At 51.1% G+C, this 282720-nt stretch overlaps 7 protein-coding genes across 21 annotated transcripts in view; 4 read left to right on the top strand and 3 right to left on the bottom strand.

Moving 5' to 3' along the window:
• Positions 1-66679: 66679 nt before the first annotated feature.
• Positions 66680-184479, bottom strand: RGS3 (regulator of G protein signaling 3). 3 transcript variants are annotated; one of them, XM_046668459.1, is made up of 23 exons: positions 184374-184479; positions 171319-171369; positions 169416-169474; positions 168290-168384; positions 167223-167291; positions 159338-159398; positions 158104-158194; positions 157398-157453; positions 150853-150934; positions 149931-150036; positions 148792-149143; positions 147848-147887; positions 142832-143028; positions 140440-140523; positions 134920-135031; positions 128835-128878; positions 122863-122985; positions 81101-82009; positions 73427-73491; positions 69606-69707; positions 69154-69215; positions 68354-68520; positions 66680-67642 (listed from the first exon to the last, which is right to left on the bottom strand). In XM_046668459.1, exons 1-23 carry the CDS (start codon positions 184450-184452, stop codon positions 67457-67459), a joined length of 3192 nt encoding a protein of 1063 aa, XP_046524415.1. In that variant the 5' UTR covers positions 184453-184479; the 3' UTR covers positions 66680-67456. The 3 variants fall into 3 exon arrangements, with proteins under 3 accessions (XP_046524415.1, XP_046524426.1, XP_046524433.1); XM_046668470.1 differs by lacking the exon at positions 184374-184479 and having other exon boundaries at positions 168290-168485; positions 171319-171365; XM_046668477.1 differs by lacking the exons at positions 157398-157453; positions 158104-158194; positions 159338-159398; ... (3 more) ...; positions 171319-171369; positions 184374-184479 and adding an exon at positions 154839-155106.
• Positions 184480-200655: 16176 nt separating this feature from the next.
• Positions 200656-216839, bottom strand: C1H9orf43 (chromosome 1 C9orf43 homolog). Of its 5 annotated transcripts, none has more exons than XM_046643441.1 (14): positions 216554-216589; positions 214275-214474; positions 214034-214184; positions 211116-211194; positions 209197-209297; positions 207042-207108; positions 206146-206318; positions 205356-205503; positions 204926-204986; positions 204572-204633; positions 204253-204340; positions 202070-202149; positions 201336-201402; positions 200656-201125 (listed from the first exon to the last, which is right to left on the bottom strand). In XM_046643441.1, exons 2-14 carry the CDS (start codon positions 214423-214425, stop codon positions 200902-200904), a joined length of 1452 nt encoding a protein of 483 aa, XP_046499397.1. In that variant the 5' UTR covers positions 214426-214474; positions 216554-216589; the 3' UTR covers positions 200656-200901. The 5 variants fall into 5 exon arrangements, with proteins under 5 accessions (XP_046499397.1, XP_046499388.1, XP_046499427.1 ...); XM_046643432.1 differs by having other exon boundaries at positions 216257-216584; XM_046643471.1 differs by lacking the exons at positions 214034-214184; positions 214275-214474; positions 216554-216589 and adding an exon at positions 216734-216839.
• Positions 216840-216929: 90 nt separating this feature from the next.
• Positions 216930-219670, top strand: POLE3 (DNA polymerase epsilon 3, accessory subunit). The gene is made up of 4 exons (XM_046643487.1): positions 216930-217133; positions 217232-217317; positions 217687-217805; positions 218090-219670. The coding sequence occupies exons 1-4, from the start codon at positions 217068-217070 to the stop codon at positions 218260-218262; spliced, it is 444 nt and encodes a 147-aa protein (XP_046499443.1). The 5' UTR covers positions 216930-217067; the 3' UTR covers positions 218263-219670.
• A 3989-nt stretch (positions 219671-223659) lies between these two features.
• On the top strand, positions 223660-233574 carry ALAD (aminolevulinate dehydratase). Of its 2 annotated transcripts, none has more exons than XM_046644518.1 (12): positions 223660-223797; positions 228980-229166; positions 230104-230154; positions 230652-230748; positions 231100-231235; positions 231343-231426; positions 231530-231618; positions 231905-231960; positions 232049-232136; positions 232223-232309; positions 232646-232775; positions 233419-233574. In XM_046644518.1, the coding sequence occupies exons 2-12, from the start codon at positions 229054-229056 to the stop codon at positions 233475-233477; spliced, it is 990 nt and encodes a 329-aa protein (XP_046500474.1). In that variant the 5' UTR covers positions 223660-223797; positions 228980-229053; the 3' UTR covers positions 233478-233574. The 2 variants fall into 2 exon arrangements, with proteins under 2 accessions (XP_046500474.1, XP_046500483.1); XM_046644527.1 differs by lacking the exon at positions 223660-223797 and adding an exon at positions 226904-227059.
• An 8449-nt stretch (positions 233575-242023) lies between these two features.
• On the top strand, positions 242024-244845 carry HDHD3 (haloacid dehalogenase like hydrolase domain containing 3). 3 transcript variants are annotated; one of them, XM_046680052.1, is made up of 3 exons: positions 242024-242214; positions 242701-242798; positions 243748-244845. In XM_046680052.1, the coding sequence occupies exon 3, from the start codon at positions 243906-243908 to the stop codon at positions 244659-244661; it is 756 nt and encodes a 251-aa protein (XP_046536008.1). In that variant the 5' UTR covers positions 242024-242214; positions 242701-242798; positions 243748-243905; the 3' UTR covers positions 244662-244845. The 3 variants fall into 3 exon arrangements, with proteins under 3 accessions (XP_046536008.1, XP_046536000.1, XP_046535991.1); XM_046680044.1 differs by having other exon boundaries at positions 242638-242798; XM_046680035.1 differs by lacking the exon at positions 242024-242214 and having other exon boundaries at positions 242239-242798.
• A 1695-nt stretch (positions 244846-246540) lies between these two features.
• On the bottom strand, positions 246541-264822 carry BSPRY (B-box and SPRY domain containing). 2 transcript variants are annotated; one of them, XM_046680027.1, is made up of 6 exons: positions 264518-264822; positions 261065-261163; positions 254982-255212; positions 253803-253825; positions 249202-249326; positions 246541-247983 (listed from the first exon to the last, which is right to left on the bottom strand). In XM_046680027.1, exons 1-6 carry the CDS (start codon positions 264746-264748, stop codon positions 247457-247459), a joined length of 1236 nt encoding a protein of 411 aa, XP_046535983.1. In that variant the 5' UTR covers positions 264749-264822; the 3' UTR covers positions 246541-247456. The 2 variants fall into 2 exon arrangements, with proteins under 2 accessions (XP_046535983.1, XP_046535974.1); XM_046680018.1 differs by having other exon boundaries at positions 253803-253828; positions 264518-264763.
• Positions 264823-272331: 7509 nt separating this feature from the next.
• Positions 272332-282720, top strand: part of WDR31 (WD repeat domain 31) — a 16458-nt gene continuing 6069 nt past the window's right edge. For 2 of the 5 annotated variants that reach the window (XM_046644897.1, XM_046644862.1), the window contains exons 1-8: positions 272332-272447; positions 273805-273860; positions 275256-275351; positions 278346-278489; positions 278936-279068; positions 280574-280648; positions 281332-281476; positions 281576-281676. In XM_046644897.1, the coding sequence (XP_046500853.1) occupies positions 278374-278489; positions 278936-279068; positions 280574-280648; positions 281332-281476; positions 281576-281676 (570 nt within the window). In that variant the 5' untranslated portion in view covers positions 272332-272447; positions 273805-273860; positions 275256-275351; positions 278346-278373. The remainder of the gene's footprint in view (positions 272448-273804; positions 273861-275255; positions 275352-278345; positions 278490-278935; positions 279069-280573; positions 280649-281331; positions 281477-281575; positions 281677-282720) is intronic. The other 3 variants (XM_046644881.1, XM_046644889.1, XM_046644871.1) reach the window with 3 other exon arrangements.

Raw genomic sequence — 282720 nt, 5'->3', positions numbered from 1 at the left:
AGCCAAGGAGACCAAGAAGACGGGCAGTTCGTGGATGGAGAGGCGTGCTGGCTAGGTTTCCCATCCTGCAGGGGGCCCGGCCATCTCTTCCTGCCCTGTTGTGACTTGGGTGGAGCCCTGGAGAAGTAGGTTGCAACTGTGGCCCCAAATCTGGCTCTACCCCAATGCAGCGCCATGCTGGCCTCAGTCTCCCTGCCATGAATGAGGCTCTCCCAGCAACAACAGCCTGTGACCCCTGCTCCACTCAGGTTGGATCAGTACCCAATCCCGCGAGGAAGGAGACATGCACATCTCCCTCTCGCCATCCCAGAGAGTGGCCCAGCTGAAATCTTAGATGGATGGTTTGGAAAGACACAAGAGTGAAATAATCAAGCAGACGCTTTGGGAAAAAATTCAAAGCTCTCTGTGATCGGAAGGTAATATTCATACCAATCACGAACACCGCAGCAATGATAGGTCAAGGCACACAGGTTGCCTTTAATAGGGCTGAAAAGGGATGAAGTTGGTGAACTTCCAGGCCTAAGGGGGGGCTGGCCCCGCACAGGGTGTCGTCAAACTCCAAGACACTACAGCGAGACACACCGGCATTTTGGGGAGTCCTGGGGTCTCTTGGCCTGGGCTTTATAATCTTGCTGAGGTGAAAGAACAGGTCCTCTTGCTGGTGGGGAACAGCCGAAGGGTTGGGGGCCATGAGCAGATGGCCGAGCTGACGCTGTTTACTGAAACGCGTCGTCAGGCCTCTCATTGTCACCCACCTGAAGAGGCATTGCATGAGCACGAGCTTGAGCACGAGCGTGGTGCAATTAGCCGGAGGGAAACTGGGCACGAGAAGCCTGTGCTGTTGGAGCATTCGTCTTGTTTCTATCTAACAGGACCTAACAAGGTCATCCTTGTGTGGAAATCAAGAAACACAAATGGCTGCTTCAAGGAAACTTGCCGAGAAAACAATTGCCATGGAGATGTGTTTGTATCCAGGAAAAGGCGTGCAGAGTATGGTCTCCCCTCCCAGTCCGTCTGCATAGTACACACTAATCGTACCTTCCAGGCTGACACCTTAAGCTTTATTTTTGTAGCTTAATAAGTCTTGGAGTTCAGATGAAGATCCAGAATTCAGTGGCCCACGCTGCTGCCTGTGATCCACTCTCTCTCCGTGAACAGCGAGCCCTGGCTTTGCAGATTCACTCTTGAAAGCCACAGACCTAATGCCAACACCCACAGGGACCTGATGCATCAGAGGATGACCTTTTCATTCCTTTGAGAGACATTATTCCTTCCAAGAAATACATGTGTCTCCCCAGAGTGACGCAGAAGATGACCTCTTCTCCAAAGACACAGGCCAATTCGTTCGCTCATTATTGGTTCATTTATTGATGTATCTGTTCGACATCTGTTTATAAGGGCTGTCAGCAAGCCAGGGCAGGTCCCAGGTGTGAGTCCAGCAAGAAGCCAGACAGGCATGGTCCTTCCACTGGGACGCCGACAGTTCAGTGGGGGAGACATAGATTGAACAAGGAATTCCAACTGAGATGAACATGGCAGAAAGCAAGCACATCAATGGGGCAAGTGCACAGACTGGAGCAGGCGGTCAGGGTGTCCAGACCCCCTAAGGGAATGTGACTTGTAAGCCAAGCCCCATGATGAGAAGGAGGGGATGGAAGAATGTTCCGGGCCGAGCGAGCAGCACGCATAAAGGCCCTGAGGTTGGTGTGCTGGAGGAACTGCTTTACTTGGTTGACCCGTAGACTCAAGGTGGGAGAGGAAGTAAGAGAAATAAGCAGGAGCCAGTTCTTATAGGCCTTTGTAGGCTTGAGTTCTTTGGCTTCGTCCTGAGGACAACAGGGGATCATGAAAACATTTCAGAAGAAGAGTCACCATCAGATTTGCTTTTTCCAGACATCTCTTTGGTCCCAGGATAGTGGATGGATTATAGGGAGTAGATGTAGGGGGGATTCTGCATCTTTTTGGATGCTCAATTGCTATTTCAGACTATTCCGCTACTGTTGAGTGGAGTAAAGGAGTTGGCGTGCAAAATATCAACTGGAGAAATGGAGAAGCATGACACAAATTGAGGAATTCTCTGGTGACATCTGGCTTGGGCCAAAAGGAAATGGATAAGTCGGGAGGACACCTGGTGCAACAAACAGTTCCCAAATTTCAATGGCAAAAACACAGTAGAAGTTTAGTTTTGTCCATACAACCATTCAACAGGTGATTCTGGCTATAACGCTCTTCCAAGTGGTGACTCGGGGCCCCAGGTTCCTTCCAGCTTGTGGCTCTGTGGGATCCTCTGCCTCTGGCCAGGAGATGATGGAAGAACATGGAGAAGCTCATGGCGAGGTTTTCACGGATCAGGCCCAGGAGCAGAGTATTTCACTTGCATCCACATTCCATTGGTCAGAACCCAATGGCATGCCAGCACCTAAGTGCAAAGAGCATGGAAAATACACGGCCAGCTGTGTGAGCCCAGGAGGAAAGGGAAGAGGTCTGCGGGAACCCAGCCTATGTCTGCCACTGAGGAACTGCTCCAGGGAAACTGAGACTCAGAGGAAAATTCATTGGCGTATAGCCACCCATCAGGTTGGTGACAGAAGGGAGATCAGCATCCTAAAATCTTGATTCTAAGGTCTCCCCGCTTCTCCCTTCACTGTAGTTGGCAGACTTATCAATGTGTGCTGGGGCTATGCTGCTCTGAAGCGCAGGGAAATAGAAAATCAATCCAGCAAGCTTTTATTAGGGCCTGCTGTTTGCAGTTGGTAAAAAGATGACAAATGAATGATTTTCCATCTTCAAGCGGCTCGCTATTTCCCAAGCAGAACGGAGCATGTGCCCCAGGCTCTCCGAGGAGAAAAGAAATGGCGCTCAGACCCTTGAAGAAGATGCGAGCTGGACCACAGAGCACAGGGAGGGTTCTGCTTTTGTTTTGATTTTGTCATCTTTCCTCTTTCATCAGACGCAGGTGCAGAGAGCTAAGCTACCCATCACCTCGCTCCCAGCGCATTCTCACTGCTGAACTGTGCGGGACCCTTTTACCTAGGCTTGCTTTTTTCTTTCTTCATCCCTGATTCACAGTACCATTCCCCATAGGAATCCTCACTAACGTCGTTGATATATATTCTTAAATATGCATGAATCCTTATGAAATATGTCATGCTATTCTGTGTTTGTATATGCTTTTAATTAACATGACGAATTCTAAGTCCGTACCATAGGTCTCAGTCTGCTTCTTGTTTGCTTACTTTTTCCACTCAGCACCAAGGTGTGTTCAGTGGGGTATAATAGTTGCTTCTAACTCTGCACCATATTCCGTGGTGAGAATCCACCACATTTTTCTCATCCATTTCCCCAGGGATGGACACCTGGGTGGCCTCAGTTGCCAACCCTCCAAGCTCTGCTGCTGTGGCAGCTCCACGGGGGTTTCCTTTTGTCCTAGGAGATGTCTCTGAGATGGACAGCCAGGAGTGGTCTTGCTGGGTCCTGCAGAAGTACTTAATTCCTTAACTGGCGCCTCGGTGTGAACTAGCAAAATCGCCCCCTCCGGGTGGAGGCGGCCCCCACAAACCCTGGCCAGGCTGGCAGGTGGAGATCTGTGTGAAATCGAAGAGGGTTCCCCTTCCTTCAGGCACAGCCAGCCCCAGGCCGGGGGCATGGCTTGCTGTGGGGGCAGTGACTGGCCTTCGGGATGCCCTAGGTTGACCTGGGCCGCCCCACTCAGCATTCCTGACGATGGCTCCACCTACAGGGCACAAGCAAGCCGTCCCTTCTCCCCACATCTTGGGCATCGCCCACCTTTCCAGGTGTCGCCATTTAGAAGGAGGCTTCTATTAGTGGGTTTGTGCATCTCATCACGTGTTTGTTGGTCATTTGGTCTTCTCCCTCTGTGAACTCCCTCATCATAGCCTTTGGCCATTTGTATTGAATTTACTGGGGGTTTTCTCCCCCTATTGATTGGAAGGAGTCCTTCGTACATTACAGATAATCATCGCTTTCTGTTTAAGACGTAAGCCTTTCCCCAGTTTGGCATCTGTTTGCCCACTTGTCTATGCGCTCCTCTGCTGAACAGAAATCCTTAATTTTGACACAGCCGGATCTAACGATGTTTTGCCTCATTGCTGTGCCTTTTGGGTCTTGGTTAGGAAGGCTTTTCCACCCCTCCCCCAAGTCAAAACCTATTATCCCCAATTTTCCTCCACTCCCTTTAGAGTTTTAACTTGACGTCTTTAATCTATCTGGAGTCCAGCTTTCGTGTGGGGTAAGGCGGATTGATTTCATTTTTCTCCAAATCACAGGCTAGTTTTCCAAAGATGAAGGATGTCTCCTTTCCCCTTCGCTTTGCGGCATCTCTGTACCATAAACTATTGTCAAGTCTGTCCACCGTCTATGGACTCTCCCACATTCTTTACCGCACTGTTTTTTATCCCTGTGGTTCTAGAGTTTGTCTTAATAGCTGATACGACAGGTCCACACTTTGAAAAACGGAGACAGAGAAAGGGCAACCCAGGAAGTGCAGCACACAAACCAGGCCCTGGAACCTTCTGCCCAACTCTTCACTTCACCAACTCCCTCTTACCCCTCAGAGCATCCCCTCCTCGGAGAAACGGCCCTGCCCTTCTAATATAAGAAGCCCCATCATTTCCTACCACAGTACCGAACTCACTTCCATCTGTAACACACACAATTTGTAATTTTTTTTTTTTTGGAGGGGAAATTCGCCCTAAACTGACATCTGCTGCTAGTCCTCCTCCTTTTTTCTCCTTTTCCCTCCCCAAAGCCCCAGTACATCGTTGTGTGCAGTTGTAAGTTCCTGTGGCTCTTCTACGTGAGCCGCTGCCACAGCATGGCTCCTGGCAGATGGGTGGTGCGGTTCTGCACCTGGAAACTGAACCTGGGCCACCGAAGCAGAGTGCGCTGAATTTTAACCACTAGGTCGTCAGGGCTGCCTTCACAATTTGTCATTTAAAATGAGCTGGCTTATTTATAGTCTGTTTCCCTCACCAGTCAGCAAACTCTTCAAGGAGAGAAACTCAGTCTGTCTTAAGCGGGCCCGGCACAACGCCAGGCCCACACCTAGAGTCAGCATTTATCGAGTGCTCAGGCTCTATGCTAAGCACATCACGTGTATTGGTTTATTTACACCCCCCCATACCCACCCTATGCAATAGGTACTGTTATTATCTCCATTTTATAGATAGGGAAACTGGAAGCGCAGAGAGGTTAAGTGACTTGCCTAAGACCACACAGCTGCAAAGGAGTTGAGCTTGGCTTTGAACTTAAACAATCCGGCTTGAGAGTTCATGTGCATATCCACGTGCTAGACCACCTCTCTATACACCACAGAGTACAGTGAATGAGTGGGAGAGTGAATAAGTGCAGGGAGAAAGGGAAGGGCGGGTCACGTGATGACAACAGCCTCAAAAAACACACTTGGGTGCAGCTTCTTTTCCTAAGTTATTATACTCCTAATGAGAGCTATTTTTTCTCTAAGATGAGGATTTTCATAAGTTATGGAAAATTCTTTGGCTGTTGCTTTTTCTGTTATGGCCTAGGGTGGAGCACAGAGGGGTGAGGAACGACTTTTGAAATTCCTTCTCATTGAATTCTCTGAGACAAGACTGCATGTGGAATCTATAATTAATTATTATTCACACTTAATATAGTTAGATAATGTGAACACATACTTCCCATTAATTTATGTGGCTGATTCCTCATCATTTTCCCATAGGTATAGTTCACTGATTTCTCTAGTTATTAAAAATTAAAATTCATATTAGGGAGTTAGAGGAGCCTGGTGTCCCTAAACCTATTTTTAGTCTAAAGTCACAAGCTGGCGGGGGGGGACGCATTTCATTGCAATTGCTTCTTTTGGACCATTCTAAACTAAAATGGGTGGGTGCATTTATTCTTTGACTGGATATTCCTTAAATGTTGATTAATTACTTTGACAGTCCTGGGCCACATGCCTGGGGGTCTCCGTCCCCAGTGGGGTCACCACCCCTGGTAGACAAGTAACCAGCTAGGAGGTGCCATCAAGAGGGCTGGCGAGGAAGGATGCCTGGTCTAGCCTGGGAGCAGGGTAGGAGTAGGCCATGTGTGAGCTGGCCCATGAAGGAAGAGAAGGAGTTAGACGGACAGAAAAGAGAGAGAAAGATAAGCCGGGATGCAGAGAGGCAAGACACAGCATGGCAGGTTCGGGAGGGCCAAATAGCTCACTGCGGGGCGGAGGGTGCAAACAAGAGGTGGTGGGAGTGAGTGCTGGAGAGGGGAGGGGGCAGAGACATCAAAAGCAGAGGACTGAAGAAAAAGAGAGAGGATGGAACTTTCCAGAAGCCTCAAGATTCTGAATGCTGGAGATTATCACAGGACCTTAAAGCTCCCTGACACTAACTCATTCATTTTGAAGATGAGGAGACTGAGGCCCCCCTTGCTTTAAAAACAAGAATAAGAACTTTTCAGATCAACTAAATTCATCCCTGCCCAGATATTTGGGGCTAATGCTGTCCAAATGGCAGGGACGTTTACATTGCAGGTCTTGGACACAACTCTTCCAGGGGGCTTGCAAGCAAGTGTGACTTTGTGGAAAGCAGCTGAGTTCCCTTCCCGCTGCCAGTGCCACCAGGAAGCTCTGCGGGTAGAAGTCTTCAGACTGGAGAGTGACAGGTGCTGTACTGGTTACGACACAACCAAAGCCACCCCTGCTTTGCATATTCTGCATCACTTTGCATAAAGCATTGACAAGTCTCAGCACCTGTAAAAGAAACCTAATTAGAGCAGCTTCTCACCTTGGTATCTAGACTTTGCATCTATGAGAAGGGGAGGGGACATCTTTACCCTCTTAGTGGCTCAGTGGAGCAGAGGTACTGGGGCTGGTTTAAGATACTGGAGAGAGACGCTGTGTTCAAAGCCCAACTCTGCTATTTACTATCCGGGTAACGTTGGTAAATCATCTCACCCTCTGAACGGGGTAATATGGGGCTGCCAATCCTAGATAACAAAGCAGAGGGCAGAGTCATGTGCCTCAATGTGTCCAAAGTGCCAGCCACGATGTCCAACACATATTCAACACTCAGCAAATATTTAGGCACTTGGGTCTGATCCAGGTGCAGCAGAATTGCCTGCTAATATTCAATGCCAAAAAACTTCGATCTCACTTCTGAACTGATTCCTATCTTATACCTCCCCAGAACATGAAAACATATCCCAAAACAGAAGGGAAATCCCAGGTCCCCAGAAAATGACTTTCCACCGAGGAGGTCATGGAATCAAAATCTTTGTACTGAATATGAAATCTACCCCTTGATGAGAAGACTGTCCCCCAAAAGAGGGAAGTGAAAATCAGGGGCTGGAACCCAGGTTTCCTGACTTCCTGCGGGAGTTGCTCCAACTGCCCCATTGGGACCTGGATTTCGGACGTTTTTTCCTCTTTTGACAGTCCTCAGGATCCTGTGTGGATCAATCTGGCTGGTGTTTCCAAAGATCAATGCCGCTTCCGATACTCTCTCCCTGCGGCGAGCTCACGACATATTTTTTCACAAGTAATAATTAGCGACAGAAATATCTGACCTACTTACAACTCCACAAATACACACATTTGGCGGCTTCCACATCAGCTCCGGGGCCGTCAGAAGGAGCCTGTTTGGGAATAGCTTTTTTTAACCTGGTTAAATGACAATTCCGTAATGGGCAGTTGGAGATGCTGATTTCTGCTCACCTCACCTTGCGAGGCTGGCGCTGCCCCCCTGCACCCCCACCACCCTCCCCATCGACGTGGCATTCAGACCCTGACGCCGGTGATTATTTTTACATTCTGTTCCCACAAGCACAGGGGGATTGAGTTCCTGTCTCTGGAAAGACAGATCATGCATAGATCTTTTCAGATTTCTAAAGCAATTCAGGCGATGTGGGTGTTTTTTTTAATGCTAAACCAAAAAAGGGTAGTTTAGTAAATGTCCGGTTGTATGACGTTAGTCCCATCCTTGCATTTTCTAAACACAGCCCTCAAAGGTTCAATCTGAGCTTTCTACTTGTCACCACTGCATACTTTTACCGCGACAGGGAGAGCTCCCTCTCTTTCCTTTGCCCTCAGATGCTTTCCTTGATTGTAAAATGTTCTGAACGAAATTGAATTAGACAGGACGTGTGGTCCTGGGGCAGGTCAAGGGCAGAGCTGGAGGACCTCGGTCAGAAGGCTGGGACATCCCAGAGCTGCCCTTCTGGAGACTGTGGACCCTTCCACCTTTCCCAGAAGCCCAGCAGCACCGACTTTCGGGCTCGGGTCTCAAGGTGACATTCATGCAGTGCTGCCATCTGGTGGAAGCACGGCTCAGGTTCAGGACGGCCGTGTGGGCGCCTCGTTCAGTTTCTCCAGCATTGATGGAGTCCCGACTCCTGGGCCCTGGAGACACAATGAGTAAGACCCACCCCACACAGTACAGTGAGGATGCCAGAGTGTCTGAAACGCAATGGGATCCAGGAGATGTGTAGGGAATGAATGGATGAAAGAACACAGCACAGGGTGGGGGTGGGGGACCTCATCCAGTTGGGAACATCAGAGCCAGGTTCCTGCAGGAGACACACCGGAGCCCTATCTTATTCGTCTTCTCCGGACAGAGCTGGGTGGGAAGGAGAAGGCTATGGCAGCCCAAGGGGCAGCTGTGGGAAGGCACAGAGGTCTGTGAAGAGCGTGGAGCTGCAGCAAGCCGCCAAAGTTCAAGGGCCTTGTGGGGAGCTGAGGCTGGACAGCAGGGCGTGATGAGAGAACTGTGGGGGCCAGATGAAGGATTCAGACTCTAACACTAGGCCAACAGGGAGTGGAAAAGTTGCTTTGAGAAGGGAGTCACGTGACTCAGTGTGGGTTTTTAAAAGACCACAGTACAGGTTCCCAGGGCAAAGAACCATCTGGATGAGAAAAAACAGGAAGACGTTTCACAGCTCTGCCCACCTCTATTCCCCGGCCCAGGGGCTGCGCCAACCAGGACTCTGGGAGCCGTCCCCTCTAACCTTCAAAAGTCGCACAGAGGTTGAAGAAAGAGGAGAACGCTGGCAGTGATGCAGCGCTTCTGAGAGGTCAGGTCCAGAGCAGGGTGACAGAGGGAGGCCAGAGAAAGTACCCATGGCGGTGCCCTCGGGGGCACAATTCTGCCATCCAGCATCACCCGGAATGATAGAGAAGCAGACAACAGAAGTGAGAGGAAGTCATCAAGAAACAATGTGAAAATTTGCTAGAAGCAGGAAATTTGGTATCTGCAAACATCAGCTTGCCCACTGCTGAAAGACGGGAGGAGCAGACCACCGACCCAGGAGAGAGCAGGTCTGTCTTCTGGCATCACTTGAGGATGAGTAAGGAGGAAACAAACAACATGGAAATTATGAAAAATCTAATTGTCTTATAGGAGAAATGGGGCAGCATCCAGGAGGCGAATGAACCTCCAAAAATGCCCCCTCCCAGGTCATTTCAGGCATCACAGAGCAGGAAGCATGGAACCTCGAAAGAGCAACAAGAGGAGATGCATAAGGGGGCAACGGGGTTGCGGGAGGGCGACAAGGAGGCTGGAAGCACAATGGCAGGACCCAAGGCCCACTGGCAGCAGGAAACAGCAGAATTGATGCTACAGATCATTGAATTGCTGGTTTGGAGGACGAACACAGAAGAAAAAGACAAATAAATAAAAATTCTCATTGATAATATGATCGTTTCAGACAAATGGGAAGAAGAGACAATCAGTGAATGAAAAAAAGGTGTTCACGAACGAGTTCCCAGAACCAAGGAAAGAAACTCTATCGTTAAAGAGGCTACACAAGGAAACTCTTCTGAGCTGCAAGAAGAATGGTGTGTATAGATCAGAAGGATCCAGAACATTCTAAGCAATGTCATGGCAAAATTCTCAAAGTAGGAAAAAGAAGGAAAAGTCCTAAAACGTATCCAGGTAGACGAGGCAGCTACATACCGGGGATGGGGGAGGGGGATGAACAAAAAACGGCATTGTCTGCGCAATTCTAAACGCCCACACGACAGGAGCGAACATTTACGCGGATGCTGTTGCGCTATAGACCTTGCGCTGTTCCTTATTTTTTTCACTTAACCCTGCTTTTGCGATCTATTCCGAGGTGCTCTCAGCACATCTACTCGCTTGCTGCTATTGGCCAATGGCACTCCAAGATGTATGTCCGCCATGTCGACTCGTTCATTCTCCCCGTGGAGGACATCTGGGATGCCTCCTATTTCCCATTCGTCCCAAATGGTGCTGCCCTGGAGGAGAACGTCTCCAACTTGTAAATCAAGGAGTGGGGCTGCTTGCAGATTGTTCTCCAGAGTAGCAGTACTATTTGTATCTACATTGCCCACCCCCCCCAACGGCCAGAGCACAGTGGCTGTTACCCACATTCGCACCTACACTACAACTACACAACTACAAGTTGAAGTGCCATCAACTTGCTACTTTGCTAATCCGATGGGTGGCAGTGTCTGAATGTGTACTTCTTGGATGTCAGGTGAGCCCGAACACTTCTTCACACATTTATTTGCGAGCGGCCCAGACTCTCTATTGGGGAATTTTCTGGTCATCACTTGGGTTAAAGGATTCGAGTGGCCACGGTCAGCCCTATCAACACAGCCACCTCTCGTTCCGCTTGGATGCAGGGCTGTGTCTGCCGCTTCCCTTATGCCCACCTCTTGTGGAAAGGCCGGCACTCAACAGGAGTCACAAACTCGGAGTCCCATGGGGGCCAGGAAACAGAAACGACAATGGGAGGCGGGTGTAAGACAGGAACGCCCAGGCACGGTGGGCCCTCGGCTCCCAAGCACCTTTCCCAAATTCAGGGCGACTGCGTCTTAAACTATGTTCAGTGTAGACACCAGGAGGAGTCCCCACTCCACCCGGGCATGTGTATACCAGCGGGTAAAGCGATTGTGGGCACTGTTTTTTCTAATTTGTACTTTCAAAACTGCCTATAATAAACCTACATTACTTGTGTAATTTTTAAAAATTAAAAAAATGAGATCCAGCCCTGATGGTCTAGTGGTTAAACTTCGGTGCTCTCACCACTTCAACAGCCCGGGTTCTCTTCCCAGTGGTGAAACCACACCACCCGTCTGTCAGTAGCCATGCTGTGGTGGCAGCTCAAAGAAGAACCAGAAGAACTCACAACTAGGATATACAACCATGTGCTGGGGCTGGGGGCAGGAAGAGAAAAAAAAAAAAGCGGAAGATTGGCAACAGATGTTAGCTCAGGGCCAATCTTCCTCTGCAAAAAAAGAAAAAAAGGAATTAAAAAAATGAAAAGATCTTGTTCAGGACACACATCAAAGGGTCCTGCCTCCTTGCCCACTTGTTTTAGGGGGAGTCACATGTGTCACCTCCTCAGAGAGAGCATTCTTGGCCATGCCATCTAGAACTGTGCCCTCATCCCTCTATATCCCCTTGTGCTGCTTGATTTTTCTTTATGTCCCCGTCACTGCCTGGTGTGATTTGGTACATCTCTGTTGACTCATTTACTCTCTGTCTCCTCTTCTAGATGCAGGCCCGACGGAGGCAGGAATTCTGTCTGTATTACTCACCACTCCATTCCAGCCCCTTGGAACAGGACCTGGCACATAGCGGGTGTTCAAATAACATTTTTAAAATTAATTCTTGGTCAAATAGCAGAGGGGATGCCCTTCTCCTTGCCAGACCTTGAAAGGCCTAAATGCTTCTCTTTATAAGGCAGTGAGAGAAAGATCCAGAAGTCCAAGAGATAGACATCAGTTGAAAGGAGTTTTCCACAAAGTTCCTTCTATTATCTACTGAAAACAGTAGATAATAGTCATCAAACATTGCCGGCACTCAGACTGCAGTGCCCCACTGGTGAGGTTTCTCTCCATTTTGTCTCAGCCGCGAAGATGGCTCCTCCCCCACTACAGCTGGGGCTGGAAAGTGGGGTGGAGTGCCGTTCACCCTGCTGCCTCCTTAGGAGCAAGGGAACCTGCCTCCTCTGGGGAGGTGATGGATAGAGGTCACATCCAGTCATCTCTGTCGCCTTTTGGGGGCATTTAGGAGTGAGGATTCCCTTTATCTTCTGATAAAAATATTAGTAAGCAAGTAATAACTTAGAGCAAGATAAAAAGATTGTGAAAAAAATCTCACGCTTTGTTCTCCCTCCTTGTTAAAACTTTGATCAGTCGTCTCGTGGGATGGGCAGGGCCCATGGCTCTCTTGCTGACAGCTTATCCGTGCATCTTTCCCTCCTCCCTCTCTCCTTCCCTCCCTCCCTGGCTTCCTTCCTTCTCCCCGCCTCCTCACTCACTGAACACCCATCTGTGCCAGAGGCTAAGTGAGGTCCCCCGTTACTGAGCTGAGCACAACGAAGTCTCTTCCCGGGGGTGTCCACACAGCAGTGGGGGAGCTGGGAGTCGGGAGTGCCCCAAGCAGAGGAAACAGCACTGGGATAGCGGGGAGAGTTGAGCCATCACCCTGTTCCAGGCCCCGCTCATCACCACAGCACTTGGCAAAACCACCACCCCGCTCCAAGGAGGGCAAGACTCCAGCGCGGCTAAGAGTGTCCCAGGAGCCCTGTGCGTTGGGCCTGGGGGCGCAAGGGGCCTGGAACTGGGGGAGCCTAGCCTTCTACGTGCTGCCATCTGGGAAGTGGCCACAAGGTGGCAGCAGAGGATCAGCAGGCTCATCCGCTCAGACCCTGCATCCACACCACGTACAAGGGGATCTGTGCCGTCCTTGCCCAGGCAGGAGGAGGGGGTCAGAGTCAGGGTGTCAGAAGCGCATGTGTGTGCGTGTGCATGCACGCATATGTGCATGGATGGATGTCTGTGTATACATTGTGTATGTGCGCACACATGTATGCGTGTGTGGGCATGTGTGTATGCACTGTGTGTGCGTGGGTGTGTGCATATGAGGCGTGTGTGTCTATGTCTGTGTGTACATGTGTGTGTGCTTGTCTGGTCGCTCATGTGTGCATGTGTTTTAGCAAAGAATCCCGCTAAGTCAGTCCAGCAGGAAGCCCCCGACCCAGGATATCTGAGTCCTCGGCCTGCCTTTAGCGCCAGTCCTGTCGGCCAGTTCAGCAAGCATCCCCCTACCCTTGACATCTCCCCTTGGCGATTTTCCATCCCCAGAGCCCTCGCTCGGCTCCTTGTCTGCAAAGCCCCAGCCGTCTTTGCTGCATTCAGAGTTGAGCTGGGTCTCGCCCCTATTGCAGGAGTCCTGAAGAAAGTTGTCACCATTTTAACAAGTGTCAGGATGATTTTTCTTTAACAGAGCAAGAGCAGAGCGGAGCGAGTGAGGGGAAATTGGAGGAATCGAAGCCGAGGTGGGGGGAACTATGGGATTGCAAACCTCACCTTCAACTTCAGCTTCTGTGAGTCCTTCATCTGTGTCCCTGGCTGTCCCCGCCCCTGTCACCTGGACGCCTGCAGAGCCCCCACCTTGTCTGCCTCCTTCCGGTCTCACTGCCCCCCAGCCCACCCTCCACTCTGCAGCCAGCCCAGAGCTGACCGCACCCTCCCCTCAAGGTCCAGCGTCCCGGAGGCCAGCTCCTGGGCCCAGTGGGCAAGCCCCTGGAGGCAGAGCCTGCAGTCGGCTTCACTTTTCCTCCCTCCGGCCTCAGTTCGCCCCATTCCCTCTGCTTCTGCCCCTGCCCGGAATCATACATCTGAATCCTGCTCAATTTTCTAGCCCCAGCCCACCCTCCCCTCCTCCGAGAAGCCTTCCCTGGCTCCCTACACCCCGAGCCCCACCTCACAGCCCAGCAGGCTTGGTTCTGCTCCCACGGCCGATCCCCCAGGTTCCCTGAGGGCAGGGGTTGGCCCCGGCACCCTCTCCTCCCCACTCTCTCCTGGTCTGGGACAGGAGGCTACTCAGCCATCCTGGACGGTTTGGAGACGGGGACCGGCCAGGGTGGGCTCTTCTGATCCTTCCTGGTTGGGGTAGGGGGAGGGTGGCACTGGATTGTGGCCACCGTCGCTGAAGCCCTAGAGATGGTGCAGCACAGTGTTGGGAAGGCGGGCCCTGGAGTCAGACTGCCTGGGTTCAAGTCCCGGCCCCACCACTTAGCAGCTAGGCGACCTCGGGCAAGTTACCCAGCCGCTCTGTGCCGTGTGTCCCCATCTGCAACCTGGACAGCCTCAGGGCTGTCGTGAGGTTAGAACAAGCCAACGCACGCGCAGAACACGGCGCTCAGACCTGGCTCAGAGTGGGGGCTTGTCAAGTGTTTAGCATCGATCACCACAGCTGGGTTCAAATCCAGCGGCATCTCTGTGACCTTGGACAAGTCAGTTAACATCTGGGCCACCAACATGCTGGCCCCCCGACACACATACAAACACACACGCACATACACGCAGGCACACACAAACACACATGTACATACGCACGAATATATACAGTACACACAAACGCATGAACCAGACAAGGCCGGGAAGCACCCAGCCTGTTCCCGCCACGGAGTGGAAGGGTCCAGGCTGTTATCTCAGAAGTGGACGCCAGGGGGCAGCACAGGACCAAGTCACTGAGGCCGCTCTTGACCCCTCTTCCAGGGAGCTGGAAGAGAGGGACCCTCCTGCAGCTCCTGGAGACGGGGCTGGGCACCGTTCAAGCCACCCTCCGTGCCCAGGCTGCAAGGGAGGCTGTCACAGGCCAGATTCACACAAAGCACTCCCTTTAGTAAGCCTCAACAGAGTCACGAAAAGGTGGACAGGCAGATTGTCACTTTCACGGAGCTCAGAGCCCAGCGGGGAGACAGCCTCTGAAAAGTAATTAATTACTTTAATTCAAGTAATTAAAGCAAACAAGCGTGTGCTCTGAAGGCGACATGCAGCATGCATTGAACACAACGACCTTGTGTTTCACGCTGAGATGAGACAGTGGAGCAAGAGTTAACCATGTGAAGAAGGAGGGAGATGGCGAGAGCCAGAGCTGTTAGGCAGAGGAAATAGCCTGTGCAAAGGCCCGGAGGCAGGAAAATGCAGCACTGCTTTATCTTTGGCTCAGAGAAAGAAAGCAACTCCCTGAGATTGCACAGTGAGAAGCTGAACCAGGACTGGAACCCAGGCTTTCTGGACCCCAGTCCAGGGTTCCTTCCCTCGTCCCTGATTTCCTTCCCACCAAGCTTCATCTCTGATATAGAAGCAGCAGCTGCTGCTCCGGAGGCAGAGGAATTTTGGCCCTGATACTGTGTGACCCGACTTCCCCTGTATATGAGCTGATAAGAGATTTTAATTCTGATGTCTAGACTAAGACAATGACCGAATGTCCTGCAGCAGATGAGGCTGATAAGAGCCTATATTTGGGGAAGTGAGGCGGCCTTCTCTGCGGTCATGTTTCAGTGGCCCTCAGCCAGGGCAAGGGGACCGCTAGGGGCAGGCAGAGCTGAGCGCGGGGGCTCCTTCGGGTGAAGGCATTGGCTGGGAGTCAGAGACTCTTGGGAAGTCCCAGTTAAGACGGCCGGCCTCTGGAGAACATTCCAGGGGGCTTAGCCTGCACAGGGCAACCACTGACCAGTGGGAATAGACAAGGTCCCATCGGGGACAAAACAACTCCTAAATTCAAGAGGCTTGAAACCACAGAGATGCGGCCCTTGCATCTCAACATGGGACGGGAGCACAGAGCAAGTGCACCATCCGCTAGTCAACGCCTCCGCCACGGTCACAGCACGGCACGGGGCGACGCCCAGCCTCTGAGCCATCATCCGTGTGCCGGAAGAGGAGGAGGAGGAGATCCAGTATGAGCAGCACTAATGTCTGGCACCCAGGGGTCCACCAAGGGGTGGACAGTCTGAGATGGCTGGGACGCCACAGTTGGGGCTGGCCCTCCCTTGGCTGAGCATTCCAAGAAGGCTGGCCTGGGGCAGGACAACCCGCCATGGGCCGTCCTGTCATTTACTGAGCATACTCACATACTATGACTGAGCATGAGTCACATACTATGGCCCAGTGCTCCACAGGTGTCATGACATTTAATCCCCACAACAATGCTGTAGGTAGGTGCCCATATTCTCCCCCAGTTTACAGATGAGGAAACTGAGGCACAGAAAAGTTTTAAGCAGTTTGGCCAAGGCCAGACAGCATGTAAATGCCAGAATAGGACTTCACACACCGAGGTATCTAGCCGTCGAAAAGAGGGATTTGAAAAGAGAAAGGGGAATTATATAAGGAGCAGTTTTTATAATAAGCGAGCCTTTAAGTGGCAGATAGGAAAAGAGAATATTTAAGACATTTTTCTGTCATACAGTAGAAGTCCTGCCTTAGCATCTCCTAGAAAGATTTCAGTAAAGGTTTATGGCTTTTTGGTGGCTTTTTTCTTTTACAATTATTTGCATTTATTTTTATTTCTTTATTTTAAAGATTGGCACCTGAGCTAACATCTGTTGCCAATCTTCTTCTTTTTTTCCTTCTTCTTCTTCTTCTCCCTAAAGCCCCCCAGTAGATAGTTGTATATTCTAGTTGTAGGTCCTTCAGGTTGTGCTATGTGGGACGCCGCCTCAGCATGGCCTGATGAGCGGCACCTTGTCCAAGCCCAGGATCCAAACCAGCGAAACCCTGGGCCACTGAAGCAGAGCACACGAGCTTAACCACTTGGCCACAGGGCCAGCCCCCTTAATTTATTTTATTTTATTTTATTTTTGCTGAGGAAGATTCAGCCTGAGCTAACCTCTGTGCCAGTCTTCCTCTATTTTGTATGTGGGTCACTGCCACAGCATGGCTGCCAATGAGTGGTGTATGTTGCACCCGGGGAACTGAACCTGGGGCCGCTGAAACAGAGCACACTGAACTCAACCACTAGGCCACGAGGCCAGCCCCTGCACTTATTTTTTTATTTTGAAAAATTTGTAACCCACCAAACAGTTTAACGAATACCCCTCACCAAGAGCCACCAACTATTAACATCTTCCCACATCCACTCCCCACCTCTCTCTCTCTGTTTCTCTCTCTCTCTCTCTCTCTCCCTCTCCACACACACACTTCCTTTTACCAAACCATCCAAAAGTAAGGTGGGACGTCATCACATTTCATCCCTGAATACTTCAGCGTGCCTCTCCCAGGAACAATGACATTCTCCTACAGTCCACACCAGCACCACACTGAAATAATCAGTGTTCATTGGGCGACATCGCTCCCCACGAAGCCCACACTCACGTTTCCTCAGCTGTCTCCCTATTGGGCTTTGTGGCTGTTTCTTTTTCCCAATCCAGGGTCCAGTCAAGCATCATGTATGGCATTTGGCTGTTGTGTCTCCCCTACTCGATTCCTCATGACCCTAGACCCTTTGAGGAACCCGGGTCAGATGCTCCACAGAGTGTCCCACGGGATTCCCATGTTAGCTTCAGGCCAAACGTCTCCAGCAAGGGTGGCACATGCCGTCAGCCTATCTCACCATGGCCAAGGCCCCTGATGGCCCCAGGAAGGTGGTGACCGCCTGCCCTCTCCAGCATCAAAGCACGCTGCCCTCGGTCGTTAGTAGGTCATCTTTGGGGTGACACTTCAAGACTGTGTCATCCTGTTCCCAGCAACCTTCACCTGTGTCCCAGCATGCATGGGCGATCCTTGCTCGAATCGCTTAGTACCTTGGAGGTTACAAAGTGCTGATTTTCTGATTCTTCAGACAGATAGTGGGCCTGGTTCTTCCTTTGGAGGCAGTATCCTCTGAGCCTGGACCAGGCTGCCCATGCTTTCCAGGTCACACTGACGGCAGTGGGAGGGGAGGGCGGGCGCCAGCCCAGCTCCATCACTGACTGGCTATGGCGCCCCTGGGTGGCCCAAGGACCAGCAGCAGCTTCGATTCACCTGGGAGAGTACTGGTCACCCAGACCTCCGAGTCAGCCTCTGCATTCCCACCAGGCCCCAGGGCACGCATGCACCTGTGCATGTCCAGTCAGGGCTGGCCTGGGGAGCGCCCTGTGCCTCTCTGAGCTTTTCCAGATGAGGTCGTGGGTCAAACAGCCCGGTTGCTCAAGTCTGGCTTTTCCCGAAAAGCAGATTCTACTACCTGCCCGTGCAGGAAGGTGGTGAAGAGGATGACAACCACACAACCACCATTTCTAAGGAAGAAAGACGAGCTCAGACAGTTCACCAAGATTTCTGAATGGGGGAATTGATGGAGGAAGGGACTTGGGGGCTATGAATCAGAAATTCCATCTGTTGGGTCGACCTGTGCTGTCACAGAGCCACACAAAGTTTAGGGAACTTTCTCCCTAAGATTCCTCTTCTGCGGAAGGAGCAAGGGGGCAAGGGCAGGGGCAGGAGCTGAGGAGAGGGGAGCAGAGCCTGCCGTTGCCTTGAAGTCCCCTCAGCCTTCTGTTTTATCTCCCAAATGCATGCCACTTCTCCTTCTGTTTCAGAATATACCTATGTTCGTTTCAATATGTTAAAAAATGTTTTGGCTTGCCATCAGCAGCCAATAAACTTCCTACCTTTTTGATCCTGTGACCTTGCCCCTCCCTGGCACAGCCCCAGGACCCAGTGGTTTGTGAAGTTTGTGAAGCAGGCATATTAAGGTCATTGTCACCCCTGTCTGAGGACTCTGGGGCAGAGGGGGACCCACCCACAGCTGCAGGAGGGGCCGGGGAGGCTCGATTTGTCCAGAGCCATACCTGGGCGAGATGATGTCGCTCCGCAAATCCTTACTTGTGTGCAACGCTTTAGTCTGCGAAGGCTGCACTTCCAACTGCTCCTCCCACGGGGTTTTATACAAGCCCCGTGGGCCCTACTGGCCAGATCATGGCCATCTCCATCCTACAGCCATCCCCATCCTACAGATGAGAAGACTGAGCCCCAGAGAAGCAAAGCCACTCATCCAAGATGACATACAAGTTCCTGGCAGGAGGGTTACACTGAGTCAGGGGTTCCAACTTGCAGACCAATGAGTCTCCCTCCTGGCCTGTCCCCAGACATCCTGTCCCTTCCCCCACGACATCCAGGTGAGGAGCTAGCAGGGCTCCCAGGAGCCCCTCTGCTGTTCCAGAGGTGGGTCGGTTCCCTCTGCCTGTGCAGGACAGCACAGCTTGGGGAGGGAGGCTCCTCTGCGCCGGGAGCCAGGTGAGAGACGGAGCCTGACAGAAGCAAGGCAGCGTCAGCCGGGCCCATCTCCAGGGATTGCAGGGCCTCCCCGGGCTGGGGAGCAGCCTGCTCACAGCTCAGAGCGAGACAGATGGGGGCAGGAGGGGCCTGGATAAGGAGTCAGGTCTCAGCCCAGGTGGCTGATGCTTTCTCACACTCAGCACCAAGTCGCCAGAGGAAGTGATGAGCTTCCCATCAGGGAGCTATCCAATCAGAGGCTGGCTGACCTCACTCTCCAATGGGGATGCTGAAGGTGCTCTCTGGCCAAGCCCCGTGTTGAGACTCTGCAACAGGAAGGCTGAGTAAGCTTCCATCCAAGAAACTTCCATGCAACCCCCCAGAATTGCTTCCTGGATGCTGTGTGTTGCCGAGCAAGTCACCTCACCTCTCTGAGCTTTCAGTTCCCTTCCAGGGAGGGATGATACTCCTCTTCCTACCTCAAAGGGCTACCTTGGGAAGCTCTTAAGAAAGGGACAAGGGGCCAGATTCTCACAATATACTCTCTGCCATCCAGAAGACGTTAGAATGCCATTATCTGATTTTTCGGATGGATGAAGCTGAGGCCCAGAGAGAAGCAGCTTGCCCAAGGTCACACAGCATGTCAAAAGACTCAGGACTTGAACCCAGGGCTCCAAATCCCAGTTCAGAGCTGTCTCTCTCAAAAGACTCCACGAGCAGGGCCACTGAAGAAACGCAAGGTCTCCTGTGCCCTAGAGATGCATCCACTTGCCGGTAACCGGTGAGGAGCCCATTTTGGCCTTGGGGCTGGCCGCGCAGGTGGACACGGGCTATCTTCCCCTTTCCTAGAACGGGGGGATGGGGCTGTTCCTTCCAGAAAACCTCATGGCTTTGAGGCTCACACTCAGCCCAGACCAGAAAGATCTCCACGAAGAAGGCTGGGGATCCCACCCAGATCTGCCCCTAATTGTCACCCTAATTTGCATAGCATGCCATAGTTCACGATGTGCTGGGTGACCCTGGGCAAGTCCCTGCCCTGGGCTTCCATTTCCCCATCAGTAAAATGCGCCAGAGGTTGAGGTCCGTCTCTAAGGACCTTTAATCCAGACCCAGCTCTGGAGGACACAGCGAAAATGCAGACTTGGTTTCTTTCTTAAACCGAACAGACTCAAACATTCGGCTCTGGGGCAGCTCCATTCTGAGTCCAGCCTCCACCGGCTCTAAGAGCCGAGCATCCTTCCAGGCCCCGGGAGCCTCTGGCTCCTGTGGCGCCAGGCCAGACGCGGCCAGGCACATCTGCTTCCACTCAGCGTCCTCAGCTGGCCGCTCTGCCAAGGACTTGGCCCATGGCCTCACGGGCTCTCAGGGGCCTGGAGGGACCGCCGGGTCTCAGTTACGGGAGAGACAGAGGTCCCCAATGGGGCGTCACTTGCAGCTCCCACACAGCTCTCCCCACCCTGCACCAGCAGCCAGCCCCGCCCCCGGCCCAGTCCTGGGTGGGCAGCAGGTGCAGATGCTGAGTGACTCAGGGGGCTGCTTGTAGGGGTGAGGAGGCACTGAGAGAGGCCTCAAGTGGTTTACTCAGACCCTGACCCTACAGGGGCCAAGGATCGGGGAGGAAGGGCGGGACCCAGAGGTCAGGCCCGGGCCCTGGGTGCTGGAGGGGAGGCTGAGGGTCAGCTCAGGTCTGGTGGTGGATGGAGGCATTGGCTTCAGCGTTAGACAGACCTGAGTTAACAAATCTCTACTCTGTGACCTCAGGCACATCCCTCACCCTCTCTGGTTCCTTATCTGTAAAATAGAATGGTAATATTACCAGGTCACAGTCATTGCAAGAACTGAATGAGCCAAGATCCACAAAGTGTCTTACACAGAGTACATGCCAAGTAAATCCTAGTTGCTATTATTATTATTACTGTTACTATTATTGACATTAATGTTGGAGAACATGAAGAAGGTCCCAGTTTGACATCTCCCTTTTCCTACATTGCCCTATATGGTGAGCCAGACAAGCTTCTGGATGCCCCTGTGGCCACAGCCCAGAGGGACAGAGCTGGGAGTCCCACGGGGACTTGCGTAGAATCAGACCAAGGGGTCAGAGGCTGGCCTCTTCCACGGTGTGCCACCGAGCAGCCCAGCCTGCCTCGCCCCTCCAGGCTCTGATATTCCAGTTCAGAGACTCCAGAGGTCCTCGCTCTGCAGGGCGGCTGTAAAATCTATTTGAAGAGCAAAGGACAGTGGAGAAAAGCCTGCACTTCCCCTGGGGCAGAATGACCGGGCCTTCTAAGCAGGGCAGTGTGACTTCCCAGGGGAGGAGTGGCCACCAGTCGGCAAGCCTTCAGCCTGTCTGGTGAACTCATTCCTGATGGCGAGGGCAGCCGGGTGCCCGGGCTGAGCATGGGAGCTGCTTTCTGTAAGGCCCCACTCCCGGGACGTGGCAGCTCCGGGAAGGGGACGGACCACCCAGAGCCCTGGCATCATTTTTTCTCCAAGTACCAGCCATGATGGTTCATTAGTTGATACACGAATCTTTGCTGAGCGCTTACCACATACCGGGCCCGGGCTGGACCTGGAGACACGAAAGGCACACAGACATGGGTCCTGCCACCCCGCCAAGCCATGGGACACACACACGAATGAAAGAGAGACGGGTCATGCCAAGGGCTGTGAGGAGGCAAACCAGGCTGCGACTGAGAAAAACCGGGGGACGACATTGCCCCCAGGATGCTCAGAGAAGGCTTCTTCAAGGAGGAGACAGAGAATGAGAGGGAACTAGGTAGATAAAAGGGGCAGGAGTGAAGATGCCTCCATTTTTCTCCTTTCCCTATGTCCAGACCTTTGTGCGGTGACCTTGGAGCTCTTCTCCCTAAAGAGGCAGAGTCTATCTCCCACCCTCGAACCTGGGCTGGGCCATGGGACCTGCTTTGGCAATAGGCTGTTAGGAGATGGGACACGAGCAGAGGCTTGTGGGAGTCTGCCTCCCTCGTGGCCTCTGCTTCTCCCCCAGCAGGCCTGCTGGAAAGGTGGGAGAGGCACGGGGAGGAGAGCCAGTTGTCTCAGCCATCCCAGCCGAGGCCGGCCTAGATTAGCCACGGCCCGTGAATCACCAACACGGGAACAAGCCCAGCCAGGAGCAGCAGGGCCCCCCACCCAACCCGCCACGGACACAAGGTGCATGAGTGGCCCCAACCAAGATCAGCCCAGCCCCGCTCACATCAGCAGAACTGTTCAGTCGACCCCTTGACTCCTAAGAAATCGTGAGTGGTCGTTGTTTTAAGTCACCAGGTTTGGGGATGGTTTGTGACCCACCAATAGTTAAGTGATACAAGGGGGAGAGCATTCCAGGCAGTGGGAAATGCGTCAGCGTTAGATAGACCTGAGTTCAAATCTCTACTCTGTGACCAAAAAAACCATTTGCAAAGGCTCAGAGGCAAGAAAGAGCTTAGTGAGTTGAGAGAAACAGAAACGAAAGCCAACATGGCTGGAATGTAGTGAGGGACCGGGAGGGAGGAAGAAAGTGCGAGATGGGAGCTGGACAGGAGCAGATCATGAAGGGCCTTCAAGGCCATGGTAGGAGCTCGGATGTTTTTCTAAGTAGAGTGGGAGCCAGTGGAAGGTTTGGAGAACATGGTGGAACAGAGGCAGGGGCAGTGCAGGCATCTGATGAATGTATGATAAAAACTCCCTCTGGCTGTCCTGGGGAAGTGGATTGGAAGGAGCATGAGTGGAAGCAGAGAAGCAATTCATGGGGCTCCCCACTTTGCAAAGCAGGTTTCAGGTGCTGGTCACACCAACCCTGTAAAGCGGGTGAATGGGGAAACTGAAGCCCATGAAAGGGGCTACAATGAGTGGGATGCAGCCAAAACAGCACCTAAAGGGAAATTTATAGCTTTAAATGTTATATTAGAGAAAAGATAGGTTTTCAATCAATGATCTAAGCTTGCACTTGATGAAGCTTGAAAGAGAAGAGCAAATAAATCCAAAGGGAGAAAATACTAGTAAACAGAAGTCAATGAACTAGAAGAGAGAAAAGCAATAGAGTGAATCAATAAAACCAAAAGACGGTTATTTGGGGAAAAATAGTAAAATTAATAAGGCTCTAACTAATGTGATCATGAAGCAAAAAAGAAGACACAATTACCAATATTGGGAATGTAAAAGGGCATCAGTATAAATCCTAACAGGATAATGGGGGATATTACAAATAGCTTTATGTCAATAAATGTGAAAACTTAGATTAAATGGGAAAATTCCTTGAAAGACACAAGTTACCAAAACTTGAGAAGAAATAGAAAATCTAAATAGTCCTATATCTATTACAGAATTGGATTTGTAATTACAAGTTTCATACAAACATACCTTGAGGACCAGATGACTTCACTGGTGAATTCTATCAAGGACTTAAGGGAGAAATAACACCAATCTTATACAAAGTCTTTCAAAGAATATAAGAAGAGGAAGAATTTCCCAACTCACTTTGTGAGGTTATCATTCCCATGATACCAAAACCAGACAGAGACAATACAAGAAACAAGAAGGAGGGAGGAGGGAACCACAGAACAATATCCCTCATACACAGAGAGGCAAAATCCTTTAAATTTTAGCCAGTGAAATCCAGTGATGTATAAGATGACCAAGAATGTTTATCCCAGGAAAGCAAAGTTGGTTTAACATTTGAAAATAAGTTAATATTATTCACAATTTTGACAGAATAAAGGAGAAAATCCACATGATTATCCCAGTAGATTCAGAAAAAAGACAAAATTCAATATTCATGCATGATTTAAAACTCCCAGCAAACTAGCAATTGAAGGAAATTCTTCACTTTGTTAAGGAAGACCTATGAAAAGCCTAAGGCTAAAATCGTACTTAATGGTGGAGATTTAATGCTTTTTCACTAAAACTTGGGACAAGTCAAAATGCCCACTCTCTTGATTCAACATTGTACAGGAGATACTAATCAATGCAATAAGGCAAGATAAAGAAATAAAGTTTACATGTGCTGGAAGGGAAGGAGTAAAACAGTTTTTATTTGAAAAAAAAACCCAACCCACAATTGTATACATAGAATTCGTAAAGAATCTAATTAAAAGCTACTATAACTTAGAACTAATAAATGAGTTTCGCAAGGTTTTAGGATACAAGGTCAATATCACAAATGAATTGTATTTCTATGTATTGGCAATGAAAATTTTGGGCCAGCCCCAGTGGCCTAGTGGTTAAGTTCAGCTCACTCCACTTTGGTGACCTGGGTTTTGTCCCCTGGCACAGACCTACACCACTCGTCTGTCAGTGACCATGCCGTGGCAGCAGCTCACATACAAAAAGAAGAAGATTGGGAGTAGATGGTAGCTCAGGGTGAATCTTCCTCAGAAGAAGAAAAGAAAAAAAATTTGGAAATTGAATTTATAAAAATACCATTTACAATAGCATAAAAACATGAAACACAGGGATACATTTAACAAAATATATGCAACACTTGCATGAGAAAAACCATAAAACATGGCTGGGATTTTAAGGAAATCCCAAAGAAATTGAGAGATATAACATATTCTTTGATTAAAAGTCTCAATATTGTTAGGATTATCTATACACTCTTCCCAAATTGATCTAATTCAGTACTGTCCCAATCAAATTCCCAGCGGGCCTTTTTGTAGAAACTGACCAGGTGATTATAAAACATGGAAAAGAAAAAGACCTAGAATAACTAAAATAATGTTGAAAAAGAACAAATTTCAAAGACTTAAACTATTTGATTTTAAGCCTACTATAAAGCTACAGTAATTAAGACAGTGTGTTGCTGGCAAAAGAATTGACATAAAGAGTAATGGAACAGAATAGCAAGTCCTTAAATAGACCCAAACATATATGGGAAATGGGTTTTGACAAAAGTGTGAAAGTAATTCACTAGAGGAAGGAGAGACTTTTCAACAAACAGTGCTACAACAACTAGATATCAACGTGGAAAAAAAGATGAACTTGACCCTTGCTTCTTGCCGTATACAAACATTAATAGGTCATAAACCTAAGTAAAAAATCCAAAATTATAAAACTTCTAGAAGAAAATATAGGAGAAATTCTTTTTGACCTTGGATTAGGCAAAAATTTCTTATACAGGGCAAAAAAATGCACTAACCATAAAAGAAAAAATTTATAAACTAGACTTCATCAAAATTGACATTTCTGCCCTTTGAGGACACTGGTAAGAAAATTGAAAGGCAACCCACCAACTGGGAGAAAATATTCACGACACAATATTCTGACAAATGACTTGTATCCAGAATGCATAAAGAACACTTTCAACTCAACAATAAGATGACAACCCAATTTTTTAAATATTTGAACAGACACTTCACTAAAGAAGATATACAAATAACCAATAAGCACATAAGATGCTTGACCTCATTTGACATTAGAGAAATGCAAATAGAAATGACAATGAGATGCCAGGACATAGACACCAGAATGGCTAAATTAAAAATTACTGACAATACCAAGTGCTGATGAGGATGTGGAGCAACTGGGACTCTCAGATACCACTGGTGAGGGTGTGAAATGATACTTTGATAACAGGTTGGCAGTTGCTTATGAAGTTAAGCACACGTTCACCATGTGACTGAGCAATTCCACTCCTAAGTATTTTCCCTAAAGAAAAACATACATCCACATAAAGCCTTGTAAGCAAATGTTCATAGTAGCTTAATTCGAAACACTCCAAATTCGGAAATAATCCCAAACATCAATCAACTGGTGGCTGTGTAAACAAACTGTGGTACGTCCATACGATGGGACACTACAACCACAAGAAGCAGAGTCGTGACATACACATGGATGAATTTCAAATACATTACACGGAGTAAAAGAAGCCAGACAGAAAATATTACGCACAGTAGGATCCCATTTCTATGAAACTCTCGAAAAGGCAAATCTAATCTATCGTGACAGGAAGCAGATCGGTGTTGACAGGCCTGGGGTGGCAGGCGTTGACAGGGAGGGGTCAGGACGGAATTCTTGGAGGTGATGAGTGTTCTCTATCTTGATAGAGTTGCGGTTACGTGATGTATACATCTGTCGAAACATACATTGAAATGGATACATTTTATGGCTTGGAAGCCACATCTCAATAAAGTTACTTCTTAAGAGTTCTGGGAAGGAAACATTTGTGGGAGGCACAGAAGACTGAAGCGTTAGCAGCATTTACTCATCATAACTACAGCGTTTAAGGACCGAGATGTGCCAAGTTCCTGCGAAAGTCACTTTGGTTGGAAGACAGACAGATCCTGTTTTCAAGGCGCCTGCAAGAGGTGTTCCTGGGCAGATGGTGCTGTAGAAGTTTCGGTGGAGTCCTACACATGGAAGGTGGTTCCGAAGTCAGCACGCAAGAACGCTGGGCGTAGTTAAAATCATCCTTGAAAATCCTTCATGAGGTGCCATGTTAGAGACCAATACTCTAGAACATCTCAGTACATCCAACACAGACGGCTTCCCCCCAGCATGGATCTGATTGCAGTTTCCTTGGTTGAATGCAAGATGAGACAGCTGGCTTGCTGGGGCCTTGTTACATGTATATATGTACACATACACACACGTGTGCACATATCTAGACATTAGATTCACACTCAGCCTGGAAAGATGCTCAGGCCCCAAGCAACATATAGTAACTGTCCCCTCCAGGGAGAACGGCAGAACCGGGTCTCCATCTTATGCTCCCTCCTGGCCATGCACTCAAGCGGGCGGAAGGGAGGGCAGAACCATGCACAGTATTCAGCAGTTTCGAGTGCTCTCTCAGCCTCGTTCTCTTGCTCTCACTCCCTGAGACCTTTTAGATGCTTGTGGGTAAGATGCATATATCCTGCACTCCATTCAACAAGGAAGGAGGGCCCGGGGAAGAAGAAATGAAGAGAAGCCACCATAGTCCTTGTCCTGGGTGTGCTCACAATCTGGATGCGGGGCAGACACAGAATCATCTCTAACCCAGTGCTAAGTGCTGTGAAGGATGGATGCAAAAAGTTCAGGGATGAACAGAGAGGGGTGTGTGTGTGTGTGTGTGAGAACTTGAAAGGTTGCTTCCAAAACGTATATGGAAATTCAAAGGGACAAGATGCTCTAACGAATGGAAGACTGGCTCTACCAGCTGTCAAGACTTAGTACAGAGCCAGAGTATAGTCCAGTAAAGCCACAGTGAGGGGTGACGTTGGTCCCAGAATGGACACACAGTCCAGCAGAGCAGAATCCAGAAACAGACCCACACGTACATGGACGCTTGACTCATGACTCGTGATGTATGAGGAAAAGACAGTGTTTTCAATAAATGATGCTGAGTCTGTTGGATACCCATATGGAAGAGAAAAAGTAAAACTTGGCCACTGCGCCACAGCATACCCAAAAAAACGAAAATTCCATGTAGATTGCAGACCTAAATATGAAAAGCAACGATAAAGCTTTTAAAAGCTATTATGAACTCGAGGTAGGGAAGATTTCTTAAAAAGCAGTAGGCATAAAGGAAAAGGTTGCATTTATTATGTTAAACTTTTAAATGTCTGATCACAAAAAATGCAATGGGGGCCGGCCCGGTGGTGCAGCGGTTAAGTTTGCACGTTCTGCTTCGGCAGCCCAGAGTTCTGCGGTTCGGATCCTGGGTGTGGACATGGCACCACTTGTCAAGCCATGCTGTGGCAGGTGTCCCACATATAAAGTAGAGGAAGATGGGCACGGATGTTAGCTCAGGGCCAGTCTTCCTCAGCAAAAACAGGAAGATTGGCGGTAGTTAGCTCAGGGCTAATCTTCCTCAAAAACCAAAAAAACAAAAAAAAACAAAAAAACAAGCAATAAGCAGGTGGAAAGAGAAACCTCAGGGTGGGAGAAGATATTTGCAAGATATCTGACAAAGAATTTGTATCCGGAATAAATTCCTATGCTCTATAAGAAAAAGAAAGAACAAAAACCTTGAAAAGACACTTCCTCAAAAATGAAATCCAAATGGCTAATAACAGTCAAGTTTACTGGTAACGAGGGAAAATGCAAAGCAAAATCACAAGATGCAATAACATATCCACTAGATTGGCAAAAATTAAACACCTGGCCATCACAGTGTCAGCAGGGACATGGAGCAATGGGAACTCGCCTTTGGGGCTAAGAGAGTGTAAATTGGAACAAACGCTTAGAAAATAGTTTGGCATTATTTAATAAAACTAATGCAATGTGTATCCTACACCCCAGCAATTCCACTCCTAGCTACTAGCCTAAATTTGAGTGCACACGTGCTCCTGGAGACAAAAAAGAAAGTTGAAAGCAGCACATTTAAAATGCCTGTCAGTGGTAGAATGAATAAATAAATGATGGTACCCAACAGAATACTATACAGCAAAGAAAATGAAGGGCCTACGATTATGCACCCCAATGTGGATGAGCCTCAGCAGCACAATATTGAGCCAAAAAAGCTACCTACACATCAAAATACATGCAGCAGGATTCCATGCACATACATTTCGAAAAACAGGCAAAGTGGAACTCTGTGGTCTAGGAATGCCTATGTAGATAGCAAAACTGTAAAATAAAGCCAGAAAATGATCAAAAAGCAAGGTCATGCCTAACTCTAGCGAGGAGAGAAAGGCTCACCAGGGGTTCTAGTTGTGGAGTAGGTTTTATTTCTTGACCTGGGTGGCAGTGAAGTGGGTATTTGCTTTAAAATTGTTAACCTGGACACGTATTTTGTGCACTGTTCCATATGGATAAAATATTCCAGAATGAAAAAATTCATAAACAAAGTAAGACAAGAAAGAAAGCGACGGGAGATGTACAGACAAGAGAGAGTCTGTGCCTGGAGAAATCAGGGAAGACTTCATGGAAGAGGGGGCTCATTCAGGAGATGTATGCTGAGAGTCCTCCACAGACCAGGCTCCCAGATGACAAAAGTGATCAAACACACACACTCCCTACCCCAAGGGAATTTACATTCCAGGGAGGGAGACAGACAGGAATTAAATAAACGCTTAACTTCCTGATGGCAATAATGACCTTGAGTGTGCCATCCAGGGGCCCTCACTCTGTGTGTGTGAAGTGCCAGCTGAGCTCAGATCTGATGGGTGAGTATGGTTTGCTCAGGAATGGTGGGGGGAGGGTTGAGGGGGGCAACTCCAGTGAAAACCCTCAAGAGGGAGGGAGCTCAGCCCCAAGGTGCTGCTGAAAAGCTCACCATGGCCATGTGTAGAGAACCAGTGAGGAAGTGGCATGAGATGAGTAGCATGGAGAGGGGGGAGGGGATATTTGAACTGGGGCTTTGAAGGGTGGATAGGAGTTCACCAGGCAGAAATGAGAAAAATCCTTGAAGGCTGGGATTTTGTGTCTTGCTCAGCTATGCCTGGCACATAGTTGCTCTTCCTAAATACATGCTGATTTCTCTTGGGAAGTGAAAAGTCAGAGAATAGAAGAAAAATTTAGAGGCTATAAAACTGGAGCCACTGGCCTGGGTCTCAGATAAAGGAGTTGCTGCAGGTTCGGGGCTGGGAGAGGGAGTGGTCCAGTGAAGTCACCGACAGAGGGAGGACGGAACCAGAAAGGGAAACTCCAAGAGTCAAGCCATCTGCTCCTGGAAGCAGCTGACAGCCTGGCTGCCACCCCACCACGAAACTGGCTTGCCCGGCCTCTTCCACACCCCCACCCCAAACCCCAGGGTCTCATGAGGGTGACAGCAGCAGCGCCCGGGGACGCTGGAGCCAGACGCAATCAGGGTGAGCAGCCGCGGCTGCGGTGGAGTCAGGAATCTGGTTGTTAGTGGCGGCTGAGGGAGCCGCGCTGTCTCTCCTGTGTTTACTTGGCTCCATTGAGGGGCTGGAAATTTGATCTCCGTGGGGACCGGGCCCTGGTCAGCTCCTGCTCTGAGTCTCTGACGGAGCCCTGGCCTCTCAGAGCTGCTCAGAGGACGTCCTGTTATCTGGGGAAACTGAGACCACAGAGCAAGCGGAGAAGGGACTTGCCAGACCGTAGACCGAAGGACAGCAGCCCCATTTATGGAGTACCGATGATGTGCCAAGCACTGGGCTAAATGCTCACACATCACACCCCTGCAAGGGAAGTCTCCTTCTAGGTTAAAGGTTGGGGAAACTGAGCTTCAGAGATGGCAAGCCACTTGTCCAAGGTCACACAGAGCTGGAGCTGGGTTGGAGTCCAGATCTGCCCAATTCCAAAGCTGGTACCCTGAACCTCCCCATCATCCTGCCTCCAAGGGCAGCGTTCATTGTGTGGCTGGCATGCTGGAAACCCAGGCCGTCCAGCTAGGGACTCCGTGAAGACCTCCACCCAACGGGCGTCTCCCCTCGGTGACTGATCCTGGAGCTGGGGACATCGGTCCTCAACTAGCCTGACCACCTTCCTGTGGAAAGCTTTGACTTCCTGGTGCCCTCTCTGATCCCACCTTCCCTGAGCCCCTGCAGCCCTGCCTGGGCTTTCCGCTGCCTTGAAGGCCCCTGGACTGGGTCTGCAGACCTGGAGTTTCAGACAGCCCGAATTCCTCCTCTGAACCCGCCACAGAGGGTAAACCACAAGGACGGGGTCTGGCCTGTTGTCCCCAGAGCCCCCACCATGTGGCACTGTGCCCGGCACAGAGAAGGAATGAGAGAGGCTCTGATCTTGGGTGTATGTTGCACATTGGGGGAAGCCAGGTCTGCTGCTGACAGCTGTGTGGCCCTGGGCATGGGGTGCAACCTCTCTGAGCCCACCCCGCCTCCTCCATGAAATAGAGATATTTAATCCTAATTCATGCATTCCATGATCCCATGCACTCAAAAGGCTTAGCACCCAGCGAGGGCTCAATAACTGTGACCTCCTGGATTTGAACCTTGACTTTTTTTGGCTTTTGACAGGTTTTCAGATTCTTTCTTCCAGCAATGTGCTACAAATTCCTGGGGAACAGTGCCCACGGACCCGCTGCCACGATGCTCAGCGCAGCACCAGGAATATGGCCGATCTTAAAAACTCCAGTGTTGGTTTGAAACCTTCCCTTCCTCACACTTCTCCATTTTTGCTCAGCTTCTGTGGCTTTCTCTAAGCCTCGTTAAACCTGTTTACAGCTTCAGGCCGAATTCCTCTCTGCGTAAAGGAACCCAAGTGATTTTTTGCTGGATCCGGTTGAACCAGCGTCTAACCTTCACCCGTCCTGTTGTAATCCCAGCGCGTTTTCTCACACTCGGTCCTGGGGTGATGGGAGCAGCTGTTCTTCCTCTGAGCGGTCACGTGCCCTGAGCAGGAAGAAAGCCCCCACCTCCCCTCCCAACCCAGGAATGTCCCTGGTACCTTTCCTACCGGAAATTTCTGCACCAAATTGCTTTCCTTCTCTTTGATGCAAAAAGAGCCAGTCATTCACCCACCAGGCCTTTTAGGGGAATGTTCCTGAACCTTCCCAGCTTGGGGAATTCCGAGCAGCTCGAGTCAGACATCCAGGACCCTCCCCACCACACAGGAGCCTAGCCCGGGCCCCTTATGGTATAGATGGGGGAAGGTCCCCCAGTAAGTGGGTGGCACAGCAGGTTCCCGACTCGTCGTCTCCTGCTCCCAGGCCACTGGACACACTTGTGGGGCTCTAGGTCCCCCATCTCCTGAGGCAGGGTCCCGTCTGGCCAGCCCCAGAGACAGAAGAGTCAGGCTTTCTGCATAGAGAATGTCAGGGACCCAGTGGTCACCAAGCCTCCAGCTCTCCCTTGTCAACTTCCTCTTGGACTTTTGTGCCCATATCCTGTGTCACCACCTGTGACATTGAGTGCAGACTGCTCCATATGAGGTGATCTCACCAGCAGGGCCAGAGCTCTTGGTGAAGAAAAGAAAGCAGGGTTAATTCAGTGCACACACTGCACCCCCCCAACACACACACACACCACCTCCATGTGTAAGTGGCCTCTTGGTCTGCAGGCTTTCATAACACCCCCTGGCCCTCAAACCTCATGACCCAGGCCTGGAAGCTCACCAGGAATTCCCACAACCCTTCCCAAAGCCTAAATTGAGTCCCAGAGCGGAATCCTAGAGCCAAAAACCATCGGTGCTCCAGCCCGGAGCAGAGAACCCTCTTCCGGTTTGCCCAGTGACAGGGAGCTCATGACCTCTCAAGACATCTCGCCCCACTGTTAGACAACCCTGGAGGCTGCCTGGAGGAGCCGAAAGAGCAGGCCTATGGGGTCAGAGAGACCTGAGTTCCATCCCTGACTCCAGTGCCTGCCAGCTGTGTGGCCTCCAGGAAAGTCGCTTTGCCTCTCTGAGCCTCCATTTCTCTATCGGTACAATGGGGAATAAAAATATTTGCTTTATGGAACTGGCATGAGAATTAAATGAAAAAACATGGAAACCTGACGTCAGCCACAGTGTCCCTGCCTCTGAGACGACGGAGGATGGTGACCATCGATCGCCCTGATCCCCGCTGACATCTACTGAGAAATACGTCATGGACTGTGCTCAGTGCCTTACGTGGATTTTGTTATTTAAACTTCACGAGGACCTCTCAAGTCGCCCCCATTTACAGATGAAGAAGCCGACACTTAGACAGCTGTGTGTAACTTGCCAAGGCCACCCATGGGGAAAGGGCAGGGCTGCCAAGGAGACCCAGGTCACCTGAACCGAGAACCTGCCTGTTTAATGGCCTGATACAGGCAGCTTCAACCTGCTGTCGGTGAGCATTCAATAATCGCCACTCATCGTCAGGGTTATAATTACTGGCTTGCCAAGAGCCCCTCGCTCCCGGCCTAAAGGCCGCTCCAAGATTTCCCCATGAGGGTTTTCGCCTCCCCATGGGCTCCCTGCTTCTCATCTCCACCTTCTGCGCGTTAATTCTGTGTGGGTCCTTCCACAGCCCCGGGAGCACCGTCTCAGCTCCCTCGCGCATCTACTGAGAGGCGGCACTCCGGCCGTGCTCAGGTACCAGGAGAAACCCACTGCCCCAGGCCTGGGGGTGCGCCCTGCATTTCACTGAAGATGGAATGCGGACAAATGTTTGCTCGGCAGAACTCAAATTCACTTGGAACATTCACATCCTTGCTTTTAAGCATCCTTTTCTCTCCCACCTCACACCTCCCAGGGCCCCTGCCTCCCAGGGCCCAGCGCTCCCCTCCTCCCCACCCCATCCCTCCTCTGTCTGCCCCCAGCTCCAGCCCGTCAGGGGTAGGAATTCTTCTGCCTCCAGCCCTTAATCCCAAACGCTCCCACAGTCACGTCCATCAGGGGCCCTCCGATTAGCTAGAGCCACCCTCTTACAGGGCGAGAACTTGAGGGATTTCTTCGTTCCTTGGTACCGCGCCTGATCCTTGGCAGACTCGGTGATGACAACCACAACAGCACAAGGAAATTCTTCCTCCGATTAAGCAGCAACGAGCTTTTTTCCCAATAATGATCCTAAAATAGCAGAAGTCTCAGACCTTGGACATGATCTCACCGGGAATTTCTCAATGAGGCGCAAACTGGCCCTCGCCGTATGGGTCCGTCGTGTGCCTTGCAGGACATTTAGAATCCCGGCTTTGCGGCACTGTATGCCAACAGCAGCCCGTGTCCATCACTGTGACAGGCTAACACGCTCCCCCGACATTCCCAAAGCCCCCCATCTCTCTCTCACACACACACACTGGGTGGAGAACCGCTCCTCGCATTTTATATGAAAGGTAAGAGAAAATGCCACCCCGAAATAGGCCCCTTGGTACCTTCATCATTTTGCGCTGTAGGCACGTGAAAAACAGCAAGTGTAGAAAGAGGCTTTCTCTGAATTCCCCATATCTGCCTAAAGACAGCGTCTCCAAAAGGAACTCAATTGTCATCAGCCCCCTCCCCAGGAGTGACATCGACAAGGGGGCACTGACTCCAGACGCGGGAGAGGATGCCACACTCAGATGCACTTTGTCACCAACTGTCACACCTCCCATCTATTCTTCTAAGAGCCCATTCATCTTTCCTACAGATCATTTCCTCTCCCCTAAGAGACCCCATCCCCCTTCCCCTTTCCTTATTAAACAGTGTTTAAGCCTGAATCCTGAGCACCACCTCCAGGAGTGACCCTTCCTGGGGAGCACCCGTGTATCCAGGACGCACACCTGTTCATAAACTTCTGTGTGTTTTTCTCTTGTTAATCTGCCTTGTATTCCAGGGGTCTCAGCTAAGAACTCAGAAGGTTAGAGGGAAAATTATTTTTCCTCCCCTACGTTCACATGGACTCACAAGGCCCAGAGAGGCAGACAGTGCTGCCTGAGATCACACAGCAAGTGAGGTTGGAGCACAAGCCTCCTGCCTCCAGGTGGAGGGCCTGGCCTCAGGGAGCTGCCCCTTCACTGGCCCCTCACTGCCCCACTGCAGAGGCTGGGGCTGTTCTGGCCCCAGGCTGGGAGCCCAGGACAATGTCCCTCATTTCCGCCGCCCCAGATCTTTGCAAACCCAATTCCTGGTCCTCCTGGAAGGGCCAGCAGGGTGCCTGGCAGACACCAGCAGGGAAAACCTCAGCCTCTCACATTTTAAGGATTCCGCCTGGTTCCCAGCAAACCAGAAACATCTACGACGTCAAGTGAGGTTAGCGGGGAGCGCTGCCTGAGAAAGGCTGAGCCAGCCAGACCTCGCCCTGGCGGCTCTCCGGAGGGGCAGCAAGCTGCCCAGAGCCTGGACCCCTCCAGCCCGGCCGCTGGGGGGATTCCTGCCGTCAGCTGCCCAGAGATGGAGGGCAGGGGACAAGAGGGCGCATTTCCAAAATCCAAAAGCCAAATATGCCAGCACACCATGCTTTCCAGATGTGAGGACCCCCCAGGCTGAACACATAGCTCCAGTCCCACCCAGAGACACAGCGTCTGGGGAGTGGGGCCAAGTGTGGGCCCGAGAAGGGCGTGACCTTCACTGCACCTCCTACTGTGCACAGAGCACCTCTGCTCACCTCTCTGAATGCGTCCTTGTGGCAACCCTGCAAAGTAAGCCACCGCATCCCCATTTCACAGATGAGGAGATAGAGACTCAGAGGTGGGCCCGCCCAGGCAGTATGACACGAAGGCCTGCAGACCTGCTGCTTACTAGCTATGTGACAGAAGACCTTCCTTCTAGCTGCTCTGGGCCTCAGTTTCTCCTTTGGGATCATTGGGAAAGTAATGCCTGCCTCTAGGATTGTTCTGAGGCTAAATGAGACACATGCTTGTTGCAGAAGCCCAATGCCTGGCTCACAGTGGCTCCTGAAAATAAAGCTATCAGAACCAACAGGCTGAACAAGCCGGACTCGTGATGTAATTAAAAACACAACTTGATTTTTGTGTCTATCTTCTTCTTCTTCTTCTTTTTTGGTGAAGAAGATTGGCCCTGAGCTAACAGCTATTGCCAATTTTCCTCTTTTTGCTTGAGGAAGATTGCCCTTGAGATAACATCTATGCCCATCTTCCTCTACTTTATATGTGGGATGCTGCCACAGTATGGCTTGATGAGCAGTGTGTAGGTCCATGCCCAGGATCTGAACCTGCAAACCCCAGGCTGCTGCAGCAAAATGCATGAACTTAACCACGACGTCACTGGGCCAGCCCCTCACTATCTTTGTAAAGTGCAGTTCACGGGGCGACTCTGGGGAGGGGCAACTTTCCTGCTCAGTCCTAGGTAAGGACAGTCCCTCTAAGACAATCATGAGAATGCTCAGATTTGTGCAGAATTTTCTGGTCCAGAAATAGGGACAGCATCCAGATTCTTCTCTCCCCTCCACCACCACACCCCCGAGTCCAGGCTGAGGTTTCAGCCCAGCCAGGGTCTGAGCAGGAGCGAAGGAAGAGAGCCATGGGAGGGACCGGAAGTTCTCACCTGGCTGGTTCTGTAGTGAGCTGGCTAGATGCCTTCCGAGCCTGTAACTATCTTTCCTGAGGGCAGGTCCATGGGGGTATCTGAGGCTCCCAGTTGGCTCTCCCTCTGCCCTCCCACACAGAGCCCTCCCCCCATGAAGACCCCTCCCTCTTCCAGAACATTCTCTTGGGCACGTATTAGAAGGGCTGCAGGTCAGCTCTCCTGGCCCACATGGGCCTCAGGAAACACCCTCAGGTATGAGGGTCACCTTCTCTCTTCCCTGACAGAGGCCACTTGAGCTTTCTCCAGTCCCCAGTGTCCCCCAGCTTCAGGGATCACATGTCAAGCTCTCCCCAGGTGGTTCGTTAAGTGAAGGAGGTGGCAGCCCCCTCACACCCCAGGTCCCCCTCATGCCCCAGCCCCCACAATGAAAGCTTTCCTCAAAGAAATTTCTCACAGTCTTCTCTTCCTTTCGCTTTTCTCTGCGTTCTATGCATATTCAAGGGCCACGGCATTCTCTGCCATTTTCTCTCAAATTCCACATTAAGTGACCTAGCTCGGCCCACCCGGCTTGTCAGCTGTTGTCCAAGCAGGCGGGAAGAGAGCCGTTTCAGCGTCCCTTCCTCGAGGACTGTGACCGGCTGGCGGGGGGGAGGGGCAAGGACCGGAGAGGACCTGGCCTTGTGGAGAGGGAAGTATTTTCTTTTAGGCAGCTGCTAGGATTTTTAAATCCTGTTTTAAATCAATAAAGGGATATATATTCATTATAGAAAATTCAAACAAGTATAAAGAACAGTAACAAAAATTACCCATAATTCCACCCGCAGAGATGGATACTATCGAAATATACGGTCTTGTTTTCTGTCCCCATAGATGGCAGGATAATTTATAAAGATCATGTGTGTCTCTGCTCCCCCACCCTCACCCCTACCCCCACCCTCTCTCTGTCTCGCTAACACTTTTTAGAAATTTCGGTATTTACAGATTATAGCACATACTGTAGCTGGATTACAGACCCTGTGTTTTCCCTTTAATACATCACGAGAACTCTCTTCTGTCACAGAATACACTTCTAGTTAATTTTTTGTGATATAATTCACGTAACGTAAAATCCACCATTTTAAAGTGTTACCATTCAGTAGTTTTTAGTATATTTGCTATGTGGGACAGCTATCACCACTATCTACTTCCAGAACATTCCTGTCCTCCCCAAAAGAAACTAGTCCCTATTAGCAATTAGTCCCAGTTCTCACCTCCCTCTATATCCTGACACCACTAATCTCCATGCTATCTGTGGATTTGCCGTTCTGGACAGGTCATCGAAATGGAATGGGGTCTGGCTTCGTTCACTTAGCATGACGTTTTCAAGGTTCATCCATGTTGTACAGTATACCAGTAATTCCTTTCTATGGCCAAACGATCTTCTATTGTATGGCTATACCATATTTGGTTTATCCATCCATTAGTCAATCAACATTTGGGTTGTTTCCCCTTTTCGGAGATTATGAATAACGCTGCTATGAGCATTCATACACAATTTTTCGTGCGGACAAATGTTTTCCTTTCTCTCAGCTCTATACCTAGGAGTGGAATTGCTGGGTCGTGTGGTAATTCTATGTTTAGCTTTTCGAGGAGCTGCCAGACTGTTTTTCACAGTGACCACACCACTTTACGTTCCCATCAAAAATGGATGAAGATTCCAATTTTTCCACATCCTCACCAAGACTGGTAATTTTCCTTTTTTTTTTTTTTTAATTATAGCCATCCTGGTGAGACACCAAAGTGGTATCTCATTGCGGTTTTGATTTGCATTTCCCTAATGACTAATGATGTTGGGGATGAATATGCTTTTCAATTGTGATTTCAGTGGCCACATAAGCTCCATGGCAGATAGCTATGATGTATTTTTAAGTTGGTTATTGTTGAACACGGTCATGCACCTCATAATGACGTTTTGGTCAATGATGGACCGCGGATATGACAGTGGTCCCGTAAGATTAGTGTCATACAGCCTAGGTGTGTAGTGGCTGCACCATCTAGGTTTAAGTACACTCTATGATGTTCACACAATGACAAACTTGCCTAACAATGCATTTCGCAGAACGTAGCCCCGTGGTTAAGAGATGCGTGACCGTATTCAGGTTGTTTCTCTTTTTCTAATTCACTCATACACATAAGCCTTTGTATATTGTACTTATCTCTGATTCAACCTCATTTATTCGTTCAACAGCTATCTATTAAGCCAGGCCTATGCTATTGCCCAGTGCTGAACAAAACAGATTTGATCCCTGCCTTCCTGGAGCAAGAAGATTAGTGATTTAGTAAACAATCACGCAAAGAAGTCTATCGTTAGAAAGGCTGACGAGTACTATTAAGGAGAACACAGGGGTGCTCGTCAGAGGAGCATGGTATTCAGAGTGGGAGGCCAGGCAAGGCCTGAGGAGGGGGAGTCAGCCAGGAGTAGGGTGGAGGGAGGGAACAGCATTCCAGAAGGAAGGAACAGCATGGACAAAGCCCTTGAGATGGGAAAAGGCTTTGCCTCTTTCGGGACCTAACTGAGACGTGAGTGACTGGGTGGACACGAGGCAAGAGGGAAACAGGAGTGAAGCAGAGGGGATGGAAGTGGAGGGAAGATGGACTGCACTGATTTATGGCCAGCTGCGGGATGGCTAACACGTAGACGGTTGTTTCCTTTCCAACATGTCATTTAAAATAGTGAAGGAGAGATGAGGAGGAGGAAGGAGTGGCGGAGAGAGGACTTCTGAAGACAGCACATCTAAGTGAATGGATTCTTGCCCTCTGTGTCCCTACCCCAGCCAGGCAGGGTAACTGCCAGTTGCCCAGGCACTTGTCACCTGCCACGTCCATGCCCAACCAACATGGGCCACCACACATGACGCCACATGATCCTCAGCCCCCACCCCCCCGGCCAGGGCTGCCTGGACCAAAGTGGGTGTTTGACCTAAGAGCCGCCGATGGAAATTGTCTACACCTGAGAAGTAGCCTGGTATGGCCGCTTCTCATACCAAGAGAAGAAGAATATTCTTCTTATTAAATAAAATAATAAATATTATTCATTTAGAATAATAAGTAAATATTCATTTATTAAATTAAAAATATTTTTGTTAAAAATTAAAAATAATAAATAAAAACATAAATATTTGGTCTTCATCCCTGGTTCTGGGCACAGAGGTCCTAAATTTCTTGGAATTTATTGTCTTTTGTCTGTTAATAAGACGACTCCTGGGGAGCCCTAGCTGGGTCAGGATGGGGGCTTGGTTGTCCCCACCCCTGCTCCAGCCTCCTGGGAGGGGAGAGAGGCTGGAGATAGAACTCAATCACCAGTGGCCAAGGACTGGATCTATCGTGTCTACAGATGGAAACTTCCATAAAAACCTCTCAACAACAGGGTTTGCAGAGCTTCTGAGCCGGTGAACACATGGACTTGCTGGGAGGTGGCATGCGTGGAGAGGGCATGGAAATTCTGTGCAAGCCCCCAGTGGCCCCCTATTTCGTCCCAGGCGTCTCTTCCATTTGGCTGCTTGCTCCTGAGTTGCATCCTTTATAATAAACCCATAATAGTAAGCAAAGCGTGTTCTTGAGTTTTGTGAGTTGTTCTAGATGGAACCCCAAGAGGGGACTGTGGGACCCTGCAGATTCATAGCCAGTTGGTCAGGAGTACAGGTGCCGGACTTGCGACCGGCACCTGAAGTGGAGACAGACTTGCAGGACTGAGCCCTAACCCTAACACCAAGAGCCTCGGCCGAGCTCCAGAGGCGTTCTGCCTTCCTCATTTCCTCCTGTACCCTGCTGGCTGGAAGTCACCTGGTCGCGTCTCTGCTCCGTCACACGGCTCATGTGCCAGGCACGTGAGCCTTGGTCTGGCTCAAGAATCCCCAGCCCCACTTTGCAGAGCGGGCCCTTGGAAGTAGGGGAAAGCTCTGTGCAAAGGCATTGAAAATCCTCAGCCTGAGCCCATGGGGCAGCTACTAAGAACAGGGGTGCTGGGAGGGCGGAGGGGAGGTGTGGGTGCACCTCAGTTCCAGGAGCCACAAAGCCCAGATCTGACCCTGAATTGCTGTGGAACCCTGAACCAATCTGTGCCCTCTCTGGGCCTCAGTTTCCCCATCTGTAAAAAGAGGCGATTCCTAGGACCCATCGCAGTGTGAATATTTGGTGAATCCGTGACATGAGAGGCAAAACTCATCCTAAAAAACAAAATCTGGAATCTTAAAAATCTAATAAGCCAACAAATCTTGTCCCCATTTGTTTAAGAAACACAACCTCAAAAATTTAAGGTCAATGCGCTTTTGTTTTCAGAATCTGAAATGAAAAACTGCACAAGATCACGATATTTGAAGCGTACTGGGCTCTGAGGGCTGGCGGGAGGAGAGGGGCCAGATCTGCTGGTGAATGTCCCTCTCTGTCCCAGAAGAGAGCCCCCGTTTAAGTCCCTCAACCTTCTAGAATGTCACAAGAGTCTGAGATTCAAAAAGTGCTCCAGATTTTAAGATTCCAATGGTTCTAAAATTTCCGAGATTTCTAAAGATTCTGAAAGCTCTTAAGTTTCCAAGATTCTCGAAGTTGCAAAGGCCTCAGCTCCCCACATTCTCGCAGCCCCCCAAACCCCACTTTGGGCCCACGTGGAATCTAGCTGGAGGCACTTGAAAGGAGCAGGGCCACCATCTTTATCTCCTGCCGTTTCTCTGGCCAGGGGCAGCAGCCATCCCCTTGGGACGTGGCTATCCCTGAGGGTCAGGGGAAAGGAGGGGCAGTGTTTTCTGAGTCCAGAGTGGTCCCCGTGACAAGGAGCCTGGGAGGCCCCTGAGTGGACGGAGTAAGTTGGACATCCGTGCCCCTTGCGCCCCCACTGTTCTCCATGCCCCTCTGAGCCCCTAATCCTTCTCTAGGAAGGGACAGTGTTGGTGGGCACCCTGGGCTGAAAGTCCTGCCTCCTCATTGATTCCCAAGTTCTCTGTCCCCAGCGAGCTCACAGTCTAGTGGGGACAGACGATCAGGCAGTAAGGAGCCTGGAAGGGACTTTAGCAAGGCAGTGGCATGGCCAGCCTTGATCCCTTTTCAGGGGCCTGAGCTCCCGCCCTGTCCCTTTCTGCCTCCCCACCTGCCGGCCGCACCCAGGTCACGTCCCACGGATGTGAATCCTTGGCTCCTGCCTCAGGTGGAGGAATCTTAGAGGATCCACTCGGCGACAGGCTGGTGGCCCCCTGAGACCGCTGCCCACCTCGGCTTCCTGCTGGCTTGGACCTGCTGCTTTGTCTACCTACCCTAGGCCCAGTGCTTCACCTTGCGCCCCATCGGAGCTCTGGTCCTGCCGCTGCCTGAGCTGGACCCTCCTTCCAATCCCTGCTCCTCATGAGAGGACCACACCTCTGGGCCTCAGGGAGAGAAGCAAGACTGCTCAGGCCAGCGTCAGACCCCAGGCCGAATCCCACCCCCAGGGGCTATCACACACAGGAGGTGGACAGAAGAGATCTGGGGAGGGGGCACAGATCCAGAGCCCAGAACTCTGTGAACTCTGGAAACTTCCTCTTCCTCCACACAAAGGGAGATTTTCATTCTTACCCCACAAAGTTGTAGGGGACTTGCGCTCCTTACACGCTGAAGGACCCATCAGTGTACTCCATCTCACCCCCAGCCCTCCCCACCCATCTCCCCAACACTGAGCGAGTCTCCCCAAAGCAGGGGCACGGAAGGGGCGGTGCCGAGGCCCAGGGGTGGAGAGCCCAAGCCTGGGTTTTAACACAAACACTAATTGTGGGTCCCGAATGGCCCTCCCTGGCTCCATTCATGAAAGTGATATTTTTAGCCCAGGACGGGCCGCCCGCGGTCACAGTGGGGGTGGCCAGGCCATGTGTCACGTCTGAGTGATCATGGACTCACTCTGCCCAGGAAACAGGCCCACAGGGACCAGCTGCTGGATCCCAGGGCTGCCGCCGCATCTGGGAGGAGGAGGATGCTCAGAAGGACTGGAAGCCTAAACCTTCTCACCTGCAAGGGGTCCGCAGGGCGTGGGGGATGGAAGCAGTAATTGACTCACATGGGGCATTTACTGGTGCCAGGCACTGTACGGACTTTCCATGTGTGAACGTATTTCACCCTTCCCATGGGCTAGAGACTATTATTATTCCCATTTTATGGATGAGGAAACTGAGGCTGCAGCCATTAATTTAACCTACTCGAGCCCACATGGTGGTAGCAGGTGGCGCAGGGGGATTTGAAGCCAGGCAGCCGAGCTCCAGAGCCCATGCACTTACTGTCTGGTCCCTTGGAATCCGGACCATGGGTGGACAGTCAGCGGCTGCCACTAGGTCCTCCCACCTCGGGCTCTAGTGCCCACCCTGCTCTCCGCCCACAGAGTGTTCCGGGATCGCGGGAAATATCCAGTTCAACCCTCCGATGGAGGTGAGGAAAGTGAGGCCCAGAAAGGAGTCTGAGGTCCTGGAGCCAGTTGGCTCTGATCCCTAGGCCAGGACTCTTCCCACTGAATGATTCCGTGGGACATGTTCATCTTGGACCTGCCCACCTTCTCAGCCTGTCCCTGGTTCCAGAACTCAGCACCTGTGCTCTTTAGGCAAAGGAGCCTGGGCTCTGGAAGCAGAGTTGAGACCTGTTCCTGACTTGCTGTGTAATCTTGAGCAAGTCGCTTCACCTCTCTGAGTCTCAGTTTCCTCCCTTGTAAAATGGGAGTGATTGGGTTATCTTCAGAAGGCTGTGTGGTGCATATAAATTGCCTGGGGATTCAATAAATGTGGATTTCCTTATCTTGGGCTTTTCAAACCATTAGTTAATGCCTCCTGGGAATAAGACATACAGCGTTCACCTGCGCAGGGCTACTTCTGGAAATGGAAGATGGTGGAATTGTAGACACTGTGCCCAGCTGCTGGGGAGACTCTTGGAGTAAATCACGCCATGCCAGCATCTGCATGGTCCTCAGATTCCCAGCAGAAGAGATTGTGGCAGAAGAGAGAGAGGAGACATGGCCTGTTCATCCTCTGAGCCAGTGCCCCGGGAAGGACAGCAGAACAAACATGGCAGAGTTCAGGGCCAACTTAACCACAGCCCTTCTGGGTGACGCTGGGTCTGTCTCTGCCCCTCCCAGGGGCTCAGTCTCCCGAATGCAGAGAGAGGCCAGGGCTCCTTCAGGGCTCTTCCTGCCCTGAGTTTTCGCGACTTAACCCTCCCTAAGGGGCTTGGGACCCTTGTATCTTCCCCAACACCACACACACACACACACACACACACACACACACACACACACACTCTGCACCCCCTGCCTGCATCTCTGCTCAGGGAAGGCCCAGAGCCTTGTTTCTGGGCTCACCCATGACCTGCGAGGGCAGCTCCCCATAGCCTGCAAGGTGAGCTCCCCACAGGTGACCATTTCCTGTTCTGAACCCCAGTTGCAAATTTCCTGCCCAGAGAATCTGATTGGCCCACGTGAGATCAGACGGTCAGTAAGCTGGGTGGTGTATCTCGGGCTAGGGGTGGAGCAGCTTCTCCAAGAACAGGGTGTGGATGAGGAGGAAATGAAGGCGTCTCTAACTCAGAAACAAAAGGAATCCACCTGGAATGTAAATTAGTCACATGGAAAAATTTATCTATACAAATTCCTCATTGATCCGGAAAGCTATCAGAGGCAGCTGGAACTGGGCTTAAAATTAGAAAGAAAAAAATTAGAAAGAAAGAAAAAAATGCCTACTCCCAGCTGCCAGACTAAAAGTCAAAAACCCATGCCCTTAACTCATTGATATTCTTCTCATTCGTTGCTTATAAACTCTTAGAATACAAACAATTCTAACACATGTGGGTTATTGGTTTTCCACTAGAGGGTGTTGTCACGATGGTGGGAAGAAGTAACTGCTAAGGAAGAAATATTTTAAAATATAAAAATAAAAGCAAAACTGTTAAAAGCAAATACAAGGATTTAGCATCTTGGGGGGCATTTAGTGCCCCGGGACAGTGACCCCACAGTTTAGGATGCTTTCAGAAGCATGATGCATACAACAGTTGAAGCCCACAGTGACAGCCCCTGGGCATCAAGAATGAGGAAAATTATATTCCCTGACCTCTATTTAGGACAGTATAAATAGGTAACACACTGTGAAAGACTTTCATTTAATATAAAAGGAAAGAAAAAACATTTTTAGTTTTTCACAGAAGAATAGACCTCATCTGGAAAATGCATTCTTGTGGAATAATGCAGTTATAAATGATGTATGATTATACAAGGGTTTACAAGCCAATCCAACAAAAATAATAAATGGCACAATTTTGAAACCAAACTCTGTAACTAGTGGCTAGAGTTTCATCGGTGCAGAAATAAAGTGCTTTAACAGTGACTTCAGTTGGACTGAGGACCTCAGGGACCCTGCCAAGAGCTTGAAAGCAGATAATTTCCAGGAGAGATGCCCAGTCTCAACCCACTACATAATTTTATCCTCTTGCCTCGGGCGAGACCCTCACACTTGGTTATGATGGAGAAAAGAAGACCCTGCAGGACACTTGTATATTCAAACTTGAGGCCTGAGGGAAGATTCAGGGTCCTTGGGGCAATGGGTCCCCAAAGTTAAGGGCATTGAAATCACGTGGAAGCTCATAAAAACTCAAGGACTTCTTGGGGAGGAATCAGGAATATGCATTTTAAACCCATTCCTTAAGTGATTCTGATGCGTGCGGTCCACGGACCACATATTAGGAAACGCTGCTCCTCCCACTCCACAGATGGGGAAATTGAGGCCCACAGAAGAGAAGAGCAATGGCTTGAAGTCACATAGCGAGTCAGAGCTGAGCTGGCTTCTGGCCTGGTCAGGGCTTCTTTCCACCAAATTCCACCGGCCCACGGACTGCCTCCCCAGGGCTGCTGACATTGCAGGGAAACTTGTAACAGGAAAGGAAATGTCAGCTGTGCCTGTTCCGATGTTCGAGCACCCATCGTGACTCCAGGTCCTGCCAGACGCAGCCCTCAGAGCTTGGGCAGCCAAGCTCCATGAGCCTGGTTTTTCCAGATGGAATTGGGGATGGGATTACAAAAGCCAGCATTTATTTTTATTTCCCCAAGAAAATAAATCGCCAGTTTTGCTCCAAGAAAAGTAGTCAGAGGAAGCAGTGTTCCTGGCCCGGAGGAGGTCCTGGGCTCTTGCCAGCCCCTCGCAGCCCCCTCAGGGCTGCCTTAACATCCTGAAGGTGTCTGACACGGAGTCAGGTCCTCAGGCCCAGAGTGTCTTTTGGGCTTTGAACTCTCTCCTGCCAACAGCGGTGGCTAAAGGGCTACAGAGTGGACAGTTACTTTCTTCCTGGGGACAAAAGGAATTTTTCCCAGCCTCTCCTATTGCCCCCGCCCAAAAAGACATCTAAATGGGGGTGGTGGAATACGTGAGTGCTGCCAGGTTCCACGGCTATGGCAGAGGTTCTCAAGAGGGAACAATTTTGCTCTCTCCTGGGGTGGGAGGGGACACCTGGCAATAGATGCGTTTTTGGCTGTCACAAGCCAGAGGAGGTGCTACAGGTATCTAGCGGGTGAGGTCAGGGATGCTGCTAAACATCCTACAATGCACAGGACAGGCCCCCATGACAGAGCCTCCCTTGCCCCAAATGTCAATAGCGCTGAGCTAGGGAGACCCTGTACTATGGACAAGTCACCCAGGATGTTAGGAGTCTGGGTGTGAGGCCAGGTTTTGCCTCTAAATGCTGTGTGAGCTTGGGCAAGGCCCTGCCCTCTCTGGGCCTCAGACACCCATCAGCATGAGGAAGAGGCTAAGAGACACAGAGACAGAGTCTCTGGGGTCTTCGCAGTTTTGTTCATTCAGGGCTCAGGAGACCAGGAGGCCTGAGGCGAGGGCCCTGCCTTCTGAACCTCAGAGGTGGCAGTCAGAGTGTACGGGTCTACCCAGCCCCCTTGCCTGAGGGGTGGACCACCAGCTTTCCTGAGCCCCTCCCCCAAAGCGCAGTATCTGGAACTCCTGCTCCACCAGGAACGGAAAATCCATTATCTGCAGATGACATCACTTTGCAAAAATGCAAGCGGGTGGTTGCTGAGCAGAGCTCCGGAGAAGGGGCGGGAAGAAAGGGCTTGGAGCCTGCCAACCACCGGCAGCGCCAGCGTCCAGCACCTTCATGCATCTCAGGACAACCCCGGATGAGTTACTCAGCCTCTCTGGACTTTGGTCCACCCCCCAACCACCCCCGCCTCCATGATAAGAGGCTGGACCTGGGGATGGCTAGCAGCCCTTCCCCTGGGGAGGGTCCAGGACCCTGTGAGTCTGCCAGTCTCGGGGGGCCTCTGGGCTGCACGCTGCCCACAGGGACGCCCTCCAGGCACAGGGAGCCCAGAGTTGGGGGCTGAAAGGAGACGAAAGAGGCTGCCTTCCCCCTATGAGCCACACAGAGGCCACAGGCGGCACAAAAGTGCTTGAAAACAGGCTTTCCTCCTGGAGAGCTGGTCACACATCCTGCCCACCAACCCGACTTCTTTCCTGGTCTGGAGACTGGTAGGGCATCCTGATGGATGGATGGGAATGACCCACGGTCCAGCATCTTTCCTCTGTAAAGACCAGCTCTGACAAGCAAAGTGGGCTCAGCTACACTGCAGGAGCCCTGGGATGACAGGAGGCCTGGGTTCTAGGCCCCACTGTGAGACTGGGCCTCAGTTTCTCCTTCTGGGCAATGAGAAGTTTGCTCTGAGCCTGTGGGTCTCTTTCAGCTCTAGGATTTGGTGGCTCCAGGCACAGATAAGAGCAAGCCAAGGCTGGAGCCTCCCATAGGGGCGGAGCTGGGTGTCTTCAGCAAGGGAAAATTCCCTCCCCGCCCCCACCTCCATCAAGAACAAGATCGACATCAACCTGGTTGTTTTCTCAAAGGAAGAGGAAGGAGCAAGGAGGAGGCAGAGGAGCTGGGCCAAGCTTAAGGGAGGAGCTGGCACTGTGGATGAAGGAGCACCGCCCCCTCTCCCCTGCACTGAGCACTGCCCGCTGCAGGGAGGCAGTGTTGCCTAATGGTGAGAACATTCCACTGGCATCACCTAGACCAAGATTCAGATCTTGGTCCAACAGCCTCCAAGCTGTGCTGACCTTGACTCAGTTTCCCCAGGTATAAAATGGAGCTAGCAGCATATACCGATTTAGGGGATAATTCTGTTTGCCCTGCTCCTTGCCCCAAGATCCATTTTCACCTCTCCCTGCCCTGCTCCTCAGCAGGCTGACCTCACCCAGGCTGGAGATCAGAGGGCAGGCAGGAGGAGAGAGAGGTCGGGGAATTTCCACACTCCCTCTGCTGGGCCACAGTTCTGGCTGTGGCTGTGTCCCTCTCCCACGGTCACCACTCCTGTCCGCAGCCCTTGTTCCATGCCTCCCGCTCTGGCACGTTCTGGTAACACCATGCCCGCCTCTCGTCACCCCAGCCCTAAAGATGTTTACAGCTTCCTGCTGTTGCTGGTCTCTGGGTTGTCATCATCCCCTACTGGGTCCTTTAACCCAGTAAAAAGTCCTTGCGTTATTCCCCCAAGGTGATATACAAACGCCCAACAAGCACATGAAAAGATGCTCCACAACACTAATCATTAGAGACACGCAAATCAAAGCCACAATGAGATAGCAGCTCATACCTATTAGGACGGCCACTGTCAAAAAAACAGAAGGTAGTGCTGGTGAGGATGTGGGGAAACTGGAACTCTTGTGCACTGTTGGTGGGAATGTAAAATGGTTCAGCCACTATGGAAAACAGTATGGAAGTTCCTCAAAAAGCTAAAAATAGAACTACCATATGATCCAGCTATCCCACTTCTGCGTATCTATCCAAAAGAACTGAAAGCAGGGTCTCAAAGAGCTATTTGTACTCTCATGTCCATAGCAGCATTTGTGCCATTCACAACAGCCAAAATGTGGAAGCAACCCAAGGGTCCATTAACAGAGGAACGGAGAAGCAGAATGTGATCTATCCATACAATGGATCATTATTCAGCCTTAAAAAGGGAGGAAATTCTGACACACGCTACAACGTGGATGAAGCTTGAAGACATTGTGCTAAGTGAAATAAGCCAGACACGAAAAGATAAATACCATATCTGAGATACCCAGCGTAGTCAAAGCCAGAGACAGAAAGTAGAATGGTGGTTCCCAGGAGGAGAGAGAGTTGGAAATGGGGAGTAGCTGTTAATGAGTCCAGAGTTTCGGTTTAGCAAGATGAAAACTTCCGGAGATCCATTATACAACAATGTGAATATACTGAGCACTACTGAGCCACAAAGTTAAAGATGGTTACAATGGCAAAAAGACATTTATCCAATTGTATATTTTAAATATCTGGAATTGATTGTAATGTTAACTATACCTCAATAAAGCTGTTTTTTAAAAAAAAAAAAAATTCCCTTCATTAAACTCTCCAGGAAAACCAGTGGTTCCCAAACTTGCGTGCACATTAGAATCTTCTGGGATCTTTTAAAAATTCCAAAGCTTGAGCCAACACCCCAGACAATGAGATCACAACCCAGGGGGGAGGACTAAGCATTGGGGTTTTGAGGCTCCTGGTGACCCCAATGTGCACATGAGTTTGATACCCACTCACTAAATCCTTTGATGGGGCCATTTGTTTCTTGTCAGGAGTCTTCATAATTAACTCCTTCTTAGGTTTATCGTGAGGATTAAAAGGAACAGTGAATGCAAAGCATTTAGCACAGCTCCTGGTACTTAGTTAATGCTCAAGAAAATGTACCCAAAAAATATCATTGGCTTTATTATTGTTATTCCTCTGGGCCTCCAGGTTGCCATGGTCTCCGAGAAGCTGCAGAGGAGGTAAGAGGAGGAAGAGGATGAAATCCAAGGTAAGATCAGAGAACAGTCTTGGCAGGTAGGAGGGGTCCAGGGTAAGGCAGAGAAAGGTGGGGATTTGGTGCCGGCTGGGGAGGTTTGGGGGAAAGACTGTGAGGAGCCCAGGCATGAGGAGCATGGCCAACTTGCCACGATGCCAGGAGGCACCTGCCTCCAGGGGCTGCTGCTGCCAGGCAGCTAGCACCCTTCAGAGGCTCCAGAAAACACTGAGGGGCACCCAGGGCCGGGGGAGAGTTGGTCCAGGAAGCAGCGTGCAACACACATGCCGTGAGGACTTGTAGCTGATCTGCCACTGTGGGGCCCCTTCTAATTTTTCAGGGGTCCTCAACCACTCTTGGGGCCCCAGCAGCCTTGGGGTAACTACTGACGGTCACCTCTGTTCACTTCCAGTGTCTGCCCTGGCGTCCACTCACCTTGCTGGGCTGGGCATGGTCGGGGCGGGGGGCAGGCTTGCAGGGAGCCAGACCTCCCTCGGTCACCGCACGGGAACTGGAGGATGTCCAAGGGCCGTCGTGTTGAGGTTGCCTGAAGAGGGGGCGCTGTCCTGGCCAGGAAAGGGCTTTGAATGAGGCCGCGCTGGCCCAGCCTGTACTTTCTCCCCAGGCCATCCAGCCACCCCACGAACATTTTCTGAGCACCTACTGTGTGCCCAGCTGCGGCCCTGGGATCCAATGGAGGACAAGAGCTGGTCTGGCTGGAGGGAGCAGGGAGCTGGCAGGAAGGAGAGGCCGCCCAGCAGAGCAGCCCGGGGCACAGAGACAAGCGCTCAGATCCCAGCTCTGTTCCGTGTCCACTGTGAGTCTTGGGGAAAGTCCATCCTCCTCTCGAGCCTCGGTTCTGTCTTCTGCACAAGGGTGACAAACCCATCCTCACGGGGTTGCTGATGACAGAAAGGAGGTAGGATGACATGAGGGTCACTGTGTGCCATTACTTGAAGCTCCTTCCCCAGGAGCGGAGGAGCAGGCCCCTGAGCCCCGGCCCAGGCCTCACATCTGCGGCAAGGCTGATGGAGGAGGCAGCTTTCTGGGGGCAGAGCTGTGGCCGGAGGCCAGCCCCAGTGGGCAGATCCTGGAGCTTGGGATCCTGGGAGCCTGGGTCCCCACCCTGCTGGCTGCTGGCACGCTGGGTGACAGAGGGCAATCCCCTCCCCTCTCCAGGTCCATCTGCTTCCTCATCCGTCCATCAGGGCCTCATGAGCCTGCCCAGCCCTGATATTCCAGCGAAAGGTGGGGACCTCATGGTCCCTGTCTGCAGGTGGGACAGTAGAGGCCTAGGAAGGACAGGGATCTGTTTAAGGACACACGAGTCCACAGCAGAGTCAGAACTAGAAGCCAGATCTCCTGACTCCAAATCCTTAGCACCTCCCCACTCTCTTCTCCAGGGGCGCTTGTGCCATGGAGATGGGCAAGGGTCCCAGGAAGTCCCGTTAGAAGGCACGGCTCCATCTTTAAGGGACTCCCCAACAAAACCTCACCTCAAATTAGGCAACCAGACTTCCCCTCCAAATATCCTCCCAGCAGCCCAGCTCTAGACAAGTCACTCCTCTGCTCAAGCACCTTCCATGGCTCCCTATCACCCAACAAACATCTCACCCAGCGTCCAGGGTCCCAGGCCCCCCAAGCTGATTTCCCTGTGTCCCCCACCTTTGCTTTATATTTTGGTGACTGCACAGTAATTGCTGGCTCTCTCTCCAGGCCTTTGCTGAAGCTGGTCCCTCCTCCTAGAATACTCTTCGCTGTCTCCTCCCTTTAAGACCATCCAAATGTCCCCTGCTCAGGGAAACCTTCCTGCCCCCCAAATTGGGCACGGCCTCTCCCCGCTCTAGGCTACCAGAAGACGCCCTTAGGTCGACGGTGATACCTGAGTGCCCATCTGTCTCCCCCAGGAGATGGGGAGGTACCTGGGAGCAGAGTCCATACCACACCCACCTCTTGGCACCTTCTCATCCTCAGCACCAAGAATTTAAAGCAGGAGGGCTAAGTGACCCTGGCTGCCCTGAGCCCACACCAGGACAAACAAACAGGGACTGTTCTGTTCCATTTAGGACACAATTCCAGGTCGGAGGTGGCTGGAGGCTGCGCCCACAGGCCTCGACCCCGCCTCCAAGCGCTGTTTTTGTTTTCCTTTTCTTGGGCAAGGGCTTCAGGGGCTGTTCTGAGCCACAGCTGGTTTTTATTGCATCAAGGCTCGAAAAAGGCCTGAGCGTATTTTTAGAGAGAAGGGGAAAAAAGAATATTTTCTTCCCTGACCCGGGAAAAGGGCTTGCTCCAATTTTCCATCTGCTCTCTGTTCTGGGTGGAGCCGGCGGGGCAGTTTCTCTGCAGGAGGATCCTTCTGAACAGCGGTTTATGAGCTCACGGACAGGGCAGGGCGCCCGCCTCCTCCCCAGACACGCGTACAAGCACAAGTGCACATGCACCCAGCAGCACTCACACTCATGCACACAGCCTCAGGCCTGCGACGCAGAGGGAGGGGAGCCACACACTGGATGAAGGACGGCGGAGGAGCAAGAGGGACCCGGAGCCCAAAGCCCCACCAGAAGGGAGTGACTAAATGGTGGTCTGCACCAGGGGTGCCTGCCCTTGTACGCCAGAGCCCTGGGGCGTGCAGCATTTCCACTGGGGGGCCCGGACCCCTAAGACCTGGGCACTGTCTGGGACCAGAGGAAAGATTGTGTTTGATGCATCTTTGAATGGCTGATTTTCAACTGACTAAAGATACTGTCGAGAGGCCGGCCCGGTGGCGCAGCGGTTAAGTGCTCACCTTCCAATTCGGCAGCCCAGGGTTCGCCGGTTAGGATCCAGGGTGCAGACATGGCAGTGCTTGGCAAGCCATGCTGTGGTAGGTGTCCCACATATAAAGTAGAGGAAGATGGGCACAGATGTGAGCTCAGGACCAGTCTTCCTCAGCAAAAAGAGGAGGATTGGCAGCAGATGTTAGCTGAGGGCTAATCTTCCTCAAAAGAAGAAAAAAAAGATACTGTCAAGACGCACAAAATACCAAATCATTTGAAGCATCGCTGGATTCATAGAGTTTTTGTTGAAATATATTTTCTCGATCAAAAGATGTGAAATGCACCAGAATTCTGCGATTTGTGTGTGTGTGTATGTGTATCGTGAATGTGTTGTGAAAGTGTTGATGTGTATCGTATGTATTTGGGGTGTGGTTTGTGTTGTCCATGTGTGGCGTGTCTGATGTGTGCTCTGTATAGGGTGGGTATGCTGTGTGTGTTGGATGTGTGCTGTGTGGGGGTGCTATAATCAGGCGGAGGCACGTTGGGGCCCGTGTGGGGAGGGGTCCCTGCTTCCTCTAAGCGCACTCTCCAAAGGGGCATCTCTCTGAGATCTTTCCAGGCAATTCATTGCAGAAGGTACAGCAGGTAGAGAAGGCAGTGGAAGGGACCAACTTGCCCCCCACCAGCCCCTGCCCCTAATGTCACAACGGGACCTGGCCTCGGATGACACCCAGTCCTAACATCCGCAGCCTGCAGAGCCACGGGTGACAAAGCCCAAGTGCAGAGAAGCACGTGGCCCAGTGTCACCCACAGAACAGGAGCCAGAGCCCAGCCCCTGTCCCCCTCCCCATGGCGGGCTGGCCTTCAGGGCCAAAGAGCCAACAAGCAAAGAAGTGGCAAGGCTGCGACAATAGCAAAGACCCCAGCAGTCCCAGCGACAGTACCCAGAGCCAACACTCAGGGGCCTGGGCTGTCTACAAACATGGCCTCACTTCCCTCTCACACCCACCTATCAAGGGGGCATCATTGCCCCATTATTTCAGAGGAGAGACAGTCTCAGAGGGGAGACTGAGGTGATGGCAGGTGCCTGGCAGCCATGAGGAGAAGGGAAGTCCCTGGAGTCAGGAGGAGGTGGGCAGAGGGCAGGGCAGGTCACGCAGGGAGGCAGGCCTTCCTCCTGCCCATCTCTCCACCTTCCCTGGCAGCTCAGCCAGGCCAGGCACCCTCTTACCCATGTATCCCCTCTAAGCCAAGACAGCAAGGGTTGCTACTTCTTGGAAACTGAGGCAGCCCAATTGGGGCCAAGGGGAGCTTCTTGGGAGATGGGCTTTTCTGGTAGAAAGACCCAGATTCAAGACCCACCCAGTGCGGGAGCCTTGGGCAAGTCCTCCTCCCTGCCCGAGCTTCGGCATCCTCCTCTGTAAAATGACAATGTCAACAGCAGCCTCCTGGGACCGTGGGGAGGACCACGTGCAGGGGTGAAGTGCTTGGCACAGGCCTGGCACAAGGGAGGTACTGGATGTCATGTCCTGTTTCCGTCCCCAGCTGCCCTGGCCAGCACAAGTCACAAGCTGGACTTGACTGGCCCAAAGGTCCCTTCTCTCCTGGCCCAGCAGAAGCTGCCGGGGAGAAAGAAACAGCAGTCCTTGGAAAGCCACCATCAAGCCGTCCCCAGAACAGGCAGGCCGTTCGTCAAGATGCCACTCGGCAGCCCCACCAACTGGGGGCCTGGAGTGGCCCTCCCTGACCGGCCAGCTGCCTCAGCCTGTGGTCCTGTTCACCATTCTGTGTCTGACCCTGCAGGGGGGAAGGGGGACCCATCAAACATCTCAGGCTCTTCCCTCCCCGGGTTCTCTGCCTCGACCTCCCCTCCCCAAAGGCATCAAGTCCTTAGTCTGCTCCTGGGCATTCCAGGCCCCTCTCAGTCTGGCCAGCACCCCCTGTGCTCTCTCCTGCACCTCTTCACCTTGCACCCCACACACCAGCTACGGCCAGCTCTCCAGTCCTGCACGACCACCTGCTTTCATTACCTACGGGAAGAGCCTAGTTCGGGGCCTGCCACACAGGAGACTGCTCAGCAAGACGTGAGCCAGAGTCCACAGAGACACCGGCCTTAGAAGGCCATTGCCCTCCTCCGGCAATCTCGGACTCACGCTTAAAGACTCACCTTCATCTTCCCCTCCTCCAGGAAGCCTTCCTTGATGCCCACCCCTCCAGGCCAGTGTAGGTGCCTTCTTCCCGAGTGGAGCTCCTGGTGTCCCAGATCCTCCTGTCATTGCTGTCCTACCTGGATGAGATATCTGCAGTCCCCACCATGTGCCTTGCATGCCCACCCTCCAGTTCCTGTGGCTTTCAGTGGGGTTTATGTCTGCTGTTGGTCCTTGCTCTCAGCCCCTGTGGCTGCCTGCTGCCCCAGCAGCCCGCCGGGCTCCATCCTGGAGACACACCAACCCCCACCTTATCCCGAAGGCCTTGCAGCGTGGAGTCAGTTTGAATAGCAGAGTTTACTGACGTCCTAGAGGTGGCAGAGAGCAATCCTGGTGCTGAGCACAGAGCAGGTTGACGTTACTGGACAGATAATTCTTAGGAATTTGCCAACCATCCCTCACCCCATGGAAGCTCCCTCCAGCTGGCGTTGGGGGACCTGACCTCCGGAAGTGTTCTCCTGTGATGATGGAGAGTTTCGTCGGGCTCCTAGGAGACCCCTGGACCGGCCTCACCTGGGACAGATTCCTGTTGCCAATATGCAACGCAGCTGCTGTCAGTTATTTGAAATCGCCGTTGTTCTGGACTGAACTGAGTCCCCCCAAAACTCATATATTGAAGTTCTAACCCCCAGGAGCTCAGAATGTGACTGTATGGGCGACAGGACCTTTAAAGAGGCGATTCAGGTAAAATGAAGTCACTAGGGTGAGCCTGATCCGATGGGACCGGTGGTCTTATAACTCACTGTGCTGTCGTCACTGTTTATGGGCCTCTCTCCCCTTCCAGACAGTGAATTCCCTGCAGATCTGACCTGTGCATCCCTCAGAGCCTTGAACCCGCCACACCCCCAGAGGTTCAGAGAGCATTTCCTGCGAGAACGCCTTCCGGGATGAACAGAACTTCCTTCGCGGGCTCTTTGCATCATCAGAAAGGAGGAAGACCCAACAACGCGCATCCCCTGCCCACCGCGTGCCTCGTCCCGCCTGTGAAGCGCCATCCCGCCTGGCCTCTGGTTCAACCCTCAACAGCCCTGAGAGCAAGGCCCCACTCCATTTTACAGATGACTAAACCGAGGCCAGGGAAGGCAAGTGACTTGGCCAAGGTCATTCATGGAGTAGAGCCATTAGGGAGGAGAGAGCTCACAGGCCCCAGCGAGGGCCCGAGATGGGGAAGGCTGGGGTTGGAAGGCTCTGCCATAGCATCCTGCCCCCTGGAAGGAGACAGAGAGGACCCGGGTTTGAATCCTGACTGCTCCTCTTGCTTGCTGTGTGTGAGCAAGTTATGACCTCTCTGAGCCAAGGCCTCCGTTTCCACATCTGTACAATGAGGCTGATAAATACAGTGCTTAGCACGGTGTCCGGCCCACAGAAAGGACTCGAGAAATACCAGCTCTGCTGCTGCTGATGAGCACAGCTGTCTGGAATCCCTCAGCTGGCCCAGCACCTGCCCCCACAGGAGGTCTGACAAAGAGCTCGCAATAGAAGCTTTTCCTGTTGGTCGACGTGGGGGCAGGCACCTCTGTGTGCGGCCTCCGAGCGCAGCCCCCAGTTCCCCACACGCATTGTCATTTGCCCTCCACCTGGCCTCACAGGGCACAGGGCTGGACAAGGCTCAATGGCCCATTCTTCTCCTTCCAGAACCAGGCCAGGCCTGTCGGGAACCAGCAGCTAAAAATAGCCGGCCCCACAGAGTGTCGGGGTCCAGCCGCTTATCTCACTCTGGGGGTCAGGAGCTGCCCCCGTCTTCCTGGCCACCACTCTGGGCGAAGTCCAACTTGGCCAGCTCCCAGATGGCCCTCGGCAGAGAGTCCAAACTCACACCCGCAAAATATTTAGTGGAAAATTCGAGGCAGCTGCAATTCCCTGAGGGCAGAGCCTTGGTGCCGATTTGGAGACCCGGCCTGCGGTGGGTTGGGGGGAAGGGCCTGGAAGAACAGGCCATAATTGGGGAAAAAAAAAAAAAAAAAGGGAAACAAGGAAAGGCGTTTCAGGTGGCAGGAACAGCAGAAGCAAAGGGATGAGACAGGAAGCTGAACAGAACAACGAGAGGCAGCAGGAAGTCTAGTCGGTAGACCAGGAAGTGAGTTCAAAGGAAGCTCAGGATCCGTTGAGCAGGGCCCAGAACGCCGGGCAAGGCTTTCCTGACCTTCGAGGCCACGTCTTGCCGGGGGCAGGTCCCATGGATGCTGTCACTTCCAGGGCCTCCTCTGAGCTCTCCTCCTTAAGCAGAAGTCGCAGCCCCGAGGGAGGAGCTGAGTGAGCCGAGGACAGAGAGAGGGCCTCTAGCCGGCCCCCTCCAGGCCTCAGGAAGAGGGCTGATCCGCGGAGACACGTCAGGTGGAAGCCAAGGCTCTGCCCGTGGGCTGTGAACGCGGGTCAGCCCGAAGCCACTCAGGCTTTCAACCATCAGCTTTCTAGTGCCTGCTCTGGGCCTGGCCCTGGGCTGGGTGCTGGGGACCCACACGGCCACTCAGCTCCAGCCCTTGAGGGGCTCACGGTCCAGGCGAGAAGCAGACAAATGAAGAGGCAACTTTAGGGCTGAGTCACCTGGGCATGGCCCTGGGACGGCCCAGAGAAGGGCCCTCTTCCAGACCGGGGACAACAGGGAAGGGCTCCTGGAGGACACCCTCCCTGAGCTGAGTCTCAAAGGTCAAGGAGGAGATGGTCACGTGAAGAGGTGGCAGGGAGGGTGTTCTAGGCAGCGAGCAGCATGTGCAAAGGCCCTGGGGTGCAAGTGAGCCCAGCTGGGTGTGTGTGTGGGAGGCAGGGACAGGGCAGGGACAGGGCAGAGATGGGTGTGCAGATGTGTGAGGCTGCAGAAGTCTTCAGGGGCCAGATTCCGTCCTTCTCTGAGTCCCCCATGGACGCAAACAAAGTAGTCACCCACAGCAAGGCTGGTGAATGAAATTATCGAAAAAATGGGAATCAACCAAATGGAGTAGATTAAATCCTTTTTTTTTCTTTACTGGATGTATTCCTATCTCTTTTCTTACAACATGTAATTTTATTTAGTTTTTCCAGCTTCACTGAGGTCTAAATGACAAATAAAAATTGTATATATTGAAGGGGTACAGTGTGATGTTTTGATATGCGTATACGTTGTGAAATGATTACCACGATCAAGCTAACATGCATATACACATGCATCTGCAGCATCTCATACACTCTTGTGTGTGTGTGTGTGGTGAGAGCACTGAAGATCTGCTCTCTTAGCAAATTTCAAGCATATAATGTGGTAGTCTTAACCAGAGTCATCGTGTTACTCCTGTCTTCTGGCAACATCTGGAAGGATTGTGGTCGTCCCGTGAGCAGAAGGAAGAACACGGTTGATATGTTGAGGAGAGCAGAGCTAGCGGGAGAGTGGAGAGGATCTTTGTCCTCTTTATAGATCGTTTGTATTAAGCATTGAATAGCATAGCATATATAAAATAGAGAGAATAACAATATATAAACACCCATCCACACAAAGCTCAGCATAAATATATATATATATATATATATCTCACCATTATGTTTGGGGTTTACCACGTGCCTCACTAGCCCCTCCCCAGCCCCCACCTCCAAGAACAAAATTCCCTTCACCCTGAATTGAATAAATCCTATTTTTTAAACTCAGAGTCTGGGAGTTGGATCACTGGTTATTCTGTAAGGGAGGTCTTGTGTTGTTTGCACATTGGGGGTTTTGTTTACAAGCTGTGCTTAAACTGAGTGCACCTATATTGTATAGACAGTGTCTACAAGTCCCTCCTGGGAGGGTCCAGTCAGGCACACAGGGGTCCGGGGAAGCCCAGCACACGCTGGCCTGTGGGTGCTTGCAGGCTGGAGTGAAGAGCTCAGTTCTGGTGAAAAGCAGCCCAGAGGTGAGTTCCCAAGTCCTCTGTGGTTGCCTCATTGGTCCCAGTTGTCCACCTCTCCCAGCATCCACTCCCTTTGCCGTGTGAGTTTGCAGTTCTGCCTGTTGGCAGCAGACCTTTCGTCCCCACCCTTGACATCGGGCACAGCTATGGGACTTGTTTTGGCCCATGGAATATTAGCAGACAAGTTTCAAACAGAGGCTTAAAATTCCCTTGCATCGGAAAGAAAAATTAACACCAATTCTACATAATTTCTTCCAGAAAATAGAAGAGGAGAGAGCCCTTCCCAATTTATTTGAGGAAGAAAGTATTACCTCGATACCAAAACCAAATAAAGATAAAAATAAGAAAACTACAAACCAATATCTCTCATGTATATGATGCAAAAATCTTTAACAAAATATTAGCAAAGAAAATTCAGCAACATATTAAAACTTTATACACCATCACCAAATGAAGTTTATTCCAGGAATGCAAGGCTGGCTCAATACTTGAACATTAATGAATGTAACTCACCATATTTTACAGCATAAAGAAGAAAAGTCATATGATTATATCAACTGATGCCCCCAAAAAAGCATTTAACAAAAGTCAACACCCACTCATGATAAACATTCTCAGAAAATTAGGAATAGAGGGCAACTTCCTATATAAATAAACTTCCTGTATAAATAGATATGTAAATATAAATCTACACAAATAAGTAATTGGATGTCCTTATGAAAAAAAAAAATGAACCTCAACCTAAACCTCACATCTTATGCAAGAATTAACTCAAAATGGATCACGGATTTTTAAATGTAAAACTATAAAACTTTTAGGAGAAAATCTTTAGGACCTAGGGCTTGGTGAAAGATTTCTAGATGTAATACCAAAAGCATGATCCATTTAAAAAAAAAAGGTGAATTGAACTTGATCAAAATTAAAAGCTTTTGTTTTGAAAGAGACGCTATTAGGAGAATGAAAAGACAGGCTACAGATGGAGAGAAATTATTTGCAAATCACATATCTGACAAAGGATTTATATATAGAATATATAAAGTGCTCTCAAAACTCAACATCAGGGGCTGGCCCAGTGGCGCAGCAGTCAAGTTCACATGTTCCGATTCAGAGACCCGGGGTTCGATGGTTCGGATCCTGGGTGTGGACGTGGCACCGCTTGTCAAGCCACGCTGTGGCAGGCATCCCACATATAAAGTAGAGGAAGATCGGCACGGATGTTAGCTCAGGGCCTGTCTTCCTCAGCAAAAAGAGGAGGGTTGGTGGCAGATGTTAGCTCAGAGCTAATCTTCCTCAAAAAAAAAACCAAAACAAACTCAACATCAAAAAAGCAAACACTCTAATTAGAATATAGGCAAAAGACGTGAAGAGACATTTCACCAGAGAATATACAGATGGCAAATAAGTACACGAAGAGATGCCCGATATTACTAGCCATTAGGGAAATACAAATTAAGACCCGGATGAGATATCACCACACAGAGCTAAAATAAAATACAGGGGCAACATTAAATGCTGGCAAGGATACAGAGGAACTGGGTCTCTCATGTTCCATCTCCTCTGATAGTTGGTTTCACAGTTTCTTAAAAATTAAGCCTATACTTCCCATATGACCCAGCGATTGCACTCCCAGACATTTACCCCAGAGAAATGAAAACGTGTGTCTACCCAAAACTCTCTACACAATTGTTCATAGCAACTTTACATGTAACAGCCAAAAACTGGAAACAACCAAAATGGCCCTCAATATGCAAACGGTTAAACCAACTCTTGTACATCCATACCACGGAACACTACTCTGCCACAAACAGGATCAAAATATTGGCACACACAACCGCTGGGATGGATCTCAAGGGCGTTGGGATGAATGAAAAAAGACAATCTGAAAAGGTCACGCAAGTACTGTGTGCTTCTATTTATATAACATCCTTAAAATGACAAAATTATATAGATGGAGAGCAGATTCGTGGTCACCAGGAGTTAGGGATGGGGAGGGTGGGGGATGGGTGTAACTCTAAAGGAATATTGAGGGAGATCTTTGAGGTGACATTGTTCTGATCTTGATGGTGGGAGTGGTTCCGTGATCTACACACGGGATCAAATAACACAGAACGGTACACACACACACACACACACACACACACACACACACGGTATCAACGTCAGGTTCTGGGTCTGAAATGTTACTATAATTATGTAAGGCGTAACCATTGAAGATGAAGCGTACATGAGCCCTCTCCGTACTATCCTTGCAATTTCCTGTGAAGATATAATTATTTCAAAATTAAAAATTGAAACAACAACAAATACCACTTTCATGTCAGTGAGCACCTCCCCCAGATAGATGCGGCCCCTGCGCCGGGGGGACGGGCACAGGGAGCAGCTCTGAGCCCCGCCCTCAGCCAGGAGCCCGTCCCTCCCGGCTCCTCCCGGATCCCTTGACTGCGACCGACCTGTGGAAGCGGAAGGGAGGATAAACGAGTGTCGTGTGAAGCCGCTGAGCTTTGCAGTGGTTTGTTCCGCAGCCCTAGTGGGACAACAGCTGACTGATACATGCCCTCTTGCCTCACCTCCTCTCCATGGCCCTAAGAGGATGCATGTCTGTCATTGGTGACTGTGGCAGGGACGGCTGACTGTCCCCAACATCTGTCCTACCCTTCCAGAGTAATACTATCTCTAATTTTTATCTGGTCATATGGCTATCTGGATTAACACACAATTTCCAGCCTCTCTTGCAATTAGGGGTCATGTGACTAAGATCCGACCAATGAGATGTAAGGGAAAGTGTCATGTGACAGTTTGGGGACCCTTCTGCAAGAAATAACTGGCATTCACCTTTCTCCCCCTCTTTCCTAGCCCCTTCACCCTTTGCACAGGTTGGAATGCAGGAGTGATGGCTGGAGCTCAAGCAGGCATGTTGGATGTGAGGTGGAAGCCACATTTTGAGGATGGCAAAGCAACACAATAGAAGGAATTGGGATTCCTGTTGGTCGTGGAGATGCCATACCAGCCCTGGGATGCTCGTGTCTGAATTTCCTTTACGTGAGAGAGGTAGGAACTTCTATTTTATGTTTTCTGTCACTCACAACAGAACTCAATCTTTACTTATACTGACCGTGGCTTCTCACCTTTTTTCATAAGTTTATCCTGTGCTAAGTACTATATGCCTTCCATCCATTAAATAAGTATTTATTAAGGACTTACTACATGTCAGGCAACGTGGTAATGCTGGGGAAACAGTGAAGAGTGAGACAGACCTGGTCCTTGGCCTCGAGGACTTTATAGTTTGAGAGGAGGACACAAACAGCAATAAAATGAACTCCATGACAGGGGCCAGGAAAGAAAAGCACAAGGCACTTTGTGAGCAGACAGCAGGGCCCTCCTCTAGTGAGGGCTGTCAGGGAAGGCTTCCCGGAGGAAGTGACATCTCAACTGAGCCCTGGGGAAGTGGGGAAGGGAATATAACCTGGCTCTCAAGAACATGGGCTCTGGAGCCAGACAGTCTGGGTTCAAATCCCATCTCCTTCTTGTCACCGTGTCACCCTAGGCAAGGCCGGATCTCTCTGAGCCAAAGTTCTCTTGTCTGAGAAATAGAGATTTAGATAATCAAACACTTCTGTTGCATTTCCAATATGCCAGGCACTGTTCTAAGCATTTTACAGGTATTAAATCTTAATTCTCATTACAGCTACTTTACGGTATAGGTACTATTTCTATCCCCATGTACAGATGGGTAAACTGAGGCCCGGAAAGTGAAGCACTTTATCCTGGCTCACACAACTAAGTGGAAGAGCTGGGAGTTACACCGAGCGATCTGACTCCGGGTCTGTCCTCAGAACACGAGGCTGCAGTGTCTCACAGTACTAGCTCTTGGTTCCCGGGGCGGTTGTAAGCATAAATTTAAAAAGGTCAGTCCGGTGCTCAGCATAGTGCCTGGTGGATATTAAGTGCTCAGTAAATGTTAGCCATTATTATCATCGTCATTGTCGTTAATAACTAAGGGAGGAGGGAACAAGCGTTCTGGGGGGGCGGTGGCGCGGGGCGGGGGACATGCACACGCAAGGCCCTGAGATGGAACGGAACTGGTGCTTCTGAGGACCTGAAGGCAGTCCAGAAGGGCTGTAAGCAGAGAGCTCCGGCTGCTTTTTTTCTTCACAACAGGTATTATTAGTGGGAACTATTAGGACCCCCTCTTCGTAAATGAGGACACAGTGGCTCAGAGAGGTAAGTGACTTGCCTGAAGTCACTCAGTGAACCAGCATCTGAGCATGAACTCAGACCCAGGGCTGCCAGCCTCCAAGGCCCACGCTCCTCGTCACCACCCTCCACGGCCTTGCAAAGGACGGACTCCGGGGATCGAGCCAGTTCTTGCAGCGAGAACACTTCCGAGGCAGAAGCAAATCCATCCTGAAGGATTGGAGTCAGACAGGTCCCGGAGAGAACTTTGGAGGCCCCCCCCCCCGCCCCATTTTTCAGATGGAGTAAGTGAGGCCCAGTGAGGGAAGGGACTTGCCACAGATGGACAGCAGAACCCGGCCCAGGTGCTGGGTTCCTTCCCCCAGTCCAGGGACTGTCAGCTTTGCATCTGTCCATCCCCTTCCTATTTTTACACCTTCCCTGGGGGTTGCAAACTGAGCTCGCCCCCTGGGAGGGGACGCTCTGGCGGGGCTCACTGTCTCCCTGTGTGTGGCAGGGCTGGTGTCGGGGGTGAGGACTCTACCTCGAGGGAAGGAGGGCCGAAATAACCTGCAGGTCCATCCTCAGCCCAGCCCGGCCAGAGGACGGGGAGGGCCGTGTCCCGAGGGGCGTGAACCCACGAGACTCCGGGCAAGTGGTAAATAGACTGCACCCTCCCAGTCGGCCCCTCCAGTCCTCTGGGGAAGTGGCTAAACTCTGTTTTTAGAGTCCTAGCAACTCGCAGACATACACACGCACGCACACCACCCCCCCCCACCCCAAGTACAGAGACACTCTTGGCCCAGATCCCAGCCCCTCACATCACACGAAACACCATCTGCCCCTTCGGAAGGTCCTCAGACATGAGGAAAAACTTGATTCTCCTTGTTTGCCAGAAGAAACCAAAGGATGGAGGGGGGACCTCATCCAAGGTCACACGAGGGTTTGGGACGGAGCTAGGGGCAGGCCAGCTGCCTGACAATGCAGGTGGCCCTCAGTTGCCCCTGAAATGGCAGGTGGGACCCTGCTGAGCCCCTGTGGGGCCGGGGGCCCAACCCCGCTCCTGGGGCCCTGCCCTTGTCGTGGAGTCCCTGGAGGTCTCATCTCGGTTAGAAACTGGCCATGGTGCAAAAGCGGAGGCGGCTTCCTCCTGTGCAGCTGCTTGGGGCTTGGCCTCATCTCACCTCTCCGATGGCTGGGCCGCAGCCCCAGGCCTCCCTCCCTCTGCCCCGTCGTGGGGCACCCCTCTGTGGCCGGCCCTGTGCTGAGGGTTTACACATATTCATTACCTGGCCGAGTCCACGTGAGCCCGGTGACACGGGATCATTATTCCCATTCTCTAGGGGAGGTGACAGAGGCTCAGAGAGGTCAGGCCACTTATCACACAGCTCTGCTGAGACCCGAGATTCAACTCCAGACGCTTAAGCTCAGGCCGTTCCTCGGCCTTCCTGGAAAAGCTCTGCCCTCGAGCTCGGGGGAGCCTGTGTTAAGAGCCCCCGATCTGAGCCACTCAATCTGTCAGCCTGGCTGGAGGCGAGGCGGCCTGCAACTTAAGGATCAGGCTTCCAGGCCCGGCTAGGCCGGGATGTCCTCTTCCCCTTTCTCTGAAACTTTCCTTTCTCATTTGTAAAATGAAAACAATACCTTCTCCAGGCCTATCGTGAGGACTGATGGAGACAAGGCTGGGACCGCTCTGGGTCTGTGACTTTGCGTGGCCATAGCTGTTACTTTTTATCTGCAGCCTGGCCCTGCCGTCCCCGAGCCCAGGAGCGCCCTGGCTCCCCTCCGAGCCGCGCAGGCCCCATCAGCCCAGCAGCTCTGCCTCATCCCCCCACTGCCTCCTCCAAGCCAAGGAGGGGGCACCCCAGAGGCAGGGGGCCCTGGGTACCCCCTTTCCTCCCGCCTGTCAGGCCAGGGAGAGGACAAAGCCAGATGTTTCACAGATGTTGCTGATTGTAAGCAAAACAACAGCCCACAGGCTTCTCTGAGGCCCAGGGTCTGATGCTTCAGGGCCTGAGTCCCAAGGGAGAGGCAGGGGTGTGGGGCAGGCTTCAGCAGGGAGAGAGGGAAATCAGGCGAGGATGTCAGTGGAAGGGACCCAGGGAGGGGACCGTAGGCAAAGGGATGAGGGGAGCAAGGCAGAGAGGTGGAGGGAGGGAGCTCGGATGAGTCTGGTGAGGGTGAGGAGAGCAGGAAGGAGTGGAGGCGGAGAGTTGGGCAAGCCTGTAGGGGGTTACCTGGGCAGGTGACCTGTGGGGGCTTCTGCTGACCCGCCTCCATTGCCCCACCCCCACCCCAGGATCTCCACTTCACAGGGAAAGAACTTTAGGCTTCCAGGCCCTCCTGAGCTGCCTGAAGAGACAATGAGCTCCCTGTCACAGGGGGGATGTGAGTGGAAACCCAAGAAGGGACCCACGCAATGAGCAGCAGTTTGGACCAAATGATCTCTTTTGAAAGAGAGTCTGGAGAGTGTGGGAGGCCATATCGGCCCCACGTCAGGCCAAGAGGCAGAGAGAGTGAGCAAGGGGACTGGCCTGCAAGGACGGGTTGAAGTGGGCGCAGGCGGGCCGACCCTGCATCCCCTCCCCCTGGTATCCAACCCAGTGGCACGGCTGTGCCCTCTGCCCTTCCCACCCTTCACATGCTAGCTGCCAGCTGCCCCAACTGCTCCCAGCCAGGCCAGGGCTGGGCAGCGGCCCGGGGACAGGCTGTTTCTGACTTGCTCCCTGGGACAGGCTGGCCTCTTCCTCCTGCAGAACCATTCCTGGAAAGACAGGGTTCTGGGGTCTGAGACTAAAGGCTGCCCGTGCGCTCCGATCAGGGTAGAGCCCAGGCCTGCACAACTGGAGAATGAGCCTCGCCACCTCCCTGTGACCCTGAATAATGATGTCGCTAACAGCAGCTCGTGTCGCAGGAGCACATCCCTGTGCCAGGCCCTGGGCTAAACTAGCCACAGGCGCCACCTCACTTAGTCATCTCAACTGTGGGGCAGGTGCCAATACGTGTGCAATTTATAGACGAGAGAACGGAGGCAGAGAGGTTACGTGATTTATTCGAAGATATGCAGCTAGTAATAAGCGGGGGGAGCCGGGAGCTGAATCCTAGAGCCCAACTTCTGGCCCTGGGCCTTTCCCCTCTATTCTGTGCCGCTTCCCTTCGTCCACCTCAGTCTTCCCATCTGTGTGATGGGGAGGAGGCTAGACGTCATGACCTCACAGCTCTCAGATGCCAAACTCACCAGTCTAGCATTGCCAGACAGAGGCCAAGGGACCTGCTCCTTCCTCTCATGAAAGAAAAAGGGTGACCAGCCCAAACACGGTACAGGTGAGGGGACTGAGGCCTAAAGGGGTGAGGGCTGTGCCTAAGGCCCCCGGGAGCCCAGGCAGAGCCCAGGGCAGGAAGACCCGGGCGCCCTTCCAGTCTGTTCTCCAGCTGCTCCGGGTAAGCCAAAGCTGCTCAGAGGCCAAGGGAGCCGGGTGTGAGTAATGGGAACCAGGCAGGGGGGCCTTCCGAGATGGGAATTCCATCTGCCTGACTTTGTTCTCCCGGACTTTGGTTTCCATGGCAACCCGGGGGCGGGAAGGTGGAGGGCCTGGCTGGAGGCTAAACCCCTGGAACGGAAAGAAAGGGGAAGGTGAGGCTCCTGGTGAGCCCAGTGTCTTCTCGAAGCAGAAGATGCCACAGAGAGGCCAGGCTGGGACTCGGAAGTCCCAGGCTCTACCGCCCACTCTGCCCCCAGCGGTTCTGGAGGCACAGGAGTGGCATTGCAGTCCCCTCTGAGTCTCAGTTTTCCCCGCTGTCAGGTCCCCACGTCTCAGGCCTGGGAGATACTGGGAGGCACCCTTGCTCCGAATTAGGAGTCCGGCTCTGCTCCCCTGCTAGCCCCATCGAGGCACCGGTGGCTCCCTGGTGGAAAGTCTTGCCCCATCAACATCAAAGCCCCTGGCACTTGGAGGGAGACCCAGCCCCACTCCTGGAGGAGCTCACACTCAGGTGCTAGGGAAAAAGGCTGCAACATGTATCGAGCACGTGTTGTACGCCTGGCCCAAGGTTAGGCCTCCAGAGGCCACCATTTCCGACGCTCTCCTTGTGCAACGGGGCACACAGGGGTGACCTAGCCCAGGGAGACCAGCAAGGGGAGGCAGGGAGGAGAGGGGCTACACAGCCCCGTGTCCTTTGCATCTCCAAGTGCCTGGTGGGCAGACCTGAACCCAGGACCCCAGGCAGGGAACAAGATGCAAGAAGACGGGGCCCAGCCACTCCTGCACCAGTCCCTGCCGGCTTCATCTAAGTGGGCCCAGCTGAGCCAGTCCCTACCCCAGGCCGCGCCCTGGCCCCTGCCCCGGACCCTGGCAGGTTGTGTGTGTAGGCATCAGGGGTAGCTCTGGCATCAGCCTGGCCTGGGTTCCGGGCTCTCTCCCACCCCTCTAGGCGAGTGGTCCAGGGCCTCCCTGGAAGCATGGGTTTAGACCAGGCCTTTCCTAAATTTGCATCTCCTGCTAGGCACAGAGAGGGAAGCCTTCCCTCGGGTTCCAGAAGGACTCTCTTGGAGCCCTACCCCTTGTCACCTGCTCAGCTCTTCCTTGTCCTGAAGCCCCCCTCAGGAGCCAGCCATCCCGGTGCCACCTGAAAGTTCCACTGGGATCTCAGGGTATGGCGGGGCAGAGAAGTAGAGGAAGTTCCTGAAGGTCACACAGCCAGTGGGTGGCCAAGCCAGGACTCCAGCCTGGAGCCGGTAGAGGACAGCGATCCAGGGAATGGCCTTTGCAGCCAGTCAGCTTAGGCTGAACCCTGTCTCTGCCACTTGCCAGCTGTGTGACCTTGGACAAGTCACCTTACCAGCCTGTGCTTTACTGTCCTCACCTGTGAAATGGGGATAAGCCACCCTGCCCTCCCCCCCAAGGCTGGAGGAGAGGATGAGATGACAGACGGGATGAGTGTGGCAGAACGCCTGGCATGGAGGAAGCTGTTATCATGGAGCATCTCTCACCAGTGTATGTGGCTCCAGGATGGCGAGAGGAGAGAAGACGCTAGATTGACAGGCCAGCTACCAACCCTCCCAGCCTGTTACCCCTGGAAGCCTCAAAACCAGGAACACACAGAAAGGGTCAAGAGCAAGAAATAACACAGGTCTTTTATTTGCTCCAGAACGTGGCTGCTGTGTGGTCTGAGGGTGCCATGCATTCCCGGAGCCCCCGAGGGACACCTCGCTCAGGGGGGCTGGATTTCTGCACAAGATCAGACAGCAGCACCCACCCGGCCAGGCCTCATCAGTCCAGAAGGCCCAGCTGCCCACCAGGGGTGCCCGGGACCAGCAAATCCCCTGAAACTGGAAAGTGGTGTCCACCTTCTCTGCAAGGTGGCTTTTCACAAGGCGTTGGTTAAAATATTGCACTTGTAAATGAAGAAAATTGATGAGGCCAAGGTTTCCTATGACAGGACAACGTGCCAAGCATCCAACTACTGTTTAAATAAATAAAATTCAAGGCCGGGGTCTGAGCCGAGAGCCCGGGCAGCCCCTGTGGAGAGCCCCGGGCCCCGCGCCCCCGCCCTGTCCGCCAGTTCTGTAAGGAACTCGGTCGATGCGAAGTCTGCACAGCAGGATGCAGCAGCTCCAGGTCTTGCTCAGCCAGGGCCCCTGCCCTGCCCGGGCCCTTGAGTCCCCTCGTACCGGGGCAGTGGGGACCCAACGGGGCCAGTCCTTCTACTCCTCCAGTGGCCTGGGCCTCTCTTGGTCCAGGCTTCTCATCCAAGTGTCCGTCTGTCTGTCCAGAGACGCAGCCTCTGGGGGCTCGCTTGCCCCCTCCGTCGCATGGGGGAGGGTGGCAGGTGGGGAGGTGGCCCAGCCCGCCTAGTGTGAACTCTGAGCTCTCTGCCGGCGGCCCCTAAAGCGGGGGACTCATCTTCTTCTGGTTAATGAGGTCCAGGTAGAGGTCAGAGCGGAGGAAGCGTGGGTACGAGTCCTTCTCCATGAGCCCAAAGATGCGCTTCTGTGCCAGATCGAAGCAGCCCCGTGTGACGCTCTGCAGGTTGTCCTTGGTGTGCTCCCGTGTGTATGAGTCCAGGTTGACCTGCGAGGCAGAGGGCGGTACAGTCAGGGCCGCCTGCGGGGGGCTGACCCTGGGGCCCGGGGGCCTGGAGTGGGACCTACACAGCCTCTCTGCCTCCAAGCCCCTCTGCTCCACATCTTACGGTTCAGAGTGCAGGCCCCAGGTCAGTGGATTTAAGTCCTGGCTCGGTCACTTACTGTAGAGGTGGTAGAGTTTATAGGGCCTGAAAACACCCCCTTCAGGGTCAGGCTGCACCAGCAGCGCCACGACAGTGTGGCCTTAAGTGCTCTGAGCCTCAGTCTCATCTACAGGCTAGGGATAGAGGACCTGCCTCAAAGAGTTGTGAAAACTAAGCACTGATCACCCATACTAAAAACACTTTGCACACAGTACCTGGCTCATAGTAAGCACTCAATAGATGTGAGCTACTATGATCGGCTCCCTGGGACCGTCTCCTCATTTTTAAAACGAAGATAATATTAAAACCTATTTTACAGGTTGTCATGAGAGTTAAATCCGAGAGTGCATACATAAAGCGCTTAGCATGTGCCTGGCACACGGCGCCTCAATGGTGGCTATTTTTGTTATCTACAGAATTCACTTCTTCCCGGGGCCCCAGCTTGCATCCTCTCCACCCCGGGCACTCTGCCCTCTCCCCTTCCTGAGCTTTCCTTGAGGCTGCCCGGCACCCGGAATCGCTGAGAGGCCGCTGGGCCTGGGGATGGGCCCCACCTCCTTGCACGCCTGGATCGCGATGTACTCCGCAAAGATCTTCTTGGCCTTGGACGCCATCTTGGATTGTGACTTGACCTTCTTGAAGTCTTCGCACGCCAGCCAGAATTCCAGGTTCTCCTCACTGAACTCAGTGCGAAGGAAGGCCTGGAACACTGCTAACCCATCTGTGAGGAGAAGCCCACACCCTGGGTTGAGAGGCAGAACCAGCCATCCTGCCCTCCGGACCCCCAGCTTCCACTCCTGAGGCCTTTCGGGTGGAGACGTGGGGAGCTTAGTACGATGGCCTGCTCCCGAGAGCCAGGAGCCCTGGGACATGGCCTCACCCCTGCCATTGCCTCTTTGTGGGCCTTGGGCTGGTCTCTCCCCTGTCTGTGCCTCAGTTTCCTCATCTGTAAAGTGGGGATCACCAGCCCCGTCTCCTGGAGCCCTGAAGATCAGAGGGGATCCTGCCCGTGACCTGGTGGGCACATCTGGCCCAGGGTAAGTAAGCTCTCAGTACATGGAAATGTTTACTGTTATTCTGGGAATATAGGTCTGAGCACACAGGTCCCAACGGCCTCTAGCAGACAGTGCCAGCTCCCATGGACAGGGAGGGGCTGGCAGAAGCTGGCTCCAAGGCCGGACCAAGGGCCTCAGCCAGGCTCAGCCTCTCCCCACAGCAGGGACACCTGATGGGCCCAGGAAGGAGGGGAAAGCGACCTCTCCAGGACCAGCCACACTCTCTGGGTCTGGGAGAGGAGGGCAGGAGAGGGCAGGGAGAGACACGGGAGGGGACAGGCTGGCTGGCCTCTACTCACATTTATGAAGCAGCAGCTTCTCCAGGGACTCACCCCACTTGAGGGCTTCCTCCGAGGTGGGCCTGAGGGGCAAAGGAAGGAGCACAGGGGGTTACCATGCGGCCTGGGGAAGTCTGGTGGCTGGGTCTGGGGGACCTCTGTTAGCTGCCCTTGGGCCAGGCAGTGGCCAAGCCGAGTTGGGGAGCCCAGGAGAGGGCCCAGGCCTCTTCTTGGGGCTGACATCCCTTCAGCCCCCACCTCCGCCCCTGCCCGGCCGTCCTTCCTAGGGCAGCTCTTTCCCACCAGGGCTGCTGCTCGCCAGGTACCAGACTCCCACGACCACAAGAGCCTCCATCCAACCCAGAGCTCGATCTGGCCGACAAAACCCCCTCCCCCTATCCCCACTGCCAGCCCTGCTCCCCTGGGGACCAGTGAGTGCCTGAGGGGGTCCCGGGGTACCCGACAGGACCTACTTGAATGACTTCATCACTTTGTCTGCCTTGACAGCTGGTTGGGCCCCAGGGGACTCGTTCCGCCGCCTGAAGATGCCCAGCTTGTTCTTCATGTCCTTGGCTCTGGGGGCAGAAGCAGAGAAGGGGGTCGGTCAGCCTGGCACACTCGGCGCCCGCAAATTCAGGGTCGGGAGGGTGTGGGCTGGAGCAAGGGGCACCTACTCCTTCATCGTATGCCGCCTCTGTAGGTTCCCGTTGCGTGTGAGGTACATGCCTCGGAGCATCTCTGTAGGGCCCCCCACCTTGGGGCCCCCGGACGGTCTGCAGGGAGCACCCCGGGCTCCTGTCCCCGACCCCACGTCCCGGGCGGCGGGCAGCAATGGTACAGGGCTGCAGCCGTGCAGCTCGCTGGAATCTCAGCCGGATGACTGGACTCCCAGGCACAGGCCGGACTGGGACTCAGACGGGAGGAGCCAGGAAATGGGAGGGACCAGGATGAGGAGCAGAGAAAAAAAATATCCCTCCCGGCCAACCCTGAGAGGAAGCCCGTGAAAGGGGCATGTGTCTGCACGGGGCAGCCTCTGGGGCCCGCCCAGGCAGGAAGCCAGACCCAGTTATTTGTGACCGGCCTCCTCGTTACCATGGCAACGCCCGGGAGGGAGGAGAAAACAAGTCAGCAAGTCAGCAAATTGCTGGGAGCGAAGGACACTCTGCCCACCAGGGTGGCAGGACTGGTTATTTTTAGCCAAGAACCATTTTTAGCCTCAGCATCACTCCCCCTGCCCCAGGCACATTTCAGCACTAGGCGAAGCTGCTGGTGAGAAAGGGGTTAAGTTTCTCATGTTCATATTTGCCCCCAGCCTTGTCCTGAGACCCCCTACACTGGGCACCTCCCTCCTGGAGATCAGCTCCTACCAGCTGGCCCCTCAATCACTGGCTTTGGATACATCCATCCATGAATATGCAGGAGTCCCAAAAGTCTTAGTACCGTCTGAAGCTTGAATAACTTCAGAAGTACTAATCCTATAAACTTTCAGAAACAACATTCGAAAATTTAATTAATTTTTTATGCACATTTAGTTTTGTGATTTTTGAATAATAATTTTTTTTTTTGAGGAAGATTAGCCCTGAGCTAACATCTGCCGCCAATCCTCCTCTTTCTGCTGAGGAAGACTGGCCCTGAGCTAACATCCATGCCCATCTTCCTCTACTGCATATGTGGGACGCCTACCACAGCATGGCTTTGCCAAGCAGTGCCATGTCCACACCCAGGATCCGAACCGGCGAACCCCAGGCCACCGAAGTAGAAGATGCGAACTTAACCGCTGTGCCACCGGGCTAGCCCCTTGAATAATAAATTATTTTAATTTTTGATCTCTGTTCTTCCGATTAAAGATGAAAAATACTGAGACTAGAAGCGAACATTAAAAATGTATTATTAAAAATCACAAAGCTATGTAAGTGTAAAAGAAATTTAAGTAATTCAACTTTCAAATGCATTTTGTAAGTCTGCAGCATTTATACTTCTGAAGGTATTCAAGCTTCAAACAGCACTAAGGCCTACGGGACATGCTGTGTAATTAAGGAAAGTGGTACCTGGGGGAGGTTAAGAGCCTCGGCACTGGAGCCAGACAGGCACGGGTTCGAATCCCAGCTTCAGCAGTTACTGCTGTGTGCCCTTTGGCAAGTTCCCTAACCTCTCTGAACACCAAGTTTTCTCATCTGTCAAACAGGGATGATAATAGTGCCTACCATCTGCTGGGGTCGTTGTCAATGCACATAAAGCTTCAGCACAGTGCCTGGGGCTTAGGAGCTGAGGCCCACCTGTGTCCTGAGGGTCTGGGGCAGCTGCCCAGGAATGGGGACCCTGTTCCAGCAGGTTCCAAGCCAATGAGATAAAGCCAAGGATCCAGGGATCTGTGGCCCTCCGGGTGAGGATGAGGGCCCTCAGAAAGTCCTGGGTGGGCTGGGAGCGAGAGCACAGGGCTCCCTTGGGGCAACGTGCTCTGAGAACCCCTGCTCTGGGCCCACCGTGCAGGTGAGGACACAGAAGCCCGGGGAGCGGGAGGGGCTGGCCCAAGGCCCACCCTGCAGGCTGCTCCATGCCCCCACTGTGTTTCTCTGTGGCCGGAGGCTCCTCTCCCCCTACAGGCACAGCTGGCCAGACTCCCAGCTGCAGGGCACAGCTGGAGAGCTCCTTGGAAGTCCCTGATTACCACATGGGCAACTCCAGAAAGGACGGCAGAGGTTAGAGGGGTTCCATGGGTCCCCCTGGGGCCCAGAGGGCAGAACAGGGACCCACAAGAGGAAGCTCAAGGAGCACTGCCTCCAATCAGAGCCGTGAGATGGAAGGAGTGGCCTCTGGGGACGGGCCACCTCACTAGGGGCTCAGAGGCCACTGAGCAGGGGTGCTGTGGGCCTCCCACAGAAAGCTGTGCACCCAGCTTAAAAGTAACAGGCTCTGAAGAAAAAAATATGTATTTATATTTATATATCTTTAGAGCCAGCATGCCAGGTTTCGGATCTCAGCTGCACCACTCACTAGCTATGTGACCTTGGACAAGTAACTTGAATTCTTTCTGCCTCAGTTTACTCTTTGTAAAACAGGATAAATAAGAAAAAAGGAAAAGTAAAATAAAATAATGGTAAAGATGAAATGAGACAATGTATGTCATGCACACACGACAGTGCCCAGCCACAAATATTAGTCATGTTTAGCATTATCCCAGATTCTGAGGCCTCCACTAAGCTTTCAAGAAGGTGAGCTTCTGGCATTCAAAAGGCCACGCCCACTGCGAGAGGAGGCTGGAGTCCGGGGACCATGGCAGCCCCAGGACCCTGGACGCCCGCCCTCCACTCCCCTCCACCACGCCACCCCTGGGAGCACCGCCCCAGCAGCTCTGGCGCTGCCTGGCCTAGATGGTCGGTGCAAAGGACTGTTTTTGTGCCTTTCACCTTCCCCAGAAAGTGCGATTGCTCCTGGCTGCGGACTGAGGGATGCTGCGGGAAATCAGAGAGGGCCGGGGAGCGGGGGGGAGAGAGTTTCTAGGGTAGTGGGCCCCAGCCAAGGCTGCGGGAGGCATCTGGGAAGGCCTCCTGCCCTCCTCCCCCAGGCCAGTTCCTGCATAACGGTGGCACCACAGGCCCTGGAGGGGAGGGGCTTCTCTCCAGGGACCTCTGTGTGCCCCACTGCCCCCTCTCAGAACCTCCCTGCAGTCTCCAGGGCCTCAGGCCGGGGGTACAAGGAGACCTGGAGCACTCCCTCCCTCACCCTATTAGCTGGCATCTCTAACAAACCTCCGAAGGGAAAGCGTAAGGGGCGCAGAGCGCGGCCAGAAAGGCTGGGGAGCGGGGATCCGCTGTCTGGGTCAGCAGCGCCCCCTCCTGGCGACGCCCGGTACTGCTAGCACTCAAGAGCTTGAGAGGAGAAAGGGGAACCCCGAGAACAGTCATTCGTCCAGCGCTTCCTCAGAGGGAGCAAAGAACTTGCCAGGCCACTCCGCCAGGGCTTGGCTCAGAGCTGGGCCGTGGCCAGGGTACCCTGGCTGGTTGCCTCTGCTTGGTTCCCCGTGGCTTGCAGGTCCTGAGTCAGCACCTTGCCTCGCTCTGTTGATGCTGAGGGCAGTGCTGGCTGCTCAGGACCCTGGTGACCCCACCCTGGGACCACTGCTAAGCCCTGAGTTTCTGTGGTTCGTGGGTGTCTGTCTGGGGCAGGACTGGGGGCACCCCTTCTCCCCACCTGCACCCCTGGAGGAGAAACAAGCCCGAGGGCAGAGGAGGAAGACGGGTGCAAGGAGCCGCCCCAAGGGGAAGGGTGAAGGCTGTGGATCTTTCCAACGTACAGGTTTTTGCCTTTTCTCTTCCGGGCAGCTTCGTCATCGTCCCCAGCTGTGTCAGGCCCACTCATCTGCGGAGAAAAGACAGACACGTGGCAGTCTCGGCCTCAGGGGCTGCTGTCTGAGCAAAGAGAGGCTCAGGGATCCAACAGCTCCTGCAAACCAGCCCACCCCACCCCCTCGAAGCCCCCACCCATCACAGGACAGGTGAGGGAGGGAAGCTGATACTGGGCACAGCCTGTCCATGGAATGCAACGGGCCTGGCAGAGCCTCCAGCCAAAGGGCTCTCCTCCTGGGGCACCTAAGTCCCCATCTTTCAAGGGGAGAAGCCAGAGACCCAGCACTGATGACAGAGGCATCACTGCAGGCAGTAGGGCAGGCTGGGGAGCAGGGCTCCAGGCAGGGTTCTGCTGTGTGACCCGGCCTATCACTGTCCCTCTGGAGCCTCTATTTCTTAATTTCAAAATCGAGATCATAATGACTAACCCAGGATGCTGAGGTTTGAAGGAGACCCGAAATCGGTCAGCAGTGAGTAAAGTGAATTATTACACAGGCCTGAGAGTACCTCTCTTGCCTTAAAGCTTTCCATGGCTCCCTAGTGCCCTCAGGACAACGTTCAAACTCCAGAACATGATGTACAGGGTCTACCATCTCAGGATCTGGGCAGAAAGTTCCATTTTAACATCGGTTACAATGCCTTCAGTTACGTCTCCAGCTTGACCCCTGCTCCAGGACCTCCTCCACCCCACCTCCAACCACCCGGAACATCTTACCCTGCCCTGCCCCTCACCACGGGCCTTCGCATGTGCTATTCCTTCCACAGGGGATGCTTTTGTGACTCTCGCACCTCCCTCTCCTCCTGAGACTCAGCCTCAGCACAGACCCAGACCTCGGGTAAGCCGCTGAAATGCCTTTTCACCCGGGAAGCACTCCCTGCCCACAGACCAAGGTTGGGCCCCCTTCACCCCTTTTGAGGTCCCCACCACATCCGAAATGGCCTGTTCCAAATCAGTCTCCTCTGCTTGACGGTGAGTTCTCAAGAGCACGGCCTCTGTGAGTCCGGGTCACCTTCAGGGGCCCTGGCTCACATTAGGAGTTCAATAAGAATGTGTCGAATGAATGAACAGATCAAGAGAGAGGGAGAGTAGCCTGGGAAAGATGAGTGTTGGGGCCGTCGCTGCTTGACAGAAGGCCTGCAAGTGCTCCACTGCAGCCCCCGGATCCCACCCCGCCCACCCCCATCCCCTCGCCTTTGCCTGTGCTGCGCCCCTTCCAGGAACCCCTCTCCTCTTCGCCCAGTCAGCCACTCCTCCAGACCACTCCAGACTCCCATCATCTCTAGTGGGGCTGCCTCTGTCTCCCTTGCCCTCCCTGTGTTTGTCTGTCTTCTTCCAGGGGAAACCCAGGGCCCCCAAAAAGTGCCAACCCAGTGCAGAAGCCTAGGAAATGCTCTAAGACGGCAGAGGAGCTAGAGCGCAGAGGGGGCTGGGTGTGGACACTATGTCCCAAGACAAGACAGAAGGTGTGGATCTCAGCTCTGACTCCTAAGGAGCCCCACTCTGGGCCTCAGTTTCCTCATTTGTGTAATAAAGAAGACAGGCTAAGCCTTAAAATACAGTGTTCTTAATTCTGGAAAGAAAAGCGGCCTTATTCCAGAGAGAGCCAGCAGGGGGAGCTCTAGCTGCAGTGGAGCACTCACCTGTGGGTGGATGGGTGGATGGATGGATGGATGGATGGATGGATGGATGGATGGATGGATGGGTGGGTGGATGGATGGATGGATGGATGGAAGGACGGACGGATGGATGGACGGATGGATGGATGAATGGACGGATGGACGGATGGATGAGTTATAGCTTCATTTACCAAGTCTGCACTATAGGCCAGACCCTGAAATGGGCATTATCCAGAAACTCTCTCATTAATCTTCACGGCTAGTCCATATAGTAAACGGAAAGAAGTTGTCACTTGCCCCAGGATACCCAGCATGTATGTGACAGCTGGAATCTCTGTCTGTCTGAATTCAAGGCCTGTGTTTCTCCACTAGAGGATGCTGCCACTCAAATGCAAGGACAGGGCACATTTTGAATGTTTTCAGTGAAAGACTCGGGAAATGCCGCTTCCTTCCTGAGCACGCTGCCCCACCAGAGTTGTAAACGTGTGTGTACGTGCGCGCACAGGCACACACCCATCTACGGTGTGTGATCCCAGAGCCAGGGTTTGCAGCCAGGCCTGGGATGGATCCTGCTTTCACTGACTTTGGAGACCTTTCCAAGCCTCTCAGCTGCAGCTTCTGCCACTCTGATATAGGCATGGTGACAGCCCCCCGCCTGGCTTTGGAAGAGTCACCAGGATAAAAGTGTGGCCCCTGTGGCCCAATCCTGGCACACGGAACACTCTTTGTCACCAGGGGCTGCCAGTGCTTACTGCTCAGTGAGTGTTACTGCTGTCACCCCGTTACACACACAGCCTGCGGTCACAGTGGTCTGGCTAGGCAGTGCCCAAGGCCCCCACCCGTGGGAAAGGGCCGTGGCGCTGGGCTTCCTCCCATTCTAACCTCAGCTTCCGCACTTTATCAATCCCACACAATGGGCCTGGGGACCACTCCCGCCCCGCCGCCACCCCTCGCCTCTGTACTGCTGGGAAATGGGCTCTTCCTTCCACTGCGGGGAGGGGGTCATCTTCGGAAGGGTCCGGCCCACGCCAGTCAGCCTGACAGAGTAGAGGGGCCAGGCAGCTCTGGCCCTGGAGGAGTCGGCCCCCAGAGCAGCCAGGGACACCCAGGCACCAAAGGGGCTTGCGGGCCAGAAAGAGAAGAAACTAAGACAGAAAGTCGGGGTTCGATTCCCAGCCCCTAAGCAGCCCCTGAGGCTCCTGTCTCCAGGAGCAGCAGCAAGCCCTGCCCAGGGCCCGGAAGGCAAAGGGACTCTGCTTCCTGCTGTTCCCTGCACATGTGACCCTCCCTGCTGACAGGCAAGGGGTGGGTGAGCCCAGAAGCACCCAGGCCTCCCTTCACTCCAGGCAGGAACCCTGGGCCTGCCCAGCCCCTGCTCAGCCACCTCCAGGGATGGGGGCTCACCGCCTCTTGGAATAATAATTATAATCCTTATTGTAATTATAACTATAATAATAGTCACGGTAAAGTGTAGATCCTAAGCTGCCTGGATTTGAATCCTAGCTCAGTCACTTATGGGCTAATTGACCCATAATAGGCCAAGTTACCTCCCCTCTCTGTGCCTCAGTTTCTTTGTTTGTAAAATCAGGACAATGACTGGACCTACCTAATGAGTTAGCACAGGCGAAGCGCTCAGCCTGGTGCGGGGCGTGCTGAGTGACCATTAGCCTCCGTGGTTACTGCTCTGATTCAGTGAGCTGTCCGTGCCCCCGGCACCGGCCTCAAGGGCCTTAACACACTTTATCCAACCCAGTCTTCACAATAATTCTGAAAGCGATCTGCTGTCGCTTCCTCCAGTTTATAGCTGAGGAAACTGAGGCCCAGAGCAGGTCAGTGACTTGCCTGGGCTCTCCCAGCTGGCAAGCAGCACAGCGTTTCAGGTCTGGCTCCAGAGCCCACCCAGGATGGAGGCCTCTCCTGGGAGCAGGGCCTCACCTGGCTCCCCGCAGTGGTCCTGACCTGACTCCAGGGCCACCTGGCCGTGCCCGGCTGCTCTCTCTGACCCAACTCCCCCTGGCAGGCTCCATGGAACCTTGTGGAAACACTGGATCTGAACTCTACACTTATTTGTTTAGACATAGGAAATAATCCTTCTTGAGGCTGTTTTTTAAATAGGAGGCTGGAAGGCGTTCTCACATCTTGGAGCTAGAAAGCATCTTAGGGGTCCTCTTGTCTGACGTCCGGCCTGGGAGGGCAGTTCAATGCTGCAGGGCTGGCACCCTCCGCGGACAGCCTCTGCCCAAGCCAGTCCCAGCAGGAGGAGGGAGAAGGAAGCCCAGCCAGGGAGGGACCCCAGCCTCTGGTGTCCTCGCAGCCAAAGAATGACCCGTGACCCTGGGCCGAGCCGGGCCAGGCTGGGGTGTGATTCAGCGGCTGCGTCCTGGGCCCAGATGCTCTGGGGGCTTCCGGGCTCCCCAGGAAAAAGGCAGACGCAGGCCTGTGGCTCTGCCCTGCTGGCCTCCAGGAACAGCTGGCAAGGCAGGGGCAGCAGGGGGCACTGTGAGACAATTAACTCAGCACAAGGCGCCGGACCCCCGAGGACGACCTGCAGGATAACCTTGGGGGACTCTCCTCTCTGGACCTCAGGCGGCCCATCTATAAGATGCCCATGGCCCAGCAGACCATCTGTCAGGTCTGTCTGGTTCAGACATTCCTACTCACAACAGAAATTGCTCATGCACAAGAGGGCAGTATGACAGGTGGGGGAGGGGCAACGTAGGGACTGCTGCCTCTGTAACCAGCAGCATGCGCTCCAGGCAGCCTCTGCTTAGCCACACAGCAGCAGGATGACCAGCCCAAGGCCATGCCAGGCCTGTCTGGCTCTCCTGGGTCTCACGTCACCAGAGGATTAGTGCCATGGGCACAGAGCTTTCTACATGCTGCAGTCTCCATGAAGATGGAGCACTCCCATTTCATAAGAGAAAATCGAAGCTCAGAAAAGACATAACTTGGCCAAGGTCTCAGGACTGGGAAGGAGGAGGCAGGGCTGAGACTTGATCCTGGGTCCTAATCCACAACCTGAAGACTTCACCCCGCTCCCCTGTACCTCCTGCCTGGAAACAGTGGCATCAGCTGACCCTCCCAGGAACCTGACTCTTCCAGCCAGGAAGACGGGAAGTCATGGGGGGACCCACTGCCTCTCCCTGGGGAGAGGCCGCCAGCCCCCCAACTCCTGCTCCCCACCAGGAGGTGCACAGGATCTGGGGTGGAGCCAGAGAGGACTGGACAAGGGTGAGCCCACTGTCCAGCTCCATCATTACTCGCCATGTGGCCTGGGACAGAACACGTCTCCCTGGGCCCCAGGCTCCCCACCATAAGACAAGTACCACTGGCCCACCCTGCAGCAGTGTTGTGAAGCTAGAAAAGGGACTGGAGACACTTTGTGATGTTGGGATAACTGTTACTACTCTTGCTACTGCTCTCTTTCTTCTCCTCCTCCTCCCATTTATGGAGCACCCACCAGGTGCCGAGCACCAGGCACTGTCCTAAACGCTTCACCCAAGTCGGAATATTTCATCTTCCCAGCAACCCTATGAAGGAGGTATTATTACCATACCCATTTCACTAATGAGGAAACTGAGACTCAGAGAGGGGCAGGGACTTGTCCAAGGCCCAGTGCCAGTGAGGGATGGAGTGAGACCAAGGCGCTTGTTCAATCCGGGCCTTGCTGCCCCTTGACGAGGACAGGTTCCTTCCGGAAGCCAGCTGGCGGGAGGGAGCAGGATCCGAATGATAATGAAGGACTGGAGGCCTGGTAAGTGGACGCCATATGGAAGGATAGCCACCACGGGGCTGGGGCAGCCTCTGAGGCTCCTGCCAGCTCAGTCACTCAGGCCCAAGAAAGGAAGGGACAGACCAAAGGAGGAGAGGGGAGGGGAGGATGGCGGTGGGAACCTTGGGCACCCAAAGGAGGAAGCTGAGACAGGAGAGGGCTGGTCCAGGCCTGCTGGACTCCAGGCGGAAGTTATCTGTCAAATAGGAGCTGAGATCCACTGACCTGGGGAACGAGAATCGTACACGTGAAGGTGTATGAATTCATCTGTGTGCAATACACGTACTGGAGCAGGGGGAGGGGACAGAACGCGGACAGGTCTGCGGGGGTGGTCAGGAGTGGGAGGCTCAAGGCAGGCGATGGGCCCTTGGACCTCAGCGCCCTCCAGAGAGAAGTGGCCAGGCCTGCCTGAGTGAGCCTGAGGCCTCAGCCCCGTGGGACACAGTTCTGGACCCTCTCCTGAAGAAGCTGCATCAGGCAATGGCCTAAGATGGTGACAGTCAACCTATTGGGAGCATCACCATCTCTGGGGGCTTGTTTAAATGCAGGGTCTGGGCGCCACCCCCTGGAAATTCAGATGCCATGAGCCCGAGGTTTGGGACTTAGAAATCTACATATTAATAACCTCCTCCTGGTGATTTCAGAGCACATCAAAGTCTGAGAACCTCACGTGTTTACAGATGAGGAAACAGACCCAGTCCTGGTTCCTTTGGGACTTACTTCCAATTTCTGGCCCACAGTTGAAGGCCCTCTTCTGGAGGGCTCCAGCCTGCCCTTCCAGCCCAACCACCTTTCAGCAGAAGGTGTCCTCCCAAGTACCAAGCCTGCCTCATTGCTATGGCTGAGAAGTTAAGAAAGCTTCTGAGGCCACGTCCCAACGTGGTGGGGAAGTGTGCTGGAATCCATTAGTCATGTCTGCCATGGGCGTGGAGGGAGAAACGGCAGCACACGTGCCATGTGTCTGCTACACCTGCCCTGCAGGAACCCCCTGCTCCAGCCAAACTGGCCTCTACAGACAGTTCTGTCCAGGTCATGTCCTCTTTCACAGAATGCTTGCCTCGTCCTCTCTGTTCATTCCAAATCTGCTCAACCTTCCAGGCCAAACTGAGGGGCATCTTTCCCCTGAAGCCTTTTCTGCTGGCCCTGGGCCCTGGGTCTCTTCTTCCTGAACGCCCAGATCTCTGAGGGATAGCTGTTCTCCCCACGACAGTCATCACAGCACGCTGCCCTGCACAGGCTGTTAGCACTTTAACAGCACTCGCCTCGCGCCTGCACCAGTACCATCAGAGACCAGGCTCTTCCAGGACATCCCCAGCCACCTGGGACACAAGTGCTATGAATCTCTGCTTTTCAGAGAAGAACTCTAAGGTTCAGAGGAGCTGAGTGACTCACCCAAGGCCACACAGTAAATAATGGACAGAGCCCAGACTCAAGCGGGCTGATGGGCTACAAGGCCATGGCGCAATCATTCCACCTTCCCAGCCCACACAGACAACTCATTCCACACGGGCTGACATCAGCCTCACGCATCACCGTGGCCCCTGCTGTGGCACAGAGCACAGGGCCTGGCACCCAGCAGGAAATCAACAAATACTTAATCATCTGTTTATAAATATTTACAAGAGGCAAATAGCACTGTGGCTAAGAGCTCCAGCCCTGGAGCCAGAATCTAATTCGGGTTCAGACATTTATAAACTGTGCAATCTGGTGCAAGTGCGAGAACCCCTTCTGTGCCTCAGTTTCCTCATCTGTAACCGGGGCACAGTATGGTGTCCACTTCAAAGGGCTGCTGTGAGAATTAATCAGTTAATGTAAATTGCTTCGAATAAGGCCAGCCCAGAGTGAATGTGTGCTGTCATCGTGGTTGGCTGATGAACTTCTAATCTGGCCAGGCCTGGACCAAGTCTAAATTGTAACTTTTTCTCCAGCTACTATCTCGGATCTTTTAGATCCAAATACACAGTGTCCTGGGCTAGGCCACACCTGCCATACTTTCTGTGGGGACCAGCCGTACAATAGAGCTGTAAGGACACAGCATCTAGAGTCATAAAGTCACGAGCTTAAGTCCAGGTTCTGCCTTCTGGGGCCCCCCCGGGCCTCAGTTTTGTCCTCTGTGAAATGGGTAGAAGGCTCATTGGATGGCTCAGAGAAGAAGGGGGTGGGGTAAGGTGACTGCTCCTTCCCCGCCCCCCAGCTCATGTACTCACTCCTCCTCCACCCTTGACCTTCTTACCTTCCTGTGTCCCGTGAAAAAGAGGGAAAGGTGGTGCATGGAGCCGCCGTTGCGACCCAGTTCCTTCTTGAGGGTGCGGGGCGAGGGCAGGGCCCAGGAGGAGGCGGCGCCCTCTCCGTCCGAGCAGTGCAGGGTGGTGTCAGAGGCGAAGCAGGCCCCGCGGGCCTCCTGCAGGAGGCTGCCCTCGCTGTGCGTCCGGCGCCTCAGCGAGTTCTGCACGCGCAGCGAGAGGCCGCCCTCGGCCCCCTGGCCTGTCTCGATCATACTGCTGCGCTTGGCCTCGCTGCGCCCTCCGTAGTTGTCATCACTTGTGTCCTCTTCCTCCTCTTCCTCCCCCTCCTCCCCCTCCTCAGCCTCTTCTGCATCCTCCTCCTCGCCTGAGCTGCCCCCCTCGGCCCCCGCCTTCTGGCTGTAGGTGCTATCCAGCCGGACCTCGGGGATCACAAAGGTCGGCCTGGAGGCCACAGGTGGGTCCCTGGTGGCTGCTGGTGCGTCCTCAGAGCATGTCGTCTCCTCGGCAAGGACCTCGGCTGGGTCTTGACAGGGGGGAAGGTCCTGGGCAGGGGGGTCTTTGCTGAGCAGAGCAGCTTGGCTGGGAGGGGGTTCTTGCCTGGCAGGAAGGTCCTGGCCGGGAGTGGGGGCCGGGGCTGGTGGGGAGTCCTTGCTTGGTGAGGGCTCCCGGCCTGGAGGGGCTTCCTTGCAGGAAGGCGAGTCTTTGTTGGGTAGTGATTCTTGGCCAAGAGAAGGTTCCTGATCAGAAGAGGAGTCCTTGCTGGTTGGGAGGCCTTGACCTGGACGAGGCTCTGGCCCAGGAGAGGGGTCCTTGCTGGGCGGGGTGTCTTCGGCACCTGGCCCCTTCCCTTCCTCCGAGGGCATCTCCCTCTTCTCATCTGCCTCCGATTCAAACATCTGGGAAACAAAGAGAAAACAAGAGAGCTTCAGAAGAGGAGGAAGCTGGCGATGCACGAGCCAACGTCACAGAGGCTGAAATGAAATCGGCCAGTGGCCTGGACCCCATGCCCAGCACCCCAGTCTGAAAGCTGCAGCACCAGATGGAAACTTGAAAGGCCCTTTGGCTCAGCTGCATACAGGTTCCACCCTTATCTGGACATGAAGCTTCTGCTCCATCAAAAACATGGTTGACTGTTTAGGCGAGAAGGAGAAGTAACCGCCATTATCTGGCTCTTCTTGGGCACCGGCGGCTGTGCCAAATTAAACGCTCTTATATGGTCTTCCCACTGGCCCTCAAGGGAAGTGTCAGGGCCCCTCTGTGAATAAAGGAGGAGCCAGGCATTCTCTGTCCTCTTGGACCAGAACCAAGCCAAGCCTGAAGCCAGAGCCATCACTAAGTGGGAGACTTCCAGACCAGCCAAAGAGCACCTTCGACCTGAACCAAAGTTTAAAAATCATCCTCGCGAGTCATTCAACCAAGAACTCCCTCTGAATGTTTAAGCATCTTTTTGAAACTAGGAAACCGGAATGCAACCGGAACTTCAAAATATTGCCCACATCTGGACTAAATGGACGTCACAGACACGTGGGACCTCACCGAGCGATCATCCGCCCAGGGATTTCTAAACCGTGTGTGGAGGAACCTCAGGAGTTCCACACAAAAGAGAGCGTTTCCTGCCTTGCACACGACCCTCGGAAGCCTGGATGTTTTTGCTGGGTTCCTACAGATTTCATCTGCAAAGGGACAAATAATGCCCTTGATGAAGTCGGGAAAGCGGCTCTCTCCCAGGAAGATCGGGGCTCAGAGCAGGTCAGGAGTGTCCCCAGTGCTGCAGCCACATGGGGAAAGCAGGTCTCAGTCCGGGCTGGGCCTCTCATCACGCTCAAGGCCTTGGGATGCTGGAGCTAGAACGATTCAGAGCCCACGTTTCATCCATAATGAGGCCAGAGCCACCTAGAACCAATGAAAGAGAAGACGCCACACAGACCTGGCAACTGTACAGACACACGGGAACCTGTAAGTGTGCACACACACACACACAGGCGGAGAATTTCCCCCAGAACATAGGTTAAGAACTCTTGCTGTAGAGACCATTATAACGTCCATTTGACAGATGAGAAAGCTGAGCCCAGAGAGCAGTGACTTATGCACCGCTGCACAGCTTCCCAGAGCCTGAAAGGCTTCGCCCAAAGCCGAGAAATCCTCTAAGCCCTAGGGAGGCTGCCATGGTGAAGCCACAGCCAGGCATCCCATCAGGGAATAAGCGGCCCAGCCATGGCTTGGGCAGCTGCAGGGAGCCGCAGTCAGCTGGCAGGGGTCACACGGCGATCGGCAGCACCAGAGCGATGTGAAAGCGCGGTGTGGCTGAGAGCCACCGCCTGGGAGCATGAAAGTGAAAGGGAGTCCCCCAAGTGGTGAGGGTGTCTGAGCAAGCGAGGGAAGCTCAGCGGACTCCAGGATGATCTGGCCAGCGTCTGGGTCCCAGGCACAGCCAAAGACAGGTCCCCACTCACTCCGTGGACTTCCTGCCCTGGAAATCCTGTGGCGGCTGGGAGATGGCTCTACCCAGGGACCCCTCAAACCTCATAGCCTCAGACCCGGGAACATCTGCGATCCCAAATTCTCAGTGCACAGATGGGGAGGCTGAGGTCCAGAGAGGGGTGGGGACCAAACTAGAATCACACAGCACAGCCAGGCAGAGTTAGTCACTAAACTGACTCTGGGCCTCCAGGTCGCCACGTATTAAATGGATAACCAACGTGCCCAAGTGACCAACCAGGAGAATACACCACAGGAAAGATAAAGGCCTTCAGCAGGATGATGACGGTGGCCGTAATTGTGGTGACTTAAAAAGCGGATCTAGAGGAAAATGCTGAGGTCACCGACCTCAAACAGTGACACAACTTTCCCGTGGGCCACTAGAAGCAAACTCAGTCAAGCTCCCAGAATCAACGTTGGTGACTGTGCTGCCAGGCCCCCCATCCAGAAATCTCATCTGGAAACTAAGGGCTGCACTTGAGCCCCATCAGGCTGGTCCCAGGCGGACAGAGAAACCCTCCACAGAACTGACAGGGAGACTGAGGGCCCAGCCAGGACTGCGACCTAGGGACTTGCCCAAAGGCGCCCCCCCCCACCCCCACCGCCCCGCGCACCCCAGGGCTAGGCCGGGCCTAGAGCCAGGCCAGCTCCTTCTTCTCGAGCCTACTTCTGATCTCAATCCTCAGGGCAGCCGGGTCCCCCACCCGCGGCCCCGCCCACCAGGGAGCACTCTCCATCAAGCAAAACAAACTGCCCACGGCCAGCTCCCTGGTGCCCTGCATTCCCTCCCCGCCCCCCGCCAGACCCTCTGACCTGGAAGGCTGGATGGAAGGAGGCAGCAACTGGTGCCCTGGGGGCCTGGTACAGAGTGGCCCTGCGCGGGAGCAGGCCTCATTTCCCCTTTCCTGGGGGGTGGGGGTGGGGCAAGACCTGTCCCAGCAGCATTGCCGCCGAGCCCGCCCACCCCTCGGGGAAAGTGCAGCAACAGACCCAAAACCAGAAATGCGAGTCAGGCCACCTCTGCCAACGCTGCCTTCCACGGAGGCCAAACCAAACAAAGCCAGGAGGGGAAGCGCCTCTGTCCCCAGAGGACCCCGCCCCGGGCAGCCCAGGCGAGAAACCACCGGGGCTGAAGGGCTCTCAGTGCCAGCGGGTCTGTGCTCAGACCCGGAGGCAGACTTTGGTTGTGATCCCAGGGCTGTCACTCTGCAGCTGTGCAACTCCGGCCACGCCTCCCAACCTCTCGGTGCCCTGTTTCTGCACCTGGAACAGAGCTGGGATATCTCACAGGACTGTCCTTAGTGCTCCCCACGGGGCCTGGCCCAGGAGAAGACTTGATCAAAGGGTGGCTATTGTCAGTCTAGTCTTATTAGAGAGATGGGGAAACTGAGGTCCCATAGGCTATGAGAACTCAAGTCTCCTGGCCAAAGGACTCTCCCTGCTCCCTTAAAGTGCTTGGGGCCCCCAGGGGTCTCCAGGGAGTGGGAGGGGGCTGAGTGCTGCCTGAGGCCCCTCACCTGGGCCCATCCCACATGGGTGCCTTGGTTCTTTCCTGTGCTCCTGGACAGGGCTCGTGCGAGCCACCAGGGCAGACTGGGTCACGCCAGGGTTCCTGGGAGAGCTGGGGTGGGGGGTGCCTTCAGGGCAGGGGGCCTCTGGAGCAGAGGGAGGGAAACTCGGAAATCTGGGGGAGGGTGGCAAGCGAGAGAATTAGGACAGAAGAAGAAATAAAGATGAGCGCCACGTTACAGAAGAAGCCGGGCGTGGGACTGCCCTGCGAGCACCGGAAGGACACATGCGGAGCTGTGCTGCGAGAAAGCTGCTCTGCACAGTGTGAGCAGGCCGTGGGGGTGCAGGAGGACAGGGACACGCATGTGTGCAGACACGCGTGCATCCATTCATTCCCCAGGCACCGAGCGAAGACAGCGGAGCACAAGTCAGACACAATCTCTGCCCTCAGTTGAGCAGAAAAAAAGAGGTTGGACAATTGGTCTCAACTAGCGTGGTGAGCGTTCTGCTAGAGGAAGTGCAGGCAGCTGGGGACACTCAGGCAGCTGTTGCAACAGGTCGGGTGACAAGAATCCAGCCAAGGCACCCCAGAGAGACCGGCCAGTTTGCCCAGGGCCTTGGGTCCAGAGTACCGAGACGCCTGCCCCACTCCTGTGGGGAGTCTGTCTCCCTCCCATCACTTCTTTGGCTTGGCTGGACCAGGGTTAATTCTGTCCATGTCTCGCCTGCTAGAAGCACACAGGAAATGAACCAGGCCCTCTAAATGGGGCTGCTGTTTAGGATCTAATCAAATCCTCTCCCCAACTGAATCCAGGGCTCGAACACTCAGGGAAGGGTGGCAGGTGTGACACTCAGGGCGCCTGCTCACATCAGCTGTGTCACGTGGGCCCCAGATCCCCACCTGCTACTGGGGTTGGGGGTGGCAGCGGGCTGCTGGAAGTGACTTGCCCAATGTCACACAGCTACTAAATGTGCAGCCAGGTCTGCTGACCCCAGAGTCAACCTGCAGCTCTCACTCAGATGACTCATCGCGTCCCCCACAGATGCCAGGCTCGCATCTGCCCTCCGAAACCACTTCCTGCACTGGGGGACGGGGTGGGGTGTGAAGCGGGGTGTGCATCCGTCGCAGGGTGGCCCTTACACAGCTAGGATTTCACAGACAGAACACTGACACAAAGCCAGACCACCTGGACTGGAATCCTCATGCCATCGTTTGCCAGCTGTGTGAGCCCAGGCTATCACTTCTGCTTGTCTCTGCCATGAAATGGGGTGAGGACACCTCAGCTGCCTGAGCTGAGAGGACCAAGTCTGAGAAAGGACAGGAAAGTGCTGTGTGAACTGGAAAGTCACAGTTGGAGAAAGGGAGAGGCTATTAGAATTCCTGCCCAGGCTCTGACCTCCGGGCTTGACTTTTTTTTTTTTAAAGGCCTAACACTTTATTTTTGGTTGTTTTTGTGTGGGTGTTTTTTTTTTTTTTTTTGGTGAGATGGATTGGCCCTGAGCTAACATCTGTTGCCAATCTTCCTCTTTTTGCTTGAGGAAGATTGTTGCTGAGCTAACATCTGTGCCAGTCTTCCTCTATTTTGACGCTGCCTCAGCATGGCTTGATGAGTGGTGTATAGGTACACATCCGGGATACGAACCTGAGAACCCCAGGCCGCCAAAACAGAGCGTGTGAATTTAACCACTATGCCACCAGGCTAGCCCCTGGGCTTGACTTTTGAGATGGGGTTGCTCCTTCAGGTTTGGCACGTTCTGGGGCCCTGACCAGCTCCCTGGCTTCCAGGAACCTCAGCTGCTGGGCTGACACGAGGCTCCCCCAGCCCAGCCTCGGTCCAGCTTGGTCCAGCTCCTCAGGCCTGACTTCTTGACACCAGAGACTGGAGCCACCGCCCTGCCTCTGCCGCCAGCTCAGGGCCTCCAGGCGTTCTCCTCTTCCTTGCCCCCAAATGACACTTGGGCAAAGACCAGGAGAACGGAGGCAGCACTCACAGTGGGGAGCTCTGCAGACAGATCCCCACTTCATACCTATTGGCTGGGTGACCACAGGCACAACCTTTCTGGGCCTCAGTGTCCTTAGCCATAAGATGGGGTCAATAATAGCACCTTGCAGTGCTGTGGGAGGAGTGACTGAGCTGACATACACCAGAGCTTGGCGCCGGGCTGGTGCACAGAGCATGCCGCAAACAGCAGCCTCGTCCACCGCAGATGGCCCGGCTTTGATATCTCCCTCCCCCAATTCCCGCCGACCCATCTGATGAGCCCTTCTCCACTGCATCACGGGCCTCAGCTGTTCATCAGAACCCGTCCCAGGCGCCCCTATCCCAGTCCTGCACGCTCCCTCGTGCGCCCTCCATTCCCCAGGCTACGGCCACCGTCTGCACCATGTGGCCGCTGACGACACCCAGTCCACGCTGCCAGCCCTGACCTGTCTCCCGAGTCCAGATCCCAGAGGCAAGTGTTCACGGGACAGTACTGCTCCCTGTCCTGGCTCTGTGGATGCAACGGGGAATGGGAGACACGATGCCTGCCCTGGTGGAGCTCCCGGGCTAGAGAGAAGGAGTGACCTTAACCAAGTCGTCGCCTCAATAAACACGTAATGAATACAAACTGATGCACGATGTGAAGGAAAACCGTACCGTGCGGCGAGGGAGGAAAAAGGAGCCGATGGGAAAAGCCACCCTGTGGAATGACCCGGAACCTGAAATCTGCTCAGTGGGCAGGGAGGGGCTCACTAAGGTGGAACAGAGAGACGCCTGTATGGCCGGAGTGCATGCTCAGAGATGGAGACATCCTTCTGGATACATACAGCACATTGGTGCTGCCAACTCAACGTGCCCCCAACTGAACGCCTCATCTTCCCCAAGGCCACTGCTCCTCTCAGAGTCTCTGTGCCAATGATGCCATCACCAGATGCCCAAACCAGGGACCTGGGGACCATTTTCTGTTTCTTTCCACTGGGGGAGCGTACGTGTGTGTGGAGAGAGAGAACATATGGCAACTCTCTAGACTTTCCTCTCATTTCCTGAAACTACTCTAAAAAACAAAGTTCATTCACTTAAAAAAAAGAATCTTTCCACTCTCTCCACCTCCCCTTACCAGCACCTCCCTCCAGACCACCGTCACCTGTCCTCGGGATGGCTGCTGACCTTCCAGGGGCAGTCCTGTCCCCTCGGGGATTCTCTGTGCCACGCCAGGGGAGCCCTCTAAAGGCACACCCGACCCTGTCACTCCTCTGCTGAGAACCTTGACGTGGCTCCCCAGTGCCCTCCAGATAAAGCCCAAATCCTGCAGCCCTGGCAGACTCTGGCTCTCTCTCTCCCTCTAGCCTCACTCCTTACCACTCCTCATCTTAAGTGTTTGCTGAATGAATGAATGAGCAACCCAACGAACCTCCACGATCCATCTAGACTCTTTCAACTCAAAGTGTGGCCCGGGAACCAGCAGGACCTGGAAGCTCATACGAAATACAGAATCTTAGGCCACAGTCCACACCTACTGGATCAGAATCCACATTTTACCAAGATCTGGGGTGATTAATTTGCATATAAAAGTCTGAAAAGTATTGATCCGGATTATTGGTTCTCAACAGAGAGGTGTACTTGAGAATCACCTGTGGGGCATTTAAAAAATCTCTCTATCTGTGCCCAACTCCAGACCTACTGGGTAAGAGTCCCCGAGAGCAGGGCCCAGGCATCTCGACCTTGTTCTGACTCCCCAGATCATTCTAGGGAGCCCTCGGTTAACAGACAAGGCGACTGCGGCCCAGAGAAGGGAGGTGCTGTGCCCAAGGTCACACCACAGGATCAGGACTAGAATCCAGACCAGACCCTGGCATGGGACCAGTTCCAGTGACACACACTGAAAGAGGAACAGCCTCAGCAGCCCCCTCTCCAGGCCGGGGCCCGCCTGAGTCAGCCATCCTTTCATGCCCCCTGGAAACAGAGGCCCAGCTGCAGGAGGGGAGGAAGGAGGAGGAATTAGACTGCAGGCTGGGAATCCTCTCCCTAAAGGATCTCACCACGCACGGATCTGTCAAGGGCACAGGAGGGCAACGCGGCACAGCAGGGAGCCCACCCATTCCACTAGAAGCGACACTGAGCCACAGAGGAGAAGCAGCTCACCCATCTCAGAGACTCTGAGGACAGAGCCAGCACGCAGGGAACAGGAACCCCTGAGGAGGGGGAAGCAAGGAGACTCCTCTTAGAAACCTTCCCCGCTCCTGGCACTGTCACCCAGCTAATGCCCTCAGGCCCGGCCTTGGAGCCTGCTGAGATGCCCACCCGCTCCTGGGGCCCAGCTTCTCCCTGGGAGTGGGGAGCAGCTCCCAAGTCTGGGCGTCCAGTACTGAGCTCCCCGTCACACCCTGTCAAGCATCTTCTCCTCTGGGGTCTCAGACGCCACTGCTTCAATGTGCACACGGGTGGGCTGGACTCACCATCTCACTCCCCACCCCGCAGGCCCAAAGACCCCCTTCACACCTCCAGCTCTCTTCTCCTCTGAAGGGCCTGAGAGCTGAGCAGGGGGCTTTCCCCAGCCTCTTCCTGGCCCTGCGGTAACTGACGCTTCCGTCGGAAGGAGAGCGCCAGGCCCCACGGGCCTCTCCTGCCGCAACCCTGGGCTCCCTGCTCACCTGTGGGCTCCACCGTCACTCGCCACTCCTGCTCTGCCTGGTCCGTGTGTGCCCACCCACTATCTCAGTCTCTATTATCTCTGCCTCCCCAAGTCCACTTCCTGCCCATCCCTAGGAGCCCAGTTCAAAGCTCCCTCGGATGCCCTGGCTGGAGGGCTCCCTGCTCTCCTGCCTATGCCTGGCCTGCCCTGCTCTCACGGCCCTGGGCAGGCCCTGCTTTGGCTCATCGGGGCTGCGTCCCTGGCTTACTCACCCCACCCCCACCCCCAGAGTTACTCAGCAAATACCGACAGAGCCCCAGTCATGTGCCGGGGCCCACATGGGGCACTGGAGCCAAACTGTGGCAAGACATTCCCTTCCCTGCGGCTGCTAGGTCTGTGGGGGAGAGAGCCGGGAAAGGGATCCCTGTCAGGCTCCCACTCACCACCACCCCCCAGGGGGCTGCGGAAACACAGGGGCAGCAGGGAAGACTGAGACGGCTCTTGGAGAAGGTAATGGGGGAAGAGATGGGAGAGACAGCACGGAACAGCTGGTGGTTCCATGGAGCAGAAGTGTGGCTGTGTCAAGGAATTCGGACTTCACCCTGCGAGTGTTTACCCGGTGCTGTAAAGATAGGGAAGGTACAGCCAGAGATGAAATGATGAAAAAGACAGGGGGAGAGGGGGAGAGAGCCTTTTAACCGAGCATCTACTAGGCACCAGGCGCTGTGACAGTTGCTTTACATGCTCTCTCACTTCTAGCAACCCCATGGGGTCATGTCATGGGCCCCATTGTGCAAATAAGGAAACTGGGACTCAGAGAGGTTAAGTAACTTGTGCAAGATCCAAAGCCAGTAAGCAGAGGAGCCCGAGTGCAACTGGGGTGAGCCTGGCTTCAAAGCCCTGCTCTCTCTACTGCCCCCTGAGCTCCTTTCCTGCCCCCTTCACCACCGTTCCTCACCTATCCTCTGTCAAAAGACCCCACCAAGCACCCCCCTGGGCCAGGCACTGCGCCAGGCAGTGCGCCAGGCAGTGGTGAGCAATACCAGACGCAGGGCTGCTCTGCCCCCAAGTCGGTGGAGATGGAGGGGGAGGTGTCCGACTCACCTGGTGGGCAGGGGTAGCGCAGGATTCCATGCACCTGACCACCTCCCGGCGGGAAGCCTGTGGCTTCTCTGTGATGTTCTACGTTAGGTTGATCAGACAAAAAAGCTCTGCCAAGCTAGGAGGACCCCAGGGAAGGGCACCAACAGCACTGTGGTCACCAGGCCAGGATTCAGAATCGCGCAGGCCTGGGGTTGACTCCTAGCCACGTGGCTGAGTCAATGCGACGCCTCCCTCGCACGGCTGCCACGGGGCGGAGGCAGGCCTGGTGTACAGCTACGCTCAGCCCACGCAGTGTTCTTCCTCTCCACCACTTGACCCTCTGTCGCGGCGGGCTCCAGGGACCAACGAAACCTAAGGCTGAGCTCCAGGCATCAGCTCAGAGAACAGGGAGCACTTTCAGAACCAGGGGTGGTGGAGCGAAGCCTATTGCAGGTGAAGAAGTGGGGTCTGGAGACAGGCAAATCGGGGTTGAAATCCTGGCTCTGCTGCCTCCCAGCTCGGTGCCCTTGGACAGGCTGCTTAACCTCATCAAGGCTCAACTTCCTTATCTGTAAAATGGTCATACAAACACCCAGTACCTCCACCCAGCACCATTGGGAGACGATCCACGTAAAGGGGCCTGGTACATGGTAGGTGCTCAATAAACACTTGCAACTCCTGGAATCCTCCTTCCGACCCTCATCCTCCTCGTCATCAGCCCCCTCCCCTGCACCCTACTCTGGGGGAGGACACATGACCCATTCCGACCCTTCCAGCAGCCGTTGGTTGGAGGCATTATTATCTGTACATTTCAGGGGGAACTGAGGCCCATCCCAGAGGCCCTGGAGGCCGGGGAGGGAGCCGAGCCTGCACTCAGCTTCCCGAGGCTGGGTCAGTCTGGCTCGCTGTGTGGCCTGGGCCAAGTCACTCCACCCTCTGGGCCACACTCTCCCGAGGGTGTCTGCCCAGCTCTGAATCTCAGCCAACCTGGAGGGGTCAGCTCTGAGGGCCCAAGGCACAGCCAGGTCTCCTTGTGGGTGTATCAAGGAGAAGCAGAATGCGCCTCCTTTCCAGAGCTCCCCAGCCTCGTCCGTCTGCCTCAGTTCCTAAAATATTCCTCCCTCAGGGCATGCAGTGCTGGGGGCACTGGGTGGGGGGTCAGGTAGGGGTATGGGGCTCTTCCTCTGAGGACATAGGAGCAGACATCTGGCCACTGGACTCAGCCACAGGCCTGCAAAGCCCCAGGTGCACGATTGCCTCCACCACCGCCTCCCCGGAGCAGACACACTCTCTCTCCGTGGAGGGTGACGTCGAGGCTGGGTCTGGCCGGGTGTGCAGTCGGCTCCAAACCCATCCTCCTGTCACCCTCCTGCCATGGGACTTTCTCTCATCTCCCTCACTTGAACCTGACGGTGTCTTCCCCTCCTGCTTTAAACCCCTCCATCCCTCTGGGATAGTCCCGGCCCCTTAGCCTCTGTGTTCTGCCCCTGCCAACCGGCCACTCCACCACACCATTTCTCCTCTCTTCCCTCTAGCCAGTTGGAAGTGTACATGGTTCCCCAGACACACTCTACTCTCAGGCACCTCTATCCTGTGCTCACTGTATTTCCCACCTGCTACCTCCCCTCCCTTGTCCACCTGGCGAACTCCTACTCATCCTTCAAAACTCAGCTCACCCATACATGTATTGCCCCTTGATTTCTGACAAAGGTGTTAACTGCCCTACAGTGAGAAAGAATAGTCTTTTAAGCAAATTGGATGTCGGTCCAGAGAAAAGGAATCTTGACCTCTATATCACAACATGCATAAGTGGATTTTAGATCCAAATATGAAACATAAAACAATAAAACTTCTAGAAGATAACATCGGAGAATATATTCACAACCTTGTAATAGGCAAAGAAACAGATTCAAAAAGCATTCTTCCTAAAGAAGAGACTGACAAGCTGGACTGCATTAAATTAAGAACTTCTGTTCTTCAAAAGATACGCTTAACAGGGGGCCAGCCCAGTGGCACAGCAGTTAAGTTCGCACGTCCCGTTTCAGCGCCTGGGGTTCGCCAGTTTGGATCCTGGGTGCGGACCTACGCACTGCTTGTCAAGCTATGCTGTGGCAGGCATCCCACATATAAAGCAGAGGAAGATGGGCACGGATGTTAGCTCAGGGCCAGTCTTCCTCAGCAAAAAGAGGAGGATTGGTGGCAGATGTTAGCTCAGGGCTAATCTTCCTCAAAAAAAAAAAAAAAGATCCTCTTAACAGAGTGGGAGGTGATATTTGCAATGTGTATGTCCAATGAGGAGCACATCTTCAGAACATTTTTATGCTCCCACAAATTGATAAGAAACAGACAGACAATCCCATAGAAAACCAGGGGAAGGGCTTGAACAGACACACCACAAAGAGGTCATCCAAATGGCCAGCCAATGTAGGAAAAGGTGCTGAACCTCATTAGTCACCAAGAAAATGCAAACTAAAACCCACAATTGGATATCACAATATCTAACACCAATCATATCAGTGAGGACATGGAGCCACAGGCCCTCTCATACGCCACCTCTCAAGGAGGGTGTCCCGGTGCCACACTTCGGAAAATCACATGATGGTATCTGCTCAAGCTAATCGTATACAACTTTAGACTCTGCAGTTGCAAACCTTAGGTATTTACCCAACAGAAAAGTATATATAGCACATCAAAAGACACGTGCAAGAATATGCATAGCAACATTGTTCATTATAACCTCCTACTGCCAACAACCCAATGTCCCTCCACAGTAGAATGGATAAATTGTGGTATAGCCACACGATGAAATGCCACACGGCAATGAGAACCAACAAAATCAAACTTCCTGTCATAACACGGACGAATTCACCATTAAAACGCTGACTGCAAGAAGTTCTCACAAAAGAACACGTACTCAGTGACTCCATGTATACCAAGTTCAATAACAGGCAGCACTGACCCATGAGAGAAGTCAGGGAAGGGGTTAGCTTTGAGGCAGTAGTGACTGAAAGGGGGCAGAGGGGACAGGGGGTCCCCGGGTACTAGAATGTTCTATATCTTCACCTGGAAGGTGTGTTTGCTTTGTGAAAATTCATCAGCTATACAGTTCTAATCTTTCTAAAAGTGTGTTATACTTCCACCTAAAAGTTTACTTAGGGGCCGGCCTGGTGGCATAGTGGTTAAGTTTGCATGCTCTACTTCAGTAGCCCGGGGTTCACCAGTTTGGATCCCTAGCTCAGATCTACAAACCGCTCATTAAGCCACACTGTAGCAGCGTCCCACATGCAAAGTAGAGGAAGACTGGCACAGATGTTGGCTCAGGGACAATCTTCCTCAAGCAAAAAGAGGAAGACTGGCAACAGATATTAGCTCAGGGCCAGTCTCCCTCACAAAAAAAAAAAAAAAAAGTTTATTTAAAAGTCAATTAAACAAACCAAAGCATCCATCCCAGTGTCTCCCCTGCTCCCTGGGCTGAGGCAGTGGCTGCTTCTTCCATGGGCCCCCTTCCATGGTACACATCTCTGCTAGCACCTTCCACTGATTGCCACCTGCAAAAAGCTGCCACACCACCTCCGTGGACTGAATGCCTACTCTGTGTCAGACGCCGCGCCAAGGGCCTCACATAACCACATCACCTCATTCAGTAACAGCACCCGCGAGGTAAGGTGCAGGCGGCCCTCCCGCTGCTGGCGTGACTCCTTGTCACGAAGCCCCTCACGTACCCACATCATCTCATTTAACCCAATGAGGCTGGGCCACTGCCTGGGGAAACAGGTGCATGGTGAGATCCAGCCCAAAGACACAATACAAAGTGGGAAAACGGCCCTCCAGCCCAGAGGCCGCGCTCCTGTCCACAACCCAGGATACACCTGCCCCGGTGTTACAAAGGAATCTCTGGCTGGAGACACAGCAGCGGTCCTCTGGCCAGGCAGGAATCGTGGCTCCACCCCAGAGGGGCGGACAGATCTGGAGGGAGATCTGCTCCTTTGATGGGCAAGTGTCTGTGCAGCCAGGTGCAGCCTCACCTCCTGCAGGAAGCTTCGCTGAGGCTCCCAGGCTGCATTAGAAGCTCCCCCCCCGCCCAGGGTCCCCACAGCCCCCTCCCCAAGGCTCCCCATCAAAGCTGTGTTGTTACCGTCTGTTACATGCCCATCCCTGGCACAAGGTTGGGCCTTTCTTGTCTATACCTCTAGTACCTGGCCAGTGCCTGGTACATAGCAGGTATCTGACACATGTGGAAGGAAGGGAGGGAGGGAGGGGACAAGCACAGAGCCACTATTTGTACCAACTAGGAGCCCCATTAATTACGGGCTGAGCAGTGAAGGTTTCAGGGTCCTGGATAGGCACTGGTTACAACCCTTAACTAGGGGAGTGGCATGGCCATGCCACCTTCCATTCCATGGTCCTCCTCCCTGGCTGCCTCCAGCCTCTTCTCAAGTCTGTGCCAGCCATTTGGCCCCCAGAGGCTCTGCCTAGCTCGTTTGCCTCCTCTCCCCATGTCCCCCCACCCCCGCCACTGTGCCCTGAGCGTCTGAGGTTCTGCTACAAGCTGAGGATAACCCCACCAAGAGGTAACTGAGGACACCACAGAGAGCCCTGGCTACGGGGGCAAAAGTGTGCCCAGTTCCAAATAACTTAGTGCACACCCCCCGCCCCCCTCCGCCTTTCTAAGTTGGGAGCCGCTGACATTCTCCGACAGCAGCCTGAGCCACAGTGCCAGGTGCAAGCAGGCCGGCCCATGGCAGGCAAAGAGAAGGGAGAAGCCCTGGGCCATCTGGAACAGAGGGCATACCTGGCAGCTACCCACACGTCTGGAGTGATGACCTAGTCCCACTGCCAGAGGAAAAGGGTATCCTGGGACCTTTTCCCCTCACCTCTGTGCCTGGAACCGCCGGCCTTCCAAGTGGCTCCTGGCCCTAGCACCCCTCTCCCCAACCCTGTCCCCACCTCTACCCTGCTCCCGGATGCCTGGGTGCAGCTGGTTGTGCAGGAGAAGGTGGTGGCTCCCTGGGGCTGAGCCGGGCTGGCCTGCTGTAAGCGGCTCCAGCCTCTCCGGGCTTAGCGGGCTGAGCCGTAAGCAGCCTTGTTTATCCCTCGGAGGAATGATGGTTTTCCCTGAGCAATGACATCTTGGAAACAGCCTGGCTCCACAAACAACAACAACCCTCCCAGCCCGGCCTGGGCTCCAGCTCGCACGAGAACGTTTCGACCAGAAGCACCTGCGTAGCAGGTTGAGGGCTGTGTCCCTGTCGAGCCAGACCCCAAACTTGACCAGTGACTCTTGGAGCCCAGGGAGAGGAGAGGGGCTGCGGAGAATCGAAGAATCGGATGGTTGGAAGAGGCCTGGCAATACCTGGTCCAGTCCATGGGTTCCTCCAAAGGGGAAACTGAGGCAGAGAAAAAAGCCTATTTTCCTGAGATCATGCAATGAGGAGGGACAAAATGTGCCTCAGTGTCCAGGCTGTTGGCCAAGCAAGGGCTTTCTCCACTGCATACTCTGCTTTTTCAGAGGAGTGCTAGGCTCCAGCCAGTAAGCCCAGGGGTCCTAGGAAGGAATGTGTCACTGGGGAGTCCAAAAGAAAAGGAACACCAAGATGAAAGCCAGGTACTCTGAGTCATCCAGTTGGTGTGATGGAGAGAGGCCTGGGCTGGGAAATCAGGGACCTGGGTTCTCATCCCCGCTTTGCTGCTGAGTTGCATGTGACCTCAGGCAAGTCCTTCCTCTCTTCATCCTTAGTCCCCATCTGTCCAGAAGGCAGACGGACTCAGCCATCTCCAGGGCCTTGGAGACCCAAGGGGAAGAAACTCTAAGAGCACCCAGGAACCCAGCTGGGCACAGGCGCTGCCGCATCAGCTCTGCCTCTTCTGGGGGAGCCAGGCAGACCACTGGCTGACAACCAAACTCCTCGCCAGATCCACCTCCCTGGTTGGCGCCATCCCAAGCTGAGCTCCCAGCCACTATGTCTGCACAAAGGACCACAAGCACTGCATTCAAACCAGCCAGGGCTGCCCCTTCCGCCCTCCAGGGCCCAGGCCATGGTGTGGACACCACCCAGCCCAGCACGACCCCTGAGTGGGCTCTCCCTGTGGCCTCAGCCAGGCTGAAGCCAAGATTTTCCCTGCCTCACCTCCCGTCAACTCCCGCCTCCCAACCCCTTGTCCTATGGAAGCGCTCCTGACACGCAGAAACAAGGGCCACTACTAAGGGACTCCTCGCCAGGCCCTCAAGTTGAGAATGCCCCCTCTCTGCCAGGCAGAGCTAGGAGATGGGCAGGAAAGAGCTGACTGGGACCTCAGAGCTTGTCCTCAAGGAAAATCCATCCTCACTCTTACCATGCCCTGGGTCCCAGGCTAGGCCCCTGGGACCAAGGGACGGATAAGGCCCAGATCCCAAAGAAAGAGGACAGGAAGCAACCTCCATGGGCACCACCACCAACGGACAGACAGATTCCAACTGGAGTATGTGCCCTGGTCATGGAAGACTGGGTAGGATTAAGACCTGGGGAGACGCGAAGAGACGGGCTTTCCAGGCAGAGGGCACAGCATGTGCAAAGGCAAGAAAGCTGGAGGTGGGTCGTTGCATGGAGACCAAGTACTTATAATCTGAAGCTCCACCAACAATTTCCACTTGAAGCCATGGAGACTTCCCAACAGGGGGGTCACTCGCCTCAGCTGCCTCCATCTTCACCATCCCCCTGCTTCAGATGCCAGGCTGGGCCTGGAGCGAGCCCTGCTGTGGAACTTGGCTCCCTGAAGGGCCGGCTGTGGGCTAAGCCACGCCACATGCTAGGGCTGGGCAATAGGGGAGGTGCCCCTTGGCTGGGCACGGAGGACTCCAGGGGCCCTGGTGGAAACTCTGACTAGGGCCGCAGTGCCCTGGCTGGGATCCCGCGGGCATTGGTGGGGCAGGGACTGCAGCTCCTTCCTTCCAGAAGACATCCACTCCAGCCATGTCGAGAGGGGAGCCAGACTGCCCCCAGCCAGAAGGCCTGAGGGCAGCAGGAGGAGGAAAGTCTGTAGTCAGGGGCCTGGTGGCCCTATCTGGAGCAAGGCATCTCAAACCAGGAGATCCAGATCAGAGCTGAATGACGGCAGCTCAGCTTGGGCTAATGGCACCCACATACCCTGTCTGCACTGCCCTAGGAGGTTTCAGTCCTCCATCCTGCTCCTGGCTCAGCTGGACACCTGCCATGTGAACTTGGACACCGCCCCTCCCCTCTCTGGACACAGGTTCTTCCTCAACCCTGAGGTCCCAGGGCGCAAAGTTCTTCCTGGACACCTCAGGACAAGAGTAGCAATGTGGAACCTCCGAGTTGATAAAAGAACTGGCCTCTGGCCACTCTGGCTAGCTCCGTGGGGTGAGTGGGTCCCTAACCACTACCCCTTCCTTATGGGTCTCAGTTGGAGCCAAGGGAGCCGATGCAGGACCTTTCCCAAGGGCTCCAGAGGCACAGCATCCCCAACTGTGCTTCCAACGGACATTTCAGCAGAAGACAAGTCTCAGGGATCAGAGGCAAGCCCTCTCAAGACCAGATGCCCCACAAGACCCCCTCCTTCCCGGACGTGGACCCAGGTGAGAACAGCCATCCCCGGTGCCTGGTGTGCCATCAGCATCTCTGACATGATCGCCAACACTGCTGGCTGAGCACTCCCTCCCATGCAGCGTCCCGGCTTCTCACGAAACATTGCTGGTCTCTCCCAGAAAGAGGAAGCCGGCTGGCCAGCCTGGAAGTGGGGGCAGCACACAGTGGAAGCATGCCCCTAGCTTGATGGGCCCCTACCTCCCCAGACAGACGCACGCACGCACACACACATACACACAGAGCTATCTTAGGGCAAAACACACACAAGGTTTGTTTGCAACATGCCCATCAATGGCTGCCCTGGGGAAGAAACAATAGACAGGGGCATGGAGTGGCTTGGACAAGAGTCCCCCGCCCACCACACACACGCTCTGTCACCAAGGCACCTACCCAACACACCCCAACAGGGACCCAGGCGACTGCTGGCTGCCGCTCCTGCCAGCCTGCCCGCCTGGGTCTCCGCTCGGCTCCTCCCGCAGGCGGGCGGGCAGGCGGGCGGGCGGCTGTGGCCGTGGCAGCTCCTGGCGGCCGTGTCAAGCGGCTGCCTTCCCCAGACAGAGCTCCTTTGTGTCAGCAGAGCTATTTATGGACTTACCCAAGTTCCCCAAGGGAGGGATACCTGCTGGGAAAAGCAGAACCAAATGACCAGGTTCCACCTCCCACATCTAGGTAGCGTTTTCAAAACCCTTGCATCACCCGTCCCTCCTCCTCTTCCTCCTCCTCCTCCTCCTTACCCTCCTCCTCTTCCTTCTCCTCCTCCAGCGCCCTTCCCAAACACACACCCTGTCCAGCCGGCCGCCGCCACTCTGGAGAGAGGCTGGATTTCTTTCTTCCATCAAACAGAAAACTCTGTGCTTTCCTAAGCCACTTTCATCCGACAAAGAGTCCGGGACGTCTCGAGGAAGAGTCCTCGGCAGCCCGTCCTTCAGCCTGCGAGGGACCGGCCGGCTCCTGGGTTACTCACTCACACCTGGAGCCCTGACTCCCCTGCTGCTGGTCCGCTGGACCCAGCCGGCCCCCTCACATCCTGCTCCGGAGGGAGAGGTGTCCATCGCTCACGGCAGCAGCCCCGGGCACTGGAATCCCGAGCCGGCTGCACCCCACACACATCCTGAGGGCTCCCCCGGCTGGGGAAGCGCAAAGCCACTGCCGCCACTCCCTAGCAGGACCCAGCCAATCACCAAGGCTTCCTCGTCACACCCCCACCCCCAAGCAGCTCTCATCCCAGTGGGCGGCTGCGATTGAACCCAGGGTCCCGCAGCCAACACACTCTGACTCTGAGAATGCCACCGCCCCCGGGGTGAGGGAGCAGCTGCTTCAGTCACCTCCCTCCCAGCAGCACCATCCAGCGCAGCCTGACACACGTGTTTTTATTTAGCACTTTTTTGTGCCAAACTCTGATGAATCAGAGATGGACAGAGGGCTTGGGGCTTCCTACTCTCAATACAGAGGCTGAGGGGCTCCTTAAAACAGCCTAAGAGTTGGGGCCACAAGTAAAGGAGACATCTTTGCCAGAGGGACCATGGGAGGCAGAGGAAAGAGCACTGGACTGGGAGGCGAGGGTCCCCAATTCGAGTTCCAGCTCCAGCACTGGTTGGCTGGGTATCACTCAGCAAGTTGCTGCCCATCTCTGAGCCTTGGTTTCCCCATCCGTAAAATGGGGCTGACAACCCTTAACCCGCCCACCTGTGGGATTAACAGAGGACTCAGTGATCCCGTGCCAGGCACTGTTCTGAGAGCTTGGCCTCCCTTCACCCATGTAATCCTCACTAGCACCTTGTGAGGCGGGGGCAATTATTACCCTATTTCTAGAGGAAGAATCCAAAGTACAGAATGGCAGAGGAAGTTGCCCACAGTCACCCGGTCAGTTGGCTGTGAAGCCAGGACTGACGAGCAGTCGGTCCAGCTCCAGGGTGCCCGCTCCTGACCACTGTGCAGCCCCACCACTGCAGGGAGCTGCTTGGCCAGCACAAAGCTGTCTGATGACGCAGCTTTGGCTGCGGCATTTGGGTGTCTGATGTAAACACCCACACTCTGGGCTGTGCCTGGGGCCAAGGCTGGGGCTGCCCATCCCACAGCCAGCTCGACCACCAGAGTGGCAGGCACCCTGGATGTCATCACAGAAAAAATAAGGGGGAGGAACCCCTCACCACCTTCCCCGCCTCAACCTCCGGGGCTGAAGTGCGGTCCCCTCTGCCTCTCACTCTCCCTGTCTCGAGGTCTCTGAAGGTCTGTCTCGGCCCCTGTCTGTCTCTGACTCTCTATTCCTCTCTCTCGACACATACACGCATACGCACGCGTGCTGGTATAAGAAACCATCCTCCATCAGGGCCAATCCAGAACAGTCCTCATCTGAACCGGTCGCTTACCAACTCCACTCAACGCTTTGTCTTGTCTCTGGGGAGCCAAGGCAGTCCTCGCAGGGCCCAGGAATCTTCCAGATTGGAAGGCATCATTCTGCAGGTTCCTGGGAAGCAGGGCCCCCCTTCTTCTGGGAAACTAAGGAGATGAGCCTTAGAAACTAAGGAGATGGCCAATTCCAAGCGGGCCGACCAATCCCTAGGGGCTGACTGGTTCCCAGGATGGAACTTCTGGTGCTTGGGACGAGGTTTCTTAGGGTGGAGGGCCTGAAGACAGGGCTCCCTGAAAGGAGAGGAGCCCTCAAGCTTCTCCTGAGTCTTTACCTTCTTTCAATCAACAAACAGTTCCAGAGCACGGACTAGGTGCCAGGCTCTGGGCTAGGGGAAAAGGTGGACAACAGACAGCCCTGGGCCTTGTGCTCACGAAGCTGGCAGTCCAATGAGGGAGACAGACGTCAGCCGCACAGACAGGCTAGCGAGTCCATAATTAGAAACTGTGCCATGACAGGCAGAACAGCTCTGCTGACCCAGGGCGCTGGGTCCAGAGCAGATCCAGAAGGCATTCATCAATGCTCTGGACCGCATGCATAATGAGGAAATGGCACAGTAGTTCAGTGCCCCGAGGCCCAGGAGCCAGCCAGGCCAGGCCAGGAGAGTATCCAGGGCCTGGGGAGGCCAGAGCAGCCACTGGCCTCTGCCCGCCCATAGCTGCAGAGACGAATCAGCAGGTGTAGCCTCCCTGCCTGGGGCAGGATCGGGGAGTAAGTGACAGCCAGGCTATCTCTAAGCTGGAAGGGCCTTTAGAGAACTTTCAATCCTATTCCCCACTTACGGCCAGTGAAACTGATGCCCAGAGAGGGAAAGTGACTTTCCCAAGGAAACAGAGCAAGTGAGCGGCAGGGCTGGGGCCAGGGATGGCTAACTCCCGGTCTAGTGCCCTCTCCATCGCACCCCAACGCTTCTCAGACCTACATAAATCACTGTGCTGTTCAGAACAGGAGGAATTGGGGTGTAGGGAGCAGCGAGATCTAGGTAGCCCACAGGCCACAGGGATTGGCGCCTGGGCCCATTTATTGATCCAGATATTTCATTTAACAAATGCTTATTTGACACTTACTATGTGTCAGCACTGTTCAGAGCACTTCCTGATTATTGACTCATTAAATCTTCATAACCCCATGAGATATGATGTCTAATGCCCCCATTTTACGGTTGCGTAAACAAAGGCACAGAGAGATTACGAAACTGCTCGAGGTCACACACCAGTAAGTGCGGAGCTGGGGATCAAGCCCAGGCCACTTTCCACTGCGCGCTGCACCACCGCACAGGGCAGCCCATGGACCAGACGAGCCCCCAGCAACACTGAGAAGCCAGCTGGCTGTACAGCTCCATCTCGCAGGGAAACTTCTCCCCATTCCGCCGAGCTGGCAGCAGCTCCCAGATTAGGACCACGGAGAGTCAGCAGGGAGCCAGGGTGTGTGCACCTCCCATTTTTGCAGGGCAGCACCCGCAGGCAGTGCCCTAGGCTCCAGAGAGGCCCCTAGGGAGATGCAGCAGCAACAGGATGCAGCCTGGACGCCCCAGACAGGCAGCTCTCCTGCAGCCCACGCCAGAGAGAGGTTTCCACCACTTTCACTTACTGCCTCCACTGCGTCAAGCCTGGGTCACCCAGGCTTGTGTTCCCAAGATCACATCATGAGCCTTGCAGAGACAGAAACCCACTCACCCTCCCCCTGCAGACCACCTGGGGGAGGCCGAGCCTTGGCAATGCCCTCCTCAGAGAGAGGAGGGTGTCCACCAAAGGCTATTTAATGAGCTTCCCCATTCTGGCTTCCGTTCCAAAGTCCACTGGGATTTTGTTCCAGGGTGGGGAGCAGGGTGATACCGCGATGGCAGACACAGGGCACAAGCCAGAGAGAGGTACGGTCCCAAGAATTCCAGAGCGTATGACAGACTGAGACCACCCCCAGTCCCCACCAGCAGCTGCTCAGGCTTTCAGCATTGCCCAGACAATGAAAGGGCCAAACCTGCGCTTGGGTGTCAGGCATGATGGCAGCCGGGGCCAGGACACACTGGCCCACCTTCTCTAGAGCCCTGCCCCTCTCCCAACCTGCCACAGAAGAGGGGGATGACCCAAGGCTGCCCTGTGAAACGGGAATTGTCTGTCTATACCTACCCCCACCCAAGCTCTGAATCTGCCAACCCACTTAAGAAGTCCTGGGCCTTTACTCCTCGGGTCTCACAGCCCTGGTTTGGGGGTCTTCGGACTCCATGCAGAAAGGCCCTCCGCACAGAAGAGTTGGCTAAGAAACATTTATTCATTCTTTGAACAACCAGTGAATCCCAACTATGTGCTGGAGCCCGTGCTGGGAACTAAGGACACAGACAGACCAGGAAACCTCCCGCTCCTGGGATCTGACTTGGAGAGTGAGCACGGGTGAGCCTGTTGTGGATGCTGCCCGCGGGGACTGTCCTGCTGTGTTCTGGCCTCTGTAACCCTAACACCAGGCAGGGGACACTCTCCCACTGCTTGCGAAGGACATGCACCTGGCTCTTCCTGGCGGCACTTGCCTTGTTCTTGGGGCACATGCTGCAAGCGGTGGGTTGAGAGTGGACAGAGCAGGCACCCTCAGCTTCAAATTCACAGGGAGTACCGGCCTGCAGCCTGCAGATCCAGAGTAGGTCCCTTCCCCCTGCCCGGCCTCAGTCTTGAGCCCAGAGATGTGTGTCCAGTGGCCCCCGTCCCACTGCTCCCCTTCAGTGGTCAGTCCCAGACCCCTCCGGGCTCTCTCACTAAAGGAACACGGTTAGTCAGTGGCATTTAGAAACAGCACAGGCTTTGGAGTCCAAATAAATCTGCGTGTGGATTATCTTGGGCAAGTCACTTTCATGTGTCTGAGTCTGTTTCCACATGTGTAAAATGGGGCTAATACCCTCTGCCCCCTAGGCCATGCAGGGACTAAATGCAGCGGTACGCATGGAGTGCCTGGCACATGGTAAGTGCTCCATATATGAGAGCCATCATCGTGGTGTTGTTGTCCTTGCTGCCATTATCTGTAAAAGGACAGAAGTGACCCTGAGAGGGTTGATGCAAAGAATCAAGTTAAATGTGAACACCTGTTGAGGATCTGACAGATGAGGGCCTCAGAGGGCACCTGGCACATACCAATAGCCAATAATCATTCACATTTATTGAAAAACAGGTTGCTGTCGTCGTCCCATCTTACAGATGGGGAGGCTAAGCTGCAGAAAGGTCACACGGCAAAAGCAATGGAAAATTACGCTGTAGGGCTCCCAGCCTATGCTCTGCCCCCATCTCCTGTTCCCTGTCTCTCCCCTCGCCATCTGCCTCTTTCTCGGCACCTGTAGTCAGCGAAGACAATGCTCCGTCTGCTCGTGGGAACTGGATCTCTGAACCACAGCAAGAAGCGAAAGCCAGGAGACCAAATGTCCCCCTGGAGAGCTGGCCCTAAGAAGTGTCATCGGCTGGCTTCTGCCTCCGCCCCGCGGCACACATCGCAGTCACCTCAGCAGCCTCGGCCTGACCTTGGGCGGCCGCAGCAGCACCCGATGGCCAAGAGCCATGGCCATCTCCCTCTCTGGCTCCAATCCAACAAGCCAACGCTGGCCTGAGATTTCGGTCTTTTGGGAGCAATCCGCAACCCACTGTGCTCGTGCCAGCTCCAGGGTCAGGCTGTGTCCTGATTCCCCGCATTCCTGGGAAGTGTTGTGCACAGAGCAATGGACTCAGATATGCGGAGGCCGGCCCTACGACCTTGGCTGCTAGATGGAGTTCATCCACGCACTCCCCCGAGACCACTCCCTGCTTGGACTTTTGGGCCTAAGCTCAGGCCACCAAATCAGAGGGCACAACCCTGGTACTTCTGGGAGCTACACTGCCACCACTAAGGGAGTGAGCCAACACATAAGCAGGTAGAACCAAGCAATAGAGAGGGTGAGGCCAGTTCTTGGTGATATTGCTCAAGGCCCTGAATCCAGCTACACCTGAAGGCTACCCCCCATAATTGAATAAATTCCACTTCCTGGCTGAAGCTAATTTGAGTTGGGTTCTTGTGACTTGCAACGGGAAGATTACTGACTAATACATACTGTATCACCAGTACTTAGCACAGTGTCTGACATACGATAAGCTCTCTGAAATTATCTGTTCATTCATGCAGTCATTCAACAAACATTCAGCAGTGAGAAGGTGACCAGGTTCACTCTATGGGAAGAGTCATCTTGGCTGCTGTTTAGAGAGGTGACTGAAGGGATAGGAACAGGCACAGGGAGATATCCAAGCAGACCATGCAGTAGTCCCAGGGACAGAGATGAGGGAAAGGGAGGGAGGGGAGGATTCCCAAGTCTAAATTCACTGGGGAACCTGTTATGATGCCAGCTCCTCTCTGGTCCCTCGTCTCCCAGTCTGTTCTGGCGCCATTATTCTAGCATCCTCATCTTTTCTCGCACTGGTTAGAGAGTCCCTAGCTCTCAACACTTGAATTCTCACTGAAGGGTACTGGGTCCAGCGTCAATGTCGGGTCTGGGGCTGGATTCGACAGGCAGGGAATATGGTGTAGTAGCTATAACAAGGGCTCTGGGGCCAGATGCCCGGGTTTGGATCATGGCCTACAGCTCCCTAGCTGTGGGACCTCGTACAAACTACTTAACCTCTCTGTTCCTTTGTTTCTTCATCTATAAAATGAACATCATAACAACAGTGTTGAGCAAATCACGTATTATAGCAGAAGGAAGGCACATTCAATAAATATTAGGTGCTATTATTATTATCATTATTATTATTATTTGTGGGAGGAAATCCAGAAAGAGGGACTCGGACACATGGAAAATGAGCAATTCCAAAAATTAATAGAAAATGTCCCTGAACTAAGAGACGATGTGGGTCTTCACACTGAAAGGGCTTATCTAGTTAGTACCAGGAAAAATTGCCAAAAGAGAACAAACAACTAGGAATAACCTGGTGAAATTTCTAAATTCCAAAGATTGGAAAGAGAAGTCCTGCCTGTTCCCATGAAGACATTTTAGAGAACCAAGTGAGTATTGCGCTTCTTACAACACTCAACGCTGGGACGACGAGGTTTCTCGGGGGAGAGGACAGTCAGCCTAGAATCTTCTACTCGGCAAAGGATGACTCAGACAGGAGGGCAAATGTTTCCAGACTTACAGAGACTAAGAAGGCATGCCACCCACAGACCCCTTCTGGAAAAATTACTCAAGAAAGCTCTCCAGACAAAAATGAATCAAAACCAAAAAGTCAAGAATGAATTGATGTGGTAAAGAAGAGCCCGGCAAGCAACGAAGCCAGAAACGCTTATACACTTAACTACGGATAACGCGATTGAGAAAATAAATGCAATTTTAAGTAAATGATTCTTGAAACATAATAGAACTAACGTTTACAATAGTAACTCTCAGATACGAAAGTCCCAGATGACTTCAACCATCCTTAGGAGGCACGGAGGAAAGCAGAGAAGCAGGGGCCTGCAGACGTACTCATTATAGGTTGTAGGAGGTGAGGATAAACTCTTACAGATCTGGTGTCATTCCTGCCTTGCAATATGTTTGTGAAAAAGGTAAGCGTAATCCTCAGCAGACTAGAATTAGGGTGTACAACTTCGGAAGGAATTCTGCAGAAGAATTATGGGGGGGTCAGCCTTGGGGTGTTTAATCCTACTAAAATATATTATGAAGCCACAGTAATTAAGTCTCAAGCTGATGAAGGAATAGACAGATTAACGAGGGGGACAAGAAATTTCAAAAGCCAGCCCACCTGTGTGTGGAAATTTGGTCTATGATAAGTGAGAAAAGGAAGGATTTTTAAAATTTTTTTTTTTTTTAATCAAAAAAGTAAGTTGGGAAACAACTGGGTAGCCGTTTGGGGAAAAACAATTAAAGAGAGTTCCATCTCACACCAGGCACTAATTCAATCAGATACGAATTAAAAATACGAGTGTAAAAAATAACAGGATAAAAGTACTCGAACAAAATATCAAAGAATAAGTGTTATAATTTCTGAGTGGGGATGGCCTTAGGAAGTGTAGCCCCCACCCCCCACAAAAAAAGGCTTGATTACAAAAACATTTGATTACCAAAAAAGGTTAAATTTGAGTGATAAAAGATACTATAAATAAAGTTAAAAGAGAAATGACAAACTGGAAAAAATAACTGTAACCTATATAATAAGGAAATGGTAATATTCTAACCAGAGAAAGGGCTCTTACAAATAAGACAAATGCCCCAGCAGAAAACCAAGCAATTGGTATGAACTGATGAGCCAAAGAAGAGGAAATATAAATGACTAATGAACGTAAAAAGAAGCCCAATGTCATTAATAACCAAATAATTGCAAATTAAAATGAAATATAATTTTTCACTTCTCATATCAACAAAGAATTAAAAGAGCAATAACATCCAACGTTAGGGAGGGCGCAGGGAACCAGGCACTCACTCGCTCTTAACAGGGATGGAAATCGTACATCAACTCAGGCTCTCTGCGCCTGTGTTTTCTTAGACGGGGATAATAACAACAGTGTTGGGCAGATTACACGTTTAAACAGCAGGAAAGCATGTGTAGAGCCCTTTGGGATAAGTTACGTCTACCCTACAGAAAAGTGCAGCAAGATGTCACATACACAACATTCTTGGGATGTTTATTGCAGCATTGCTCTTATATCAAAGCATAGGAAACAACCTGGGTGTACATCAATAGGGGAGTAGTTACATTATGGTCCAGTGGCTACTAAAAGGCAAAAGGGAGAACTTTAGGTACCAATGTGAAAGACTGATATATTAAGTTTTAAAAAATGAGTTACAAAAACTTTTGTACAGGGGCCGGCCCGGTGGCACAGCGGTTAAGTGCGCACATTCCGCTTTGATGGCCCGGGGTTCGCCAGTTCGGATGCCAGGTGCGGACATGGCGCCACTTGGCAAGACATGCTGTGGCAGGCATCCCACATATAAAGGAGAGGAAGATGGGCATGGCCGTTAGCTCAGGGCCAGTCTTCCTCAGCAAAAACAAGAGGGTTGGCAGCAGATGTTAGCTCAGGGCTAATCTTCCTCAAAAAAGAAAAAATTTTTGTATAATATGATACTATTTAGTAAAATAAAACATAGCATATGTCTACACATGTATGCAAAAATATTTGGAGGAACACATAAAATTTATAGTAGTGGTTATTACCGGGGGAAGGGCTCGGGGAATGCAGGGTTTCCTTTCTTTATTTTATTTAGTTCAGTAAGGTTTAGGATTTGTTTGTACAAATTTTGTACAAGTGTATTATCAGTTAAAGAACATATAAATGCCAAATAAATAAATACTCCCATTCGTAATATAAATAAAAATTTTAAATTTCCTCAGGTAAGTTTAACAAAAAAAGTGCAAGACCTACACAAAAAACTTTTTGCCAAACTTTACTTGGGAAATCTTCAAAGAAGATCTTCGCCTTTCACGAGGAGACACAATCCCATTCCTGGATGGGAAGACAGTATTGTATAGTCTTGAATATTCCCCTTCTTGATGTATATTTTTTAATATAATTAAAATCAAAATCTCAGTGAGGTTTTTGGGGAGGGACAGGGTGGGTGGGGGATGGAATAAGCTTACACTGAATTTCATTAAAAAAATAAATGTGAGAATGGGATGAAAAAAGCAATTTTTAAAGTAGAGAGGATACCTATCCTAACACAATGTACAAGATGGGAGCAAATAATTGTTTGGGGAAAATGCAAAGCACTCTGCCTCATTCTATATACCAAAGTAAATTCCAGATAGACCAAAATGTTAAAAGTTGAAACATAAAACCGTAAAGTTCAAGGGGAGGGGGGTGAATGTTGTACCATCCTGGCGTGAATACCACAACACCAAAGGCAAAAACTATTTTTAGACATTTTAGATATGATATTAGTCACCAGAAAAACACAATTCAAAACCACAATGAGATACTACTACACACCCACTAGGAGGGCTATAATTTAAAAAATGAGAAAATAACAAGCGTCAGAGAGGATGTGGGGAAATTGGAATCCTCATACACGGATGGTGGGAATACAAGATGGTGGAGCCACTTCGGAAAACAGTCTAGCAGTTCTTTACAAAGTTAAACATGAGTTACCATTTGATTCCACACCTAGTGTAAACCCAAGAGAAATGAAAATATTTGTCCACATGAAAACTCGCACACAAATGTTTACGGCAGCACCGTTCACAACAGCCAAAACGTGGAAACTGCCCAAATAAATGTTCATCAACAGATGAATGGATAAACCAATGCGGTCTACCCGTGGAACATTATTCAGCCACAAAAAGGCATGAAGCATTAACACATGCTACACCATGGATGAGCCTTGAAAACATTATGCTAAACGAAAGAAGGCAGTCACAAAGACCAAATAACATATGATTCCATCTATAGGAAATGTCCAAAATAGGCAAATCTGTAGATACAGAAAGTGGATTTGTAGTTGCTTAGGGCTAGTTGAGATGGGGGAATTGGTGGATGATAGCCAAAGCATACAGTTTCTTTTGGAGATGATGAAAATGTTCTAAAATTGATTGGGATGATGGTTGCACACGTTTGTGAATATACTAAAAACCATTGAACTGTACACTTTAAATGGATGAATTGTATATGCGAATAGTATCTCAATAAAGCTGCTACCAAAACAATTAATAGTTACGGCTACCTATAAATCAGAAACATCAGTAGTTTAAAAAGATAATAAAAATAAAAGGCTAACACACAAATATCCTTACTATATAAAGAGCTCTTGTAAATTAATAATTAAACTATTAAACAGCCCAATAGAAAAATGGGCAAAAGACTTGAACAGGCTATTCACAAAACAGGCAACATAAGTAAGCTAAAAGGCATATAAATAAATATTCAACATCTCTAGAGATCAAAGAAATGAACCTGCTAAAAAATGTAACAATGCACAGTGTTGGCCAGGAGTTTCCCTGGAAGCAGGACTTTTGCTAAAAAAGACAAGTCCTGGGCAAAGCAAGATGAATCTGTCAGTCTAAAGTGGGATCATAAATCATTACAACCCTCCTGGAGAGTAACCTGGCAACAGGTATCAAGAATATTTTGTACAAATATATACCCTTTGACCCGGAAAGTCTGCTCCCAGGAATTTATTCTAACGTAACATTCATTCATTCATTTAACAAACATTTGTGGCAGGTCAAACACATATACTGGATGCTGGGGATAAAGCTACAAGGATTTTTATCTCAGGTTTTTGTAACAATGAAAAACTGGAAACAACCTAAATGTTGATCTACTGGAAATTATTTAAATAAAGCCTGTTTCATCTATACAATGAAATACCCTGCAGGGACTAAAAATGATGCTATAGAAGAACATTTATTGACGTGGAAACATGGATACACTACACTGTTAAATGGAAAAAAGCAAGTTAGAAAATTGCACTAGTAACCCCAAGTTGCAAATAAGATAAATGTGTGTATAAACAAATGGCTGACAGGATACACTCCCAAAATGGTCACAGTGGTTCTCTCTGGGTGTTGGGATTAAGAGCGAACGTCATTTCTTTCTCCTCATTAAACTGTATTAAAGGTTTTCTTCATAATAAACATAAATTACTCCTGTGACAACACGACAAAAGTCAACTGAGTTAAAGAAAAATCCCTGCCATGCCCCCATGAGTCGGACCCCAAGGAAGGGGGCGCAGAGAGTCAAGCACATGTCCATGCTTGATCAAGTGACGGTGGCTACCATTCCTGAGCACCACAGGCCAGGCATTTTGCACAGTCCATCTGCTGTAATCCTCGCAAAAATCCAGTGACATGGGTGTCCTTGTGTCATTTGACAGATGCGAGGTGACCCGCCAGCAATCCCACAGCGAGTGAGAAGCCGAACTAGGATTTGAACCCTGGCCGGCCCACCTCAAAACCCAGGCCCCTGCCTCGCCCTTAGCTGCCTCTGCTTGTTCCTAGGGAAGGGCAGAGAAACGTCCCCGGCCACTAGGCCCTCAGTCCTGCAGGCCAGTTCTATGCCAGCCCTTGTCTTCCCTCCCTACAGACAGTCCAGGGGGCGACAGAAGGACAAGTCAGCAAGGGTGGGGACACCAGCAAAGGGAAGGTGTGGCGCTGGAAGGCCAGCTGGCCGAGGTCAGGGCTCAGGGCAGACTGGCCGGGGACTCCTCGCCGGCTGGGCGACTCTCAGGAAGCCCAAGCACATCCGGCCCCAGGAGTTCCCAGGCCCTGTGCTCGCCCAGAGGCAGGCAGAGAAAACTCCCAAGGCCTGCAGCCTCCTGCCAAAACAGCAGGAGGAGAACAGCCTGCCATGTGGGACCTTCTCCCCGGGCTCGGGACTGCTGGCCAGGCTTTCCCCCTCTCTGGGCCTCCACTGCTGCCTCCTCTGTATGGGAAGGGGATATGAGCATGATGGCTCCAGGACCCTCCCAGATCTAAATTCTCTGCATCTACGGCACTTCCTCACACGGGGCCTGGCAGGAAGAGGAAGGGGGCGAGGCACCCCACCCAGCCCCCGGAGGAGCCCCCTCCCCTTCCCCTCAGCTCCATTCCCACTACTATTTTTAGAACAGACCACAGGGAGCGTCTCCACCAGTCTTGCATGGTTGTGTTCCAGGTAAAACACAGCAGCCCCATTCATTCTGCTCCAGCAAGAACGCACCAGGTATTTATAGACAAGCCAGTCAACGACGACCTCTCCCCACACCCTTAGCTGGGCCATTTCTCACTATTTCCATTACAGCTCAACGTGGTGACTTACTTTTCCTAATGACTACACAACTGTGTAAGATGACAAGTGTCTCTAAGACGATCTGTGCCCCTCCCCACCCCTAAACTGGCAGACTCTTCATTGTCACTGAAGAGGAGCACTGGCCTGGGAGGTAGGGACTTGGGTCCCAGGTCCAGCTCTAACACCAACCATGGGCCCTTGGCCAAGATCTTGCCCCTCTCTTGCTCTTGGTTTCTACAAATCAGCTTGTTAATCAATCGATCTCGGTGGGGGAGGAAGGAAGCTTTTCAGCTCCACATTCAAAGATTCTGTGCTTCTATCAAAATTCTAGTCACTCATAAAATAAATGCTGTATTCCCTGCTTTGGAGTATGTTGAGTCGCGTTGCCAAAGTCCATCTGAGAGCTGATGATGGGTCTCGCAATGCATTTTCCCATTGAAAACTGTGTTATAAATGGCGGTCAGCTTCCTAGGCTAATCTGCTTAACCCTTACTGTCCTTCCACAAGGAGAAACAGCAGAAAGCTACATGGCAGTACAGTCACGTGTCACTTAACAACGGGGATATGCTCTGAGAAATGCGTCGTCAGGCGATTTCGTCATCATGTGAACATCCTAGAGTGCACTGACACAAACCTAGATGGGACAGCCCGCTACACACTGAGGCTGTGTGAGACTAATCTTATGGAACCACCATCGTACATGCTGTCTGTCATTGACCAAAACGTCGTTATGTGGTGCATGACTGTAGGAGAATTTAACCAAAATGGAAAACCACTAATGTTGAAAAGATACTGTTTCAGAAAATTTACCTTGAGTAGTGTTTGAACAAAGGAAGATATACATTAAAAGCGATGAAAAAGTCAGTGGCAACTTCTGGGGAAGAGTGTGAGAGACTTCTGACCACACTAGAAACTGAAGGCACTGCGTATGGATGACCACAACTTCCACTCGAAAGTCAGCCTGATTCCACAGAGCAGCAGTTGGAAAGGCTGGAGAATATTTGTGCATACGTATATATGTGAAGTTCAAACCAAAGGGTCCAGTGTGTGCCCAGCCACCTGAGCAGAAAGGAAGGAAGGATGGGGAAGATTCTGGGCTGGAAAGCTCCTTGTGCTGGCTTCTTCATGGGGAGCCTGGACGGAGGCAACTTTGGGTGGGAAGGAGGCAAGAGTGTGCTTCTAATTTGAGGGGTCTATGTTAAGGACCCCTTCCTGTCCAAGATCCATAAGAATACCTACATATGGTACTCATGTCACGAGGACACAAGGAATATGAACCATGTACAACACTTGCATATATCCACACACATACACTCTGGTTTCAATGTGAAGACCCAAATGTCTGTTTTCTTTCTTCCTTTAGCCTGTTATTACAGTCCCGAGGCTTTGAAGATGACTCCAGGAGCTCAACTAAATTCAACTCCCTTATTTTTCTTGGTAAAGAAATAAATGATCAGAGAGGTGAAATAATTTGCCCAAAATCACACAGTGAGTTACCAGCAAAATCAGGATTCGAACCAAGTTCTTCAGAATCTTACTCTGGTTTTCTCTGAGAGCAAGGGACTCTGTGAGAGGGGAGTCCCACAGATTCAGGGAAAAGAAGCATAGGAACAGTTCTGATTGGGTCTCCTTTCCCTCCAAGGATGCCAGGAGTCAGCAGGAAATATGGTGGTATCCATGACCTGAAGCGATCCTGGCCAGATTGCTTAATACACCAAGAGGGGAGCCAGGCTCTGGTCTCGCAAAGCAAAGGTGCAACAGAAACAGCTCTGAGTCGTGAGACTTGATTTCCAGTCCTGACTCTGTCACTAACCTGTCCCATGACCCCAGCCAGGTCACTTTACCTTTTTGAACCTCAGTTCCCTCATCTAGATTCTAGAACATGAGAGGGTTGAACCAGATGACCCAATTCAATTCTGCAACATCTACTGAGCACCTCCTAAGGACCAGGCAGTAACACAATCAGAAATAAGATATGACCTCCACTGGCTCCCAAGGAGCACACAGTCCTAAAGGTGAAACATACCTGTGTAACAAACTGCTCAAGAGGAACAAAATCCTACGGGTCTGCAGAGCAGAAGCAATGACTTCCGAGGTATGCCTGAGAAAGGCGTCTCGGGGAGGCGCCAAGCCTTGAAGGTGGAGGATTGCATCTGGCACAGACAGCAGAGAAGGGCACGCAACATCAAGCAGAAAAAACAGCCTCCATGTGAATGTGCCAGTGTGAAATAAGAATCCAGTGTGACCAGGCCGTGGGCGCAAAGCTGGAGAGCAGGGCAACCAGAGAAAGCCTTGAGAGCCAAACCAAGACCAGGGTTTTATCCTGAAGCAATGCCCTCCCACCGTGGTCTTGAAGCAGGCACGTGACTGCTCAGCCTCCCTGTCCCCTCCCAGCTTGGATGGTCTGTGACTGCTAGAAAGCATTAGAGCAGAGCAATCAAAGGCAGGTGCTCTGGAGCTGGGCCACCCGGGTTCCCATCTTAGCCACCCATTAGCTATGTGACCTTGGCCAAGTTTCTCAACTTCTCTAAGACTCAGCGTCTTCGTCTATCAGTTGGGTATAAGGAGAGTAAGTGTGTAACAGGGCTAATGACCCTCATGAGGATTCAAGAGACAAGTGGGTAAAAAGCTTGCACCATGCCAGGCTGACAGCATACGTGCTCACCAAATTACCCAGTGTTGTCATTATTCCACCCTTAAACCAAAGATCTGGGAACAATTTGGAGGACGGTGGCCCTATTCAGAGAAAGGCTCAAAGGAAGATAAGGTCAAGACAGGATAGAGAGTAAGGTTGTGCTGTCTTAAGAGCTAAAAAAATAGCAAGATAGCCGAGGCCACGAACAAGAAGGCAAAGAAGGCAGTCTATCCACAGCCAGGCTGGCGCAAGGAGAGCAGGGGGGAGCTGAAGGGGCTGGAGAACAGCTGAGCTTTTTAGGGAAAAGAGTCTGCTTCTTTGGGAAGATATCTGAAACCCAGTCCAGCTGATTCCGCTACTTAGGGTTGAGACCTGAAACCAGTCAATTAAAAAACTCTGGGCCTAGAACCCGAGCAGGCTCTCTCCCCGCCCTCGACAGGGCAGAGGTCAAAGGCCTCCTTCGGGTCCTCATGCTCAGCGCACCGGGGCCTGAACCTGAAGCTACCCCTTCCTGCCTTTGGCCACGGTTCCATTGCTGCCGCAGACCCTAAGACGGTGTCTGCTGATTCTCTTAAACGCCAGACTCAAAAGGGGCGGGGCGGACCCGACTGTCCCATGCCCGAGAGGAAGTCTTAAGGAGCTCCGCCTCATCTCTCATGTCAGACTTTTCAAATCTTGTGCGAAGCGACTGTGGTTTTCAGCCTGGGCCACCCCTTAGGGTTATGGCCTCTGGAGGTTCCACTATGTGGAGAAGAAGGGATCTCATTTTGTTTGTCCTGAAGCATTCCCTCTGGAGCTTAAAGGGCCACAACTCCCACCTGCAGGATCTCCTCCCACTGCCTCTTCCTGGAGATGACTGACTTCTCTTACTTCCAACCCTAAAAGGCAAACCTTTGCATCTGGAAAGAGCAGCAGATTAGGCTGGAAGCTTTGGCTTGAGAACTAGCTGGGTCTCTTACCAGCTGTGTGACCTTGGATAAATCATTTAACTTCTCTGAAGCTTAGTCCCTTTCATCTGTAAAACAAGGCTGTGGGGAGGGCTAGGGGAGAAAAGGCCTGGGACCCCAGCTGCCCTCTCCAGAGCCCATGTTCTCACCATGGGGCACCCCGCCCCACTGAAATTGCCTGTGCCTTCACTGTGCAGAAACCTCTTGGTGTCGTGTGGGTGAAATAAGGGCTTTGGTGGCCGAATTTAGGACTATTAAAAATAAGGACTAAAAAACAAGATGTACATAAATAAATGTCATCATTATTTCCAACAGGTCCCAACTCCCAGAGGGCCAAAAGACCCAGGCCAGCATAGACCTGGGCGTGCCCACTTACAGAAGAGACCAAGAGTTTCCAAACACCCAGAGCCTGAGACATAAGAAAACATGAGACGGGATCAGAGGGTGTGCGGGGGACTAAAAGGGTCACTTTGTATTCAAATCACACAGATGGCCTTTTTAACAATACATGGTTGTGCTCCCATCCTCCCAGCTCCTAGGCCCCGGGACACCAAACCAAGACAATTGGCCCTTCAGGAAAGAGACCATTGTGTGTGCTTCTCAGCGTGATTTATGTGGAAGGCGGGGCTCGGCCATGTTTCCCGTGATTATGACTCTCAAGTGCAATTTCGATAGCTTGTTCATCATCCTGAACGGCTGGGATGGACTGCGATGCTGAAGAGCAGTGGCCACACGGTCCCATTTCATCTTCTTGAGCCCATGAAGCAGATGAATTGTTTCATTGATTTGAGAGGTGGCAGTAATGGTGCTGGGGCTCACCACAGCCACGGGGACGGCTGGCCAGGGCCTGCTTCTCCAACAGCCAGCCGGGCCTAGGACCCCGACGCGAGCATCCGCTCTACTCAGCAGCTTATGGGGACCAGCTGGGAGGAAAGGCCCATCCTGAGGGCTGGGTGCTGCATTCAGATTCCCCGTTTCCCTGTGGCCAGAGCTCCTGTCCTCTGCACCCGTCTGGTGAACAGAGGTCGGTCACCAGGTCCCAGAGAGACCAGCTTGCTGCCTTCCCAGCCAGGCGATTCTGCAGTGCCTCACATCCCCCTTAATGTCATTTTGTAAGGGAATCAAATGAAATCAAAGTGCGGCTTGCTGCCAGTGCAGACCCAGCTGCTCAGCCTCAGAATTACCCCTGCGGCTGAGTTCTAGCTGACAGACTCTGTGTCTCACTTGTCCCACGGCAGGCTGAGTTTATTCCCCAGCTGGGCAAGGACATGGGCCTGGTCACAGAAGATACGTCCCATCCCGTTAGCCTGCTGATGCGACACGCCTGATCTTTCCTAGGCTGGGAGGAGGACAAGTGGGAGGCGAGGGACAAATTCTCTTCTGAGCCACTCTTCCTGGGTTTCAAGCGGCCACAGCAGCTGAGCAGACTCAGCAGGGCACAAGACCCCTCTCTAAAGACCCTGAAAATGTTGCAGGACACAGCACAGAGAGTGCCCAAGGTGCAGGGCTTCTCTGGCCTGAGCATCTGTCGGGCGTCTCTGACCCTGATGCTATACATACCCTTTGTGTGTGAGCTGTCGCTCTGCCCTGTGGCCCTCTAAGTCCTGGCAGTTAGAGGAGGGTGTGAGAGCTGCCCGACCCTGGACTCCAGCTGCAGGCAGGGAGCAGGCTGAGCTCTAATCACTGTCCCCTGGGCAGGTCTCTCTTCAGCCTTGTGGCAGGACTGTCTCCACTAGGGTGGCTGAGCCACACCTCACCCCGGTCCCTGACCCTGGAGCGGTGGCTGAGCCACACCTCACCCCGGTCCCTGACCCTGGAGCTCTGCAGAGAGCAAACCAAGTGAGTTTCCAGAGGGCTGAGCGCCGGCTTCCCATCACACCCTTCAGCACAGGAGCATGGAGGGACAGCACCGGCAGCCCTGCTGACGCCTGGGGGCTGGGACTTTCCTCACCTTGGCCACGTGAAGCGCCCACTGCTCCCGACTCCCAGGGACATTCCTAGAACTCTGCGCTGGGCCCTACCCAGGCCTGGCCAGGAGGGGCTCTATGCGGAAGGCCCTGGTCCTCATTCGCATCTACTGAGAGAGCCAGATGCAGTGGAGGGTTGCGGGGGTCAGGTGGAGGGAGGGGAAATGATCTCTTCTCATTCCAGAGCCTCTGCCACATCCCAGGGTCTGGGCATTCACATACCCCCCCCCATCACTGGAAGACTGAAGGGACCCCCTGACTGATCTCCTCACACCCACTTGGGCCCCTCCTTGCACTCGCTCATCTTCTAGAAAGGTACCTGAGACTCTGTGACTCCCTTTCTCAAAAGCCTTCAATGGCTGCCCACTGTATCTAGAATGAAATCAACAGAGCAGTCACCCCCACAGCCCTGCATGAGCTAGCTGCCACCCGCCATTCGCCTCCTCGCTGAGCTCCAGCCACGCTGGCCTGGCTCCGTGCCTCCAGCACGCCAAGCTCCTTCCCATCCCAGGTCCTGTCCACAGGCTGTTCCATCTGCCTGAAGCATTCTTAAGTCCCTGACAGGCTACCTCCTTTCTGGCCTGCAGGTCTCAGCTTTAAAGTTATGCTCCTCCCCTGCCCAACCCCCCCACACTACAATCTAAATAATAGTCTCTCTTAAAGGAATCTGTTCTTCTCCTCCATAAATTATCACAGTTTGTAATTACGTGTGTGTGTTGGTGCTAATGTTTTGAAATCTTGGTAAGAGCAGAGACTACATCCACCTCATTCTCTTCGGTATCCTCAGCTCCTAGCACAGAGCCGGGCATAAAGTAGGTGCCCCCAAAATATCCGTTGAGTGAAGGAATGAACAAATGAGTACAGAGGAACGCGGTGAACAGGTGGAGATGTCTTCTGGTGGCAGAGGATCACGGTATTGTTTTCCATCGGGCTGACCTCTCCCAGCCTCTCCTGCTGCCCCCAAGGCAGGTGCTGGAGCCACTGGACATCCAGATGCTACTCCACCTCCTTCTTCCTTGTAGCGAATAAGCTTCTGAGTCTTCTCCATTTGGGGCTTTCTGATGCCAGTCTGCACGTGTCCACAGGGCCTCTCACACCACCGTGGTCCTTCTGATGCCAGTGCACACACACTCGTGGGGTCACTCCCTTCAGGGGACCCTAGGCCCACCATCTTGGTCCTCCATTTTGGGTCCAGTTGAGGTGAGGTTACTGTGTGGTAGGGGATGCCCAAGAAAGGGTTAAGTTGCCAGAAGCAGAGTCCGGCCCTTGGGTTTGCTCAGCCAATCAGAGTCTGTCCTGATGAGGTAAAGCTTCTATCCTGGGTAGCATTGGTTGAGCTGGCCGGCCCCATCTCCTGCTGGAGAGGGCCGTAAGGGTGGAGTTTCTGTGGAACCAGACAGAACTGGAATTAGCTTGCTGTCCACTCAGGCCAGGGCTGCCTGACTCCAGGACCTGCCCCTGCTCCTTCCTAAGGTGCTCAGACAGACCTGGCATCTCCGGGCCCGTCTCTGGCTGCCCCAACGGAGATGACAAGGTGGCATGCACCTTGGGGTCCCATTTGGGAAAAGTCTTACAGCCTGAGCAGACCCAGGAGACCTCAGTTTCCCTGCCTGGGCCCTGGAATATGTGAGGTGGCTACCAGGAAGGGACATGGAGCAGTTGTCACATGTGCTCAGAGTGGCAGCATTCAGCTTCAATCAACAAGGCCACTGGATGAATCTTCCATACAGACATAACTTTAATAATAATAACAAAAACTCACAGAGTTCTTCTTGGGCACCACTTTGCTAAGCACATTACATGAGTTTAGTCCTCATGAGAACCCTGTTAATCCATCCACTTTATTGAAAGGAAAAACCTGAGTCTCAGAAAGGCTCGGTGTGTCACCTGAGGTCACAGAGCGGTAAGCACTTACACCTCCCATATCACTTGCTATGTTATTTTTGAACAATCGGTTGGCATTTCTGCCTCTGCCACCGGACCGTGATTTCCCAAGGAAAGAATGCGACGGATCCATCCGTGCGTTCCCAGCATCAAGCCCAGGGCACACCCTGAGAACAGGCAGTACCTGCTGCCCCACGCCCCCCTCCTCATGCCTGACAGCTCTATGGAGGGCCCACTCTCCTCAAAGGCTTCCCATTGGCCAGGCCCGCAGTGCGGGCTCAGGGGAGGTTCACCGAGTGGATGACGGATGTGCAGCCAAGACCGCCCTGGACCACTCTTACGACCCATCAGATATGGCCTTTAATGTTTGGATTGCCACGCTGGTGCCTGCCATGTCTGTCCAATTACAAGAGAATTCTCTAAGGACAGGGACCAGGTGTCATTCATCTCTGGGATCCCAAAGGACCTGAACTAGTGTCTGGCACAGAGCAGGCATGTATGATGTATGCTTGATTGAATAACTAAAATAATATGTATCTGTGTGTCCCCACTCGCTTGGAATCTCAATGGCCACAGGTTCTTGATTAGAACTGTTCTTGATTAGAAGCATCAGCACTCCCCGGGCAGGGAGTTTAGTAAAAGTCATCCCAGGCAGAAGAAAACAGATAGGTTCCCTCCGGGGATAGACGACGAAGCAAGAGAGGGGGCAGAGTTCTGATGAGGAAGAGGGGGTGGTGAGCAGAAGGAAGCTGGGAGAGGAGAGGAAGTGGGCAGTCATTTCTACAGAAAGAGGGAGAGCATGCACGCCCACCCAGAGCAGCCTTCTGCCTGCCGTGGTCAGCTAAGAGTGAGCCAGAGAAAGGCCTGGGAGACCCCAGAGAAGGGATGCAGCCATTGTGTCCACCCTGCCTCAGCTGGAGCCCCACACTGCAACCCACAGGCCACAGGCACCTCAGACACGGACAGAAAAGTCTGTGCCTGCCGTTCCCCCACCCCCCTGGAGGGAACAGCCCTGGCCGATTTCACAGGCAGTCAAGTTATGCGGAAACCTTCAGGACAGAGTGCCCTAGTGAAGACTGGATGACCCCAGGCCCTCAGCTTTCACGATAATCACACAGCTTGAAGAGCTAAAAAGAGCCACCCGACCAATGTGCAGACAGGACCACTGAGGCCACAGTGGGAAGCAGATGCCAAAGGTCACACAGCAGGTAGTGGCCCACCTGCCTCTCTGTTGTTCTCTGAATCCACCTTCTTCCAATTCCCTCCGTCCTTCCCAAGAAGCATTCATGTTCAGGGCATACCACCTTACTTTTCGCAAATTGGGAAAGAACTTTGCATTCCTCAGGCTGTCTGAAGAATGCCCCTTCCAAGGTGTCAGCGAACGCTGTTGGAAGGAACAGGGCTGGGAAGGGGCGGCATGGAAGTCTGGCGAGCTGCCTTGCAAACCCCTCTTTCCCCAGAGAGGCATCTGAGTCGGGGGGCGCGGGGAGTGGCTTAGGCAGCATTTCCATGGCGCAGCAGAAGGCGGAGCCCTCACAGGAAGAACAAAGAAGAGGCCTTTAAAAAGGCACACTACTCAGTCAGGACTCGAACAAGTTGGTCAAGCAGGACCCTTTTTGCTTGAAAAGCAAGAAGAAGCCTGTGTCGGCGCTCTGCTCCACCTGCCTTCTTCTCTCTCCCCTGGAGGACAGCAACCCCAGCGGCAAGGCTGTAGCCCAGCCTTTGGCAAGGAGGTTCCTGGTCACCTCTGAGGTGGCCAGGACCTGAGGGAGCCGAGCACCGGCGGATGACCTGTGACCAGCTGCGCAGCCACGTGGGCCGAGTTGTTAAGACTGCCAAAGCACTCCTGGAGCTACGTGGGGCTGGAGAAAATTGTATTTACTGGAACTTCTCTCAGGGAGCATTCTGCAAGTGACTAGAAGGAGTAAGTTGCTAAGATTCCTTAAGTGTGTCTGGTGGAGTGGGGAAGCTTGGGCAGTGAGACCCCCAAGGAGCCCGCCTAACAAAAGCTGGTCGCATAACTGCCTTCTGAGGCACTCGGGCCACATGGGGTGTGTGAGGCTGGGGCTGGGCCCGGTTCTCAGGCGAGGAGGTGATGCTGAGGCTGTCTCAGGGGTCAGGCTCTCCTTCTGTTCACCCTTCTCCCACCCACACACAGCTTCTCCATTAAACACACATTTAAGGAGTCTTGATTTGAAGAGGCATCCAACTGTTGCCTGCCCGGCATGCCCATATAGCCTTGGTGTGGCCCTGAAGCCAGGCCCCAAAGTCCTAGGCCCTTCCAGGGTCAGCCAGCCCAGGCCGCAGCCCTGCAGGGACCAGAGGCTGTCTCAGAAACCCAACCTCCCTTCAGTCTCTTACACTGTCCTCCCGATGGAAGAGGGAGAGACCCCACGGCCTTGAGAAGGCTATTGCCAACACACTCCAGAGCCCACCAACTCTGAAGTTGAGGCAGAAAGAACTCTTTCCCCCAGACCAGGAGGAGCTAAGTCCGAAGACAAGAAAGCTAGGGACGGGAGTTCAGCCACACGACATCCCAGGGGCTGCCCCAGTGAAGAGGGAGTGGCCTAGTTTCTGACTGTGACCGACCTGGGGCCTCGGGACACGTCTCTGTTCAGTAGAAGGACCTGACAGCGGGGAACCAGCCAGCGTAGCAATAAGCAGCCTGGGTGGACGCCGGAGCCGTGGACTCCCCACAGCTGTGGTTGACTGAGCGCCTGCTGCACACCAGGCTCCATGCTATCAACTGTACATGCAGCCTCTCATTTAATTCTCACAACCACCCTTTGGGGGAGGAACTGTTGTCCCCAGCTGGAAACACCAAAGCATTCAGTAGTACAGTGAGTTGCCCAAGGTCACATCGCCAGTCGGCAGCAGAGTGTGACTGGGAAGTCCGTGCTCTTCCCGCTGTCCTCTCTCATCAGAGTTATTCTCACCCCTGGCTAGTGTGAAACAAGATAACTTTCAAGTCAGAGATTACATAATTCTCAGAGTCTTTCTCCCTTCCTTAGGGAATAGCTGAGAGCTGCGTCCCCCACTGTCCCCCCAGAAAAGGCTGTCCAGCCACCTCTGCCCCGCCTCCTGCCCTCATGAGGCCTGTCCCCACGCCTGCTGCCCATGGCACAGTAGGCCTGAATGCATCGGGGAGAAGCAACAAGCCCAGCAAGCTTACTGGCTGCCGCTCACTTTCATTTATCCACTCCCCGCGCCCCGCCCGTCCAGCAGTCCAGCTACCTCCGCTCCTTCTGCAGCCAACCAGACCAAATCCAAACATGGCCAACACTTTTAGCAACAGATGGCACCTGACTCACAAATGGGAACTACGGCTCTGCCTGGTGGCTGGCACCATGGTCCAGCTCCCATCCTATTCCCCTTCACAGTCACGGGACAAGTTGAGGGGCGCCTGTCCCAGATCAGCCTCAGCCCGGAGTCTCTAATCTTCACTGATGCTCCAGCTGGCCAGCCCCGAGGCCCCAGCAAACTCCACTTGGCTCCACTTGGCTGTGGCCTGCGTCGAACTAGAACAGCTTCTGTAAACGTCCCTCTCAATTACGTGTGCCTTGGGCCAGTGTTAAACACCAGTGTGCTGCCCCTGGGCACGACCTACCCAATGGCAGAGGGGGACCACATGCCAGGCAGCAGCAGGCAGGCCAGCCCAAATTCCACCTTGCCATAGGCAAACCACAGAACAGAGCTGAGAAGCGATGGGTCACGCTCGGTTTGGCTCTGTCACTCTACCTGAGCAATCTGAACCCACTCAACAGACCAGTGAGAGGCCAATGGGGAGAGACATTTGAGCACAGGCCTCCTGGCCAAGCTCATTGCCCAGATCCAAGTCCTAAGCTCGGAATGGTCCCAAACTCAATCCGGACACTCAAGGGTCCAGGCTGGCCGAGGGGAAGCCAGGCAGCCAGGGCTGCAGCCACTGGCAAGGCCCTTACCTTGTTCTCCGGGGGCGAGGCCGACAGCTGCTGCTGCTTAGCGATGTTCTCCGACAGGCACCAGCACACTCTCTTCTTCTGCTCCTGCGAGTGTGCTTCCAAAGTGAATAAGCACTCTGCCTTCTGACGTCAGGGAAAACAGAGAAAGGGACAGTCAGGCCTGCTCCCTGGTTCGGGGGCTCCGGGGCCCAAGCCCATCCCTGGGCTCCAGAGGGTGAGGTTGCAGCAGTGAGGGGAGTGCCCGCTGAAAGCAACAAATGCACACTAATCCCCAGTGACATCGAGGCAGCCAGAGGAGCAGGGAGGCTGGCTCAGGGGCCAGCTGGCGAGCCGTGTGCCCACGGGTTGGGGGAGGGGAGGGAGGCGGTGGTTCCCAACACAGTGGAGGCCTGTGGAGAGCCGCAGGACAGAAATGGTGAGGTCACCCCCAGGGACAGGCAGCACAAAGTCTCTGGCCCTCTGATGCTTTGAGGAGCCAGGACTCCTCCCCCGGCTCCCAGAATGCCCCTCCCCCACCTCAGTGCCCCATCTGATCACGAGGCCAAGGCTAGATGGGTGGCTGGACAGACATACCAACAGAACTCAAACAGAAACTCGCATCCCTTTGGAAAGAAAGTCTTTGGCGGACACAGCCGTGCGGCCTTCTGCAACCCCACTCCTGCCTGGCACGTGAGCTGGGCCTGATCAACTGAGAGCAACAGCAGGCTCCAGCACTGCTGTCATTTACATCTCGCCTTGCAATTTACCCTTGTTAAATGCTGCTGTCTCGTCTCCCCATCTAGACTAGAAATTCCTTCTAGGAGGGCCTTTTTCAGCAGGGCCTAGCACAGTGCTTGGCAAATAATGGCCTCAGGAAGCTCTGGCTCCCTGGAGGGACTTCTGGGATGACGTCAAAGCCAGGCCAGCTTTGGCACAAGCACGGGGGAGCTGCTGGGACCCAGAGAGCCAGCCGAAGAAGTCGGAACGTGCTGGGGGCGGGGCAGGACAGCATGCCCAGGGTTATCATCCACTGCAGGACACTCTGATCAGGGGGTTGCAAGCTCTTTCTGACTCCGCTGGAATCTGATTATAACCCCACAGGGCTGCGATTAGATGAACTCAGCCAGCGAGCTAAGAGCATGACAGGATGGCTTGGAACAGAGAAAAAGACAATGTTTCGATGCAGTCCTTTCTTGTTTTGCAGTTGGCAGACCTGGTTTGAATCCCAGCTTTGCCACTTCCTAGCTGGCGACCTCAGGAAAGTCTGTAAAATGGGAATGCTAAGACAGCACGTGCCTCTCAGAGCTGTGGGGAGGGCGAGCAGTGACAACCATCTGAGGCCTCCCTCAAACCAGCAACGACTGTTGTTATCACTCGGACTTCATTCACTTAATAACATTACTGAGCACCTGCTGTGTGGCAGGGACTGTTCTAAGCCCTGGGGTAAAGAGGGAAGGAAGAGAGACCAAGCTCTGGCCCTCAGGTTGGGGGCAGAGACAATAAACTGATCAACAATTAAACAATATAATTACAAGCTGTGAAAAGGCCAAAATGGAGAAGTCCTACTCGAGCCTGGTGGGCAGAGAAGGCCCCTCTGAAGGGGCCAGCAAATGAGCAAAGGCCTGAACAATAAGGAGCCAGCAAGGAAAGTGCTTGGGAGAAACTGTTCCAGGCAGAAGGAACAGCCAATGCAAAGGCTCTGAGCTGGGGTGGTTATCTGCCTTGTCTAAGAGCATTTGGAGACATTTTCTACCCTGCCATCCAGCCCAACCCTCAGGGATGTCACCCTCCAGGGCGAGGCCACTTCCCACGCTAAGTGTTCCCAAGATACCAGCCATCCCTCTCCTGTCTCAAAGTGCTCAGAAGCTGATCTTCCTAAAAGCAAGAGAGGAGAGAGGGAAGAAGGCCCCACCCCCGGCTTCAGGGAACTGGCCGATGTGGGAAGGCAATCCGACCACTTACCAGCAGGTTCTTCCACTTACCGGAACCCCCAGCCCACTGCAGGGGAAGGGCACGCCCAGCAAAAGACCCTGAGATTCCCTAGGGAGAAGCCAGGTGGGGCAGGAGCTGACCTGAGGGCCCTCTGCAACCTGTCTCATCATGTTCCCCCTGCGAGGGGAGGCGTGAGGCACGGACGACGGCCCCTTCCAGCTTGGAAAAGCCATGGCTCCACAAAGCTGGCCCTGGCCTGAGCCCCCCAGCCCTGCCTCTACCCAGCTGTTTGGGCTTCAGCAAATCTCTTAATCTCCCTGAGCCCCATTTTCCTCCTCTCTTTCTGTTCTGAAGCAGGAATTCTGCCTTAATAATAATTTCTTGTATCTAACCATCAACGTTTAAAAGCACTTTCTCCTCCGTGACCTCATTTGAATCTTGACAATTCCGTGAACAGGTAGAGAGGCCACAGATTGTTACTCCCATTGTATGGAAGGGAAAAAGCAAGGCTCAGAGAGCTAAGGGCCTCCCTGAGGGCTTATGGCCAGTGAGCAGCAGAAGACAGACTCAGAGGCCCAGAGAAGCACCTGCTGTGATTTCTTCCCCAGAACCTGGGAGGCCTCCTAGGAGGCAGCCGCACCGCCGGCTGGCAGGAATGCTCCCCTTTGCACACTGGGCCTCGAAGCAACCAGAGTTCAAAAGCCTTCAGAAGAAGTCTGTCGGCCAGTGGGTCTCAGAGCAGCTGCAGAGTTCACTGGCAGCTTCTGTACAGCTGTGCCCTGCTCTGAGCTCCAGGACGGTGGCCCCCTCCTCCAGAAGCGCAAAGAAACTTCCCCACTGAAGCTGAACGGGCCTCTCCCAACGAAGGGCTGAGACAGCCACCGACCACCCCAGGCCCCACACAGTGCTCAGTACTTCACAGCAGTGTCCTCATCCTTCTTCCCACAATCTCGCAAGGCAGCAAGCAGGGATGGCACTCAGGATGGCCACCGCATCGCCTGTATCGACAGTAGAGTGCAGGGCTGGGCCTTGCCCCTGAAAGGGTGAAGCTGTGAGCCCTGCAACGATCGAGGACCCAGAAGGCTTTTGAAGCACCAAAGACCTGAACCCAGGCCTGGCCTGGGGGTAGGGCTGGCTGTCTGGGATGGGCACCAATTTGGGAAGACCCTTGCTCCAAAGCCTCCCTCTCTAAGTGCTTCTAGAGCTTTCGAGGCTGGCCCAGGCAGGAGAGAGAGCAAGGAGCCAGCTCCCTCCAGGGAGCCTGAATTCCCATCCGCCTCAATCTGTCAAAATCAGGGGCCCCTATTGCCTGCCTGGCAGCCCCAGCATGTGGACCATCTCTCAGTCCACTGTGTGAGCCAGCTCATCGGTTTCAAGACTGGTGCACACTGTGCCCCCAATACCGGCCTCCAGGGTCAAGTCTGGAAGCCGCCCTGAAGGCATCCTTAACACGCTCAGATGCAGGCCCTCCTGACCACAGGGTGGTTAGTCAAGCACAGATGCAGATGCAGCAGCCCTGCGCCCCGGCCTCTGCATTCAAACACGAGCATCCCCAGGCCCACCAGACCCCCAGGTCCTCTTGGCCTCTTTAAAACCCCCATCTTGCCTCATCTCCTTTTCCTGAACTAATACCATCTTTGTAAATACTAAAACCTCTTCTGCTACGATTTAAGTTTCTTCACTTGCTTTGACAAACATTCTCTCGTTTAATCCGATTCTCCTAATTACTCTATGAGATGGGGGGGGGGGGCGAAGGAAAGGCACAGCTGTTACCACGTTTCAGATGAGAAGACTAAGGCTCAGAGAGGTGAAGTCGGCAGCCCAGGAGGTCTCAGGAGAGGAGAGATTCAAAGTCTGTCCTCCGCCTCCTCCAGAGCCTGGGATCCTGACCCATTTGTACAACTGCATCCGTACATTACAAAGAACGTGAGATCTCCCTCTTTGCTTTCTTTTCAAAAGATCAATAAATCATTGGTGATGTCTCTAATGGAGAGTAAATGAATATGAAAAGCTGTCCCCCTGTGAGGAAGCTGGCAGTAACAAGAGCTGCCATTCATGGGGCTCTCACCGTGTGCCAGCCTCTGTGCGAAGTGCCTTGGATACAGTATCTTATTGAATCTCATTTAATCATTACAACAGTCCTGCAAGGTGGGCTGCATCAGCCTGGTTTCAGAGATGAGTATGTGACTAGCCCAGATCGCTCAGGAAATGGCAGAGCCAAGGTTCAAATCTCGGTCTTCCTAACCCCAAAGTACAGACTCTTAATTTAATGAAGCCAGGATCAGATTCTAACTTAGAGAATGGTCCCCCGGCCAACATGCCCTTTGACCCCAGGGCCCCCAGTGCAGCCAGTAGTGTGCTGCATCTGTCCCATGGATTTGCAGGGGCTGAGGGACACTTGTCCAGGTGTATAGAGACCCCAGGGCCAAGGACTGCTTAGGACAATCTCACCCAGGACCTACTGCTGGGGAACACTCAGAGCTGCTGCCACCCGGGCCCTTGGGGCTTTCTCAGTGCGGTGGAAAAGCCTCTCCAAGCCTGCCCTCCCTGCCCTGGTTTCTTCTCGGGGGCCACCTGCACATTGGGTAATGAAGAAACCACTGTTGGAAGTTCCAACCAAGATGTGAGTTCGGAGCTCTCCATGGGATCCAAAACCACTGGGTCAATCCTGTTCCCAGCTACAAGGCAAGAAGGCCTCTTGTCTTCCCCGCATTACAGACACGCCTCTCGTAAATAACAGCCCATTGAGAGAAAAGAAAGACTTCTGGCTGCCTGTGAGCTTCAATCCCCCAGCCCCTGGGGTCAGATCACCTGGCACTTTACAGAAATAAGAGGCCACAGATCGATCACCCTTCATCAGTCTTTGGAGGGTTAGGAGTCACAGCTCCCTGGAAACCAATGAGCCGAAGTGCTTTTCTCTGGGAAAAACAAACCCAGCCTGGCAGGAAGCTCTCTTGGCGGTAAAGAACCTGGAGGCTCACTTCAGGCCCTGCCAGAGAGACTCAGCACCCAGAGGGGTGAGGCTGGAGGGGCCAATGCCCTGGCTTGTCCCTGGCTCACGGCTTCTAAACTGCTCCCTTGGTTCTGTGGAACTGAACACCGCCGGCTCTGAAGCGCCAGGAACTGAAGGAATGATTTTCCATTACAAACAACACACATGTTCTTCTCAAAAGGGTGCACCTCTTGGCCAGCCAGTGTCGACCATGCTCCACCCACAGAGTATGGCCAGTATAGACTTCTACAAGACAGGTGTGCAGGACTGTTGGTGGGGCAGAGTTAAGCAGAAGCAGAGGGCAGGAATGGGTCGAATGAATTCTTGCTTGGAACAGACAGCACCCCTACTCATATTGGCAGAGACACAAGGTTGGGAAGAGAATATGTGCTGAAAATCGACAAGAATTTGTACAGCTCATTGGTTCTCAAATTTTCATCACCAAGGACCTCTCTGATTAAACCCCTGGTGATGATATTGCATTTAGCAAACCATATCAAGCAATAAGTTGTTGGCCCGACTTTGCTCAGCAGAGGCCCAGCACCGCCCATCCGAGCTTCTGATCAGACTGAGGTAACCAGGACACCAATCACAGACAACTGATGTTTTCTTTAGCCTGTGTCATCTGGCCCAGGTAAAGGTACAATTACCCTCAGGCCGTTTGAAAACACTGACAAGACCCTGTAGGAGGGGTCATGGGTGGTACTTCCCAGAAAAAGAGGAAGAAAGAGGCTCGTGCAAGGAGTGCAAGGATCAAGGCACGTGCTAGACAGAGCGAGGGGAACCAAATAAATAAACAGGGTGATCGACAGGTGTCAGGCCACGGCCTCGCTATCACCCTGTGGGTGCTGGAGACCAGGAGGTCCTAAGAGAGGGATCCTCCAACACTTTCATGTCCAGAGACACAGGGGCAGGGACGGCTGTTCCCAGTCTACAGAGCAGGCCACTGCCATTCTGGACCTGCCCAGGACCAGGGCATGACATGGTGTGGAGGCGGGATCAGCACCTTGGCCTAGAACCCAGCCCAACATCTTCCCTCCAGTGCCAGGTCACAGAGAGAAGGACTCACCTCTGCCAGATACAGCACACAGAATTTCAGGTCTTCTGAAGAACCTTGGAGGGAACAAAAAGTGAGACTTCCATTAGAACTGGCCACAGAGTCACCACAGTTTGCTCCAGCACAGCCAGCTGTCTCGCCCAGAAGGCTGTGTGTGGGATTTCCTGCAAAAAGAGGAAGAAAGAGGCAGGCACAGGGGACAGGGAAATCTCTGGAGCAAAGCTCACTTTATAACTAACCAGGCGGAGGCCCCGTGGTAAGGCCCTACAGGTCAGCCTCGCCCAAGGAATGCTGAGATCTCGCCCCCTGAGACGTAGCCAGGAGCTCCCTCCAGGCATCACGCAGCCAGGTGCAGGGAGCTGTCCTCCATCCCAAGAAGCTGCCTCCTTTCTTCCCTGCAGTGAGGGACACGGAGGCAGCACACATTCGGGTTTTCCATCCAATACTCCAACTGCCTTCGCCATTTTGAAATGCAACAAGGAACCACTTAGTTGCTGGGTGGGCCTTGTTTTCCGCTAAGGAATGCATGAGCTGTGCAGGGAATTCCCAGTCACAGGCTGGGTGGAGCCCAGAGATGGCTCCCCGGCCCAGGCCCAACCCCTCGCTGTGTTTTCCTGGAGCCACCTCACCCTGGGTCTAGAATCCCAAACTCAATCATTCACCAAGCCCTCTCCACCCTGAAGGCAGCTGGGAGGAACTGTCCCCTCCTCCAGCAGAGGAGCTAATGGAATACCTACCCTAAAGTGGAAGATGACTTGGTCATCTTCCACCAGGTCAGCACCTCCCCGGGCAGGCTGTCATTTTTGAGGGAAGCAGACATACAGCATGTCTAACAGCAAACACTTAAAGTGCCCTGGACCTTTAGAGTGTCACAGTGCCACGTGCCACCACTGTGCCCAGTGCTTTACACGTGTAAGCTCAACCCTCACAACAACCCCTATGAGACAGGGGTTCTCATACCGTGATTCATGGGAGAAAACGGAGGCACAAATGAGCTGGGTAACATGCCCCAGACAGAAAGGGGAAGGACCAAGATTTATGCCCGGGAAGCCTGGCTCCAGAGCCCACACTCGGCCCACTCCATACCTGCCTCTCAAACACCCACCATGCAGGCCCTACCCAGCCCCTCTGCCACTGTAAGACACCAGGCCCAGGACTGGGCTCAAAGCAGATCCCTCCACACACAGCCAAAGCAAAGAAATTGTCAAAGAAATAAAAATGTGTTGCAAAGAAAAGGTGGCAAAGGAAAAACAGAGACAGTGGGTCAAGCCTATGCCTAAGAAAAGTAGTGAGTGAGGGCCCTCGTGTGGGTGATGGCCAGGCCCCCTTGGAGTAAGGACAAGGGCAGTTCTCTGGGTAAAACTCTCCCGAGGGCCCGGGGTGCCAGCCAGAGCCAGAAAAAAATAGCCTATCAGTAAACGGGGTTCGCCGTGGACTGAGAATACATCCTTCTACTTCTCCCCACCTAGAGACAGGTCGGGAGGGAGGGAGCCCTGCTCAGAAACCCATCATGTTTAAGAAACCTCTAATTTCAAAGCTTCTTCAGTTCCTTGTGTTGCTGAGGGTGGAGACAAGGGGAGGTGGTTTCTTCTGTTTAATAAAACACACTGGGACGTTTCCTTGACTTTCCAGAAGCAGACCTTAGTGCCAAGGGAGAAACAAAAAGATCCATGTAAGAAAAGAACAGAAATTTGGGTTTTAGAAGCTGGCAGTGGGAGAAGAGAAGGTTCTAGAAGGGAGGGGAAAGCCAAGGAGATGGGTGCCTCAGGGAGACAGGAGGCCGAGATTGGGGGAATGTAGCCTAGGACATAGTCTCCATGGCAATGGATGGCTGATGGATTGCCTCGACAGCTCTTCTGTGCTGTGACACCCCCCACCTCCTACATTACCCCAAACCATTACTGGAATCGGCTCCACACCACAGCCTTGTGCTGGTGGCACTTTGAGGGAAGGACAGAACGGGGGCAGTGCTCAGCATGGCTCAGAGTCTCATAAAAGGACAACGAGCCTCAGAATCCAACGGTGCCGGGAAGGAGCTGCAGCTGCGGAAAAGCAGGCTGCAAGGTGGCTGACCCAGGAGAGGACCTCAGCCCCACCAGAAACCTTCCTGGAACATTAGATGGGGCTCTGGACTTTCCAGAGTGTGGAAACAGGGACGACTGCGAAGGAAAAGAAACAGTGAGGCAGCACACATTCGGGTTTTCCATCCAACACTCCAACTGCTTTAGCCATTTGAAAATTTAACAAGGAGAAATTTGGTCCCAGGGTGGGGCTTGCTTTGCACCACGGAATGCGTGGGCCGGACAAGGGGGGATCCACAGTCATGGGCTGGGTGGGGCCCAGAGATGGCTTCAACACCCGGGTCTGACCCCTCTGTCATTTTCCCAGAGCCGTGTCAGGCCTGGTCCGAGATCCCAAACTCAACCATTCTCTAAGCCCTCTGCATCCTGCGAGACACGCCAGGAGGGCTGTTGTGTCCATTTTCCAGATGCAGAAACTGAGGCCCAGGGAGGGAAAACAACTTACAGGAGGCATACAGCGAGTAAGCGGCAGAGCTGAGATTTGAACCCAGGACCACCTGCCTCCAAAGCCTGGGTTCTGACCACTCTGTCACACTTGTGCCCCCCAACCAGCTGACTCATCAGTCATTCCACCAGCTATGTGCCCCAGAAGTGGGAATGCGTCTCTTCCACTGCCATCGCCTCGGGGTCAGCACTGAGGTGGGCTCTGAGGATGTGCTCAGAAGATGGTTACAGACTAACTTTAACTCCAAGCATTCCAGCGGCTGGGACCTAAGCAGCTGAGTTTCCAAGGCTGGGCACCTGCTCCCCAGCATGGAGGGAGAGCCCAAGAATCAGCTGGACATTTCCAGGCCATCCTGAGAGACCCAAGCAGGTCAGGAAGACATGCTGTGGGCGGGATGCTGGCCGCCTGGGAGGCAGAAACACAAAGAGCAGCAAAGCCAGTGGGCGGCAGCGGCAGGAAGAGACCACAATGGGCCCCGGCTGACCGGAGATATCCCAATTGTTAGCTCCCGCTCTCTGCCCGTTCCCATTACACTGCCACTCAGCCCCACTGAAGCTTGGGGGAAGCTGGGCAGGAGGAGGGCAGGCAAGGTTTAAGTGGCCACCAGCAGGGAGCCCAGGGGGAGGAGCGCCCTCGCAGCCCCCTGAGCTGAGGCAGTGCTTCTGGTCTCCTTTCAGTCATTCATTCATTCACTCAACAAACAGTCACTGGGCACCCATGACGTTCTGTGCCCTTTGCTAGACCCTGGGAGTACACTTGGCCAGCAGAGCCTTCAGACAAGTGTCAGACAGAGTTTATGGTCCCTGGGTGGGGCAAATTCTCCCCCTGCCAGGGAACGACCCCCGCCAGCCCCAGCCCCCAGGAAAGGCTGGCTGTGCTCCTTGTCCACCGTCTTCTTTGCCCACATTGAATTCTCCGCACAAGTTGATTTGAAAGAGACTAGAAACCCAGCAGTTGTGAGTAATGTTAATCAGAGACCATTCGGACAACAGAAGCTCCAGCTGAGGCCCCAAATGCCTCTCTTAAAAGCCTCACGCAGGCCTTGCTGCCTCAGCGGGTCTCTGGGGGCACCCAGGAGGCAGGCAGGAAGTCGGGCACCAGGACACAGAACACCGAGTCCTGTGGCTCCAACTCCAGCTGCAGGAGGAGGGGTCACCGAACTTCTGTGAGCCCCAGGACCCACAAGCCTGTCTCACAGAGGGAGGCAGGGGAGGAAGCCCGGGCTCTGCCAACGCCTGGGAAGAGATCTTGGCGATGGAACATGCACCTTGAGTGCCTGCTGTCCCTGAGCCATTTCCTTCGCTCCCAGCAGCGCCCAGCCTCCCTGGAGAGCCACATTCACCGTGTGTGCTGACTGCCACTGCTGGAGACGGGCAAGACAATCTGTCTGCACCAAACCATTTGCCCAGCAAGCCCAGGACAGGCACACACATGCACACACATACACACACCCATCTCCCATGCCAACAAACAGGCTCTAATGGCGGTGGCCATCTCCCCTGGGGAGTACTGGCCTTGGCCACCCTCAGCCTGCCATCTGCAGGGAGAGGATGTGGTCTCCAGCCCAAGGAAGCCATGACCGCACAAGGCTGTCGCTCACATGGGCTCAGCATCTGGAAGGTTTCTCCACAGCACCCCAAGGCCCCATAGCACCCACGCTGACCAGCTACCCCCCCGTGGAAGGTGGAGCACACCCTGCCTCTAACTTCCAACCTTGGGTCTGGGGGCTCCAGGAGGGGACCATCCAACCCATTCTTGGTGGAGGCTCCCCTGAGGGATGGAGCAGGACATACGGGCACTGTCCAGCTTCTCACAGCAACCTCAGGGTGTGTCTGGGGATGTCAGGGCCAGGAGAAAACACAAAGAGCTGACTCAAGCCCCCACCCACAGAAACTAAAGCCCCAAAAGGGAAAGGGCCAGTCAATGTCAGTCACCCCAAACTCCCAGAAACTACCCCCTACTCTTCCACTGGCCCTTTCGCTCCCATCCCAACACCCTCTCAAAGCACAGCCAGTTTGAGTCCCTCCTTTCAGCAGGAGGCTGAGCAGACCAGGGTCCTGGGCTTGCGGCCCCAGACCCGAGGGATGAGCACAACAGATAAGAGTGTGGCTCTATAATCAGTCAGCGTGTATTACGGAGCACCACCCCCAGCACCCCTCAAAGGGCCTGGGTCCCAGATGCCTGAGTGGGGGGCGGGCAGGTCCACAGAGGAAGGGACTGCGCAGTTTGAGGGTGTGTGTGTGAGTGTGTGTGTAAGCGTGCAGGGGGTGGGAGGGACAGGAGAATGGGCATGTAGGGGAGGCTGGGTGGAGGGAGGGAGGTGCAGGGCAGCAGGGAAGCCAAGGGCAGAGTCGCTGTAGCTCTCACCTGCCCCACTCCCGCGGCGGGCGGGCACCGGGGAGCTCCCTGGACCACCAGCATCGGAGCTGAACTTGTGCAGAGGGCGGCTCCTCAACCTCCGCCCTTGATCAGGCCAAGCCCGCCCCGAGGGAGGGGCCGCCCCCCCCCCCCCAGCAAGGTGACTTGCCTTTTCCCCCCAGTGGCCACCCTGGTCAGTGGGCAGGAGAAAGCCAGAGGCCAAGAAGGAGAAGTCATAAGTGACTTCCTGCAGGGCGGGAGCGTGGCGGTTCTCACGAGGCCGGTTGTAAGGAGGAGGAACAACAGGGGCGCCCAGCACACGGGCCGGGTTTGCAAACAGGCAGGAAGTTTTCCTGGAGCAAAACCCGTCAAAACAGAATTCTTTTGCCGGGTAATATTTTCCTCCCTGCCCCTGTCACCCCTGCTCCAGCAGGTCTGTTGTTGTTTTCATAATCTGGGAGAGGAAATTGAGCCCCTCTCTGCGGGGACCTCAGGCGCCAAACCAAACCGCTCAGCAGATACTCCCAGCTGGCTTCCCGTTCCCGAGGGGAGGAGGGCGCGATGGAAAGTTTGGGGTAGACAGTCACTCCACGCTCCCACGTGCTCCTGCTCGCCAGCCCACAGCCCCCCGTGCTCCAGCCTCCTCAGGCTCTGGCCTGGGGGATGCAGCCGAGCGGAGAGAGAGCAGCGGCCTCTTGTCCCGGATATGTGTGGTGAATAGGGTGACGACCAGCATTTATTGGGCACCTGGTGTGGGCCAGAACCTTTGCATAGATGACCTAATTTGACCTTCACAACAACCTTCTGAGATACTATCACCTTTACACATGAGGAAACAGGCTCAGAGAGGTTGAGTAGCTTTCCTAAGGTCACACAGGTAGCGAGGGACAGGGCCGAGACTTGAACACAGGTCTGTCTGAGGCCAGAGCTCTCTTCCCACTCCACTCCATAACCTCCCTGAAACATCTCTGGAACAGAAACCTCCCAGCAAAGCTCAGGGTGTCCATGGAGGCTTGCCAGCCTAGTGGAATGCCAATGTCTGAGAGTCCACCAGCCCAGGGCAGGACCTGACCACGCATGCTCAAATGCCCCACTGATAACTGGCGGCTCAGCGGCCAGAGGGCTGGACCCACCCTGAGCATCCAGGCGACCCAGAGCAGCAGGCCTCGGGGCAAGCGGGGAGGGGATGCGGGCACCTTGGGCTCGTGCATACCTTCCTGCAGCTTCACGCTCTGCAGGTAGAGCGGGTTCCTCAGGACGTTGCAGCGGCCAGGCTCGTCCTCCTTGGTGAAGAGCAGCAGGTCCGAATAGGCAAACAGCGTCACCTGCGTCAGGAGAGAGCAAAGAGGACCAGCTGCTCAGCTGTCCCACAGACCAGGAGCTACCACTTCCCCTGGGGCTCTGAGCAAGGAGTCCTCATCATCGCAGACAGGGCAAGACTTAGCCAAGGGCAGAAACTGGTCTGCAGTCGAAACTGCCCCCTTGCCCTACAGATTTCTACATCTCCACTCTTCAGAGTAGGAAAAAACAAAGAACAGAACGGACCCTCACGTTCCCTGGCAGATGACCTCAACACACCTCTCCAGGCCTGACACCCCACAGGCCCACTTCTCTAGCCAAACACCCCTGGAATCCCCAGCCCAGCGCCCTTGGCTCAGAGCCACCCTTGAGCTGCAGAATGTCCCACATTCGCTTGCATCGTCCTCTAAAGGTCTGGCTGAGAGAGCACTGGGCTTGGAGTCCGAAGTCAGGAGGCTCCTCTCCCAGTAAGTAGCCATGAAAACTGGTTAAGTCCCTGAGCCCCGTCGCCTCGGTTTTCTCATCTTTACAAACAGGCGAGTCCCCGCCCGGCTTCCTCCCAGGTGCCTTTCACAAGCTCCTGTAGACTATCAATCGAAGCATTGTGCAATGTGGGTATTATTACCAAATTCCTTGCGGATAATTTTAACTGCGATAAGGCGCAATCAGTTCAAGAAAAAGCCAGTTACTTAGCTCCAAGACAGCCACGTACAGAACTTTTATCTCTTTAACGCACTAGCTCCTCCAAAAATAAAGGAGAAAGTTATTTTTAGACAGTATAGGTAAACCAACAGGCATGCTTGGCATATTTTTATGCTACAAAAATCCACTTGATCCTCTAATGCCGCTACAGATTACACTGTTCTTTGTTTTGTAAATCCTGCAGTGGACTTTAGTCAAAAGCAATAAAATCCAATTTTAGATTCTCCAAAGAAAACAAAATATTATTAATGATGTGAACCGCCCTCTGAGACGTCAAACTCTGACACTTCGTCTCTCCTGAAGTAAGAAGCGTGAGCCCAAGGGCTTGGCCGGCCGGGGGGCGGGGGAGGGGGAGGGCCACAGTGGGTGAGTGTGACTTTGTGGCGGAAGTTTAAAAAGCCAACATTTAGCCATCCGACTGGTAAAGATGATCTCGCACCTCTAACTCTGAGTCGCTATCCTACAGAAATACTTACAGGGATACACAAATATGAACCCATAAGGATGTTCTCAGCAGCATTTTTGTAATTAAAAAAAAAAGAACATAAAGACTCATCAAAAGAGAATGGATAAAACAGACTATGCTACCTTCCTACGGTAGAACTTGAATGCAACTCTTAAGAGAATAAAGAAGTGCCCCATGGGGGCAGAAATGGAAATCTGTTCATCATAAGTCAAAATAGTGCAACGTGCAAAAATATCTACAGTGGAATCCAGTTTGGTAAAATAAAACTGTCAATCTGTTTATACTTTTTTTTTTTTGAGGAAGATTAGCCCTGAGCTAATATCTGTTGCCAATCCTCCTCTTTTTGCTGAGGAAGACTGGCCCTGAGCTAACATCCGTGCCCATCTTCCTCTACTTTATATGTGGGACGCCTACCACAGCATGGTGTGCCAAGCAGTGCCATGTCCCCACCGGCGAACCCCGGGCTGCCGAAGCAGAACGTACGCACTTAACCGCTGCGCCACCGGGCCGGCCCGCTACACATTTTTAAGATGTTTAAGACACTCACCACACTCTTCTCTCTGGGGAGTGGCATCTTACTTCATTTATTTCTGTTGAATTTGCCTTATACGACAATGAGAAGCTGTTACTTTTGTGATTTAAAAGTATATAAATGTTTTTCAAAGGACCACTTGGCGTCTTCAGTGTAACTCAAGAGGTTTGAGGGAGTCTGGGTCACAAGAGACGATAGGGGGCATTCCTGAGCAGGAGGTTCCAATGGGAACCCAACATGAAGGCTCCAGAACCCTGGACCGAAAGGGTCCTGGCCGTGACTCTCTCCAACCCACTTTCCAACACAGCCCTGACACAACACAGCCCAACAGAAGCCTCCTTTGTTGAGTACTTACTTTCCGCTCAGTGGATCCTCACTTATAAACAACGCCATGGCCTCATTTATACATGAGGACCTTGCAGTACAGAGAGGTTAAGTAACCTGTCCAAGGCCACACAGCCAGGGACCACTGCCCAGGTCTGGCTGACCCCAGGCTCTCACTGTACACAGAGGTAGCAGTAGGCCTACAGCGGGCCTATCCCTGAATGTGAAAGAACTCAAGCTGGGATCAAAAAAGAGGAGCTAAGGAGACCCCCCCCCAAAAAAAAATGAAGTTAAGAGAGGGGAAGAAAATGATGGGAGAGTTCAGAAGGATTTGAGAGGTTGGTTGTCTGAGGGGAGGACTTCCAAGTCCAAACAGTGGGACGGAGGAGGCGCTCAACTGGCTGAACACAAGGCAAAGCTCAGGCTCCCCGACCCACTCACAGGAAGCCTCGAAGCCATCTCCGGACTCACCTGGAAGCTGGCAGGGGAGGGGGTGGAGGAGACAGTGTGTCAGGAGCCCAAAAAGTCACACGATGGCCCAGGCCCAGAGAGGGCTGGATGGAGAAGAGTCGGGCAAGGTGAGAAAGGCTCTGACTGCCACTCTGGCCCCGACTCCCAGAGCTGAGAACCTGGTCTAGACAGGAAGTGATTAAGGCATGAATGAAGAATTTCCCCAAAGGTCGGGTCAGGGAAAGGACAGCACTGGCACACAGCGGGAGGCAGGGCCGAGGGGCGAGCGTGCCAGGGAGGGCAGGTGGGCCCCCCTCCTGGCTCACCAGCATCTTGCTGGCCTTGCTCCCATCTCCACGGCCCAGTCACCTGCTGCCTTCCACAACAGGCCATGGGGGCCGCCAGGTGTCTTCCCCACACTTGCTCCAAAGACACACCTATTTTTCCAAAGGGTCAAGGTGGAGGGATCGCTTGCTTAGGAAATCCTTGAACTTGGAGGGTCACTTCTCCCAAGTAGCCCTAAGCAAGCTTCCTCTGGGAATCGTGCCCAAGGGCAGGGTTTACAGAAAAGACCTTGGTGCCTAATTAATGGTAAACTCAATGAGTCAGTGCGCAAAGTGAGGGCGTGTCTGTCTTGTGCCCCACAGGACGGAACCTCTAGCACAGGGCCTGGCTACACTCTAGATGCTCCGTAACCAAGGCTGGAATGTAGAAATGAGGCTGCTCCAGATGCTGATTTGATCTCAGGGCACATTAATCAAGTTTGTGACTTGTGGGCGAGGGAAGATGAGGGCAGTTCACAGTGTGGGACTGGAGCAGCTCACAGACATTAGCAAACTGGAGCATATTCAGAGAAGAGATGGGACAAAGAACCCACCGGGAACGTTCCAGGAATAAAGAACTCTGTGGAGCGTGAGGGCGAACTTGCTACAATTTAGCGCTCTCCGGTAACAAAACTGCTGCCTGGAGGGGCTGCCTATACAGACTCACGAACTGGCTGGAAAACCATCAGCTAGAAAGTCACAGGGAGACGATCAGCACGGACGACTCGTGAGGCCCCAACCAACACTGCCCTTCTACAAACTCAGCCAACTCCTCAGGAGTTGGGCTATATTTTAGGCCTGAATAACACGATCCACATCTTTGCTTCCTAGCACACTTCAAGAAAAAGAAGTGTCTTTATTTTACTTGTCTTCAAATCGCTTCTTTCAGTCTCCAAAAGGAGTCTCTTCTAAGGCTCCACAGATCCACCAGGCAGAGATTTTTTTGACAGATTGGAACAGGAGTCAGCCCATTGCTTCAGCTCGTGCTTGCTAGTTTGTTTTGAAACCAACATGCCAGAGGTGGCATGGGATGCGGGAAAACACAGGTGAGCCAGGGATCCGAGTGCTAATCCTGGCTCCATCTCTCATGAGCCTCGAGACCCTCAGGCCCCAGTTCATCTCGGTGGGGCCTCAGTTTTCTCATCAGTAGAGTGGGGACAATTGTGCCTCTCATGGGGGTGCTGCAACAGCTAATTGAGAGCTGGTGTGTAAAATGCATGCACAGTGAGGATACACACAAGAAGTGCTCAGTGTTTGCAGACTCATTGGTGAGCTGACAAACAAAGAGCAAATTTAGACATATTTGTGTGTTGCAGGGTGGCTGACTTCTTCTGAGGCTTGTGAATTTATAGCCACACCTCACTTTCTGTCCCTTGGCCACCTGTCTTAGCTCTAGCCCTCCCCACTTACTCACCAAGCACAGCTCCAAGTGCCTTCTTGTTCCTAAAACTCCAATCTCCCTCAGCAGATGAAGTTTTACCCCCAATTCAGAGGACGTGCTGAGGTTCTTAAGAAAGTTCCCAAAGAAACGTAGTGAGCAAGGCCAGTGTGGTAGAAATAAGCACAAAGCCTGCCCAGGAAGCTCCCTTGGAAGAGACGACGCTCATTTGGAATAGTATGTGAGTTCTAGTCTGCTTGTTTAAAAAAAAAAAAAAGGCAACAACCTGCTTTAGCCATAATTACACATGATGTCCCAGGATGCCGAGGCGGAAAGCGCTCCTAGAGATCAGGCAACCTCGGCTGCCTCAAATACACACCCACCCACTGCTCAGAGGAGAGGGCTGAAGAGGAAAAAGTCACGAGTGAGCCAGCAGGGCGGGAGCCAGCTCCATGTTTCCTGCCTCCAAGTTTCCTGATCTTTCTGACTACCGCAAGCCACCACTCAACTCAGCCAAGCCACGCTGCCAGCGCTGAGTCAGGGCCTGACCTGCAGCAAGCCCCCAGCTCCTCTCTTCAAGGCCCCCAGGTGGCCCAGTCGGCTCCCAGGGCTCCGATTTCCATGCCCAAGTAGATCTAGGCTCACGGGACTGTGCTGGAACCTGGCCAGCTCTGGGGATCGTGTGGGTGAGCGAAATTCCCCCCGTTAGAGATAAGCCGGGAGCAGCCGGAAGAATGTCATGGTCTCCCCACCCAGGCCTCTGTGGGCAGAGCTGAGCCCAGGAGCAATCACACACTTATCCCTCAGAAGAGGATTTGAGATTTAGGTTAATACAGACACAGAAAACCTGGGTAACTGATGCTCCTCTAAAAATTCTCTTTGGCTGATTGCTTTAATCTTCTCACCCACAAAGTCATTCATCATAGCTAGGGTGAACTGCCATCTCTTCTGCCCCTTTGAGGAAGTCGGCATAAACAAGGGGATGTCTTTCAGGGTTGGAAAAACTTTCTAACCATCAAAGACGGACTAAACAGCTTTGAGAGGTGGTGAGTTCCCCATCGATGGAAATGTGCAAGAAAAAGCTGGGTAGCCATTTGGTAAGGAGGGCGTGGAGGGGGATGGAAGACTTTGCAGGTTTCTTCCACCCTGAGATTTAGAATTCTAAAACCATCAGGAAGAGAGAAACGTTAGAGGCTCGGACGATGGCTGATGCAACCCACCAGAAAACCCCAGCTGGGAAACACGTGTGTGAGTCTTACCTCCGCAGCCTTGTTCCTCCCCTCGTACAGCAGCAGCTCCTCCGACAACAGGAGGGTCCGGGCAGGGTTACAGAGATCTAAAGGCTGGAGACAAAAGTGGGCAGGTCCAAGAGGCCCGATGGAGATGGTGGGGGTGGGGGGAGGCAGCCTGCCCAAGCCAGCCACAGAGAAAGAGCCCTGTCTGCCGGCTGAGCCCGCCCTGTCACCCCAAGAACCACACGCCCCCTCATACACAGATGGAAACAGAAAGACAGACAGTCTCGTCCTGGGCGGAACTGTTGCTGCCACCTTCCCCACCGTGAGAGCTCCACTCTCTGGCAGGAAGTCCAACCACGTGTCTAGGCCTTTGCAGGCCTCCTCCCAGCTCCCCCACTCCCCTGGCTCCTGGGCCCTCCCAGCGCCCCTACTCCCCATCCATCCTGTTCATGCCTCAGAGGAAGGTCCCCAGATTTGGTCACCTGAGTCCCTTCAAGGCCAGGCCAGTTCCTGCTCCACATTCATAACACACTTGAGTTCACTGATTCCTTCTCAGCCATTAGTTTCCAGAGACCAGTTCTCACCCAAAACTCTCACCCCACCCATCACCCTGCCCCATCCACCGAGGAGCCCGGCCCCGTGCCCAGCCCAGAGAAAGCTCCCGAAGGTCTGGATTACCCAGCAGGACTTATCCTCATGAATACATATTTATAACATGGCTTCTAGATACCTGACACCAAGCAAGGCTGGAAGAAAGCCAAGGAAACAAATATCAACTCCACACAAGAACCTGGGTGGATCTTACAAATAAGGTGAGGCAAAAGAAGGCAGGCTCAAAAGAATATACGAGGCCTGGTTTCATCAAACTACATTCAAAAAAAGGTCACTTAGGAAAGCACACATAGACAGTAAAACTAAAGAAAAGCAGTGAAATGATTATGACAATAGTCAGGTGAGGTGGCACATCTGGTGTTGGGGGAGGGCATGGTGACAGGGAGAGAGATCCACAGCTTCTGGCATGGTGGCAGTGGTCCCTCCCTTTATCTCAGTGGATATCCACTTTATTTGTTAAACTACACATTTCAGTGTTATGCCATTTTTGGTTCATGTATTTTATAATTTAAAAGTTTTATAACTTTTTAAAAACTGACTTTCATTTTTTGTAAAAATTAAAACACGAGAACAAAAAATAACCCCTATGGATGTTAAGACCTTTGTGGTTACATCCTGAGAAAGAAGAGACCCAGAGCAAAGCAAAGCCCATGCCCTGGGGACGGAGTTGTCGGGGAGAGGCCATCTGTCAGAGATGCGTTGTGTCCTAACCAAGTGTGAGTTCTAAGATCCACTGGGCGGTGACAGGCCCCCAGCGGGATGCCAGGGAGACCAGAGAAGGAAGGCACAGTCAGAACGGAAGCCTTTGGGGCTGTGTCATCTCTATAATGCCGATGAGAGGATAAACTAAGAAAGTGTATCTGGAAAGCGATTTGTCAATATGTATAAAGAGCCTCTAAGATGTTCGTGACCCATGACCTGGTCATTTCGCTTCTAGGAATCTCTCCCAAAGAAAATAATCAGAGGGGCATTCATGCACAAGGATTTTCATCACAGAGTTATTTACAATAGCAGAAGAAGTAGACATAACATAAGTTTCTGAATAGAGAACTGGGTAAATAAATATGGTACACCCATAGGACATAATATAGCATGCAACCACTACACAATGAGGCTCAAAGAATATTCCATCATGTGGGAAATGCTCAGGCTGCAATTTTCATTTAAAACAGGCAACAGGACGTGAAATGTACAATAAGATCTGTTTGGTTTTTTTAAATGTGTACATGTACACAGAAGAGACACCTAAATGCTCACACTGGTTACATCTGGGTGATGGGATAAATAAAGGTTTGGAAACGGGGAGGAAGAGAAGGAAGAGGGAGAAGTCAGAGGAGAAGGGAGAGCTAACTGAATCTCAGGCCGCCGGCTGATGCTGGCCAGACATGTTTGCAAAGACCATGGAGAGCAGACAAGAGGCCAGACCTTGAGGCTCTCCCTTGGTCATTTCCAAACAACAGACCACTGGACGAGCCAGGAAGGAGGAGCCTCAGCACACAGGCCCTGTGACATCGCAACAGGCAGCTCTCGTGTGCCTGGCCTGTCCCCAGAGAAAGGGGAGGTCAGGGGGACAGGGAGGGGACCCCCTTGTTGCTCAGCTTCCCTGCCCCCACTCCCCTGTTCCTCCTCCTGGAACCCTCCCTCTGTCTAACCCCCAGAATCCCAAGCACCGGAAGCTATTTGTCTTTCCTGAAAGGGGGCCCTGGGTCCTGGAACTAGGCACCATCCCTGAGTCTCAGGACAAAGGACCCTCCTCTTTCTCACCTCCTCCAGAGAGAGCCCTTGGGGCCAGCCACCAGCTCACCTGGACGAAGACAGGGAACACCAGGACCTTGGGGGCCAAGGTGACGTAGGTGCCATAGCTCGAGTGTGGGGTGTGCGGCCTCATGACCGGGCAGTTCTGGTAGTTCCCGTGGCCTTTCATGGTCTGCACCGTCTTCATCAGCCGGGACTTCTTCCCCAGGCCCGTGTACGGCTTCCCTTGGCTGGGACTCCCCGACTCTGTGGAACAGAGATGGGGGCCGTGAGGCATTTCCAACACCCCTGCAAAGGCACCCCTCTGCAGAGACAGGGACACGGCCTCGCTCCGTCAACAGCCGATTCCCAAGCATCCCCTGGGTGCCAGGTCCTGCGCAAGGGCTGAGAACACAGGGGGGGCCTCAGAAGGGTCTCGGGCCTCAAGGAATTCTCTCGCATACCATGAGAGATGCTGACACGTAAACAAGCAACTCCTGGGCCTGGACCGAGCTGGGAACCACCAGCTGTGATGGAGGCAGCAATCTCTGCCTGGTGACCGGGGGCCTGAGTCAGACTTATCAGTTTGGCCTCGTACTTTTAAAAATCAGGAAATCTCTCATATTTGAAAAACCAAAAGATCTGACCTCTGCGGGCCCACAGTCCCTCAAAGAACAAGCAATCAGAGCAGAGCAGCGGCTGCCCCAGGTGAGGAGCACCTGCTCTCCCCACTGCCACCATCCCCACTGCTCCCTGCACATGCCCAGCGCAGCTCGCCCCTTCCAATGCCTCCCAGGTCCATGGATAAAGGGACTAGAGAGCCCGTCTCTGCAGTGGGAGCAGAGACAGTGGGCGTTCCCAGGATGTATCGGGGTCCGCCCCCTACTAGCCATGGGAGCTGGAGCGGCCTGGCTCACTTAAGGCATCTAGAATAAGGAGCCGCACCTGCTGCTCCAGTTCTCGGGGAAGCGCACCAGCTCTGAGGCCACACGGCTGTGTCCAAATCCCACTGCCCTGCTTGCTAGCTTGGTGACCTTCGGCGACTCACTTCCCGGCTCAGAGTCTTGGTTTCCTCAACTGCAATAATAGCAGCAAGCTCCTGGGTTGCTGTGCGGATTACATGAGATGCTCCAAGTAAATAAAGCCCCTAGAACAATGCCTGGAGCCTGGAAAGCGTGCGATAAAGTTAGCTGCTGGCTTATTATGGTTCTTGGTGTTTTAATTCCTCCGCTTGGAAAAGCAGGTTAACCGGCTGCCCCCAGGGACTCTGGGAATCCTAGGCGTCACTGGATCCAGGAGGCACTCTGGTTTGGCCACCAACTCACAAATTATTCTAATCAGAAAAAGGAGAGAGAAAGAGAGAGACAGCCCCAGGGGAGAGAGCAGAAGGCTGCAGGGGATCCCTCTTTAAGGGACACTGATGGTCACTCCTACTCAACAAGGGGTGGCATATTGGTCTTTATCAGGTCCTGTCCAATGGGCAGAGGAGCGAAACACAGAGTAGCTAAAAAGTTGGGGATTCTTGGATGCAAGCAGGTAGGAGGCAAACTCCAGAGCATTCAGGCTTCGCACATGCCTAGGACCCCTCCAAGGGTTCTCGGCCAGGTGGGCAACGGACCAGCCCTCCCGACCCACATGCCCAGCCTACGTCCCAGGGCCCAGGTCTCCTTCCGCCACCCCCAGGCCTGGCAGCCAGGGGGTGAACAGCTGGCCTGACCCCAGCTGCATCTCGGGGAAGCTCCCCACCAACGTGAGGTCTGCCATCTCAGAGGAAAAACGCAGCTCGGAAGGTTTCACACTTGCTTCCTCCGCCCACCCCAGGCCCCTTCTCCCCTAGCAGGGTGAGAAAACAAGTTGACTCCCCCACTAGTGACCACAGATCATAGCCTTATCTTGGGACAGCACTCAAACCATGATAAGTTAAACCACTTCCTGCCTCTTTGGAGAGTCACTCAGAGAAGAGCAGAAAGCTGAAGAGCCCAGGACAAGGGTGGCGCAGGGGCACAAAGGCATGGGAGCAGTCACACAGCTGCTCATCTGATCTGGCCCTGGACATCAGCCCCAGAGGGTCTGTGCCGCCAGGCCCTGGCCCCTTTGCTGGAAGAACCCATCCTGGGTCTCAAGATCTGCACTGGACTTGAGTTGGACAACGCACCGGAACTCAAGCACCAGCTTCCCCAGAGACAGGCTGTGCAACCCCGAACAGGTTCCTTCCCCCTCTGAGCCAGAGTTTTCTCCACTGCAAAGGAGAGACACCACAGACTGCTGCCTTGCCCGCCCCAGGGCCAGCAGGGGGCTCATGCGGGAGACCTGATGGCGAAGGGTTGGGTGAATGGCACCGGAGTGTGAATGCATGAGGGATTACTACAAACCCCAGCCAACAAACGATCCCCCACCAGGACTGGTGTTAGGACAGGGCTGCTGGGCCTCAAGCCACAGCATGTATGGGGTCCCAGGGTCAGCGTGGACCTGGACAGGCTAAGTTAACATGACCAAGTCTAGACCAGAGAAGGTAAAACCACACAGGCCTGACCACAGGGGACGGAAGCAAACAGACTAAAATTAAAGAAGGGTACCGTTTGCTGATGCCAAAATCTGGGCCCTGTGCTCCAGGTCTCAGACTTCTAAGAGTCCTTTTCTTCCCTTCCCTGGCCCAGCGGCATAGGGCTGTCACAGAATCTCCACCCTGGCCTGGAGAGTCATGAAAAAGCCACCTGACACACACCTCTGTCCTCAGGTGGGAAAGATCGGCTTAGATCCATTTTGGAGATGAGGGAGCTGAGGCCTGGAGTGGTAGGATGACTTGCCCAAAGTCATTTGGCCAGTAAATGGTACAAAGCAGGATCAATCCAATGTAGGTGGCAGTCACGCCCTAGCGCCCCATCTCCACGCACGCCTGGATAAAGTGTGGCAGGTGGGCATGGCTCTCCAAAACTGATGTTTTGAAGCATCTTTGTCGAAGATAGTCCAGGTTGCAACCCAGTGACTGAGGTCTGTGCAGGCAAACTCCTGCACCCCCACCTGCGACCACTTACACCTTTTGGTCCAAACCCCCACATCACCCCTTTTTGCTCTAACACCTGCTTCACTGACCAAACACAGTAATTACTCAGCTTTGCTCTGGCTCCCGAGGCGAACCCTGGCAGACATCCCACCCTGGCAGTGGCGAGTCTGAGGCCTGGCCGCCTTCACTGGGCAGGGGACAATGCCGAGGGCACCAGCGGGCCCGGGGAACATGCCAACCGCAGGCGGCAGGTGCCCCAGGCCCCGGAAGGGCACCAGACCCCATTCAACTCAGGATGGCTCAGCCCTCCCTCCTGAAAGGAGGCCAGGCAGCCCAGCCAGGGGAGGGGACAGAAGTCGGCACCGTGGCGACAGCCTCAGCCTCTAGAGAACCCCGAGTGTGTTAAGGGAAGCTTTGTGCCCTGAATTCCACCCCTTCCTCTGAACCCCAGGACTGGCAGCTAGGGACACTTGATTCCTGGTAAAGAGCAAAGATGTCCTTGGACACTAAAATCATTATTATCATGAAGAATAAATGGAGTAAGGTCAAGTTCTTAGTACAATGCATTCAAAAAGTTACCATTGTCATTAACATCATCATCATCTCCTTACTGTCCCTCTCAGATGACTGTGCCCTTCTTGGTTCGCTAAGTATTGTATTCTCAGAGGGGAATCAAAACATGGATACAGGGTGGCAGGACACCAAGAAGCATCTCTCAGGCTGAGAGGGGATCAATCCTCAACTACTGGCCCATCTCAGAGGACACCTCTCTCCTGCCCTCTTACTCCTTGACCAGCCTTTAAATCCTTAGAGACAACCGGAGCCTTTCTCCTTTAGTCAGTCCTGAGTACCTGCTGTCCGTCACACCCTGGGTCCAGCACTGGAACACACAGACACGAGCCGGCCCAAGCTGTGCCCTGAATGAAGTCACCATTTAGCAGTGGCATCTCCACTCTACCGCAGTGCGCCAACTGAAAGCTTTTTAAAAACTCAATGTCGCATCACTATTGGACTCCTCTCCAGAAGAAACCCAGATTCGTTTCCAACAGATCAGGTGCAACTGCCCAAGTGTCCCAGCCTGGAGAGAGCGAAGATGCCTTCCTCAGCAAGTCTGAGCCTGATGGGAGCCCTTTTCCCCAGAAAAGAGAAAGGCCTTCTTCCAAGTGCCCGCTGTAAGCAAGCATCATCACCACACTCCTGACACAGGGGGACAGCGAGGAAGCAGGGCAACGGCTGGGAAAAGGCCACTCTCAAGGAGGGAGGTCAAAGAGCATTCCATAGGCACTGGAGGAAGGGCTCAGCACGCCCAAGGTGGGCATCGGGACCACAGCAAGGCTGATCTGCACCTTCCAGATACGAGTCAGAGGTCTCAGGCAGGAGCATGCAGGGCCTGACAGAACGCCCACCAGCCCCAGCATCAAGATTGATATCTCAGGCTTCCCTGGAGAAGGAATGGGTTTTGAGCGCAGCCTCTCTCCCTGGTTCTTAAAAACTAGGGCCAGGACTTGAAGCCCAAAGGAGCGGAATCCACGCACACAGAAGAGCCATCTGTGCTTCAAAGACAACTAGCCTCCGTGTCGCAGCTCTCAGGACGCAGGCTGCTGCCCACAGCCGTTCTCTCCTTTAATCCTCCACAACCCTCTGAGGGGGAATTATCAGCCCTACGACAGATGAAGAAACTGAGGCTCAGTGAGGGCACATGAGTTGTTCAAAGTCACACAGCTAGAACTCCAGCTCGAGGCCTGCCCGCGCCAAGCTCCACGCCTCGCTTCCATGCAGGCCCGACCGTGCTGCCCGCAACACCCAACATATTGGCTGCTCAGTGAGACTGGATGACTCTCAACTGAACACCATCTCTTAGATCCCCTCTCTTCCTTCTGAGTTCAGGCTCCGAGGAAGAAGGACATTGGTTCAGTGAGGGAGAAAAGCTACCAAGAGGAAACAGAGTCTGTGTCAACATGCAGGGGGTCTTGACTCTGCCGGGAAGGCCTCTGAATTCAGAGGAGGTGGCTGGGCCCGGCCTCACAGGCCCACACCATCTCTCCGGAGCTCGGAGGGCACGGCGGCAGAGGAGAGACTCACCTTCGGGGATGGCATCCTCCTGGTACACAGGCCGCAGCAGCTGTAAGGGAAAGACAGGAGAACCACCTCAGCCCCCTGGGAGGGACAACCAGGCAGGCTGCTCAGCCCGGGCCTGGGGATGGGAAGCAAGCACCTCAGGGCACGAGGGAACGACAGCAGTCCTGCTAAAGAACTGGGGGAGGGGCTTGGAGGGAACACAGAATCCTCCAGAACAGTCCAGTTGAGAGTTTGGCTGTCATCAAGTCTAACCTCTTGGCTGGGTCCCCAACTTCCTTTACGCAACTTGTTCCAAACTGCGTTTCACGGAACCCTGGCACTGTGGGATGCTAACAACCCTGCCACAAAGGGTGCACCAGCCGGGGAGTTCGGGAAATGCTCCGTTAAACAAGGTTAAACCACCCTCTTCACAGGAGGATGCCCTCAGAGCCTCCAGCAGGCTCTGAGGATTGGGAATCGCCCAGTATGCATTGGGAATCTCCCAGAATAGGAAGAGAACATGGGATACTTCTCAAACTTATTTGACCTCAGAACACTTTTTTCCCAGCGTATCTCATGGGACTAATGTTCTGGGACAGGCACTCCATCAACCCACAAGTCCATCATGCAGTGTCTGCTTTCATGCCTCCGATGACAGGGGGCTCACTCCCTACCACGCAGCTCACTCCACTGCGGGAAAGTGCAGATTGGCAGAAAGCTCCTCATCCTTTTGAGGTGAACTGTTCCACCCTGGACCTGGATCTGTGCCCTGAGGCCACAAAGACCCCTCTGCTCTCTCTACCCAGCACAGCCCTGCAGAGGCCGGAGCATACACACCCCACCCGGCCTCCTTGCTCCACACTCCCAGCGCCATGCAGGATCTCACAACACAATTTTGAGTCTCCGCGTCCTCCTGGCCTCGCACAGGCACCCATGCCCTTCACCTTCCTCAAACCAGTTGTCCATACCTGGCTCCCAGGGTTCAGCGGGGCCAGGATGATATAGTTGGGGTCGGTGGGGGCAGTGGCACGGGACAGCGCAGGCAGGGTGTGCTGCCCCCCGCGTTTGGCCACCTCGGTGTAGCGCTCCCAGCCTCCCAGCAGCAGCCCATCCGAGCTGTCACACACTAGGTGGCAGCTGTGGCGCTGCTCCGGCCGTGCCTGGGCCCCGTGGGTACAGTTCTTCTCCCGCTTGTTGGGGGGCGACTGGAGGTCATGTGTCGACTTGCAGGAGGCCCGCCGCAGGACCCCGCCGTCTGGCCCCGGCTTGACCTGGGGGACCATGCGCCACACGAGCAGGATGATCTCGCTGGGGCAGCTCCTGGAATCACACAGAGAAGTTGGGGATCACACAGAGAAGTTGAGTCTGGGGGAGACCAAAGTCAGCCAGGGTAGGGGCCTGCAGGGGCCGAGAAGAAGTGTTGGGGACAGAGGAAAAGCCCCCAGTGCCAGAGCAGGAAGGGAGGGGGGAGGCCATCTAATATAGGGACAGCAAAGGACCCCCTTAGGTCAACTCTAATTGACTGGCAGAGGCCAAGAAGGACACTGAGGCCAAGGCCAGGTTAAACAAGAAACAATACTAAACTCAACTGGCAATGTCTGTCGTGGGCAAAGAACAAGCAAGGAGGAGGAGTGAGCCAGGTCCTGACATGCAACCCCTCATCCGGTCATTCTAGAAGCAAACCTAAAATGAACCATGAGGGCTTTACCCCAGCGGGTGAAAATTTAGAGGACTCAAACGTTTTAAAGAATAATTTTTTAAATTGTGCAATTGAAACATTTGCAACATCCATACATCCTTAGAAAACAATGGGCTTAGCTCTGAAGGAGCAGAAATAATTAGCAAAAGTAGAAAGCGGCCCCTGGAGCCGCGCCATGAACCGTAGGGTCTATTTGAGACCTTCTTGCCCACTGTGTGTGCTCTGTGATCCGAAACTGCTCTGAGCCTGAACCTTCCATTTTCAGGCCAAGAAACTGATTCCCTGAGACGCAATGTGAATCGCTCACAGCTGGACAAAGGAGGGAGGGCTGAGACAGTGTGCCCCAGGGCTGGGGAAGGGAGGCATGCCATTGCCTGAGGCCCCAGGCCACCCGCTGCCCTTGGTCACCGGATCTCGTGGGCCAGCTCCACGCATTTCCAATGTTCCACGGGTCTCTCGTTCAGCTGCAGCACTGTGTCCAGTTGCTGTAGTCCTGCCCGCTCTGCTGGGCCCCCTGCAGGGACAAAGAAAAGCCACTGAAGGGCTCCTTGAAGCCCATGACCCCCTCAAAGGACCTGGGGTCCTTTGCTTCCACGATCACCTCAGACCAGGACTGCCCCTCTGTTTCTTCATCTGTGAAATGAGGTGCCGACCTTGGTGGCTCTCAGGGCCTTGAAGGGAGACACCCCTTTGCCCTCATCTCCTCCCTGCCTGCTCACCCCAGTGCCAGTTCATATCTCTGCTGTCCCCCGCCTCCCCAGGCCTCCCAGCCCCTTGAGAACCCTTCCTTGTTGCCAGGCTCACACACTTCATTCATTCCTCCAACACCATTCATTGAGGGCCAACCTCCTGCAGGCACAGGGGATACCCAGATCACCAAGTTCTGGCTCCTCCTCTTAAGATGCTCACTCTGTGATTAGGCGAAGTCTTTTCTTTGTGAAAAATAGGGAGGGAACGGCTATTTTTAAGTGCTAATCAGGCTTGGAATAGGATAAAATACCGATTCCAAATAGAGCTCACAAATGACTCTCATTTTCCCATGCAGCCATGACTGAAAATATAGGTTTAGCTCCTGTTTGAAACGATTGGGAAACAAAATATAAAAATCTATTTTCATTTTGATAAAGACAAAAAAAGAAAAAGAGTGGGTATATTTTCACAAACCTCCAGTTTCATCTGTGGTCATTTAAAAATATTATTCTTTGTGTTTTGAAAAACCGGGATGCTTTGCTCCCATTTAGGGAGCCCCTTCCAGTTCCAACGTCTTGTTTGCAAAGCCCAGGGGCAGGGTGGGTGCGTGGGGCCGGCATCAGCCAAGACACACACTTACCGGAATCCACAGCCTGGACGCGGACCGGAGAGTCGCAGCAGATGGTGAAGCCGAAGCCATCCTTCCCCCTCGGGATGGTGATCTAGGACACAGCCCTGCCAGTCACTCCCAGAAACCAGGAGGCTGCTGCCTCTGTGCCAGGTTGGGAAGCCCACAGGTCCCAACCCAGGGCCACCTTCCTCTGCGAGGGAGCTAGAGCCAAGGAGGCTGGCCAGCCCCTCACTGTCCCTGTCTCGGCATAGGCATCTCGAGCGCGGAGTTGTGGGCCAAGCAGGAAGGCTGGGAGCTCAGGAGGCAGACCTAGGCCGAGGCGGGAGGGCCCAGGACAGACAGAGCCTTGGAAGGGCGAACTCGCCTTCCTTGGCCCCGGGTGACATACAGCCCAGCCCTTTATCAAAGGGTGTCCGGACCTGCCCATCTCCACGTCATCTGTGGTCCGCCGCCTGCTCAGTCCCTTCCTCCTCTCCCCTATGAAAAGGAGGTGCGAGGCCCTGTGCTCAGGACCCAGAGACGAAGCCGACCTGATTGCTGCCCTCCCAGAGCACAGGGACATGCACACTCACAACCTCAGGCCAAGGGCCAGGGGACAAGGGCTGGGGTCCTCAGGGCAGCCCATCGCCAGGGCCTCAAGGCATCCAGTGAGGGCTGCCAGGCGAGAGGGCAGGTGATGACACAGATAGGTCTCACCGCTGACCTCACTGTACCCGCCAAGGCCCGTGTGCACGGCAGGTCCACAGCCCCTACTTTCAGACGTCCCCTGAAAGGGCCCTGCCACCTGGATGCTCTTTTCAAAGCGACTAGCAATTATTAAGCTCCTACTACCTGCTGAGGGACCGAAGCATGAGGCCTCAGTCTCTGGATGCCAGAGGGCACGAGGATAGGCACATCTCTCCGACGCAAAGCAGAACATGACAAGCGTTAGAAGAAAACACGAGGACGGTGTTGGGAACAGTCCCATGGGCTCGACTTTGGACAGCAGGCTCGGGGCACAGTGGGAAGTCAGCACACGCTAAGGCAATGAGGACTGCCCGGCAGCGTCCCAGCAGCCGCCGGAAGCCGCCTGGTGCGGTGCGGCCTGCTGGCTCCTTCAGTTCAGCCTTGCTGTGCTCCCCCTCCGCGTGCCCCCAGGTAGGCTTCCGGTGGGGTGCAGGAGGCCCAGGCCCCGCCTACCCAAAGAGTGACTCCAGGCTGCTGAGAGCGGGTATACAAGAGCAACAGGACTCAGGGAGCGAAAGTCAGGAAAGGGACTCCCCAGAAGAAGTGGGCGTCGAGTGGGCCCTGGGGGACGGGGTCCCGGGCAGGGTGAGAAAGGCCAGCTCAGCAAGCCTGGAAAAAGTCCAGGCCCGGTCAGGAGACTTCTGGCTCCTTCCTTTAAGGGTTGTCTCTTCACGGCTGGGCACCTGGCCTTCCCCTGCCAGCTGTGTCAAAGGCCAGGCACGAGGAAGGGGAGGCCTGCGGGGCGCAGGGTGCCCGAGGCCTTAGAAACTGCCGGGGACGCCCCTGCAGCTCTGCTTCCCACCAGCCCTGGGCCTGGATTCAAAGTGAGTTTGTAAAACAGGAAACCTGACAGACAAGGGGAAGGGGGAGGGGGCAGGAAAATACCCCGTTCCCATAAGAATTCTGGGAAAACACACAGCTAAGACAGGAAGAGAAAAAAATGGAAAGAAAGAAAGAAAAACAAACTCTAGGGTGAGCGCGGCAAGTCCAGGCTGAGGCTGAGGGAAGAGGTCAGGAGCCTGGTCCACCCCATGCGACCAGCAGGCACTTCAGGAGGCCCCACAACCCCACCCTCAAGCCAAGCAGAAGCTGGGACTCCAAACCTTGCCGGCACTTCCCCAATCCTTCCCCACCAAGGGCCACAGCCCCTCCTGCCCGGGCGCCGGCTCTGGAAACAGGTCCCAGCACCCGTGGGCCAAGGGCCAAGAGTTTGGGGATGAGTCCCAGAGTGAATCTAGAGAGAACAGCTTCCCCGACACCCTGATCCCCTCGTCCAGGTAGGAGTGGACTGGAAGCCCCTCACCTTCCTGGGCACCAGCCTAAGAAGAGCCAGCCCAGACAGCAGTCCAACCCAGCTGGCTGCCAGGAAGGAGGGAAGCGGAGAGGGTGTCGGGAAGCAAGCTCCTCTCCTGGCTCAGTGTGAGGGGGCTGCGACTGCATGAAGGAAGCAGAATTCACTCTGTCCGTCGTGAGCACTAACCACGTCGAGGGGACAGTGTCCAAAGAACCCGACCATGGCTGCAGCCCGGAGGGGAATGCAGGGCTAGTTTTAGCGTGCCCATTACACGGAGAAGGAAACTGAGGCCCCAAGTGAGTAAGTGGCAGCCCCTTGCTCTCAGTCCTCCTCTGTGACTTTGGGCCTTGGGGTCAGGAGGGGAGGGGAGCAGCCCTGCCCTGACTTGGGGACCTCAGTGGCTCCTGGCAGAGGCCCTCCTTCCTGGGGGTGACTGTTGCTCTTTCCTGTTCAGGGCAGGAACTGCCACTGCTCCCAGATCTCACCCGTGCCCTCATCTCACTTCTGCCCTCCAGCCTGGTTTCTGATGCTCTGTCATGCCAGACCTCAATCTCCCACTGCCTCCACTTACTGAATACTTCCGACAGGTACATACGGGCTCTGTGCCAGACACTCTATCCACAGCATTCCATCGACTCTCCCAGGATCATCACTGGACATTATCATCCCTATTCCACAGACAGGGAGACTGAGGCTCAGGGAGGTCATGTCATGCTCAAGAGCCGCAGCTGAAGAAAGGCAGAGCAGGATTGGAGCCCAGGTCGGCTAAAAGCTGGTGCTCGCAACCCTGCGCTGGTTTCTAGCACAGGATCCGCCTTGAACTTGAGCCCCAGAGCCCCAGGCCCAGCCTGCACTCATGCCTGGCCCTACTCTAACTGTCAGGGTGCCCTGGTCTTCTGGCCCGTAGTCCTAAGGTAACCAAGGACTTCACCTCCCATCCAGTGCCCTCTCCACCTCACCACTCTGCCACCCAGTTGCTGGTGTCGCAGGGGCGCTCTGCCCAGTTCCAGGAGGGTGAGGTGGGCAGAGCAGGGCCACGCAGGGTGGGACCGTGCAGGGTGGGAGTTGAGAACTCAGGGGACAGGAGGCAGAATAGGCGGGTCCCTCAGCAGCAGGGCCACGGAGCAGGAGGCCCCCCTGGGCATCTATCTCCCTGGGACCTAAGGCCATCCAAAGGAGTCAGGACTCAGATTCCAGTCTGGTCATTAAAACACAGAGGGAGTTTTCTATATTTTAAAAAGCAGAACCATTCCTGAGCTCCCTTCCAGCTCGTCCCTTCCAGAATCTGGACATGGCTTGCCTTCATCCTCCATGACCCCAGGTCTCTTTTTACAAGAAAAAATGCCCATCACAGTTCCAGAAGAGGCTCAGGGGCTAATGAGCCATCACTCCCGCTCTCCCCTACACCCTGAGATGGACGGCTGAGAGGTCAGACCCTCGTGGTGAAGCTGGGCTTCAGAATCAGAGGGTTTGGGGACTGCCTCACAGCATCACGGCTAAGGGGAGGAAAACCATGCATGTGTACATTACACAGAAACATGCTCTCTCACATACAAGCAAAAACACTCATGATCACTCACACACACGCAGGACGGACACTGCCGTCCCATCGGAAGTAGGGAAAGTTAGCAAAAGACACAAACCCAGCTGCTCAGCAACCTAGCCATTTTCAATTGCAGGCTTGGGATACTTTTGGTAAGTTATGCTCCCCCGAAATAAAAATAACAGAAAATCCACTGAACAACCTCACCCAGGATACTACCCAGTCAGCGGTTAGGACAATGCAGCCCTGGGCAGGGGTAAAGGCTGAACCTCGGGTCCTGCTCCTGCCTCTATCCTCCCCTGAGAGCAAAATGACCCTGCAAGGAGCAGGAGGGGGCAAGGAGGGCCTGTGGGAGAGAAGCCCTGCTTGGGGGAGCCCCCATCCCCGACCCCCAGTGACACCCACGCACCCCCCATGGGGCCAAGCACCCACCTGGCGGTAGCGGCGCTCCGAGCACACCTTGCAGAGCCCATTGAAGCGGTTCATGGCTGCGGGTCCTGCCTCGGCTGCCGCCCCATGAAAGCCCAGCTCTCCCCCCAGCAGTGGGAGCCCGCACTGCGCCCCGTCAGCCTGGCATGACCGCCCTGGGAAGCCCGCCCCGCAGAAGAATGGCAGGAAATCACCTCTCACCTCCCCAGGCCCTGTCTGTGCTGTGTGCCGCTGCACGATAAGCCCGAAGGCTTCCTGAAACCTCCGAATGACAAGGAAGAGGGAGAGTTTTATATTAAAATTCCTGTCAACTAGTTAGTATTCCCCCGGCCCCTGGCGGGGAGAGGGCGCCTTTGTTCTGGCTGCATTCTCCGCCAGGGGCCACTTGGTGATTCCAATGTTCTCACAAACAGCCCTGGCTGGAGGGGAACCCAGGCAGAAAACACTGCTGCTCGGTAACAACACCGCCTCCCCCTGCAAATCCCAGCGTCCCCAGGAGCAAATCCAGGGGACGAACCCGGCCTAAAAATCCACGGATGCCTTGGGGGGTTGTACCCATAGACATCCCATCTCAAGACACGGGAACAAAACATTTGGAGTCTGAGGACCTGCCTGCCACTCAGAAGCTACTTAAAGTCAGTTTCCTTATGCATGTACGTGGGCTGCTTTAAGGGACTGATGATAAACCGAGAAGGGATTTCCAAAGACCAGATGATCCAGCCCCCTCATTCTACCGATGAAGAAGCAGGGGTCTGGAGTAGATAAGGTCACACAGTAGGGAGGGTGGAGCTGGGACCAGAACTCAGGTCTTGTTCCCTGCTGTGTAGAGCAGTACCTGGTGAGCCAAGCCCCCTTACACCCACCTTGGAGTCCCTGGGGAAACCCACCCAGCCACTCACATCCTTGATGCCAGAGAGCGTCCCTTGGTACAGCCCAGCTTTGGTTGCATGACAATGGGCAGGTCACCCAGGTTGTGTCTCCATCTCCCCATGTGCATGATGGGAGAGTTGAACAGGTGACCTCTGGGGGCTCTCCCCCTGCTCTAACCAAGCCTCTGACAATCCCCCCGCTTTGCTGAGTCCCACGGACACCTCTGAGTGCACAAGCCCTGGAAAACCGTGTGCGCCTCAGAACAACGGCCCCAGGGTCAGGGCCCGGGTGCAGAATCCAGCATGAAGCAGGACTTTCTCAGCCCACCTAGGAAGCTGCGGTGTTGATGTCTATGTAATTCCCACAAGTCACCAGCGAGGCCCCCTGCTCACTGTCCTCTTTGTGCTCAGCAAGGACAGGGAGGGAGAAAGGTCTTCGCAGCTCGCCCACTGAGGCTAGAGGAAAGCTTTGAAATTCCTAAGGAAGCCCCAGAAAGCAGAGACCTGGCAAGTTTCTCTAATCCTGTGCTCTCCGATATGGTAGTGACTAGACACATGCGCAGGGTCACTTTAAATTAGTTAAAATTAAATAAAATTTAAAATTCAGGTCCTTGGTCACACCAGCCACATTTCAAGTGCTCAGGAGCCACAGGTGGCTGGTGGCTCCCATACTGGACAGCACAGCTGGAGGCTGTCCTCTCCACGAGGGCAGGACCCTTTATTGTTCATGGCTATATCCTAGCACCCAGGGCCTGGCCCATGCGGATGTCCAATCAATACTTAATGAATGAATGAGTGAGGGAATGAATGGTGTCAATGAAAGCGAAAATGTTTCACAGATTCCAATGCACCTAAACGTAAGATATTGTCGTGGAAAATACCAGCATCCTATCTTCTCAAGGAGCCCACAGACAGGACATAGCACAGGGCACTTAAGAGGTGGCCAGACGGGCTTCAGACCCTGCCTCTACTTGCTGGCTGTGTGGCCACAGGGAGTGACCTAACATCTCTGAACCTTACACATCCCCCTCATCTGTGAGATGGGGGAGGAACGACCACCTCAGAGGTGGCAGTGAGGACAAAATTCAGTAACAACAGCACTGGGCACAGAGCAGCCACTCAGTCACTGCCAGTCTGCTTCTCCCGCTCTTAGTTGTGACAGAAAACATAGCTCACCTGCCAGGTCCTGCAGAGAGGGAAGGAATTGGGGGCAATTCTCCAAAATCCCCAGGTGAAGGTTCCCCTCTAGATTTAAAACCGTGATGGAGTGAGAACCCATCGGTCTCGGGTTCAGATTCATGGGTGCTCCCTGGCACCACACAGGCCTCACCCGAGCAGGTAATTCGGACACAGTGCCAGGGGAAGCAAGGGTCCATGGAGGCCTGTGAGAAAGGGAGGACTCGGCTTCCAGAGACTGAAAGTCAGCAAGACCCAGACTCTTCCATTTCCAGGGGCCAGAGCCTGGCTCTCTCCCCACACCTGCCTGAGCATGAGTAACCGGAAAAAGCACGAGAAATAATCCCTTAAAAACGCACAACTTGATGAGTTTCCAAGTGCCAAGGGAACCTGAGTTGCAGGCACGAAATGCTGCCCTGTTGAGGGGTCTCCTGGGCCGAGGGGCTGACCAGGAGCTGCTCAGAGCCAGAGCAGAGCGCAGGTCCGCTCTGTCCTGCCCAGGCTTGTCCTCACCTACCTTGAGTTTCTCCCCGTTCTCAGCGTGCCCACCTCCTGGCATTCGCAGCAGTGGATCTGAAAGGTGACAGAGCAGAGTCAGAAGGTTTCTGCTGGCATGTAACGGTCTGTTCCACAGACCACCCAGAGGACAAGGCCAGGGTGCCAGGCCCATGTGGCTGCCCAGGTCACTCCTGGCCTCCGGGATGTGGGGATGCCCAAGCTCGGGTCAGGCAGGGGCTCAGGAATCAGGCCTGAGGGCGAGGAGGACAGAGCAGACGGGGATGCGAAATCCAAGCCTCAGGACTTGCGGCAGGGCCCACACACCCTGTCCACAGAGGTGGGCGCCCCAAGGTCAGCAGGGCAGCCTGGGGGGATCCTGAGACCACGGAGCCTCGGAGGGGCCCAGCAGGAAGCTCCTGAAGCCCAGCCCTCCATGAGCTAGGGGTGGGGGGAGCTGAACCACGTGGGGTCAACCCTCTCCAAGGAAAGTCCAGCCACTTAAAAGTGTTGTGAGCAAGAGGCTGCCTGCAGCCTGCATTCTAGCAGGTGCATGTGAGAAGTCCCTGGACCCTTGGCCTGATTGCAGCCTAAGGTGACAGGTGCCACAAAACACAGGGGCGATAATACTACGCAGGAAGCGTGGCTGGTGGGAAGCCATTGGTGGGGGAGGTGGGGGGGTGCAGAGCAGCATGTCCGGGCAGAAGCTGAAGCTGGTGTGCATGCACCTCTCAGGGGCCGCAGTCGCCGCCGGGCCACCTTCAGGTGCTTGGTCCTGCCCAGGTCCTCCCCAAGAAGGTAGTACCAGCCGCTGATCTCCTGTCACAAGAGAAGGTGTGACATGCTCAGAGGAGGCAGAGGGCACAGGTCAGGCCACCACCAACCCCCCTCAAAAAGCAGCAGCTGGCAAGCCTCCCTCAGGAACAGCCTCTCTGCGGAGACAGACACACGAGCCTCCCTGCCCCAAAGGGAGCTGCCATGCCTGCACCTCCAGGAAGCCCTCCCTGATGCTCCGGCAGAGCTGGTCCTCCCCTCTCATTCCTGCAGCCTCCCGTCCCCAGAGGACAACCAGCTACTGGCATGCCTGCCTCCCCCACTAGGCTGTGCGCAGACTCTGTGATAAACCCAGCACTGCACCTGGTATACAGCAGGAGCCCAATAAATTTGTTGACAGAACAAAGGGAGGGAGTGAGGGAGGGTTAGAGAGGCCAAAAAGTAGGCATCCTGAGGCTCCTGAGCAGTCCCCAGTGGGGAACATCTCCCAAGAGGGAATGAAGCCGAGGCTGCAGTCAAGACAAGGTATTTGGGACCCACATGCAGGATAAAAGGTATCTCTATGGCCTGGCAACTCCATGCAGCCGGCCACCAGGACATCTCCAGGGATGTGTAAAAGGAGCATGTCCCTCCCCTGCTCCATAGCCTCCAGTTTGGGGGTGCAGCGCTGGGTAGAGATGGATAAGGCACCAGCTACCCAGAGGGAGGGGCCTCTAGATCCCAGAGTCCTCGCCCAGCCTGAGGGAAAGCCCCATAGAGGATGCTCGCTTCATCCCTGAGCACCTGCAAGGCCCAGAAACATGAGCCTGGTGGACAACGTCGAGAGGACTCCTGGAGCAGACCAGGAGAAGCAGCTGGCCCTCCTCCTCCAGGGCCGGCCCAGGAGTGCTCTGAGCTCCAAGGGACCTGCCAGTGTCCTCAATGACAGACACCAGACCCAGAGCCTCCTGGGAGGACTTGGGGCCTACCAACTGCTCTCTGACAGGAATGAACCAAGATGGGGACTCAAACCCTTGGTCACAGAGGTGACAAGAACACAGTGTTGTTATGCAGGTCACAGGGCATCTGTCTCAGTGGGCATCATCTCACAGGCAGAAGTCCTGCCCAAGGGCTTCCAGACAAAGGCCCCTGCCTGTCCCAGCCCTGGCCTAGTGGGATGGCCCTGCCGGAACCTTCTGTAGGACCCACCTTGTCCGGAGTCAGGAGGGACTTTACCCCGAAGCTCATGCAGCCAATGAGTCTACTCTGTCTGGAAGAACAACAGAGGTTTGAGTCGGCACCTCGTCACTGGACCACACCGGGAGGTCGACCATCAAGTGTGACATGGCTGGATGCACTGCGTCATCTCATTTGATCCTTCCAACTCTGTGACCTAGGACAAGATCCTTCCAACTTCTCTCCATTTCACAGAGGAAAAAACTGAGGCTCAGAGTTGGTCCCCTTCCTGAGGTCACAGGCCAAGTCAGTAGTAGTGTCTCATGGGCACGCCCTCCACCAACCACAGAAGCTCTGAGCTACCTCGCAGGTTTTAACTGTTCTGGTGCTAGGTAGATCTGAAGAGCTGGTCCCCACAGGGAATTTCAGCTCCCACATCTGTTGGTGATGCTCAGCCGAGGAGAAAAGTTATGGGACCTCAAGCTCAAGAAGCTTTGTCTGGGGTTCGGGCAGGACCTGGGGGGTTCTCAGACAGTTTCAGATCAAGGTCCAAACCAACACAAAAATCACTGAGACCGACCTGACCTGGCTGCCAGCTGAGCAAGTGGCATGAGTCACTGCCAGACCTCGTGTATGTCACCCTGTGGCAACAGCCTGAGTTCAGTTGGGTGCTTCTTGGCTAAGAGTGATTCAAAATTCCTGAATCACAAAATTTCCTATCCATCATCGAGTCAACGCCCAACATTCAGAGACTCATTGATACCTGGCAGCTTTCAATAATGACGGCATAGATTAATGTTAATGAGATGCAAAAAGTAATCTCACTACTGTGAGAGAAAAGGGAGTTTACAAATCTGTGGTTTAATGAGAAAGATGCCCACAAAAATGTTAACGGTTGTTAACGTGAAAGACACAACTTCATTGTTAATATGAAAATAGGAACAACAGTTGTATCTGGTAGGTGGGATTAGAGGCGTTTTTGTTTTCGTCTTTGGGTTTTCCATGTTTTCAAATTTTCACAGGGAACGAGAACTACTTTTGTAATATAAAATGGTATAAATGTATTTGAAAGTACTTCTGCTCTATCACGTCTTTATCTTAACACTAGAGTTGCGTTTTTGCTTTTTCTGTTCTCTTCTCTCTCAGCGCATCCCCAACTAAGACCCCTTCGGAGGATGGTTTAATAGCTATTAATAAGAAACAACGTGGTATTTAGACTGGAGCATAACCCTGATGGTGGACTTTAATTTCTCAGGGACCCACAGAGATGAGGGATTTGGTTCATTCTGCAGAAGGCACAACATCAAAGGCAAAGACTGCATGGGTACTCGACTCCCCAGAGATGTGCCTCCCTGCAACTTGGTCTAGGGGGCCCTGAGCGAGGCCAGTGGCTCCAGGCCGGGGTGCACACAGAAGCCCCTGAAGAGCATGTCCAAGTCCTGTGCCCTAGAGCCCACTCCCAGGGATCCAGACCCAGTAGGTCCAAGACGGGGTCCAGGCATGCATGTCTGGAGAAAGCTGTCGAGGAGTCCCGCAGGGCACCCGCCCATGCCTGCCCCAGTCAAGGAGCAGTGGTCTAGAAGGGGTCTACAAATACATCTTGTTTGGATGCTCCAGTGAGAGTGGCAGTTTACCACCTGACAGTCTTAAGCAAAGCAAGACTGGCTTCTCGCAGGCAGCCAACCCAAGTGAGGGGCGGGATGCAGGACCCTCAGAACTGGCGCACCTGGCCGTGCCTCCCCAGCTACTCTCACTCTGCTGCTCCGGCCGGCTCTCTCTCCCTGTCCCCACTTCCTGTAGCCTGGGCTCCAACCACTGCCCCCTCCCATCACAGAAGGCCATATTAATAATCTACCCAGAGAGAACAGTATGGTCACCCCAGTAAAGCGACCCTTCCACATCCACCTTTCCAGCCCATCATCGAAAACAAATGCTCCTCCCCACTGGGAAGTGGCCAAGTCAGCACTAAGGGAGGGGCAGTGACTACCACAAGCGGCAGCCACTGATCTGAGCCGCCATTCCAGGAAAGCCTTGTCAAGACTGTGCCCAAGTCCTCACCACCGATTTGACTTTGTTTGTCAACCCAGCTGGGATCCAGGTGCCCACCCCGCCTGGCTCTGCGGTTTTCTTTCACCCCGGGTATGGCTGTAACTCTAAGTCTCCAGGCAGGATGCTTCAGCTCTAACAAAGGTTGCCTCTCCCTGCTCCTGAGTAAGTGGAGCTCTCATTCCCTGGTGCTTAGAGAATGCTAAATGTTTTATAGCCTCCCGCGAGCTTTGCTTCCTGCTAACGGGCCTCCGATGATTTCATGATAATTCAGGCAGAGTAAATCGTCACAATTAACGTCTACAAGCAGGAACCTCTCTCTAAGTGTTCTTCGATTAGCTACTTCCTAAGCCTGCTTTTGAAAAATCTTTAGAGGAAGAAAGACTTCTTTTAGATGCACCCTGAGTACATGACAATATACCGGTCAGCTTACAAACTCGGGAACCAGTGCTCACCTCAGAGACTGTCTGAAATTTCTCTAGGCAGAAAGTTCCAGGGGTCAAGTCTTGGTTACTTCTGAGTGCCGAACCCTGAGCTCAGGGCCTGGGGCACTCATTGAAGGCTTGATAAACGGATGAATCCATCATGCCCGTGGCCGGCAGGCACTGGGCAAGGAGCCGCAGCATTAAGGAAACAGACAGGCACGTGGGAATTTAAATAGCAGCTCAAGACAGCAATACAAGAGATGTCACCAGACAGGGCAAGACTGACAGATGAACAGGGCAGGCAACAAATGCTGAAAGCTCGGGGAAGCAAGAGGCAGTTTAGGGCTGAGATGCTCGAAGAAGGCCTAAAGAGTTAAGCCAGAGAGAATGGGAGGAAGAGCATTTCAGGCAGTGGGAACAGCCAGTACAAAGGCTCAGAGGTAAGGCGTCATGGAACACTCATGCGAAATAGCACTTGGCTCAGCCTCCTTTTGAGTATAGGGTTACGAGACCCACTGCCACAGGAAAATGCATTATTTTGAGGGAATGCGCTTTAGTTCTCTGTCTCGGGGGCCTTAAACTATTTCTGTTACAGGATTACACCATCTAATCTCAGTTTATTCTTAATTTGATGGCTTCAGTTGAGGACATATTTTTCCATTCCTTTTTTCTTTCCTTAGGCTCAGTCCCCATCTCTGACCACAAGCTTTCTAACACTATGGCACTACACTTGGCACTGAGGTTCTGTTTATGAAAGAGATTAGAGAGGACACTTAGGGTGCCCAGCACAGTAGGTGACACATGGCAAGCAGACTCTCCATACAGGTAGGAACCATTAGCATAAAAGATTATGTTCTTCAAACATATGTGAGTGTGTTTCTTTTTTTTTCTAACTTCGCGTGTAACATTACAATTCTCTCTAAGATTGTTCTCTGGCCACAAGTCCTGAAAACACTGTGATTGATACTAGAAGCTTCAACCTGGATTACACTATATCATCTAAAAAAGTTTTTAAATAGCTCAGTTCCACAGTCAATGATATTGAGGTACGATTAATTTTTAAGCATGATAAGGGCATTGTAGTTGGTTTTTTAAAGCTATCTTTCAGAGATATATTATAGATGAGAATATTATAGATGAGATGAGATGATGTCTGGAATTTGCTCTAAAATAATCCACTGGAGGAGGGGAAAGTGGGGCAGGGGCATCAATGAAATAAGATTGACCACATATTGATAATTGATGAATTATCTAGGCTGAGTATATGAGGGTTTATTACATGATATTTTCTACCTTTGTATATGTTTGAAAATGTCTAAAAACTCATAGAACCTGAAAGCTGAAAGAACTCTCAAAGAACACTGCATTTTACAGACAAGGAAACTGAGGCACAGAGTGGGGAAGGGACTCACCCACGGCCTCAGAGTGACTGGGAGCTAAGCCACAATCCACTGCGCTGCAGCTCTCCTCCGCTCCCACTGTGATCACCAGGACGAGCTGAAGTCGTCCAGCCCTTCCAGAACCATCTTGTTTCTCTAATACAAGGTCACAGCCATCAGGGGAAGGATCCGGAGAACTCGTGAAACACATGCTTCTCTTTTATCTTCCATCACCTTCAAAATGCAACTGCCACATACTCAGCCGGATGATTTATATAAAACTACATGATAAATGCTATGGGAAGCAGTCCGAGGCCTGACAAACAAATATAGTGACGCAGAAAGCGTATGGCTTTGGAGTCATTATCACCTGTGTGAGCCAGCCAAGTGTACCATAATGTGGTTACGGGTGCACAGATTTGGTGCCAGACTGCCTGGATTTGCATCTGGTTTTCACCAAATCCTAGCTGTGTGACCTCGGGCAAGTTACTTAACCTCTCTGTGCTTCTGTTTCGTCACCTGTAAAACAGCAACAATAATAATATCTACCTTGTATAGTGTGGTGAGGATTAAATTAGATAGTGCATGGAATGTGCTGAGATTGATGTCCACACACAGTAAGTGCTTAATAAATACGAGCTGTTAAATAACCTCAGGCAAGTTCTTTAGCCTTCATAAGCCTCAGTGTCGCTCAGAGAGGGATAATAATAATTCCTACCTCTGGGGTTGTTGTGAGGATTAAATGAGATAATGTATGTAAGGTGGTTGGCACAGAGACGAGTTCAATAAAGGTTTGTTTCCTTCCTTCCGTAATTGTCCTTCACGTTGCTAAGTTGAATGTCCGTCCTTCAGAGAAGCACAATTTGATTTGAGCGCGTCCGGCAGAGCAGAAGTTTCCTGCCATGGCTCCATCTGCCTCCTCCGGCTCAGAGGCCTCCTCGTTCAGGGACCGACCAAAACTACGCCTCCCGTCGGCTGAGCGCGTCTCTGTGGCGCTGTCAGCGTGGGCAGGGTCATCTGTTCCCAAAGCAGGTCTGTGTGAGGCCGCTCTGTCCCTCTCGAGCTTTGGGTCAGGACTGTGACCACGAGTTCCACTGTGTTTTGTTTAATAAGGACTCTCACTTTCCCAAAATAGGCAACAAGTGGAGACACTGCCTCTGTCACGCTGCCTGGCTGGTGCTGACTCACTTTCCCCAGCCTCACTCTCCTTTCCAAAACCCCGGAGCTGCCTCGCTGGCGGCTTCTCCAGCAGCCCTCTGCCCGGCCCGGCTCGCCTGGTCTCCGGGGAGGGCGGAGGGTGGTGGAGGGAACAGCAGCTCCCCCAGCTTGGCCTCTGCCCCGTAGCACCTGCTCCACTCCTCGCCTCCACCCGTGGGCTCACCACACGTCCTCCTGTCTCTCTGACACTCCTCCTCTGTCCCCTTCAGGGCTCTCCCTCCCTGTGTCCATCTCTCCAAAGACGGTATCCTGACCCTTGGTCCTTGGCCTTCACTGTCTTCCTGAGCAGGTCTCCCCTGCGCAGAATTTCCTCCTCGGTGGTCAGGGCTCCCACATCCCTCTCTCTCTCCTGAGCTCCAGGTCAGCGAAGGCAACCCTCCCACACAGCTGTCACCAGCTGCTCTCCAGGCACCTCCACCTCACCGTGTCCAAAGCTGGTTCCCCTTCCGTCCCGTACACTCTGGCTTAGCTGGGAACCCCACGCACTCCCCAAGAGTTATCTGGACTTCTCCCACTGCGCCCACAACCCAATCACCACTAAGTACTATTGATTAACCTCCTAAAGATGTCCTGGGACTGGTTCTCTCTTCTCTATCCCTAAACCATCTCTCTCACGGACCACGAGCATCTCCTAGTTCCTCCCTGACCTTCCAGAGACCTGCCCGAATGACAGATCTGGAATACCCATCTGTCATTCCCCTGCTCCACACTCTCCAGTATCTCCCCATTGCCAGATTCCCAAACACCAAGCCGGCTCCATGAGGTTCACCCCGAGGACTTGTGTAAATGCAGATTCCCAGGCCCTGCCCATGAAGATCCAGATTGACCCAATCTGATGTGGCACCTGGGAACCTGCGTGCCTCACAAGCATCCCAGGTGACTTTGATGCCCACCCAGGACTGAGAACCATTGGCCCTTAGGAGAAAACCCGCACTCCAGAGACAACCTACAGGATCATCCGAGCTGTCTTACCCCAAGCTCTTCATCTTATCTCAGCCCCTACTTTGCACTTGACCCTCCAGCAATGCCGAAGAGTCTGCAGGTCCCTCCCCATGCCTGCCCTGCCCTCTGCACTCCGCTGGTTCTTCTGTTCTTTTCCACCAGGAGGCAGCACTGTATGGTGTAGAGAGTGACCACTCTGGGGTCTAACTGCCTGGGCTCCCGTCCTGGCTCTATGTTCACTGGCTGCGTGCCTTTGGGCAAGTGACTCTCTTTCTTAGCTTCAGTTTCCTCTTCTGAAAACTTAAGACAAAAACATACTCCTCTTAGAGGTGTTTTAAGAACTAAATGAGATAATGGACTGCTCACCCCTGGCCTGTGGTCAACACGCAATAAATGGTTGCTCTTGTGATCAATGTGATGTCCTCCTCTTCACCCACACCCTCAAGTCTCTATCAGTGATCCTCTGGAGAGCCAGATAGTCTCTGAGGGACCCCAGGTGTCCATAGCACCTATAACAAGTTGCCACATTGGTACCCAGGAAATGGCAGCTCAGTGAATGAGGTCTATAGTACCCAAAGCCCATGATAAAAAGTGGATGCTCCATTAAAAAGGAAATCCTTCATTATGAAGGTAGAATAAGGCTTAACTTTAAAAAGCATATTAGCTATAAAATTGAGGGTACTAAAAAGCACCGAAGCCAAAAATATTTTCTGGGTCTAAGCTGGTGAGTTGAGCTGCTTTTCACTCACCTAGGCCCTTCTGCGGTCACCACTTGGTTCTATGATTGCTCGACAAATGTTACTGGCCACAGGCCCTCCCAGATCTCTTGGGCTGCACCAGCCGAATGAGCTCCTGCTGCTGCCAGCCGGCCATGGCCATCAGTCAAGTGCCCTCAGCCCCCTTCCTCAGCAGCCAAGGCCCACCCTCACCTCCCCAGCATGCCTCCCCTGCTCTGTACTGGCCGCCATCACTAATGACCACATCTGGCCTCCCACGTCCTAGGCTGCCTGCCAGATCAGCCTCTTTGAATTCTCCTACACAACCCTTCTGCGCCTCCTAAACCGGCCTCCTCGTGGCAGCCTGAGTCCCCCATACACATTCCTGCCTCCTTGCCTCTGCTCATGCTGTGCCACAGCCTGGAACGCCCTTTCCAACCTTCTCTCCTTGTCTTAGTCTTCATCTCGGCCCCAAGTTCAAAATCCCCGTTTTTGTACGAAGCCTTCCTTGATCACGTCAGCCCACGATGAACTCTCCCCCTTCCCTCTTACTGTCCTATTACTTATTTCATTCTTTTATTCATTCAACCAATATTCACTTAACATCTACGTGCTAGGCACTGGGTAGAGTGGTAACTAAGAGAGAAATGAGCCCATTTTTGTTTGTTTGTTTTGTTGTTGTTTGTGTTCTGAGGAAGATTGGCCCTGAGCTAACATCTGTGCCAATCTTCCTCTATTTTATGTGGGATGCCACCAGATCATGGCTTGACGAGCAGTGCTAGGTCCGTGCCCAGGATCTGAACCTGCAAATCCTGGGCCGTGGAAGCAGATCGCGTGAACTTAACCACTACACCACCAGGCCAGCCCTGAAATGGGCCCATTTTCCACGGAGCTTCTATTCCTGTGGAACTGAGCCTGCACGTGTTGTTACTGTAATTTGTCACCCTGCCGTGCCCGGTGTTCCCTCCTAAAAGGAAAGCAGGATCCCGTGCAGGCTGGTTGGCATCCCCGACTGGCCACCAAATGCACTCAGCAAACGCACCTCAGTGACACGGGGACCTCGGGGGGCGGGGTGGCAGCCTCTCAAATTCAGTGTTGCCACTACCACACATTTACCCAGCAAGCACTGACTGAGCCCCTGCCGTGTGCTGGCCGCCTGGCTGCCACCCACGAGCTCAACAGCTCCCCTCACCTGGAGTCACCTGCCCCGTTGCACACAGTGACCAGAAGGCGCTTCTGTTCGTCTTCCTCTTGGACAGGGCTGCAAAGCAAGCCAGACGGTCAGAGTGTTACTCAGGCTGAGCCCCAGGCCGGACCCACGGCGTCCGTCATAATTACAAAATTTGGAAATAACCTAAACATCCAGCCATAAGGAGCTGGTTAAACAAACTGGAGGACAAATAGCGTGGGAGGTGAGTATTTACACGCATAAAAGAGTTTACATTACATTGTTGAGGACAAAAAGGAGGTTACCACCCAATATAGAACAGTTCCATTTTTGTAAACACACACACAGACATACACACCCACACAAATTCGAGATCTAAAAAGAAAGAAAACCAGGCGTGTCCATGAGTAGTAGGGCTGCCGGTGTTTTTTCTTCTTTTTGCTTATCTCGATTTTGTCTTTTTCTACAATAAGCAAAATTATCTTGAATCTTAAGAAAAAAAACCAAAATATTATTAACTTTCACTAATAGGAAAATACAAAATGTCCATTACCTTCCCATTGGTCCCAGAGTTCAGGGATGAGGGAAAGAAATAATAATAACAACAAAACAATAATAGCTAACCCTCTGTGTTATGCTGTCTCATTTACACCTCAGCTCTCTGAGGCTGGTCCTTATTATTAGCCCCATCCTACAAATAAGGAAGCCGGGGCTCAGAGAGCTCAGCAAGTTTGAAAAGGGAGGAGGCAGGTGGGAAGCCAAAACATCCTTCAGCTTGGAAAATTCCTCCTGCTGAAGCAGGCAGCTTGGCCCGGACACAGTAGGAAAGCGCCTGCTCCACAGGGGCTGCCAGCCTCAGGCTGGGCACTGTCGCTTTGAGAACCAGCCAAGTGCTCCCTTATCACTGCGGACCTCGCTGCTGGGCCAGGCGCCAGGGATGCAAGGACACAAGTGGATGAGAAAACAAAGCCATCCTTTAGAAGTCACTGCGTTTCTGCTTAGATCTCGTTCTAGATTTGGCAAGCACGTCTGTTTCCAGATAAACACTCCTTCCCTCTCCCCTCAAGGGCTCAGCTGCCCCGGACTCTTACAAGAAGAAGTGCTCCTGGAAGACTGGGTCTCTGCAGCCTGGAATGGTCTGCGTCTTCTGACGGCGTATTCGATTATCTTCGGGGATCAAAGAAATCTTGAATTGGAGAAAAGCGTTAGCTGCTCTTGGGGCCATGGAATCACCTGACGCTGCCCATTGCCAAGACAAAGGCTTCCCTGGGGCTCCTTCAAAGCAGCCTTAGCAGAGGACAGAGTGGAGTCCTCAGTCAGACACTGGGAAAGAATGGGGAGCCCCAGGCTGGGTGGCGGCACAGGGCACCATAGTGGGGGGGTTCCAAGAAGGCAGCCACAGGCCCAGCCAGAGATGGGGTACAACTTGACCATCTCTGCTCTTCCTCCAAGCGGAGAAGTTTCTCTCAAAGCACAAGGCCTCCTTTCTTCTAAGTTCCCAGCAGCTGCTGAGGGCTCCCTTCACAAGAGGCTCCAGGGCCGCCTCTGCCAAGGTCCCCGACCCACGCTCGCACCCTCGTGCCTCAGGCTCCTGCCCTGCTCCTGACCTTGCCCACAGGGGCCTCTGACCAGCCTGGGGGCTTCGGGAAGAAGGCAGAGGGGTACACTGGGGCCTGCACCTGGCATCCTGGATGCCACACTGTGAGAGGCACCTGGCCTTTGGCTCTGGCTGGAAGTAAGGCCCCCGCCTCGTGGGGCCTCTGTCTTCACTGCAAGGGCCCCACTCAGATGGATCTCTCAGCCCTCAGAGACACTCCCCCCACTCTACCTGCCCACCCTGCCTCTAGATTTTGGCAGGGGATGGGTGAAGATTTTGCTTTTCATGAGTAGGCCTGGGACTGCCCAGGGATTTCTGCCATCCACAGGCCACTGTGCCTACCTCTGTGGATGATCAAGATCACCCATAAGATTCCAGCTCTTGCATGAAGCCCTAGGGACCAAGCCAGGCTAAGGGAAGGGGTCTATCCTAGCCTGGGGCCTCTTCATGGGCCTAATCCTAATAAATGCCTACTGACCAAATGATGAGGCAGCAGCTGCCACCTCAAATGGCCCCAGGCCCACAGTTGTGCTGGGACCTTGGGACTCAGTCCAGTGACGTGGTCCCTCACCACCCCCCATCGCACCCATACCCACTCCCACCTCCAGCTCACCACATACCTTCACATAGGGATCACAGATGCCAGGCTCTCTGCTCACCAGGCCTTTGCCTTCTATGACTAAACAGAGAATTAAAATGTTGGGGTGGGTGGGAAGGATCATTACCAGGCCCTTAATCTGCATAACAACCCTTGGATATTAACCCCTCTCAGGTCCCACCATCTCCCTCACTCAGAAAGCACCGTCACCAAGGCATGATAAGGAGCATTCAATTCCCTGAATCTTACAGCTGGTGGAGAATGTAAAATGTATTGAGTCCAACCCTTCATCCAATGGGAGATGAGGCTCTGAGGGGAGCCCACAGTCAGCAAGAAACTTGCCCAAAGTCACACACCAATGGAACAACAGAGCTGGGTTTAGATGTCTCTTGACTGCCAGTCCAGTGCTCCTTCCACCACACAAGACTGCCTCCTGGGATGGAGGGGCCAAGCTGGAGGACTTACCCTGCACAGAGAGCTGCGCCGTGGCTGACGGACAGTATAGCACAGCAGGCAAAAGCTTGGCTTCCAGAAGCAGACAGACCCAAGCAGGGATCCCAGCCCCACCACTTACCAGCCATGTGAGCCACAGCAAGCTGCTTCACCTCTCTGAGACTGAATTTGCCACTTTTTAATGGGTTAGCCATAATAATGGGTTATGATGATAATAATACCCACTTCCCGTGTCGCTGTGTTGGTTAAACGAAATAATGTGTCTAAAGGGCTCAGTAGACTGCCTGACAAATAGTAACTGCTCGGCAAAAGTTTGCTAAAGAAAAAAATGACACATAAAGGCTAGGGATAGGTTTGGGTGGGGTGCAGGTCTGGTCATGAAAACAAGCCCGTTTGCCCGAGGTCTACAGAACTCAGAAGCTGATTTCAGAAGCCGAGCCTCTTTTCTATTTTCCTTTATGTCCAGTTCTGATTGAGCACGAGGGCTTGGCTCAGACGGAGCTCACGGAGTCGGAGGTGTGAGGCTGGGCAGTCAAAGGAAGGAGTGGGAACAGGCTGGAAGGGATGAAGGGCCTGCGCCTGGGGTGAAGCCAAAGCAAACTGTGCAGGACAAATGGCGTGGTGAAGCCAAGACGCATTTTGCAAAAACTGTTTGCACAGCTGGAGTCTGGCTCTGGCGGGCAAAGAACCCCGCTCTGCTGGTCCTTGGGAACTTCACCTTGGGTCCCTCAAAGCCAGGACCGGAGGCCCCCAGGCGCCTGCTGGTCTGCTCTGCCCGATATCCTAGTTACTGTTCGACGCGCATCCTCCCCTTCGAGGGCAGGTTCTGGAGGGCAGGACCCAGGCCTGATGCGCCCCCCCCAGTCTCCCTGGCCCACGTGGAGGTGAGGCGGACACGGCCCTTCCCTCCCTGCATGCCCAGCGTGGTGGGGAAGAAAGAGCCTGTGTGGCCCAGGGTGACACATGTAGTCAGGGCTGTGATGAGACACAGAGAAGGAAGTGACAAACTCAGCCCAGGCAGGTGGGTCTGGGGGTGATTCCTGGAGGGGAAAACACAAGGCAAAATGAGCCTTCCTTCCTGAGTCTTAATGGTGATGAAGGGAGGCTGGTTTCTTACAAAATCAGAGGGAGGGAGAGTTATTTTTCAAAAGGAGTTCAAAAAGAAGGCTGGCTATTCCAGACATAAGGAACAGGGCGTGCAAAGGCACAGAGGCAGGAGCCAGTATGATGCATTCAAGAGGGGTGCACATAACGGGACAGAATGGGGGGGAGGGCGCTTTTAGCAGCAGAGCCAGAGAGGCTGGAGGGCTAGGCAGGGCCTGCTAGGCCAAACAGAAGAGTCCAGGAAATGGGAGCCAGGACAGAAGCTCGGTAACTATTTGTGTGCTGGATGGAAGGCTGAACACATGGACAAATGGACAGGTGAAGTGTAAAACCCTCTGGATGTCCGAGAGGACCCGCCCCATACTCACTGTGGAGCAGCAGAACCTGGTCCTGGGCATCAATCGCCAGCTTCAGCTGACCTAAGGAAACAATAACAGAAACAACTTCACCTCGTCTCCTTGTTGGAGTCATGGTGTCGGGAGTGCTCTTTTGTTCCTGTGAAGGGATTCCAAGATTCATACAGTCTCTGGCTTGGAAGGGAGCTCTGAAGCCATCTAGTTCAGCCTCCTCATCACATCAGGAGTCCCTTCTGCAATACCTTCACCACTGGTTTTCCAGTCTAGGCTTTTACCCCTCTGGGGATGGGGAGCTCACTACTTTACAAGGCAGCCCACGTTGATGCTGGAGACCTCTCACTGTTGGACAGTCAGAAAAGTTGTTGCACCCACATCGTGGCGAGCCTAGATTGGAGAGTTAAGGATCCTGGGCCTCGGTCAGGAGTCCATAGTGGGTGGGGGGGAGGGGTCAGTCAGCCAAGGCCCTCCAACCATGACAGACAACTGGCTGTGTTCTGGGAAGGCGATAACAACACAAGGACATGGGACAAATGAGTTTGGAGAAAAGCAAAAGAAAAAAGGCCAGCTGCAGGCAGAGAGATCCTTCAAGGTCAAGGCTATCACCCCTAACCCTTCCACTGAATCCTGACCTCCTTAGAAAAGCTAAGGAGGTTTTCTATGACCTTGGCACATGCTGCTCAAAGTGTGGTCCAAGAACCAGCAGCATCAGAAGCATCTGGACAATAGTTAGAAATTCAGACTCTCAGGCCCCACCCCAGGGCTACTGAATCAGAATTTGCCATTTAACAAGAGGCCCCGGGGAGCACATGCACATTAATGGATGAGAAGCCCCGACTACAGCACACCGAGCATGTCTCTAAGCCTGGAAAGGCCCTCTTAAGCAAGACACAAAATGCCATGGCACAAGGGAAAAGACAGATAAATCTGACTCCATAAGATCTTTTAAATGTCTGTTACAATTAAAGATATCATAAACAAAGTTATGAGACAACACAATAAAAAAACAGGCAAAGGACTGAATTGAGAAGATAAAATGGCCAATAAACATACGAAAAGACGCTCAACCTCACAGAGATCTGAGAGAAGCAAACTGACAATAAAATACCATTTCCCACCCATGTGATCAGAAGATAATCTAAAAGATAATGTCAAACATTGGCAAAGATGTAGGAAAACAGATACTCTCATACCCTGTTGGAGGCAGCATAAATGGAGGGTAATTTCTGGCAATATCTGTTAGAATTTAAATGTGCATACCCTTCGACCTAGCAATTCTACCTCCAGGTAACTATCACAGACAAAAACTCATGTGTGAGCAAAGGCTGGCGCTACAGCAAGGTGCAAAATTGGAAACACCTGAAATGCCCATCAATATGAAAATGGCTAAGTGAACCATCTAGAGCTGTGCCACGGAATAGTGTGGGCTGTCACAAAGAAGGGGGAGATCTCTATGTCCGGGCATAGGAACATGACTGAGACAAGTTTTTAAGTGCAACAAGCAAATCGCCAAATGATACATACGGTATATATTTTTCTGTGTGTGTGTGTGTGTTCTGAAAAGACGCAAAATTAAAAAGAGTGACCACCTTTAGGGAAGAGACTGGGAATTGGAGGGAGGAAAGTCGAGAGGAATTTCTATCTACCCCTATTGCAATTGTTTCAACAATACAAATATACCTGTGAGTTCTAGCACTTTTATAATTAAAAATAAACTAAAGAGGAAACAAAGAAAGAAGAGAAGAGGAGAGAGAAAGAGAGGATAGAAGAGAGAAAAGGAGGAAGAGAAGAAGGGAAGAAGAGAAGGAGGAGAGACGAGGGGAAACTGTTAAGATTATAGAAGGTTCAGGGCTGGAAAGCAGGTGAACAATGAGGGGCTGGATGAGGTTTTTCCCCTGGCTCCCTATTTTTGTTTTTTTTTAAAGATACAATATAAAAACAAAATCAAACACCAGGTCATCCTCACAGACACCCAACGGGCCTGCAGCATGGGCAGAGGAGAGGACCACACTCCTCCTCCTCAATGACGTGTTGAAAAACCTCTCAATCCAACAGATTCCTCCTAGAACCTCAAGACGCCGCTGAACTCAATCCACCCAGCAGACACACATTGGGCAGGCAAGGCAGGCAGGGCGGGACCTCCCAGCCTGCAGCGACCCTACACATCAACCAGAGAGCTTCTGCATCTGCTCCATCCATGACAACCCTGTCTAGCAGTCATCCGCCTCTGCTTGATCACCTCCAGTGACAGGGAGCTCACTTCCTGCAATGGGAGCCCTTTCCCTTTTGAGATAGCTCTGATTGTTCAATGCTCCAACTTTATTGAAGCAAAAGTGGCCCCTCAGTAACTTTCACTAAATGGATCTCATTCTGCAGTCTCTGGGCTCTCTCCTCTGGACCAAAGTCTAAAGTCCTTCCATCGCTCCTCATGGCACACCGTTCCTGATGACATCCCTCCCCATCTCAACTGTTCATCTCTGGACATGCCCCATGAATTGGGATGGTGGCTGGGCCCTGGGCTTTGTTGCTGGCTGGAGGAAGGGCAGGCAGGCAGGGTTCAGAGAACAGAAAGGAAGGAAGCTCTGCATCTCATAACTCCGCAGCAGTCCACCAACCACTGTGACCTGGCAACCATCTGCTCCATGCACCTAGGGGAGTTTAAGCTACAGCCCCAAGCAATTCAGGCTCCAGCAAACCCTGGTCCAGCTCTTCACCCATCAGAAATCCCTGCCATTCTCCTGCCCAGGACACCGATCTCAGAAGCCCGAAGGCAGGTTCCGGTTCCAGCCCAGACTCCCCTCCTGTCTCAGAGCCAGAGCGTCCAGGGCTGGGAGGTGGTGCTAATAATAGGTGTTATCGTGCTCTGCGAGGTGTGCTGGGATCAGATAACGCTGGAGAGGGAGGAGGTCCCGGGATGAAAGACGCCAGGAGAATACACAGTATTATTAGCTCAAGGTCTGAGCAATTACCACTTTGGGGCTCCCTAGAGCTGAGAAATCTCCTACAAAACTGTGCCCAGCCCAGTGAAGGGTGGGAGGGGGAGGGTGGAAACAAGACAAACAGCAGTCATGGATCGGATCTCATCAAACCAAGGCATCTATGTTTAACACAAAACATTTTTTCTGAAACTATTCCCAGTGCAAAGCCAGCTCTGGCCCAAACACATTTAGCTTCCCAAAGCCATGGAAACCACTGCGCTGCACAACAGTATCACCTACCAACGGCCCCTTCCCAGAAACCAGGGTGCAGAAACCTCTCAATGCAAATGGTCACTAATGCCACTTGACAAACATCTGCTGGACACCTGTACGTGGCTGAGCAATGGGCAGATCTGAACAGCCCGGTGCCTACCCACAGGGAACTCATGGCCCAGTGGCTAGCATGGGGGCATGGGCAAGGCCAAGGGTGGAGCTGGAGCGGAGGATGGGCCTGGGAAGAAGACTGACTCGGAGATCAGATGAGTCTGCACAGCTCCAAGCAGCTCCCCTTCCAGGCCCTGCCAAGCAGGTCTCCTGGGAGGGCCAGGGTGCCCTATACCCTGTTACAGCAGAGAAACCAAACCAGACCAGGCTCCAGGCCCCCAGTGCAGAACACACCCCACCCCGGCATATCCTAGGGCTCACAGATGAGGGCAAGATGAAGAATGAGACCCTTCCCTCAGCCATGCCTGTCCCCTCTGTCCTCTTCCCTTCCATCAAATGTCTGAGGCTCCTGAAGGCATCTTGCCCACCTCCTCATTTGGTAGCTGGAACAGTCATGCCCAGAGCTGGAAGGAGACTTGAGCGCAGAGTGACCAGGGCAGGCAGAGCTGGAACTGGAGACCAGAACTCTGCCCCGGCTCCAGCACACTTTCCTGTGTACCAAGCCGGTGTTCTAGAACACTCACAGCCCTCTGATATGTACCACTGCATCTGCCAATGAGCCCTGGGGTTCAGGAGCAGGCAGCATCAGACACAGGACAAGGTACAGCAGCTTTGCTTGAGAAGCCAAGAGGACGCCAAGAGAGGGCAGCTCCAAGAAATGTCCCCAAGTCTAGAGAAATAAGCCAGCAGGTGAAGGGGCAGTCAGGCGAATCCCTGGGGCCTTCAGCTGGGCCAAGTACCAGCAAATCAGGCCCCTCACAAGCCTCCCAACCTTGGGTCTTGTCCACACCCCACTTTCTCCCCAGGCTCAGGGTGTGGCCAATGAGAGTGCTATGTTCAGGCTAAGGGGCCTGAAGTCAACCTCATCAGGGTGTTCAGAGGCCCGGGAGAAGGCATGTCCCCGTTCCCATGGTGCTGCAGTTGGGCACCAACTCTGTGTGCAAAGTGTTGCAGTGATGGGTGCCCAGAGAGGCTGCAGGAGGGCACCAGGGAGCCGGGGCCCAGAGGCAAAGGGAGAACAGACGGGGCCCCATACGGCAGGAAAAATACTGAATGAGAGGGAGCTTCCAAAAGTGCAGAGAAGGCAACGAACCCACATTCTGCCGGGCACAGGACTTGGGGGTTCAGGGGCGCTGTGCACAAAAGGGCATGGAAGCTAAAGAACTTCAGTCTGGCAGGAAGATGAAGGGGCTCTCAGGACACAGGCAGAAAGGGACAAACTCAGAAAACGAAGCAAGGAGATAGGGGCCGCACACCACTGCTGGATTCAGGGTCAGCAGGATTGTGTCCTAGAGGGAGCCCACGGCACTCAGGGAGAATTTCAAGTGTCTGTTGTTTGGAAGGGGGAGAATCTTGAGTTCCATTCAGAGGAGCAGCTCTGGCCAGTGACGGTGCCCACTGGCAGGAGGGGGACCTGCAGAGCTAAAGTGAGCAGGGGCTGCTGCGGAGGGATGGAAATTACGATGGGTCCATCCCACCCCTTTCATCTGATGCTCTGCTTCCTGTGAAACCTGTGATGAATGTGGGCTCCCAAGCCGTCTTTCCTTCCAGGAGTAGATTGCTCTGGCCAGCATAAGTCAGCTAACATCTTGACTGCAACCCCCCTGAAAGATGGAACAAAATGCACCCAGCTAAGCCATTCCCAAATTCCTGATTCACAGAAATCAGAAGGGAGATAATAAATGTTTGTTTTGGTTTGGTTTTGCTAAGGAAGATTCACCCTGAGCTAACATCTATGCCAATCCTCCTCTATTTTGTAGGTGAGATGTCACCACAGCATGGCTTGATGATCTGTGTGTAGGTCCGTGCCCGGGAACCAAACCCATGAACCGAGGCGGCCGAAGCGGAGTGTGTGAACTCACCACCAGGCCATGGGGCCAGCCCCCTGGTTTTTTAAGCCAACAGATATTGGGATAATTTGTTATGAAGCAATAGATAACTAATACATACCCATACTGCCTCTAGAGTTGGGTGACATAAATCTGATCTCAATTCTGAGACAATTTTTCAATTTTAAAAATTAAGAAAACATAGTTCTAAGGCAAATCAGTGTATTATGACTAAGGAAACAGAAGATTTCCCATTTTTGAGGTTCTTGATTTTCTTAATAAAGAATTTTGATAGATTCGAACCACATTCATTACTACTAAACTGCAAAATCTAGCATTGTCCCACATTACCCAAGGACAACTGAGCACATTCACGAAAATGCTTCACCTGCAGAGCAAACGTGTTTCTTTTACACACATTTGTTACAACACTATAGTATATAGAAATTCACATTATTCTGCCTTTTACTATTTTCCTTTAGGTTTTATTGTAATGATTTTTTTAAACCACACACATAAAGTCATAATTTTAATTCCAAAATTCTCAATTTCACCACATTTGCTTCTCCATATCCTTGTCTTATGTCATATTATGGACTTTTTCTCCATGGTTAAACATGTTATTTTATAATGATGAGCGTCTGTTATGTGCTCGCTGATAGCTTTAAGCCATACAATGGAGTCCATCATTTATTTTCATTATGTTTTACCTGTATTATTTTTTCACTATCAAATAAAGTTTTCCAGCAGAACAAGTTTAATATGGAAAACCCCAGAGAAGAAGCATGGAACTATGAGCAAAGCACGGGTTCTGGAATCACTAAGACCTGGTTTGGATCCTGGTTCCACAGCCAATGGTCCTTAATCACTACATTGTCAGTTTCCTCATATGTACAATGGGAAGAAGAATAGAGTTCTAATAGGGCCGTTGTAAAACTGAGAACTAATACATGTGAAGCATCATTCACATAGAAGGCATTCCCACTGAAGTGACGAAAGGAAGGGAGGGAGGGAAGGAGGGAGGAAGGAAGAAAACAACTCAGAAAAATTGGAAAACATATGTGGGGAACTCCTATTTCTGGGATGACAGACCCACGGCGGAAATCTAGAAAAGCTAGGCGAAAATATTTAGAAGCAGCTTCTTGGAGATGTAACAAGACAGAGAGGAACTATGACGCAGGATCTGGGGGGATGGATGTCCATTAAATTACATTTAATGTTTTTCTGAGCTAATTTTCTCCTAGGGGTGTTTTCAAATGCCAGAGGTGACTGAAAGGCTGGGAGGCTGAGCAGAGTTTCTGTCTGCCTCTTCGGGCTAGAGGAACAGGAGGTGGAGACCAAGCCCTGCCAAGAAGTGGGGTCCTCCGAGCCCCTACCTTTTAGGTTGGAACCTGAAAGAGTTGCTCCTTGGGAATAGAGTGAACCATCAACAGACACAGTTCCTCAAGGGACTACGGCTCAACTGCAAATCATCTCAGTCCCTAACATAGAATTAAGACTATCCCAGATTGCTAGCAACGTCAAGCATCGGACAGAGGCAAAGAAAGATCTTTCCGAAGGAAGATATCATCCTAGGTCTGCATTAAGAAGAAAAACAACAACTCTGTACCTACTGTTTGCAATAGACACAGCCCACCTAAAACGCAAAGAAACAGAAAGGCGGAAAGAAATTGTACGGAAAAAGAGATGCCAGGCAATGATTAACCAAAAGAAGATGGGTAGCTATGTTAATGTCAGCAACAGCAGACTTTATCTCTACTAGAAATAAAGAGAAGACTTCATGACAACAAAAGAAGACTTCATAATAATAAAAGTTTCAATTCAGCAGAAAGATAATTCTAAATTTGCATGCTCTTAATATTGCTTCAAAATATATGAAGGAGAAGCCAACAGAACTATAATGACAAAGAGACAAATTTACACTCATAGTAGGAATTTTACATATCTCTCCCAGTAACTGATCAAACAAATGGGGGAGGGGGAATCAGCAAGGATATAGAACATCTCAACAACCTAATTAGTAAACCTGACGTATACAAAGAACACTGCACCCAACTCCTACAGATCTTTTCAAGTACACACACAGCATTCATAAAAAGTGACTAAATGCTGAATCATCAAAGGACTTAAAGGATGCAGAGAATGTTCTCTAACCAAAACATAAAATAAAGAATAAAAATATTACTAGAAAATCCCCAATATTTGGAAATTAACATATATAATTCCAGGGCTGGCCCAGTGGCATAGCAGTTAAGTTCGTGTGCTCCACTTCAGCAGCCTGGGGTTTGTAGGCTCAGATCCCGGGCAAAGACCTAGCACCACTCATCAAGCCACACTGCAGTGGCATTCCACATAAAACAAAGGAAGATTGGCACAGGTGTTAGCTCAGGGCCAATCTTCCTCACAAAAAAAAGAAAGAAAGAAAGAAAGAAATATACTTTCAAAGAACCCATGTGTTCAAGAAGAAACGACCATGAAAATTAGAAAGTATTTCGACCTGAATGATAAAGAAAAAAAACTACCTATAGCCATAAGGCTTCCAGATATTGGCAATGTTCTATTTTTGACCCTTGTAAAAGTTACACAAGTGTTTGCTCTGTGATAACTCACTGAACTGCACATCATTTAGGGGCCGCTTCTCAATATGTGTGTCATGTTTCATATTTAAAAAGTTAAGGAAAAAATATATATACACAGCAGAATTGGAAAAAAGAACAAAAAGCTATCAACAGGCCAGAAACTTCGAGGAATTTCTGAACGCTCCCAAGCAGATGGACTCCAAATGACAGATAAGCCAGTGAATGCTGAGGACTCTGCCGGCACACGAGGAGCTCCTGAGAAACGGCTGGATGGGCTTCCCCGCCAGGCCCAGGGATGTTCCCGGCTCAGAGTACCAGGCGAGCTAGGGGCAGCTGGCAGGGGCATGCTGCAGGCCTCCAGTTCAGGGCCTGCCTTCACACTGCCCACACACTGAGCAGCTGGCTGACATCTGCTCCCAAGCCTCATTCTCACTACAGAAAATGGATTTTTTATCTCCGTGGCTTCCAGTGAGAGGCAGAGAAAGGAGTAGGCTGGGGCCCCAGCTAACATTGTACTGCTACAACAAACAGAAGAAAACTAAGGAAATGCCCAGCAGATTAATGACACTCCCTGATCCACTCTGCCGTCAGAACCACATCTTCCTGACACCCCTCTGGCAAACCAAGATTCCAGGCACTTCTCCAGAGGCAGCACGCAGAGCTGCTCCCCACAGCTTCCACCCTGCAGGTTCATTTGGGGATGACAATTCCAAAGAGGGTCGGGTTGTGTCACCCAATGTCCACAGCTACCTGCAGCCCTCAGAACAGGTCCAGCCTGCCTGTCACCTCCTGGCCGAGACACTCTGGAGAAAAAGCAACCTCTTCTCTCCCGTGACCACTCACCACATCCAGGCCCCAGACCAGAGACGCTAGGCAGGCTAACAGTTTGTTGCCTCAGGCAAGCTAATAAGTTGGTGTCCCTTCAAGAAGATATTCTTTAAATATTTATCAAACATTTTTGTGAATTTGGGTTTTTATTCTCCATATAAAATATTACACCTAAAATTCATACAGAGACTCAAGGAACCCTAGGTAGCCAAAACAATCTTAAAAAAGAACAAGGTCGAAAGATTCACACTTCCCAATTTCAAAGTTTACTACAAAGCCACAGGAATCAAGACAGTGTGGTATTGGCACAAAGATAGACAAATAGATCAACGGAACAGACTTGAGAGTCCAGAAATAAACCTACGCATGCATGGTCAATTAATTTTCAACAAGGATGCCAAGGCCATCCAAAGGAGACATAACAACATCATTAAAAAATGAGGCTAGGTCAACTGGGTAGCCACACACACACAAGAATGAAGTTGGACCCTTTCCTCACACCGTATGTAAAACTAACTTGAAATTAATCAGACTTAAATGTAAGAGTCGAAACTATAAACCTCTCAGAAGAAAGCAGAGAGGTAAATCTCTGTGACCTTGGATTTGACCATGGATGCTGAGATGCGACACCAAAAGCACAAGGAACAAAAGAAAAAAATAGATAAATTTGACTTCATCAAAATTAAAAACATCTGAGCTTCAAAGAATGCTATCAAGAAAGCAGATCAAAAAACCCACAGATTGAGAGAAAATATTGGCAAATCATATATCTGATAAGGACCTTGTATCTAGAATATATTAAAGAACTCTTACAACTCAATAATAAAAAAATAAGCAGTCCAATTTGAAAATGGGTGAAGGAACTGAATAAACTTTTCTCAAAAGAAAATATACAAATAGCCAATAAGCACACAAAAAGATGCTCAACATCACGGGTCATCAGTGAAATGTAAATCAAAACCACAATGAGATACCACTTCTCACCCACTAGGATAGCTACAATTAAAAAGTCAGATAACAGCAAGTGTTGGAGGTTGCGGAGAAATCAAAACTCTCATGCTAACGGGAATGGAAAATGGTGCAGCCACCTTGGAAGAGGTTGGGAGTTCCTCAAACAGTTAAACATAGAGTTATCCTTTGACCCAGCAATTCTACTCGTAGGTATTTACCCAAGAGAACTGAAAACACTTGTCCACACCAAAACTTGCACATGAATGTTCACAGCAGAGCATTATTCCTAACAGCCAAAAGACAGAAACAATCCAGATGTCCATCAACTAACGAACGGATAAAGAAAATGTGGGGTATCAATACCATGGAATATTATTCAGCCATAAAAATGACTGAAGTACTGACACATGCTACGTGAGTGACGGCTGAAAACATTATGCTAAGTGAAAGAAGCCAGTCCCCCCAAAAAACACATATTATATGATGCCATTTACAGGGAAAGTCCTGAATGGGCAACTCTACAAAGACAGAAAGTAGATTAATGGTTGCTTAGGGCTGGGGGAGGTGGGGGAGGCAGGAGTGGTAGGAATTGGGGTAATCAGCTAAAGGTGCAGTGTTTTTTTGGAGGTGATAAAAATGTTTTACAATTGACTGTGGTGATGATTACCCAACTCTGTGAATATCCTAAAAACCATTCAATTGTATACTTCATACAGTAAATTGTACGTATGTGAATTATATCTCAATGAAGTTTTTTCAAAAGTTCACAAATATATTAATAAAATCAAAAGAGATCATGCTGAAGGAAGAAAAAACTTAGGTACCCCTATAATGGTTCCTTCAAATTACACCAGATCTTATAAATAAAGAAGACATCCCTTGGAGGAGTTGGGTTCCAGCCCTGGTTTACAAACTCCCCTCCCCTGAAGCCAGGCCACCTCCCTAGAAAGCTGTGTAGGGCCAACTAATGCTATACACCCCGTACTGGGGACTAGGGCTTGAACTCATGCGCCCACACACACAATACAGAAACCATAGCATGTCCTGTATGGCACTCTCGCTGAAGGGAGTTCTGCTCAGAACAATGGTGTCTCTTTCTATTTCCAGAGATGCTGAAGCTCCCTTTAAATGTTTGTCTCAGGGAATTGCCAGCTGGGCAGCACCTTCCTCTGGTTCTACCGGGGCAGAGCCCACTGGTGAAGGCCACGAGCTACCTGCTACGTTGGGGACATGCCAGTGAACTGAGGAAAACTTAGCAAAGACCTTCACAGTTAACGGAGTCCATGTTAGCTGGCCAAACCAAGTTTGAATCCATAGCTAAATACTTCCATGACTTCTTAAAATGACAGAATCTCAGGTTCCACCCCACACCTATTAAACTGGAATCTCTGAGAGACGATCCTAGGGACCTGTGTGTTAGCAGGCTCCCCAGGTGCTTCTGACGGCTGGCCAGGTTTGGGAACCACTGATAGACATCTTCATTCGTGAGCAGACAAGCAAAAATCACTCAGCAGCCTGAAAGGGGAGCGGCGTTCGTCAAGGAAACAGAGTTAATGCAGGAAACAGGAGAGAACTTTTCCAGCGTCGATCAGTGTCCTCGGAGAGATCTGAGAGGACGCTGCAGACATAAGAACAGGAGGCTCCCCGCCCCGCCAGGCTCCTGCCTGCCCCACGCACACTCAGGTCACAGTCACTGGTTCAAACAGCAAGCTTCACTGATACTCACCCAACCCAGCCCTGAGGCCAGGGCTGGGCAGGGCACCCACCCCCTGCTGGGCTGGACCCTCCCCAACTTCCCAGATTTGATTTATTCAGTAGAAGAATATGGACTGATGCAAGGAAACAGTCACATCACACAATTAAGGAGAAGAAATGAGTTACAAACTGTACATAGGATAGGATCTCAATTCTGTTAAAATCAGACAAAAACAAACACACACTCACACACAGAAACAACTCTGGAAGGATATAAGCCAAAATGTTAACAATGGGAGTCACACTACAGGTAATTTTCACTTCCTTCTTTTCACTAAGTTTTCAACAATGAATACATCTTACCGTGATAATAAGGAGGGAAAGACGACGAAACGTATTTTTGCTTTTTAAACAGGACACAGCTAAGGTAATGGGGTTTAACAGTTCCCTGACACTCTTTCCCGACCACGCCAGCCCTACCAATTCAGATCAGCCCGGAAACCTCCCTTGTTTGGCAGAGTCCCACATCCCAATGCAGTTAACAGGAACTGCCTGCAAGGTCTGGGAGGGTTCAATGTGATAAGGCAGGTAAAGCTCTTGACACAAGGCATGGCTCACGGTAAGTGCTCAACAAACAGTGGCTAGTTAATAACTCTTGCTGTTCTCCTCCACCAGCTGGACCAGTGAATTCCAGGATGCCAGACCACAGGCCATTTCGACGGGCCAAGCCACTGCTTTTCCATCACTCCCTCTGCCCCTAGAGAAAAAGGCAGGTTGTGAAGAGCCAAGTGTGCCGAGAGGTAAGCCTGAGAGTAGGAGAGCCGGAATCCCAGGGAGGGCCTAACTCCCTGGGTGCTCTGCCTTTGAAATCTGGTCAAAGTCCAGTTATGTGGCAGTAACTGCCCCAACCTTCATCAAGAAAACTGTACACAAGTTCCCCAAAAAATGTGCTGGACTGGTCGTTTCCCCAGGCTTGAGCTCAGGTACCAGCTCTGCCCTGGCTCACAGGGAGACCATCCTCTCTCTGGATCTCAAGTCTTCAGAGAGGAAACATAAGCCCCTCTCCACAGGGAGCTGCAGAACCAGTGAGGAAAGGCAGGGCTGTGAAGGGCTGTGTTCTGGGACAGGGTTGTTATCTGTACTATGGCTCCTCGGAAGGTGGCTTTGCCCAGACCACTGGGGCAGTTGCTGCCCAGTCGTTCTTGGGAAGAACCCAGTCCTGCTATCCAAGGGCTTGGGAACAGGAGCCTGCTGCCCATTTCTGTCAACGTCAAGCCCCCAGGCCAGCCCCATGTCCCTCCTGAGAGCCTGGTGGTTCCCAGAGGGGAGAGTTCTCCCATCTCAGCTGGAGGTCAGATATCCCTTGGAGCAGTCACACTGCAGCTTCCAAGGTGAGCCCAGAAGGAGCCAAGGCCACCTGGGCTGACCTGGCACCTGTCCCGTCCCTGAGCCAAAGGAAACAGGACGGAGGAGTTCTTGAGATGTAGTAACAAGACCTTGGTTTAACCCTGAGCTGCTGGCTAATGGGAATTTCAGTGGTGACAAACTGGGTCTCTGAAAGATTAACTGGGGCGTGATTATTCCAGCCAAGTGAGGCAGAACCAACCGCACTTGGCACCAGCAGCCAGGCAGCAGATTGATGCCCAGCGGCTTGCTCGCCTGAGCCTGTGCCCTGAGCCCCTCCTGGGCGATCACAGGAGAAAGGGGCCCAGAGGAGGTGCCCCTCAAACGAAGGATCGCCAGCGCGCGGCCTCACCTGTCACCATGGGGTGGCCCTTTCTGGCCGCTGCAGCAGGGTGGAGCGGCCGGCCCGAGCGGGCACTTACCAAAGGTGGTGAGGTAGAAGGACAAGTCCGGGTGGGCACGCCGGCTCCCGAGGGAGACGCGGTGCAGGGCGCGCTCCATGGCGGCCGCTGGGGCCACAGCAGCGCCTGTAACCCGAGGCGTCTGTGTTGCTCCGCAGTAACCTAGGCAGCAGGTCCACCGCCCCCCGCGCCAGCCGCTCCTAGGCGGGCGCGGGAGGCCGGGCTGCGCCGCGTTTGAACGGGCCGGGCGCGCCCGCCCTGATTGGCCCGCGCCCGTTTGAATGGGGAGATTTCCACCTGACCGAGCAGCCACTGGGCCGGAGGGGAGGCGGCCTCGGCGAGGGACGGCAGGCCTCCCCCAGGAGCCATCAGGACTGGGCGCCCACACCAGGGCTCCTGGCTCCAGAGTAGAGGTGCCCACCCCGGAGCCCCTGGCGTGCCCACTCAGCGAGCTCGGCCTGCTCGCCCAGCTCCCCCAGGCCAGCAATTAGCCAGGATTTTCGGATGCTTTGAAGCTCAGACGTGTAATCACCCAACCTAAGGAAGGGCAAAGGAGCATCCTCCTGGCCCAGTGCAGTGGGATTTAGCAAACTGTTCTCCACACTTGGGCCAGCCGCGCCCACCAGGCTGCAGCCCCTTCCCAAACCCTGCCCTCTCCATGTCCCTCTTGAGCCTCCTCCTGGGTGAGAGCAGCCTGGCACACGTCCAGACCAGAGCAGCTTGCTCCAGCCAGCCTTCAGCCCCCCATCCGCAGCCTGGTGCCATGGGACAGGAGGACTGGCATCAGCATCTGAGGAGACAGGAAGGTACAGGACGCGGAGCGAGTAGGCGCCTTCAGTCTCCAGAGCCTGGTGCGAGCAGGCAGAGCTGGAAGGAAGGTCAGCCCCTCACTGCTTTGTCGGCAAACATTCCCAGGCTGCCTCCCGGGAGCAGTTTCACACCAAGACATCTGCTCTGCACATCTCTGACTGTGGCTGCCGTGGGAGGGAAAGCTGCTGGTCTCGTGTAAAGCTAAAAATGGGAAGCGTCGGAAGTTGCCAAATGGATATTTGCGGCTCAGTGATCCACTCAAGGTTGGGGAATGCGAAAGAGAAAGTAGGGAGCAAAGTTATAAGTGAGTACCATGTACCAGGGGCTGCGCTGGGCAATTTACACACATCCTCTCATTTAATCTTCACACTAACCCTAGGAAGTATCAGCCCCAGTTTACCAGGGATAAGTCTGAACCTCAGGCAGAGAGGGACAAGGTGACTTGTCCGAGGTTGGCAGAGCTGAAATCTGAACCCAGGCCTGTGTGCCCCAAAGCCATCCTCCTTCTGTTCTTCCTTCCTCCACACCTGCCTCATGGCCAACAGCAAGTGGAGATAGCAGACCTGCTTTCTTGAGGCAGGTAAGGAAACTAGATGCCACAGGGCCAGCTGGCCACCAGCAGGGAGAGGAAACTGGAGAAGGAGCCCTGAAATCAGCAAACTAGTGGTCGAGTGCAAATGAGTCACATAAAGGCCGGTGGATTGTTGGAATCCTGGCACTTTGTGAAGCCCTGGTCTGCTCTTCTTCCAACCCCCACACCATGAGCACTGCCCTTAGCAGGGGCAGGCCTACTCCACTGGCCCCAACCCAATGGCAGATGGACTTACCTGCACCCTGGACTTGAGCATGCCCGATCTTCCTTCTGGCTGGGGAAGTCTGAGTGCAGGCGTCCTTTCTGGGCATGGAGATATCCTGGCTCTGCCACTCCATCCGGCCAAGGAAAATGGGCAACCTCAGGTTCAAGCCACAGGATGCAGACAGGACACGGAGGCTGTGGTGCTGTAGACCTGCAGGAGCAGGATGGGAGCATGAGATAGGCATGGCCCGAGGATGCTCCCTGAGAGGGGTGTTCACCCCCAGTAGGAATTAGAAAGCATGGGTGTTCCAGAGCCAGGGCAAAGGGAGGTCCACAGGGAAGAGGAGAGTGATGTGCCCAAGGTGACAGTGCCCCTTCATACTCTGCGAGGGACTACTGTAGAGCCTGCACTGGGGAAGACCACCACGGACTCAGGAGGCTGTGAGTGACCTGCAGGTGCACAGTTAGCGGAGTAGGAGCCAGCAAGAGAGCTGGGCAGAGTTGTACTATCTGAATGTGGCCTGGGAGAGAAAAGACTGGGGCCCATAATGGGCACTTCACACTCACCCAGGACAAAGGTCCCACTGCCTTGCAAGCTCCCTCCTGACTCCTTCTGCCCCACTCGGCAGCTACGCTATTCAGTTAGGAGACTCCAACGCCATCCTGATCCTGATCTGACCCCTCTAGTGGCTCCATCACCACCTTCACCACCAACAGTAAGGCCCCCTTACTTAGTGGGGCAATGGAAGCTTCCTTCTCTTAAAGGGGCAGGTCTCTCTTTTCTCAGGAGAGGGAGGACATTAGTGAGTGGAGTGTGAGCAGCGACACCGCAGGAGAGACTGACCCCATTAACCCACACTGCTGTTCACAGGGGACATCCAGAAAGGATCGAGGTTATGGCTCTGCTTTCCCCAAGAAGGCAGGGGAGTTTGAGGACCACGCCTAGCTTTCTGACATGCCCTGAGCACTCTAGCACCCCCTGGCCCTGGGCCTTGGTATCTCTCTTACACCTTGCACAAACTCCACACGTACGTAAAGATACTACACACACAACACAAACACACTCTGCACACATATATGTACTATAACATTTCCCATGTATATACACAAATACACCATATACATACCGTGTAAATTAACCAAAAAAACCTTAAGTTGGAGTGTGGAAGGCCTGAGGGGGAGCTCTTACGCCCTGGCACACATCATCAATTACACCCAACAGGAAGCAAGGGCGGCTTGCATCTTGGACAGGATATAAAACTACTGACGGAAGATTTCTCTCCCCACCCGGTGACAGCCCAGCCAATGAGAAACGCTGCAGCTCAGCCAATGAGAAGGCACTGCAGCGCTGAACTGCTACTTTCCCCCAATGCACTCTCATTTAGAACAGCCCTTCCTACTCCCTATTTTTCTCTATACAAGCCACTCCCCTCCTTTGTTTGCTGGATTTACCTAAGGTTTGCCATAGGGTGCACACCCTGAATTGCAATTCTTTTAGCTACTCCCGAATAAATTCATTTTGGGGATAAAATAACAGGCAAATTTTCTTTTTAAGTTGACAACACACACACCATATATACACACACACACCACACACACACTACATACACGCCTCACACATATATACAAACACATCCCACACACTATACATGCATCCTATGCACATGTACAAGCACATAGACACACACCACACAAGCACACACACAAAACACTTAAATACACCACATACGTAAACCACATTCACACACAATGATTGATTATAGGCATTTTTAAAGACTGACTATCTAGAAGAATAGGGACTATTTGGGTTCAGAGCGAAGGAACTAAAGGTATTCATTTGGGTGCGTTTCACGTTAGTTATCAAAGAATCAGTGCCTTTTAAGATATCATCTGGCCCAATATCCAAAAAATTTTGAAAAATAATAATAAAGTGGACTAGGATGGTAAGCAGTATTATAATAATGTAGTATCAGAAAGAAAACAAGCAGATCAATTGAACAGAATAGAAAGTTCAAGGGGAAAAATGATTTTATTTAGAAAACAAGAAAGGTTTTCAAAATCTTTTAAAGATTGATTTCAAAAAATTAGAAAAGGACCACATTAATTAACATGAAAACTTTAAAATAAAATAAGAGTTAAAGTTGAAATTTATTTTTAAAAAATAGACTTCAAAAATAAAATCTAAGTCTGGTTCTTTGAAAAGACCAATAAAATAGAACTCTGGAAAAACAAAGAAAACTACACATAATCAAGTTTAGGAAAGAGAAAGATAGCCAAGATACAAACGTAACTCTTTAAATTGTAAGAGAAAACCATTGCAACCTTATTCTATAACTTGGAAAATCTGGGGGAAAAATGGATGATTTTCTAGAAAGTATTCATTGCTAAAACTGATACAAGAGTTGAAATTTTTAATAGATCACTAACCATAGATAAACTACAAAAGGAAATCAAAATTGTACCTGACAAAACTATAGAAAACCTAGATAGTTTTAGAAGCCAATTCTGTAAGACCTTCAAGAAACAGATAACGCCTATGTCATTTAAACTGGTTCAGAACTGGGAAAAAAAAAAAACTGGAAGATTTGTCAGTGCTAGCTACAAGGCTAGGCAAAGACAAAAACCAGATAATGTTAGCAACAGAAAACTATAGACAGAGAGAAATTAATGAAATAGAAAATATACATAGAGAAAATCTATTTAAAATATGACAAAACTGGGCCCACATTCTCTAAGTTTTGCCACATTCCTTTTTTTAAAGAAATCTCTCATTTAAATACAATGCCTCCCAATTTTTTAACATTGGCTAGTCATTCAAAATTTTAAAAATATTATGTAGGCCAAATAAAATACATCTCTGCCCTATAACTAGTTTGAAATCTCTGCTAGACGAATCTTATTAATATAGACACAAAAATCCTAAATAAAATATTAGCAAATCAGATCCAGCAGTATATTCGTGATGAAGTGGTATTCATTCCAGGAATGCAAAGATAGTTCAAATCAGCGCAGGGGATGGCAAACAACGCCTATAGGCCAAATCTGGCCCACTACCCATTTCTGTACAGCAAGTGAGCTAAGAATGGAATGAAAAAAATTAAATGCTTTTCTATAGCCATAAAAAATAATATTTTTTAAATTAAAAAATGAATTTAAAATATTTATAAAATATATAGCAAATATGTATATATGTACGAAGAAGTCTTTCAAATCAGTAAGAAGAATATAAATGTACCAGAGAACAAGAATAATCATTGCACAAGAGAGGAAATGTGATTGACTAATGCATAAAATATTAGTAACCTAAAGAAGAAAAAAGAAAAAGATCATTTGGTCCCCCCGTTTGCCTTCAGGAAGTTCAAGCATTTGTATTTATAGAGGAGGCAACTAAGATTCAGAGTGGTTAACTGAATCTGACTGCTAAAGTAGTAAAGAAACAGTAGAGAAACAAGAATCCAGCCAAAGAACCACTACAGAATGTCCTCTTCCTCCCCAATCCTGCTCAGAGTGGCTGGGCTATAAACCAGTAGGCCTGAGACCTGCAGGGCTACTGACACAGGAAAATCCAATGCAGCAAATGTTTGCTAAGCTAAGCACCTCAGTTGTGCTGAGCCTCACACTGAGCGCTGGGGATACAGAAGTGAACAAGAGGGAGTTTACAGTCTAGTGGGAGATTGGCTGAGTGTTCCACTAGAGGCAACATGGCAGCCTCTGGAAAAACAGATTAACGTCTCACTTTGTCTGGGGAGCTGGGCAGAGCAAAGTGGTAAGGAAGTCAGAGAAGACCTCTGGAAGAAAGTGACTCGAAGGATGATTTAGCCAAGGAAAGGAGGTGAAGGAAGGGTTACAGGCAGGAAGAACAAAACACACAGAGGCCAGAAAATGAGAGAAGCATTGACATTTGAGGAACTGAACAATGGGAAGTGTGGCAGGGAAGTTAGAGTGTGTGGGAGGAAGTAATATACATGAACTAATACACAAGAAGGTAAACACCATACAAGGCATCGTATATTATTAAAACCAACTTGGGCTTTATCCTAAGAGCAAAGGGCAGTCTCAAAAGATTTTAAGCAAGATCCCAAAAGGCTTTAATTTGTATTTTAGAAAGATGCCTCTGCCTAGAGTGTGAAACAATGGATTTGGGGGGAGGGGGGGTAGAATGAGGGTTGGAAGCAGAAAGTAGTTAGGTGGCATCTTTTCCAGTAGTCCAGGAAAAAGGCGATAGTGGCCAAACTGGTATAGCAGCAGTAGGGATGGAAAGAGGTAGAATCAATAAGACTGGGTTATTGATTGGAAGATAAAATGCCAGGAATCCTGGATCGAGAAATTAGATGTTCAGAAGAGCCCTTTACAAAAATGGAGAACATGGCAGGGAGGGCTGAACTGAGGGGAGACATGATGAGTTCAATGATGTGAGCCTGCTAAGGGTGAGTCACCTTTGTGCTGTCCAAGTGAAGGTGTCGAGTGAATTGTTGAATATATTGGACATAAATTCAGGAAAGACCTTAGGCTGGAAGTATAAATTTAGAATTCCCAGTGAAGCCATGGGCCTGGATAAGAGAGCCCAAGGAGAATGTTTAACGTGAGAAAAAGGCTCAGGAAAGAACCCAGAAGACTACCAACTGAAAAGACAGGAAGAGGAGGAAAGGCCAAAAAGAGAGAAAGAAAGCCAAGGAGTGTATTAAGAAGGAGATAATCGTCAACAATGTGAAATACTGTAGAGAGGTCAAGTAGGCTAATAACTGAGAAGTGTCCATTGGATTTAGCAACAATGCAGTCATTGTTGACCTTCCATCCCAGAATAAAATGCTGGGAGGCAACAGCTCCACATGAATGAAAATGTACCAAATTCACTCTAAAAGGAAAAATACCCTGGGCTCAAATCCAGAGAATATTCTTGGGTCAGGTTTTTTCTTGTCCTAAATTTAACCAGCTGGACTGCTTTGTTAAGGGGTATTTTATTCACCCTTGAAATGCAGGATTTGCCTTTTAAAAGTATGTCTGCAATTCATCTTCACGGTAGAACACAGCATCTTAGGGTTAGCGGTTCTCTACAGGAGCAGATGTTAGTGGCTGTAAATACCACTGAGAAACTTTAATTTGCCTCAGATGTAGAAGCCTTTGGTGACCTAAATACACAAATAGGGTCTAAGTGGGAACCAAGTAAAAAAATGCGAGATTTCAAGTGAGCTGAGAGGTGTTGTTTCAAAGCAGAAGAGGCCAAAACCTTCTCTGCCAAAGGAATGTGAAATAGTAAGCTGAGTCTGAAAATAAAAGCCAAAGATTTGACAAGAGCCAGAAAAGAAAAGCAGAGGGCCCTGTCTCTCCTAAAATGGCTCCAGGTCCTTGTAGTTGTGTTGGAAGGCCTTTTTAAGAAGCACCCCTTTTTCTGGCGTGATAACAAGCAACTTGGCTAGGTATAGTGAAGGGCTCCAGAGGCCCTCAAAAAGGTTTTCAAACTAAAAGAATAATGTAACTTCTGCTTCCAGCCAAGATGGAATAACAAGGACTGGATTTTCCCTCTCACCTGAAACTCCTAAAACAATGAACACCTAAAACAAAATATATGAAACAATGGTTTTCAAGATATGACATCAAACAACGAAGGGCAGTGATCCCTGAGAAACAGAAAACCAGCCAGGTGAGCCCCAGGGCACTTTCTACAAGGGAGAGGGAACTCAGGCCAACTCCAGGTCCCTGAGCTGAGTTTCTCAGGAGGCCAGGCAGCTGGAGTTCACAGGACAGAGTCCCAGAGAGGGAAAAGCTGCGCAAAGAGACAACTCAGAGATCCGCAGAGGATCTCCCCTCAAATCTTCAGCTAAGCACTGATGAGCTCATGGGTGTGAGCACAGTACCCCGAGGCTGAGGAAAGAACCACCGAAAAGAATTAGAGGGAACAACCCTGGAAGCTCGCACAGAGCCAAGAACAGTTCTTATTCTCATCAGCCAGAGTGGAAAGACTTCCTAATTCATGGGGCATTGGGTAGGTACTCAAAAGGATTTTGCCTCGGTTGTGGGGAATAATTAGCCTTAGGCTAAATGATGCTCTGGTCCCATCCAAAAATGCTTAAAAGCAAAACCCAAAGGATCAAAATGTTTCTAAGTAACTTAACTGCATCCCAGAAGAAGCTCCAGAATATCTGTAGGAATACAAAAATAGCCAACACCCAACAAGGTAAAATTCACAATGTCTGGTGTCCAATAAAAAGTTACCAGGCATGAAAGAAGCAGGAAAATGTGACCAATAATGAGGAGAAAAATCAATGGAAGCCAACCCAGAAATGACACAGATGATAGAATTAGTAGACAAGCACATTAAAATAATTATTACAACTGTATTCCGTATGTTCAAGAAGCACTTTAAGAGCATGTTAAGTAGAAACGTGGAAGATATAAGAGACCAAATCAAACATCAAGAGGTGAAAAATATAATGTCTGAGATGGAAAAATACACAAGATGGGATTAACAACAGATTAGACACTATAGGAAAAAGAAAAAGATTAGTAAACCTGAAGACATAACAATAGATCCATCCAAAAAGAAACACAAAGAGAAAAACAACCACAAAAAAGAACAGAACATCAGTGAGCTGTGGGACAATTTCCAGCGGCCTAATAGACATGAAATTGGAATCCCCGAAGGAAGTAGGGGACAGAGAACATATTTGAAGAAATAGTGCATGGAAATTTCCCAAATTTGATGAAAACTATAAACCCACAAATCCAAGAAGCTCAATGAACCGCAAGCAGAAGAAACATGAAGAAACGTATACCAAAGCATATCATGATCAAATTGCTTAGAACAAGCGAAAAAGAGAAAAATCTTGAAAGCAGCCAGAAAAAAACATACTACATACAGAGAAACAAAAACAAGAATGACATTGGACTCCTTATCAGAAATATGTACCAGAAGACAGTGAAGTAACATCTTTAAAGTATCAAAAGAATAAAACTGCCAACCTAGAGTTCATTACCCAGCAAAAATATCTTTCAAAAATGAAGGCAGAGGCTGGCACAGTGGTGTAGTAGTTAAGTCCACGTGCTCCACTTCGGCAGCCTGGGGTTCATAGCCTTGGATCCTGGGCGCAGACCTAGCACCACTTGTCAAGCCACACTGTGGTGGTATCCCACATAAAATAGAGGAAGATTGGCACAGATGTTAGCTCAGCAACAGTCTTCCTCAAGTAAAAAAGAGGAAGATTGGCAACAGATGTTAGCTCAGGGCCAATCTTCCTCACCCAAAAAAAAAAAAAAACGACAAAAATAAAGATTTTCTCAGAATTACAAAAGCTGAATAATTCGTCATTGACAAACCTGAACTACAAGAAATGTTAAAGTTTTTCAGGCAGAAGGCAAATGATACCATAGGGAAGGCTTGATGAACACAAAGGAATGAAGAGAACACCAGAAATGGTAACTAGGTGGGTACCTAGAAAAGAGTTTTTTCTTATTATTTAAATCTCTTTAAAAGTACCAGGATAAGGAACCATTAACTAAAAAACACCCAGAGCTCTCTGCATCCTGGAATAAATTGTTCTATGTTGCCTTGTCTACATTCTGATGAGATAATTGCAAGAAGCAAACTCCAGGGAAGCTATTAGCAAGTTAGCGTTTGCAGTCATGTGGGAATGTGGAACCTACTTAAGGAAGAAAATAATATGGACATGTTTAGTATAAAATGCAGCAACCACAGCTAAGATCTGTGGCTCAGCTGGCTTGTACTCAAGCTTGAATATAAGGATCATGGAGAGCAATGCCTATTTCTGGATTAGTGTACTGTGAGGATGAAGAGCCCTTCCAGTGGACAGTGGCAGATCACACAGGGACAGAGGTCACAAACATTCCCCAGGGAAGTTTCAGTGGGAACTAGGGAATATGTCTAGTTGCTTTTACTGGAGCTGTAACTGAGAGAAGTGGCACATATTCCCTTTGCTTCCAGATTCTTACCAGTCACTCTTGGACCCCTTTTTCTGCCCCCACCACTCTACTGAAACTGTTCACTCAGAGGTCACCATTGACTCCCTAATGATGAAAATCACATCTTCTTCTCAGTCTTCAGCCACCTGGCCTTAGCTTTCCTCCCACTTCTCTGATAATTCCTCTTTTTATGGCTCTCCTGCCTTCTGGTGAGAGAGTGTTACCCACTCTGCCTGTTAGTCCCCTTTCTTCCTCAATATTCTCCCTCTCCAGGATCTCATCCAATCCTGTTACTACACTCGCCTCTTCTGATGATGACTCCCAGATCTCCCGCCACTCCAGAGCCTAGGGCCACCTCTGCTTTGACACACCGACCAATAGTCTCCTTCCTCTCTGCACCCGTCCTCTCCCTGCTGCTCACCCAGACTGTAGCCCTAACTGTCTGCTTCCATATCTTTCTACCCAACTAGACCGTGAGCAACTCTAATGCGGTGACTGCGATGTGTCTTCTTAGTGGCTGCCAACTGCCCAGCCTAGTGTCTGGCTCATATCTTAAAAAACCACATCTTGCCAGAGAATTCAGATCTAGAATCAGCATATAAAGCATAGATTGTGAACAGCCAAAATTACCCTTAAATAAGCCCTTAGTCACTCATAACATATACACGGTATTGTAAATCAAAAGGGGAACAGCAAATTTACCTTCCCCATCTTGCACTCCCTCTGGGATGTATTTTCACTGAGTGGCAGAGCTGGAACAGCCCCCAACAGTTGCATTATGTGCTCTCTGTCACTCTCTGCCACTTGTGCTTCATTTTTGGACCCTGCACATTGCTTGAATTTCCATAAGTGCAAAGCATATATAGCAATAACTCCACTGTAAAGGTTTGATGAATTAATTCTTTTATCTTTCCTTAAACTGGTTCTTCCTTTTGACTTCACAATTTCTGATAATGACAGCACCTCACCGAATCAGGCTGAAAATTCTTTGACTCCTTCCTCTCCCTCACTCTTTCTTTCCAGTTTTCAGGTTCTTGCTAATTCTTTCTTTGCACCACATCCCTTTGTTTCCGTTCTTATGGCCATCTACATAATCCAGGCCCTGATCACCCATCTTCTCTGATAGCCTCCTAACTGGTGTCGCTGGTCTTGCTGGTCTCTGTCAAATTCATGTTTCACTGCCATTGCATTAACATTTCCTAAAGCACTAATTTCATCCTATCGCACCCCTATTCAAAGCCATCAGTGGCTGTCAAATAGGGTCCACTCTCTCCAGCCTGGCAGTTGAGACCCTGAACAATGTAGTCACAAGCTGTCTCCAGTCCTACCCTCCACCCTTCCAGACAGGACACTACACTCCTTACACATCCCCCAAACTTTTCCCACCTGTGTCACTTCCCTCCACCTAAAGGCCACCTCCACAAACATCTCCATCCACCAAAACCTGACTCAGCCTCAGATGGTAGCATCCAAATTGCCAGCTCCTTCTTCTCATCACCAGCTCTTTCTTTGTACCACTCAGCTCACACTGCTACATTGTATGTTCCCTAGAGAAAGGAGATATGTCATCTGGGTTTGTTTTTTTTTTTTTTTGAGGAAGATTAGCCCTGAGCTAACTACTGCCAGTCCTCCTCTTATTTTGCTGAGGAAGGCTGGCCCTGAGCTAACATCTATGCTCATCTTCCTCTACTTTCTATGTGGGACGCCTACCACAGCATGGCGTGCCAAGTGGTGCCATGTCCACACCTGGGATTCGAACCGGCGAACCCCAGGCTGCCAAGAAGCAGAACGTGCAAACTTAACTGCTGCGCCACCGGGCCGGCCTCGTCCTGTGTGTTTTTTATTCATTCACTCGTTCAGCATATATTATTGAGCATTCACAATGTTGCAGGCACTCAACTAGATGCTAAAGATATGCAGTGAAGACAGATGCCACTCACAGAGCTCATAGTCTGGCCATGGAGGACAGCAACTGACAAGCTATGAACCCAGAGAGGCTAAGGGAGGGAAAGTGAAAGAGGGGAACCCCACCTTGAGGGTGGTCGGAAAAAGCTTCCCCAAATAAGTAGCATGTAAGCTGAGACCTAAAGATTGAGAGGCAGAGGCAGGAAGAAAAGATTGGTAAAGGTTAAAGGAAAAGTACAAGGGAAAACCGTCTGAAGTAAGAGAGGACAGGGCTCACTGGAAGAACCTAAAGGAAAAAATTGTGGCTGGAGCTCACAGAACAAGGTGGGAGTGGGGAGATTTGGGGCTGGGGAGACAAACAGGGCCCACCAGGTCACAGCCCTACTTTGTAAGGCTTGTAAAACAAGCCAGAGAGATTGGGTTTGATCCTGAGGGCAAGGGAGAGTCTTAAGGAAAGGAGTCTCATGATCATATCTGCATGGTGGAAAGATGGGAGAATGGATGTAGCGGTAAAGATCAGGCATTGACACGGTAACCCAGATGAAAGAAGATGGGGACCCGGACTAGGGAAAGAACAGGAGAAACAGAGAGAAGAGCAAGGATTTGGATGCTATAGCTAATATGGTTTGGTGATTAACTGAACTCAAAGGGGCCCCGAGAGGAAAAGGTCAGAGGTGATCACACAGCCTAGACCAGTGCTTTGCATATAATAGGTGCTCAATTAATATTTGTGGAATGAATAAATTACTAACAAATAAATCACTGAATGAACAAATGTACCAGTGAGTGAGAGGCAGAGAAGAGTAGAGTAACTTATTTTTGGAGATCCCTTCCAAGACAGAACCATCCTTAGAAGTAATAACAGAACCTTAAGAAAAAAAAAATCCAAATTTGTTGTTTTACACCCGCCTTGTATTTTTAAACATGTGAAATCTGTTCAAGATAAATTTAGGAGATGCAAAGCAGTGTAAGAGCCTAGATCGCTTTTGCTATTTCTACCTTCCCAAATGCTGCCTCCCTGAGCCTCTGCCCAACTGAGGAGCATCGATAGCTCCCAACTTCCCAAATCCTCAGCCTCTGGGCATGTTCCAGAATTTGCCGCACTCTTGAAATGGTTCTTCCAATGACAATCTAAATTATTCAAGGACTAACGCATTCATCTGTCAAGCATTTACATAGTGCCCACTACATGCCAGGGACACAACCCGGGACGATGACCATAGCAATAGACACAGCCCCGTCGCTCCAGGAGCTACCAGTCCCCTTGAGCATGTAAAATGGATCACATATGTAAACGGTGAAATGTGTTTTTTCTCCATTTACTCGCAAAGAAGTCTCTTTGAGTAATCAGAGGCCTCTAGTCTTGGGAGAGTGTCATTTTCATAATGTAATATCACCACCTAGTGGTCCCAAACAACTTTACCCACTAATCCAGGAAAATTTCTAGCTCTATTCCTGGGAATGACTCTCCACCATTTCTCCAGAACTTTTCCTTTCTCTATCAAGATAATCTAGGGGGTGATTCTCTAACATATAATTAGTGCTCGATATTTGTTAAATAAACGTATAAAGAGAAGGGCAAATTAATTTCATACCCTGGTACCTTATGGAAACTGAAACAGAAAATTTAGAAATTCTTTCCCAGATTCCTCTGGACTCCACAGGGCCTCTAATCGTTCCTGTGTAAAGGTATTTCTGTCCTTAATTTAGCAAACAATTCCTTTAGGCGCATTTAAGTAAACTGATTTTTTTAAGGGTCACTGCAGCCATGGATGAAACCCTGACTCCCTCCCACCAAAGGGAGCTTTCTGTAATCCAAAGACAATGAAGAAGAGAGTCTGTTGCCCGAGATGTTAGGACCAATACCACAACAAAAGACAGCTGGCTCTGTGAGGAGGAAAGTGCGGACCTAGAATGTCTGAAGATGCGTTCATTGCCGCTGCTGCCACACACAGGTCAGACTGGGCCAGGTGGCAGTCATTGGGAAGTGTGCTCAGAAATCCATGGTGACCCAAACGAAGCAGTCTACCCCTAGTAGAAACGAACAAAAGGAACCAGAAGCTAGTTTTTTGGCAATATAAGGCTCCTAGGACCATATTCCCACAGGCTGTCTTAAGTCCTCTTGTCTGCTTAAGTGTGTAAAGTGGATCTCCATGCGATTCTGGCTGGAGCCTCCTGGCCGTTAGGCCTTCATTCTCCTGATTCCTACGGCCCAGATGGAGGGGAAAAGGCAGTTAGCAACAGTTACCTGGCTCCTCCTCTCAGAACACTGGGAGGCTGAAGCAAAGGCTTCAGGAGGGCTCCTCCCCTCAGCCAGTTCATTTCCACGGGGCTTCGTCCTTCCTTTCTGATGAAGACTGTCAGCTGTGCATTAAAGAGAGGGACTCAGGGAGGTGTCAGAATACAGTGGATGAGAAGAGCAAGGACTTGGCTTCTAAGCCCAGCCCCCTTCACTTGCTGGCCTTTGATTTCAGACAAATTCCTTAACCTTTCCAGCAAGACGGCCAGGTACTGTTGTGAAGGTTGTGGACCAACTCTAAGGGTGCTGCTCGTATTGTAATCAGCAGAGATTTGTATATTCATTGAGATAATTTTTCAGCAGAAGGTAGTAGAGTGTCTTAAAGGGTACCTTTTTTCTAATTCACTCAAGGGCCCCACATGGGCCATCATCAGCCCTGTATTCCGAGCCTCAGTTTCCTAACCTATAAAACGGAGACCATCCACATCTATCTATAGAGTTGGCCAGAGAACCATCTGAAATAGTGGATGTAAAGCATCTTGAAAACCGTAATGTGGTCTGTAGATTTTATTTCCCTAATTCTGTTTGTGATTATGCAAGTTTGAGGATTGGTACAACAAGTGAAACAAGTTTGAGCCTGCAAATGTTTTTTCTCCCTTTGAAGATAGAAGCAAAGCCCAGTGTTCAGATAGCAAATATCTTCTCATTCAAAACATGTCATGATTCAAAAGGTAGCTGTGTACTCATCAACGGGACTTAAAAGCATGCCAGTGTCTGCGAGTTGGTTACTAAGGAAGCAAAGTAGTGGAATTAGTTATAAAATAGTTAGACCTTCTCTTCTCTGAGTCTTCAGATAAAATGAGCCAATGAAAGCTAAACCCTGCCCCATCCTCAACCCCCCACTGCCCATTGGGAATTGGGTTTGCTGGGGCGGACAGGTCTAAGGGTAGGCTAAAGAGAAGTGAAAAAATTGTCAATTAAAAAAAATTTTTTTTACTTTTTAAAAAATTTTTCCTTCTTCTCCCCAAAGCCCCCTAGTACACAGTTGTATATTTGAGTTGTGGGTCCTTCTAGTTGTGCTATGTGGGATGCCGCCTCAGCGTGGCTTGATGAGCAGAGCTAGGTCCGCGCCCAGGATGCGAAGTGGTGAAACCCTGGGCCACCAAAGCGGAGCGCTCAAACTTAACCACTTGGCCACGGGGCCGGCCCCAAAATTGTCAGTTTTTAAGTTAGCCCACAGAAGTCATTCTGCAATGCAGTGTCCATTCGAGAAACAATTATTTTCAGGAAACTGGCCCACATAACACCTCTTGGATCCCTCTCACCATGAAGATTCAACTCAGTACAGTTCAGCTGAGTAACACGAACGATGGCACGTCACTTTGATTTGGCCTGGAAAAGAGGAGGAATGGGGAGGCAGCAGTTTTAGCTTTCCAATTTGGTCTGTGTTGAGACAATGTTAAAAAGGAGTTGAACCTTTAATCTGCCTTTCTTGTACAAACTGTGAACCAAATAACTGACGAGGGCTAAGTTTCTCTTTATAGAAAGATCTCGGGCCCAGTCCAGAGTTCCACTTGTGGCATAACAGCATGAGGAACTCCACAGACTGCTCTCTAGTAAGACTGGTGGAATTTTTTTTTTTTTTAATTTTTTAAGTCTCTGGAAATGGCCCTAAGGGCACACAGCAAATGAAACATCTACAGAAATCTACAAAAACTTGGTAAGAACTGCTGGAGTCTATGGTATGTGACCCTAGACCCATGCCCACATTTTCCCCCACCCCGACTTCAGTGAAGCAGAAACTCTGCTCTAGGTTATTGCAGCCCGAGAACACGGGCTCCTTCTCCCCACACTCCAAGCCAGAGGGCTGTCTTTCAGGAAGGACAGGATGTCATCATTTCTTATCCTACCCCAAGCTACCTGTTGCTGAGGCCAAGTTCCAGTGAGTACAGCTGATACGTGGAGGCTCTCTTTTTCCACCCAGCCCCCACTTGTGGGTAGGAGGCTCACCTTGGATGCAGAGCTGCTGAGAATGCTGGGGCCCTGACTGCCACTGCCCCAGCTCATGGGGCACGGGGCCCAGGGCAAGGGCTCTTATGGCCCAAATCTAAGATACTGGATACATGAACGTTTCATGATATTATTCTTTTTAGTTTTATGTAACTTTGAAAATTTTCTATATTAAGAGCTTTAAGGACAAAAACATGAAAAAAAAATGCTTCCAAAAACCAAGTTCAAGGAACTCTGAGATTCTTGAGTCTTTATGGGCATCAGTGAAACTTTCCTGCAGACTCAGTAAATTAGAAACCGGAGATTTAGACTCTTTCAGGTTAATACAAGTCCGCTACCACCTACACAGGAATATCACACATAACAGATATACAGATTAACACAATCAATATGATTTGCTAATGATGCGGATGCCATCCCCAAAAGAAACCATTTCCAGAGAAAGAGAGGAAAAGCTAGGAACACAGCAGGGGTTCCCACAGGCCAAACTCATTTTCCTATAACTGAAAACCTTACAGGGCTTCACAGGGGAGATAAAAGTGACCCAGCAAACAGATACCAAGAAACATGTCTCCTCCCCTCCCAGCAACAGAGAATGAGTCTTTTGATTAAGCAGCAGCTGAGTTTAATCACTAAAATTATTCTGACCCTAATGGAAGAGAAACAATGTAAGTTTAAAAGGGGTGGGGCTTTCTCTTCTGACTTATTTTAGAGGCAAGTAGAAGTGAACAGAATCCGCAAGGTCAGAACCTGGTAAAGGCTTCAAGGAGCAGAAGTTCCCCTCTCCTTTCTGCCCTTATGTCCAAAGTTGTCGTCCCCAGGAGTGCAGGCATCCTGCTCCGGAATAAGGCTGCCCCGGCGATGCCTTCTGCCTATCCCTCCAGAGACTGCTCGCTCTGTGCCCCAGAACATTGGTCGTCCTCGTCCTCATCATCAGTGCCCTGAAGAATCCTCAGTAGTTTGAGCTCAGGGTTCCAGCTTCTTCCAGACGTACTGGCTGAAAGGTCCTCTGGGGTCCTCTCTTGGGCTTCCAGCACAACCTCCATCTGAGTACTGATGTGCTGATTAGTGAGTTCTGTCTTGGATAATTCAGGATCTAAAAGAAGACCCAGTCGTTAATTGCACCTGTGGCCTTCTCTCAACTGTGACAAATGGAGGACAGAAAAGGAAGGGCTGGGGTGTCTTTAGGACCCTTCTGAGGGGTGAGGACTGTGCCCTCCAGGGAGGTGAACCATCCTGGTCTACACAGGTTCAACTCTCCCTATCCTCAGTCACTTACTACGGCTTCTCCACCCTCATAACTTACTCTCCTTACTGGGGAAGGACTCCAGGGGGTTTGCAGACTGGTCCATCTTTTGTCTTTCTGTGGAACCCTGAAATTCATTAGAGTGAGTATAAGGAAACTTGAATCAAGACTTTAGGAAACAAAGGATTTTTCTAAAAGATGCTTTTCTTGGAGAAATTAACATCTAAGACAGGACAAAAATGCCACCACCTGAGACTGAAGAGAGACACTTGTATCACACATTCTTTGCCCTCCAGGCTGACCAGATGAAGCCAGAACTCACTTTCCCCCTTCCCAGCTGTCAACTAAGGGTAGAGTGCCTCCAATGATGGCTGCCAAGAGTTCCTCCCATTCCTGTATGTACACGCCATTCCTTCCATCAAGAGATGGAGTCGATTTCCTCTCCTCTTGAATCTGGGCTGGACTTGTGATTTTTTTTGACCAATAAAATGTGGCAGTAGTGATACTGTTCCACTTCCAGACCCATCCCTTAAGAAGGTGCTTTCATGAGATTAGTCAAGAAGCCCAAACTAGCCACATGGAGAGGCCTCATGGAAGAGAACGAAGGAAATTTGGCCAACAGCCCCAGCCCAGCCTCCAACTCAATGATGTCGCATGAGTGACATCAAGCAAGACCAGAAAAACTGCCCAGTCAACCCACAGAATCATGAGAAATAACAAACCACTAGGGTTTCAGCTTGGGGGTGGTCTGTCACACAGTAACAGATAACTGGAACAGGGCCCTCCACTCTCACCCGTTTCAAAGTGGGACCTTCTCTCTTCATCTGCTGCTGCTGCTTTTTGTCACTTTCCTGACCTGGTAGAGTTCTGCGACCTAGTGACCACAAAGTCAATTCAGTCTTTTTCTTATTGGCATTTCCTATCCCATTGTTGGGCTTCTGGTTGACCCCTCGTCTACAAGTGACTCCCCATGCAGGACAAGGCAGGTAAGAGGGAGCCAGGCCTTCTGAGTTCTATTTGTGATTCTGTTCACCTGGGACTGTGAGCGCATCTATTACAGAATTAGAGATTAAGGCAAAGCGTGTGTTAAAAGACCCAGGATTCCTCCAAGAAACCTAAGGGGCAGGTACCTGCACATCACAGCGGAAAAGAAACCTTAATTGTACCTTTCTAGGTTATGAATACTCCTCCTAGCTTCCTGTACCATCCCTAAAGTACCCATGTTGGCCTCTGACAATGAAACCCCTGCCTCCAAAAAGTTCTAGTTCTGATTCTTTTGTGTCAGCTGTTTCCCCAACTAGTCCTTAAATGCCTTCATTCTTTCCTCTCTCAGTCTCCCTTTCTCTAAACGAACATCTTCCAAGCTGCCACCAGAGGTATTACACTACAAGGCAAAGCCAATCAGGGAACTCCCTTGCTCACCACTTCTGTTGGCTCCCTACCAGCACGGGTTCTCAGCTGCACACAAGAAGTGCTGGGGAGTTCTAAAAAACCCTGAGACCTGGGTCCCTACACCAGAAATCTGATTTAGGACGTCTAGGGTGCAGCCTGGGTATTAGGGTTTTAAAAGCTCCTCAGTCGATTTCAGTGTGCAGTCAAGGTGGAATACCACTGACCTGGAGATTAAAGCTCAAGCACCTTAGCAGACTATATAAGCCCCTGCCTACCTCTCCGGCCTCACTTACCGCTCTCCCTTAAATACCCAATCCCACGGTCACAATGGACTGCTCAGTGTTCCCTGAACAGCCATGCTCCTCCAAGATGCCTTTGCACAGACTGTTCCCACTTCCAGGAATTCTCTTCCATATAGGGAAAACTCTCACACATATTTAAGATCCAATGCAAAATCATCTCTCCCATAAGGCTTTCTCAACTCAGTGAGGACAGGCCACTGCTCTGAGAACATGAGTCAAAGGGGCACCAGGCACCCAAGCAAAACTGCTCCTCCTGGAGACATCAGGAAGCGGAACAAAAGGCACTGGAATGGGCCTCATGGGAGTATTGATCACCATGGATGGGTGCTAACCTTGGGTAAGTCACCTCCCACCCTGGGCCACAGCCCTGGTCCTGTCTACCTCCCATGTGAAGGTCAAGAACCTTCTTAGATCTTCGGGTTAGAGGACATCGTTGATATCAGAGCACTCAGTGGGATGGGAAATAAACCACGAGAGCAGCATCCTTCTCAGGAAACATCTCACCTGAGCCCTCCCAATGCCCCACGGCTGGAGAGTGAATTCTGATAATTAAATAGTTATTTTTATATTATAGTCAGCAATGTCCAAACTGAGTAGGGCAGAACCACCTTCTAATGTTTAGGGAGATTCTTTTTCCCTCCCTCCCATGCTGTACTCAAACTGAGAAACGTCAGAGGGACTGGGGCAAGCATATCCTTCAGTTCAGATGTGATAAGGACTCCAAAAAGGGAGATACCCATTCTCATCTCCAGCACGAATACTAGAGGAAAAGGACCACTATCAAGAGTGGCTTGCTGCCTCCTGGATGGGCTAGATGGTATGGTGATTTCAACATGAGGCTCCAGAGACTTTGACTTGTGGCTGGGAAGTGGAGGGCCCTGGACTCGGCCTCCTTAGAGTTCTCTTGGGGCTCTAGCGAGGGGCCCCAGCCATTCGCTGCCCCATTAGCCAATGGGCCCTCGGGGTCTTCTCTTCAGTATCCTGGGCTTGCTCCTCAGGCTCAAACTGCTCTGCCTTTTCTAAAGTTGACCTGAAGAAAAATGACTCTGACTCATGCTCGGGGTCATCTCTCAAGTCCCTATGGGAGGCAGACATCTGGCCAGCTTACTTGCTGAGGAACTATCTGACAGATAACGTATGGTAGACCAGCCAAACCAAAGCATCCCAAGGAGAATTCTGAGTGCCTGACAAAGGCAGGTCCCCAAAAGACAAACATGTTCAGCTTTTCTGGCCCTTAGCTACGTCCTGGGATTCCGTCACTCCTAAACCCATATTCTCCTTACCATAGCGTGGGTCATAAATCATGGCACCCGAAGGTTTATGTGAAGCGTTCTGCCTCCATGGATCATTCGTGGATTTCTTTTTAGCCTCCTGAAACCCACAGGAGGAGGAACTGAATTAGGACTTTTGGAAGCGAAGAAAACTTTTCAAAAAGAGTCTAAACGAAGGAAGTAAATATCTACAACCAGACAGAAACTTTGTATCTATAACCAGACAGAGAACAGGGAGAACCCCACCTCTTACACATCCCTTCCTGTTCCAGGCTGCACCCACTTGTTGCAGTCCCAGCAAGTCCTAGGGGTCCCCTCACTGCCACTCTACCTGTTTCTTAGGAGGTGTCTTCACCTTCCTCTGTTGCTGCCACTGCTGCTGCTTCCTGTGACCTGGTGGCCAGAAAGCCAGCTCAATCCTCTTCTCTGTGACAGCTCCCGCCCTCCCTGTGGGCTGCTTGCTGTGCCCTGCTCAACAATGGTGACACTCTCTCTGGTCAGGACCAAACTGGAGTGGGGAGGGGCAGGCAGGGGTGCTTCCTGAAATTGCAGTTTTCTGAGTTCTACATGTGACCCTATACGACTGTGGCCACACACATAATTGAATTGGAACCAAAATCAAGTATGAGAAATGTGGGCTAAGGGAGAATGGAACCTGAAGATCTAGAAGCACCAGAAAATGTACCTTCTGTATTCAGGTTATAGTATAGTCTCTTAAAACGCCCAGGATATCTCAATGCTGGTCTCTGGAGGAAAAAAGAAGAGCTCTACTCTAGGTCTTTCCCTTTCCCAAAATACATCCCCAAATGTACGTATCCCTCTAGTCAACAAGCACTTTTCAAGAACCCGGTGTGTGCAGCGTTGTTCCGGGGCTCTTGAAGGGGATAAAGGTATGGGGAACAATGTGTGGAAGAAAAAGAGAATGCTGCTCTCCTCAAACCCCTCCCCATACATTAGCTTTCACTTAATAGAGCCCAGTTCTTGTGTGGGGCTTAGGTCCAGAGTGGATGGACTGAAGAGAAAGAAGAAAGAGAAAGTCAACTCTTCCAGCTCCAAGAGAGATGGGTTTGGGTCTGCATGCAGACATCTCTCTCTTGAGGCTCCCCAGCTCTTACTTGTAGGGTGAGGCGGTGTACAGATAAAAACATCCTAGCAGAAATGGCACTGTCAGGTCGGCTCTTTTTCAAAGGACCCTTCTTTCTCATCATGGCCAATTGAGTCTTCATCTCTGGACAAGGCACAGTTTTCTCTTCTGGCAAAAGGCTGAAGGGGACAGAGATAGGCAGACAGTCAGCAACAGCTCTTCTTGGAGAATGGGGCTGGGGAGAAAGAGATGACAGGGGCTCCACATTGGAAGAGAGTTCCACTTTGGGCCTGAAAAGGCCTGTACCAACAGGCGCTCATGTGGTACCAGCTTTCAGCCGCAGCCATGATAGTTCTGGCTGTATGGACTAAGCGTTGACTGTCAGGCTCACGTGCTTTAGACCACTGAATCCTTACGACAGGTATTATCATGCCCATTTTGCTAATGAGGAAAACAACTTAAAGAGGATAAATAAATTACCAAAATTCCCAAAGCCAGTAAGTTTCACGACAAAATTCAAAGGCTGTCTCACTCCAAACCACATATCCATTCTGCCTCCCACTTACCCACAAAGCATCTATAAAAAGAAGAGAGTAATAGCATCTACCTCCTAGTGGAGGTTTAAATGACTTGGCACAGGGCCTGGCAGAGAGTAAGGACTTGATAAATGGTGCTGACATCATTGGTGCCTATTACTGGTAAGTCTAAGAAGCAGGGTGACGGTTTTCTCCCCTCCCTCAGAAAGCACACTGCTTAGACCCTTCTCAGCTTCAAAGAGAAGCAGGTGCTCTGGCTCTCCCACGGGCTTAAAGGACGCTTACTGCTTCAAGAGCTCCTGAGGTAACATGTCGAGTTGGTTCCAGAAAGGTGTGAATTCTGAATTGAGTTGCTCAAACAAGTGTGCGGGGGAGGAGGGAGGCACACTTATCCCCGGAGGCCCCAGCTGCCTTTCTGTGCTCTGCTTTCCAGAGTGAACCGGAGATGACTGGTCTTTCTGGAAGAGAAACAACGGAAAGAACTCCCAGAAGCACTCTCTTCAACGCCACTTCTTTCCACCAACATTCCAGCCTCCCAACACCCCCCTGGCATGTGAAACTCCTTGTTTCCAGCAGCCTCCCGCCCCTCCTCCTGCACTGGGAGGGCCACCACATTTTTCCCTCTCTAGCTCCTGAGCCCTATTGCTGAATTCACGTCTTAAGGAGATTAGCTGTTTTGTTTCTTGTTTCCCAAAAAGGTTATTCACTTATTCACTGAACAAAATGAACAAATATTTATTGGCCAACTATTTGCCAGGCACAAGGTTAGGGCTGGGGATCCAGCAACTTTCCAACTCTGTGACTTACCCGAGGCTACGTTTGCCCAACAAATGGTGGAATTCAAATTAGAAGCCCAAGTCTATGAGAACTCCGAGTCCACTGAAACTCTATTCCCATCACACTGGGAATTAGTTTTTAACTGACCGAAAACTCCCCCTGCAGCCCAACATTCCTCCTAACAGCTCTTCCAGCTGCTCCTCACCCTCCTCCAGGGAGGAGGGAGAGAAAAAGAGTCTCTGGATAGAAAATAGTATGGTAATTATTCCTTAAGAGGGATTTTCTTTTGCAGATTTTGTTCATTTAAAGAGAAAATGGGAGAAGGGGGAAGCTATCTGAAAGGAAAACAAAAATAATCGCTACAGAGTAATATCATAAAGATTTGGCTGAAACATCCAACTTACCACTGTAGATTTCTTTCCTTTCTTCTCCCCATCCAGGCTGGGAACAGTATGCTTCTTCTCAGCTAGACTTGAAACAAGAATAACCACAATTATCCCCAGACATCTCAAACAGAAACACCAAGGATATTTGAGCATGAGAACCATGCAGACTTTTTTCTATTCAGTATTTAAAGATGGCTGCTTGGGAGCCCAGCGGCACCTGCCACCCAGAGACTGTTGAAAACAAGACCCCCCACCCTCACATCCGAATTAGCTTCCCCACCATTCTCTCACAAATCCAGTTGTTTAGTTTCACAGCATTAATCCAAGTTGGTAATTATACACTTAGGTGTGTCTGTAATGTCTGAATCCCCACCACCACCAGAAGACTCCAGGAGGACAGGGACCAAGTCTATTTGGTTCTCCGCTGAATTCTCACTACTTAGCACAGAAGAGGTCCTGAAGAATTCTTTGCTCTGTCCTCTTCCTCCTTCTTCTTGCGTGGAACATGGACATGATGGCTGGAGCTCTAGCAGTCGGCTTAGACCTTAAAAGCCCCCAATAAGCACTTTAGAAGATGGAAGCCATGGGCCAAGCCTGATGGCCCAAAAAGCCAGAAGGAGCTCTGGTTTCTGATGACCTCATGCAGCTGGCATATTAGCCCAGTCCCACCTACCTCTGGGCTTCTTTTACATGAAAGGAAAGAAACTCTTAGGGGATTTTTGTTTATACCATATACATACACACAAAAATGCATATATAAAGAGGCATTCACAGGATCATTAAAAAAAAAAGGAAGAGAAAAGAAAAATTCTTAAGTCTCATCATCTCTAAACAGTCACTTAACAAGAATCTAAAAGCCTCAGCAGTCACGAAAGAACACTTTCTTCCAACAGCTCTCAACATTAGCAAGGCTGTGGGCCTCTGCCAAATGATCTTTGTCATGCTCTGCTTTGTACACAAGTTCTTTTTCTTTTTTGGGTGTTTTGTTTTGTTTTGTTTTGTTTTTGAGGAAGATTAGCCCTGAGCTAACATCTGCCTCCAATCCTCCTCTTTTTGCTGAGGAAGCCTGGCCCTGAGCTAACATCCATGCCCATCTTCCTCTACTTTATCTGTGGGATGCCTGCCACAGCATGGCTGGACAAGCAGTTCGTAGGTCTGCACCCGGGATCTGAACCAGCAAACCCAGGGCCGCCAAAGCAGAACATGTGAACTTAACCACTGTGCCACCAGGCTGGCCCATGTTCTTTTTCTTTTGGCACCTGAGCTAACATCTGTTGCCAACCTTTTTTTTTCTTCTTCTTCTTCTCCCCAAAGCTCCCCCAGTACATAGTTGTATATTCTAGTTGTGAGTGCCTCTGGTTGTGCTATGTGGGACACTGCCTCAGCATGGCCTGATGAGCGGTGCCATGTCAGCGCCCAGGTAAAACCCTGGGCTGCTAAAGTGGAGCACGAGAACTTAACCACTCTGCCACGGGGCCGGCCCCAGCACACAAGTTCTATATGCTATTCATTTTGGACTGCTGTGCTCGGCCTTGGGGTTGAGACCAAACACTCCTGTGCATCACTGCAAATTTTTGCACTAGGGGCCAGCCTGGTGGCGCAGCCGTTAAGTTCACATGTTCCGCTTCTCGGCGGCCTGGGGTTCACTGGTTCGGATCCCGGGTGCGGACATGGCACCATTTGGCAAGCCATGCTGTGGTAGGTGTCCCACATATAAAGTAGAGGAAGAGATGGGCACAGCTGTTAGCTCAGGGCCAGTCTTCCTCAGCAAAAAGAGGAGGATTGGCAGTAGTTAGTTTAGGGCTAATCTTCCTAAAAAAAAAAGAAAATCTTTGCACTAGTTGCTGATGGCTAATAAGAAAAACAGATAGTCAGAAAGCATTTGTTTCTTAATCAAACCTCACAAATACATTGGCTCCTATCTTGTATGCTATTAACTGCCATGTAAAACGTGATGTAGAGAAGTCCCACAGCATCAATGTCAAAGTGCATTAAAATAGAACTCCAGTGTAGCAGGAGGCAAATGCAAGAGGCTAGGACCTTCTCTGCTTGGCCTCCTGCTGCTTGCAATGAGGTAGCTAAAAAAGATCACAGAAAGGAGGCCTACAGAGGACAGCAGGGATTCGTAGAACACCAGAGTTGAAGACACCTGAGTCCCAGACATGATACTCACGTTACATGCTTCTCTGGTTCTTCCGGGACCCAGATTACAACCATGTTTCTAACATCTTGAGGGCAGGGAAGTTTTATCTTATTCAAATTCAGCACTGAAAGCTAAGAGAAAGATATAAGGCCTATGTATAGCTGGAAGCTACCAGCTCCTGATGGTACTCAGTAGCAGACTAAGGACTGAATTATCATGCTAACCAAAAGGGTATGGTGGCTCAGAAGATGATAAAAAGACATTTCCCATCCCCAAAACATCTTCATAATACTCTCCCAAGAAAGAAGCTATCAGTACAGGTACTCTGCAAGAGTGAGCATTTGTAAGTGAACAGTCACCCTGCCTCCCTGTGACATTACGGTGGCACTTAGCAACTACCAACCTTATCCCATATGAGGGTACCCTGGGGCTTACCTAAGGGAACACTACTCATTCTGACCCCTCCACTCCAAAGACTTAGATCCCACACAGATGATACAGGACAATTTGGGAGCAGGGAGGGAATTGATAAAGACAGAAGCAAGGTTTCTACTTTCATAGCCTGTCTACAATTACAGGCATCCACATAAAAGTTACAGTCCTAACTCTTTCCATATTTAGCTGTTTAGGATACTAGAACATGGTGCTCAAGGAAACCTTATAAATCATCTAGTCTATATCCCTGGTAGGAGTCAGGGAAGGAAAAAAAACTGTTAAAAATAAGTTCATCCCAGGGCTGGCCCCGTGGCCGAGTGGTTAAGTTCGCGCGCTTCACTGCAGGCGGCCCAGTGTTTCTTTGGTTTGAATCCTGGGCGCGGACATGGCACTACTCATCAAACCACGCTGAGGCAGCGTCCCACATTCCATAACTAGAAGGACCCACGACGAAGAATATACAACTATGTACCGGAGGGCTTTGGGGGAGAAAAAGGAAAAAAATAAAAACTAAAAAAATAAGTTTGTCCCCATGAAAAGGAACTGATTGGCTTGGGGTAATAGGGGAGACTTCTTTGCACTGTAAACCCTTTTATACTTTTTGAATTTAGAACCATGTGCATGTATTATCTATTCAAACAATTAATTTAAAACTAATTTGGTCTAACTCTCTTGTTCTAAAGAGGTCAAAGGGGTAAGTGATTTGTTCCTTCACCCAAACCCATCTACCTTCTCTTAGTCCCTTACATTCTCCAGCACACGACATTGACAAGTGAAGGATCTCATGAAAAAAATAAAAGGCATCCAGCAGGACCACAAAGAATAGTAACTCTCTCTTTATTGTAGATAAGTAGAAGGGTTTTTCTTCCTAAACTCGAATTTAGCTCTGCCCCTAACTAGCTATGTGCTTTAGCAAATCACTTCCTATCAGGGCCTCAGTTTCCTCAACTGCAGGATACATGAGATAGACCACAGGAATGTTCTCCAAGCGGCAACTGCAACATATTCATAGGTCAGGAAAACAAATTTTATGAATTGCAGCCTACATTGTTTAAAAATGAAGTCAAATAAAATAGAATGGGACAGAAAATATCAGAGTACATCACCAAAGTTAGAACAAAGATTGTTCCATGATATTTTATTGTAAAAGGTATTTCTTTCTGTAGGTCATAGCTAGAAAAGTTTGAAAGTGACCAAAGTAGATGACCTTAAGGCCATTTTAGGTCTGACATTCCAGCATCCTAATTTCCCTGTAGCATGAGATGGACACGCTCTAGGTAGTATAGAGACAGGAAATTCTTACCTATGCCAAGCTGCCCCAAGTCAATCCCACTTATGTCTGGGATTTCTGGAAACAGTAGAGCATGTATAGGCATTAGCACAGTGCCCGGCATATAGCAAGGGCCCAATATTAGATAGTTCTCATCATCGTGCTCATCATCATTATTCAGATACAGACAAATACAGGCAAATATTTTATTCCCACTAGTAAAGAGAAAATGCTGAGGAAGTACCTTATTTAATCCGTGACTTCTTTCAAGAGATCTACTAGTATCATCAATTAAATCTTTGCCAGGTAAAGCCTTCCGAGGCCTAAAAAATGAGAGTTTCCAAGATGAAACAGACACAAGAGACTTATTGGGATGATAAAGTTAGTGCTATGAGGAAAAGCCGTCTACTGCTGTACAGGAAACTTTGGGCTTAATACTGACCAAATGAATGTAGGGTCTCACCATCTCCTTAAGTTTTGTTTATTTGCTTTTCCTAGAAGAGCTCCCAAAAAGACATTGCACATGGCCAAAGCTTCACAACTATTTGTTGCATCAAACTGAATTCATAGGTTATGCTGCTCTCTCTCCAATTACAGAGAGTTACATCATCGTCAATAAAACTTATTAAGTACCTTTGATGTAAATATTCAATAACATGTTAAATAAACAAAATGTGGTACATACATACAATAGAATATTTTTCAGCCTTAAAAAGGAATGAAATTCTTATACATACGACAATATAGATGAACCTTGAAAACATTATGCCATGTGAAATAAGCTAGACACAAAAGGACAAATATTATACGATTCCACTTATATGAGGTACCTAGAATGGGCAAATTCATACAGACAAAAAATAGTACAGAGATTACCAGGACTGAAGGGAGGGGAGAATGGGGAGTTATTGTTTAATGGGTACAGAGTTTCCATATGAGATGACGAAAAAGTTCTAGAAATGGATAGTAGCGATTGTTGCATAACACTGTGAATGTACTTAATGCCACTAAATTGTTTAAAAATGGTTAAAATGCGGGCCAGCCCCATGGCACAGCGGTTAAGTGTGCACGTTCCACTTCGGCAGCCCGGGGTTCGCCAGTTTGGATCCCAGGTGCGGACATGGCACCATTTGGCAAGCCAGGCTGTGGTGAGCGTCCCACATATAAAGTAGAGGTAGATGGGCACGGCTGTTAGCTCAGGGCCAGTCTTCCTCAGCAAAGAGAGAAGCAGTGGCAGCAGATGTTAGCTCAGGGCTAACCTTCCTGAAAAAAAAAAAGGTTAAAATGGGGCTGGCCCCGCCGCCGAGTGGTTGGGTTTCGTGTGCTCCACTTCGGCAGCCCAGGGTTTCGCTGGTTTGGAACCTGGGCGAGGACATGGCACCACTCATCAAGCCACGCTGAGGTGGCATCCCACATGCCACAACTAGAAGGACCGACAACTAGAATATACAACTATGTACTGGGGGGCTTTGGGGAGGAGAAGAAGGGAAAAAAAAAAAAGATTGGCAACAGATGTTAGCTCAGGTGCCAATCTTAAAAGAAATGGTTAAAATGGTAAATTTTATGTTATGCGTAGTGACCACAATAAAAAAAATACCGTCCCTTTACATTTTCATATCACTCGCTATTTTATTTTTTTTAAAACATGTTAAATGTATGAATGAATAAATATTGCAAAGAGGTTCTTTAGCCTGATTTATGAAGTTCTGTGTGATATACGCCCCTGCTTTTTACTCCAGCTCCCCAGCCTCATCTCTGACCACTCTCCCATTCCTGCTCTATGTTCCAGACACAATGAACTGTTTTCCTGATAGCTAAAGAACTTCCCCCTGCCTCCAGGCCTTTGCACGTGCTACTTCTGTAGTCTAGAACTCTCTTCCTGTCCACCTCCCACCTGCAACCCCCACTTCACTCGTACTCTAATTTCAGGTCTAGGCACAGATGGCACCTCTACAGAAGACAGGCCACTGGGTTAGGAACCCTTCCTGAGTGCTTCCAATCCCCCAAGGGGTACTCTTCTCAACACTCTTATCACACTGGATGGTTCTTTGCCACCCCAAATAGGCTCAAAGCCCCTTGGAGGTAAAGACCGTATCTTGTTTACTGCTATATCCCCAGCAAAGTGGCCTCGACTAGGATATACTTGTGAATTCAATGAGTGACCATAATGTCATGGTCTTTGCCTTCAAGGCCCTGATTGGGAGAAACCAGTTTTCCCAGGGTTCAAGTCCTAGAGAACCAGAAAGTAGTCCTACCCTTTCCTATACTATCTTTAGCCTAACAGAAATCATCAAGGGCTGCTTAAATCGAACAGGAGAAAAGAAACCAGCACAAGGGCCACCACTAGTGCTCTGGTTCCAGGCAACAGGGTCTTCGAATTCTAAAGGTCTACGTTTTCCACAGACACCTCTCCCTTAGCTTCCTCTATCAGCAAGCACTAAATAGGGGGCCTAGACCCTGCAGGAGAGTCAAAAGGAAACCATTGCTTCTGCCTTCGAGAGCTTACAAATGGTTTCATCCCTAAAAATAAAAGATAAGAGAGACAGCATGTGTGGACACAGTTTTCTGATGGCCTACAGAAAATGGTGAGTTACTCCTTCTTATGAGCCGAACTGTGTCCCCCCTAATTCTTATGTTGAAGTCCTAACCCCCAATCCCTCAGAATTCGACTGTATTTAGAGATAGGGTCTTTAAGGAGGTAATTAAGGTAAAATGAGGTCATATAGGTGGGGTCTAATCCATTATGACGGGTGTGCTTATAAGAGATTAGGACGCAGACACACACAGAGGGAAGCCCAAGTTAACAGAGGGAGACGACGGCCACTTACAAGGCAAGGAGAGAGGGCTCAGAAGAAAACACTTCTGTCAACACACTAATCTTGGACTTCTAGCCTCTAGAATTATGAGAAAATAAATTTGTTGTTTAAACCACTCGGTCTACGGTACTCTGCTATGCTATATACACCCTCCATTTTAACCAACTCCTACAACACAAATAAGAATGCTTTCTTTTTGTTTCCCACTGCCTCATCACTACGTCTTTAGTTGAACTGGTGTGTTCTTTTTAATCCAGCTTTCTCAACGTCTACTACATGGGTAAAGGAAGTCAACCCAGAATTTTGACATAGTAGGCTCTTAAAGGAAGATTCCATGGTAATTTACCTGCCTCGCAATTTGGAGTCAAACCTTGAGCCTCGAGACAATAAAGAGCGAGCCTCGGTGAAAGTAAATCCTGAGGAAGGACAATGAGCAAGTCTCTTGGCCTGGAAGAAGGAATCTAAGACGTTTACAATGGTGACCACAGGGAGTTTGTCTGAGAAAGCAGAACAGATACATCAAAAGGCAGCCAAACAGAAACAGTTCAAGGATCTTGTAAGGAAGGACACAGGACTGGCTAATTCACCTTCAACATCCAGAAGAGTTTTGCAGGGGGCGCCCAGGATTCGAGGGTGGCCTCTCTCAATGCGGCGGATAGTTGCCCAGCATTGTGGATGCGGACAAACAGCCAAGTTGCAAGTGGTTTCATCCCACTGGCTTTCATCTGGCAAGTCCATAGCTACAAATGGTTTAGGACTAAAGCCAATCGTGCAGCTTTTTAGCCCTCTGGAGAAACAACAACCGCCACATAATTTAGGGAGTATTATACATTAGCCAAGCAGTCCAGATGCTTTGGACTCAAAGCATAAAATATTTCTATTGAACCCATATAGGTTAATGGTGGTCACAGGATAATGACGAACTAGGTAACAAACAAGTATGAAAACTTCTGAGCATGAAATAGAGTCAGCAGGCTGACTTCAGAAGGTCCTCTGATTGGCTGTTTAACAGGTGAGTGACCTGGGATTTAACCAATCTGAGTCTCAGTTTCCTCATTTGTAAAATGAGGATAAGCCTATTTCACAGAGGCCTTACAAAAATTAGTTAACGTATTTATAAATGTACGATATTATTTTAAATTTACATATGTATTCTATTTTTGAATTCATCCATATTTATTGTCAAAAGATCCTAATCTAATAAATATTCTATAGCACATCAAGATGTCCTTAGCACTTAATTAAATCCTTGGAAAGTAAGTACTTGGAAGAAAAAATTAGTTAATGGATATTAAAAGGTCTGGCATATAGTTCAAAATAAACATTAGCACTCTTTCCTTTTCCCCTTCACTAATCATTAGGGAGAGGATGCCACCATCTCCAAAAAACCTTATCAAATTACAATTAATGTCACAGAAGTGCTTTACATGGCTCAAACCTTTGGAAGACATGGTTCATTTTTCAAATGCTCCAATTCTCATACAAGCAGCTAAAATACCCATCAGAAATGAATGGATTTGCTCAAACAGCAAGTCAGTAGACTTGCAGTTGCTTCAGAGGCCATTGGCTTTTCATTGATTGGCTTGTATGGTCTCGGGCAAGTGACTTCACCTCTCTCAGCCTGTGCCTTCATATAAAGTAGGTGAGGGGAAATCCCTAAGTAGGACTGTAGAAGCATTAAATGAGATAATGTATTTTTTATGTATGATATGTAATACAGACCCAATACATATTATCATCCTTCTCTCTCTAGAAATGTTTTAGGCAATCACAACCACCTGATCCCTAATAACTTTTTAAGGACGGTGTCCCTGGCTTCTTTCTTTATCCAGCACGTTTACTGACTACCAAACATGCGAGGGGACCTGTTAAGGGCACGGAGAACATGAATGAACAAAATAAGCTGCTGTTCTAAAGAGCTTATACTGTGGACCAAAGCTAGCAAACTACTGGCCTGGGATTGCACTTGGCCTTTGATTTGTGTTGTTTGGTCTGCACTTTAAGCCATTATTTTAAAATGGAAATATAGTCCATAACGTCCAGACTTCTGGCTCCTCTTAAAGATCAAAATATCTGCTAACACAGAGGCCCAATTCCAACTAGGCAGCAACTGGCTGAAACTGAGCATCTCTTGACATCTTTAAACCAGGTCTGTTCTATCCAAGTGGAGAGTCCCCCACTAGACCCTACAGCCTCTAACTGAAGCCGTTTCGGCGGCCATTTATCATCACATTCGCTGTTTTTCTCGTAATGGGGAAATATTTCTCTGTACTCATGTCTCTATCAAAAGCAGGAAAATGAAAGGGTGACTTGAGACAACATGGTTCCAGAAAAAAACAAGGGTTAGTACTCAGTGGGAGTGACGACAATCTCTGCGTACATAAGATGAAAATGATAAACTTAAAAACTCACTGCAAAACCACGGTAATGTTTTAGACTGGGAAAGATGTATGGTGAACAAAACTCAATGAACTAAAAAATTAAATACAACTTTAACAGGGTTTGGTTTTGAACGCGAACGTCATGTGACGTTATTCTTACAACTGGCTGCTTGTTGCCCTTTCGTTACCTGACCAGCCAGAATGGAGCCCCGAGGTCTAGTCATGCCCATCTTTGTATCGCCAGCATCAGCGCTCTGCTGGCAAGAGTTTGCGTTCAAAGATTCTAAGAAACAGTCATCCTTAACAAGATTATTATAGAATTGGGCGGGATGAAAAGATTATGGATGGACATCAGATCCGGTAGAGCTGGAAAAAAGACTCCCCCACTTCGTTCCGGAAAAGGCAAGTGGAAGAACCCGGCCACGGAGGCCCCTAGTTCCGCCGGACCACAGCAGATACCAAACAGCTAAGAAGCCGAAGCCCACCCGCAAAACGCCGCTCCCGGCGGGGGCCCGTCCGACAGGCCCCGCCCCTCGTCCGAGGGAGCCCCGCCCAGCCGGCTCAGTCCACGCCCTCGTCTCCCACGCAGGCCGACAGGCTGCGCCGTCGCCAGGCAGCGGCGCAAAGCACTATGGGGAAGGGACGGAAGCCCCAGTGGGCCATACTTAATTAGAGGGGAACGCTCCAGACTTCTTGGTGGTGTGAGGCAGACAAACGAGCTTGCGAAGGGACGCCGGGTGCCGATGGGAGCAGACATAAGCCTCGGCGGGCCAAAACCATAGTGGCGTAGAAAGCTCGGATGCACTGGCCACTTGAGGCGGAGGCGGGGCTGGGGGAGGAGGCAAGGTATGGCGCGCGGGGCACTGTGGGACACAGAGTGGGCAACGTGAGGCGGGACGGAAGCCTTGTTGGGTCAGACAGTGGCGACGCGGGAAGTCCGGACGCCGTAGCAGCCTGAAGAGGAGGCCTGAGACAGAGGCTAGAGCCCCGGTGACGGCAATGGCGGAGAGACCCGAGGACCTGAATCTCCCCAACGCCGTCATCACCAGGATCATCAAGGAGGCGGTGAGCAGCTCGGGCTGGCGGAAGGGCGGGGCGGACGAGCGGGCCGGGGGAAGCAGGTCCTGGGCCGGCAGCTTTGCTTACCCCAGCTCTCCCCCCAGCTCCCGGACGGTGTCAACATCTCCAAGGAGGCCCGGAGCGCCATCTCCCGCGCCGCCAGCGTCTTCGTGTTGTACGCCACGTCCTGGTGAGCCGGGCGGAGCTAGCCAGAGCTCAGCGGGGGCTGAGGCATGGGGGAGGCGCGGAGAGACCCCCTGGCTCGGAGGTCGTGGTCTGGAGCCCACAAACCCCAACAATTATGTCCCATCTCAGTGGAGGGAGGTTCGCAGCCCTCGTCCGTGTCTTGCAAGTTCTGAAGCAAGATAAAACAGCAAAATAACGTCGCTTTCACTTTTTTGTGCAGGGAAGGGGGGCGCTTAGCATGTCACCCAAATCCATGCACCCAAGACCTAGGCTTTCCCATTCCACCTGTGGGTGCTCCTTGTCCCACCCACTCCGTACGCAGCAAGAGAGGCTCTGACAGCCTCTGACGGCCCTTGATGTCCTCATCTTTCAGTGCCAACAACTTCGCGATGAAAGGGAAACGCAAGACACTGAATGCCAGTGACGTGCTCTCTGCCATGGAGGAGATGGAGTTCCAGCGGTTCATCACCCCGTTAAAAGAAGCTCTGGAAGGTAACGACCCTTTCGTTTTCTCAGCCAAGTAGAAGATGTTCATCCCATGTGACCTGCTCATCTGGTCCTGAGTCTTTCTCAGCTTGGGTCCCTATAAGTCCCTTAAGCAGATATTGGATGTGGCTCAGAACCCGTTCCGTTGGCACCACTTCACATGTGTTTTGTGATGCTGGGCAGGTTATTTTTCCTTCTGTGCGTCAGCTTTTCCACGTTTACAGTGGAGTTAGCTACTGCCGTCTGTTTGGTTCAGCCCTGCCTCCTAACTTCCCCCTTCCTCCTCATAGCATATAGGAGGGAGCAGAAAGGCAAGAAGGAAGCTTCAGAGCAAAAGAAGAAGGACAAAGACAAAAAAACAGATTCGGAAGAGCCAGACAAGAGCAGGGATGAGGACAATGATGAAGACGAGGAAAGGCTGGAGGAAGAAGAACAGAATGAAGAGGAGGAAGTGGACAACTGAGTAGGGTGGCGAGACTGTGGCACTTTGGAACCACCTTGAAACATGGTACGTGTTCGCGCGAAGCTTTTCCCCGCTGGGCAGAGCAGTCTTAGGCAGAAGAGCCTGAGAAGATCAAAATAGAAACTGACTAAAATGATCAAAACCAGCGCTTGCCACTCTCAGAGCATCTGAGTAGCAGAATCCTGTTACTTAACCATCCTGAAGGTTACTTTCTCGCAGGAGGGATTCTGAATGACTAATGTAGTCAATTTGATCTCTCTTCTTTACATACATATACATATGTTTAGACAGTTTTTGATCCCCAGTGCCCTTCTACCCCTCTAGAAATTCCTTCCCCCAAAAAAGTAATCACTCTGTGCTGCCAGCTGTGTTCCAGATCACAGAGGCAGTCAGGGCTCAGGAAAAATTGGGGCTTTGATCATGGTCAGCCTGTTTGATTATACAGTGTTTGGTAATACCAAGTTATTACCAGTGTCCAAATGTTAGCTTTAGGAAACTACTAAAAGAACAATTAAATCTGTTCTCTTGTCTCTTCACTTGACAGTAACATTAATTGAATTTTGGTTTCTACAGATCTGCTTGGCTTGGAGCCCTTCCATATCGCCTGTAGGCGTTTGACCTGCTGGGGTGGCTGTGCTCTGGGCACACATGCTTTTAAATCAGCAGTGTAGAGTGGAATTAGTCAAGCAAGTGTGTCAGTGTCCTGCTCTTTACAAAAACAGATGGTTTAGTCTTAAATGCACCTCACTGCCTGCCACTGTACAGCTTTAGGATTTATTGTCACCTCCTGGAAGGTATAAAATTCCAGGCTTTCTCTTGTAGTCCTTCCAGACTTGTGACTACGGCTTTTCATTCTTCCAATTCACGACAGGTTCCAAACTTTGTTTCTTCTGGGTACAACTTTCTCCCTGTGTGCTTCTCGCTTCCTGTCTCTCTTCTGCCTCTCCTCTGCTCCCCATTCCCACTTTCTCTCTCTGTCTCACTTCTGCAATCCAGGAACGTTGATAACCTGCTTAATATCCCAAAGGGCAGGTTCCTCTGATTCCTTACTTCTAATCTCCTGTCTTTTAAAAATGGTTTTGTAAACCTCTCTGAACCTTAAAGGAAATCTGATGGTGCTCAGGAATTCCCCAACCGCCCTCCCCTCCCAGCAGGCTACTCCCTTTCACTGCTTCTAGGGCATCTCAGTTGAACTTTCTTCATTTTTTTCTCTTTCTATTTGGTACTCCAAGCACTTTTTTGTTTGTCTCTAAGTTGAGCGCTTGGAGGTTGACAGGTAGTAAGGTGTAGTTTGACACTGTTAATACATTAAATGAATACAGTAAAAAGTTTGTTGACAAATGAGTGAAGAATGTTGACAAAATGATAACGCTTTGTACAAATAAAGAACATTCTTGTTAAAAAGTGATGACTCCTGTTTCATCCTGCTTGTTTATAGTGTGCTTTGGGGGAGGACCCACTGATCATGCCCTCTGCAATTTTGGGGGTGTGGACTAGGCTGGACCTTTGTACATATGGGATCCTGCATCACCTTGGATGACCAGCAGGTGCTGCTCGTTCACAGGCAAGGGTGCTGCTCTTCAACCACAGCAAGAGCTTTTGCTGGCTCCGCCAGGCACCCTATACATACTAGATGCTCAACAATTCTAAACATGTATCGGCTCCCTGCAGTGTGTCTGGCACTGTTCTAAATGCTGTCAAGTATTAACTCTTCAACCCTATGAAGGAGCACTGGTGTTAGCTCCATGATCTCAACTATAACGCCATATTATCTCCACAGCTTTTTCAAATCACGGATTTATAAATAACATTTCGCAAAGATACAAGTCCAACAGTAATTGGATCCAGTGACTTTTTCCTTCTCCACGGCAGAAACATCGGTTCTTGAAATTCCCAAGAGCACCACTCAGCCAAGCCCTCAAGTCCCATCTGGATTCCTCTGGCTTCCTCTGAGGCCAGTTTCCTGCCTCATCTTTGCTTCCCTTGGCTTCCCCTGTGTACTGCTTGCCAAGTGGATCTTCCTGGAACATTGTTATTTCAGAGTCCCTCACTGCTTCCTATTAAGTCAAATCCAGACTTAAACTCGTTACTCAAAGCTTGCTTAGGGAGGACTTGCTTTACTGTCTATTCTAACCTACTCCAACCTAAGGCTCCAAGGATGAAGCCCCAAAAGAACTCTCCTTCCACATGGCTTTGGTTCTTAGCCAACTTTGACTACCTAAGAAAAATCATGTTTCCTGAGAGTGGGGGCTATGATTTAAAACTAGAGAATTTAAAAACTGGGAAGAGGGGCCGGCCCTGTGGCCAAGTGGTTAAGTTCACACGCTCTGCTTCAGCAGCCCAGGGTTTCACCAGTTCGGATCCTGGGTGTGGACGTGGCACCGCTCATCAGGCCACGCTGAGGTGGTGTCCCACATGCCACAACTAGAAGGACTCACAACTAAATAAAATATGCAACTATATACTGGAAGGATTTGAGGAGAACAAGTAGAAAAAAAAAAAAAGATTGGCAACTTTAACTCGGGCCAATGTTAAAAAAAAAAAAAACTGAGAAGAATCTTTGAGGTCGTCCACCAGTTTTTCCAAACCACCCCTCTATCATTCCTGTAGTACTGATTTTGAAGCTTCCATACTAGGCTAAGGTAATGTTTCTCATCTTTTTTTATTTACTTACTTATTTATTTACTTATTTATTTTTTTGGAGGAAGATTAGCCCTGAGCTAACTACTGCTGGTCCTCCTCTTTTTGCTGAGGAAGACTGGCCCTGAGCTAACATCCATGCCCATCTTCCTCTACTTTATATGTGGAACGCCTACCACAGCATGGCTTGTCAAGCAGTGCCATGTTTGCAACCGGGATCCCAACCGGCGAACCCCGGGCCCCCGAGAAGTGGAACATGCGAACTTAACCGCTGTGCCACCAGGCCGGCCCCCTCTCATCTTCTTTTAACCACAGCCCTTCATGCCCAGACATTCTTATCTAGATTTGGAGGGTAGGAGGGGTTACCATCCTCACGCATGCAAAATTACTTTTGCAGCCTAATCTATTTTTGCCAATGGGAAATTGAGGCTCATCAGAGAGAAGCAACTTGCTCGACATCTTACCCCTAATTTATGAAAGCTGGGCTCCTATTTCAGGGGCCTGCAGCCTTGCTTCTATAAACTTTTTATTTTGGAACAATTTTAGATTTACAGAAAAGCTGCAAAGAGTGGAGAGAGTTTCCATGTAACCATCACTCAACTTGCCCTCATGTTGACATCTTATATAACAATGGTACATTTGTCAAAACTAAGAAAAAACTATCAATTCAATGCCAAACTATTTGTATTTCATCAGTTTTCCCACTAAAGTCCTTTTCTGTTTGAGGATCCAACCCAGAATACCACACTGCATTTGGTGAACCAATTTTCTTTTTTAATTGAGATGGAATTCACAGAACATAAAATTAATCATTTTAAATGGGCAATTTAATGGCATTTAGCACATTCACAATGTTGTGCAATCACCACCTCTATCTAGTTTCAAAATAAAACCACTTAGCCATCAAGCAGTTGTCCCCCCCCCCCCCCCCCCCCCCCCCCCCCCCCCCTGGCAACCACCAATCTATTTCTTTTTATGCTTTTCACAGCATTTAGCACAATGCCATGTACCTACCTGGGAGGCACTCACAATAGTTTAGTGGTTTTCTTGTTTTTACTTTTCATTAAAGTATAATATACATACTAAAAGGTACAGGTAAGTATAGAGCTTGATGAATTTTCACAAACTAAACACATTCATGTAACTCACACTCAGATCAAGAAACAACACGACCAGCACCCTAAAAAGCCCCTTTGGTCTCACTCCCACTCACTCTCTGTCTTCCCAGTGGTGGTTGCCATCCTGACTTCCCACAGCACAGATTAATTTTGCCAGGGTTTGTATTTCATATAAACGAAGTCATGCAATATGGACTCTTGTGTCTGACTCCTTTTGCTCAACATTACGTTTAAGATGTATTCATATTGTTGCAGTCACAATACGTTTTTATGGATAAGAGTGAAAGATTAAAGTAAAATTATTTTTAAAAAGTGGGGGGTAAGGGTGGGAACAGTTCAGTCAGTAAGAGAAAGATGTGGGAACAATAGATTACACCAAACTGCAACATTTAAAAATTTTCCACCCTGTTCGGGCTCTTGGAGGTAGACGGTCCTAGTTATTTTTAGTTATCAATAAACTCAGAAATGGAACAAGTGTCATGAAAGAAATGTTGGGCAGGGAGATGTCTGAACCGGGGGAAAAAATGAATATTAATTAGCCCTATGAGTTGAAGGAGCTTGGTTAGCAGGCATTGCAGAGAAAACCCAGTATGACATTTAATCTCCCCGGCGATTATTTTCCCAGTCTGTAAAATGAGAAGAGTAACAGAGTTGTCAAAATTAAGTAAGTGAATGTAAAATGCATGGTACTGTCCCTGACTCTAACGCACAACAAACATTACTTCCTTTCCACCAGCTTCCTTGCTTGAACACAGATCAGAATTCTTTAGCTGAGGACTAAGCAGTGTCCTATTTCCCTAGCATACAGCTTCTCTGCCTCTTTAACGTGGAATATAAAAAGGTATAAAACACGTTTGGGGCAGAGATTTTGAGAAATAAAACCTGAGAATAAGTGTAATAACGACCCACTGGCATCCTCTACAATTGAGTCAACTTTTCGGTAATCCCTGACACACCTTTATAAAGGCATTCTGGCGCTACGGTATTGATCCCGACCCCTACTTCACCCATCCAATCCCGCCAGTTCCAAGCCCCACTCGCCTCGCCACATCCCTGCCGCCCGTGCACATCCTCTGCCCCACCCCGCCACAGACCTTCAGTCAGATCTCTCACTGCACCCACCACAGACAGGCCTGATGCCCAAAGTGCCCCCGTCTTTCACATCACGTCTCCCAACCCATGGCACAGAGTGGGCCCTGAGCAATTAAACTGGAATCAATTTTCTCTGAAACCTTGGAAGGCAGCCTGGTGCTGAGCTCAACAACTTTAAAATGATCGGTCCGCAAAAGTGGACTCAGTTATTGAGTTAGGCATTATGGTGTTGTTTTAATGTCCTTGACATCCAATTATTCTTTCAACAAACAACCAGCGACAAGAATGCGCTCGGCTGGGAAGAAGAGAATCGTAACGGGAACCTCAGCGCCGTGCCTCCCCCGCACGCCCCCTCCCGCGCCACTCCTGCGTCCCCACGCGGGCTCTCTCGGGTCCTTCCCCGCGCTTGCGCAGGCCGCGGCGCGGGGAGGGGCGGGCACGCCGGCCCTTCGGCACACCCGATTGGCCAGGCCTCGAGCCTGGCGTGCGTGGGCGGGGCCGCGGATTGAGCGGACAGGCCACCAGCAAACGGCCCTCAGGGGGCGTGGTCTGCACGCGGTTTGGGGCGGGCTGTGAGGGGGCAGCTGCTTCCGGGCGGGCCGCCCCACCCCCACGTGGGCCCGGGGTGGCCAGAAAGAGCCGCAGCGTTGGCGGGAGCGGCGCCTCGCACCCCGTAGGCAGGCAGGTGAGCCGGGGTCGGACTCGGGGAGGTGGCGGACTTGGAGGCGGGAGCTGTGGCACCGAGAATCCCGCGTCTCCAGACGCAGATCGTACTGTGCGCCTGAAGCGCTGGCGGTGCAGCTGGGGGCGGAGTCCCTGTGGGGCCCCTGTTTGGGCACTTAGAGATAGATGGTCCTGCTACGGGACCGTAACCTTGGGCTCCGCGTCTGCTCTTGGGGGTCCACCCCGTTGGAGACCGCTGGGTCAGTCTCCATCAGTGCAGAGTCCGAGGTGCCTCGCAGGATGGGGGAGGGAGATGGAAGCAATAACAGCCGCTTTGTGCCAGGCTGGAACCAGGGTTTGAACCCATGTCTACAGACTCCAAAACCCGCTTAACCGTTATGCTGCCAGTTGCAGCCAGGTCTAGTCACCGTTGTACCTCTTTCCTCCCCCACCCCCTTCACCTAGAGTTCTCCCCAAGTCCCAGTCTGCTGGTGAACACCCCTGATATCTGTACTTCGAGTATCAAGGGGTAACGGCGGGCCTTGAGAATCGGGCTGCTGGAGACCTGGAGTCTAGCCCCAGTGCTGCCACTGACCCCCTGCATGATCTTGGGCCAGTGTCTGCCCTTCTCTGAGCCCAGCTTCGCCATCATTTCACTGATGTAATCAGCAAGCTTTAAGAAGCCTCTTAGCCAAGATGTTCTAGGAGTCTGTGGAACTGGTATATTCTCCTTATAGCTCCAAATAGCTAAGCCCAGAGAAGACTGGGCCCTTCAGAGCCCTAGATCAAGGCCTGGTCTCACTCTTCTCTTTAATTCCTGTGTCTGGCACTGGGGCAGGCCCAGAGGAGACACTCAGGAAAAGTGGGTTGCATAAACAGGCAGCCTGGTGACAGCTGCTGTCCTGGGCCCTTCTGGGGCTTTGGATTTCTCGGCCCTGGCCACCTCCTACCTAGCTGGCCCTCTTGACTGCTTCCTGCCTGGCTAGTAGCAGAGCCTGCCAGAACTGGGAACAGCTCCCAACCCTCTGTGCCAAGACCACAGCCTCCAGAATCCTCAGCAGAGCACAACACGGGGGGATTCAGCCCTGCGGTACTTTCTCAGCTGCCCTGGTGGCCGCTCTCAGGGCCCAACTTAGGTGACTCCCAGGTTGGGCGAGTTGTCTTCTAAGGAAGGAGGTCCTTTCACAATCAATCTGAAAATGACTTATCCCTCAATGTCTCCTCTTCCGTGAAGCCCTTCTTGACTCCCAGAGACAGGTCCCTCCCCCAGCTCCTAGTTCACCTCTCTGCTGTAGGATCTGTATGCTGATTATTTCTCTTCCACCACATAAGGTGCTAGAAGGCACGGACCCTGCCTCAGATAGTTTGGAAGACCCGTGGCCCATACAGCTTTGGGTGTAAACTCTCCTTCTGGGTGTGGTGCAGAAGGCACAGCTGCGATGGCAGGCCAGGAGGTCTGCTTCCAGCTCAGCTCTACTCCTAATGATAACAAAGGGAGCTACACAGTTACCATGTGGCTACTTGGTGCCAGGCACATACCTCGTCACTAAGGCTGACCTTCCCTGTAGCTTTGCAAGTTTGATAGTATCATTCCCATTGTATAGATTATGAAATGAAGACTCTGAAAGGCCAGCCGCATTGCCCAAAGTCACACACACAGCACAGACCAGACTTGGGACTGTTTGGCCCTGGAATGTGCTTCTTTCTGCACCACCCTAGGCTGTGCAGCAAAGCCTTCCAGCAAAGCCAGCCTGTTTTACTGTGGGTGAGCGTAGGTGCTGGGTCCCACGGTGACTTGCTGTTGTCTTCAGTGTAGTGTCACAGGATCTAGGCTGTGGCTTGCGGGCTCCCTTGATTTGGGAGAAGCGCCACTTGGAAGTGTGTGAAGCTCTCCCAGTCTTAGGGACGTTTTGCAAAGCGAAACCTCCTCCTGGATTAGGCTCTGCGAACAGAGATGCGCCTCCGTTGCTCAGGGCGTGCTTTTCTACCCCGCAGACATTTACTAAGCACCTCTTCGAACAGAATGACTGTGTCGTGGAGGTAACGGGGCACGGGACTAGAAGCCAGGGGACCCATGGTCAACTTCAGCTCTGTACCTGACTCACTGTGGATCTCGAGTCCTCTCGCCTTTTTGCACTCCGCTTTCCATGTCAGAATGTACGGAGTTAAACAGGATTGGTGATTTTCAACTTTTTAAATTTTTTTCAGCACTCATACTTGATAGAAGTCAAATCTCTCTGAACCCTAAAATTAAAAAAATAGCTGAAAGTAGAACTGCGCTAGTAAGGCCTCCCTCACCACTCTCACCCTCCCCCTTGTCCCCCATCTGAAAACCCCCAGGCTCCTCAGGGTGAAATTTGGACCACAAAGTTCCTGGGCAGCCCTGCCCTGTTGCTTCTGATGAGCAGGAGGCATGGGCTCCCTTAGCCTTCTAAAGCAGATGGGGAGTTGAGGCCAGTGGAATACAGCTTTGGATTCCAGAAGCCAGGGGCCTGCTACCAAGACTGTTTTCTGGGAAGTGAATCAGAGATGTGTAGACATAGCTTCAAAATCTGACTTAACTCTCCAGAATGACATTGAGCAAGTCACTTAACCTCTCTGAGCCTCTGTTTCCTCATCACGAAAAGTTGGAATAACTCTCTTCAACTAAATGAGATAATATATATACAGAGTACCTTGTCCAGTGCCCCGCACATAACATCCACTGAGTATATTTTTCTGTTTCCTCCATCTCTCCAGCTCCCAAGACAATGATAGTTTGGGCAGAAAGATGCCTGCTGAATCAAGTGTCATCAGTACTATGAGCATAATAGAGAAAACCTTGCACTCGTTGTCTAGAACAAATTCAAATTCTGGCCCAGTTACTAACTAGCTGTGTGGTCTTGGGCAAGTGAGTTAACCTCTCTGACCTGGGCTAATCCCTGGCAGACCTGAGAGCAACTCTTGCATAAAATGGGCGTTCAGGACTTTGTATCTGCTGAATGATTGCTCATTTGGGGGTTGGGACATCTTTGAGGAGGCCTGGCTTGTCCCTGTGTCAGATGATGTGGCTGGCTCAGGGGCGTGGTGGTAGGGTGGTTCCCTGTGTGGCTCCTGATAACCCCCACCCTGCCAGGAGGAGGATCAGATAAAATGGGCCCCTGAGCTGGTTGGGAGGGTGCTAAAGAGGCCTGGGAGACTGGAGAGAAAGACTTGATCATGTACTAAAGGACCCCCTGCCCGGGAGTCGACACACTAAGATTCCACTCCTGCTGTTTAGCCTCTAACTGGCTGTGTAAGCTTGGGTAAGTCCCTGTCCCTCTCTGGGCCTTGAGGTCCCATTTGTGCGAGGAGAGCTTGGCGGTTCTTTATTTTTCTTCCCTGCTTGGCTACTGGGTGTTACCCCAGGCACCTCCAAAAGGAAGTGTCTAAAATGGAGCTCTCCACCTCCTCTCCAAGCTCAGCTGCCCGCCGCCCTCTTCCTGCCTTGTCCCTGTCTCCGTTGCCCTCCGGGTCAAGCAAGCTCAGAGCATCCGCCCCAAGAGACTGCCTCTTGGCCGCCTAACGACGGCCCCTCCTTCTCCGCCCCTCTGACCCCCACAGCCTCTGCCTCTCTGCTCAGGCTGCAAGAATCATCTTCCTGGCTTTGACCAGGCCACTCCCCTGTCCCCTGCTCAGAAATCTTCCGTGACTTCGGTCTGGCCCCCTCTCCTCCCCTCCCCTCCATACACACATCCTAGATGGCCGCCTGAGTCCTCAGAACCTTCCACAGCCATTCCTCCTTCCCCATCTTTGCCCCTTGCTTCCCTTCCTGAGGGAACGGTCCCTCCTTTTCCTCTGCCAAGCTGAACGCACTTCTGCAAAACCGAGTTCAAGTCCCCTTTTCTGACCTCCAAACTCACATTGACTCCTGGTTCATTCGTGGTAGGCTCCTCTCGGAGATGCTCTCGATCAGCCCCACCTCCCAACTCAAGGAGAAATCATGCGTGCAAGTGCCCAGCATGGCCTGGCACATAGTAGGTGCCCAAGAAACAAATGTTATTGCCCCAGCTTCCTTCTATCTTAGTCCCTTATTTGGCATTTAGGGCATATTGTCTTGTACTTCATGTAATTAAATATTTGCTGTGTGGCAGAGGGCTGTAGGGAAGGTGAAAAGGAACCGACTGTGGACCCTGCCCTGTGGATGCTCAGTCTCCTGGGATGAAATAAGATAGGGCCACAAAGAACTGTTACATAAGAGGTTGTAATCTGGGCAGAAGAGAAGCTTCATGGGAGAGGGAAGGCGAGGGTGCCTCGTGGGGAACCCTGGAGGATGTTGGGGTGGGGATGATGTGGAGAGAGCGCAAGCCTTCTAGGTACAGGGAACAGGGTGAGCAGAGTCACAAGGTAGGCAGGGATGGCTTCGGGAGCAGCAGGGGACTCTCGGGCTGGAAAAGATGGGCTTCAGTGTCCACTTTACAGGGAGAGTGTCTGGCTGGCTGGCTAACTGGTGCAGTGCTGTTTAATCCTCTTAGTGTGTGTCATGCCGAATAAGAAGTCCCTGTACCGAGGGGTTAACAGTGCTTTTCCCCAGAGATAGAATTACAGGAGATTTTTCTCTTTTTGCTTATCTAAAATTTCTGCTGAGTTGGGGCCAGCCCCGTGGCCAAGTGGTTAAGTTTGCGCACTCCTCTTTGGCCACCCAGGGTTTGCCAGTTTGGATCCTGGGTATGGACCTACACACTGCTCATCAAGCCATGCTGAGGCAGCATCTCACGTAGAAAAACTAGAAGGCCCTACAACTAGGATATATAACTATGTACTGGGGCTTTGGGGAGAAAAAAAAAAAGACAAAGATTGGCAACAGATAGTAGCTCAGGGCCAATCTTCCTCACCAAAAAAGAAACCATGCTTTAAAATTTCTGCCAAGCACGTGGACGTTTTCCATGGAATAAACGAAGTTTAAATGTTGGCTAGATTGGTGCTTCTCATACTAATTTCCAATCTGTCACAGATTGATTCTTTGATAAAATACAGTAAAAATGAGCCACTAGAGACTTGTTATTTATTGGGTGCAAATTGCCATGAAAGTTTCTGAAGGCCGACTTTGGTTTCTCTACTTAGCTTGTTGTCGTTGACTGGCAGGGTTGGGGAACCACACTAGGAGCAGCTAGCGAGCAGGGGAGGCGGGAATCTGGAAGAGCCCGGGGGTACCGTGTCTCATGCGCCTCCCATCGCCCCCACAGAGCTGAGCACACAGCGGACGCCTCAGGAGCCCTCAGTTCAACCAGCTGGCTGCCCAGTGCCCCCAGTGCCCACCATGCAGCCCCAGTCGGTTCTGCACAGTGGCTACTTCCACCCGCTGCTTCGGACCTGGCAGGCGGCCACCACCACCCTCAGTGCCTCCAACCTCATCTACCCCATCTTTGTCACGTGAGTGCCCAGGAACGGGCTGGCTTCTGATGTGCAGGGTGTGCGTGACCAGAGCAGGCATCTGGGCTGTTATGGTTGGCAAAGTGGACTGTCAGCATAGAGCTGAGGTATCGGAAGTGGCCTCCTGGGTTTGGGACAGCAGTTTTAGGAACAAAACAAACCTTGAAAAGAACTCAGTCTTCGCATTTGGAAGACTGGAAGAATCATCGTGGCCTGCCATCCTGAGCATTTGCACTAAGACAGAAGCTGAGAAGGTGTTCTGTGGGTTGTCGAGTGCTCTGTTCGTGTAAGAGGTGGCAGTCATGATTATTAATAAAAGCAATGGCTGACATTTATTGAGTACTTACTGTGTACCAGGTACTATGCTAAGCACCGACATCTGTATTATCTCATTCATTCCTGACAATATTCGTATGAGGAAGGTATAAATATTATCCCCTAGAATGTCACTTCCACAAGGACGGGATTTTTGCCTGTTTTGTTCCCTGTTGTGTCGCCAGAGTCTAGAACAGTGCCTGGCCCATAAAAGTGCTCAATAAGTGTTTGTTGAATGAATGATGAATCCACCCAGGACAGAGATGAAGGGCCTGAAGCTCAAAGAGGTGGTGTGACGTGGCCAGGCTCACCCAGTCAGTAAGTGGCTCGGATGGCAAGAACCTTCTGACGTGGGAGTCCAGGTTCTTAGCCACTGACTCCTTCTATGATGACTGTCCTGTGGTACAGTAGCTCTTGTTGTCACTGTCATTCTTGTTGCTCCTGTTATTATTTCAGGCCCTGGGCTTGGCCAGTCACGGGAACCAGACACTGCATCCCATCCTCCTCCACCATCTCCACTTCCATAGGCCTTCCCCGCTCCCCAGCCATCCGTCTCGGTCACCCCCTCACCAGTGGCCCTTCCCACGGCTCCCAGTCCATAGCCCACCCCCCGCTTTTGCAGGGATGTTCCTGATGACGTGCAGCCTATCGCCAGCCTCCCGGGAGTGGCCAGGTAGGAGGCGTGGTGGGGGGAGGGCAGGGGGATGATGGAGGGAGAGATCTCACAGGTGGAGGTGCCAGGAAGCAGAAGCAGACCCGGCAGGTAGAAGATCCGGAGAGGCTGACTTCTGCGCAGTAGACAGAAGGCTTTTCTCAGGGCCGAAGTTGTCCCACAGCAGAAGAGGCAGCCTCCTAAAGTAATGAGCTCCCCACCACCAGAGGCATCACAGCAGAGGCTGTTGCAGAGGAGAGCTGAGCTTCAGAAGGGAGGTCAATAAGAGAACCTTGGAGAGGCCTTCCACAGCTGAATTCCATAGCTCTGCTCCTGGGGGCCTCAGTCTTCCCATCTGTTTGGTGGGTGTGTTGCTGCTCCTCCCTGTACCGTGTGGCTTTAGCCCTTCTGATGCCATGTGTAACTTGGCTCTTAACAGAGGCACAGCGTGCAGGGGTAGGCAGGGACCCTTGCCTGGGACCTCCCTCATTTCAGCCTTCTACCCTACCCCCGTGCAGGTATGGTGTGAACCGGCTAGAAGAGATGTTGAGGCCCCTGGTGGAAGAGGGCCTGCGTTGTGTCCTGGTCTTTGGTGTCCCCAGCAGAGTTCCCAAGGTGAAGAATCGCAGGAGGAATTGAGGGGGGGGCGGTTTGGGTGAGTGTGAGCTAAGTTTCCACACTGAGCCTTGCTCTGGCCTTGTGCTGGCCTTGGGGCCACAGCTGAATGGACATGGCCCCTGCCCCTGAGATAGCACCCTTATAAGGTCAGGAAGCTAAGTAGGGCTGCGACACTGGCCAAGTCAAGTCCCCTCTGTAAAATGGAGGCAGTCCTCACTGTGCTCCCTCGTCCAGGGGCTGTGATGATGATGGAAGGAGCAGGCCAGGCTGTGCTCTGTGATGGCTTTCTGTCATGCTTCCCTAAAGCTTCATGTAACAGACACACCGCTTTGTCCTTCCCCTGCCTAGGACGAGCGGGGCTCTGCGGCCGACTCTGAGGACTCCCCAACTATTGAGGCGGTCCGTCTGTTGCGCAAGACCTTCCCCAGCCTCCTGGTGGCCTGTGACGTCTGCCTGTGCCCCTACACCTCCCATGGCCACTGCGGTGAGCACCCTCCCTCCACCAGCCCTGCTGGCACCCACAGTTCTCCCCACGATGGGGACGGGCCAGGGCCCAAGATGCTCCCCAAAACCCAGCTGTCTGTCCTGCAGGGCTTCTGAGCGAGAACGGGGCAATTCAAGCCAAGGAGAGCCGCCAGCGGCTGGCAGAGGTGGCACTGGCCTATGCCAAGGCAGGTGAGTGAGTCAGCCACCAGCAGGGCTGAGCCCCTCCATTTCATGGAGGTGGCAGAGTGGATAGGAGGTCTGAGAGTTCTGAAGGCGACCCTCTGCCCCTCAGGATGTCAGGTGATAGCCCCGTCGGACATGATGGACGGACGCGTGGAAGCCATCAAGGATGCTCTGATGGCACATGAACTTGGCAACAGGGTAGGGGCAGGGAGTGTGGGGAGTGGTGGGGCGAGGTGAGGAGAGAGCCTGGACCAGGCCTGCCCTCATATCTGCCAAGAATCGTAGAACCGAAGACAGCACCAGACGAGGCCTTTGGGATCCCTCCCAACCTCTGCACTCCCATGGGGAAATCAAGGCCCAGAGCTCCAACGGGACTAGACCACAGGCCCTTTGCTTCCGGCCTAGGTCCTTTCTCTCCCCATCTCCTCCCCCTGGGGCATCTGAAAGGGCTGCCTGAGCCTCGACCCCCATTGTCTCCCCGTAGGTCTCCGTGATGAGCTATAGTGCCAAGTTTGCTTCCTGTTTCTATGGACCTTTCCGGTGAGTGGGGATAGGCAGGGGTCTGCTGTTAAATCCCTGAGCCGTTAACCCCAAAGCTGGAGCCCCCCCTGATGCCTCTGCTCCCCAGGGATGCGGCTCAGTCAAGCCCAGCCTTTGGAGACCGCCGCTGCTACCAGCTGCCCCCCGGAGCACGAGGCCTGGCCCTCCGAGCGGTGGTGAGTGACCAGGGTTTGGGCCCCGCCGAGCCTGTCCCTCCCACCTCGCCTCCTGAGCCCTGCCCACACCAGCCCTCATCCCTTAGGACCGGGATGTGCGGGAAGGAGCTGACATGCTCATGGTGAAGCCGGGAATGCCCTACCTGGACATTGTGCGGGAAGTGAAGAACAAGGTGAGCACAGGCAGAGACAGAGGGGCTCAGGGAGGTGAGAGAGCTTGTCCACAGACTCGGGGACCTTAGGTTGAAGGGCTGCAGAATCTCAGAGTTGGAAGCATTCTGCCCCTCCGCATCCCTGCCCAGGAACCACCATGGGCTTCTGGACCAGGGCTGACAGGAGCCTTGGAACCACTCTGCTTGACCAGTTCAGGAATGGGCCAGGCTGCCAGCAGCAGTGACTGGGAGCATGGGGCTCCACATGGTCACAGATCGGCCAGGAAGGAAGGGACACTCGCTGGGACACGCCCACCCTCCACTTCAACCTGTCTGCCCTCCGCTGCTTCTCTGTAGCACCCTGAACTCCCTCTCGCTGTGTACCACGTTTCTGGAGAGTTTGCCATGCTGTGGCACGGAGCCCAGGCCGGGGCGTTTGATCTCAAGGCTGCTGTCCTGGAGGCCATGACTGCTTTGCGCAGAGCAGGTAAACAGCTGGAGGCAGGGTTTTTGACCCGTACCACTGGGACTAATAGGTACTTTGCCCAGAGAGGGAAGTGAAGGCATGGGACAGCCTAGAGTGTTAGGCCTGGAAATCCCAGTGATCTAAACAGACACAGGTTGTGGAACTGCAAAATAGAATGCCGAACAGCGAAGGAAGCAGAGCCCTCTGTTACTTTTTGGTTTTGAGACCTTGGCCACGGCCCTTCTCCGAACTTCAGTGCCCTCATCTATAAACTAGGGCTATGATACCTGGTGCCTGGCTGTTGTGGGGATTCAGTGAGCTGATATGTGTCATTGGCATATGCTTATCGCCCCCCATCAATGGGAGCTGGTTTTGTTGGTGTAGCACACAGCGTGAGAAGGGGGCTTACAGCTCGCCTCTTTCCCCCACTGTGCATTTTACACATTGGCCGACTGATGCCCAGAAAGAGAAGATGACTTGCCCGTGGTCACACAATGTGCAGAACTAGACCTGACCAGAACTGGGCTCAATCTTATGTTGCGACGCCCCTGGGCTGTGCCTCTTCATGGTAGCCTTCTGCCCTCCCTGGCCTTCATCTCCTGGAAGATGTGTTCAGAACTGATGCCCCACCCCTCCCCTGCTTCCTGCTTCTCTGCCCACACAGGTGCTGACGTCATCATCACCTACTACACACCTCTGCTCTTGCAGTGGCTGAAGGAGTGATGGAGAGAGTGTGGAAGCCCCAAGAACTAGAACTTTAAAAAGGTCCCGGGGTCTTGGAGAAGTGAAAACCAAAGTAAATGCTGCTTTTAGAACTGTGTCCTCATGCCCTCTTCCTGCTCACATGCCCCAGGTGGTTTCTGCCAGCATGCCAAATCTTACCACCCGCAGCCACATCCTCAACGGGCTCTCCCGATCTTCCCCACTCCTCCGCTGGGGCAGCCCTGAGGCTCACCTCTGCCACTCCTAGCTCCTTTTTCTGGTGTGGCTTCAGCTTGAAAGCCACCAGGAGTCACGGGTGCGAACTTGGTGGGTCCTGGGAGAGGGGCTTAGAGCACTTGGGGGAGAGGAGGGCAGTTGGATCTTGGCTCCTCAGAAGCTCTGGAAAGTCCGACGCCTTTGGCAGCAGAGCTGGGCGCTGGGACTGAGGCCTAGATTGACGTCCCCAGGTTTAGAGTTGAGATGTGCTGCGATTCCACCAGAAGGCGATTTCCACACAGGGCGGGGGTTGCCGGGCTCCCTGAGATCTGCCGTTCTACTCTGAGCCCTAAACCAGAGAAGAATTACTCATTAACGAGCAGCAGCACTGCCTGAGGATCAAAATTCAGAGGCAAGCACAGAGTTCCTGATTGTTGGAGATGCCACCACCAAAAAGGCTTTTTATTGAAGAGAGATTTTTTGAGAATGTTGGCTCCTCGCCCAGGCATGGTGCTGGGTACTGAGCGTCTAGCAGGAGAGACCTCAGCTTGTTTCTCTGTGTGGAATCTATACAAGGAGAATGGGGGAGATAGACAACAAGAACACAGACAAATAACGCAGTTACAAATTATAATAAATGCTTTGAAGGAAAGAGAGGATCTGACAGAGAATAACAGACAAGGGGCCTCTCGAGAGAGGGTGGTCGAGAAGCCCTCCCTGAGGTTAAGGGACTAGGGCAGGTGCTTACGGGAAGCAGAGGGAAGCACGCCAGAAGCCACGAGAATGACCCAAAGTGTGCAGAGATCCTGCGGTGGGAGGGGGTTGGCAGGGCTGCTGGGAGCAGGGTGAGGAAGAGGAAAGTGGGCGACAGGACTGGAGGCTGCAAGGGGAGATCCTACACCTTGTAGGACCTTGGGTTTTATTTTGCGTCTGACACAAAGCCGTCTGAAGGATCTTAACCAGAGTTATGTGTGGGAAAACCAATTTCCCACATTCTGCTGCTATGGAAAAATGGAGGGTCCCAAGAGACAGTCTGGTTGAGGGGCTATTGCAGACCCCGGTGAGTAATGACAGTGGCCTGGACCAGGGTGGTGGCAGTGGAGAGACGAGGATGCAAATGTGTTCAGCACACATTTTGGAGGCGGAATTAACAGATTTTGCCAAAGCTTTAAATCCGTGGGAGGTGAGGGCAAGGGGAGGGGAGGAAACAAGGATGCCTTCGCGGGTTTCTGGCTGGATCGACTGGGTGAGTGGTTTCAATTCGTTCTTCTGAGGCTGACACGACATGATGTTTTCCCCTAGTGAAAGTTAAGGCCCATTTAAGGAGGAGTCACTTTGCAGGTCCACCTACCCATCCGCAAAGTGACAAAAAATCCCAACTTTAGGGCCAAAAAGCAAGTTCAGTTTGGACCTGAGAGCAATACAGCCTCTTTCAAAATTTAGAATTATGAACTCCTGGCGGCTCCTACAGTCAGACAGTCCTCTCTGACTCCTGGTAGTCTTCCCTAGCACTGTCGCCGACTTAACTGAAGATGCGAGCTCAGCCTTTTGAGAGATGGTCCGCCGAAGTCAGGGCCTGAAGAGTTGCAAAGCTTCACCTTCCAAGGAGCTTGAGCCTGGATCTACCACCTAGGGGCCTGAAGCACTAATTGGGGAGCAGCCATTGATGGGCCTCGGGCTTTGACCAGACCAAGACCTTTTGCCATCTTAGCTTCTTGGCTTCCTGTCTCCTGGCCCCTGAACTGCTTTCTGGTTAGTCTGCAAGGGCAGCTTTTTCAAGGCCATCTCGCATTCATCATTGCCAAGCAAATGGGCTTGGCTCTCTTCTAGGCACAGAGAGATGGGAGACAGACACTGTCCTTTAGGTACAAATGTTACAGAACCAAAGCTGGTCCGCTTCTTGGTGAGTTGAAATCAAAGCCTTCACCAGAAGTAGTTGTCACACGAAGTCACGTTTATTTGCAGCAAACCAGGAGCCCATGGGGAATTATTTCCAAAGCCATGGGTCCCCAAGCAAGAGACAGGAGGCACCTTTTATTTCAGATGGGGAGTGAATATTCAAAAGGGAGAGGTGGGTATTTGCTTGCGCAGGCTCAGCTGGAAAACATGCTTCCACATACATCGCGTGTTATGATAATAAGGCCTAAGCTGCTCCTGGGGCAGAGATCTTATCATTAAAATAAAGTAAAGGTCATCTCTTGGGCACTTCTGGGCCCTCTGCACAGGTGTCCCTTTTGTGGTGGGGTTTGGACCGGTTCAGGGTGGTTGGTGATTGCATCCCAACATACCTAAAAAAGCAATTTGGAGAAACCGTTAAGTGCTTCCAAAACCTCCTTTGAGTTCCTGAGGGCAGTTCGTTGGTGACGCAAACAGTCCACAAGAAGCAAACAACTCTGTGTGTCCAGACCTGCCCGCTCCCCCGGCGGGGGGGTGGGAAAGTGGTAAACATCGAGTGGAATGAGGATGCGTCTCCCTGAGGAGAACCAGGCGGCAGACATCCCTAATGACCAGTGAAGTGCTGTGAAGGAGGTCACCGGGACCTGATCTGGTTTGAGGATCAGAAAATGCTTCCCTGAGGGACTGACGTTTAAGCCTAGACCTGGAGGATGAGCAAGCTAAGACGTGTCTGGGGAACAGCATTCCAGGCAGAGGGAAGAGCAGTGCAGAGGCCCTGGGGCTAGCATGAGCTGGAAGAACACATGGCTGGTGCACAGGGAAGGATGGAGGAAGAGGTGACCTGAACTGAGTGGAGAGAAACCGAGGCCAAACCCTGTGGGGACAAAGGCCATGTTAGCCTTTTGAGGCTTTATTTCGGGAGACAGGGAAGCCATTTGAAGGCTTTTAAACAGGGGAATGACTCACTCTGATTTGCATCTTTTGAAAGCATTTTAATAAGACTGGCAAAGGGCAGGTGAGAAATGTGGCCTGGGCTGGAGTGGGGACACTGCGGGTGGAGAGGGGGGTGGATTTAGGAGGTAGATTAGATGTGAAGGACGATCTTGGCTTGAGTTCCTGGGTGGCTGATAGGCCATTTACTGAGATGGGGAAGCTTGGAAGAGGGTCAGGGTGGAGGGGGAGTCCTAAATTTAGCTTGGGTGCACAATGAGGAAGCTATATCTAGAGAGCTTATATGACTCACCCAAGGCAACAACAAGTTTGTGGCAGAACTGGGTCTAGATTTCCAGTCACTGGAAAACAGCACAGCTGGGATTTGAACCCATATAGCCCAACTCCAAGGCCTCTGTGCCAGTACCCCTAACCACTGTGCCATACCACCTCCTAATGAACAGTAGCAAAATTATGAGTCTAACGATGCTATTATTAGCTCCAGTAATGGGGCGAACCAAGGGGCTGAGTTGTCTTCAGGCATCGCAGTCGATGTGGGTGGCATCCTCTGGAGTCGGGATTTGTCACCTGGGGTGCCAGCCTGGTGTCTTCTCCAGGCCCCCCACCCCCACCCCAGTGTTTTGTCTACAGAGGCAATAATGGCCAGGCAGGCAGCAGGAGTGGTTTGGGTGGTCCTGGGACCTCTGGCTCCTCTGCAGTCCCCATCTCCTGCAGTGTGCCTTGCTCTTGCCTAGTGGTAATTTTATTCTTGGGCAGAGAACTCAGATTTCATGATCAACAAGGCATACTATTCTGAGACTTCTAGATGTCACATCCCATCGGTAAGCATTAAGGGCCTCTCTTAACAAGACTTCGTTTTCTTATTTCCCTCTCAGATGGGCCAGCTTGGACTGGAGCTTGTCTGTTTCTTGTGGGACCTCCCTGTAGGCCACAACAGATAGCCAACACATTCCACCATCCTCACTTTTTGCTTTACTAGGATCCCTAAAACTACGACCTCAGTGGGCATATGGTTGAGGATCCCAAAAAACAACAGGCATTTTAACCAGCCACTTTACTGCCAATTTTCCCACTAGGGAAGGAGGAATCCTCACCTGCTCCATACCCAACACGGACTCTGCCAATTCCACATATTAGGGCCTGTGAGTTGCAATACCCATACTCCGTATTGTTCCGGGTACTCTTGGTTGCAAGTGCCAGAAACCCCAGTCGACGGCAAAAAGGGAAACGATTGGTTTTCATAACTGCATTGTGGTAAGGTCAGATGTGGTTGGGTCTAGGGTCAAAGGTTCCCATGGAGGACTCTGTCCCTTCCCAGCTCTTATCTATGTTTGCCGCAGCTTGGCTTTATTCTAAGATGGACTTTTGCCACTTGACAGCAACATGATGTTTAGATGGTCCTTAAGACTGACAGTCCCAGAGAGAGATCCTTTTTGTCCCATCCCATCCCATCATAAGAAATCTCTGGACGTCTCTGATTGGCCCCGCTCAGGTTACATGACCAGCCTCTTGGTTCAGTCACTGTAAACAATGGCATGGAAGACGTGGTGCCGTGATTGGCAAGGTCTGCCTCATCACGCTGAGGGCTGGTGGGGTCTCAGAGCTTTTGCACCAGCGCTTCCCTTCGCCTGGAATGCTTTTCCCAAAATCTGGACGGCTTTTAATTTATTTAATTAATTAATTTATTTTTATTTGGTAAGATCTTGGCTTAAGTATCACGTCCTCAAAGCAACCCAGTCTGACACCCAATTTAAAGTCATTTTCCAGTCACTCTGCATTAGGATTCAAGTCCAGTGGATATGACAAAAGCCAAAATAATGATAGCTTAAGATGGAAACCTCTTTCTCTCCGAGCAGTCCAGGGCTATGGCAGCCACATGGTGTTGGGGCTCATGGCTCCTGCCTTGTTCTGTCATCTTCAACACCTCTTGGCTTCTATCTCATGATTAAAGATGGCAGGTCCAGTTCCCACCATCAGCTCCTCTTTTCAGCTAACAGGAAGAGGAGAAAGGCCAGTGGAGGGCGTGACCCTTCTTTATAAGGGCGCAAGCAGAAAGTTGCACACGTCACTTCTGTCCCCATGCCCTTGTCTGTACTTAGTCATATGGCCACAGCTAGTTGTGTAAGGGAGGCTGGAAAATAAAGTCTAGTGGGGCAGCCATGTGCTCAGCTAAAACTCAGGTTCAGTTACTAAGGAAGATGGAGAGAATGGATATTGGGGCAAATGGCCATCCCCACCACGTGGTGTTCTTGTAATCACAGAAGCAATGGTCAGAATATCAAAGTAAAGAGGTCCTTAGAGAGCATCTAGTTAAACGCTCTAATTTTATAGATGGGAGACAGACCCAAAGAGGAGACTTCTCCAAATTCACGCAAGCCAGTGGCAGACCAAGGCTGGGATTCAGGTCTCCTAACTTCATGCCCAGTGCTCAGAACTGGGGAAGGGATTGTGATGGTGTCAGGGTGACAGGTTGGACTTAGAGGGACTTTAGCTCTTTATGTATTACCTTAGCCTCACATGCATTTTTATATTCCTATATTACATCTAACAAGGATATATTCACGTGTTATTTATGTAAATAAAAGTAAATGAAAACTTGGCCAATACATATATGAAAAGGTGTCATCTTTATTAATCAATGGAGAAATTCAAATCAAAACCACAATGCAATACCACCATACATCCATCAGAATGCCTAAAATTTTTAAAGATAGACAATGCTAACAGCTGAGAATGTGGAGCAGTTGGAACTCTCAGACATTACTGAACCATTACATTATCAACCACTTCAGAAAACAGGCCCTATCTACTCAAGCTGAACATAAGCATTCCCATATGGTGGGAATAAGTGATTGGAAGAAAAAGGGGTTCCAGGGTTCTGGAAATGTTTTTTTCTTGGTCTGGGTGCTAGTTGCATGGATATGTTCACTTTGTAAAAAGTCAAGGACATGTACACTTCTTTGCATTTTTCCCTATGTATATTTTGTAAAAATTAACTCAAAAGATAAATAAGTGAAAATTTAAAAGTAAAGAGAGAGAGATGTACGTCTGGTGGGCCCAGCCTGCGGTTACTTAGTGCTGTAGTATGAGACTGTCAAGGAAGAAGCCCTCACCTAAGAAACTTGGTTTCTCAAAGAGAAATGACTTGAGCCAACGTCCAGTAGAGTGACATGGCAGGTGTCTCCAGAAGCAAATCACCAGGCCAGGACACACTGGGCAGATCAAGGGGTGAAACCCTCCGAGGATTTCTGTCATCTGACTTAGAGAGGAAACTGTACCTACTAAGTGTACCCATTTTTGAACTGGCAAGTCAAAAAGAAGCTTGTTCCAGAAGAGCAGGGACCTCTCATTGGCTTTCCTGTGACAAAAGGCTCCTTTTTCTCTGCTGAAAAAGTTCCTCAGAGAAAGAGAAAGGCAAAACCTAGAGGACAGTTAAATCAGGGCCACAACTCCAGGGGGTGCATTCATATAGATCATAATGGAAATGCCCCCCTTGTGGAGTGAGTGCCCTGGGTTGAAACAGTTATGTGACCTCAAACCAAACCCTTAAGCTCTCAGGAGACTCAATTTCCTCATCTGAAAAGAATCATCATCTACTTCGCAAAGAGCTCTTCTGTGTGACCTGCTTTGATCCTGATGTAGACGTGGTCTATTTACATATGGAGAAACCGAGGTTTGATGGGCAAAGTTAATTATCTTGGAAATTAAAACTCATCCGGACTTCAGTTGGAAGTTATTTTGGCCAATGCCCCCATGTTGCATATTGGAGACTGAGGCCCACGTTTTGGGTGGCCAATTCTGATCCCCCCCCCAACTCCCACTTCTAGGATCATGCTTGTGACACATAACGAGTTTTTCCTAATGAGCCCCTGGAGCCAGGCTCTCGCTTTCGGTCTCAAGGGCTGTGACTCTGCACTTTGTACTTCCTCCCAGGCCCGAACCCAGCGAGTGAGGCAGTTCTGAAGTGAACAGACCAGCCTTGGAATACAGGAGGAAGTTTTGTTAAAAAAAAAAAAAAAAAGAGAGGGGTGGAGGGGAGGAAGAAAAAATTTTATGCATGTTTGTGTGTTCCTAGAAAAACGTCTGCTAGCTTAATAACCAAAGCAGCAGCGACCCCTGGGGAGTGAGTAGGGGTGGGACGCCCTCCCTTCCTCCCTGCCCCACGGCCTTTGCCCTTGCTCAGTAAACAGGCTGGGGCCCTAGCTCCATAGCACTTGCTAATTCCTCGCCTGGAGTACTTGTCCCTTAATCTGCATCCGGGTGCCATTCAGATCTTTGCTCCTGCCCTAACCATCTCATTCAGAGGCCCCCTGCCACTGTTCATGGGACCATTTTGTTTTATTGCCTCCAGCACTTATCACTGTCTGAAATCTTGTTTATTTCCTTGATTTTTGTCTGGCCCTCCCATGTCCCATGAAGACAGGAAGCCCCTCTTGTTTCCTACTATCCTCAGTGAAGGACAGGTCAGACACAGAGCAGACAGATGCTCAGTAAGTAGTTAGTGAATGAGGCTGGACTTTAAGCTTTTTACTTTGCACACTTTGTATTTTTAAACATTTTTGAGATGAGACTGATGGCTTTTTTTTTTCACCAAAAGGGAAAAAAGCAGCTAGTTTACTGCAGAGGACTCTGCCCTTAGCAAATTGTCTTGAGTTAGACAGGTGTCCAACTGAAGGCAATTCCCTCCTGGTACCGACTGGGGACTCAGACCAGAGAGGGGCAGCGTCTTGTCCAAGTCCATACAGCACTCAGCACGCCAGGGAGGGACCCAAATCACCCTCTTCCCAAGTCAGCCTGGGCACCTCCCAGGGGTATCTGGATCCAAGGGAAGTGGAGGGGCCTGGAGGAGAGAGAGGGGAAAGGGGAGAGCTCAGAAAGTGGGCCAGGGGAGGCTGGCTGGGTGGCGGAGTGGTTAAGTTTGCACGCTCCTCTATGCTACCCAGGGTTTCTCTAGTTCGGATCCTGGGCACGGACATGGCACCACTCATCAGGCCACGTTCAGGTGGTGTTCCACGTACTACATCTAGAAGGACCCACAACTAAAATATACAACTATATATTGGGAGGATTTGGGGAGAAAAAGCAGAAAGAAAAAAAAAAGGAAGAAGAAGATTGGCAACAGTTGTTAGCTCAGGTGCCAATCTTTAAAAAAAAAAAAAGAAAGTGGGAAGAGGGAGTACCCGGAGGGCATGGCGGGGAGAGGGTACCAGGCAAAGGCTAGACGTGGAGTAGGGGGCAGAAGGGCTTGGGAGGGGAACTGGGAGAGTGGGGTCTTACAAGGGGCGGAGAGGGTAACGGAAGGGACGCCTAGGATCGCGGTGACGGCGGGTGACCGAGGCCGCGGGGTCCAGGGAGGTGCCGGTGTGGCGGCAGGGGGCGGGGCGAAGAGGAGGGGGCGGGGCGAAGAGGAGCAGTGGGGGGCGGGGCGAAGCGGAGAGGCCGGGGAGGAGCAGCGGGGGGCGGGGCGAGGCGGAGAGGCGGGGCAGGAGCAGTGGGGGCGGGGCGGAGTGGGCAGGAGCCGAGACGGTAGAGGGCTGCGATCTGGAGAGGAGCCCTCCGTGGAGTGCGTGGCCCTTGGGATCCCACGAGCGAGGGGCGGGTCTGCGGCTCTGGGGGGCTGCCAGGCGTCTGCGCGTCTCCCCCGAGCCTGCGTGCGGCTGAGGCTTCCCACGTGACCGGCTTTCCTGCGAGGCAGGTGGGTCCTGGGCCTCTGGCATGGCGCCGAGCCTTCGGAGCTCGCTGGAGCCTAGAAAGTCCCCAGGAGTCCAGCCCCTTCCGCCCCGGGTCACCCAGCATAGGGCAGCTCTGAGGGCGGGCGCTCTGGACTTTGCCGCCACCGAGCCCTGGAGGTGGGGAGGCAGGGTGAGCAGTTCAGGCTTGCAGCCCGGATCCCCAGCTCTGGCTTCCAGAAATGGAAAACGCTGTGGGTCGGGGGCCAGAGCCCTTAATTCTAGTCTTAGCTGTGCCCGTGACTCCCTGCGTGACTTTGGGTGAATTCTGCCCCTCTCTGGGCCTCCAGTTACCCATTTGCAGAGTGAGAAGGTCTTTGGATGGGTCTGCCTACCTTCCAGATAGAATTTATTTCCTTGACATACTTCCTCTACGGCTTGTTGCCCAGATTCACCAGCCAAGTCCGTCCCTCAGCAACACTTTGGCTGCACTCTGAACTTTGGCCCCCCAGGTTTCAGCTGGAAGCCTGGGCTTGTCTGGAATCGACTCTGGGGAGAGAAGCTGCATCCAACCTCTGGACAACAGGCTGGGGCATTTGCTGTGCATTGGGTGAGTAATCGTTTCCTGGGCTCTTTACTCAGGCAGATGTTATTACCTCCAGTAAAGATGACGCTGGGCTCAGAGGGGCTTAGAGACAGGTAGCACCAGGCAGCTCTGTCCTGCACTGTACAGGTTCACCAAGTCGGATGTCTTTTTTAATCCAAATATGTCTAAGCATGATGCAGAGAAAGGGAGCACTGGACAGAGAGTCTGGAAGTTTGCGTTCTAGTCCTAGCTGTGCCACTGAATCATCTTAGGCAAGTGTTTGCCCCTTTCTGGCTCAGTCTTTCCTGACAGACAGTCAAGGGTTTCAAATGGTCAGATGATCTGCAAGAACCCTGTCTTTGGCATTGCTAACAATAGTAATAGCAATCCTAATTATTATTTTTTCCTACTTTGACACACAAGGCCCTGCTTGAGCAGCCCCTGTCTACCCAAAGCACCAGACTCCTTGCCCTGCCTCAGGACCTTTGCACTGGCTGTTTGCAGTGCCAGGAACACTAAACCACCTTCATTCCCCGCATAGTCATTCTTCAGATCTCCACCGAAAGTTCACTTGCTTAGGAAGTTCCCTGACGACAAGGACTAGATGGGGTCTCTGGATTTATATCCTCACGGTACATGCTGTCTTCCTTGTGCTTAGGTGTTTGTGTAGTTTTCTGTCTCATATCTGTATCCCCTATTCTCGTGGCCTGTAAAGCCACGAAAGCTGGAAATCTGCCCTGTTCCCAGGCATCTAGCACATAATAGATGCTCAGAAATTTGTTGTGGGACAAACAGGCAATCTCATTCAGTCCAACAGTCTTGTGAGGTTGCGTCCTTGTGCTTCTCTCATGCACGAGGTGCGTGACATTCCTAGGGTCGCACAGGGAGTGGGCAGCGCCAGAATTTTAACCCACCCTGTCTCTGATCCCAAGGCCTGCACTGCCACCTCACTTGCCATGCCGTCTCATTTCAGGATCTTCTGCTGTGAAGACATTACCCAAGTGCCAGCAAATCGGACCCACCAGGCCTGGAAAGAGAAGACCTTTAGGGTGTGGAGGGGTGGTCTTGTCCAGCTCGGTGTTCCTTCACGTGGGGCAGAGCTGGGGTGGACCTGGCCCCCTCCTGCAGATCATGGTGCGCCGGCTACAGATCCGACTGCTGACGTGGGATGTGAAGGACACACTGGTCAGGCTCCGCCGCCCGGTGGGGGAGGAATACGCCACCAAGGCCCGGGCCCATGGGCTGGAGGTGGAGGCCGCGGCCCTGGGTGAAGCCTTTGGGCAGGCGTACAAGGCTCAGAGCCACAGCTTCCCCAACTATGGCCTGAGCCACGGCCTCACCTCCCGCCGCTGGTGGCTGGATGTGGTCCTGCAGACCTTCCACCTAGCAGGTGTTCGGGATGCCCAGGCAGTAGTCCCCATCGCTGAGCAGCTGTATGAGGACTTCAGCAGCCCCGGAACCTGGAAGGTGTTAGAGGGTGCCGAGGCCACCCTGAGGGGGTGCCGGAAACGAGGTCTGAGGCTGGCAGTGGTCTCCAACTTCGACCGGCGACTGGAGGATATCCTGGTGGGTCTTGGCCTGCGGGAACACTTTGACTTTGTGCTGACCTCTGAGGCTGCTGGCTGGCCCAAGCCGGACTCCCGAATCTTCCATGAGGCCTTGCGACTTGCTCAGGTGGAACCGGCGGTGGCAGCCCATGTTGGGGACAGTTACCACTGTGATTACAAGGGGGCCCGAGCTATAGGCATGCACAGCTTCCTGGTGGCTGGTCCGGGGCATTTGGAGCCTGCGGTCAAGGATTCTGTACCCCAAGAACACATTCTCCCCTCACTGTCCCATCTGCTGCCTGCCCTTGTCCGCCTGGAGGGCTCCCCTCGGGGACTTTGAGTCTGGCAAGGGAAGTGGCTGGGCCCAACGAATACTGGAGACGGGGAGCCCCTTCCTTCCTGAGATGTGGCCTTGCCCCTCTCCCTGCAGCCTCTGTAACGCATTCTGACTATAAAGCAGTGAGTGCGGCCTTCACCCCTGCGCCACCACAGCTCCTGGTCTCTGAAACGGTTCATTCATCACACCTGTGTCCCTTTTCTGCCGTGTGTCCCCCCTCACCTCCTGCAGGACTCACTGAGGGCCCAACTACCTTCCGACCCAGACACTTTCAAACTTTGCCTTAGCAGCAGGGCCCCTTTGTCATGGACGATCTTACGTGGAACCCCAACATGGAAAATGAAAAAACGAGAAACTAGTCCGGTTGAAGCAGAGGTCCTGGAGCCCCTCAGTCAGGCCCTGAAACCTCTAGACTCTCCTCCTGGGAAGCCTGAGGTTGGAGCTGCTTAGGTGGGAAATCGGGGTGCTAAGCTGTGCTGTGGGGACATGTGCCCTAGGACCACATGAACAGGCGGTTGTGGACAGGGAACATGCACTTACAGTCGTGAGCAGAAATGGATTTATGCCTGCCACGTGTCAGGTACTCTGCTAAGGCCTTTCTATGCATCTGTAACCCTCAAAGCTGCCTGGTGGGCGTAGGTAGTGTGACCTCCACTTTACAAATGAGGAAAGGGATTCAGAAGTTAAGCAGCCTGCCTAAGGTCATGGCTAGTACGTGAGGGAGCCAGGGTTCCAATTTAGGCATATCTGACTCCAGAACCCATTGGCGTGACCACTAGATTGCACGTTGAAAGGGGTCCGTGTCACAAGACATAGCGCAGTGGAGAACCTGGGAGAAGAGGGAAGATGTCCTAAAGGATGTCAGTCTTGAAGGGCACCCCAGTCATAGGGCTTAGCCTGGGAGCAGGAAAGGACGGGGAACAGGGACCGGAGCTCGAGGTGGCGGAGGGTAGGGAATGTGGGGGGAGTCACTGAAGATGGAAGTAGTAGCCTGCATTTTTTGATTCCATGTCTCTCCTCCCTCTCTCCTCCTCACACCTCTCTACTTGGTATTGACTAGATGCCTCTGTGCCCTGCCCAGTGCCAGGCACAGGGGAAACCACAGGTGAGAAGCACATGGACAGGCGCATATGGTGTATGCTGTGGTGCCAATAGTCAGGGAGGGCTCTGGCGTGGACCCTGAGCTGGGGTGGCATTTAGATGGGCAGAGGGATAAGGGGCATTCTTGGTAGCAGGCCCGTGAACCATGGACTGAAGGCTACTGTGGGGAGTTAGACTGGTGGTTTGAGGAGCATGGCATGAGCCTTCAGGTGCCACATACAAGAGCTTGGCTTTGACCCAGCAGAGGCTGCACCCAGCCAAGGATAAGCGACTTGACATTAATTCCCAAGTGTCAGGCAGTGAGGATACGGGTCACGAGCTGTGGTCTCAGAGCTGCATGGGCCCCAGAAGTCATCTTAACCAAAAAAGCTGCCAATAGGTCTGTGGGCTGGATTTGACCTACCCAGTGTTTCCAGTAAATTATTGAGCAAACTTAAGAGTGGGGAGGGCTCTGGCCCCCATCTTTGGGCCCAGGAGCCTGAAGTTGTAGGTAAGGTTGCCTTTGAATTATGTTCCCAGATGAAACAAAAATATGAGGACCACTGTTGTAGTGTGACCTCCTCATAGAGCAAGAAGGGACCTGTCCTTGGTCCCAGCAAGGCAGGGCACGGAACCCCGTCTCCAGGCTCTTTCGGCCATGGATGCTGAGCTGCCAACCATTTACTTCTGGGACCGTGGAGGAGAGTGAGGAAGACATCAGTTTCCCAGCAAATGCACCTCTAAGATCTGAGCTGGCACTAGGGGGATTTGCCCCGTTACCAACAAAGGATACGGAAGAAACTTTTCAATCTTTTAAAACATTTAATAATGTCCATGTTCCCTAAGGCTGGCCCTCTTCCTCGCTCCGCTTTTTCTGGCTTCAAGCCTTCACCCCAGGTTTCCACATTAAATCAGAGGGGCCATTAGGTGGGGACACTCATCAGGTGCAGTCAGGGGCAACTTCGTCCCTGTGACCACGGGAGGGCACAGGCTGGAGCTCAGCTGCCAGGTCGGAGGCCAAGCTGCCAATGGGTGTGTTGCCGTCAGGTTACCTGGAGATAGGATTTCCTCGGTCTTCCGAGTGGCTGGGCAGGACCTGGGGGAAGAATACAGGCCCCCAGGCCAGAGTCCTCTGGCCAGGAGCAGCCTGGCAGGAGTTCTAAATCCCCTCCCGATTGTCCTTGTGTGCTAGAAGAATCTTCTTTGCTCTCTGTGCCATGTCATGAAAAGGACTGAGAAGCACTGAATTGAGAGGATGAAAGAGCTGCAGCCACAGGCTGTTCGGTCAGAGCACCATTCCTACACACTCAAAGCTAGGGGGCAGGGGGCTGTAAGGCAGTGCTTCAGAAGAGTCGACCAAAAACACCCAGTCATCTGTCTATCCATCCACCTATCCATCCACCTGTCCATCCATCCATCCATCCACCCATCCACCCATCCATCCATCCTCCCATCCTTTCACTCGCCACATATTTATTGCACACTCACTATGCTCTAGGCACCATGCTGGATGCTATAGAGAGGGTGTTGAACAAGACACCCTCAGAGGGGCAGATGCCTGGTGGGTTTGGGAGATGGAGGCCCAGGTCTGAAACAGACCACCCCCCCTCCCAAAGCTGCCCATCCGACATAAGCAACATTTAGGAAAAGGACACTGGCTAGAGAGGTGGCCTGAAAGGCTGGTGGGGAGGTAGACATGGCCTCCCCATGGCCAAAGGTCAGTGGACGATGGAAATGGTCTGGTCGGCCACAGCAAAGACTGGGAAGAGTGGCCCCAGGAAGGCGGCGTGGTGAGTGTGGAGCACCGTGCCCGAGGCTGGCTCGTAGAATAGCAGCTCCTGCGCCTGCAAGTCCAGCAGCACGCCCAGCTGGGCCGGGCAACGCAGCAGCCTCAGGGGCTCGTGCTGCCCATTGTGCGAGAAACAGAATTCTTGGTCGTAGCGGGAGAAGACCCAGGAGAAGGCATTGTGGCCCAGACGAGAGTCACTGCCAGAACCCTTCCGAGGCAGCTGGACTAAAGCCACGCCCACCTTGTAGGCACAGCTGTTCTGGACGTTCACCGTCCAAGCATGCAGCCCAGCCTGGAAGGAGGTGGCAGCCAGGGCGTTAGGCCAGTGGTCAAAGCGCTCCAGGCCATCTGCACAGGCCTTGGACTTCTTGGCATTGAAAGTCAGGGTCCTTCGATCGTCCGACAATTGCAGCAAGGGGCTGGCAGTCCTCTCATCAATACGCACGTCCTCTGTGCCTGCCAGAAAGAATTCTCAGTTGCCCAAGGTCCACCCTCAGCCATAACCTGGTCCTGCCAGGTAGCAAAGGGCTTCCTCCCCACACCCCTCACTGGCAGTGTGACCTCAGACAAGCCATTTACTCTCTCTGTGCCTTGGTTTCCTCATCTGTAAAATGGGGATCAAAATAGGACTTATCACAGGGTGGTCGTGAGGATCAAATGAGATGATACACATCATGTGCCTGGCTTATAATAAGTGCTCAATAAATTCTGGCCATGACAACAGTAGTTATTATTAGTCCAGGCCCCTCACCTGTAACCTCTGAGAGAAATAAGGCCCAGAGAGGAGAAGTGAGTTGCCCAAGGTCACACAGTGAGTTGGTGGCAGGGTCACTGTTTGTTCCTACGGCTGGCACTGATCAGACTGCATTCCACTTGGGCATATCTGCAGCCTCAAGATCAGACTTGTCTGACGGCGGGGGACACGGCCCCTGGAAGCCAGGAAGCATCACATACATAGTTTCCAACCGCCAGCACATCAGGCACTGATACTAGACTCTCGAGTACAGACATGCTATAGCTTGTACCAGAATTGTAAGGATAACACGCAGTGGGGAGGGTTAAAAGTGAGAAAAATTCAATCCATTAACCTAACCTTTCTGTGAATTGTGTAAAGACCACAACTGGGCGTATGGAAACTTCCATCCAGGTTGGGGGAAGCCTGCTTTGAGAACCTCCACGCTGAGTGGAAATTCCTGGAGGCTGGAGACTGTGTCACGTTTGCCTCAGCAGCCCCAGCATACAGCACAAGGCCAGGCCCACAGTCAACCCGAGTCCATGTTTGTTAAGTGAATAAGTGAGGCAAATCGAGGCAGCTCAATTCTCGCTCCAGATCTTCTCCAGTTGGCCATCAATTATATCTTCTTAAAGAGAAACTAGGTTTCCAAGAGAGAATACTGAGCTGTCCCACTAGGGCAGGACATAAGGACGTGATTTACAGGAACAAGGTTTATCCTAGACCCGACCACAGAGCACACTGGTCTGGAAATGGGAAGGACTCGGCTCAGCTGCCCCAGGCCTGTCCAGAGCCTCAGGTCTACCGACAAGCCTGCACTCGGCCTCACTGGTTGCTAACGCTCCCCTCCCAGATACACTAGTCCCTACTGTGACCCAGCAGCAAACCCCAGTCAGAAGCCCAGTTCCTCCAACTGGTGCCAGGTTCCAGCAGCTCCTCACCTGAGAGGGAATGGAGAACCGCTGTCGCCCAGAGTTGAGTCAGTAGTGGGCTGAGAGTGCACTTCTCATTAAAGTTCAGCTTTTCTGACTCCTGGGGATCCAAAATGCCCTCTGCTTCCTCAGTCCTTGTGCAGGGGAAAAAAAAAATAGAGATTCAGGAAGGTTCTAGAAATGTATCTGGATTGACACAGGGTGATGGGAGGGGGATAGATGTAAAACCTTCTTCCCAGGAGGGTGACACTAGGATTGGCAGCCAGGCGCCACATAAGAACGCAAAAGGGAAGGTGGGCATTCCTCCTGTGCCCCCCACCCAGGAGCCTTAATTCTAGCAATGCAGATGATTCACAGGGAGGTAAATACTTGGGGCCAGTATTAGAACTCTGAGTCGGTCTGCTCTGCAGGGGAAGAAACTCGCCAGTGTCTCTCAGTAATAGTAGCAGAGCTGGCACTAGGACCTGCGCCTCTGAAACCCTGTGCATCTTTCACTCCACCATCCTGCTCAGAGAAAATCTTGCCTCCCTCCAAAACCTCTACTCTTAACACGCAAACATGCAAACACCCGGATCACATGGCAAGGGCCTATTCATTATCACCTCAGCCCTAAATTCCCCTGGGCTCCCAATAACTACCTCTCTTCAGCTAGAAGGGGGACTGGGTTTGGTTGAAGAGGGAATTTGGGAACATAAGTTGCCTAAGAGGAGAGAATTGCCATTTTTTAAGCAGCCAGGCTGTGGACCTGCTGTTTTCTATACAGAATCTCACATAATCTTTGCCATAACTTGGGAGGTGGTCGTTATTCCATTTGACAGGAGAGAACAGAGATGTGGAGTAGGCATACAGTTCAAAGGGGAGCTGGATTCACGTCCTGCCTCCACGTAGGACAAACCCAGGCTGGAGTCCGGGCACCATTCGACATAATTTTTCCCATAACCTGAAGTGAAACCTCAAAGGGGTGTAGGGCAAAGCGAAGATTCCCCACAGAGCTTTGCAGACTTCTGAGCTGGGTTCGGAGAAAGAACTCGCCCACTGCCTCTAACCCTGAAGATGGCTGGAGATCAGGCAGCGGTTTGGAGAGCACACACTCTCTTCCCCACATCTCCCAGCTCTGCTCATAAATAAGGAGGGGAGAGAGGGTGGGGCATGTCTCCTCACGGATGCGAGCTCTTTGCAAGACTGTCCCAGACTGTCCTGGCTTGGGAGGAAGGAGGTGAACAGAACCTCCGAAAAGCCAAGAGCGAGCTCTGGTAACAAAGGCTCTTTGTGGTCAGGACAAGAGAGAGCCTGTTGCATCTTCTCAAAGCACTGAGGCTGGGTCTGGAGGAGCCCCAGCCATCAGGTGGGGAGGAAAGAGGAGCCGATGTTGGCGGTCCTAAGCCATCCCAGGGCAAATGTGAGGTCAACTGTAGACACTAGACACTAGAGAACCAGCTGGTCCAGCTACCTCGTGGCACAGAAAAGAAAACTCGTGACCCCAAAGGAGTGGGAGTGAAATGGGGCTCGGACACAGCAGGGCCCTGGCTGGGATCAGAATGCCCGGGCTGTTGCTGCGGACCTGGAAACAACATGGGAGCCGACAAGGAATTTCTCAGACAAGTGAGTTCCCAGCTAGAAGGGGCTTGACAAGTTTTGAACACAGTACTTTGAGAGTACACACCCTCAGTCTAAAGGCACAAAGAACTGCAAACAAATCCTGAACTCTACTGGTAGGTTTGCCAATAGTTACACGGGTTTCGCAATTCTCAAACAACTTTGTGTACGTTGTAGGATTGAACAAATGAATAAATACATCGCCGTTGTTGGGAGCCAGAGTTCACACTGTGAGAGAAGAAAGATACAAACAGAGAATGGGGGAAGGCAAAGGAAAACCCCTGCGGTGTATGACTGGAATTAGAAGTTGGGATACAAACTCATGAATTAAAAAACGACACACGCACACTTCCTAGCTCTGTCTCCTGTCCACTGAGAGGCCTGGAAGCAAGGCCACATCAGTAGCAATGAGCACACCCAATGCCCAGATTTGTTTTTCAATACTACTCCTCCCTAAAAGGAGCCCGGGCTCCCTGGAGAAATAGCTGATTCCAGGCCTGAGACAGGAAAAGAAAAAGTTGAACCTGGGATATCTTGTTGTGCCACAAAGCAAGAAAGTGCTCAAAGAGTGATGGGGACCTGTTGAAAGGACAGAAGATTCCTCTTGAAGGGGCTCTTAGTGGCCAAATCTGGGCTAGTTTAAAGATCAAAATGAACAGTAGCAATGACAGATTATGAAGCACTGAAAAAAATTCACTGGTTACTACTTGATAAGAATCCATGAGTCTACATCCATACTAAATAAGTGAGTGAAGAAACAAGCAAATAAATGAATAATTCAGGCAGGAATAAGGAATGGATGCTCAAACTATTGGATGAAAGTTCGAAGGTAAATAGGCTGTTTACACAGAAAGTATCTCCTCAGATTGCTTATTCATCACGAAAGGGAAGATGTAACATCATAATGAAGAAACCTGGTAGGCACCACTTTACCCACGTGATCGAAATCAACATCGCTGACAATGGGACCAAGCGATACCACGTGCCCCCTGATGGGATGGACTGAGGGCACACTGCTTATGAGATATTCCTGCCAAAAATGCATAACGTGAGTCTAACCATGACGCAACATCAGGGAAACCCAAATTAAGAGATATTCTATAAAACAATGGGCCTGACTCTTTAAAAATGTTTAGGAAAAAAAAAAAAGCCCAAGGAACAATTCCAGATGAAAAAAGACCTGATGGATCAGGGGAAATAATCCAAACACTGTTAAGAACATTTTTAGCACAATTGGCAACACGTGAACACGGACTGTATGTTATAGTATTATATAGATCTCCTGAATTTAATACTTATACTGTGGTTATGGAAGAGAATGTCTTTGTTCTTAGGCGATACATGCTGAAGTGTTTAGGGATAAAAGGTCATGCTGTCTGCAACTTACTCTCAACTAGGTCAGAAAAAATAAGCTTTTTATATCTACGCTTGATAGGAAGAAAGAGACAGAGTGAGATGGAGAGCAAATGTGGGAAAATGTGAATCAGTATTTCTAGGTGAAGTTCATTATACTATTTTTGCAGCTCTTCTATAAGTTTGAAATATTTAAAAACAAAAAATTAAAGATCCAAAATTTTTCCAAAACTCATAGCAGCTTGATATCGAGGACAGACTATATTAGAGGAAGATGATGAAGATAAAGGAGAAAGAGGAGACTAGCAGAAGGTGGGAAGATCATAAGAGGGAAAAGGAGGAACAAGCCAAGCACACATTAAAAGGAGACAGTAGGGGCCAGCCCGGTGGCGCAGCAGTTAAGTGTGCACGTTCTGCTTTGGCAGCCCGGGGTTCGCCGGTTCAGATCCCGGGTGCGGACATGGCACCGCTTGGCAAGTATGGACGCTTGGCAGGCATCCCACATATAAAGTAGAGGAAGATGGGCACAGATGTTAGCTCAGGGCCAGTCTTCCTCAGCAAAAAGAGGAGGAATGGCAGCAGATGTTAGCTCAGGGCTAATCTTCCTCAAAAAAAAAAAAAAAAAGGAGACAGGAAACTAAATTTGGGTGCATCCATACTGTGGAATACTTCACAGACTTTCCAAAAAGTGAGGTAAATCTAAATGTACTGATGCGGAAAGATTCAAAGATCGAACTGCAAGCATAAAATGATCCCATCTGTGTTTAAAAACTTTTTAAAGAAGCAAAAAACTCCCACACACTCTCCTATGACTATATATAGGTAAGTCCACAAGACACACATCTAACTGTGAAAACTCATCACCTCTAGGGAATGATGGGAAAGGGAGGACAGAGACACATTTTACATTTTAAGCGGTTTTATATTGGTGGAGTTGTTTTTTTCTTCCTCTCATGCGCACATAGTGCTATTGAAGCTTAAATACAAAAATTAATAAGAAGAATGAATTGTGCGCCTCAGCTGCAGCTCTGGTATCCTGCACAGGTGTAAGAATTTAATTTCTCGGCTTGGCAAATGATATCCTCTCGGCCACTTCCTCAGGCTCTTGGCTCTCAGCCATTCAGGACCAGGTAGGGCCTGATGAAATTCTTTTATGGTGGCATAATTAAAATGCAAATTTTGAGTGGTGAAAATTCGAGTTCATGCTGACTTAAGTTTCAAGGATTCTTTCGTCAGAGAAAGGGGTAGTGAGGTAGAGAATACAGTACGGGTCAGGTGTCAGGTGTGGGTCCACATCCCAGCTCTGGGGCTTAGCAAGTCCCCTCCCCTCCTTGCGCCTCAGCATGCTCATTTGTCGGTGGGGGTGGTAGACCCTTCCAACAGGTGACTGTGCACTATTTAATAGGATAACATTTAAGAAAGCCAGTGGCAGGCGCCTATCAATAAGTCCTTTCACTGCCCTTCCACATGGGTCTAAAGCAGTTCTCCAAGCTAGGGGCAGGATGGTGCCCGTCCATGCAGGCTGGCTCCAGGGAAGCTGCTTAGCTGCATGCCCTGAGCTTTATCCCAGGAGCGGCGGGGCCTGAATGCAACGGACTAGGTGGAGGTCTAAGGGCCATGGTTCCCATGACTGTCCAAGCAAATTACGGGGCCATACTCACCTCTCAAAGATCTCCTGCTCCTTCTGCTGTGAGAAAAGAAAACAGAGTCAGGTTGGCACCAGAAACCCAGCAGGCAGTCAAGACTTGAATATATTCCACTGGCGTGGAGGGCTCATGCAGACTCTAGAATAAAACATTGGACTCCTTCTCTAAGACCCAGCACAAAGCTTTATGGGTTCTTCTTGGCATCCCTCCCCCACCCCACACTCAGAATGAATCACTGTGTCCCCTGGGCCCAGGGAATCCTGACTTTCCCCCAACTACACTTCAGGACAAGCACACATGTACCCAGGATTTCACCCCCATTGAGACTGTCAGCTCCTAGATGGCTGGGACTCTTCCCGAATCTTCTATCGTGACTGTCCCAGTGTCTGGGACACAGTGTCCTCTGTACACAGAAGCTGTGTGACTCAATGAATGCACAATCTAGGGCAGTCGTGGAAACTGCCCTACTTGAACTGCAGTGGGACAGCTCAGGTGTTCCACATTCTCATTTCTCTGCCTGGCATATTTATTCAGATGTCACACATCTTAAAACGGCAGGTACCTGCATATCTATGCAAAATACTTTGAAAGGATAGGTACCTAAATATTAATCACGGCAATTTCCGGGTGGTAGGATTAAGGATGAGCTCCGAATTTTCATACTGGACCCTTCTCAGGTCCCCTGAGTGCAGAGTTCTCGCTGCGTGATTCTGAACTCCCTCCTCCTCCCCACTTCCTTTAACATAGCTGCTACTCTTATCTTTCCGGCATCAGCTTCTAAGGCACTTCATCCAGGAAGCCTTCCCTGACCACCACTCACGGCAGGCCTGGATTGTGGGGTCCCCCACTCCCAGTGATGTCCTCTACCATGGGACATAGCCCTCCATACCTTAATTATCAGTTTATGCGTTGGTCTGCTCCCTAAGGCCGAGTCACTGACAGCTGTATCCTATAACTCCACCCCCACAGCACAGTGCTTAGCAGAGAGTAGGCACTCAGTAAATATTTGCTCATTGTTGAAAGAACAGTTACCAGCTACAAAAAAACAAAAATCTGTCTAATTTTATTCCCCTGCCTCATCTGTGCTCCAAATGATCCTTTTCCGCCTACCTCCTACCGATAAACATGCTGGATGTATTCAGACTTTTGGGGAGACTGGCCAGCTGGTCGTGCCCTGACCCTTGCCTGACTTACAATCAGCTGGAGGTCGTCCAGATGGGTGAGCATGTCCACCAGGCTGGTGCGGATGGTGTCGAGCTTCTGCAGCGCATCGGCCCAGTGTGCTCGCTGTGTCAGGATGCTCTGGTGGGCCCGCTCCTCTTCGCCATGCACCTGTTCCAGCAAGCGCTGCTCCTCGCTCTCGCACAGACTCCTCACCAGACCCAGCCGCTGGATGACCAGTTCCCGTGCTGCACTGGCCGTGCTCTGACAAGGGATAAAACAAGGAGTCAGGTCCCGGCAAAGCCCCAGTCAGGATTAGAAGGGTTTGGGCTCAGTCAGGAGTGCTGAGATTGATTAGCAATGTCTGCCATAGGCACAGGAATGGGAGTAATACAGTTTAAGCCATCCCAGCCCTAAGATTTCCCATATATGGTTTAAGGTAAAGAAATTTACAATCCAGACATCCAGGCCATATCTCATGGAACCAGGATCACAGAATGGAAGAGCTGGGCAGGGCTTAAAGATCAACCAGAATCATCTGCTTATTTCACAATTGGGAAACCCAAGGCCAACAGACCAAGGTTAGAAAATCATAGAATTGCAGAGCAGAAAGCCCTCAAAAGTCATCCCTATCAACAGGGTGAGTACCAACAGTAGTCCAGTTGATATTCCAATCACGTCTGAGAACAAAAAGCTCATTACCTCCTAAATCTGTCCATTCCATGGTAAAATTCTCACCTGTCACATAGGAGGCCTGAAATCAATTCTCAGTCAATTAAGTTAACACATCTCTCCTACCAACCAGCATAGTGTATGGCACACAGTAGGTAATCAAATATTTACCAAATGACTGAATGGGAAAGTTTTTTCCAACTTAGTCAAAAATCTCTTGGTAGCACTCACATGCCATGTCACTGGCAGAGCTGGGACTAGAAGCCAGTTATCTCTCTCTCTCTGTTTTTTTTTTTTTTTGCTTGAGGAAGACTAGCCCTGAGCTAACATTTGCGCCATTCTTTCTCTATTTTGTATGTGGGTCACCGCCACAGCATGGCTTGGTGAGTGCTGTAGGTCCCCACCTGGGTTCCAAACCCATGAACTGAGGCTGCTAAGGCAGAGCGTGCTGAACTTAACCACTACACCACTGGGGTGGCCCCAAGAACCCAGTTCTCTTGACTTGCAGTCCAACACAATTCCCCTACACCAGTGCCATCTGGTAACCAACCCCCCACAAAGGTGTCTGTTGCATGAAGCATCTGCACTCTTGCCAGACAAGTGAGAGGAGAACTGTCTCCTTCAGGCCAGAAGGTCACGGAGAGCCAGCAACTTTCCCTGTTTCCTGCCCCTGAAGACCTGCTTTGTACTGTGCAGGGGACAATTATCCCACAGGTTGCACAACGGGGAAGAGACAGTGGCTAAGTGAATGGCCCAGTGAACCCAGAAGTTCAAACTCCAACTTCAGTGTTCTCATGAGGCAACATAACATGGTGGTTAGGAAATCAGGCTGAAGAGACAGACCCTAGCCTTAAATCTCAGCTGTTCCACTTACTGGCTGTGGAACTTTGTGCATCTCACTTATCTTCCTTATGCCTCAGCTTTCGAATCTGTCAAATGAGGATAATAACAGTACCTACCTCCTAAGTCTGTTGTGAGGATGAAACAAGCGAACACATCTAAAGCAAACAGAGCAAAGCCCCGCACACACGTGCTCAACCACATGAGCTCCCGCTCTTCTCTCTGTCCCACCTTGATGCCTTCCCCACAGGGATTGGGCTCTGCAGCCACGTTTGCACTGTGTGATCAGGATTAAGAACAGACCCTGACCCCAGATGTGTCAGATTCTCCCTGACTGGAAGACGGCAGGCAATTTCAACACGTTTCTTGAGTCATTCTCAGAAGAGAACAGCAGAGGAAAAAAAGAAAACTTCCCTTTCCAAAAGATAGGACAGAATAAACTAAAAACCCTCCTAGAACAAAACACAGAAAGGCTGGAAAAATAGCCCAAGCATCCTTTTAAAAGTGTAGCTGCTCTGGCGGCTAAGTAAAGGAAATCCCCTGGAGTCCAAACGTAGAAAGGAAACTGAAAACCAGTGTAATCAAGAGCTGAGGACTCAAGTGCCCTGGGTGGGACTTGTAATTTACTTTAGAATTTTATACTCATCTAAACCATCATAAAAAAAATGAGAGTACAATAAAGACACCTCTAATCAAAAAGGGAATATTTAATATGAATGGGGGAACTTACTAAAAGATATACTTTAAAATACTGGACAACATGTAAGACCAGTGGGGTTATTGGGTTAAAGCATGCTTATGGTGCTTGTATTTTTCAGGTTGACTCATTTTAGACATTGTTAAATATTCATGTTAAAATTTTAAGGGTAGCAAAAGTAGACCATAAATAGAATGTCTAACTTTCAAACTCATACGGGGAAAAAGAGGGAGGAAAGGAAGAAAGAAAAGGAAGGAAGAAAAAAAGCACAGAAAAAGCAGACTACATACAAAACATAAAATTAAATGACAGCTATAAATCCAATATATCAGCAATCACAATAGTGATAAATTGATTAAACTCTCTAATTAAAAGGCAGGGATTATCAGATTGGATCTGTTAAAAGGGAAACAAAACTCAGTTATAAGACACACCTAATGCATGAGAACATAGAAAAGTTGAAAGTAAAAGGAAATAAAACAATATATCAGGAACATATTTGCTGACATAGGAATGAATAAAGGGCAAATTAGACTTTTAAGGCAAAAAAAGAATTCCTGGGCATAAAAGGTCATTATAAAGTGACAAAAGGAATGGTTTGCCAAGAATATATAACAAATCTAATTATACACATTTAATAAATAGCACCAAGATATACAAAGAATAATTAGCAGAATTATGAGGAAAAATAAACAAACCTAGAGCATGATATGAAAACGTAAATTCCCTTTGCCAGTAATCAATAAATCCAGCAGATAAAAAATTAGTAAGTATAGAGAAGATTTGAACCAATTAATAAGCTTAATTAATAGACATATATAGGACCCTATACATTTTTGCAAGTGAATGTGAAACATTCACCTAAATTGACTATATTTTAGGGCATGACACAAGCCTCAATGAATTTCAAACAACTGATATCATACAGACTACAATGCAGTTCAGTTAGAAATCAGTAAAAATAATGATAATTTGAAAAGTAAAACCATACATTTGGAGATTCAAAAGCATATTTCTAATAACTCATAGTAAAAGAACAAATCACAATGGAAATTTAAAAATACTTATAACTGAATGAAAACACTACATCATAATCGTGGGATGTACTTCTATCAGTACCTAGAAGAAAATATATCCTTAAATGTCTGCCTTGAGAAAGAAGACTAAAATTAACAGACTGTGTTCAACTCAGGAAGTTCAAAAAAACGATGCATATCGGAAAAAAATTAGAAGAAAAAAATTACAAAAATAAGAGGAAATAATAATGAAATGAAAAAGATCCCAAAGAGAGGATCAAAATACTAAAAGCTAGTTCTCTGAACAGACTAACAAGGAGCCGGCCTGGTGGTGTAGTGGTTAACTTCGCATGCTCAGCTCCGGCTGCTGGGGTTCGCAGGTTCAGATCCCCGATGCAGACCTACACACCACTCATCAAGCCATGCTGTGGCAGCATCCCACATACAAAGTAGAGGAAGACTGGCACCAATGTTAGCTCAGGGCCAATCTTCCTCATCAAAAAAATAAATAAATAAAATAATTAAATGTTTTAAAAAGACTAACAAAATAGACAAATCTGTGGCAATTTTGATCAAGATTAAGAACAACTTTATGCCATTAAATTTAAAAACAGACAGATAATTTTTCCAGAAAAAGTTTACCGAAACCAAAGAGAAAAGAACAGGAATAATCCTATAATCATAGTGGAAAATGAATCAGTCGTTAAAAATCTACCAAGAAAAACAGTGCCAAGCCCAGACAGTTTCACAGGAGGTGTCACCAAACATTCAAGGCACAGATGATTCCAATTCATACACACTCCTCCAGTGACAATAAAGAATTCTGTTTCCTAACTCATTGAATTAGGGTTATATAACCTCAAGATAAAATCTGATAAGGATTATACAGGAAGTGAAATTCATAGGCTAATCTCACTCCTGAGCATAAATGCAAAAATCCTTCTTAAAAAACCCTGAACTAAGATTAGCAATCCAAACCGGGAAAATACATACAACAATAATACAAAGGGCAGGAGGGTGAGGGCGTGGCTATAAAAGGCAATCACAAGGGAGCCTTATGATGGAACTGTTCTGTCTCTTGATTTTGGTGGCAGTCACACAAATCTATACACGTGATAAAACTACCTAGAATGAGACACATAAATAAATGCACGTAAGACTGGCGAAATCTGAACAAGGTGGGTTGTATCAATGCCAATTTCCTGGTTATGATATTGTCCTAAAGTTAGGAAAGATGTTACCATTGGGGAGAAGTGGATGAAGGGCGTAGGGAATATCACCATGTAATCATTGCTTACCGCTGTATGTGAGTTTACAATTATCTAAAAATTAAAAGTTAAAAAAAAATACCTTATGATCAAGTTGGTTTGGGCTTCCCCAGGAATTCCAGGATAGTTTAGCATGAGAAACTCTCAATGTATTACCACATTAACAGATTGATAGAGAACAAAACATATCTATAAACTGACAAATGGCATCAAGAACTGACAGCAGGGGCTGGCCCCGTGGCCGAGTGGTTAAGTTCACGCGCTCCGCTGCAGGCGGCCCAGTGTTTCGTTGGTTCGAATCCTGGTGCGGACATGGCACTGCTCATCAAACCACGCTGAGGCAGCGTCCCACATGCCACAACTAGAAGGACCCACAACGAGGAATATACAACTATGTACCAGGGGGCTTTGGGGAGAAAAAGGAAAAAAATAAAATCTTTAAAAAAAAAAAAAAGAACTGACAGCAGAGGTGATTATGGAAAATAGAAGCAATCAGAAGAGAAATTCCGCAAGCTCTGCCCATCCCCTACTGTGGACCTCCACCTGTGCCCACACATGCTGCCTTCTCTGTTTCTGTGGATGAAATGCCCATGCTCTCATCTATGGCCAGCACCCCCACTTGTTGACCAGATCCCATGTCCTTTGCTGTACCTGATTTCCCCCTTTCTCTTGCATCATTAATTTCCCCCTTTCTACTAGACAATTCTCATCAGTACACATACATAGAGTAATTTCTCCCATTTTAAAAAACAAAACACAAAACCCTCTTGATCCCGTGTCCCCCTCCACTATCATCCCATTTCTCAGCTCCCTTTTACAGCAAGGCTCCTCAAGAGTTGCCAGTGTCAACTATCCCAAATTGTCCTTCTATTCTCTCTGAAACCCACTCAAATCAGGGCTTCACCCCACCACTCTACAAAACTCCTCTTGTCAGGATCTCCAGTGCTGTGCATGTTTCTAAATCCAATGGTCCATGTGCACGTACCGTGGCGGGGGAAGGAGGGAGAGAATGGGCAGAAAGAAATTCATAGCCCCTGCCTGTGAAGGGCATACTTGAGAGTGAAGATGGAGCAGTGGCAATGAGTCAACTGAATAAAGGATCAGCAGTGGGGTGCAGCAGAAGGAGCACTGGCTGGGGAGTCAGAAGGTCCAGATCATAGAACTGACTCTGCCAGAGGCTGGTGGACCTTGGGCAAGTCAGTTAACCTCTATGGGACCCATTTCCCCATCTGTAAACAGGGATGTTACTGCCACCTACTGCATAAGATTGTCATAAAGAATACTCAATGTGAAAGTCCCTAGGTTCTTTTATAATTTGAGAGCTAAGCACAAAATAATTAGACGGTAGAAGAATGCAACCCTTGCTGATCCCTTGCCCCAAGAAAGGCATTTTCTAGCAGAGTCTTTGCATCCAGTGTGGTACTGGGAATAGTACGCTCTGCCCAGAAGGTAGAACCGAGGCTCAGAGAGATGGGAAACCATCCTCCTGGGCATCCAGCTGTGCTAGTAGCACAATGAGTCTGTGAGGTTGGGAAGGGACCCCAGACTGGCCCAAGGCCTTAAGACCAGGGTCTTATCCTAGGAGGGAGCCCCGGGTAGGGGGAAAGGGGAAGAATTACCTACCACTGCTCTCTGGTTCTTCCCTGGCAGGACCTCGGCCACATACTTGGTGATGCCAGCACTCTGTAACTGCAGTCTCTCACACTGGTCCACAATCTTGTTCTGCAACAAAAACAATACCCATGGCATCTTGATCCAAGTTAAACCATTCACTCCATTCCAAGGGCTTTTTCCCTTTGACCCCACCTCAGCCACCCACTCCCATGGTCATATCCCAGACCTCATCATTACTGCAAACTATAGCACCTCCAAAACCTTCATTTCAAAGACCTCACACCTGCCTACCACTTCCCACCCTTCTAGATCACTAACTCTAGTATTTTCATTCCACCAATTCTTCAGTTTGGTTGGAGGCGCCAATACATTACCCTTACCACTTTTCACTATCCATCCTCCTCTTTTGTGGCCTTACTTCCCTCTTTATCCTGAAATCTCATGGCCCATCATCATAAGCACTTTCTTGTATACTCTCCATCCTCCTTCAGACCCAGCTCCCTCACTCTTCACACCTGCATCTATGCGGAAGAAATTGGCTTCTCAAACAACTCTTCCCAAGTTGTCCCCATTCACTAAACAGCACCATCCACAGTCAACCTCATTACCCAGACCAAAACCCCAGCAGTGACCCTCCAACCCCACAGCTAACCCATCAGCGAGTCCTATCAGCCTCATCTCCAAAGTCTCTCTCTCTCCTCTGGACGCCTCTGATGGCCTCCACTCCTGCTGTTCCACCCAGATCACCACTGACTCACAGGAACCACTGTTAGAACCTCCTAACTGGGCTTCCATTATTCTTGACCCCTACGATCAGGCCCTGATACCTTTGGTAAGGAAATCAGATCACATCATGTCCTGGCTCAAAACCCTTCAATGGCTTTCCAAAACACCCACAGTGAGCAGAGAGCAAGCTTCTTACCTTAGCCAACAACGCCCTACCTGATGTGACTCTGCTTATCTCCCCAGTGTCACCTCCTACCACTCTCCACACTGGCCTTCTTTCTGTTCTATAAACATACCAAACTTGTCCTGACCTCAGTGCCTTTGCATGTGTTGTTTCTTCTGTCACCAGCAGTCTTCTCCCATATATATGTATATACACACACAAGTCTTGTGTCCCCATTCCATTCAGATGTCACCTCTTCAGAGGACTTCCCTGACCATTCCCACACTCCCTTCCCTTATTTTGCTTATTTTTCTCCCTTGCACTGATCACTCTCTGACTGTATGTCACGTGTGTGTTTACTTTTTTTGTATCTGTCCCCCACCACTGGAACACAAGCACCATGACTTTGACCAATTATTCTATGTCCCACCACCTAGAAGAGAAAGTCCTACACACAGAAGGCCCTGAGTAAATGGAATGAATGAACACCCACTTCCTTGACCACAAGACGTTCAGCAGTTCACAGCCCCCAAAGCAGTGAGCACTGCCCGTGAGAGCAGGGGAGCGTTTTAGCAAAGCAGCGGCTGAGGTCCACAGAGCAGTGACCTGCTCAAGGAGACATGGTCGGGCCCCTGCTCGTCTACTCCATTTCTCCAGGTAACAACTGGAGCCCTTCCAAGCAGCAGCCCCTCCACGATTTCCCCTAAGAGCTTCGCCCCAGTTCCATCTGCCAAAAGGCAACTCAGCTGCCTCTTCCAGGAAGCCCTTGCAAATCCTCCCCCCTTCCCCTCCCCCACCCCAGTTAGGAATTAGTCCTATACTTCAACCAATACAAAATGACAGAATTGAGTTGACTGGAAGGATCACCATATACCACAGGACCCAGGGAAGTGAGACTAGCTTCTGGAAAGCCACAGGGCAGGAATCCAGAAGAGAGAAGTTGTTGAACTCACGTCGTGCTGTTTTTGCCCAGTTCAGTAAGAATCTTGCCCTGGGGCAAAATTTCTTTGCTGGTAAGAGGAATAGGGAAAGGAGTGTTCAAAAGCCAAAATCTACTCAAAATTGGAGGAAGAGAAGGCAAAACATACCTCCATCGAGGCAAGGGAGATGAACATGCTTAGGGCCTCACGAGGGTTCCGGGAAGGCGCCCTGAGCAGGGTGGGTCCCTAAACAGGCCTGTCACCCCACCCCATCCACCACTCAGATTCAGCCCTAATGGCAACTTTTTTTTTTTAAAGGTTTTCATTAAATTCTCACTCCCATTAGCATCACTTCCTCCCTCCAACCACTGAAGCAAAGAGGTGGTTTCCTCTGGCCTAGTCAATGACTGTCCTGGTCCAGCCCCTGAACATGAGGAACCTTAGAGCAGTTACTTACTGCCCTTTTCTGGGCCTCGGTTTCCTCATCTGTAAAATGAAGGCAGGACCTTGGTCCAGATGGAATGAGATGATGGATATTTAAGTCCTTTGGGACTTGCAAAGTTTCTATCCATTATGCAAGATTATGTGACATTATCCAAGTTTATTTTCATCCTCACTGTTGTGGATGGTGGTGACAGCTAAGACCAACCAAGAGCTTTCAAGTGTTGCTAATAACTGAATCCCTCCTGGCTCCAGCCCCCCACTCCCACCCCCTTCAGAGGTGTTTATTACAGTCCAATCTGAGTAGGCAAGTCCCCAGAGAGGCTCACAGCTGGGCAGAACTCCTCCGGGGAGAGGCTGGGAGAATCAGGCTGTTTAATCAAATTGCAAGGAACTCCCCAGGGGCTAGGGTGGAAGGAGGCAGGAAGCCCCAGGGTGACTTCCACTCTCCATCTCAGCAGCCCAAGGGAGGAGTGGCGACAGGAAGGTGACCAGCCTGGAGCCAAGCTGAAGTGGAGGTGGGGAGAAACCCTAGGTGAGGGCTTCCCGCAGGAACCTCCCTATCGTCCCCGCCCCCTCCGCTCACCGGGTGAAACCGGCTGGAGGTGCAGTCAAGGCCAGTCGTGAAAGGGAAAAGAAATCACCTCTCCGGGAAGCCTGAAGGGTGGACGAGGGGGAGGGGCTTCGAGCCGAGGGGCCGAGGAGCGAGGCAGGGCCGGGTTTACCAGAGGTCAGCTTCCGCCGGGGCGGGAGTTGGGGCACACTTTGTACGAGCAGCTGGAGCAGCGGAGCCCTTTACTGCCCAAGGCCAGGTCCGGTTCTCAGCCGCGTCAACAGAGCAACGGAGGAGGAGGGGGCGGCTGGATCGGGCACCATGTGATAGGCTAAACAGCATCTCACCCTTTCTCTTATTTACACGGCACAACTCTAACAAATGCGCGCTATTATTAGCCCCAAACTACAGATGAGGATGCTGAGGCTCAGAGTTGCGAGGAGCACGGACGCAGGCGGGATTCGAACTCGCGTCGCCCTGACTCCAGCGGCCACACCCTTAACCGCTTCGTTCGACAGCCAGTGCCACTGCCGAGCTGGGCTCGTCGCCCTGCTGCCAGGTCCGCCCGGGGCCCTGCCAGGTCTCGCTCGGCGCGCCTCCCCCACTCCCGCGGCGCGCCCTCCCTCCGAGCCCCCGCCTTCCGGCGCCCACCCGCTCACCCGCAGCTCCTCGGCGCGTTCCTCGGCCCGGCGGATGCGGTGCCCCCGGCAGCGGCCGGCCAGCCCCGCGCAGGCGGCGCACACGAGCCGCCGCTCGGAGCAGCAGAACCAGCGCAGGGGCTGGTCGTGCTCAGGGCACAGCGGCCTGGGTTCGGATCCCGACCCCGATCCCGATCCCGATCCCGGCCCCGGCCCCGGCCCCGGCCCCGGCCCGGCGCTCTCCGCGGCCATGGTAGAGCGCCCGGCGCCGCGCGCCCCACCTGTCGCAGGTGGCTGCGGGGCGGGGCCTCCGTGACTCCGCCCCCGGGTCCGGCCCCGCGTCCCCGCGTCCCCGCGCCCCCGCGCGGGCCAGCGTGCTTCCTCCCGCCCAGCCTCGCCACTCCGGGGGGCGCCCGCCCAGACCCCGGCCCGGGTCCCGCCGGCTTCAGCAGTCCTTTTGATTTTTTGTTGAATTAAATCGCGTTGTGTGTGTGTGTGTGTGTGTGTGTGTTTTATAACAAACGTGAAACACCAGCTGTTAATGCGACCGTGGGAAACTTAATTGAGCACTTACTAAGTGCCAGGTTTTTGCTCAGCGCTCTATAAGCATCCTTATCATGTAATACTGGCAACAACCCTTTCTGAGAGGCGGCTGTAGACGAGCAGGTTGAAGCTAGGTCTGGTGTCAGACTGCCTGGGCTCCTGTCCCATTTAGCTGGTCCCTGGCAGAGTACCCTCGAGGGCCTCGGCTGTAAAATGAGAGTGCTCCTATGATCCCCATTTTTATCGAGGTTAAGTGGCTTGCCAGGGATCACAGTTACTAATTGGTAGCGATGAGATTGGAACCCAGGCTGTTTGATTTATGGTTAATAGGATTAATAATTTTTAAATTGCAGATTAAGGCCCGATGAGGAATATCTGTGTTAGGCTGATTTCCCCAAAGTACATCCAAATTTTAATTTGAAAATTTTTTTAAGCTAATATTGGAAAAACTAATGCACGTTTGTAGAAGAAAATAGAATATGCAAATAAGCATGTAGATGGAAAAAACACCTCCCCAGAAAAAAACACTACTAATATGCACCTGAGCTGTCGTGTGGCTTTTATTCCTAGGATGTGATCGCTCAGTCTAAACCCAGATTGAACCTTCTGCTGGGGCTCCAGTCCAGTCCGCCTGGGCATACGAGGAGAGCGCTGCTCCTTAGCCCCCAAACTCCACTTTAGGAGGTCTTGGCAGAGGGCTGGGAAGAGGATTCACCCAAAAGGAGAAGGGGTCAGGCCTTGGGTGTCATCAGACTTGGACCCTTGTGAGAGCAAAATCCAAAGGAGAAACATCGCTACATCCTGTCGGCACCAGGCGCCTCTCCCTGGAGGCCTCTCCAAGCAACATCTGCACAAAGGGAAGAGAAACCTTGCTTTCTCTCAGCCCCTACAGCTTCAGCCCCAGAGCTACACCACGCACAGCTATGGGACCTTGGTCAGAGTGTTTAGTTCCTCTGTGCCTCAGTGTCCTCATCTCTAAAATGGGGTGATAATAGTATCTATCTCTTAGGGCTGCTTCAAGGATTAAATGACGTCTTGTCTGCAAAGTGCTTAGCTTGGGTGTGTAGCACACACTAGGGGCTAATAAATGTTTTATTATACGTGTAAGGATCTGTAAATATATTTATAGCAGATTTTCAGAATGTAAATTTTGTGAGGTTCTCTGGCAAGGGGATGCAGTGTTCCTGGCATCAAAAGACATTTCTAGGGGCCGGCCCGGTGGCACAGCAGTTAAGTGTGCACATTCCACTTTGCCAGCCCAGGGTTCGCCGGTTTGGATCCTGGGTGTGGACATGGCACCACTTGACAAGCCATGCCGTGGTAGGCATCCCACATATAAAGCAGTGGAAGATGGGTACAGATGTTAGCTCAGGGCCAATCTTCTTCAGCAAAAAGAGGAGGATTGGCTGCAGATGTTAGCTCAGGGCTAATCTTCCTCAGGGGAAAAAAAAAAGACATTTCTTGTACATTCCAGCAGGAGGCTGAAGGCCTCATACTGGCATTTACCCTATCCTGGGGGTGGGGATGGACATAGGCCACCATAATTAAAGACTGTGGTTAGAATTTTTTTCTTCTAAGGGCCAGGGGTGGGGAGGGCTATTAAATCTTATGGTAAAAATAAGGAAAACAGAAGGAGGTGATTTTGTGTGAAGGCAAAAGAGACTGTGGAAGGCAGGGGGAGGAAGAAGGGGTTAATGTCTTTGGGGAAAGTGGGACCCCTTCATTGGGTGAGGCCCTGGAGCAGTCAGTGGCCCCAGGAGGGCTGGAGTCAGGAAAGCAGCACAAAGTCACCAGCAGTGCTTCCAGGCAGAGGGATTAGAAAGTGCGAGGGGCTCAGGTAGGATGGATTGACATTCATAAAATTGGGATCAGTGGTTCCACCATGCAGGGGCTGAGGTGGGCTGGAACTAGAGAATGAATCCCTTCCCTAAATGTGTGTGTGTCAGGCCCTGCCAGATGCATGTCCCCACAGGAGGCCTCAAGAGACTCATAAACGCTCAAGGGGTGGCTCTCCAGCTTTATCAGGCTCCAGATTCACCTGGGTGGTCGGGAGAGAGGGGTCGTTTAGCATGCTGACTTTCCGGTAAGAATCTCTTTCCCTAAGTCTGGGGTGGGGCCAGGAATCTGCATTTGTAGCACTCGCCCTGTGACCAGGACACAAAGGAGCCCTCTGACTCCTCCTAGGAACACTGCCCTAAGGCAGTGGCAAATCAATTCAGGAGGTGGAGACCAGCATCTTAAAAAAAGAAGAAGAAAAGAAAGAAAAATAGAAACATTGCTCATAATAAGCTTTTCAGTTTGTTTGTTTCAGTGACATATACATTATACATGTTGTTGAGGGGAGAGTGGAAATCCCCTTTTTACCCTTCTTGTGTTCTTATGGCTAGACTGATAATAAAATTGACGCAAGACCAGATTAACAGGAGAAAAACCCAGTTTAATACGTAGGTACTGGAGGTCATAGAGAAATGATCCTCAGAGAGTGAACACAGCCAGCAGTATATATATATCTTTTCCACAAAGTAACAATAAATTTGTGAAGGATGACAGGACAAAGAAACTTAGATTTGAGGTAGGAAATTAGTGAGGCGTATAAGCAGCATTTAGACCTGAGGTGGTAAATTAGTAAGGTTTGTTTATGTGGTCTCTCAGCCCTGAGTTCCCTCACTCTGGTGGTCAGGATGCAAGAAGAACACCTTCCACGTGGGAGCTTTATTTCCTGCTTCCAAGGGGAGCAGAGACACGAGAGTCAGAATGCCCTTTTTTGCTTCTCAAGTAACTTTAATTCAAAATAATCAGTGTGCTATTGTGGGATATTTTGGGGTGCCTGTCCTGGGCCCTAACGATGTACATGTGTGAGCACTGGAGGTTGAAGGTATTTCTTACTGAGGGTCATGGTCAAGAAAGTTTGAAACCTGCTGCTCTAAGGTGACCCTTGGAGCCACGGTGGGAGTGGGGAGGGCTGTACTTGAACCTTAGGACTTGCCTAGGCAGGACACTCTGATCTGGGGACGGAGAAGAATGGACGCCTTTGTTACAGTTTAGTCACTCAACACATTTACGGAGCACCTACCTATGTGCCAGGCTGGATGCAAGACGCTGAGGATGCAACAGTAAGGAAGAGCGACGCCTACAGTCCTGCACATAGCAAACCAATGGAGATGGAACATAATGTTGATCAATGATAGGAGTTACGAAAAAGACTCAAGCATTATAGGACAGAGAGCTCAATGGAGATGATCTAGACAGGATGATCTAGGAGGTCTCTCGGACGAGTGGCGCCGGAACTGCGCCCTGGATAAAGTCAGCAAGCATGCCTTGAGACTGTCTGGGGAAGCAGCGTTTCAAGCAGAGGGACCAGCAAGGGCAACATTTCCTTTTATGTCGTGAACTCTGCTCCCCGCTCACCAAGGAACCACATACAATTTACATTCTGAAAAGGTGTTACAAGTATATTTCCAGACCCTCACACACATGATAAAATATTCATTAGCCCCAGAGCATACGATATAGGTGGACATGTATTTATTTTTATCAAGCTGGGATTATTTGTACATTCTGCTCTGTTACCTGCCTTTTCACTAACTTGTTTATGATATTTGGTTTTGGTCTTTTTTTTTTTCTTTAAACTTTTTGGTAGTGAATATTTGAAAAAGTCTGTTGGAAAAGAAGACTATTCTTCCGTGGCCTTTACTCTCCTTCAGGCCTGTTCTTTAACCGCAGACCCAGCCCTGGTCTGGCCCTGGCCCATTGCTGGCCCCGCCCCACCCTGTCCACATACCTCCTTCCTCCTCAGAACCTGATCCAACCAGCGTCTCTGGTGTCAGGGCTGGAAGTCATCTGACTGGGGTCTGCACGGTTTCCAGGAGTGGCAAGAAGGCTATTAATGAACTCTGTGGCGGCTTTTCTCCTGTGACGTTTTGACAGTTTCAACTGTCACCTTCAAGAGGGATTTGGCAACTTGCCACTGCAGACAAACTCAGACCACGTGGGTCCCCTGTGGTGAAGTCCAGGTCCCCAAGGAAAGAGAGTCCTCTCTGTTCTCATCAGACCAGACTGGACCGGATGCGATGAGATCGCATCTCCAGAGGGCTCTTAGGACCAGCCCACAGCACAGGAGGGAAAAGAACAAACTGGGAAAGTCCAGGACAGAATAACCAGCTCGGGCAGTAAAGAGCCAAGAACTAGGATTATAGTTACCTAAGGCGGAGTTGGAGGCATGGGGACAGGGTGTTAGGCTGAGGGGATGAAAGGTGAGGGGGAGAAGGGGGTATGTGAAATTATGTTGCTTGTACCCACTGCATTCTATCTGTGTCCTAATTGGCTGACCTTGACTGTTTTCCCCTTTCATTCTTTATTCAAAAAAAACTCAGTGAGCATCTACTATGTGCTAGACCTGTGCTGTCCAATACCATAGCCGCTAGCCACGTGTGACTACTTAGAGTTAAAATTAAATACAATTTAAAATTCAATTCTTCAGTTGCACTAGCCGCATTTTAGGAGCTAAATAGCCACATGTAGCTCAGGGCTGGCATATTGGATAGCGCAAGCATGGAAGACTTCCATCACAGTAGAATGTTCTACTGCAGTGTTGTGCTAGACCCTGTGTTAGACACCAGCAACGAATAAAGGTGTAAATAAGACTTGGTTACTGGGGCTGGCCCCATGGCCAAGTGGTTGAGTTTGCGTGCTCTGCTTCAGTGGCCCAGGGTTCACCAGTTCGGATCCTGGGCGTGGACCTACACAGCGCTCATCCAGCCGTGCTGTGGTGGCATCTCGCCTAGAAGAACTAGAATGACTTACAACTAGGATCTATAGCTATGTACTGGGGCTTTGGGGAGGAAAAAAAAAGACTCAGTTACTGCCCACATGGAGCTCACAGTCAAGGAAGAGAGACAAGTAAACCAAAAATCACGCTGTGTTGGGGAAAGGTGGGGGCTTTGGAAGCACCAAGGACGGATGGCTAACTCAGTCTGGAGGAGGAGAGAAATGGTTAGGGAAGACTTCAGGGGAGAAGAGCTTAGATGGCCTCTAAGCTGAGGATACAGAGTTGTCTAGAGAAAGACAGGTGAGGGGATGAAAGGCAGATGCCCTGGGCAGAGACAACTCCATGCGCAAGAATTCAAACGTGACAGCAAAATGAGCCCGGGGGGCTGCGAGTCGTTTAGACCATTGAAGCACACAGTGGGCTGGCAGAGGTGGAAGGTGAGGCTAAAGACATAGGCACCAAGCCTTACGGACCTCATGAAGGAATTTGGACTTCACCGTGGCTATCAGTTACTTATTGCATATAACAAACCACCTTAAAGCTCTGTGGCTTAAAGTGACAACTGTTTATCTGCTCACAAGTCTGAGGGTTGGCAAACTGGGCTGGGCGTAGCTGGGCTGTCCTTCTGATGGCTACCCTTGTGGTTGCAGGCAACTGATGGCTCAACAAGGGCTAGATGGTCTAAAATAGTCTCACCCACATGTCTGGCACTTGGTGCTAGCTATTGGATGGACCATGTGTCTTAAACAGGCCAGCTGGGGCTTCTTCTCACGGAGGCAGTGTTCCAAGGAGAGAAGAGCAGAAACTACCGGGCCTTTTGAGGCTTAAACTCAGAAGTAGCACAATGTAGCTTCCACCACATCTATTGGTCAAAACAAGTTACAAGGCCAGCCCTCATGGGAGAAGCTACAAAGAATATGTGGCCATTTTTAATTGATCACACCTGGGATGATGGTGGCCTGAACCAAGATGGTAGGTAGAGAGAAGTGGACAGGTTTTTATTTTGAGGATATTTAGGAGGCACAATTGAGAAGTCTTGGGGATTGTTCTTAACAAGAAAAAGAAACGGTAAAGTTGCAAATGACGCCTAGATCCTTGGCATGGGCGATTGGTGAATGGTAGTACCCAGCACTCAGAGAGAAAAGAGGAAGAACAGGTTTGACGGGAAGATGACGTTTTCAAAGTGAGTCAAGTCAAGGATGAGGTGTTCTTGAGACAGCCAGGTGCTGATGGGTAGGAAGCAGCTTGATACACAGGTCTGGAGAGAAGTCTGGCTAGACATACCAGTTTGGGAGTCTCAGGTGCCTTAAGCATAAAGCATCTTCTAGAAGGGCTGCAGCCCCAGAGCTGGAGCATCTCGAGGGCAGGGATCTCATAAGTCAACTCTGTAGCTGCACTGAGCCTTGCCCAGTGCCCCAGGGCAAAGCAACCAGTCTCTCCTGCTTGCAGGTTTGCCAGGCTGTGAGGGGGAAGAGGGATTAAGTTTGTAGAGAGAACCCTCAGCTCGGAACTCAGATCAGTGTGGCAAGCGGCACGGGGCTAGATCCCAGCTCCTGCCAAGAGGAAGTCTCCTAGCAACAGGTCACTGACTCAGAAAGTAATAAGTGAGTGCATCATCACCAAGGGAGCATCAACAGGGGCTAGAGGAACCCTGATCAGGAATGCTGAGGAGGGGATTCCCTCTCTAGCTTGGAAGATAGAGCCAATGGTCAGTCCTGATATTCTGTGAAGGTGAATTTCTCTCACCACCCCTACCTCTGTTCCCACAGCCACCTAACTTTCAGAAACTTCCCAAGTCTTCATTGAGGGCAGTTCTGCTGGGAAATCAGCAGGGCAAGAGGCACCTAATAGGGTGTGAAAGAAGTGTTGGCTAAGATCCCTGCCATTCATTCATTCATTCATCCAACAAATATTCAACAAGCCCATACTGTACACCCAGCTCTGTGCTATGCACTAGAATAAAGAGACGAACAGACTCTAGTCTGGAAGCAATGCAAGTGCAGCTGCAAAAACTTCGTCTTGTAGCTGCTGTTCGTTTCCAGAGCTGTCTTCCCATTGGATCTCAAGAAGGTACTGAGGGTTTCTTTGCCATGGTGCTGGGCTGTTGGGTTTGATGAAAGAAAGGATGAAAGGAATAGATGAGTGGAGGACCTGGGGAAGTGTCCAAAGAAGGACTGTCTGCCTGGGTAGAATTTCCAGGGAAAACTCAAAAGAAATAAAGCAACCTCTTTATCCGGGCAAATAATGATTTAAAAGACGACATTAAAAAAATGACATTAAGTGCTTGCTCTGGGACTATTACAGTGGTATCCACTTTTCTTGCATTATATAGATTCTCTGGCAGGGTGGTCTGGGGCACACCCATCCTCATCTCTGGAACCTCATCAACGCACTGTTACGGGAAGAAAGCAAGGCGGGGCACTCAAGGCGCGGCCCCTGGGGGACGTCAGGCCAGCGGAACCGCGGGCCGGCAGCCGGCGAGCGCGCCCGGAGGCTTTTCGCCCGGACTCTCGCCCTAGCGACGCGCGCCTCGTTTCTAGGGGCGGAGGCGCTGGAGGCTGTGGAGCGTGCGAGCTGCAGATGTCCTCCGGCTCGGCGCTCCTCCTGCCTCCGCTCGCGGCCGGGCCATCCAGCCTATGGGTATGGAGCCCAAGGGAGAGGAGGGCCTCAGGAGGCGGGCGGGGAAGGCCCTAGAGCCCCGGGCCGCAGCCGCCCACCTGGCCGAAGCGAGGAGGGAGTTCCCAGGGCCCACCTCGGGTTGGGTGGCGCTAGATTCCCGCTTTGGGCGTCCCCCCTCACCTCCCTCCCATCCAAAATAAGCTTTGGCCTGCCGCGTGGACTGGACAAGGGGTATTTGTGATTTGAAGAGCCAGAAAGGAAGAACTGTACAGTTTGTCCCCCAAACTTGGAGGTGGGGAGGGCTGGCCTCGTACTGACTCCCTGAGTGACTCTGAGTAAGACCCTCTTATTCTCTGGGCCTCAGTTTCCCCTTTCTGTTCCATGACAGGGTTGAATAGGACCATCTCCCAGGCGCTTCCATGATGGTTTTCTGTTTGTCGTTTGGGTTAGATGCCTCGGTCTCCCAGAGTGTAGGGTAGATGTGTGCAGAGGGAGATCTGGGGAGAGGGAGGGAGATAGGAGATCAGCACTTACATGAACAGTGGACCAAGAGTCCAGGGAAATAAGGCCCAGTTCCGCAGTTCCGCCCCTGGGTGACCTTTAGCAAGTCACAACCCTCTGAGTCCCCGTTTCTTCATGGAGAATAACAGTTGGATATATGCTGGAGTCTATCAAGGAATATTGCACTGGAGAGTTAAAAGAGGATCCTCTGAGTTATGTGGAGGGTGGCCATTGGGCATCTCAAGGTCTTTGGAAAGCAGATTGGGGCAGAAATGGATCCTGGGATTCAGATTTAGGCCTGGTTCCATCTGGAACTAACAAGGACATCCAGAGCCAGAATTGGGTTTATAGCTTTCCCAAGTCCTCCGCAGCCCTTCCAGGCCTGAAATCCGGAACGGAGCTGGGTAACTGTTTCCTGAAGGCTTTATCGTCAGGCATTTTTCAAGGACCCTTGTATTGTTAGGTCCTTACAAGGCATCTTGCCAAGCAGACTCTTCACCTCAGTATGCCATTCATTCATTCAAGAGGTGTTTTCCTTGCATCCACTCTCCCAGACTATGCTTAAAGCACAGATACAAAAACAAACAAGACACTATTCCTCCTCTCAAGTATATTAAGTGTTTACAATATAAACCATGGAAGATAACTGAATAGTTTTTTGGTGTTTTTTTTTTCCCTGAGGAAGATTTGCCCCAAGCTAACATCAGCTGTCAGTCTTCCTCTTTTTGTATGTGAGCCTCCGCCACAGCATGGCCACTGACAGACAAGTGGTATAAGTCTGCCCCTGGGAACTGAACCCAGGCCACTGAAGTAGAGCTCACCAAACTTAATCACTAGGCCACTGGGGCTGTCCCTGAATAGTATTTTTATTTCTTAGATTTGTTATGAGACTTTCTACTCATAATAAGTTACAACGATGTGGACATTATACAGGTACATATACTTTTTTCTTGAGATTTTAAATTGTCTTGCTATATAATGTAGTAAATTTTTAGGCTTAGTGTGGTCAGTCACTCTGGTGAGGGGACGTAAGTGGCTTCAGTTTAATATCCTCCAGCCTCATTTATCCATGTGTATATGTTCTCTGAGTGTATTTATTATGTATGTTTAATATATATGTATTAAAAGTAGTAGTAATAGGGGTGAAATTACTTGTCTCGGTATTGCTATCACTGTTAGTCTAGCAATCATGCTAGTAGCCGTCGTTTACTAACGACAGTGTGCCAGGGTGAACGGAGGGCTTTCTATGCTACTTGTGTAGAGATGCAGGACGGTTTGCTGGGCAAGAGCAAGGCCTCTGGAGTCAGACTGCCTGGATTCAAGTTTCAGCTCTGCCACTTATTTGTGAACTTGGGCAAGTTATTTAACATCTCTGTGCCTTGCTTTTCTCACTTGCAAAAATGAGGCTAGTAACAGTATCTATCTTGGAGGCGTGTGGAGTAGATTAAATGAGTTAATAAATATGCAGCAGTTAAGACAGTGTCACCTCTTAAGTGCTATTTTTAATCTTCCCAGAAGCCCAGTGATAGAGAGATTATCCCATTTTACACAAAGGAGACAGAGAGCTTCAACAAGTTCCCCATTGGCCCCAGTAGAACTGTGATGCAGACCTGGTCTTAATTCCAATGCTAATGCACTTGATCAAATGTTATTCTGACTGTTCTGTGCTGCTCTTAGAATAAGAGCCGCTTCTTAGAACATTATACTATCGATGGATAATTAGAATATATTTATTTGAATTCTTAAAATAGAGTTGTTAAAAGGCAATAAAACATCTTCTTTGTGGATGTTTACAGTGGAAATTCTGGACTAGAAGTCAAGAGGTCTACCTAGTTATAATTTTGAGTAGATAATGTTTCTGCCATCATTCTCCAGATCTTTAAATAAAGAGTTTGTATGTGATCATTTTGAAAAGGTCTTCCATCTCAAATTCTATGATTCATACTTATCAAAGTATTATTTTAAACAGGAGAATTTGCCTTTGTGACAGAAACAGTAAGCTCTAAAGTAAGTGGTCACCTCTAAACATTTTTGAATGGAAGTACTATGAGTAAAATAAAAATGTTTAATGATGCATTTAAATATATCCTATTTTGCATTTTTAAAAATAGACATATAATTAACATTATGGTTTACTTTCCCTAACTATTGAAATGTGAGAGTGATAAAATCTTGGAATTTTGTAAGATATCTCTTTGTTTGGGAAAACTACACTTAACAATGTCTTTAATTAACAAGGTCCTTATTTACTTTTTAAATTTCCTTTCAGGGCAAACATATGCTTAGACAGAGAAGAGATTAATTTAAGCGTCTTCTCACTAATTACAGAGATTAGGAAGTGGCTACCTGAACTCTTTTCCAAAGGATAAACATTACAAAGCATTGAATACGGCAGTTCACCAAGAAGGTCCTATTGGTTTGGGGGTAAGTAATTCTAAAAGTCATCTTTTCCTTAGAATGTCCCTTGAATACTCTTCAGATGGCAAGGATGGCTCTCTGAAGATGCCAGCTAAGATCCAATCAGTTTCAAGCAGAGCCAGTCCATTTATAGCACCTGCAGTTTCCAGTGACCTAGATCTGTGGATGGCACCTGTCCTTAGTTTGCTGACAGTGTTGAAAAATGGGGTAGGCTGGCACACAGGAAGCCCTGCACGTCTCTCTATCCACAAACAATACAACATCCCAAGCTTTTTGAAAACTATCCTGGAATTTTTCCTGCCAGCACATCTTGTGCTTATTATAGAGAATTCTAGAATAGCTGAGCTGGAAGTGACCTTAGATTCACTACTTGACAATGAATGTTTTTGTCACACTGTGCAAGCCGTTTGAGGTACAACGACGATTATGACAGAGTCCTTCCTCTAAGGGAGCATATAGTCTGGTTAAAATCATCAAGTCTGGTGTCCCGATTTTACAGACGGGGAGGCTGAGGCGCAGAGTGGGGAGGGGAGGAACTCAAGGACACACAGTGAGCTGAGACAGAGCTGGGGCTAGAGCCCAGGCTCCTGATGCCACCCAGTGTCCTTTCCGTTGTGGTGTGCTTCTGTACTGGTTATCTATTCTTGTCAGGAGGTCAATTCTGGCAGCTTCTCAAAACGTAGGCCTAACTTCTGGATATTTTCTTAAGGGTACTGAGATGATGGAGGACAGCTTGTGAGTTTTAGCTGCTGTTCTCCCTGTAGACTGTTCTTCCTAGAGCTAGGCTCGCCGTGCCCGTAAGAAACTCATCTCCTGGAACTTGAAGCAGAGCCCCAGAAGAGATGGGGACTGGTGCTCCCACCTCCCCAGTTACTTTCCTGCGCCCTCTGGCGTCTCAGGGAACAGCTAGTTGCAGAGGACACATGACCCAGAGTAGCTGAGACTAGCCCCTACCTTCAGTCTCAGCAGATGTCCACGCTGGTCACCTCTTCCGGTTTCTCTCTCTTTTTTCTCCTCTGTTTCGCCAGCAACCAGTGTAGGACCTGCATGAGTTAGGTGCTTAGGAGGTATTTCCTGACTTAGTGTATGGATGAGCATCTCTGTTTCTTTCCAGTTCTACTTTGTTAGTTGTTGGGGATGATGCAAGTCAATCTGGAAAACATGTAATAATTCTTTTTTTTCCTAATATATCATCTGCTAATGACATTATTTGAGTTCTAGGTCAGTGGTTCTCAGACTTTTTGGGCTCAGGACTCCTTTTCACTCTTAAAAATTGTTGGGGACCTGAAAGAGCTTTTGTTTGTGTAGGTTATAGATTGGGTTCTGCTGTGCCACCTCCTGTTGACATTAAGACTGAGAACTTTTAAAAAAATACTTACTTATTAATCATTTAAAAATAATAATAATAAACTTGTTGCATGTTAACATAAATAAGTTTTATGAAAAATAAATATACTTTCCAAAACACAAAAAAATTTGATTGGAAAAGGGTGGTATTGTTTACATATTTGCAAAAACTCTAATGTTTGGCTTAAACAGAAGACATTTGGATTCTCATATCTGTTTCTGCATGCAGTCCATTGCAGAGTGTTGTTTGGGTTAAAGTGTAAGAAGAAAATTAGGTCTCCCAGAGAGTCATAGTTGGAAAAAGGAGGACCTCACAGATTCCCTGAAAGGTCTGAGGAGTCCCAGTGGTCCTCAGATCACGCTTTGAGAACTGCTGGTCTACGTCATTATCTAAGTTGTCTCATTATCTCTGGCATCTCATTCTCCCTACAGAGTAACCCCATGACCCTGGCACACTGATTAGAGAAATGTCACAGTGAAATTATCTTAAAACAGTCCAGCAAGCTAGGAAGGTTGTAAACTTCTAGAATAGGGGCTGGCCCTGTGGCCGAGTGGTTAAGTTCACGTGCTCCGCTGCGGCAGCCCAGGGTTTCGCCAGTTCGGATCCTGGGCGTGGACATGGCACCGCTCGTCAGGCCACGTTGAGGCGACGTCCCATGTGCCACAACTAGAAGGACCTGCAACTAGGATATACAACTATGGCCGGGGGGGATTTGGGGAGATAAAGCAGGAAAAAAAAAAAGAAGACTGGCAACAGTTGTTAGCTCAGGTGCCAATCTTTAAAAAAAAAAAGAAAAAACTTTTAGAATAACTAAGGCTCTTTTTCAAGAAGCTTCACCAGTGTAAATTATTTTTTATTTTCAAACACACACTCTTAGTATTTATTTTATTGTGGTAGAATACACATAATGTAAAATTTATTATTAGTGACATTTAGTACATAGACGGTGTTAATGCAACCAGCAGCACTGTCTAGTTCCAGAACATGTTCGTTACCCCAAAAGGAAGCTCTGTACCTGTTAAGTTGCCACTCCCTATTCCCCTGTGTCCCCAACCACTAATCTGCTTTCTGTCTCTATAGATTTACTGACTATGGATATTTCTTATAAATGGAATCATACAATATGTGGCCTTTTGTGTCTAGCTTCTTTCACTTAGTATCATGTTTTCAAGGTTCATCTATGTTATGTGTCAGTACTTCATTCCTTTTTATGGCTGAATAATATTCTGTTGTGTGGCTAGACCACATTTTGTTTATTCGTTCATCCATTGATGGGCGTTTGGGTGGTTTTCCCCTCTTGTCTTTTGTGAACAGCGCTGCCATGAACATGCACGTGTAAATTTTGGTTTAAATACCTGTTTTCAGTTCTTTTGGCTATATGCCCAGGAGTAGAATTGCTGGATCATATAGTAATTCTATGTTTAGCTTGTCGAGGAGCCACTTAGTATTTTTTTAATTAGTTTTGGTTTTGTTTTTGCTAATGCTTTATTATCGGGTGCATTCCCAGGGCCCTAAGAGTGAGGTAGGAAAAGGAGGAAAAGCAAATTATGATTTATCAGTCTTTCTCAGAGAAGAGTTATCTTTATGTAATCATGCTACCAGGACTGTGCCTAACAAAGTTCACAGGACGCATCTTTCTTCTTACTGACCAGCGAGCACTACTTCCAGCAGCCAGAAGGGATGCTGCTGCCCAGGAGCCGTCCGACACCAGCCCCTCCTCAGAAGGCTTCCTGTAGGCTCTGGGCCACGATGGGGAAACTGCAGAGCAAACTCAGACACAGCACTTATAAATACAGGTACAGCAGTCCTGCCCTGGGATCCCAAGTCTTGTCATGCCCCGTCAAAATTCTCCCCGGAAGAAAGAGGAGGCCCGGGGCAAGTGTTGACCTTCCCTGAATGGTCCATTTGCTCTGTTTTCTTTAGGATCAGAAACAGCTTATCGCTAGCATCTGCAGCCACACAGGGGGGCCCGGCGTCTTTGGGACGAAGCTCTAGTGTGAGCAAAGACTCCTGGCTTCTTGGCTTCAGGATTCCTCTTTATCAGATTCCAATCGTTCAGTCATTCTGAGCATTTTCAGAGTTAATAATACCATTTCTGGCAATGTCAGTGCGTCTCCTTTCTCTAACCTTTTCCGTCTTTCTCAGCCTGGCCTGAATTGCTCCCGTGGCTCACACTCGTTTTCCCCTCGCTCCACTGTGCACTCCCATACCATTGGGCCTCTCACTTCCATCCTCTCTTTAGCAGGCCTGATGGAATTATAGAAGAGAGAACTCAAACTAACGCTTTTCAAGAGTATAGCCCAGCTCACGTGGATACCGTCTCTGTTGTTGCTGCTCTGAACTCAGACCTTTGTGTCTCCGGAGGAAAAGATAAGGTGGGGTTTGCAGTGCTTCCCAGGGGACCAACTTACTGCCGAGAAGGGAAGATGTTTGGAAAGGAGGGGCTGGCTTTGCATTTCTGGCAGCAGTGTGGAGTAGAATGAAAATAGGAGCTTTAGAGTTAGAGAGACTGGGTTCAAATCTCTGCTCTGCCTCTTCCTGTTACTTTGGGAAAATCTTTTAGTTTTCTTGAGCTTCAGTCTCTTTATCTATTAAATGGGGATAATAATGCCAATCTCACAGGAGAGTTATAAGGATTAAATGGTAAGACGCTTCGCACTGTGCCAGACGCTTTTTATAAATGGCAAGAATTGTTATTCCAGCCAACCCATGTTTACATCTACACACAGACACCGGAGTTATTCGTCATCAAAAGGAGCCTTCTAGTCTCTTTTATGCTGCTCTTTTGCCAAAATCTCTACATTGGTGTGTGTCCTGAGTCCTCTGTTCTCTGTTTTGTCCTTCCTCCCACTGCCGCTTTGAATCTGGTTGCGCTCTCTCCCTCATATTTGGATCTATTGTCACACTCACGGCTAGGATATTGGCAGCAGAAATGTTGGTTCTTGTGTAGTAAATAATGCCTCTCATTTTCAGTAGCCTTTTAGAATCTTCAGATTCCATTTCCCACTATATTTCACTGACTCTAAGATGCACGTGTTTTCACATTTTAACACCTCTGAAATCAGTGTGCATCTAAAAATTGGAGACAAGGCATGGTTTCATACTTTAATCGGCAGTATTTTGTCTTAAAACCTCTATCGTCTTAGATGTAGGAAATGTTATTTCTTCGGTCCTCCCCTCGGAGGGGCGGACAGGCCAAGGATTATCCTCTTCATTTGCAGATTAAGAAACTGAGATTTGGCTGGGACGTGTGTCCCATGCTCCTTACCCTCCAGCACTGGACTGCGGTGACTGGCCTCGAGAAATCCTGTTAGGGAGAGAAATGCTTACGACAAAATATTAACGTGTATACCCGGAAAAAGGATAGAAAATTTTAGCAATGATTCTCTGGCAGATGGAACTATGGATGAGGTTTTTGGAAATTTTTAAAAAGTGCGATTTTTTCACAACAATGTGACTATACCTAACACTACTGAACTGTGCTTCTAAAAGCAATTAACATGGTAAATTAAAAAGAAAAACTAAAATAAAAATACGATCCAGTTAGGCAGAAAAAATCTTATCTCACGTAGAATGCTCCTTCAGCATCTACAACAGGAATCTCGACCCAAATCAATTCCCTCCGGGGAGTGTTAACCCAAAGCCATCAATGAGGCTCGGAGGAGTGGCCAGGGTCTCGGGGAGAGACAGGAATGCTCAGGAGGAAAGAAAAGAAACTCGAAGTCGTGGTTTGTGAGGAGAGACACAACATTAAACCCTAGCGCTTGAGGCAGGCCCCTTGATGAAGAGGGAGAAACTAGGCGGAGAATGAAATAAAGGCTGCTTGTTTCACGTAAATGAAAATTCAGTTAAACTAAAATATCTGACTGACTCTCTGCAGACAGTTGTGGCCTATAATTGGAAAACTGGAAATGTGGTGAAAAGGTTCAAAGGACACGAACGTGAGGTCACCAAGGTAATTGTCAAACGATTGTTATCATGGAGGGAACTGGGAACTGAGTAAAGGAATATCTGACAGCTCTAGATGGCAAGAGTGGTTGGATGTTCCCTCTTAAGGAAAAGTGCACGGGCTTCTTTTGAGGCTGTGAAGCTCTCCCCCAGGGAAAGCAGAGCAAGCCACTCGCTTGGCTGCTGTTACAGGTGGATTGGACACAGATTTTCGTTTGTTAAGCCTGTAACAGCTCAGATGGTCTCCCTGACCTGTCCTGATTTAACAGGGATATGCATTGAAGGCCTCCTGTGTGTTTACTATAGCTAGAAAAGTGATGGAATCTCTATGCTCTGGAACCTTCTAGTCAGGGAAATTTTTAAAAAGCCAATAACAGTTAAATAAAAATTAATTTGTTAGCATTACAGAGTAGAGTGAGCTTCCAGGAAAATTGATAGAGAAGGCCAATTTATTTAACTCTCCTCTCTGAAGTCCAGCTAAATGACCCACAAATTAAGGAGCAAACTCCATCGTAATGAAACTAGGCATCAGCCACAGTGCCACAGCACACAGTGTGGTATTTCCGTGCCGGATACAGGGCATTTTGAACCAGACTGAGAGAACACCGGGCTCTAACACACTTATCCCCAGTCCTTTTCCCATTTTAAAGTCCCATCAAACAAGCACACCAGAGTTTTCTTCCTGAGCAGGTATCCTGTGTTCACAAATCAGACCAGTTCTTCAGCGCCTCTCGTGACAGGACGGTCATGATGTGGGACTTGCACGGCTCCGTGCAACCGAGGCAGCACTTCTCTGGCCATGCCATGGTGGTCACTGGAGTGGCTGTGAGTCCAGGTAAAGTAAAGTGGATCTCTTCCCAACGCTGCTGTCCTTTCTGAAAAGCCCTGTTCCAGGTCCTTCTCACGGACTGTCTTCTTCCCATTGTTTCTAAAGACTCGTCACAGCTGTGCACTGGCTCCCGGGACAACAGCCTGCTTCTGTGGGATGTGGGGACCGGACAGTGTGTGGAGAGAGCTGCTGTCTCCAGGAACCTGGTAGGAACTCAAACTTGGTACAGAGCTGGGCAGCAGAAGGGAGCGTGGGGTGAGGGAAAGGGCCTGGGAGTGAGATCCAGAGACCCACAACCAGGCGTAGAGGCTTGGGTCCTAATGACGGCTCCCCCCAGCCCTCTGTCGGACCCTGGCCTCTCGGGGGTGTTGGAGTAGATGATCTCTTAAGGTCTCTGCTCCAGAGAATGACTCCACTAGTTTATATTGGAATTTTAAATGGTCTCCTCATTTATTCCTCCAAAACATAGTTATCCCATTTCTTCTGTGGGCCAGACACTGTACTAGGAGCGGGGTTAGTGACCCAGGACACAGTTGCTGTCCTGCAGGAGCTCACAGCTTCTGCTCTGTGTTCTGTGTATGTAACGTTGTGTGGAGAAGTGGGTATTACCTTTGGCTTTCTGTAGCATTCTCTCTGTTTATGAAGACCAGTGTTTTCTGTCAAGGACTGGTATATAAACTCCACAGCTTCTGGGGTCAGTCATACCTGGGTTCAAATCCTGGCTGCATCACTTTCTAGCTGTGTTGCTCCAAGAAAGTTACTTAAAGTCTCAGTATCTTCATTTATAAATGGGGAGAATGACATCTCCTGACATGGTGGGCATCAAATGTCAGTCATAGTCTTTGTTGCCAATTTTGGACACAGCTGTCAGTGGCAAGATGTGCTTGCCCTGTGCCCTCCGTACTTGTGGAAGTTGCTGGAAGAAAATCCTCCTACCTTGCGTGGTTTTGAAAACTGTTTCCTGCCTGTCCAGCAGGGGGCTGCTGGGCTACAGAGAAACAGGAACACTCTCCCTGCACCCTATGAGGCCTCAGGCTAGGGTTCCAGTGGTCCCACTTTAGAACAGGGCTGTTCTCCTTAGCTGCCATCAGGCACCGGTTCTGCAGCACGCGTTTGGATTTCAGACATGCTAAGAGTGCCTGCGTGCACTTTGGGACTCACAGCTGGCCCGGCTGCTGCCATTGCTGCTGCGAACCTGGGAGACGCAAGCAGAGCCTGACTGCTGGGCATCTCCACCCAGTGTGCTAGGT

This window comes from Equus quagga, chromosome 1 (genome assembly GCF_021613505.1).
Source record: "Equus quagga isolate Etosha38 chromosome 1, UCLA_HA_Equagga_1.0, whole genome shotgun sequence".
In the NCBI taxonomy this organism is placed as follows: Eukaryota; Metazoa; Chordata; class Mammalia; order Perissodactyla; family Equidae; genus Equus; species Equus quagga.
This window is presented reverse-complemented; position numbering and strand designations above follow the sequence as displayed.

Bases quoted from the DNA above. Each gene is read 5' to 3' on its own strand.
- BSPRY (XM_046680018.1), bottom strand. From the start codon at position 264,748: ATGGCCGCGGAGAGCGCCGGGCCGGGGCCGGGGCCGGGGCCGGGGCCG. The intron at 255,213-261,064 runs GTAGGTAATTCT...ATCCCTTGTCAG, and splicing joins GGAAGAACCAGAGAGCAGTG to AGCACGGCCAGTGCAGCACG. The intron at 249,327-253,802 runs GTGAGTATGGCC...CCCCTGCACAAG, and splicing joins GAGCAGGAGATCTTTGAGAG to GACTGAGGAAGCAGAGGGCA.
- HDHD3 (XM_046680035.1), top strand. From the start codon at position 242,570: ATGGGTCTGCCTACCTTCCAGATAGAATTTATTTCCTTGACATACTTC. The intron at 242,799-243,747 runs GTGAGTAATCGT...GTCTCATTTCAG, and splicing joins GGGCATTTGCTGTGCATTGG to GATCTTCTGCTGTGAAGACA.
- ALAD (XM_046644518.1), top strand. From the start codon at position 229,054: ATGCAGCCCCAGTCGGTTCTGCACAGTGGCTACTTCCACCCGCTGCTT. The intron at 231,236-231,342 runs GTGAGCACCCTC...TCTGTCCTGCAG, and splicing joins CACCTCCCATGGCCACTGCG to GGCTTCTGAGCGAGAACGGG. The intron at 232,310-232,645 runs GTGAGCACAGGC...GCTTCTCTGTAG, and splicing joins TGCGGGAAGTGAAGAACAAG to CACCCTGAACTCCCTCTCGC.
- C1H9orf43 (XM_046643441.1), bottom strand. From the start codon at position 214,425: ATGGACTTGCCAGATGAAAGCCAGTGGGATGAAACCACTTGCAACTTG. The intron at 204,341-204,571 runs GTAGAGTGGCAG...TGTGGGTTTCAG, and splicing joins AGACACCTCCTAAGAAACAG to GAGGCTAAAAAGAAATCCAC. The intron at 201,403-202,069 runs GTGAGAGTGGAG...AATGAATTTCAG, and splicing joins AAGGTCCCACTTTGAAACGG to GGTTCCACAGAAAGACAAAA.
- POLE3 (XM_046643487.1), top strand. From the start codon at position 217,068: ATGGCGGAGAGACCCGAGGACCTGAATCTCCCCAACGCCGTCATCACC. The intron at 217,134-217,231 runs GTGAGCAGCTCG...CTCTCCCCCCAG, and splicing joins CCAGGATCATCAAGGAGGCG to CTCCCGGACGGTGTCAACAT. The intron at 217,806-218,089 runs GTAACGACCCTT...TCCTCCTCATAG, and splicing joins GTTAAAAGAAGCTCTGGAAG to CATATAGGAGGGAGCAGAAA.
- RGS3 (XM_046668459.1), bottom strand. From the start codon at position 184,452: ATGGAGCGCGCCCTGCACCGCGTCTCCCTCGGGAGCCGGCGTGCCCAC. The intron at 149,144-149,930 runs GTGACCAAGGGC...GTGTGATTCCAG, and splicing joins GAGCTGGCCCACGAGATCCG to GAGCTGCCCCAGCGAGATCA. The intron at 143,029-147,847 runs GTGAGTCTCTCC...TCTGTTCCACAG, and splicing joins GGAGGATGCCATCCCCGAAG to AGTCGGGGAGTCCCAGCCAA.